This window comes from Onychostruthus taczanowskii, unplaced genomic scaffold (genome assembly GCF_017590055.1).
Source record: "Onychostruthus taczanowskii isolate IOZ18803 unplaced genomic scaffold, ASM1759005v1 scaffold26, whole genome shotgun sequence".
Classification (NCBI taxonomy): domain Eukaryota; kingdom Metazoa; phylum Chordata; class Aves; order Passeriformes; family Passeridae; genus Onychostruthus; species Onychostruthus taczanowskii.
In genome coordinates, this window is record NW_024499906.1 from 6,996,212 (window position 1) to 7,283,726 (window position 287,515).

General features: G+C 41.2%; 7 protein-coding genes across 32 annotated transcripts; 5 read left to right on the plus strand and 2 right to left on the minus strand.

Moving 5' to 3' along the window:
• Nucleotides 1-4,552: 4,552 nt before the first annotated feature.
• Nucleotides 4,553-115,682, plus strand: FNDC3A (fibronectin type III domain containing 3A). 5 transcript variants are annotated; one of them, XM_041407270.1, is made up of 27 exons: nt 21,655-21,775; nt 32,122-32,452; nt 32,592-32,750; nt 42,007-42,082; nt 66,307-66,383; nt 71,027-71,264; nt 73,741-74,013; nt 76,080-76,138; nt 81,698-81,855; nt 83,025-83,084; nt 87,064-87,202; nt 87,659-87,712; nt 88,327-88,451; nt 91,666-91,840; nt 92,446-92,532; nt 97,149-97,287; nt 98,924-98,992; nt 100,298-100,416; nt 102,462-102,567; nt 102,662-102,837; nt 103,903-104,016; nt 105,656-105,805; nt 105,890-106,173; nt 108,100-108,309; nt 109,669-109,835; nt 110,406-110,533; nt 113,356-115,682. In XM_041407270.1, exons 3-27 carry the CDS (start codon nt 32,739-32,741, stop codon nt 113,668-113,670), a joined length of 3,510 nt encoding a protein of 1,169 aa, XP_041263204.1. In that variant the 5' UTR covers nt 21,655-21,775; nt 32,122-32,452; nt 32,592-32,738; the 3' UTR covers nt 113,671-115,682. The 5 variants fall into 5 exon arrangements, with proteins under 5 accessions (XP_041263203.1, XP_041263202.1, XP_041263206.1 ...); XM_041407269.1 differs by lacking the exons at nt 32,122-32,452; nt 32,592-32,750 and adding an exon at nt 4,553-4,615 and having other exon boundaries at nt 21,647-21,775; XM_041407268.1 differs by lacking the exons at nt 32,122-32,452; nt 32,592-32,750 and adding an exon at nt 4,653-4,769 and having other exon boundaries at nt 21,647-21,775.
• A 324-nt stretch (nt 115,683-116,006) lies between these two features.
• Nucleotides 116,007-120,679, plus strand: MLNR (motilin receptor). The gene is made up of 2 exons (XM_041407273.1): nt 116,007-116,814; nt 118,651-120,679. The coding sequence occupies exons 1-2, from the start codon at nt 116,043-116,045 to the stop codon at nt 118,962-118,964; spliced, it is 1,086 nt and encodes a 361-aa protein (XP_041263207.1). The 5' UTR covers nt 116,007-116,042; the 3' UTR covers nt 118,965-120,679.
• A 9,466-nt stretch (nt 120,680-130,145) lies between these two features.
• CDADC1 (cytidine and dCMP deaminase domain containing 1) lies at nt 130,146-145,508 on the plus strand. Of its 5 annotated transcripts, none has more exons than XM_041407276.1 (10): nt 130,146-130,236; nt 130,273-130,362; nt 133,737-133,831; nt 135,317-135,494; nt 136,327-136,905; nt 138,833-138,882; nt 139,901-140,070; nt 141,096-141,285; nt 141,958-142,018; nt 143,193-145,508. In XM_041407276.1, the coding sequence occupies exons 2-10, from the start codon at nt 130,290-130,292 to the stop codon at nt 143,264-143,266; spliced, it is 1,470 nt and encodes a 489-aa protein (XP_041263210.1). In that variant the 5' UTR covers nt 130,146-130,236; nt 130,273-130,289; the 3' UTR covers nt 143,267-145,508. The 5 variants fall into 5 exon arrangements, with proteins under 5 accessions (XP_041263210.1, XP_041263211.1, XP_041263213.1 ...); XM_041407277.1 differs by having other exon boundaries at nt 130,207-130,245; nt 130,282-130,362; nt 143,193-143,522; XM_041407279.1 differs by lacking the exon at nt 130,146-130,236 and adding an exon at nt 134,057-134,130 and having other exon boundaries at nt 130,316-130,362; nt 143,193-143,522.
• A 7,442-nt stretch (nt 145,509-152,950) lies between these two features.
• Nucleotides 152,951-214,563, minus strand: CAB39L (calcium binding protein 39 like). Of its 10 annotated transcripts, XM_041407228.1 has the most exons (12): nt 214,315-214,479; nt 213,081-213,205; nt 196,515-196,720; nt 187,445-187,593; nt 176,950-177,114; nt 172,444-172,562; nt 167,764-167,932; nt 164,250-164,309; nt 162,589-162,654; nt 161,953-162,096; nt 154,612-154,813; nt 152,951-153,047 (listed from the first exon to the last, which is right to left on the minus strand). In XM_041407228.1, the coding sequence occupies exons 4-11, from the start codon at nt 187,544-187,546 to the stop codon at nt 154,634-154,636; spliced, it is 1,005 nt and encodes a 334-aa protein (XP_041263162.1). In that variant the 5' UTR covers nt 187,547-187,593; nt 196,515-196,720; nt 213,081-213,205; nt 214,315-214,479; the 3' UTR covers nt 152,951-153,047; nt 154,612-154,633. The 10 variants fall into 10 exon arrangements, with proteins under 10 accessions (XP_041263162.1, XP_041263161.1, XP_041263168.1 ...); XM_041407227.1 differs by lacking the exon at nt 214,315-214,479 and adding an exon at nt 214,493-214,563 and having other exon boundaries at nt 152,951-154,813; XM_041407234.1 differs by having other exon boundaries at nt 152,951-154,813; nt 187,445-187,589.
• A 344-nt stretch (nt 214,564-214,907) lies between these two features.
• LOC121337331 (histone-lysine N-methyltransferase SETDB2-like) lies at nt 214,908-232,769 on the plus strand. The gene is made up of 14 exons (XM_041407392.1): nt 214,908-215,046; nt 215,961-216,020; nt 218,270-218,392; nt 219,846-219,911; nt 220,487-220,589; nt 221,204-221,770; nt 223,301-223,420; nt 224,547-224,716; nt 225,421-225,643; nt 226,541-226,625; nt 227,560-227,654; nt 228,319-228,640; nt 229,278-229,366; nt 231,338-232,769. Exons 1-14 carry the CDS (start codon nt 215,031-215,033, stop codon nt 231,453-231,455), a joined length of 2,157 nt encoding a protein of 718 aa, XP_041263326.1. The 5' UTR covers nt 214,908-215,030; the 3' UTR covers nt 231,456-232,769.
• A 5,944-nt stretch (nt 232,770-238,713) lies between these two features.
• On the plus strand, nt 238,714-264,126 carry PHF11 (PHD finger protein 11). 7 transcript variants are annotated; one of them, XM_041407387.1, is made up of 12 exons: nt 238,714-238,739; nt 242,913-243,027; nt 243,654-243,789; nt 245,453-245,560; nt 246,308-246,441; nt 249,389-249,435; nt 252,951-253,009; nt 253,407-253,473; nt 255,273-255,395; nt 256,626-256,697; nt 260,554-260,615; nt 261,491-262,138. In XM_041407387.1, exons 3-12 carry the CDS (start codon nt 243,682-243,684, stop codon nt 261,695-261,697), a joined length of 987 nt encoding a protein of 328 aa, XP_041263321.1. In that variant the 5' UTR covers nt 238,714-238,739; nt 242,913-243,027; nt 243,654-243,681; the 3' UTR covers nt 261,698-262,138. The 7 variants fall into 7 exon arrangements, with proteins under 7 accessions (XP_041263321.1, XP_041263323.1, XP_041263320.1 ...); XM_041407389.1 differs by having other exon boundaries at nt 245,466-245,560; XM_041407386.1 differs by lacking the exons at nt 238,714-238,739; nt 242,913-243,027; nt 261,491-262,138 and adding an exon at nt 263,425-264,126 and having other exon boundaries at nt 243,035-243,789.
• On the minus strand, nt 262,285-286,641 carry RCBTB1 (RCC1 and BTB domain containing protein 1). Of its 3 annotated transcripts, none has more exons than XM_041407383.1 (12): nt 286,613-286,641; nt 280,335-280,505; nt 279,343-279,493; nt 278,723-278,889; nt 275,989-276,147; nt 274,789-274,896; nt 273,698-273,840; nt 270,729-270,919; nt 267,600-267,726; nt 266,995-267,146; nt 266,231-266,361; nt 262,285-263,226 (listed from the first exon to the last, which is right to left on the minus strand). In XM_041407383.1, the coding sequence occupies exons 2-12, from the start codon at nt 280,476-280,478 to the stop codon at nt 263,086-263,088; spliced, it is 1,614 nt and encodes a 537-aa protein (XP_041263317.1). In that variant the 5' UTR covers nt 280,479-280,505; nt 286,613-286,641; the 3' UTR covers nt 262,285-263,085. The 3 variants fall into 3 exon arrangements, with proteins under 3 accessions (XP_041263317.1, XP_041263316.1, XP_041263318.1); XM_041407382.1 differs by lacking the exon at nt 286,613-286,641 and adding an exon at nt 286,260-286,466; XM_041407384.1 differs by lacking the exon at nt 286,613-286,641 and adding an exon at nt 286,358-286,412.
• Nucleotides 286,642-287,515: the final 874 nt, after the last annotated feature.

Genomic DNA, 287,515 nt, shown 5'->3' on the forward strand with positions numbered 1-287,515 from the left:
TTTGTTTGGTTTAGTGCTTGAACACCTTAAGTGCACATTTCCATACTTGTTCTTTTTATTCAACACCAATTCTAAGAGTAATCCCATTGAAATCAAGGTAATTTCTTCTAGAAAAGGAAATTAATCAATAGGAGGGAAATAGCAGATTCCAGCTAACCTCTGAAGTTAAGAAACTGCAATTTCCCTCAAACTCCTGATTCTGTGTTGGAGTTACTTCTGTAATGTGGAGTTGAATGGTTGAATTTTGTTGCCTCTGATGGAATTAGTATTTTTCATCCATTTAATCCTCCCTTTCATTTTGGTATCATAATTTTAAAGTTTAAGCTTGTTCAATCCTGTCATAGAATTATTTAGTTCATCATCCATGTCCTGCAAAGCAGGTAAAGAAGAAAATAAGTTGTGGATCTGTGTCCATCAATGTTTTGAGAAAAGCATGGTAAAATACATCATACAAGACTTACTCTCTAACAAGCATTAAAAAACAATTATAGACATGATAAACATTCTATTATATGCCATTCCTCGACATGTTTTGAGTTCTACTAATTCACCAAATTGTGTAAAAACCACAGCTGATCACATCAATTAAATATGAGATTCGTTTTTCCCCAGAGACACTTATTTTGCTATTGAGGTGAATCATGCTTAGCATTAAACTGCTGTCAGCAAACTTTTATTTTGATAAAACACTCTGATATTAAATTGGATTTTTTTACAGTTCAAAACCTTTCATACAAATAAGAAACCAACAAACAGTTTATACAGATTGGCAGCCTCTTTGAAAGCAATTTGGACAAATAAAAGAATACTATGCATCTCAGGTGAAGACAGAGTATGCCCAATGGCACAGAGGAATCAGCAACTCAATTTTGCGATAATAAAATTTTCTGCAATTTTTTTGCCAACACATCAAAATTAAACCTCATTCACCTTGCTATTATCTACAGCAAGTTTACTTTCAGGGAGTCATACATTAGTTACTTGTTTTAGAAAATAAGCACCAGCTGCATTTCTTAATTTGTTGTGTATTACACTGACGCTACTTGTCTGGTAGAAGGCAGCAGTGCTACTGGACTCGGCTCTCCTAGCCCACAGTCCATCCAAACTGCTCTCCTCTGGCCTGTGAGACCAGGGTAAACATCCCCACTAGTGTTTTCAGGTGAAGTTTAGATGCCAAACCTGTTTGTAAAGACACTGTGAAGTCTGACTGCAGGTCTGCTGATCTACATTTGGCTACTGCTGCCCTTACAGGCTCAGGACGGCAGAGCTGCCGCTACTGAGAGGTCACCATTCTCCCCCCTGGCAGAGGTGCTACAGGTGATTATAAATTCAGCTGAAGTGTGAAAATGGGCTGTTCACTATGGAGGCACATGCTGTGTGTGAGAAACTTGCTGAACTCTTCAACTTAAGCTGCATTATTTTAACTTTAGAACTGGAGGTTTTCCCCATTTAACTATTGAATGTTTCACAGAACAGTTTGGTTTTGAAGGGATCTTTAAAGATCTAGTCCACTCCCCTGCAATGAGCAGGGACATCTTCAACTAGATCAGGCTTATTAGAGCTCCATCCAACCTAGACTTAAATGTTTCCAGGGATGAGGCTTCTTGCAAGGATGGAGAGAATTGGAGGATTGGATCAAGTGATGTAGGTCTTAAAACTATCATGGGTTTCTCAGTTTTGGTCCCAGCACCAGATTGCTACATGTTTTGCTGGATAAATACAACTCAATGCAAACCTGAAGTACTGACTGAAATACTGACTCAAACCTGAAACCTGACTGTTGCAACATCAATTCTTCTCAGTTGTCTGGAGGCAGTAACTTGGTTTGACTGAAACAGTGAGAGCCAGAGAAGGAGGGCATTACAATACATACCACTGTATGTTAAGAGGGTACTCTGCAATACATTTTTGTATTTGTCTCCTCACCTCTCCTCTGCTTCATTTAGCTACAATATCAATTTCATAAATGTTCTTCATTAGCACTTGGATGTGGATCTGGTACATTATTGTAAAGAAATTCTGTCTTGAATGAGTCCTTCTGGGAGTTCTGGAGTGGATGAAAGCAAGAGCATTTGGCCAATCATCTAGAAGCACCCGAGAACCATATAGGCAACTTAGGTTTGCAAATAATTCCAGTCTAGTTTAGTTTTGGTTTAGAAAAATCCACTTATTCACAAGCCCCTAAAGAGAGACAAAGAGGTCCTTATACTGGTTCCCGATGCCTTCCACCCACTTTTAATATTATTGAGAATGATTTCTAGGTGACTTTAACCAGGTTTCCAGCAGAAAATGGAATTTCATATACATTTATTTATACACCTGTGAGCTAAAAAGGAAGGAAATGTGCCATGTAGTGCAAACTTACACACCACCAGGACTAGCATTTGGATGGGGAGAAAAGCCCTAAACACTCTCATCTATCCCCTGTCCCAGCTCTGTGTCTGCACCCATACACTCAAAACACTGCACAGATTTCTTGATTTTACCTGCAAGAGAAGTGTGGGGGAAGCAGCCCTGGGAAGCCAGGAGGAGGAATGAAGGAATGAATGGCTGGGAAGCGAGGAGGAGGAATGAAGGAATGAATGGCTGGGAAGCCAGAGGAGGAATGAAGGACACTCCCTCCCAGGGCTCTCAGCAGTGGGACAGGTACAATCGGTGCTGCATCACCAGTTCAAACTGGATGCTCTGACACAAAGCCAGGATCAGTGGCTGCCTCCAGTGGTGCCATGGCCACTGCTGCCACTGCTCTTCCTCGCCCCACTGCCACCAGTGAGTGATGCCTGACATAAGGAACTGTGGAAACCCTTTGCTGTATTCTGCCACAGCTGCTGGCCAGTTCTGGAAAGCCATACTGAAACTGGAATAAGGCAGGAAAATCAGTGATCTTCCAACAGCTGTAACTGGCAAAAATCTCCAGTTTATGCCCCTGAATGGTATGACCCACTAACGCTGTGCAGTGGCATTTGTTCAGCCCTGACTCATAGACAGAAGAATGCCGCTGAATGAATCACCAGCAGCATTTTCCGCAGTATCTAACGAGGTAGCTCATCCAAATATTGATCAGTCCCAAGTCTCTCTAGTTTTTGAGATCTGAGATATCACAGTCTAGTATGCTATTCACCATGAAAATTCTGCATTTGGGAAAGGGAGGAACCAGGTGATGACCAAACATTGGTTGGTGCATCCTTTGTTGATAGGTGCTACCTTCTGCCTGCTGTGAGGCTATCAAAATTCTATGCTGAAATGCAAGAGAAACAGGAACTTAGTAAGTTAATAACAGAGAGCTTTAAGGCAAATTAACAAAACCACTTTACAAAACATCTCATTCAGTTTGGTCCACTGCTGCAGAAGGTCATTAAGCCAACACTGTAGTAAAATAATTTTGATCCACAACACCAGAAAGGACAAATGTTAAGCAAAGGATAATCACAAATTAGCATTCAGGACACCAGCTGAACATTGCAGGTGTTGAGGTGTTCCTCCCTGCACAAGTGCCTGGAAAAGCACATTTCTTCCCCTTTCCTCTCTGATGTTGGACACTACATGCTTGGGCAGCAGGCACGAGGCACCTCAGGTGCCCACAGTCCTGCCCTGCTCAGCCCCCACCTTTTGACTTTCACTGTGATAATGGCTGTATAGGAAAGAGGAAACCCTTCCTACCCTTCACTCTACCCAGCAAGAGCCCAGCCTGGGCAAACCCCATGGCTTGAGTTGCATATTACAGGAATAACTACTGCAGAAACCACATAAAACAATGGAGAAGAAGCCTTACAAGAAGCAGTGCAAGTGCACCAGTGGGGTGGCTTTGGTGCCCAGTATCTCTACAAAACACACTTCTGCTATCCCAAGTGACTATCATAACTGATGGAACCCAAAGTCATGGACTGCATGAACTCAAAGGATATTTTATGGACATTTTGCAAGGGCGGTCCGTCAACTAATGGAATGACATCTGTGTATTGTATCAGACTGTGGGAAGAAGGATGGTGGCTAGTGAAGTTGTATTGAATAGTGTGAGGTCTGGCCATGGTGTATGGAATAAGTATGGAATAAGGGGTGGAATATGTGTGTGGCTGGGACAGAGCTAAATTTCTAAACAGTGGCTGGTATGGGGCTATGTTTTGGGTTTGTGCTGAACACAGGGCTGATAATGCACAGACGTTTTTGTTATTTCTAAGCAGGGCTTACACACGCAAGCCCTGACCCCAGACGCCAGTAAGGTCAAGGTACGACCGACCCCGACACCGACCCCGACACCGACCCCGACACCGACCCGGACCCACGGACCCTCGCCGGCCACGCCCTCCCACTGACCACGCCCCATCGGCCACGCCCCCATCGCACACAAGCCACGCCCATACATCATGGCCCCGCCCCCCGGCCGACGCCACCGCCCACCCGCACGGGAGGACTCTGCGCAGGCGCACTGAGCGCCCGAACCAACTGCCCCCTCGCGGCCCCCCCAGCCCTCCCCAAAGATGGCGGCCGCGCGGCGCCGGGCGAGGCGGCGGGCAGCGCTGAGGCGGCGGGGCGGGGGCGGCGGCGGGAGCGGGGGGCAGTGACAGCTGCGGGGAGGGCAGGAAAAGGCGGCGGAGCGGCGGCGGCCGGAGGGCAGGTACCTCGAGTGGGCGGGCAAAGGGGTGGGGTGAGCGCCGCCCCTGCCCGAGCTGCGCCATCGGGAACTCCCCCTGGCGCTCCCCGCCTCGGCGCCGCTGCCCGCTGGCGGCGGAGCGCGGACCGTTAGCCGGGAGAGCCGCGGGGCCATGGCGGTGAGTAGGCGCTGATGGCGAACCGCCGCCTTCCCCTCCGCGGGGCGGCCAGAGGGGTGCGAGGGGACGGGGGCAGCGCCGCTGCCTGCCCCGGTGCCCGAGGAGCGGCGCTCCCCGCCGGGGAGGACCGGGAGCCGGCGCCTCCGACGGAGCCCCGCGAAAGAAACTTTGTGTCTCCCTCCCCTCGGTCGCTCGGAGGTGCCTCTGCCGGCCGGGGCGCGGGGATCCGCCCGCTGTCAGCGCCGGGCTGCGGCGCGGCGGCCGCGGGAGGAGGCGGTGGTTGAGCCGGAGAAAGAAGCAGATGCGGAGCGCGACCAGAGCAGCTGAGCCGGCTGTGACAGGCGGGGAGGAGAAGGCAGTGGTGGTGCTCGACACCTCTTTCTCGTTCTTGTTGTTTTGTTATTGTTGCTGTTGCTCTCCGCCTAAGCCGTACAGGTTCCCTCGTAACGCCCAGCTAAAGGGGTTGAACGTCTCTATGTAGATAAAACAGCTTTCCCGAAAACACGGCAATTGTCTTGCTGACTCCTAGCAGAGGCATTATTCTTTCAGCCAGGTTTACTCCCGATTCCCCCCTCCCTGAATATCGCCCAACCTAAACAGAAACTTTTCGTTGCTTCCAGGCAACTTAGAAAGTGAAACCAACTAAAAGCAAAAATGAAACTTTTCAGCTGATTTTTATTGTTTATTGAAGTAAAGAAATTAAGCAGCAGTAACAAGAGGAAATGCATTTGGTAGGAGAAAATGTTATAAATGGCACCTCAAGACGTGTTAGTCATTTGTTTAACCCTGTCAAAGGCATTTCATTAGCCACCTTTCATGTCAAGTGTTATTCTAGAACATTTCGCGTTACAAAGTAATTTCTGTGAAATGTTCTTTGTTTTTAGAATTTCAGTCTCCATTTGATTAAATACATACCTGATTAGAAATGCCTTAAATTTTCAAGGAGACTTAAAATCTCTAATTTTTTTGCTGCTGGGTACTTGGCAGCTTCTCTCTTAGAAGCTGTAGGACGCAGTCCTGCTAAGCTTTCTGCTTAAAAGAAGCTATTTTGTTGCTATGGCAATGGGAAACTTTCTGCTTTATACAGTGTAGAAATTTAACTAATGTGAATCTGCATCCGTAGATGTGTTTATTTGCTGTGTTGTGAAATAGTATGAGTCACAGCAAATCAGTGGTCCTTAAAATTCAGAGAGGATGATCAGTTACATTTTCTCTGCCTTCTTTTTCATTTTTCAAGGAAATGGTCTCAAATAATTATGAAATTTAATCCCATGATGAATGGAGAACTAGCAAGCTGTCAGGTAGGGAGAAAGCTGTACACACGTGTGAAAGTCAGAATTATGAGTATCTCCAGCACTCAATGTTGGCAAATTGGATAGAGTTCTTGACAGCCAGTGTTTCTACTAAGCATGAGGGAGCAAGAAGGGTGCTGGTCAAGTTTGAAAACACGGCATCTAATCTAGATTCACTCTGTGTACACAAGTCATCTTGACACACATACATTGAATCTGGGAGTTGTTTGTGCAGACCACACCAGAGTGATTTTTCTGGTGGCTTTGGGGGAGAAAGTTGATGTGCTATATGAGTTCCACAGGGGAACTGGACACTGATTTGTAGCAAATGAAGCCCGGGTTAAGAGAGACAGAGGTCCTTGTCCTCAGAAAGGCCAGGACTCAGTGATCTGTTGCTTAGCTCACTTGGTCAGGGGGTGAGCAATCGGCTTTGAACAGAGTCACAGGCTGACTACTGTAGATGATAATATTAAAACAGATTTAGGTGAGTGTCTCAGGTTTTTCTCGGGGCACATGGAGCTGTTCTGAGGCTTTTTGCTGTATGACAAGCTCTGGGTGTATGAGTTTCATGAGGGTCAGGTCATTACTCCCAGCATTAATTGCCTGATTTCAGTCTGTTAATGGCATTTCTACGTTTTTCAAGTTGGAGTTTCTACTAGCTTGTGAACTTAAAACTCAAAAGCTTTAGATTTCTATAGGCAGTGATGTAATAGAGCTGCAGAAACTTGGATTATTATTTGGACTAGTAACTCATTTGCTTTGGGCTGTGAGTCCTATGGATCTTGGGATGCTTTTCTTTGTTAACCTTTGCCTTGTGGCCATTTAATTTTACTTGAATTTGGACCTCCATCGGCTGACTCAGTGTTATGCCAATGATCATTTTGGCTAAAGATCTCAATTGTTATTCAAAGAATTGTTATTGCAGCTTTAACTGCTTAATTGAACATGTTTCTGCAGTGTTCTGTCTTAGGACTTGTGAAAAACTCTTAAAGCCTGACTTGACGAGCGGTTCAATTTTCATCCTTGTCAGTACTTTCTCCTAGACGGTTTTAACATCTAAATGCTTTTGGATGATGCCACAGTCTCCCTTGCTGGCAGGTCACTTTACAACAGTGTATGCTGTTGTACATGTGTTGGTCTCTAGAAATACTGAATGCTGGGAAGGTGTTGTGTGCTGCAGTTCTGATTGTCTCTTGATGGCTCTGTCAATGGCAAATCCTGTAACCCAGCCCTGTCCCCATTTTTGGGTTGAACTGGCAAACATGCAGTGTTGTTCATTGCCAGACAGATACCAGAGAAGACAGTTTTTGTGAGGATGCAGGCCTATTTCCTAGACAGTGTTGTCTGCATCCATTGATGTTCCTTGGCAGTGCCTACTGGAACCTCAGGAATTCTTATCTTCTTCTAGCAACTTTGTATCTTTTTTTCACCTCCACTGTCTAATTGTTGTGGGATTTCTAGTTCAATCTCTGCTAAAATGTCTACAGATAGTGTCATGTTCCATCAGTGCATTTCTGTTATCTAGAATATGAAATGGATTCTCTCTGTTATAGGTGTCAATAACACTTGTATATTTTATTGTTGATTTCTTTAAGACTGTTGGCTTGGGGAAATTCCCAGGCAATTTGTAGTAAAATTCAACTGCACTGCAATTTAGAGTGCATGAGTTGAATTGAGAGCTGATGTTTTTCCTGTAGGACCAGATCTCAGTAAAATGGATCTGACTTGGACTGTCAAGTCTTTAGTTTAACTAAAAGATACTGTCTGTATCTAAGGAAAGCGATAATAGTTTGGAATGAGTACACTGCTTTTTCTGTTCAGCAAACATGAACAGTGTTTATTTTGCTCATGGGGCCAATGTTTCCTGAGCTACAGAAATGACTGGTTTTTTGCTTGTTCTTTGCCATATACAGTAAACTTTGAGCTTCCTTAATGCCGATGTTCACTTGATGTAAATAGAAAACCGTTACCAGCCTTTTTCTTTAATCTTCTCTATTCATGAAGTTTGATGGTTGTGTTTACATCCAGTGTTATTTTGGAGTGTCATCCTCAGGTCTGTATTTTGTAGGGCTGGTGAGGTAGCAGGATGTTTAGGAAATGTCTGTAATACTTAATACTATTACATGTTTCTTGTAGGTTGTCATCTTTAATTTTTCCAATTAATTTACATTTGGTTTCAGATGGAACAAATATTTTCGAAGTCATTTTGTTTGCCCCCCCAGAAATCTGGTCCTATTCCAGCTGCTGACACACTCTTGAGCCTGTAACCAGTGAAAATCTGCATACTTTTTGCTAACCTGTCCTAGATGACTTTAATGAAGTGTAAATTCAAATAGCATTTGCTATGCTCTTTTGTCAATAATGAAATAGAATTTTTAGCTGTTCCTTTCATGGTGGACTCTTGATGTACTCACTTGTTAGGTTATGCACCTTTTCTTGGTTGTATTGGTAATCTGTTTTGGTTACAACACATGCTGCAGAAACTGTTGGTATTCACTTTGATGGCACAGTTGTGTAGAGCACTGGATGTATTGTTTTAAAAAGCTTTTGTATTCAGAATTGCAGTAGTTCAAGAATGAAATATCTTTTTGTTTCCTAAATACTTTATTAAAATTTCAGCACCATGCTCATTTGTGATATCTTCATAGCACATTTCAAAATTAGTTAGACTGGACCTGCTTAGTCCTCTTTGTTCCTAGCTCCAAGTAAACTTTCACTGTTTATGTCTAGGAAAGGACATTTATTGGCCTTGGTCTCATCAGACCTACCAATATATCTACCAGTGTTCTTAACAGAATTTCTGTTTTTGTCTCCCTTTAAGTTGGACCTTCTTCTCTTGCTGTTCTGCAGTCAAAACATCACTTAGGCTAATATTGGTATCCTCTCTTTTGGTTTAGTACCTTGGGCATCAAACACCGTCCCAACACCAGTCCACAGAAGTTAATCGGGAGCACTGAATATGCCTATGGTGTACCTTCTCCCAGTTTTGCTGCCAGAGTTTTTCCAAAGCATTTAGGACACATGAGAAGATACACTGCAAAATTCTGCATTTATAGACAGTAGAAAATATTGTACCTTACTGTATATTGAATGACTTGGGGCATGGCAAGTTGTCAAAAATTAAATTATCTACAAATTTGCAATTTCAGTTTGACCAGTAGAGGTAGTTTTTATTAGCCATTAATAAGAAGAGCACAGCACTTTCTAAGATGCAATAAATGTCGGTATGGATAGGTAGTAACTGGAAGTGAAAAGGAATATGCAGGGCACGAATGTTAACTTTACCTTCTGCATAGCAGTTCTTGTTGAATCTGCTTTGAGTTTTTTGTACCTTGGTTGAATTTAAATCTATGAAGCTCAGTTCTTATTTGCTTTTGATTTTGAATAACTTGAAGTGAAAAGAACTTAGCAAACGTTGAGCTTTACTGTTACCAGTAAAAAGTAAAAGAACTCTGTAGTTCACATGTGTAAATACTCCCTTGTAAATGGGGTTGGGTTTCCCCAGCATATAGACCCAATGTCTGTGGCATACAGGATCCTACAAGCATGGGCTGCTGCCCAGCTCTTGTCTCATTTCCCCTCACTAATGTAGCATACTACATACCAGCTCTTACTCCTTTGATTATAAAATAAATCCTTTTTCTCTAATTTCCAGTTTTTAAACTGCAAGGTTTTGGGGTTTTGTAGTTTGTTGCCCTTTTAACTGGAAGAACTTTATCTACTAGATAACTTCACAGAAGGAAATGGAGACAACGGAATAGCAAGTTGAGTAATTTTACTCTCTGGCAGAAGAACGCATTTTAGTTAGGGATTGCAAATCAAGTAGTAATGGTCTGCAAAAAGTGTGCAGGTAGCTGGAAACTAATCTGTAAGTAGAAATTGAATGGATAAGAAGGTTCAGCACAAACTTTGGTGACATGCAATGTCTTGGCAATGAGAGAGATCTGTGACTATAACTATGCAGTAATATTTCAAATTACATATTGATAGACTTTCTACAGTAAGAATAAATGTCATAAAACACAAGAGTTACCATGCCTCTGCAAATCCTGTAGTCTATTAAAAATGTAAATTGGGAGGGCAACACTGTAAGACAAGTATAAACACATTTAGTCTAGTATGAAAGTAGGTTGAAGATACTGAAGTACTAAGAAGTTAGGACTAAAAGAAGCAGCATTGGAAGTGAGCATTGACTGTTGGCAATGATTAATCGTAGAAGCAGCTGAAATGTATTTTGTGTTAATTTGTTCAGGCTTGCTAATAACTTGACTGCCCCCATTTAAGAATATTAGTTTATCTGTACAGTCCACTCAGTGGCAGCATTTCAGTGGTGAGGATAAGTTACATAAATAAAGTAATAGATCTTAAAAGTACCCCAGTGCATTTAAGTATGTACATCATGGCAATACAGCTCAAAGCAAAACAGTTTCTGACTTTGTGACTATATTGTTGGTAACAAATTGACAGCTATTCAGTGTTGCAACTTCATACCTAAAAGAGGAAGCAAAGAGCAGCTTTGTTCTCTTGACTTGATTGGGCAATCAAACTAGTTGGTCCCCTGGTGTTTTGATTAACTAAAACCTTTCTAGGAGGATTGTGTGGAACCTGGGAGAAGGGGTTGCTAATATCACCTGAGAAACCCGCTGTCATTTTGCTGGTCTTGCTCTTCAATAGTTACAGATACTCCTCTGTTGGAGAACTCTTGAATGAGCAGCACATTCAGACTTCAAGAGTTGCAGTCAGGTTGAGATGCTGACTGGCTGGTTTGTTTGTTTGTTTTGTTTTTTCCCCCTGTGGGGCACAAGTAACTGCTTCAGTGCCATTGTGACTGAGTTTAATATTAGGAAAGTGAAGCACCTAGTAGGGTGCCTCTTGACCTTTTTTACTATCTTGATCTGTAGCGTCATGAATGTGATGCGTTGACATTGGCTGAAGCAGTCCCTCTTGAAGCTCTTCCTCTGTTTATTCTTACATTTCACGTTCACTTGTGTATTTGCACATTTTTGTGTAAAGTCAGTCAGGAAGCTTCTGTGTTAAAACTGACCAATTCTTGTATGATTAATTTTAAACGGTGTCTGTCCTACAGACACAGTTTAAAACTCATTCTGTTGACCAGTTGCTTGAAGTGGTGCAAGTGGGATCTGCTGAAATGATTTAGCAGAACTGACTTAGAGGAGTTTAAATTCTTGATAATAGAATGCCCTTCAAATGTGATTGTTAGGCCTCAAAAGACCTTTTTTAGTGAATTTTTACTCTTTGGAAGTAGATTTCATATGTTGGCCTGACTTATGTTGTGTTGTTGTCCTGTTCCTTATGGAAGCAGAGATCTACAGCTTTTCCAAAATAATCAGTGGAGAGAAGTTTTAAAGTCTCCTAGACTTGTAGCCTCATTGATCCTACGTCACCTTACATTTGGATAGCACAGTTTTCATTTTTCAGAATGAACAGGAAAAAGCTGTTTCATAAGAGTTCTTTAAAAGCTGTTCATTCTGCTTGAGTCATGCACTCTTTGTAGCTCCAACACCAGCAGCTGTCTCTGCAATAAATTTATCTCACTGACCAGTTGCAGGCCTTATTATTTTATTAATAAAAATATATCTATGTTTTTAGTTTGCCTTAAAGGTATCATATGAAAAATTAATTTGGAAATTTCTCATTGCTACTCACAGCCTCTGAGAAAAGGGAGTCAATGACAAATGAGGAAGTAGCTTGATTTTTGGCATTGAATTTGCTTGTTTTCTTCAAAAACTAAGCATGTTATTAAACAGAAATGAAGGCAAAAGTAACAGTTAAGTGGGAAAGGCCAAGTTGGTTTTGAAGCCATGTGATTTTCAGAAAACAAACTGAAGGAAATCCAGTCCTGGCAGAAGCTTAGAAGAATCTAATTTTGCTGGTATAAAAGTAAAACTAGGAGGGTTTAAGGAAATTCTTGAGAGTTACAAGAGTGTAAAACAAAACATAGTTTAGATCACTGTAGCATAAATAAAGTGGAATTACATTGCAGATTTTTTACAAGTGGTGCAAAAAATATGGTATGCAGTTCATTCTCCTCATTTATTTGTGGGGATGATTCCCATGATTATCTAAATGGAGGATGTCCTCTCAGACAAAGGAGGTCACAGCATTGCACCCTGTGTGTCTCAGAGCATTGGATTTATGTGCCTGCTAAAGACTAGGTATGGGTTTGCACCTGGCTGCTGACAGTTTGCTCTTTGGTTGTAAAATGGACACTATCAAAGTAGTTCCAAATAAAATTAACAGATAATTCCAATTTGTGTTAGGTTTGCACTTACCCCTTACTAAAAGCTTAGAGTTCTTTGAAGGTATAAGAGGAATGGGCAAGTAAGTGGGAAGTACTGAATTCATCATAAGCAACAGCTTCAAGTTACGTGTACTTCATCCAGATAAGGGTTGTGGATGGGTTTTTTTAATAACATAATAATTAAAAAAACATTTAAAAGCAGAATATGGTCTTTTGAAGTAGTTTTGGTTGCACTGGTCTTGCAGTCAAGCGTTCAGCAAGCTGAGCTAGTCAGTGTCCATGAACATATTGTGCCTTTATGGATGACTGGTTTATAACTGTCTAGTTTTTCCTCTATGTAGTCTTCACCTTCAAAACTTTTGTTTCCTACATGAGCTACTATTAAAAACTTAGCCTCTTTGGCTCAGATTCAAAAACTGCTGGCTTATGAATACAAATGCATTAAACTTGAACAGCTGGGGTATTTCCAATTATCTACTATGCATTCTTATATAGGTTATAGTACCCATGGCATGAATGCATGAACTGCATTTGAAGCTGCTCCTAAATCACTGTGGCTTGTAGTCTGGAGTACGAAGGTAACTTGACATAAGTATTAATTCACTATAGCACACTAAACACCTACAATGCTGCGGTTTGCTGTTGTGGAGCTTGGCCATTCTTGCCCGAGTAGATCAGGGGTGACTATTGGCCGTGAGTCAGATCTGGTAACTGTTCGGCTGCTGACATGCGCTTGCATTTGCTCAGCAGTCAGTGTTCCCTTCGCAGGAGTACTGCATTCATTTTACACCTTTTAGTGTTCATCTTCTGGTGGTTTACATAGTATGAACAGAGTTGTGTATTGTGTTTCTCAGACTTTGAGAATTATGTTGAGTGAGTGTCTGTGACGCTTGAAGTATTTCCATATTGATGGTAGATGTTGTAGATTCTTTTTTTTTTTTTTTTTGATAGGAACTTCCAGTGTTTATTAAAACCTTTAGCATATCTTCACTCTTAAGTGACTGTCAGACTTTGACTTTGTTGATTTACTTCATGAAACAATACTGTTTTTATAATTTTCCTATATTGCCTATCTGCAATTTTAGTGTTATGACTGGCACTGAAGGGAATAGCCATTTCACTTTCACTGTACTTAAAAGGAGGTTGACAAATCAGTGGAAGAGAAATGTTCCCCACAACACTCTTCTTCTAACAAAAAATAACCCTTTTCTGCTCCGCTGGAAAGTATTTTATCAAGTGTCCCAGTTAAACATTTCTGAAACGGGAAAAATACTTTTATCAGGAACAAAGTGTATATTTTAAATAAATTGCATATTAATTGAAATAGTTAGTTCAGAACTTTAAAAGTTGGTGTACTGTAATTGCCAAATCTGAAACTCTTTGACTGGAAAATGTGGTAAATGCACAGGGAGGGAGAGAAATTAAAATCCTTCTGCTCAGTTCTGATTCTTAAAAACAAACACAAAACTCTTCAGCATGCTTCATAACTTTAATAGCTCAGCTACAACCTTATGGATCTCTGGGTAATTATATTCTAATACGTTTCTACACCAGCTGCATCAGTCTATCTGAGCTTTTTCCAGTAGTGCATTAAGTGATATTACTAACATCTGTTGTATATTCTTTGTTCTTTCCTCTTCACCCTAGGGCTGCATTGGAATATTCTAGAATTTTCCTCATTTTAGCATATTTGTATGTCTTGGGCACTTCTGTTTGTCCACTCTTGTCTCATAAGTTCTGAACTGGGTGGCCAAATTGACAGATTGGAAGGAATTGCCTTTTTTTGCTTCAGCCATTTGTTTTTCAAGTGTATTTGCTGTCTCCATGTTGGAGAAGGCGGAATTAAAGCATTTAATGCATTAGGATTGGGTGATGGTTTTATGGGTTTTTAGGTTCTGTAAATTCATTCCTTGGTCTTTGGCAAAACCTAAGTATTGTCTCCTATTCAGAAAAGCTTTTATTTCTTACTGGAAGTTATCTGGACTGGAGGATGGGCCTTGCCTGTGTTTCCTGGGGGAAAGGAAGCGTGAAGACCCAGGTGAAGAAGGAATGCACACCTGCTCTGCTGTGCTGAACCCACTGGGAAAACACACCTTACGGCAACCTGGAATTGGCAGCTGTAATGTGATACTGCTTGAAGCATGTATGAAGTTGCAGTACTGACAAAGAAATCATGGAAAAGCCCTGAGTTTGTTACTTCTTGAATAATATTGTTGTAGCAACATACAGTTTGGAAACATTTAGTATTGATTTCATGAAGCCAGTTTCTTACACTGCATCCTTTTGTGTTAGGAGCTTTTGTCTTGTCCCTGCTTAAACTTCTGTCCTTGTGTTGTGTAGAATTCGCAGCTCTTCTCAACAGCCTCTCTGGAATAATAAAAGTTTGTGTCTGTTGTTCACTAGATTTGACAGAATTAGGATGTGAAAGAGTATTAAGTTGCTGTAAGCATTGTGATGATGCGTAGGTAGGTAGAGAAGCAGTACTCTGTAAATCATGAAAACTGAGGAAAAAAACACCAATGCGAGTTTCTCCTTCAGAAGGCACCAGTGATAACACTGTGGAGAGTGGCCTTTTAAGTCCTCTAATTGCGAATAAATAAATTAATTATATTTTGTATCAAACTCAATAATCAGAAGCAGTGAATCTCTAGGAAAGGAGTGGTCCATATGTTTTTCTTGTACACAGCACTGTTACTAGCTATAACTACATTTATCACGGTAGTGCCTATATCCTAACTGAACTGGAAAGCTTGTTTGTGTAGGATGTTCATGTGAAAGTGTAACTTTTTAATTCATAAATTTCCTCTAATGCGGCCTTCCTCTTTTAGGAGAAAGGCCAGATTATAAAGCAGTTTTGTTATGGACAGAATTATGTGAATGTCTTCCAAAGTTTGAGCCTTGGGTGTCCAAGTCTGAGTTTTGATTAGCATTGTCATTGTTGCTTTGAAATTTGAATTGAGGCTCTGATAGCTTTTAAGGGCTTGGAGGCAAGCTGTGGTCCTCTCTTTGGGTTCTGACCTACTGTGAATCATTCAACTCTGGCATTATGTGTTGCGTTTTGTTTGACTAATATTCTGGAATTCATAGGAGAATTCTGCTTGACAGGATCTTTGGAGATTGCCTTCTTCAGACCTTTGTTAGGACTTTACATGGTCAAGTTTTGATTTTCTACAGCACTAGTCTCCAAATGTTTTGGTCATGCACCCCATAAGAAAAGAATGTATTAAGCATGCACCTCCAATATATGTAATCTTTAAAATTATATGCATATGCTACTCTATTGATATGCTATAAAGCATACAAAAAAAAGAAAAATATGGAGATGAAAACCAGTGTTTAAAAGGGCTTTTTTTTTTCTGTGGCAAAAAATATTTTCTTCTCACACGCCAAGAGTTTGACGTTTGAGTTTGTTCTGGGGTATGTTTACCCCACTTTGGAGACTACTGATCTACAGGATTAAGAATTTTGCAGCCTCTCAGGGCAAGGTGTGCCAGTGTTACACCTCTCTCATTGTCAAGATACCTTTTTTATATCTTTACAGACAGACAGAATTTCCAATGGCGCAGTGCGTGCCCATCACAGAATCACAGGATATGCTGAGTTGGAAGGGACCTGTCACGATCATAGAGTCCAACTCCTGGCACTGCCCAGGACTCCTCAGGAGTCATGCCTTGTGTCTGAGAGCATTGTCCAAACACTTGTGCTTTTGCAGCACACCTCCAGGAAGAGTTTGATTTAAGGCTCTCAACCAGCATCCTTCAGGCAGTGGTATCCAGCTAGCAGGTGACCCCTGGCTACCCTAGTGCTCTTAGCTTCTCCCTGTCTTTCAGGGGCCTAAGCCCAGCAGCAGTCTTTGTGGCATCTCTCTTTTAATGGGAGGAGGAGGAGGTGGCTGAGAAGAGAAAACCAAACATGGTATTCCAGATTCCAGCTTATTACCACTGAATAGCAGGGAGTAATCTCCTCCCTCAGCCCACTGGCTGAACTTCTCTGCTAATACAGCCTTGTATGCCTTCATTGCTACAGGACACGTGCTGCTGACTCATGTTCTTTTACCTTGGTGATCCAGCTGATACAAGGCTGATGTATTTTTCAGAGACTATCCTTAAGGTCAGCTGCTAGCCTGTTGGAGAAATGCTGATCCTTTGCATGTGCAGAGGAAATGCACTGAATGCACTGCCCAATGATCTCAGCCTTACAACACTCCTTAACCCTCAGTGAACAACTGACGGAGTAAAAAGCAGCATTGTATTGTGCTTTACAACTTGAGGGTAATGCCACAGAAGCAATAAAGGACCAAATCTGAAGGCATTTAAGGATGGAGTTAAATTGTCATTACAGTTCAGGAAGGCAAGCTTGCTTACTGAACTATGGAGTGGAACACAGTTTGTGAGCTTTAACATCATTTAGCCTTTTGCCTTGTTAGTGTAATTCTTTCCTTAAGGGTTCCTCAGGCATAAGTCCTGGAGTCTAAACAAATCACATCCAGTAAATTTAGGTACCCTCACTTTGTTTCAGTTTTTATAGGCTTCAGAAAACTCTTTCAAGGTGTTTTCAAATATCAGTTCAGGTGGGGGTAGTGGGCAAATAGTCCACTTACAATGTAAGTCTTGTACAAAGCATTAACCTACACAATTTGGTTGTCATCTCAAGAGCCCCTGTACTTTTCTTGCATTGTAGAACAGACTTGGGGCAGATTCAGTGTAGACTGAGTTTGCAGTCCTGAATTGACTTTGAATGTCTACTAGTTCAGTATATTCAGTAGCAAAACAAGAAGTGAAATAGTTTTCCATGCAGCAGTTGTTGCTGTGCATGAAATAGTGTAGATTTGTAAATAAACATGTATTTAATGCTCCACCAGTAGCAAATTACTTCTTGGCTGCTTCTGTGCTTAGCAACTGAGAATTATCTCTCTATTCATCTATTGTGTCCTCTTCCTTGTCTGGTCCCTTTTAATGTCCATGAGAATGGTGCAGTGGGTAGGCCTTAAATAAATCCTTTGGTTCATCCCACATGGTATTTTACCCCTTCTGAAGGCTGCTGCATCAAAGTTTTCAATAGTGCAGGAAATCTGATAATGGGCTAGTGAATTTTTTGTAGTGGTTCTGCAGGCTAAACCTTACCTGTTGTCCAAATGCAAGTTGTTTTTCTTGTGCCCTTTTCAATACCTCATTAAGTCCTGAGTATATTCAGAAACTAGATGGAGTTGGAGGACAGTTACATCATCTGGGGCAACTTTATGAGGATTAAGTCTGAAATTATGCTGTGTACATACTTTGCTTTCAGTATTTTCAATATGGAACAATATGTTCAAGAAATTGTTGCTCACACTTAGAACAGTTAGCAGCAATTTCAAGTCAGAAAATTGGAGGCAAAGCTTGTAAAGTTGTTCCAGTAGAGATGGTAGGTATTTGCAGCCAGAGGCAGGAAAAACATCCTCCTCTCCATGCTGCTAAGGGAGGTGGACCTGTTGATATAACTGATAAAGCCTTCTGGCAAGCTTGTGTTTGACTGTCCACTTTTATTATTCCATCCTTGTCAGAATCAACCCTTCACAGGATTGAATTCATTCTTTTTAGTTTTAGAAAGGGCAGCTTTACCTTTGTGCATCAATACTTTTTGCTGTGCCTACCTTTTTAAGCTATTCGTGCCATTTTAGTTGACTGAAATGACTCAGTCTCTTATCACTGTCGTTGCTTGTCATTTCCAGACTTCCTTTCCACTTCCTTTTTTTTATTTTTTCTGAGTGGCAAGTTAAAAACATGTTCTGTAATGAGAAGCTGAGAACTGATACCTTCTCTTTCTATTGGAAACTCACATGGCTCAACAACTCTGTATTTACTGTTAATGTTTAAGGACTGTCCATTCAATTTTAATCCATCTTTTCTGTTTTTCTGTTGAAGATAAATGCTCTCTAATGCCAAATAAGATTTTAAGGTTGCTTTTCCAGTCCACTTATTAGTACCTTTTTCAGTAATATCCATCACCAGAAGGTTTGTGTGAAGTTAATTGGACAAGGTTTTTTCAGTCAATCTTAATTGTATTTTAGTTCTTTACAAATAGCATTCAGTGTTGACCTCAGATTATTGTTTGCTAACAGGACTAGATTGTCCCTTTTACAACACAGTATTTAATGCAAACTTCTACTTCTCTTCCAGACCTCTGAGACTTTCCTAGGACCCAAGTTACTTGCAAGTCTTTTTCAAAGGTCTAGGTAAATGTCTTCAAGAGGTCTTGAATACAAGCTACTGGGTCTGCTGATCTAAAGGCTCTGTCTGCACACACTTGAGGTCCTTGCATTGAATGTGATATAAATTATTTCCAAGATATGTTTATTGAGCTCTTCCGTTTGTCTTGATGCCAACCTTTTGTCCATTTTAGCTGACTTCTCCTCCTGCCACACACTCTGTCTTCAAATTGGTATCTTTCTTTGTCCTCACAGCAAAACAAAAAGGCACCTGCAGTGGGTGAACATACCACATCTTACTGTGTGACCGTGTTATGTGCACTGACTTGTACAGACTGCTGCCTCCCGACTACTGATGGGGGAAAGAAAGGCTTTTGATGAACGTGTGGTATAGACCCACATTGGTGTGAAGTTTAAACCTTTGGTCTTTGAGACTAGTTCAGTGACATTGCAGAGAAATCTAATATTGTATTGTCAAGGAAACATTTTTTTCCTAGATTGATTACACAATCTGACAGGAAGCACTTTTATTATTGTTGTAGAGGGTGTCAGGAATAACATTCTACATAGTATCTCCTGTCAGGGTTTATCAATGAGCAGTGTGTTCTGTCTCCAGAATAAATCAAATGCTTGAATTCAGACATGGAATTTAGCTGTGTCCCAGTTAAGGCACTAAAGACTGGATACTGAAGGTGGAGTACTGACCTAAGCACTTGGGTGCTTGTGGGAACCTAATTTTCATACAAGTCAAATCATCAAAGAGTTGTGCAAGAGAATGGAAAGCTGCCTGGTGGAAGAGACCCTCGGGGTGCTGGTCAACAGCAACTGAACCTGAGCCAGCTGTGCCCGGGTGGCCAAAAGGGCCAATGGCATCCTGGCCTGGATCAGCAATGTGGCCAGCAGGACCAGGGCAGAGATTGTCCCCCTGTACTCGGCACAGGTGAGGGCACACCTTGATTCCTGTGTCCAGTTCTTGGTCCCTCACTACAAGGACTCTGAGGTGCTGGAGTGTGTTCAGAGAAGGGCAAGGAGCTGGGGAAGGGTCTGGAGCACAAGTCTGGTGAGGGGCAGCTGAGAGAACTGGCAGTGTTTAGTCTGGAGAAAAGGAGGCTCAGGGGAGACATTACCACTCTCTACAACTGCCTGAAAGGAGGGTGGAGCCAGGTTGGGGTCAGTCTCTTCTCCCAGGTAACAGGTGATAGGACAAGGTTGCATCAGGAAAAGTTTAGGCTGGATAGTAGGAAAAAATTCTTTACAAGAGGCCTATAGTGCTTTGTTAATGTGTGAGTCCTCTTGGACTGAGAGTACTGTACTTCAACCCACAGCAGGGCTACAACATCCACCCTAGAGGTGCAAGCAAGTGAAAGCAGTCCATTGGGTGGGATGAAGTTTTAGATGATGCCTTTGAGTGGTAAGCTGTACCAGTTAACCAAGTATCTCTAGAGCTTGGTACTGAAGTTAGTGTCATTAAGCTGACTTTATCACTCCTTCCATTTTATTGGGTATTTTTTCATTTGAAGTTAATGCTGGAACTAGTAAATATCTCTTTTATGAGCAGACAATATATCTGAACTAGAAGTTTGGAAGTCTTTGTAGGGAGTTTCAGTAGCCAGATGATATCAAGGCAGAACTTGTAAAAGCCTGTAACACTGCTGGTTGTCAGGCTGCATAACTCTAAAATTGTATTTACTTTTTTTTTACCAGGCTACTGAAAGTCCTGGCTAAGAGAGGCAATTCTGCTTTAGGAATACTGTACAAGCTTCTTCTCAGCCTAATCCTTATGTCTATGTTTGATGTAAAGCACTGTTTCCAGATGCAGAATGTGATTAATTTGTGGAAATTCTGAATGTGCCATTCACCCGTAGTGAATTCTTTCCATCTGTCTTCCTGTTTTGTTAAGTAATATCAGTTTCTCAATTCTTGTTGATCTAATTCTTTTTTTTTATTTTAAAAGCTAAGTGTACTAGGTCTAGCTGGGATTGAGTTAAGACCAATACAGTAAACCAATGTAATTTAGTGGTATTTTTTTAAACAAAATTAAATGCAATTTCAAAAGCAGCTTCTTAGACTTGCAGTACTTATTTCCAACGTGGAAAAATGCTAATCTTCAGCTTTTTCAGTCTTAATTCTTCCATCCAGTCTTCATAGCACTAAGATGCAAAATATCAGAAAACATGTTCCTTGCGAGTTGTTAATATAATTGAAAGGAATGCTCAGCTGAATCCTGCTTTCTGTAACCTCATTATGTGATATTCGTCAGTTAAAGTGTATCACTGCTTTCATGGGCCTCTTGCCTGTGTGGCTTTTTTTCTTGTTATCAGGTTTCTTGTTACATTACAGTGTGTGCTAGCAAGGGCTTTTTTGTAGTATGGTTATGAGGATTACGATTGTATGTGTGGGCATTATCTCTTCCTTTCCTCCCCAAGTTTTAGCTGCTAATTAAAGAGCCGCTGGTTATCAAAGTGACATTATTTCTGGATCTAATAAATTTCAAAATGATGATATGTCAGATTCTGCAGAATATTTTTTTCTTATCATTATTCATTTATTTGTGCTTCACTAGGACATTTTCTAGTAACAAGTTGTCCCTAAAGTATTTATCCATAATAATAATAGGAAAAATGGGTTGATTATTAAAAAAGAAAAAAAAAGTGTCCCTCTTAGTATATATTGTTTTTTTTTACCAGTCACATAAACAAGAATACTATACATGTAGGTTCTAAAGCAAGTGCGTTTTTTCTTTTGTTTTTTCTTTTTTTTTCTTTTTTTTTTTTTTTTTTTTTTTCCTCTGTAGGCATTTTGTCAGAAGTGCCAGTTTGCTGAAACCTTGGTTTGTTACAAAGTTTAAAGATTGAGGTTTGTTAGCTCCAGGGTAGTGATCTATCTTCTTCTGAGGTTCGCCGCTAGAGGGGGTGTAAACCACCCTCTCTGTGTAACTAAGGCTTGTGCCAGCTGACAAAAACTCGTCTTCAGGCTTGTGTGATTGCTGCTTGTTGTGGAAACATACTTTCTTAAGGTGTCTAATTTCATAATCTTCTTTTGTTGTTGTTTTTATTTCTAAAGTGAGACAATTTTTAAGGATAATTATTCAGAAATACTGATATAGTTTAACCATCTGAATTAATTTCCTTTGCAGGTGATCTTGTGAATTAGTATACCATCAATGATGGCAGAACATCCACCATTACTGGATACCACTTCAATTATAAGTAGTGAAATCCCTCTTCTGACTTCCCCTATTGTTAGTGGGGATGGAGCACAACAGGTAAGGAAACTTCAGTATATTTTTTTTTCCTTCCAACACATCACTGACATGTTGACATTGTAAAAGATAGTAATCCTTCATCTGGAATATATTTGTGCACCTTTAGGCATACAAGTGTGTTAGAGATTGGGATGAAGGCAGGACTGGTGTAGAGATAAGATTTGTAAGAAGTATGAAGCAGGAAACCTGTGTTGTGGAAGAGCTTCTTCATGGAAGAATGGGACCGAACAGCTGCCAAGTTGTCAAGCCGTGATTGTGTCTTAGTTTGGAAGTTACGTATTTATATTACTGCATGATCTTATTAAGGCGAATAAACCTTTCCCTATGGTAGAACATAGTAGGTGAGGCACAACATTTGCAATAACTATGATCTCCAGACTGATACTTGCTTACAACTAGGTAGCTTGAATGGTAGGACTTGCTTTTGTATGTTAGTGTCTGCCTGGACACCTGCTGAATTTGTATTTCTCGAGGGCAGTGCAACCATCTAGAGCATCAGCTGCTTCACTCAGATTTGTGCCACTTGTTTGTGATGTGCTTTGTCCCATCATCCAGATCTTTAAAGAAGACTGTAGTCCTTGTCTGCCCCCTTGTCAGCCACTGCAGTAGGTGACCAGTGGATGGCTGCCTGCTAGACGTTGCACTGCTGATCACAACATTTCAAGACTGGCATTTGGTTCAGTTTTCAATCTACTTTGGTGCCTGTGCTCTGTCTGTGCTTCATCAGTTCCTGTGTTATTCAAAAGTGTCAAAAGCCTTGCTGAAGTCATGGTAAACATTAGCTATGCTCTTCCCTCATTCACCAAGCTAATAATTTCACTCTAGAAGGCCATCCAGGTTTGTCTGGCATGGTTTACCCTTTGTGAATCCATAGTGACTACCCCAAATCACCTTTTTGTCTTTAATGCATTTGGAAATGGCTTCTAGAAAGCTTTGTCCGCTCATCTTTCCAGAGCTAAAGGTGATCTTGACCAGTTTCTAGCTCCCTGGATCCTCTTCCTTGCCCTTTTTTGAAGATTGCGCTGAATTTGCTTTCTTCTAGTCCTTGGGAACTTCCCTGTTCACCATGTCCTTTCAAACATAGTTGATACTGAGTTACTTGTTCTTCCCTCCATAAAGATAAGACTCTCAGGCTGTCAAGCTTACACCGTAATCATGCAAGATTTTGAGTCACATGTGAGTTTAAATGTTCTTTTGGATATACGTTTTCTTTAAAATGTCTCTTTCTCCTGCCAAGGAAGATTAAAACTGAAAAACAAGCAAAGTATTTCTTCAAAGAAATGAATCTGTGGGAGTTTGTGTTAATCTTCTAATGGAAAAAACAACACATATGCTGCTGTTGTCCTTTTTCATTTAAAACAAAAGGCAGCTCATTACAACTACTGTTTAAAGTGGGACTGGTAGTAATCACATGTATTTTTAAAAAGAGCATTTTCACTGGGCATTGGTCATCAGTAAAGAAAGTAATTTCCTTTTCTTTCCCCATTTCATGACAATTGGCAGTTATACACCACAGTGTTGTCTCCTGTTCCATGCTTCACAATGTTGAAGGGAAGTTGCGACTTTCGTTCTCTGTCCTTCGTATCTGATACAAGATTGATAAAGAGTCAGCAAGTGCATTTGTTCAGTGGCAGGAAACTTCCATGGAAACCCTTTTTGCATCTGATTTAAAAGCCATCAGTAGGTAGAAAATACTTTGTGTATCTGAAATAGGGGAAGTCCAGAATGGCAGGAATGTTTTGTGTGTCAAGGTTGCCCAGTTAAGACTAAGGCTGCAGAAAGATCAGTCAGTTGCTTATTTATTTATAACAGTCTTAAAATCATGTCATCAATGTCATGTCATGTCCTAAAATCATGTTTGTTTTATATGGTACTTATGGAAGGGGTAGATACTTCATTTGAAAGTAGATATATTCAAGTATTCAAAACACTGTAGCGTTAAGTCTCTTTCATTTTTTTGTAAATATTTTAAACTTGAGTAATAGTTCATTATATTCCTTTGTTTTCCTTTGAACTTTGAAACTATAAGAAGGAAGAGGACTTTTTGCCTTTACTAATTTTTCTGTAAGTCCTTTTACTTAGCTACAGTACATACATTTTGTAGTGGTTACTTCCTTGATGTATGAAAAGTACTTCTCCAGTTCCTTTCGTAACAGCATTGGTGTTCGATTGCATAAAATATAACTTAACCTGTAGAACTGACAAAATTTGTGTTCCTGCAATCAAAATTCAGAGCTGTCTTGTCCATGTAAAGAAATTGATATTTTCTTTATATTCATAGTCTATGAGTTGGTCTGTAGTCGAGCTGATTAGTTTTAGTCAGTCCTGACTGAAAAGATATTGAAAACCAGTAGAAAATTGGTTGTTTGTTGCGGTGCGTTTTGAGGTGGGGGCACCCCGGGGATGTCCCCGGAGGGCCCCCTAGGCTGTGAGCTGGCTGGCAGCAGCAGGCAGGCAAGGAGACTCCACACGGCTTCTGAGGGTGCTGAGCAGATGAAGGTTTATTTGGGGTCCCATCCCCGGGAACAGCATAGTTACTGAGGAAAAGGGGGGAAGGGGGAGGGAAGGGGCAAGAGGGGGGGAGAGGCTGAGAGAGAGGAAGGGCTAAGAGCCAGACTGATCCCCTAGCACAGCTTAAGAGGGGAATTGAAGTGGGCGCGGAATCAGACTTGGGCCAATGGGATTACAGGTACAGGAGGGTTCAGGGCAGGACCACAGGTTTAGAATGTACCATACATTTCGGAGGGGTGAGACAGAGCATACCATTTAAATAAAATGGAATACAACAGTTGTTTAGGTATTTTGCTTCTGAAAATCAGTAGGAGATTCTTCATTTAACTATTTTGCTTCTATGATGGTGTTTTCTATGTTAGGCTAGCTAACTCTATACTAAACTTGGAACTTTTTATTCATCTGTAAAACATCTGAGGATTTTTAAAATCAATTTACCCCTTCTTACATGTTACCAGAATTAACTCTTGTAATGATGGTGACTTAGATTGTTTAGGCTGCATAACTGAGTTACCAGATGGATACAGACCATTCCATACTTTTCTGGAACAGTTCATATCTTCAAGATAATCTATTTCAAGTACTTGAAGTTCTGCTAGCAGTGTAAATGTGAAATAGCAGTACAAATATTTGAACATGTTAAGATGAAAGGTCATATGCTTCAAACAGCGGAAATGTCTGATCAGGTTAAAGCTGTAACTTTCCACCATGTTTTAAAAAAAAACAATCCACAAAGTTAGAGGAATGTGTGAGTGTTCAGTCAGAAAACATGGGGAACTTAAACTGTGTGGATGTTTGTATGTCACTCAGTGCTGTTGTGGGAGATTGCCTGGTTCTCTGTCCCACAGAACAAGGGACTACTGTTAGTTTCATAGGATAAAACCAGTGATAAGAAAAAGCAAAGACCAAGTTTGCTGGCTCCTCCTCTCCTCTGTTAAGCACAGAAGTACTGCTTGATTTTACACCTTCCTATCACTGTGTTCAGCATGAGGGGATAATGTACTTCTTATGTCTTGATGGTGACTAAGGTAGGTGGAGAATGGAGCAGATCTATAGGAGTTGATAGAAATCAAGTGAAACTGGGAAGACATGGTATGAGGACAGAAGTGCTTGAGGGTTTTTCACATAAGGGTAACTAGTGCAGTGATGTTTTAGTGATTATTGCTGAGGCTGGACAGGAAGGATGTGCTTGATTATGTGAGTCCTGATTTGGTGGAAGGAGAGGAAAAGAAGAGGCAAGAGTTCAAACTACTTTAACACACTTATGTTAAATTGTTTTGGAAAGTTGCTACAGCACCCAGTGCTATTCCAAAACAAATCAGTAAATTGCTGACATAAGTACACAGCAGCTGAGGAGTTCTGGACCCTCACAGTACCTTCCCACTAAAGCTAGCAGTTGCAAAGTGAGACATTCCTGTATGACCTATGTATCCTTTATTACCAGAAAATAAAGGTAGCACTCTCAAAGTAACCCAGTACTTGTTAAACATTTCCTTTTCTCTGGGGAATGGGATGTAGTGTTTGACCTTTAGTTGACTTTATTTCTTGGCAAGGTACAGGGGTAAAGTAACACTTCTAGCTTGGGAGTTTGGATGCTCATCCTCCAAATTTTATTGAGAAATTTAGATGTTTTGGTGCGTTTTCCAAAAATCCCACTCTGTGTGTATATATGTGTAGTGTGTGTGTATATTGTGTGTGGGTTTAAGTAGGTATTTAACATCAAATCTACAAGTTAGTGTTCCTAAAACCAATTTCTTCTTTAAATATTTAAACCTCTGATATTAAAGTTATTATTATTAACCTGTTGTCATAGGAGGATGCCTTCAGACAGCAGAATAATAGATGGCTATAAAACAAATTAAGTAATCCCCTTTTTTGGCTTTCGGATTGTTTACATATGTGGCATTACAGCAAAATATAATGGTGAAGATGGTGTTGGGAAATACAAATCTAGACTAGATTGCTAAATGAGTTTCCTAGGTTTTTGTTCTGGCACTTCTGCTTCTGAAAACCATATGGTACATTATCAAGTTCCAGCTTGCTTTGGTTTCGCCTTGCTGCTGAGAATCAAGCCTAGAACTGCAATATGTTTCATGATCTTTTTCCTCAACAAGAAAAAAAAAAAACTAAATCCGTGTTAAAAGTTGTTTAACAACATATAGTGTTATAACTGTTCTCACTTTCCATCACTTTCCATATTGTGCTCTTTTCCTTTCTTTTATCTGTGCTTTGATTTCACAGAATAGAGTATGTGCATGGCTGCTTCTGTCTTTTTTGCCTTTTCCCAGGATTGATTAGTACTTTTGTGTATCAACCATCACTGCAAAATACATAATCAAACTTATATGAGACATTCCATATACAGAAAAATATTTTTCATGGAAGTTTTAAACTGGTTGTTGGCTATGATTTAAAAAAAAAAAAAATCACAAAGAAAAGCTAAAAATATGTGAGTTTTGATGACTCAGGGTTAGTAGAGACTTCCTCTATCTGACTTAATCATGTTTTTTTCATTAGGGGGGGTGAAGTTTTTTCTTAGTTAAGTGTAAATTTTTATTTTGCCTTAGAGATTAGATTTTTTTCCAGTTTATTTAAACTGTATCCTTGATTGCAGGAGTATTGAAAACTTGCTTTAAATTTCCTAAAAGAAGCCGTCATCCTCAGCAGAGAGTGAGGATTCAAAATTCTTTGATGTATAGTAATGTATGAATACTATAGTGCTTTTGTTGAGAAGAAAGCAGCACCAGATTTATTGCCCAATTTATACTACCATTCAGATATGTTTATTTTAATATTTTCTGTTTGGAAATAAATGTAGAAACAAGAGTGAAGGGTGTGTAGTTCATAGCCTTTTCTGTTTCTGTTTGGTATGAAAATTCGTGGAATGAAGCATCCTCATAAAACTTTTCAGTAATCATCCTTTCTCTCTAAAATGTGTATGATATAAATCCTAGATTAATTTTGGTCTCTGATACAGTGGATTCCTCCCAAGATATTTGAGGCATTCAACCCCTGTTGAATTAAACTCTTCAGAAACTGACATTTGGGAGAATTGGATGACACATGAAAATTGAATTTGAAGTCAGTTAGTCACCATAGGTTGCTAATACAGTCAATGGGGAGAAGTATGCATGTCCAGAAGATGATGCCTTTCGTGGTGTCCAAAGGTGACTAAAAGCCTGTACTTTTTTGTTCTCTCTCTCTTTTTTTATGAGATGAGAAGGTGCAAATTGCCTGGAGCTATAAGCATTAAGATAGCTTGGTTTTTCTGTGCAGTTTGTTGCAAATGGGTCTGGTAGCTGGGTCTGTGTGCTCATCAATCAATAAGGTTTGGAATGGTATAGTTATGCCTGAACAGTGTCCAGGACCCAGGCATGTCCCCATCTCTCCCCTCCTCTGTGACATGGGACTTTTAATGCTGAGTAAGCCATGACCTGAACGCCAGACTCCAAGACCTACACAGTCATCCCAAGTGCTTACCAATGTTTCCTCATATCCCCTCTTAAAATACGTGAGAATTACACTCTTGGCAAATAAGTCAGCTTAGGTACATCCTCTGCTAGCTGAAACCTGTTTTTTCATTAGGAAGCATTTCTTTACTGAGATGGTGGTCAAGTGCTGAAACAGGCTTTCTTGAATTGTGGCCAAAGTCCCAAACCCGTATGTATTTTAAGAAATGTTTGAACAATGCCCTTAACATCAACTTGGTCAGCCCTCAATCAATCAGGCAGTTGGACTAGATGATCATCATAGGTCCCTTCCCACTAAAGTAGTGTGTCATATTCCATTCCCTAGAGATTGAGACTTTGCCATAACTGGGTAAAGTCTATGAGCCCTCTGCATGTTACAGAATTATACACTTTATAGAGCAGGCAGAATGACCTTCTCTAGAAACAGATAGACTCAGACTGTAGTTTACATTCTATAGCAAAATATGGCAGTTTGCTTTGTTTTTTCTCCTCTCTTTTTGAAGTAGAGGATAAAATATGTGGGAAAGGATTGAGGTTGTGGAGATTTCTTCCGCCAAGTCCTTGGTCCATTACTGACTAAGTCATTCCAATCTGATCTAATTGAGATATATATTTTAATTTCTCTTCCAGCTCAAGTTTGTATTGTCACACTGTTTTGATATGCAGTGGTGCCCATATTTACACAAAACTAGGTATATAGGGTACTTTTTCGTGGTTAAAAAGGTTTCTTTAGAAGTGATATTGAATTTCTCAACATTTTTTATTTTTTTAAATAAATGCTATTTTTAATAACTAGAAAATGCTGTTCTTCCTTTGGTGCTTCTTTTTATACTGTATTTAGGGTAAAAAAATTAAACACATCCGTCCAGGTTAAATATTATGGGCTTTTAACTTGCTATATCAGCAAACAGGAATCTGAGCTGTCAGAAGCAATGTTGGGAAATAACAAAATTCTCTTCTAGTCCATAATACATTTGGGCTGTTGCAAATAGGCAGATTGATCAGGGAAGATGCCTCATGAAGGGACTAGCCCCTGTGAAGTATTAGCTGAAACCTTAGCCCTTGCTGCCTGTTTGCTGTGCAGTGTGAGCTCTGCTTCTCACCCACTTTTGCTTAGCATCATGAAGCTGAATTTCTAGGGACTTCAAACAGCAAATCATGAAATGAGAATGATCTGATTGAAGTATTTACAGTTTTTATTTTTATAGGTTGATGTGTCTAACCATGGGCTGTGACCAGATGCCTCAGAAAGTTCCAGAGTTCAGTGACTGCCCCTAACACTGCTTCCTTTTAATTCCCTGTAAACATGGATTAGTTTAAAACTTTGAAGCCCAAATGTTTGTCTGTTGCATTATCCAGATTCCTTGAAACACTGTTGTTATCTTTATGTTTATACCTTCGCTGATTTAAAGATAAAACAGTGGTATTATTTTAAGCAGCGAATTTTCTGTGCACTATCTGCTAACCACAGACTGTGTAAATGCTAATGAGACAGACTGGGTTTGCTGTAAATGAGGCAAATAAAACTTTGCTTAGGCAAGCTGTGAGAACTGAGAATACAAAAGAGAAGAGACAGAGAAGAAGCAAGTAGATGAAAATTGTAATTATTTCTTAGTACTAAAGAATGAGACAGACCCTTGTGGAATGTACACTGATTGCACTGTTATATGTGGACACTAACAAGTCTTGAACATTTATCATTGACATTCAATGCAGAATTTAACATTTATCTTTTACTGGTTCTTCTCAAAAAACTTTGTATTTTTACAAAACAAGGCTAGAAACTATCTTTGCCTCCCCTTCTCAGTGGTCAGCTTTTTTAACTGATCATCTACGTGAAAAGAAGGGGGAGAACACTACAGTAAGAATTTTAAAAACTTTTCATAAAGAAATTTATTTTCTAGGAAAAAAAAAAGTCATCAATTCTTGGATCTTTCCAGCCTGCTTTTCTGCAAAGAGCAATGAAAGTTTATTGACATCTATAGTTTTTGAATGCCAGTGCCAATGAAGTCTCAGCATCTTTCCAATCTCCCTGTTGCCAGTCACTCCTAGGGATATTCTGTTGTCTTAGTGCAGTCAGTGGTGCTGACAGTATCTTGTAGCAATGGTTAAAGATTAAATGTTTACTGATTTTATTATCTGTCAGCTGCCTTTTAGAAAAATGATGCAGAATTGCTTGGTCTGTCCTTTGAAAAGACAGGCCTTAGAAGCATGTCACTGGAAAGATGGCTTCTTTCACTCACTTTTTTCCAAATACACAGCTACTTTCTCTGTAAGCTGAAATCGTTTGGATTGTATTTGTTTTTTTCAAAATCCCCAGCATGTAAATTGCTATTGCAACATATTATGTAACAATTAATTCTTTGTGGCTTTCCTCCCTCATCCTGAAATCCAAGATTTGTTAATGCCCTTTACTGCCCATATCTTTACTCTTCTTCATGAAGAAAGTTTTAAACCTCATATCTAGAGCAGTTAGATCCTTACAGTCAGTACTAGCAGATGCCAGGGTAGAGAATTGCCTAGTCACAGGAAACCTGTAAACTGGAATTTGCTCAAAAGAAATACAGTGGAAAGTAGAAGATTTAGAACTTTGGTGTTTAAGAGTGTTGCATCACGTTACTTGGACAAAGATCAAAGTCTATAGTATGGTTCTATAAATAATGATGGGAAACCTGTTTTTGTCTGTCTTTAATACTAAAACCAGAAGATCATTTCAGGTAAAAAAGAAAATTCTAACATTTCTTTACAGATAACATGGAAATGTTGTGTGCTGAGTCTGCTATGAATTGGTGTGGTACAAAGCTTAATCTAAAGTTTTCAAAATTCTTTATAGTAGCCAGTGTGGGAGAGGAAGCTTTTATTAAGTTTAAAAGAAGATGGGAGGCAGAAAGGTCTTTTGAAAGATGACTTGAAGAAAGAAGTACTTGGAAGTAACACTTCATGACCATGAAATACATAAGTCTTTGCCAATTTAAAACATGTAAAGTACTGTTTTAATTTAGCTTTTATTACTGATGTCAGGATTTCCTATTTAATAATCATATACTCTCTGTAAGGCTTGTTACATCTTTTGCATTTTTCCATTTAATATGTTTTTTAAGTGATAGTGAGCTTGATTATGGAAAAGAGTAGTTCATAGCCTCATTAGCCTTGTTATGATATAAGCAGCAGATTTTGAACATACAGTCAATGGAAAAACAACTTGTGCTGTGTTTGTAACTGACATCACCTTAGCTCGACCACAGACGTGATTCCATCTGGCAATTTCTGTGCTACTAATGAATAAAAACACTCAAATCTGGCAGCATTCTTTGATCCAGTAGCATGTAGGAACTTACAAATGCTGTTGGACTAGCCCTACAAATGGGAACTCTGGCATAGGTGAGGTGACAAAGGCACAAATCACAGTAAGTCAGTATGGGAGCCACAGCAGTGTTAGTATCTTGAGTCTGCATCTAGTTTTCCTTGCTCACTGGACCACGCTCTGGAGCCAATCTAGATGTAATGATTTTTGTTGTAACAAAAAATGGATGGAAAAACCTCTGCTTTGAAAACTAAAAGTAGGTGTTTTTAATAATAAAGTTATCCTGGATTTGTATAACTGATACTTTTTGCCTGGAAAGCTTTTACTTGGTAAATAATTTCATGCTGATCAAATGTTAGGAATATGACTTGAAGTTAAAAGAAAGGAAAGTTACTTTTTCTTTATTTTAAGTAGGCTGTAGCTTTGAGTCCTTTTACATAAAAGTGTCTGTGTCTTTGAACACTTGCTTATTACATTTGAAGACATTAGATGTTAGTAATGTTAGAATTTTTTTATACCTTAGATGACATTTTATCTGTACTCTCATTTTGTTGCATTCTGAATACCAAGACAATTTCAAAGCAGTTTTCTATATCTTGTCTGCCTGTGGGTTAGGATTTAAACCAGTGGTGCACAAGTGGTATTTGAAGTAATTTCTCACAAGAGAGGGATGTGTGTTTTTCTCTGTGTATCTGTCTTTCTTCAGGTGAGGGTGTGCCAGTGGTCCCCTGCTGTTGTTGGGATTAAAAACTGCAGATGTGAGTTTGCCAGAAAACAATACTGGATGTTTTCAGTTTAGCTCTGAAGTGGAGACTAATAGAGGGAAACCATATTTGTCAGCTATCTGAAATGTCTTTAATATTCATATTTCATAAAAGGTATTTCTGTCTATGGTATTATTTAGGGCAGACATATGTAAATTATGAAGCAAACTTCAGAAACATACTTCTTTCTTTTCATGTGTCTTAGTAAATGCATGTTATAAAATAGCACGGTGTTTGAGTGAGTGCATTAGAATCCAGTTGATTATTTCTTTGCTGTTTCTTTTTATTCTTTTACAGAGTATTTTTTCCCCTCTTCTTTCTGGCTTACTTGAGAAATGAAGTCATAAACTGTATTGCAGATTATAAAGTCAGAAGTTGGTTCATCCTGAGTTAGTAATAGCCTATCTGGGAATCAGGAGGCTAAATTAAAAATGCAGTTATAAAACGGCATATATTTGGAAGCTTTGTTCTCTTAAACCCGAACCTTCTGTTGACTGACGTTAGATGATCCAGAAGCAGATGCTGCAGCAGCTATTTGTTGATTTAGTTGCTATGGTGACATGATACATTCATGTACAGCAGGAAGCTCACTGTACGTTGGCTAATTTGATAGGAAGGAAGGCTTGAGGTAGGTATTGCTGACTATATTGTTAATTGATCCTACCTTTCACATCCTGCCTCCACATGCTTGGTGGATGCACAGCTATAGAGGAAGGTGAAGGGAGATCCTCCGGCGTGGCGTTCAGGTTTAGGTGCCCTGTTCACAGGAGGGGGGGCAGTGTTCCACACATCCCCGAAGATTACCTCAGTACTGAGTGAATGGAACAGATTGGAGCAGCCGGAGTGGTGCCTGTTGAATCTTCCTTCATCCTTTGTCACTGTGGTAGCACCAGTTGAATGAGAGAAATAAAAGGATGCGAGCAACAGTAAGTCAAAGTGCTAAGGCTTTTGAAATGGGTTATGAGATAAAGCATGTCACTAATTAACATCTTGATTGCAACTATTAGTGGAGAAAAATGTAATTGTTCTGAATACGTGCCCTAATGACAGAGCATAAATGTGGCTCTGCCTGGAAGTTGTGTCTTTTCTAGAAATACACCCGTTTATAATCCTGTTGCAGACAGATTGTTAAAGATACAGTGTACATCTTACGAAGAGCTTGGCTGTACCACCCTCTTAACAGGTTCAGTGTTTTAAAATTTTTTGAAGTCAAAATGACAAAGAGTATTAGCTACGATGTTTTCCTAAATTTGAAAAATATTCAAGAATTAATCTACCTTTGTCTTTTTTGGGTAAAAATCTTCTCATGAGTACTGCTGAGCTAATTTCAGTTGCAGTATTTTTAGACAAACCACTGCTGTCTTTTTTTTTCCTGTTGATTTGTATTAGCAGTGCATTTAGAAATACGATTTTGGTGAAGTCTTTCCATTATTTGTGATTGCCGGCAATCTTTTGCTACTGACTCAGCACCTATAACCATATAATGCTAAACATAGATGTTTTAAGATTAATAAAAAACAAAACCAGAAAAAAAAAAACCCAAGCCTGAAACACTCTTCTCTTTCCTAGTAAAACATCTCAGAAAATAGTATTGTTTCTGCTAGTATAGAAGTGGTTTGTGATTCTATTATATTTAAATTATGGTTTTAAATGTCCAGGCAAACATTTTGGAACAGCTTACCCTCTTGCTTTTTAGGAAGTTTGTTTGTAGAAAGAAAAACCCCAAAACCCCATACTCCCAAAAAACACACACATTCCCCAAAACCACTCCAAAATGAGGGAAAAACAACTCTGCTTCTTAGTAATATTGTTTTGCTCCAACTTGTAATCTTCCTTGTTGTACAGGAGCAGTCTCTTACTATATAGTTACATTTAAGTGTGCTTTAAGCACAGTTTGTAATGTAACGTACTTCTTCATGTTATATATTTAATATTAATAATGACTAAAATTATTGTACCATGTTCTAGCTTCCCTCCCCCCTCCACTTTTTCCTTCACATCTTACTTCCCGCATTTTTTGATATTTTAATGTGTATGCCAGGCTAGTAATCTGCTTTGTTTCTAAAGGATTGCTTTGTTTATTTGTTTGTTATGATATATTTATTGGTTGATCTATTAGCTTTCTTGCTATATATGTTCAGAGGCTTTTAGCTTGGTTGGAAAATTTGTCCCAGATTTCACTCATTCTGGAAAAATATGTAAATTCACAAAGCATATTTAACTTCTTTTAAAGGAAGATACAAAGTAACCCTTTGAGTTCCTTTCTCGTTCAGAGTGAAGTGGAGGGTGGCTGGAGAGAAACAAGCATTCAAAATGCACTTTTACACTGAAATTCAGTCTGGTTCCTTTGGTTTTCTTGCCTTTGTGGCTGTAGACAATGCTAACCTACGGAGAGAAAAGAGTGCCAGTTCTCATGTGGACTTATCCCACAACTTCACACATGACACAGATGATTAATGTATTTTGGTTTCTTTAGTCTCAGTCAGGATTTAAAAAATTAACCTTTGTCTTTTCCCTTCAGGAGGCTGATAGTCTTTGGTACTGGAGGATAGGTTTGAGAGCCAAGATATTCTGGAGACAGAACAAGTTTGATGATTTATTTTTCTTTATTACAGATACAAAAACCTTTCTCCCATATCCCAGTAACATTAAAATTATAGTTTCAGTTTTTCAGCTAATGCTTAGCTGTTTTGGAATAAACCTGTAATTATTAGGAAAGCTAAATTTTTTAATGATGTTTTACATTCTGTAGCTAATAATTTCTTTTACAGATAGAGAATCTTTTAATGCTTTAAAAGCATTTATTTGGACAACACAGTGTGTTCCGTGCTAGAAAAGATTTGAAAATTTGGCTGTAAATACCAAACTTGCAAACAAAGTTTTACTGTATCTGACTTGATTCTCCTGATGTTTGTGCTGGCTTAGAAGAATTGGAAACTGCTTCAGTCAGTCCTGTCCTGTTAGAAATGCAGGTATTATTTGAACATTGGCTCTAAAATGTGTAATATTTAAGATCATTATGATTTGGTAAGGGTAAGTTAAACTCTCTTCCATGAACCTTACTCAAATCTGATCTGCAAAAAATTGTCCAAATTAGGAAGATCCTCATAACTTTATAGAGCAGTGTGAAGGAGAAGGTTAACAAATGTCTTAATTCTGGATTTGTTTTGTTTTGTGTCTGTGTAAAAGAGTACCTAGTGTACTTCTAAACACAATTATTTGGTTTTTGGATGTTGAGTTGTTATGTTGTGGGGTCTTTTTGGTGGTTTTGGTTTTTTTTACTTTGGACTAAATTCAAATTTTTCAAAGCTAAACAATAAATTAAGTGTATTCTTAATATTTTGAATATGTAGATTTTTTATCAAATAAAATTTCTTTTGCCTTATAGGTCCGCTGCATGTATGTAATTGATAGAAATAACAAAATAATTTTGAGGTACTAGTTTTTGATTGGCTGTATGGTGTGTGTTTATTTGGGGAGGAAGCTTTGCTCTTTAGCCTTTTAAATTTTATTTGAGACCTGCTATTGCACATATAATGGTGAGCATAAGAGAAATGTGTCAAACTTGCTGTGTGATCTTTTGAAGTTAGCTTTTAGAGCTCTTTGATTTATTTCATTATTTACTTATCAGCTTTTTTTTTTTTTTTTTTTTTCTTCCATGGGGACAGAAATAGTTTGAGTTTCTAATTGTATTTACAGTTTCTGCTATGGAAAGATGGTGCCTTAAAACAGTGAAGATGCTAATGCTTAGAGATTAGTCCTAATCTGTTTTTGTTTTTCTGCTCTACAAGTCTTTCACCTCATCTAGGGTCCTTTTCAGGATGAATCCAATTTTGGTATTAGTATTTCACAATGATGTCCATAGGTTTATGTTTCCATCTTTCTTACTTAACACCTGACAGAGACCAGTTATTAATTGTGCAAGGCTATTTATAGTTAGTCACTTTTTCTTCCACTGAAAAGTACCAGGGAAGCTTTTTCCTTCATGTTGCAATGTAAATACACATTAGTGAAGGTGCCACAAGTCTAAAGCTGCCTTTCTTTTCTGTCAGGTAGCTGAAATTATTTTGAAATCTGTCAGTGTCCTGGTACATCACTACTTCCGTTAGGAGGATGGACGTTCAAGTAGACAAGCTTGTAGAAGTGCATATATTACAGAATTAAGGGCTGGTTTTAATTTATTTCAGTGGAGTTAATGGGCTTTTTGGCCTTAATTATTGTGCAGACAAACTTATCCAAAACAAGATTAGCTAACACTGTATTTTAAATTCCATTCTGCCCTCACTGTGCTCCAATGGAGAAATAACTGTATATTCATCTGACACGAGCAAAATCTTAGGTTGCTTATGAAAGTATTCTGTATACCTAATGGCAAAGATTAGTTAGATACAAATCAGCTGTATTTTGTATTGCTGCTGTTTTGCTTTTGAAAGACACTGCCATGACCATACTGGCAGAGTGAAATACCTTGAAGGATCTTTTTTTGGCTTCTGCAGCCTCTGCTTCTTGCTGATAAAAATTACTTCTAGACCTTTATGGAGGTAAGTGTTAACATTTGGCCTTAAGTTTTTCCTTTCTTTGGAGCAGCCTGCTGAGTCAAAGTGGCTGCAGCTCTGCCTTGCACAGCTTTCTCTTTCACCTTTTGTTACTTCCATTCTTACAGGGGTTCCTTCATGACTCCAGCCATTTTTATCAAATTCATTTCTTTTGTGTTAGAAACAAGCTGAAGACTTGAAAAAAACATTAAACTTCTTTCCTGCTTCAGTCGGCAGAAACATTCTGTATTTTTCTTGCAGACAGTGAAGAATTTTACTGAACAAAAAAAGTATTCTTCTCCTTGAACGTTTGTACTTCCATTGATTCTTTAGATGCAAGATCTAAATACTTTCCATCCTGCTCACACTGATGTAGTAATAAATCCTATATGAGATCTTAAGATATTATCATTTTAAAATAATTATATCTGTTAATGGTAGTATGTGCAAGTTGGTGTTACACATCTCTGTAGGATATGATTATACTACTTGAGTTGCAATAAAATTATATTCAATTTGGAATTGTTTAGGGAGAGAATTACTGTATTCTAAAAATATATTTGCCACATCTGCCCAGCTCAAATTGTGATTTAAGGTGAAGAATAGATTTTCAAAACCATTCTAGAGTGTGTCCCTTATTTAGTCCTTCAAAAAGTCATAATATTGTAGGGCTTCTTCAGGATACTTTCAGTAATTGTTTATATTAGTACTTTAAATATGCTTCAAATGTTCATGGAGACTGAGACTGTGTCGTGAAACAAGTCAGTTTTAGTAAATCTTTTCTTGCAAACTGCCTGGTAAGAGTGATCTCAGGAACAGTTTTCAGTTCTGTATGGACTGTGTTATGCTCAGGACTACTATAGCATGTTCATTATTGCAGGTGACTGTTCCAGCATTGGGAATGTTCCTGAGTACTGCTTACTTTGCTAATGTAAATGTGGCTTTACATATCACTGATGTGGTCAAGGCAGTGTAGCAGTTCTCCCAGGAGAGATCAGGAATATTAAACTCCTTGGTTTGCAGACTGGGTATAAGGAGGTGGGAATTGCCAAGACTTAAAAAATATTGAAGGAGATGGATGAAATTTATTCAGAACTGTTTTTCAGCAAATCCCATAGCAGAGAAGCTAGGGAACATGTAATTAGTAGGAGATGGCTTTATTGTCTAAAAATAAAATTTCAGGATCTTACTGCCATAGGAGGTTGTGGAGGCAATTCAAATTGTGTGTGAACTCAAAGAGTTTAGGCAAACATATGGACAGTAGGAGAGATGGACTCCAGAAAGTGGCATGGCTCACACACTCTCCTTAAGCAGCATCTCCGTTGATACATTAGAGTCAAAGCGCTTGGCTAGATGGGCTGCTGACCCAGACCATCAGGTCATTTCCTATGTTCTTGCTTGGCTTCAGCTTCTGCCTGAGTTCAAACAGCAGTTTCAGGAAATACACACTGAGCTTTCTAATACGTGGCATTATTAGTTTGGTTAGAAGGCTTTTTGTTAGGAGATCTGTGCCAATCTGGGCAATTAAATTAAACTACTACAAAGCTTACTGTGTTGCTCATTTGGTTTGGATTTATTTTCTAAAGTAGCCTATATAGAATAACTTAAGTACCATTGAAAAGTGTGAAATTTCACTTCTAAAACTAACAGTTTTGACAACTGATGTTTCAGGTATTTCAAACTTCAGCCATTCAGTGGCTGCTTTTTTATTTATGCAAGAACTGCTTTTAACATAAGTGTGTATCTGCACTCATGTATTGTTCACTTGTATGCTAATCTCTGGAAAGAGATTTTGTATTGTTTTTCATCAGAAACTGTACTGAGGTCATGTGGATCATCATTAAACAACTGTTTAAAGAAAACAATTTATAATCACATTGGAAATTACATAGAACTAGTTGACCTAATACTCCTATTTCTTAATGGCAATGCCTTAATATGATTTGAGACAAAAATGCATTAAGTCAAAATTCTGATAGCATTCAGAAATTACACTTCTGAATTTTATTAGGTTCCATTATAGTTGGTGTTGCTTTAAAAGTGCTTGTATGATTCTAAAACTTGTATCAAGGCTTCAGTATCCTAAGTTCACTTTTTTTTTTTTTGTTAAGATTGTGAAGTTCTCTATTAGTGTTTTGTTGATTTAGTAAGAGAAATAGCCCTTGAAAAGTGCCCATGCTAAAGGTGCCTCCCACTGAGACTGACTCATCACAAATGAGGTTTTTATCTGAGTATCGTAGTTACCTTAGCGGAGGAGGCGAAGGGTAGAATGCATGTCAGCCTTTGGGTAACGGAACTTTGGGTACTGTGAGTAAAGCAACACAATTTGTCACAAAAAGATTGAGGCACAGGAAGAGAGGCTGGACCATCACATTTTTACAAAGCTTTTCTCTTAGTTCAAGCCAATTTAACTGTTTTGCCCAGAAGAGGGAGGAGGTCAAGACCTAGAATATTCAGTGTGAAAGACTCAGGCCCTGGTTTTCAGAAGTATTGATGTCAGGGTACATGAAGTAACTTGTTGGCTGATAGGGTGTGCAAGCCTGTACAAGGGCACCTCAAATGAGTTGAAAGAGCTATAAATAAACAACCCATAAATTTATTTTTCTCTTTTTTTTCTCTCTCTTTTTTTTTTTTTTTTTTTACCTAGAACATGATGATATATAAAATCCATGTTACATTTCCCTTTAGAGAAATTTTCTTGCATCTTTGATTATGTGCTGCAGACTTCCATTAGATAAGGGGGAATTCCTGTGAGTGACTGTCAGTTTTGTGCTATCTCTTCTGACCAGAAAGGTATCAATCTCTCTCCATACATAGCTTTAATTTTTCTTATTTCAAATCATATTTACTGAGGTGCAGAGTCTCAGAAATGCTCTTCTCAAAGCTGTGATCACTCCGTGGGGTTCAACTGTGATAAGGTTGATCCAGAAACCCCTTTTCGTCCTACACTGCCCTAACATAAAGACTGTTGAAGCCAGCAGTTACTGAAACTTCTGAAATTTCAGTCCTGCTTCAGAATCTCTTTTGGCACACTTGGCAGGATATACAGCCTACCTTGTAATAGTTCTAAAATAAAAATGTGAATGCACTTCATTAAAGCAAGGCTGAAAGTGGGAGTCAATGAAATACAATCAGGCATCAAGTAGACTAATTGTCCATTGACAAAATGCATTCTATTTCCTGATTCTGGGAACTGAGATCTAATTAAACTGCATGAAGTTGGTGAGTCTCCCCAGTCTTTGGATTGGCAGTTGGATGTCATCAGAGATGTGAAAATCGGATGGCATCCTGAGTGTCAGAATGGTGCTGGACTCCCATCAGCTGACCTGTCGCTGCTGCTGAGCAGTGCCCATCTCACTGTTGCACCATGGCTGCCTGTTGAGCCTTTAGCTTCTCAGAGCAGCTGTGAAGTGAGCAACAAAGATGCTCACACAGGAGAAGCTGATTTAACACAAAACCAGGAGGCACAGGGCCCACTTGCTGCAGTTGGGCCAGTGTGTGTGTGTGTGTTCCCATGCTCAAATCCGCTCTGCCAGCTGAACCTCAGGTTTGGATGGCCTGCAGCAAGAGGTCTGGAGGAGGAATGCCAGCAAGTTCCTACAACAGCATTATTACCCAGTTTACCAGCCTCAGGCACTCACACAGAATAAACAGGGACAACTGGGAATACAGTCAACCCACATTCCCTGTTCCATTAAAAACAGGAATCAAGGGCCAGGCATCGCCCTAAAGCATTTCTCACAATTCGTATCATGGCGACCAGGAATATTGAGCTGAGATTGGTACAGATTGAGACGTCAGCTGTAGCCAGAATGGCTCCTCCCAGGAGTTTGGGCACTGAAATCAGCTGAAAGAGATGGGAAAATGTAGCTATCCAGCCCACACATAACAGATGGAGAGACATTCTCTTGTACCATGAAGCTTTTTGCTACTTTTATACAAGTCTAAACGTCAAGCTAAAATTTTCAATTGTAGCAGAGGGAAGAGTATATCAATGAAATATGTCTTGAAAAAGTTATGCCTGCTTGGGAAGTCCAAAAAAGAAACTTTAAGAACTCATCTATTCTATTTCTCTTCTTCATCACATTCTGAAGGTGATGATAGCCAGTTGTTAAAATGCTACCTTCAATCACTTCAAAATAAACTCTGGCAAAATAAACTCTGGCAATTTTCTGAAGACCTTTGTCTTCTTTGAAATTCATTACTAAAATCATCTTGTTTAGATTACATTAGGAATGCTAACTGAATTTTACATTGAGCCACACTTCAGAAGATCTGGAAGATGTAATAGCTTGATAAAAATGTAAATATTGATACAGTTCATTATTTTTTCTCAAACAGTCAAAGCGTCTAGAAAAAACATGTGAAACAAGATAGTATTTTTAAAGTGCTTGCTTGAACCCGAGCTAATCAGTGTTGACTCACACAGCCCAAGCTTGAAAATGTGAATGTCTATCATATCTCATCAATATGTTAGTGTTAGAACTTGCCATCTTGTCTTTAATTTGTGAAATTGCTTCACCAGAAAGGGAGGAATTCATATTATTTCTGCCATTTTCTTATCTTTTCCTTTGTCTCTAATATTCCTAAAATGATTAACTCTCAAGTTTCCAGTTCTGGGGGTTTTGGTTGGTTGGTTGTGTTTTTGTAAACATGAAAGATTTTATTTTCTTTTAGCAATTTAACAAAGTAAATTTTTGGCCATAATGCTCAGGAGTTGTGTTTCTAAAGATTTCTTTCCTAGTGATTTGTAGAGGGAGGAGGACATAGGCTCTATTTAGACATGTGCAAACAAGTCTGAAGAACATTCTATCCAGAAAGGAAATTATAAAATTCACCTGCTTTTTTACTTTTTAAAGTTTTTTTCTCCTTGGTTCATAATTTTAGCTAGGTTTTTCACGTTTACAAACTTCTTTTCCTCACAAAAGGGCAGGTTTCAAATAAAAATACAGAAATCTAAAATAGCAACAGGCTTCTGCTTTGGTACAGACTTTCTCTGTTTATTTTGGCTGCTGTGTGCTTTGCTATCATTTCTGCATTGCTTGGGTTTACAAAATTGGGATAACCAGCTTTCCACAAATAAAATTATACATACTGTTTCATACTGGGCATCTGGTACACTTACTTTGTCATGACTTCTAATATTTTTTTATCATTAATGAATGTACAAATATGCTTGGGTCACGTAAAGAAGGACATGACACAGTATTTTCCATGTGTTGAAAACTGTTTGTCAAGTGGTTGATGTCAAGCACTGGGAATTCTAGGCTTCCTTCTGAAAGTTTACGTAATGGTTTGATTAATGTTGAAGTTAATGCAATTTGTTGAAATAATTTAAGCTGTACAAATAGCTTTCTAATTATACCAAGCAGTTGAGAAAATAAAATTTGTACAGGTACTGTTTTACTTAGCTGTTATTCTCTCATTCTTTGAAAAATGTTTGTTTAAAAATATCTGTGCTTGTTCTTGCTCTTATCTATTTCTCTGTGGGATGAAGACAGCAAGAAGTGTGAAGTGAAAAATAATGTATTTACTAACCAGAAAAAACAAATTGTTTTTTTCCCTGTAAATTTTTTTTTTTTTGCACATACCAGACTTCTGTAACATATTCCTGTGTAATGGTTGTAAACACTCTTTTATTTTTAAGGTTATTCTTGTGCAAGTTAATCCAGGGGAAGCATTTACAATAAGAAGAGAAGATGGACAGTTTCAGTGCATTACAGGTAAAGTTGATAAATTTATTTTCATATTTTCTGAGTCTGAATCAGGATTAATAAAAGGCAATTTGTGGTGAAAGCAAAAGAATGGCAGAATTAATTTTAAATACAAGAGCTGTTTAAAGACCTAAAAGATTATGTGCTAAGGATCATTGGGATTTAGATTTCACTGTCACAAACCAAGTACTTTTTCTTACATTATATTAGATGAGATTAAATTTCGTGGGGAGGAGAAGGGAGAAACATTTTCAGATTGCAAAGCAAGCACGGAAAGGCTGTTGTAGTAACTTTTGACTAAGTTCATTTATTTCACAGACCTCAAATTAAAAGCTCAAACTGTTAATATGGCTTGAGTTAAATTTTTTTTTAATTCTTTGCTATCATGTGGACGTTGTTTCCCTGTAAGTTATCCCACCTAGTTTCTCATTATCTCTAGGAGCCAAGTGGCATTATTTCTGAGTTCTAGCAAGTGTGGCTTCAAAATACAAATGTTTCATCTAAGCATAGCATCCCCTTATGCGATGGTCAGTTTGGATGTTTTCTCTTCTGAATGACCAGAGCTACCAATTAAACATAAAGGTACTGTGAGAAATGAGCAATCAGCTACTGCTGCTGCACAGAATACCATTTTACTGTGTTGCAAGAGAGTATCCACAGATTCAGTTATGAGGTCACATTTTTGCTTGTCATCATCTGGGCCAGTGAATTCATCCTTATTTTTTTTTTATCTGGATGTTGGCCCAGCCCCATCAGACACTGTTCTGGGAATTTGAAGCAAACATTTTCCAGCTCCTTTCCCTCTTCTCTCCAGTCTGAGAAGAGCTGAAAGGTCTGCTTTCCAGTGTCATAGGCAGGTCCTTTGGCTACAAAACAACTGATTCAAAGGAAGCCTTAGATGGTAATTAAGTTTATATTGACAGTTCTTAAAGTTTATGTGTCTGTTAGCACAATATTTCAAGACTTTGGGCTGACTGCGTGGTATTTTTGCATCCTTTGAGCCACCAGTGGATCAGTGTTGCAGCTCACCATTCTATACAGCTTACTTGAAACATGATATGTAATAATTACTTGACAGTACTGAGGGAAATAAAATTATTTTTGTATTGCAATTCAATTTAAAGAAACGATAAGATATATTTTGCTTCTATTGCACAAAATACTGAGGGAAGTGGCATGTGTTGCATGTTTAGTCCTAATTTTTGATTTACCAATGGTCTCACTGCTGGAGAATGAATTGACACTTTCCTGGCATGATTGTCATCAAAGCAGGAATAGTTTAACGAACTGCAAAAATATTAACATCATATTCTTACAGATAGGGTTCTAACCTTCCATGGTACAGCTTTTATCCTTGCCTGGTGCCTCTTGCTTTCAGAGCAGGCAGCTTGCTGTTGTGACTTGATTCAGCTGTGGATCTCTTCATCCTTTATATATGAAAGTGAGCATGAGCAAGTTACTAGATGATTGTTTCTGTGACTCACTAAATGTAAGCTGAAGTACAGTCTTTACAACTTCCCTGAAAAATGGCACTGCAATCTGGAAAACTACATCCCAAATCAGTACCACAGCTTTTGTCAAACCTCCTGTCATACAGGTATTCTTCTTGTCTTTCCCCCTTCCTAAAGATGAAATTGTGGATTATAGTTTGTAGTAAAATAGGGGGCATAAAGATTTTTTTAATATCTGTGAATTCAGTAATATTCATACAGAACCTGACTTAGCACCTGATCTTTTGAATATTGCTTTGCTGGTCTGTTCTTGCCACTTCTGAGACATTTCTGTGTTTTTGAGTGCCATGCCAATGGATCTTACTACCTTTTGGGTTGTTGGGTCTGTCTTCCTTAAGAAATTCCCTTAGTAATTTATGCTGTTCCTTTTTCATTATACGTATTGCTGCATATAATGAGGAGTGTTTACTGTTTGGTTTTCTGTGTAGAGATTTGTATAAAATAAACTATTTTAGATGGTGTAAACTATAGAGAGTAATTTGGTATTTGTCCTTTTTTGTTCTGCCACAACTTCTCAAACAGTTTGCCCTTGACTTGTCTACAAAATGGATTATCAGTCTGCAAAATGGGTTACAGCTGCAGGAGTCTTGCATTGTCTTGAAAGAAAGAAAGCTCACATCAGTTTCTTGATTTTTTATTCACTGTATGCACTCAGTTGTTAGGTGAAATCATAGTTATAGATGTGGAAATATATAATGAGAATGGTTTGGATAAATGCACAAAGATGTTTATATTTAGAAAGCAAGCATGAAGATGACTCTGACTTAAAAATCTCTTAAATTTTCCAACTTAGAAGTCTCTGCAAAGAACACATATGCAGTTTTTTCAGTGATGTATGATATAAAAAATTGAAATTATGTAAATATAATACTAAAATAAAAGAGTGGAAGTTGAGAAGAAGCGAGCTGTTTATGGATCCCAGATAGCAGATAGCCAGATACGTAAGTTTGAATGATTCAGTAAGTCACAATTCCTTGCATAATTCTAAATCTCTCTTGTGCTTTATTGCTGGTCAGTTCACCTTGATATTGTGCTGTCTGCTGAAGTCAATGTGGATTGTTAATAAATCTAACCATAATTGTTAATTGGGGTTTTTTGCATCAAATATTTGCCTGTTGGAAACATTCAGATTCTCTGTTAATCTTTGAGCTGTTCTTTCATCTATTCTATTTTTAAAGAGAACTGTCCTTACTTTGGCAACACTGTACATAGGGTAAAATTTCTCAACCTGAAAATGATGAGAGTTAATGTCTCTTCAGGAGAAAGGAGAAGTGTGAATAAAGTGACTGTTTATAGCTGTCCTTGAGTAAATGAAGTAATGAAAACTTAAAGCACTAATTAATGGAGAAGCACGCGATGCATTTTCTCTGAACTATGCTTCTAAAGAAAATGCTGCATTTGCATGCAGGTCTTTGTACTGACTACTTATATGTCTGCTCTCACAGGTGGTCTGTAAAGCTTTGACTGGTTTGGAACTGGAACATTAAGTGAGAAGCAACTTCTTACTGTGGTCCTCTTCCATGGCAGTAGAATATTGAGTGAATAATATTGAGTGAAAAGACTCATAAGAATAATTCCTGGTTTTAAATTTCTAAGGATGGCAGGAGAGCAGTGATGATTAAGAGACCCTTGATCCTTGGTGAATTCCACTCCTTTATTTTGGTGACCTTTTAATGAATTAAAATAACATGTATTTAATTCTTTATTTCTGTAGAATAAGAAGCATGTTTACTTTATTTTTCTGTAGTTAGCAGTTTTGGATCATAGTTGGGTTTCTCTTGTCTGTATTTTGACTTAAATACAGCTTAGATTGAGCACTTCTATGTGCCAATAGCCATATTTTTTGGATATTATAAAATATTTTCTTTGCCTGCCTAGTGATTTGTCTCATAGTGACATCTCGTGCTCCCCCTCGATGCAGCTTCAATTTAAACCATTTGTCAGTCTCTAACTTTACAAAAACACCATGCATTTCTTGCTAGATAGATAGGATCATATCTGTCTGTGTAACCATGTGTTAGACCAAAAAGTTTCTTTTCAAAAGAGGTCTTTTAAATATATGAAAATTTTCTCATATACTAGAAATACACAGAATTCTGTGGAAACTTTCCTTAAGCCAAATTTTTCTTCTGTTAATATGAAATAATCAGCTACATTACAGTGATTCAGAAAACCAGGTTTGAAATGTATGAATGAGTTCTCTTTGTAGAAGTGAATTACTGCAGATCACTCATTCATGAATTCTTCCTATTGCAGAATAAATGAATGAAGATGACTCATCTTGAGGACATTTTGTAACAGTCCCAAGTTACAGCTAAAGGCTATTAAATGTTACTTGACACAATAAGAGAGACCATGTTCTATATGTCTCTGCAAAGGAAAATTGCCATTTTCATAATAGAATAAGAAGACTTATGTAAATTAGAATGAGTCATAAATGCTTCATGCTTTGAAATTAAATGAAGTATCAGTATTAAGGTTAGGCTCTGGGATAAAAGTTAAGCAAGCTTAACCTAATTTTTTCTCTTTGAAATAAGAAATAAAATTCTTCTGAAAAGTGTTTTCAAGGAATTCAAGGGGAAAAGAAGATGCATCAATTCTGAGACTACAGTAGTGAAACACAAACTTTAGTTTGTTCTCAGATCAGCATGAGTCTGCAAAGCCAAACCTGTGCATTACCCAGAATATTTGGTGAATAAAACTGTTACAGAATGGTTTGGGTTGGAAGAGACCCTCAATGGTCATCGACTTCCAACCCCTGTGCCATGGGGAGGGACACCTTCCATTAGACCAGGTTGGTGAGAGCCCCATCCTGTCTGGCCTGAAACATTTCCAGGGATGGGGTATCCATGACTTCTCTGGGCAACCTGTGACAGTGCCTCACCACCCTCATGAAAATTCCCTTCTTATATCCAATCTAAACTTCTTCTCTTTCAGTTTGAAATGCTGCCTCTTGACCTGTAACAATACACCCTGATGAAAAGTCTTTCTCCATCTATTTTATAAACCCCTTTATATAAGCAAAGGCTGCAATAAGGTAGCCCCAGCATTTTCTCTTCTTTAGGCTGAACAATCCCAACTCTCTCAGCCTGTCTTCACAGGAGAAGTGTTCCAACCTTCTGACCATTTTTTGGCCCTCCTCTGGACCTTCTTCAAATCCATGTCCATCTTGTGCTGAGGAAGCCAGGACTCCAGGTGGGAGGAGAATCACCTCCCTTGCCCTGCTGGACATGCTGCCTTTGATGCAGCCCAAGATGCAGTTGGCTGTCTGGGCTGCAAGTACACATTGCTAGCTTGTGTCTGGTTTTTCATCCACCAGTATCCCCAAGATTTCTGCAGGGCAGCTTTTGATCTATTTTCTACTCTTTTCTCTTGTCAGGCTTGTTGTGGTTTTGATTGTTTACAGATTCTATTACAGCAGCCAGACTGAGCATCTTAAAATCTGAAAGTAACTGCTATTTAAGTACATTTTAAGCAAAACCCCCTACATTTATCTTGTTCAAATATCATCTTGTGCTTTGGTTTTGAGTTTTATTTTAATATTGGAAGTGGTTAAAGATCTATCATAAATCCTGTACAAGTTGCCACAGACCCCTGAGAATGGGACTTTATTAGTTGCTAATGGTCATTGGGAGATGCTTCCCTCACAAGACCACCATAGCTCATTATCAAATCCTAAACCACTGTGGTAAGTGGAGGAAGCATGTGCTGTCATTCTGTGGTGATTTTATAATGCACAGAGATACCTGGAACTGAAGTAGTGGTCACAATTATAGACTTAAAGGGTGACATCACCTCTAGAAATACCGTATATTGTTTGTGAAATTACTCAGTATCCACATTAGCCTTGGGCAAAGTTTAGGAATAAAAGAACATTTCTTTAAATACACAGCTCTCTAGTAATGGAACAAACTAGCAAAAGCAATAAAACACTATTAACAAGAGTTCTCTCCTAGAGCATATCTAGTCTTCTAGGTAGCTTAACAGCCTGAGTAATGGATCCCTTACAAGTAAACCCAGATGTGCATTACAGAGATCTAGTGCTCTGGTTTTCCTGCTTCCATTAAGAACAGCTTACTGAAGCCAGCCAGAGAAGCTGCTCTGGGTGCTCTTTTTCTTTCTGTAGCCTGAGAAGAAACTAATTTTTCATCCTTGTTTCCTTTTATGTGTTTCTCATTTCTAAATACTGAAACGCTGCATGAAAACATGTGTAAATTTATTTGCTTTCCTTTTCATCTTTAATGATGATTTGCAGCTTTCTCCACAGTAGCCTTCTGAAAACAGATGGAAGGTTTTATGTATCTGTTAATTTTTAAAAAATCTAAAAAAAATCCCTCAAAACAACCTTACCCCAAATGGTAAATTATTTCAGTTGTCGTATCCATTCCGTCTATGCAGAAGACTAAAGATATTATGTAAGGCTGGAACTGGACATGGATACTTAGATTAACTTCCTTTTCTACATATTAATTTTAGGATCTCCACTGGAAGTATTTAGAGGGCCTTTATAACAGGCATTGAAGGAAGCTTAGACAAATCAGCTGAAAATATGGGGTCAGAGAAAGCTACAGTGATTTGAAGCTAATTAATTCTTGGTTAAGGATGTCTGTGCAGAGGGTCAGAGCTGAGTCTATAGGAGTAGCTTAACTCTAAAGCACCTCTTTTTGGGAATGACCTTCAATATACACAATTTTTTTTAAAAGTTAAAGTTTTTCTATTTCTAGATACCTGCACTCAAACTAAAAATAATATTAGTATTGGCTAGCTATGTGGGAGTATGACTGCAGAGGAGACATAATTCCATTTTGTATTGAAACAAGATGATGAGGGAAAGTGGTCACAAAGCGTGGTTGTAGCAGCTTGATTTGGAGCTGTCTCATTCCAAAATAATTTTAAGTAGGAGCTGATTTTTTTATAGCTTAGATTGACAAACAGGGTTGCATGAATGCTCTTGCAAATATTGTTGAAGACTTAACCATTCTACCTTTTACTGGTAGGTTAGCTGAAAAATTGAATTGAGATATGGCAAACACCTTTCTGGTAAGGTAAAGAAATAACGATGTATTAAGCCCTCACTGCAGTGCATGTAGAATGTTCATGTGTTGGCTTTGACACATAGCACAAGTTCAGTTCATAAGTCAAGTACTATTGGCAGGTAAAACTTGCCTGTAAGCCCTGCTGCTGCAGCTCTTCTAGTACAACTGCTGAATTAAAGCTGGGTTGAGACACATCTTCTTGATTCTGCAGGCCCTCTTGCAGTAGGGCAGAGGCAGTCTTCTGGAGTCATGACCATCTTTCAAATTTGTTGTGCTAACTGAATGAAAATTTCAAAGCAGTGCAAAACAAGGTCATTCTCCTGACAAGAATAAAACACAGCAATCCAGAATTCTGTTCTTTAGATTGGTCTCTCTCTGCTCTGAGAGTGACCATGAGAATTAACCTCGTAACAGAGCTCCCTCAGCCTTCTCTGGGAACTGCCTGACCTTGTCCTCCATTAATTCTGGTGACTGACCAGGGCTTTGTGGTCCCAGTCTGATCGAGCCACTAAAGAAGCAGGCAGGGATGACACAAGAAGCTGTTATTGGAAAAACTTACTTTATCATGCTGCTTTTCTGCCAGAGCAGCTCACATTACTGTTATGCCTACTTTGTTAGTGTTATAAATACTAGACTTCTAAAACATTCCATTCCCAGAACAAATTGAATTTGGTAAAAGTTTGATTGAAAAGCAAACTAGACTTGTTTTATCCTCTTCTGCAGTAGCAAATTAAAGAAAAAAAAGAGAATTAATTAATTCATGTCTCTCATGATGTTGATTGTAGTGTGTCTCAGGAAAAACATAGTTTTCTGCCATGGATTTCTGTTTAAAATGTGTTAAAGAGAGTAAATATCTTTACATGGACAAAACATGTCTAATATTTTTTGCCTTGGTTATTTCTCATTCTTCTAATAGATATTTTTTTAACTTTATTTCTATCTTATTTCATGTATTCTGAGATGTAAGTTCATAAAATACTAGATTCATTGTAAAGTGTTCAGTCAGGTTCTCCTTTTCCTGTTTGATTTTCTGGTATATTCAGATCAGTTAATGTTCCCTTGTATCTTCTTTAATCTTCTCCTTTATTCCTTTTTTTGACTACACTGCAATCTCCACACTGCAAAGTCAGCCTGACTGTAGGAAGGTTCTGGAGACATTTTGTTTGAAATATCAGTGCTTCAGCTGCATACTGAAGTCATCTAATTTTAGGTGTCTAAATGTGTGTTTCTATATGTGGCCTTGGATCTAAGCTCCCATTGAAACTAGTGAAGATTTAGTCACCAGGTATAGTGCACTCAGTGCTTTTCAGCTGACATCAGTTTCCACTCAATAGCTCTCCAGGCTCCACTGTCTGTACCAAGTAGGTCTCCACTTGCTATAATGGGGGTTTGAAGTCCTAATTTGCATGCAGACATATAATTTTAGATACCTAAATGAGAAGTCTCCATTTTGTAACTAAAGCCTTGCTATTATAAGCTGAAATAAATAAGGCTACATCCTGAAAGTGCCTCATTTAGGTGTGTTGATTCACAGTTGTACCCTCAGTGAATGTCTTTGTCCTCAAGCACCTGGACTCTTTGAGCTCATCTATTTCCATGAGCATCTAACATCACATTTTACAAGGATGGTACTGGTTCTTGGAGGTGCATGTTGGGAATGAATTTACAGCCCTAAGGTGCAGCTGGAGAATGCCCCTAAAACTTGGTTTCCATTATTCTAGTCAGACATGTCTAGCCCCCAAGGCTGTGAACTACTAACTCAAGCTGCTGAGATTCAGGTATTGTTATTGCCTCAGTCTGGTATCAGATGGATGAGCCTTGTATTAAGCATGTTAGGCTTGACAGGTTTGTGTCTGGCAATATTATAATATTCCCAGGGCACTGCAATCAGTTAATCTGATTTCTTCTCTGACTATGTTGTTGATGGGAAAGATATAGCCCTATATTACTTGCTTTATGGGGGGAAAAGAAGGGGAAAAAACTGGTAGGATCTCTTCCTGTAAGAGTAAGTAGAAGTAGTTAGTAGTTTTCTCTAAGTAGAAAGTTCGTCTAATGTAAGCAGTTTGAATTAAATTTAAAAAAAAAATAAAATAGAGCTGTGGGCATTTTACTTAGTATTTTCGCTTAATGTACAAACATTTAGCAAAACTTAAACTGATAGCTTAAACTTCTCTTTATCTTAATTGGATGCAATCTGATTAACCAAAATAATAAAGATATGAGCCATGAAAATGGCTAACATTAAAGAATGGAAGAAGTTCCTTAATTTCATTATCTGATTATTTAAAAACAAACGGTGCTTTTATTTTGAAGAAACTCAGTGTTTATAAATGGACTTTGTACTGGGTTTCATGAAAATGGAAAGGCCAGAACTTCGCGCATAAATGACTTTCGCTGGATCCTCTTTTGCAATTATGTACGGTACAAATACAGGCTTGTGTGTCATCTGTTGGAAAATGCTGTGCATTGTTAGATGAGACCTCAGGGGAGTTCCTTGTAGGTCCACCCTGTGCAATTCAAGTTGTATTGCTGCATTCTTGAAGTGTAGTTGTAGCTGTCAAACTATTCAGACTTCTATCACAGAATTACTGTTAGTAAGAAATAGCTTTGAATTGATTTTGGTTTATTCTTGCCCACTTGTAGACATAGCTGCTTTATCTTGTGCCACTGCCACTGTCAGACCCTTGGTAGTTGTGAAGGGTTGCAGACACACTGGGAAGGAAAATAGTCTTCATAGTTGTGGAGCAGCTCTCGTGGCCATTGTTTTTCCAGAATTCCTCCAAACAAAGCCAGTTCCTCATACATGCCCAGGCTGTCACAACCATGCCAACAAGCTTACAAGCTGGCATTGCTCTGCCTTGGTGCCTTCTCTGATGCCAAAAGTTATTGGGTACCCAGGAGGTTAGTGTCCCTTTCCTTCCCTAGCCTTGTGTCTTGTCTGTTCTTGCAAGAATGTAATATATAACTAAATGCTGCAACTTTGAATCCAGGCATTTTTAATTCTGTCCTTGGTTTTTCTTTTTTTTTCCTTTTTTTCTTTCTTCTTTTTTTTTTTTTTTGTAGTAATAGATGAATCAGCAGCACATGACTTGATAGATGTGGCTGTGCATGTGTTATTAATAGTAAATTAATAGCTGTCTTTTTTTGACTGTCTGTGAAATGACTGAGGTTTGTCAGATTGCATGACTTACATGATCATGTCACTCTTCAACTTGATTTAAAATCATGGTAATATAAATTCCCCTTCTTCCTTTTGCAGACATGCAGCAATCTGTTTTACATCTAAAGCAGTTTATTATCCAAATGAGGGAAAGGAAGAAGAGACAGAAGATAACCAAGGTTATTACATATAGGCTAGCTGTGCACAAATATAAACAGCTCCTGTGTAATGTGAGTTAAAGACTGGTTACAAGTAAGTTCAGCCACTTAAAGCCATTAAGAAACAGTGGAATCATAAGAGGTTTCAAAGTTGGAAGGGCCAGATTCACTGGAAGTGAATACAGTTATCCACACTGCTGTTCCTGTTGCTTAATGCCAGAGAGAATCTCTTTCTCACACTACAAAGGGCTTTCTAGTTGTCCTAGAAAACTCGCTTGTCTAGGGCAGGTGCTCTAGGACATCATTCAAAGAGCTTCAGATTTTTTCAAGTGACTGTATAGCATCCGGTAATCGGTAGATGGGTCTCAGGTTAATGGTACTGGAGCTTCTAGAGAGGCATATGACACCTTCCTTCCCTTTTGATTAATCAGCTGTTCAATGAGGAAATGGTTTATCTCCTTTGCTTGTTCTCCATTTGTTTTTCCAGTAGCCCGTTCCTCAATTGGTTTCACGTATCCTTTTGCTTTGATGCTCTATATATGGGCCATTTTCATAAATACTGTGTATAATGTATTTCCCTTGGATGATCTTTACAGTTCAAAGGTTGAATGGATGTGCTTTTCAAGGCAGCTGAAGAAAGAGCTGCAGTAAGAACTATAAATGCCAAACCAGTAGTAAATATTATTGCTCATTAATTCTTAAAAGGAGTTAATATACAGAGAGTGGTCAGCCTTTCTCTTCTTCTCTGTTTTGCCAACAATTTTTCTGTTGAAAGATACCATTTAAATGAAGTGTAATTGTATTGTATCCTCAGCTGCTTTAGACTTGAAGAGTTTGTACTCTGAAAGGCACCACTCTGTGGACAGAGTTAACTCTTTCAGTTTATGCAGCCAAGAGACATCTCAGTAAAGCTCTTAAGCAGCAGCAGATTTATACTGATTTATATTAAAATTATATGACACATACTTAAGTTTGCATTTATTCTTTTTGTTATGCTTTCCATAAACTTTGTATTTGTTTCTTGTTTTGTGATTGGGCAAAGATTTTTGGATCAGATCCTGTTAGATGTACCAAAAAAAAAAAAAAAAGGTACTTTGACTCTTACCTAGATTTAAAATTTAATTAAATCTGAAATCTTATCTGATTTTTTACTCTTATTCTTCAAGTGATAGCACATACAAATGACAGATCCTTGGGGTGCCTAAATAAAGCCCAAGGTGAGTGTGGGAATTTGAGAAGCTAAACTGTGTTTTTTCTGAAAGAGAATTTTTTTTCTGAATTGGGGTCAAAAGCAGAGTGACTGTCTCCCATTAGAGTTTGACACTGCTGGCGATGCGGTTTTGGGGAGCATGTGGTAGCTATGCCATGCATTAATGAGTGAAAATATTTAGTAAGTTACAAGGGCAGTCTAAACAACTGGAACCAGTTAAAGTTCTTCCAACATGAATGAGTTTTAAAAATCACCTGCAAGGAGAGCTGAAAAATAAGAGTGAATATCAACAAATATTGAATAGAGGTGCAGAGGACTGGCTAGTGTGTATGTTCATTTTCCTGAATTGTACTACAAATGGATACAAGAGCACTGTCAAGTGTGAGGGTTTTGAGATGAATTATTGATGGTTTGATCACTTTTTCACTTCTGGCCCGTGTGTGTTAGTGCATTTCTACACAGGTTGTAAATCTGAAATATGTATGTAGCATTTTCAATAAAATATTTGTAAAAGATGCAGTTTTGTGCTTACTACACCCTTGTAATGCTTATGAAAAGGAAAATTGCATGAACAGGAGGAAAATGTACCTTGGAAATACCCTATCTTTTCTTTTAATTGCGGCTATATACACATCAAAGTTTCCTTGCATCACTTTCCAGTAAAGATATGACACTTAGTAGATTGTTATTATGCCCACACAGCTTTCTTTGTTCATCCTCTGTCAGGTCTTTCAAATGCCATACAGAGCACTGATTTCTCTACAATAGCTTTCCAATTGTGCATTATGTTCATAGAATTTCAGTGTGTTGTCTTTTTTTTTTTTTCTCGTTACTGAGCCTTGTCCTCTCAACTGAAAAACAGATCCATTATTTTTGATGGGAAAGAATCTAGTCTCATGTTGGTGACAGTAACTAAATAGAAGGGTGTTGGGTTTGGAGTTCTTTTCAGAAGCACATAAATGTACATTGCTGGATCATCCTCTTGTATGGTGCTACTGTGCTGCTGGGTCTGGGCAAGTAGGACGGTAAACATTTCTGTGAGGTGCCTGGGAATATTCCACAGAGAAAAGGAAGCTTAATGTTGGGTAAGGTTACATGTGTTTAGGATATGGTTTTGGCAGATATGAGGGCCAGTGGCAAGCAGACAGGACTAGAACATGCAGGTGTAAAGAATTGCAAGTATGCAGTGGAGTCTTGAGGCCAGATACCTGCATGTTGCCTGTTCCCTGGAAAGCATAGCACAGAGTGGTTTTGATCTCTGTTTCCAAAGAACTTCAGCAGACTCAGTATGACCTTTTTTTTCTCAAAGGTTCTAAATTGTTCATGAAAGAGGATTGAATGCTAAAGCATGATGCACAGCCAGCCTAGGATGTAAATATATTCCTCCTTAATCACTCAGTAATCAGTGCACTCAGGTGTCTTTCAGCTAACAAGACATTCTAGAAATACTTGGTATTTCAGCAAAGCTGATCATCCAGACGATTCTAATGGCACAGGAGATCCGTATTCCAGAAGTGGTAAAATATCAACAAGAACATGCTGTTGTTCAAAGGAGTCCCTGAAGTTGTCCAAATGGTACCCTGAAGTGGGTGAAATGCAGGTGTATACAATGCAAGGTTGTGCATAAGATTAATAAATTATGGATGGGGATATCACTTGAAACTTGATAAGGAGGAGGAAGAAGCAGGCAAGCTATCTATTTGACTCACAAGATAAATATTATCTCCAGTATTATGTATCTGTAAAGCTTAGTGTGATCATAAAATGCATTAGGACAGTTGTTGTTAGTATAGCTTGGGATGTTTACAGGATTCTGCTGAGATTTCAGCTGTAATTTGATAACTCATGTTTACAAAAGATGAAATTAAGCTGACTCCAGGTGTTGTGAATAAGAAGTGTTAGTATATCCAGGAGAAAATATAAAAAGAAAGTAGAAGAGCTTGATTTGCTTGGCTAAAAATCACTTTTGGTAGAAAACAACAGGGATTTAAAAATAAAAAAATAATGCCAGAGCTAGACTAGAGTCCAGTTTGCTAGCAAATGGCTGTGAAATACTTTTATATAATTACAAGAAACCTGGCCACATAGGAGAGTGGTGCTCTAGAAGAGCAGTCCAGTGGGGAGACATATGGATAAAAGAACTGCTTTGCTATAGGTCTTCATGCTTCTACATAGAATCCATTCATGGTGGATCTTGATGTATGATAATGGGGGACAGGAATGAAATTGCAATTGCAGGTGAATAGACTTGATTCATAGAGTGTTTTTCAGGCCTTGAGCCCTTATGGTTCAACAACAGAAAATTTTCATCTCCGGCATCCAGACAATAGTGAAGCAATAAAAAGATTTCTGCACAAAGGGCACATTTACTTCACAGCTATTTAGCAATTTTCTTGTCTCAGCTACTTCATGGAGGGATATATTGATCCATACATAATGTATGGTAAGGAACTCCACTGTGTGCATGTGTCGTTTTGCCTTTCTTCTGGTTTGGAATGACAACCATTATATGTCTGAGCCAAGTTAGTTGTTTCATCCCTGGCCTTTTGTTTGGCACAGGTAAGTAGATTCCTTACACAGTTCTTTCTGGCTCCAGGTTCATTTTGGATGCCAAAGCAGTGGGTCTGTTACCTTCCAAAATGTATTTGGTTACAAAAGCAAATTGAATTTGAAGAGAACACTGCAGTGGTATAGGCTTGTCTTTGTTTCTGGGCCCAGCTTACTGCTTTCCCAGATACTTTCTTTCTGGTAATACATGTTTATTAACATTGCTGAAAGCTTTTTATCAAGAGAGCCTTTGCCATAGATGCTTTTAGTATTTGAGCTCACATACTTTCTGTATGTGGTAACTTGCTTGAGAGCTGTAGAAAATAATGCCTTGTTTAAGTGATCTATAAAGAGTTCATTGTGGAGAATCAAGGAGTTTGTCACATAAAACACCAAAAAAATCAAATTTTAAACTTCAAATTCCAAAACAAGTTTAATACATACAGATTTTACAGTCTTTATTATTTAGATTGCAGACCCTGAAAACCACTTTCACATCACTTTGAGCAGTAGATTGTAAGGTTTGCAGTGAAAATTGGCTGATAGTGTTAAGGGATTTGCACAACAGTAGAAGCATTTCACTGCAGAAGAGGCTACAGATGTTTGCAGCAAGCAAAGATGGCACCTTTCTGTGTTGGCTAAGTCTGACTGACAATATCGTGTCAGTCAGACTTAGCTTTTTTTTTATGTGTATCCTGGTTTGGGGTTAATTAATTTGGGAAATCAAATTTCTGCAAAGCTTTTTGGGCATGAAAATTCTTGTATGTGGACCTTAAGTCATTAGCAGAATCAGAAGTCTTAATCTAAATGTTTAAGTACTTATCATGTCAGTTGCAATGATAACTGTTCAAGACCCAGTATTTTTTCAAATTTTATTTCCACTGTCTTCAGAGCATCCCCTATTGTATCTGCATTTATAGGCTTGTTACTACTAGTGAAAAGACAGAGAAAAATATGTTTATTGGAAGAATTGTGATTGCAAGGGGTCATGTTTAAGAAGCTTGGATTCCACCTTAGTTGTAACTTAGATTTAGCTGCAGAAGTCTCAGATGCAGCCCAGGTCACCCACTAAATAATGATTTAATCCTAGCAAGCATGCTGAATCCGTTGCTTGTCCTGTTTTGACCGTGAAATTCCCTACATGCCTCTAATGCTACAAAACATGAGGCTGCAGGGGACAGTGAGGAGACAGACATCAAAGACAGACAGTATAAAACACTATATAAATGATGCCTTTCTGTCTCTCCAAAAAGAAAGGCTGCTTGTCTGCTTGGGCTGTATTAAGTTTATTCTGAAATGCAAACAGTATCATCAGCAGGAAATTGTTTAAAGCACTTGCCCACAACCAAAAAAAAAAATCTGAGCTCTGCAAGTACCACAGAATCTGAACCTGTAGCTCCCTGATTCCAGCAGTGTCCCTTAGCCATGAGGCTCTGGGAAATTCTGAGTTGGCCTTTTCTTTTGTTGTCTTTTGGAGGTGGGCATCTTCACCTCAAAAAAAAATTCTGGAGTGAAAATACATGGGAAAGCAAGCTGCCTTTTTTCTGTTGATGTAATGGGGATTCCTCTATGATTTAAGTGAAGTCCTGGCTTCTTCTTCCTGTGTTAAACGCTGGCTCTGAATTTTCCACTTAGAAGCTCTTAGATTAAATGAGTTAAGCATGTTCCATTCCAGTTTCTAGTGGTCCATCTCCAGCAGAAGTGACCCAGGTTATTTCTTCGTTTGGTGTTCACAGCACTCTCCTAAGTAGGAGCAAGCTGTGGTGAATGTGCAGAAGCAGAGACTTGTCCTCTGGAGGCAGCCAGTGAATCAGGCTGCTGAAGCCAAGTGTTTGCCTTGGATGCTGCCAAGTGTAAGGTGTGTGACATCAGATGTTTTCAATTTGGTCTTAAGTCTCTCTTTTGCCATCTGATTCTGTGTAATTTGCCTGGGCCTTGTTCCCTACCGTTTGTGGCATGACAGAATGATTTCTCATCACAAATGTCACCTTTTGAATTGTCAGCTTCATGGATTGTTTTCTCCACTCATGATTTGAAACAATACTGTAATAAAGTGTTACTTCAAAATCTATTTCGTGGTTAAGAAACCTACATCTGAACATTAGTTTGTGGAACTGCAGTGTTGCCAGAAACTTTGTTGGTGGACTCAAGTGTGCACCTCACATGGAGACATAAAAATAATTGTATGCAGTCAGTGTGAAGAGAGGTAGGCCTGTAGGACCAACCTCTTTCCATTGCTTGGTATTGTTGCAAATAATCTTTTTATCTGATCAGAACAGCAGACTCACCTAATTAAATAAACACATCTGAGCGTAAAATTTCAGTGAGACAGAGCTCTTAGGTGGGAGGGTTTTTAAAAATTAGCATTTGATATTAACTTTTTACCTTTTACTGAGAAAAAGATCTAGCACTGGTTTTGCACCCTTGAACTCTAGAGTCAATGTCTTTTTAGATATACCTATTTTTTCCCTCTTCTGCTAAATCATGTAGAATCCAGGATTATAGGATTTCTGGAAAGCTGAAATACCCCACATCCTACTAACTGAGTTTTATATCTTCTGGTTAGGAATGCTCATTCCCAAATTGGTCTCTTTAAAGAAAGATGTGTTTTGTATTTATTTTACATATTAGTAGGATTTTCGCTGTTTATAATAATAATAACAACAACTTTTGTTCTGCTGTGGTTTTATTTTAAATGGGCAATATTATGGGCAGTATTCATTGATATAATTAGATTGAAACCTAGACAACCCAAAGTTTTTCAAATTAAAGTACTTGTCATTAGTAGATTCCAGAGGCTCAGAGTAGTATGCCTTTAGAGATGTCTGCCTTGGATAGAAATAAAAATTTGAGTTAGGCACTGAATTTTCTTCTTGACAGCCTTTTCTGATATGACTTTTTGCTGTGCTTTTTTCTCAAACTCTATATGATGTATTAATCCCAGTTTGCACAAACAGATGATTTTTTTTTTTGTTTTATATCCATGCACTCTTCTCTCTTGTCCATAATTTTAAAATACCTTACCTTAGAATCTGGTAAAATTGTTCCAGCATTTATATGAATGCTGATTTTCTTAATCAGTACATTAGATTTGTACATCTAATATTCAGTAAGTCATATTCAAGTAATTTTTATGTATGTTTTGTGTGTGTATATATATATATATATATATATATATACATAGATACGCATGTGTGTGTGAGTATGCATAATAATTTGGGAAGGAGTAATGTTAAGAAATTTGCACATAGAAAAGGAGACTTCTTTGGGTGCCAGCTGAGCCAGCAGAATGTGCCAGATAATTCTGCATTCTAGTGTCAAGCAAATGTAGCCAGGTAAGTAAAAAAAACCTCATTAGTGTAAAAAGTTGAATACCAGGATGATGAAAAGGCTTTTACAAGTAATTATACTATGTAATACTATTCTTAGCACAATCAGGCAGGCAGAGGGAGGAAGTTGAAATTAATGTTTGTTCCTTCCAAGATCTGTCTTCTCTGGATCAACACAGTCTTTTGTAGAAGACACTGTCTACACACCAAGAACTGCCAACTGTTGAGACTCACTTGTGCTTTTCACTCGTACCCACAAGCAGCTGTCAGTAGCAGTGCTTAACTTTTTAACTTCCTGCTCTGCAGTGCTATATGGGGAAAAAAACCCCAAACCTACCTGATTAGAATAACACCAATTCTAGTGGTAACAACTGTTGGATGATTAAATTGTAGATTATTCTGAATGTTGTGCATCAGGTGCAACATGATTAAGCAGCATGCACAAATACTAAATTTTAGTCTGAAAAAGTTGCAGATCTGTACTGCTCAGCATCAGTGCTAGGGAATTAGGCTCTACTTGAAGAAAAAGCTAAGCTATATGCAGTGCAGCTAGATTAGAATGAGTGCAGATTATTTTTCCTGCTAAGAATAATGACATTTTTATCAAAGCCTCTCTGTATCTTATATCGCATTTGACTCCCTCTGAAATGCAGTGATTTATGGTTCACCCAATATTTAAATTGGAATTCTGTGAGGGAGTGAACAATTTTTTGACGTAACTGTTCCATATAGTTACTAAATCATTGCCCTAAGCTGGCAAAATAGAGTAATTTAACAGCCTGGGCTGCACAGTACAAAGTGTGTGTTGTATTTCCACATTAACATCTTTGAATCAATGTTACTTTTTTTTTAGTGAAGTAGAATTCGTCACTGTGGAACACAGTTTCTTCAGAAAGTAGGTATAAAAAGTCTTATTATTGTAGTATCTCAAACAACTCCAGACATTCTTCTGCAAATTCCCAAGTGTAACTTTGTGTTATGAAGTTTGTGCTATTCAAAGGCATGGACTTGCAGTCTTCTTTTAATTACAAAATTGCATCATGGTCATTGTTTAGAAACAGGTGAAATAAAAGTACTTTTAACATTTGGACATAGAAACCATTGTCACCTTTTTCCTTTGAAAGTATATCAGGCCATTATAAAAGAAAACTGATAGCTGCATTACTGATAAAGTGCTATAGGAACCTGTCATCTCTTCACTTTGCCTGAGAAGGGATTTTCTTGTGAATATGTATGTGTGGTTTCATGGGAAAGATCAGGATCTCATTAGGATGTAATCTTTAGAAATACTCTAGTTAGGCTTCATAGCTTTCTGCTCTTTTATCCATTATTCCAAAGTCTCTCTAAAAGAAACTGATGCTCCCCCCCTCCCCCCACTCTTGAAAGGAACTATGATAATGTTTTACCTTCCGTTTTTCCTTTTGTTTGCCAGCCTGGTGTCTACTGATAGGTTTCCTTTTTTTTTTTCCTAGTCAGTTAATACATTTCAATTGATGTTGAGGCTTTGTTAGCTGCTGTTCCCCAGCCTTGATGGCAAAAGTAGACAGATGGATGGGGGAAGGGAAGGGATTGTTTTGTCAGGATGAATTTAGAGCATAAGGGATACGTTAAATTGAGAGCACTGCCAGCTGAAGTCTTCTGATCACCTGTGTCCTTGCAGCGATCCCAGTTCCTTCTTGTGCTTCTTCTCCAGCTTAGGCCAAACAGTAAGTTCTGTACTCGCTTTCTTGTTTCCTTATTACTTGCTTTTATTATGTTGCACCTAGTATGTAAAGATGTTGAGGTTAACTTAAGTATTAATTTGGAAGTATTTTCGAGGCATGGCTTGCAAGACAAATGTTGACCAATCGGTGGTGGTTGTTACTGCTGGATTTTTTAATTAGTTGTAGCTGTTGGGAACCCAAAATAAAACTTTGAAGTCTTAGTCCTTATGTAGAAGACAGAGTGGTGCAACTGTTTGTGGCATCTGGGACTATTGATTTACTGCAGCCCATCAGTGTTAGAGGGGTGTGCTGCTACGTCAGCTGGCGCTCTATTGTTTCTGCTGCTGTGGCCTTTGTGTTTGATCCTGTCAGTGCTTGCGTCAGTGATGCATATCATCGCCTGTGTGATGTCAAAGTGTGGGTGTTCGGTTATAGAGCCATAGTTAACCTAATGTGCTGCAGTAAATCCTGAATGCTATTTCCTCCTGGGGATAGCAGTGATTCATCACCATTCACATTAGACTAATGCTAAGTATAGCAGTGTTCATGAGCCGCAGGATCCACATAGATTGCTATCAAAGTCCTTGCAGCTCTCCAAACGCTGGGCCGGAAGGTGTTTGTTTGCAACCCGATCTGTTTGTGCACCCCCTTTCTTAACTGTAAACTGATTAGCAGGTCAGCTCAAGGAAAATCCTCGGGAAGGACTGGACCTAAGTAATTCTTTAGCACTTAATTATGCTAATTAACGTAAGGGCTTTCAGCTAAATGACTCGGATCACGCCAGGCAGCGACAGGCGGTAGATTACAGTACAAAGCGGAGCGGGGAGCCCCGCTGGACACCAGGGGCCACGGCTCTCCGCAGGGCCGCTGGCCCTTGAAGCGGCGGCGCGGGCGGGGCGGGGCGCAGGGCGCGGAGAGGCCGCGGGGCGGAGCGGAGCGGAGCGGGCCCGGCCGGCTCGGCCCGGCCCGAAATGAGCGGTAAGGACTCCCGCCTGCCCGGTTCCGCCGCCGCGGTGAAACACGACACCTGCGGGCTGGCGGCCTCCGCGGTTGTGCGGCAGTGGCGGATGGGGGAGAGCTGCAAAGGCCAAGAAAAAAATTGAAAAATCTGTGGGGCAGGAGTCGGAGCGCTGCCAGGCCCCTCTGTCGCTGGTGCGCTCTCGGAGGGGGGTGGCCGCGGTCCCGGGGGCCGCGGTGGCCCCGGAGCCGTGAGGGGAGCAGGACGCCCAGCTGTGGCAGGCCGTAGGAGCCCGGGTGCTGGAGCGCAGGGCCGGGCGCTGAGTGCCCCGGAAGAGCATTCCCTGCCCGGCGCTGGGAATCCGGTGTGTGCACCTTTGCCTGGGCTTTTATGAGCCGCTTTAAATGGAGAGATGCTTCGTGGTTGAAATAAAAAGGAATGGTGTGTGTGCTAGGCGAGCGGTGGCGGTATCCTCACGTTTTCAGGTGTTGCTATGTTTAGATCAGCTTGTCACGATCCTAGCGATGATGCAGTGCTGGTAAATTTGCTGCATGTTTATGGTGGCTGTAATGAGCATAATGAGGTTTTTATAGTCTGCTCAAATAGACACGTTGGAGAAGTTTATCAGCTGTTGCTTAGGGAAGGAGGTATTCCTCGTTGGTGGGATTTTAGGACAATAATAAATTGAGAGTGTGGTGAAACAGCTGTGTCTTGGGTTCAGTTCCATTAAATAAACCTTTAATGAGTTTGATGAGACATTTTTCAGTAATAAAGTAAACCAGTTATGTGCTTGTTTCCACTCCCACAATGTTTCTTTTCCACTTCCTCTGTGAGGAACTTGTATACCTGAAAATGTGTCAAAGATTTGAGACCTCCCCTTACCAACAATCAAGTCATCAACATTAATTATATAGTGATTTGGGTTAAATCAGTTCTATTTATGTGCAATGGAAAATTAGATGTTTCCTTAACGTGAATTCCTGATGCTGTTGTTTGCTGATACTTCATAATAACTCTCACCTCATGGTAAAACACACTGGTTTTGTCGTGCAGCGGTCCAGCCAATACCCAAAAACATGAAAATTCTTCTTTACAGTGTGTTATACCATATGGGAGCTGAAGATCTTCACATTAGTGAAGAAAAAACACACATTTTTATAGCATATTATAATTTTACCTTCAGATAAAATTTTGCAGGTTGTAATATGTTTCCTATCAAAAAATCAGTAATCTTGCTGTAAAACACAATGTTCATTCAAAACACCTGTGAAGTCTGCCGAGTTTTTGTCCCATGCTTATCATTTTCTTGGATGTCCGCCTAGAAATTTCATTTCACAGCCACTTGGATATCTAATCAGAAGTAAATTAGAGTTCTTGACTATTCAAATATGTTTTTATTGATTCTGGTACTTTAAAATGCAAAAGATGGGATGCAAATTTTAAAACTACTGATTTGACTCTATTCTAATACTTCAATATTTTTTCTGGTTCGTACATTCAGTTTATGCCTTTACTTTTGTGACTGCTAAGTTATGGTATACTGAAAATGGCTTTGTGGATCAACCTTTGTACTGGATGGGAGATAACTGCTCTGTGTTTGTCAGAGAGATTAAAGTGCTAAATAAGTAAACCTTAAAAAAAGGTTGTTAAACAATATTCTCTAAATGCTTACAGCAAAACAAAACAGAAAAGCCAAACAAAGGTAATCACCAGTTCTCAAAGAAACCGCTTGCATATGTGCGATTCCTCGTCCCCCAAGGACATGGTATTCTCTAAGAAGTTCAAGTAAATGTGGTCTTAATTTTCCATTTACTTGGAAATTACGTAGTTTTAAATTGTGAGTTTAATGGAAGTGTTTTGTACTCATTATAGAAAGACTGCAGGTAAGCAATGCAAAATAGAAGTTGTATAAAATCCACCTTCTTATGTAAGACTTTAAAACATTATTTCAATGGCAACTTAAACGTGCTTCCATTATTTTTGACCTTTTTGATTTTATTGTAGTGAGGGAAGGCACTATTTTAAGTTTCTTTTGCTGATTTTTGCTTCACTTTCATTTCTTTTTTAGCACTTCATATTCAGGAGAAACTTTGGCTGAAACATATTTGAGTTTCAGATGAGCAAAAACGCTGGAAGAATGTTCAGTTCTCAATTTATAGCTTACTGTAGTCTTTATATTCTTCGCTGTTGCACAGTTCAGTGAATAATTCATTAAAGACCTTGTTCTTAAAAAGTCTCTTCACCCCCTCTCCCTGTTGTGGGTGAGCATTCTGTTGATAATAAAGCTGTGATTCTTTTTAGGTAGCATGTTTGCAAACTTCTGTGTCTTATTCTAAAGAAGTTTCTGTAATACATGCAATTAAGTTGGATTGCATGCTGCTTTTCTAAGGAGTGCTTTTCATTGCTTTTTCTTGCTTTTTGCTTTCAGACAAACCTTTATTTTTCTGACAAGTCCATATGTATCAGAGTGAGGTGTGCTAATCTTATTTACGTACTTCACATTTACTTAGTACTTTCCATTTGCAGATCCTAACAGAGTTTCAAAAAACATTAAGGTGGAGCTATGAATGCCCTTTCAGAAGTATTACTGAGACTGCACTAAGTTGGATTGGTACTTTTGGTAGCTTCAAAATACTGAATTGGAAATTTGCAGAATGCAGCCTACAGTGTTGCATTCCAACATTTTGTCCTGTCACAAAAAAAAATTATATTGTGCTTCAGTATTTCTTTCATTATTAAAATTCTGTGTTTGTTCCCTTGTGTATTTAAAACACAGTAAGGTAAGGATGCCCCTCTTGAACCTGTACCAAAGTGCTCACTCTGTATCAAATGCTGAAGAGGACAGCATAAGGATAGGGCAGGCACACAGAAGAAACTTGCTTGTTCATTAAGTAAAAGTAGTACTTATATTTTTTACAGTTCTTATTGGATTACTTCTCCCAAACTGAACCTGATCTTTAGTTCCTACACTGTTCTTAAAGTAAGGAGTTACACAATTTAGCTGTGCATTTTGTGAAAAATTCCCTTCTGTTTCCCTGGTGAATTAGTTTACTGTCTCTGGTTCTTGCAAATGAGAAACTGTAAATTCTCTATCTTTCCATTTTTAGGTTTTTTTTAAATAGGTATTTTACTGTTTCTCTGCTGCCAGCCCTTTAACCATCTTCTGGTGGAAGAATCCTGTATTCCTGGTCTCTTGTATCTTTCCTGATAAACAGGTGGAAAGCCACTGTGAACATTTTTTTTGTCCTTTTCTAGTCCTGCGTGTTCTTTTTGAAAGGTGGAGTCAAACACATTTCTCAAGGATTTGAGGTACAGCATGAATTTACACCACAGCATAATGATGTTTTCTGCTTGTTCCCTGTTCCGTTAGTAATGATTTTTAATGTTCTCTTTCTTTCTGCGAATACCACTAAACAACTCTTGGCTGGTATTTCTCTAGAAATCCATGTAGTAGCTGCATTGTATGTTTGTTTACATCTGATTTATGGCTTATCGCTGTAAAGAAACACTTCTGGTTTCATCTAGATGCATCACTTTGCACTTACTAACATTATTCCTTCTGGGTTTTTGTCATCTGATCAGTGAGTACTGTGAGATCCTTTACTGCTCTCTGAGAGCATAGCAACAGTTTTTCACCGTGCTGTTCATTTTCTTTTCTGGAAGCTTTGTCTAACACGCAGAACAGGTTCTTTATGTGCCTGCCTGTGGGACACTTTTCTTGGTCACTCGAAGAACTTCAAAAACTGATCGTTCACTTCTCTTAGCTTCCTGTTCTCCAGTCTCCATTTATTTATGGAAAGACCTTTTCCCTTTCTAACCAAAGGCAGCATTACTTCAGCATTACTTCTTTAAGAGTCTTTGAGAGACATTGTCAAAAGCTTTTTGAAAATCCAAGTATGTGACAGCATCCCTGTGCTCTTTGAAGGGATCTGATTTTCTAGGAAATACTTTATCTACAAATGCCACCTTAACACATTCCCATTGTGTCATATTTATCTAAGTGTGTGTAAACTCCTTTTTTTATGGTTTGCATGGAACAAGGATCACCATGGTATCCTGACATTTTCCTTTAGCTGAAGCAGACTTACTAGCTGGTAATACACTGGCTTTTCCCCAGGACCTTAAGTTCATGTCTCACTCACCACCTCCTGCTGCTGTGGTACTGAGACTCCTTTAGTTTTTAAGACCATAGTAAAAACCAGCCATTTTGTAAATAATTTTCTTTGTAACTCTTAACTGAATATGATCTGGTTTCATCAGCTTGTTTCTAATACTTTTGTTTGTTTCTTTTTTATAGTCTCTTCTATTTTCGTTTCATCTTGGGGCATTTCTTTTGATTTGTCATCTGTTGAGTTTTTACATGAGCTCTTCAATGAGTTTATTGACAGAGATGGGAGAAATGTCTGTTGGGGATTTTTTTAGCTTGCTTCTGGTTTTGTTCAACGGTTTTTTAGATTCCAAAGACTGCCCTTTGCTATATTTTTTTCTGTACAGTTCATTGCCTTTGTTTATCCATGTTATCTTGTATATTTTTCACAGAGACTTTGCTGCTCAGTATGTTCTTTTAGCTTTTTCAAATTATTAAATTGTGCTGTACTGAATGTTTCTGTAACCCACTTAGGTCCTGCTCAGGTTCCAATGATGTCCCCAAATGGTTCAGTGCCTACTATTTATGTGCCTCCTGGATATGCCCCACAGGTATGTCACTTCACTTGCTTCTTAATTGATTTATTTTCATGCAAATTTTGGAACTGGAACCATAATTGCTAATTAAATTATTTTAATTTGTTAGATTGCAGTCGGTGTGATCAAGCAAGGAGATAAGAGATGTCTCTCAGTATTTCTGAGATGGGAGACTTCTCATGCCCTGTCTGTGCCTGTTCAGTTATATTTTAACTACGTACATGACAGTAGCAAGAACAGTTCCTTGCTGAGTTCACAATCTTAATGTACTAGATGCCTTCTGAATATAAAATGCATTCATGACCCAAATATATGTTTGTGCAGGACCTGTACTGATTCCTGTGTTAGTGGATATTTTCTCTTGGCAGCAATATATATATAATATATAATTTATATGTACATAGTTCATGTCTGGGAAGTTCCTTGTAGATAAGCAGAAAAACAGGTCAGTTGAAAAAGTACAGCAAACAACATGGAAAAAATGTCAGCAGTCCATTGGGACTAGGTTATCATATAAGTGTTTCCACCACTTATCTGAAAATGGGGCTCTCATTTTTTCACTGCTGTGTGATTCCTAATTTAGATGCTTGGAAATTAAATGTGAGCTAGATAACCTGGACATCCTTTAAAGTAGATTAAAAGGATGATTTCTCTTGGCTATTTCTGACATGTGAGTTTATAATGAGATGTGTGGACTTTGAGATGGTGCCTGTTTCTTTCCCTTGCCTGTAGAACAAGTCTAGAGCTTAGTAGGTCAGATGTGGAAGTCAGAGCAGTTGAACGCCACTCCCCATGATGTAAGTCTCTCTCAAGACATTCTGTTGTTGTGACCAGTCTGTCTCTGACTTAGTGTGCATCCAATGGTGTACACTGAGAAGGGACTACAATGCATAAACATGCAACAAAAAAGCCCACGCTGTCAGCACATGTTGGACAAATTATTTAAACAGCATTAAAAAATTACCCTCTAGCAAAAGAAAAGGCTGTTAGGGCAGGCAGACTACTGCTCTGATTTTATCTTTCATCTCATGGAAGTTGACTGATAAGTTGATTCTATGCATCCTTTGTAGTTGAGTTCCCAAGCAAGAAGAAAAATTACTTATAAATAATCACTAAAAGTCCATACATCTACAGGCCATAGTAAAAAGTTCTGATGCCTATTAAAATTAATTTTTAAAGAACTGAAAGAAGTTTAGAGCCAAGTGAAAATTGGAATTTTACTATATTTCTTATTTGTTTTCATTTGATGAAGTACATATTTTAAAAGTTGTGTAACATGTGCCTTTCTGAAAAATACTTTTGGAATTAGTTTGTCCTTCCTTTGAGGACAATTTGAATCAAAGATGCTGAAGGGCTGGGCCTTGCTGAGGCCCATTCATTAGCCTTTCACTGGAGTTTGTTAGTCCAAGCAGCTGTTGTTTTAGCACAGCACTCTGACCTTTGAGCTGAAGGTGCCTCACGTCTCTCCAGCTCAGAGTGCAGGTGGGATGAGCTCATCTGCTGTTTTCATCTGAGCAGAAGTACCGTAGTCCAGGACAACCTGTAGTTTATAAGCCTTCTGAAGTGTTTATTACTGACAAAACATACCAGACTTTGTGGTTTATGGTGGGAGTTCCTCTTACAAGCCAGAAGATTTGATAGCAATCTTGCAAAACATTATCAAGCTAAGAGTTTTCCCAGACTTACTGCAGTCCTAGCAAACTTCTATGGTTTCCTTTAGGTATAGTATATTTTTAAAGGTCAGCAGCTGCAACTATATTTTTTGTTGAATAGGAAACCAGCTAAATGTCCTAAGCTGTCAGCCTGGAAGAACTTCAACATAACCATCTTTTGCCTCTCCATTTTCACTTAGTTCTATTATGCCTCTGCTTGCTTCAGTTCCTGTCTGGCAGTGATACATTGTACTGTCCTCTGTTAGAAGTTGGGGATAACCACTGAATAAAGATTTACTTTTCTTATATCACGTAACTAAAAAGTGATTCATCAGCTGATTTCCTTTTCCCTTCCTCTTCTTTTGGAACTGTAGTTGTAAAACTGAAAGAAAGCACATCTTTATCCATCCTCTCTTAAGACATCTATATTCACTGTCTGCAGTGAGTTTTCCAGTGATGTTTGGTTGGCTTACTCAACCAAACAGGCCTGTGCCAGAACTACATTTTGCTAGCACCACTGGGATAATAGAGAACTTGTTTACTTTTTAAACTTAAAATTATAGACTTAGCATGATGTTCTGGCTGCTTTTTGGAGCATTTTTATCTGTGTAGTTGTCTGCTAGAGGCCTACCATTGAGCAGATGTTATATCTGGAAGCACAGTTACAGGCTTGTTAAACATAAGGTCCCTGCTGTTACGGATTGGGTGACTATTTCTAAGTTACTTAGGCTATTAGCAGGCCCGAGGAAACAAGTTGTAAACTAAGCAGCTCGTTTGTTTTTTAATAGGAGCTGCTTCCTACATAATCTGAGTCTACTCATAAAATCATAATAAGTTGCAGTATTTGAGGGTTTTGTAACCAAAAGGGACTTAAATAATTAAAACTACATTTCAGTGTTTAGAGAATTTCATTGGACAGGAGAGGTTCTACTCATATTTACTGCTAATATATTCTGCCTTTAGGATACCACACAGCTATGGTTACACAGATTTGAATTGTATTGTCTTTAATTACTCTTTCCCAAGAAGGAACAATTTCTGTGTACTGAAAATAACCCATTTCTTAAAGTCATATGGTATGCATGTTTTTTAAAGCTGTGTTCACTTGGGTAACATTAATTTCCAGCTGTCTGTTAAGTAAAGTGGGGTCAGCTCTATTGTGTACACACTTCTGTGTCTTCTGAATGTTGTTGCATGTGCATATCCTACAGAAGCATGCAGCTCTATCTACAGCACTGTTTCTCTCAGCACAGCGGTGAAGTTTTGAAACAATTTCCTGTACCGATCTCACTTACCTTGCATTGGTTCAGCTAGCAGGATAATTTGGGGCTGTACAAATTAGATTGCTGGCAGAGAAAACAAAATCAGAAGCTCTGTTCCAGATGTACCAGATGCACATCAACCCCTAATGGGGACATGGTAAAACCAATGATCCTCCAAGCAGCTTTCTGTCACGGACTTGATGGAAGCATTCACTCTAGGGTACAGGGCTAAATCTAGCCAAGCATGATTCCATTAACCTTAAACAGTGGAGCTGAAAGCAGCTTGGCACTAAGTGTTTTGATCTATTGATCTGTTCCTGTTGCACCAGGATGTTTATTGGTGTATGTGTACATGTCCCCATCTCATTTCAAATGTCAGTGAAAACTTATGTCATAGGGTTGATTTGTCCCCTGCTATTGAATATAGTCATGATACTCCATTCTTCTCCCCCTTTTCTGGATAAATGTTCCATCTAAAACCTTCCACTGCAGTTTCTGCTGTGACTTTATTCTACAGCATTTTACTAGGAAATGAAGAACAGTTTATTTTTTGGCATCCCATGCACTAAAGTTACTGACACCACGATGCACACAAGTCAGAATATGCCGAGATCATCTCTAGGTGTCACCAACAGTCATGTATTTATGTGACTTTACAAACATTAGAGAGGGTAATGACGTGAGGTCCTTCAGGGGCAGACCCTTGTTCCTGGTCTAGTTGATGACCCACCCTCCCTTACTGAACATTTTCTGCTTCAGTACTTGGTACAGTTTGTGCCCTTGTGCCTGCTCTCCACCAGAGCCCCACGTGCTGCACAGCCCAGACGTGCTGCAAGTACCATGCTCAGCACACCTTAGCTCCGTGCATCTTACAGATTCTCACCATGGGATTGCATATGCTACTGCCGTTGCTTGGAATTTCTGCCAGCATTGCCAAGGGCCACACTCGGGTACCTCACACAAAGGCTGCTGTCGCATCTCCCGTTTGCTAATTTTTCACAATCCCTTGCACTACAGTCTGCCAGTGCCTGCCACAAAGGTCCCTGTTTTCTGAGTAGCATGTGACTTCCTTCAGGATTCAAGACCTCTTTACAGGTAGAAGGATATGCCGAGGAGAAGGACAAAAAATTTTAGAACTATTTGGCTTGTGAAGGAGTTTTGAGAGAGCTGACTACCATCCTGGTAGTTTGTTTGCTAACAGCTTGATGCAGATGGTGGCTGCTGCAGGGCCAGTATGGGCAGATGTCTCCTGGGTTAGTGTTGGTGGGCTGAGTTGAGGACACAACAAAAACTAGACACTTCTTGGCTTTTCTCTTGCTATTGATGCAGAGTGAGGTCTGTCAGTTCGCCAGTTGATTTCTAGGGAGCAATCTAGTTGTTAAGCTGTAGTACAAATCCTACAGCAGTGTAGCATGCAGGCAGTGTGAATGAGGATGGAAACAGGACCCATAGGAGAAGCTTGACTCGTGCCATAAATACACCAGGTTGTTTGTTAGATACTCTTACAGTCAGATCTTTTTTAAGTTTTCTTCCCCACCACATTGAGAAATTAATGGCATTGCTGCAGTTAATACACTTAACATAGATAGTTCTTCAATGTCCATTTTTTTCCCCTTGCTATTTCCTGTTTTATTTTCATCAGATTTAAGGGGTTTACTATTCCTGATTTTGTTTAAGGATCTATAGAAACATATTTTTCAGACTGTCATTTCTCTTTTGGTGTGTGGTGTCTCTCACTGTACAGGTTATTGAGGATAACGGTGTTCGAAGGGTCGTGGTGGTTCCCCAGGCTCCAGAATTCCATCCTGGCGGTCACACGGTGATACACAGGCCTCCACATCCCCCACTGCCCGGCTTCCTTCCTCTTCCAGCCATGATACCCCCTCCACCCCGTCACATATACTCACCTGTGACTGGAGCCGGTGACATGGCAACGCAGTACATTCCACAGTATCACGCTTCTCAAGTCTATGGGGATGTGGGTAAGTAGCTCATCAAATATTGCGAGTTTTGTCAAAGCGAATAACGTTCTGCTCGTTTCCGGCATCCGTTCTGTTGTTGTGTGGCTTTGTTAAGCAAGACGTACGGCTTCAATGGGAGTCGTACGCAAAAGAATTTTATGTGGATACCAGCCTTGATTTGGCTGAAGCTTATTATTCCAGAAGTTCTTTTAAATTTATTTGGTTGTCTGTTCAGTGAAACACTAAACTTAGAGATTACTTCTTACATGTACAAGTTACAGATTTTCCCAGGAAAGTGATTCAGAAAGTGTTTGTAGTGATTCAGCATTTAAATCTCTGCCTGAGCACTGTTCTGAGATCTTGTTTCTTGCAAACATCCTGTTTGAAGCATGAAATAGGAATTCTTAGTATTAAGGAAAAAAGTGGTCCATTTTCCATAAAACTATACACATTTAATTGCATGTCCCTTTGAAGATCAGTTGGAGTAATGAGGTGCCACTAAACTAAATTTAATGAAATGTTTAAAGCCATTTTTGGTAGTGCTGTTGACATCTGCCTTTATTGTGGTTTGGAGGCAAAGTGTATTTGTGTTCTAACTCAGGGGCTGGTTTGTTAGATTAATATTTACATTTCTGGTAGACTTGCTTTTCTTTAGATAAGGCAGGTGCCAACCTTGACAGACTTTGAGAGCAGTTCTAGGTTTCTGCTTTTAGAGAAAGCTGGAAGCTGTGATGAGAGAGGTTAAACACAACTATTCAACATTCTGTGATACTACTAAAATAACCTAAAAATGGCCTTCATCAATTTGCTGAGCTTAAATAGCTAGGATGACCAAAGTGCTCAGATAAGAATATACCAATGTCTTGGTCTTCCTGGAATTCTTAATGTTTTTGTATTCTTATGTTGTACTTCATTTCTTCTTTTACTACTTCGATAATGGTACATTACTAGATGCTCTTTGGGTGCTTATTTGTAGTTTTATTAATTTCCTGATTTCCTGTAGATGGCAGTTGTTTGCATTTAGTTTGCTAAATTAAGAAATGGGTATGATAATTAAACACATAAAATTATGCTTCTTAATGGAATAATATTTTTTTTAGATTTCTGCTGCCATGGTATATCACTTTAAATATGAATTCAGTCATAATTTGCTAAATTGCTAAAAAATTATAAAGTGGGATTCTTTGCTTTATTTTCAGTGTATATGTAAAATGCCTTTGGCTTTAGCAAAGTTAAGTATTAATACTATAATTTGGTATTTATTTGCTACATATTTCATATTTAATTTTGGATCTCTTACTTTGGCTGTCGCTTTCAAAAGTCAAAACCCACAGTTAGGCTCATATTTCAGGAATCTAAATTTAAGGAAAAAAAAACAAACAAACAAAAAAAACCACACATAAAACAACCAGCTCCTCATAGAGCACAGTAGTTCCCTGACACAAGCACTGAACTCTCTAAAGGTAATGAAAAATCACATTTCTAAATAGACACAGCTTATCTAGAAGTCCTCTGTCAAACCTTCTGTGATTTAAGCTGACTTAAAAAACAACTGAAATGGAGAAGTTCTCTAATTTTTTTTCTTTTTATCCTTGCAAGGAAGTTCTTATTTGATGTTATTTTCAGTACTTCTTATATCTTAAGGAATAACAAATAATGTATTCTTCAGACTGACTTATCCAACTTACCTGAAAATGAGCAAATTCTATGGTGATTTTGAAGGATGTATATTTTTTAAAGCTTTCAGCATTTATCATAGGCAGGGTTACCCTGAGGAAACACTTGATATATAATGTCTTGAGTCAGTAAAGTGTTTCTAAGCATAAAGGTGAAATTAGCACAAATGGTAGAACTGGACAGAGGAGTTCACCACTTCACAGTTTAATGCTGTCAGTAGTCTGGTACTGACTTTTTCCAAAATTAAACCTAACTTACAGATGAGACTTTGGTGCTACTCCAGCAAAGCCTGGGATTACTGTGTACAGGTGTAGTGTACTTACAAGGCCTGGCTGAGCTGTCTTGAGTGTTTTAGTGTCTTTCCACTGCCCCATAGAACACAGATTCTATGTTTCTGTGCTTTTATGGGTGTTTTCCCTGTTGATTCCTGCTGAAGCATCATTAAAATATTAGAGCTCTAGCTGCATTCCAGAACTTTATGGATTTTTTTTTATTCAACATTACATCACTGTAGTAAAGTAGCACATTTTTTCTGTATAGACTTCATCCTGTACCTCACAGCTCAAGGAAGATTATAGAAATGTTTCAAGAATAATTTTTAAGTGGAGAAAATATGGGGGAGGGAAAGATTACACTCTTCCCTAACATATTGTTAATGTCATTTAATGGTATCAGTTTACCTACAGGACACTTCAGTTTTCAAATAGGAGTAGAGATATAATTTTACACAGTGGTGCACATTTAACTTACATAGCATTTTTAGGTAGATTTTAAAATTAGATTTGGTTCTTAATGGTTTGTTTTTTCTTCCTTCATTTAGATACTCTGCCTGCTCATGGAAGATCCAACTTTAGAGATGAAAGGTCTAGTAAAACATATGAAAGGTTACAAAAAAAGTTAAAAGATCGACATGGAACTCAGAAGGATAAGTTAAACAGTCCTCCATCATCTCCTCAGAAATGTCCTTCTCCTACAAGTGAACCTAATGGACTTACAAAAGGACAGGATGCAGCTGGAATAAGCACAGGTTCTACCAAATGCAAGTCTTTGGGTAAAAGAAAAAGCAGTTCTCAGACAGACACAGAAGTAGAAGGTAGGTGTTATCAAAAAATACTGCATACACACACATATTAATATGATGCAAGTCCAGTGTCTGTTCTGGACAAATAATCATATATTATTGTTTCAGTGGCTGAACATAACATTTGTAAATAGAACACCACACTTTGACAGTCTTGAAGTTGAGTAGCAGCCTCTAAGTGCCCTACATAGAGTGGAGTTAAGGGTGATCAACGTGCTCATCACATGGGAATGTGAGCCTAAGGAAACAAAAACTATTGGTATGGAAGTCTCCATGTAAATTTGAGGAAATATTATGAGTCACGCTTCATGGCACTGTTTAAAGAAAAGTCTCTGCTTTGTTTGGAGTGCTTGCATTTTAAGGAATCACTGAATATTGATGGCCTGCTTGATATTGTAGAAAACATGGAAAGAATAGAGCATCTGAATCAGAAAATACTCATCCAACTTGATAAAGAATATTTTGGAAAGGAGATACTGCTGTTACATAAAATTGATCTATCCCTACCCACTCGCTGTTGAAAGACCCTTGTAGAAAAAGGCTGGTCCTCACATTAGTCCCTGTGAGTTCATGTGTTCTAAGACACTACCATAGGGAGTGTGCTTATTATTCTTTTATTTCACTGGAAAGCTTGTGATCTCATAGAGGGACTGAATTCACTCAGTCATACAGACATTGGCAGATCTGATGATGTGTCACTATGCAGCTTTGAGGTCTCTGCCATAGTCCTTCAGATTGTGAACATGACGTCAAAGACTTGTCATCAGCCAGGAGCAGTGTTCTCAGAATAAGGAACTGTAATTGGTGATGCTGAGGGAAATAAACCATGATTTTTCTCAATTCTCTGAAGTTTGCTTTGAGATAAAATTATTGTGCCGATGTATGTTAGATTGCTGTAAACCAAAAGAATGGTGAAGAAAGTACATCTAATCAAAACCAGGAAATCTCAACCTATTAGAGCTGTTTAAAACCATGTGCAGATGATATCTTGGGCAAGCTTAGTACCAAAGGTCACATTTGGGATACAGCCTAAAATCAGAAGTTGGAAACTATTGCTCCAAACCTGAATATTTGTCACTACAGTTCCAGAGTGGCAGTTTACTTTCTGTTCGGCTTCAGTTTACTTTCTGTTTGTTGGTGTTTATCTGTGAGCTAACTTTTACAAGGAACAAGTGGTGAAATGTACTGTTGTTTACGCAGTACAAAAATTATGGTGATGTTTCCTTAGAAGTATTTTACATGAAAAATGGGAATGTCCACTTCTCAAAATTATTTTAGGAGACTTCGGGGAAAATTATGTACTGAGACTTAGACTTGTCAAAGAAAAGGTGGAGGCTTATAGTTGTCATACAAGTCAGAAAAGCATTTTATTTGTTTCAACAGCATAAACCATCTTAGAAACAGAGTTGTAAATAGATTTGATCTATGTTTTCTGAAGAATTTTGTCAGGCTTTGTTTTTCTTTTATGTTTTGTTTAAGGCAGGTTAAATGAACTAAAAATGCCTGGCCACACCTTCAAAACTGAGTAGCCTGTTACTTACACTATTGAGATAATAAAATTTCAATATTATGTGAGAAAAGCAGATAAAATGCTTTCTGTAAACTGTAAATCCTTTATAAAGCTCAGCTATACCTTCAGCTGGCACAAAACACCTTAGATTGTTTCCCTTGCAATTGAAGAAGGCCAGCAGTGTTACCAGTAGGCTTCCAGCTGATGAGCCATAACATATTTGAGCTACTGCAACCTGACTGCATCTACATCCAAAGAGAAATCTGTGGGAGATATCCAAGATCTTAAGTTTTCCAGAACAGCAGTTGGTTTAAAGTTATACATTAATAAATGATAACCAGGCTTTCTGCATTCCATAAAGCACAGAAGGGCTTTAGAAATAGTTTTGTATTAACAACTTCTTTAGAAGCTTTTTTGGTTTCATGTCGTCCTAGATGAATGCAAGATGTTCTGCTTTATAAATGCTTTCTTCTGTGTGCAGTTGTTGAATTTGAAGAGCTGTTTCACTGTAAAGTTACTGCACAATATTCATGGGTACTTCTTTTTTGCTTTGATTTTGTTTTTTAAGAAAAGGATGAAGAAACAAAAGCACTGGAAGCACTTCTTTCTAACATAGCCAAGCCAGTGGTAAGTAACAAAAGCTTTCCATAAAATCAGATTATATCTGTTGCTATTTTACACAGTTGCACCTCTGTTTCTCTCTCTTAAGTTTAAAGGGTCTTTAATTTTCCATACTAAAGCCAATTCACTTAACTTCCAGTCACTGTACTGTAAACAACCAAAGCAATTTTTAGTGTATTCACATTTATGAAACTAAAATTGTCTTGATACTTACACTGCAGAATTCTTCCTGACTGTTCTGTGAATCTCAGTATTAACAGAATTATTTAAAGAATATAAGATTGTAACATTGCCAGTAGCATAATGATGCTGCTTAATGGAATATGATGCTTAACATAATGTTATACTGTAGAATCTGTTCTCAATTTCCTGCAACTTTGTTTAGCCTTAACTGTTCAGGAAGCAATTTTACACACCGTATATCTCCAGGCATGAGTGATACCTGGCAAGGTTTTGGAAACATCACCAAAAATGAGGTTTTGTAAAACCTTATTTGCAAAGTAGGGAAAAAATATGACCTATTTCTCTTTTTAGAGTTTTTGGCAGCTTCAGAGAAGAGAGACATAAAATTCACCACAGAAGGTGACTGTCAGCAGCGATCTTCTGACCTACCTGCTTGAAAATTTACCAACATACTTTCAGTTTATAAAACTGATGCATATTTTTGTGTAGATATTCTTTAAAGCACTGTTGCCAAATTCAGTAGTTTCTTGAATTTTAGAGCAGGCCAGTGATTTTTTTCTTTCATTGTCTGGACCTTCCCTGGTCCCAACCTTGCTGTGAAGATTTGCACATCTTTTCCAAAAATCTTCACTACAATCATGAGTCCGCCGTCTTGCCTGAGTAAAAACAGTCTTTGTTCCCCATTGTGGTGTAGTCCATACAGCTGAAACTCCAGGAGGACCTTGCCATGGGTTTGTCCAGTCAGTCAGCTACTTCCTCCAATCATCTGCTACCTACCTTCTTCCCTTCACTTTCCAGGCAACCTCGCCCCAGTTTAGTGCCCTTGTCTTGATTCTTCTTTCATATGTTTCTTTACAGCCTGATGAGGAGAGGCCAAGAGAGCTGGGGCTGTTTAGCCTGGAGAAGTGAAGGCTCAGAGGGGATCTTATCAATGTATATAGATATCTGCAAGGCAAGTGCACAGAGGATGGAGCCAGGCTCTTTTCAGTATGCCCAGCATCAGAACCAGAGGCAATGGGCCTAAACTGAAACACAGAAGGTTCCCTCTGAACATCAGGAAACACTTTCGTACTGTGAGGATGTCAGCTCTGGCACAACTTGGCCAGAGAGTTTGTGGAGACTCCCTCTTTGGAGATACTGAAAAGCTGTCTGGACATAGTTCTGGGCACCTGGCTTTAAGTGGCCCTGCTTAAACAAGGGAGTTGGACTAGATGACCTCCAGGGGTCCCTTCCAACTTCAGCCATTCTGTGATTCTGTGGTTGTCCAAGCGCTGAGCAGAGATTGTATAGAGGACACTTGGTGTCCTGCTGTGTCCAAGTATCAGGATGGGTTGACATGTCTTCAGTGCCCCTGTGCCATTAGTGGCTAAGCAGCATGGAGGTGGGAACTGTCTCAAATTGGGGTGTTAGCAATGGTTACATTGCCAAGGAGAGCTCTGAACTCTCTCTGAATGAGACTGTGAGAAGAACAGATCGACAGGTGTGGCCGTGTGCTGTATTGCTGATGACATAGGAAAAAACAAAGCAGTGCCAGTACTATCATGTTTTCTTTCACTTCCTTCTGCCCTCAAGCCTCAACCACCCGTGCCTTTTAGGCAAGCGCCCTAGTTCCTCTCCCCACCGTGTTCTTGCGTGAACGTCATTGCACATAGCTGTGTGCCACTAGTGATCTCTGCAGGCCTCAGAAGGCATCACAGGCAGTAGTACTCTGCTACAGATTCAGAGTGTACACAGGGCAGAAAGCCAGACTTCTTGCACTTGGAGAGGTTTATGCTTTATGAAGGCAAGGATCTGCCAGGGCTGTGAGGGGGTGGAAGTCTAGCTGATGCTGCAGCTTGGGGGAGTGTGGTGTAATGTGATAGGAGTCTGTGTTACCTACTTGGGTCTTGCGGCATCTCAAGCCACCCTCCTGCAGTTTCATCAAGGAAATGTTTTCCTCACTTTCCCTCAAATGAACCAGGACATTGGTTTTTTTCACACCTTCTCTTTGTGGTTCTCATCAGAAATACTCCTGCAGGTTTTTTATTAATGTTTTGATTGAAGCACTTACGATGAGGATTGTGGTTTTTGATGGATCATCAGTACTCTGTTCCCTGGGTGAACCGTGCTGGCACAGGCAGTACTGGCTGTGGCGGTGGCCATACAATCAGATGATCATACAGAGTGCTGTCCAGTACAGTGTCCATTGCACCATATCCTGCTCCAGAAAGGAGCAGTGCTGAAGGCTATGACCTGTCCTGAGCTGTCCCATGTCTCAATGCCTGGGTCCAGAGCATGCACATCTAAATCAGGTGGTGGTGTCTCTCATGAACTTTCATTCACAAATACCTTTCAGTTCTACGCAGTATGGGGTGCATCAGTTTTGCTGCCTCCAAACTCCTGTTGGATTCTGACTTCCTTGAACTTTTCCCCATGTGGATCCCTCATCCTTTCATACATGGCAGTGTTAAGTCAAGTTGATTACATGATACTGACACCAAATGAGCCTTCTACTTAGGGGTCTTGAACTGTTTGTTCTCAGATGTAAATTGGAGTGGTTCTGCAGATTGCACCTCGGTGTTGGAGCAAAGTCTTCACCATCTGTCATGTCTCTTAACCAAATAACAAAGCAGAAAAGAAGACCTGAAAAGGTAAAAGCCAATGGAAGAATGATGCGGAAGGCTGAATATTTAATAAGAGACAATAAAAGCTGAGAATTTGAGGGTTGGTTATATAGCATGTAAATCCCTTTGGAGAACATCATGCTTTTCTGGTTCTGTGTATGTTTGTGGACTTCTGGCATGTGATGCACCTCACTCACAGTTACCTCATCCACAGTTACTGTGGATGCAATCCAGATTGCACATGCTAAAAGTGCTCTTTTGTTTGACCCAAATGGCACGTGTAACATATTTAGTGAGGACTTCAGCAAGCTGGATTGCTAATGAAGACATGCTCACCTCTTTTTTCCACAGTGCTAGAGCCTGATCCAAGTACTATACTCTGCTTTGCAGAAACACATGGTGTTCAGATTTGCAACCAGAATCCACTGCAGCTGTTTGCATAAGCATTCAAAGCAATAAGTAATGCCAGGTGTTTTGAAAAAGCCACTCTCAAGTGTCTCAAAGCATGTAATAGTAGTGGCTTCTTCTGATCTTAAATCTTGGCTCTTCAAAAATACTTATTTTTCCTTATGTCTTGCAGAGGTAGAAAAGATCCTATGTATGATGCAAATGTAATCTGTCAGGTGGCAGTTTGGCATTAACAAAGTGTTAGATGGGGTGTTCTGGGCAGTTATGGGCAAAGCACTAAAGAAAATGAGTAGGAGATAAGGAGAAATGTGAGAATTATCAGATTTTGTAGGTGAGGGAAAACTCAAATGCAAACAGTCTTCAAATACATGAGAAACAACTGCAAAAGGAAGAGAAGAGATTTATTGTTCAGTTCCATAGTGGCTAGGACTGGTAGGCTTAGCTGGTAGTAAGGGAGACACTGCTTGGATACTAGGGAAAAAAATTCAACTGTTAAAGTAGCTAAATCTAGGAACAGATCATCTTAAAATAGATCTAATAGTCCTGAAGTACAGTAGGTCCCTGGGGAACCTTCATTTCTTTCCCTCAGGATCTCCTGCCACTTGCTGCAACTCAGGAGGGTGGGGTAAAGATTGTCCAGGAGGGAACTTTATCAGATGCTTCCCACAACTCCAAAAACTTCCAGAAATGCTAGAATTTTACTGCAGTGGTTATAGATAGCGTTAGTAGAGTTGGTGATTGCGTCAAGATAGTAGTGGAATTTTTCTTACCAGATTTTAAAGAGAATCTTCAGTGTTTAGTCATGCCAATATTTGATCCCTTTTAGGATACCATGTGCAGTCCTGCTAGTGCATAACGGTTTAGTGACATTGTTTCCAAGACATGGTGTGATTTTTCTTCCTTTCTGTTTGGTATCAATAAGTCATGTCCTCTCTGCTTCATTCTTGAAGCTGACCTATTCAGTGTTTTAGTAGATTATAGAAATTTGAGAGAACCAGTTGTGAAGATAGCTTTTTGATTCTGATACTCTGGTAATAGATTGTCAAAAGCAATTATTCCCAAGATAGACATACACTACGATTATATTGTAAAACTAGTAATTTCATGTAATGAAATGTGTTTTGAGTTATCTTATAAATTATTGGAAACAGTAGGTGGGTGCAACATAGAAACCACAATAGCAGATGTGCAATACTTATGAACAGCCACAAATTTCTAGGCATTCTTCTAGAACAGATCCTAAACCTGCATGCACCTGTGCACTCAGCTACAAGCACACAAGCATCCTCAGCCTCTTGCAGCACTTACGGGTTTCAGACAGCGCCCACCCTTTTGGGAGTGTGGGTGCCCTTAGTCACACAGCTCCTTTGGAAGACGTGGCTGCTTCAAAAGCTTTGTGTGTCACTATTCCTTAGAATCTGTTGTTCCTTACAATCTGCTAATCCACAGCCCATTGAGAAGGCTCTCCACCAGGTACATGCACTCACCTGAGCTGCGAATCCATGCCTGCTGTGCCCCAAAATACTGTTGCACGAGCTGGGGTGCACAGCATTCATCGAGCCCGCTGGCAGGCCAGTTTGTCACACGTCAGGCCGGATTTTGATCATTACTCTGTTCCACTGCAGCATCTCTTACCTCCCCCATTACCCATTTTCATGCTACCTCTACACTTCTAAAGCTGATGACTTCTGTGTTTCAGGAGCTCCTTGTGATTCTCCCATTTCCATTTAACCCACCTGAGGGTCGCTGCCCTTTAGCATGATTCGTCTGCTGGGACCTTGTTGGATAGTTGAAGGTCGTACACACTGGTTAAACTCCTTTTTCTGTCACACCAACTGTTCTTATCCAGGCCTTTTTGCAATGGATGGGGTGTTCAGGCAAACACCACCCCAGAAATTCTTCAGGATATTGTCTCTATGTGTATGTACTTCGACCTTGTGAACATGCCTTCATCTCCCTATATTTCCTAAGAAACGAGAAGATGTTAAAGTCATAGTAACAGTGGCTTCCAAGAAAAAGGTGCCAGAAGCATGGTTTAATGAAGTGCTCGCTGTCCCAGGATGTGCTTTACCTTCCCTGTGCCTGGCCAACGCTCTGGTCCGTGTTTCAGCAGCCCACTGGGTGGCGTTATGTACTGACAGGCGTCTCTGCCCTCAGCCCCCTGCCTGGCATTTTTCTCATGGCATTCCTTGCATTTCCAACCTGATTTCATCTGTAAAATCTAGTTACTAGCTAGAGTATCAGTATAAATACTCTGATTTGCTAATAGTATGTGATTTTGCTTTCTCTTCTTTGATCATTTGTTGCAAAGTAACATTTAGATACAATAGAGTTTAAATGACAGAGGTGTCAAAACTTTGTGTTTCTACAGGTATCAGATATTCAGGCAAGAACTGCACTGCTGATGTGGTCCCCTCCATCCAGTGATACTGGAGAAGACACAGACAAGAATGACATACCAGAGGCTTATACTTATGAAGTGATGATTTCAAGTACTGGAAAAGATGGAAAGTACAAAACTGTGTACATGTAGGTGTTGGCTATTTTTATTTAGTCACTGCTGCATTGAAATATGTGGCTTAAAACCTCATTAAAAATCTGCTTGTTGTCCAGAAAGTTAAATAATTAGGAGTTTTGGATAGCTTCTGTTTTGAAATTAGCTACCCTTTTTTTCAGTAGAATTTGTTTCATTTTATTACTGAAGTCTCTGCCATCAACTGGAATATAAAGATTTTGTTCTTACGTGTTGGAGGCATATTTTAATACCACTTCTGCTGTATTACAACCAACTGCGCTAGACACCATGAGTTCTTACATAGTAAGACACACAAGTAATGAGAAAAATAAATTGTATTTATTACTTTTTATGTCAGCACATGCTCCTCTTCCCAGTAAGGTTATCCCTCCCTTCACTAAAATTGGTCTTGGTAGGAGACAGTGTTATGATATTAAAAAAATTTTAAAAAAGGCAAATTCATACAGAACACAACTCATAGCAGCGGCAAAGCAAACAAAGTCTTCAATTGTTTAATTCCTAACATAATGGTTTTCAGTCACTTTTTTGCAATTTGGAGACATATGACAGTAAAATATAGAATTAAGGGTATAGAGTTCTCTAACAGTTATAAACCTTTGTATCTAGCTAGTTTATCTTAGTCACCTTCCATGGATTTCATGCAATTGAAATTTGAGTATCCCTATCCAAGAAACTAGCAGTAGAGAAATGGCCTTTGCTAAGATAAGCTGGTGTCAGCAAAAGCAGAGTAACAGGTGTTATTTTTGTGCCTTTTCTGTTTCCTAGGCTCTAACAAGTAGGTATGTGCAGTCAGGTACAGTTTTAGATAATGGATTTTGCAAGGCTGGACTGAGCTGCTCTAGGCTCCAGTACTTCAGTGGTTTTTTTGAGTAATAACATACATGCATGCACATGCAGCTTGTCTTATTAAGTAAAGAAGAAAATAATTGCTACACTTTAGAAAGCAACAAACAAAAAAGTGTCCCAAAACCACCAGGGCAAAAGAACACAGGAATAACACAAGAAACCTCTAAAATTCAGAGAGAAATTGCTATATTTAGCAAAAGACAAACTCTTACAAATACATTTCATAGAAGGTGTGTTGAGTTAGATGATACGGCTTTTTTTATAAATATGTGGAATTCTGAAACAGTCTTTAAAACAAATTTGTATCTCTTTCCAGTGGAGAAGAAAATAAAGTTACTGTAAATGATCTCAGGCCAGCAACTGATTACCATGCAAAGTGAGTATCTCACTTTCTCTTCATTAATTCAGTGGAAGTGTTTTAAAAGTTTTCATTGTGTATTTGTCTAAGTCTTCAGAGATGGTCTTAACCACTTCTAACCTGCTTTTGAGTCACAATCAACATTTTTGACTTAGCTGACCACTCAGTCCATTTTGGACAATGTAAGACAAGACTGGTGCGCATTCATCCTGCATTCAGGTTCTTTCCTTTATGCTAGCACAGTCACCTTTTTCTGTCCTTCGAGCCAGGCACAGATGCTTTTCAGTTTTCCACAAGCAGCAGAGGAAAGTACCTTGCCCTGGAAGATGCTCCCTGCTTGGCCGCCTGAAAGTCATATTATGCTACTTTTGCTTGGCTCCAGTAGATCAATGAACCTGACCCCATGTGCATGACAAAATATGCCACCAGCTCAGTGTAATTCTGCCCTTCTAGCAGAATTGACTACTTCAGTAGGTCAGAAGAAATAGCATAGGACTGGGAAGATGTGGTTAGGTGTCATTCTTCCCTCTTTTTTTAAAAATATTAGAGGGTCATCTGGAGCTGAACTTGGCAAGGGATGCAAAGACTAAGTGCTTTTATAGCTTTGTCAGCCAGAAAGAAAAGTCATAGAAAGTGTATCCTCCCAAGAAAAGACAACTGGGAAACTGGTAACTATGGATGAGGAAGAGGCTGAGGTACCTCGACAGTCTTTTTGCCTTAGTCTTCAGTGGCAACTTCTCACACCTCTCCAGTGGATGGCAGCAGCATGGGGACTGAGGGAGGAAAGTCCCTCCCACAGTGAGAGAAGATCAGGCTTGAGACCACCTGAGTAACTGGGACATAAGTCTGCATCTGAAGAGATTCATCCCAGAGTCCTGAGGGAATTAGATAATGTAGTTGCCAAACCACTCTCCATCATATTTGAAAAGTTATGGCAATCAGGTGAAGTCCTGTGTGACTGGAAAAAGGAAAACACTGCACCAATTTTTTTAAAGGTTAGGAAGGAAGACTCTGGGAACTACCAACCTGTCAGCCTCACTTCTGTGCCTGGGAAGATCATGGAACAGATCCTTCTAAAAGCCATGCTGAGGCACATGCAGGACAAGGAGGTGATTCAGGACAGCCAGCACAGCTTCACCAAGGACAAGTCCTGCCTGAAGAACCAAGTGGCCTATGAACAAGTGACTTGTATCAATGGACAAAGGGACTGCAGATGTTAGCTGTCTGAACTTCTGTAAGACCTGTGAGATAGTCCCCCACAGTATCCTTCCTGGTGGATGAGAAATTGTTCGGTCAGTCCCATTCACAGAATAGTGGTCAATGGTCCAGTGTCCAGATAGAGATTAGTGACAAGTGGTGTCCCACAGGGGCTGGTCTTGGACTGGTACTGTCAGATATCTTCATCAGTGACACAGAAAGTGGGACTGAGTGAGCTTCCAGCAGAATACACCAAGCAGTTGCAGTGTCAGCCACCAAGTGGTGCAGTTGACACACCTGAAGAAAGGGATGCCAGAGAGACCTGGACAAGCTTGAGCAGTGAGGCCATGGGAACCTCATGAGATTCAAGAAGGCCAAGTGCAAGGTGCTGCCCTTGGGTCTAGGCAGCCCTGGTATCAACACAGGCTGCAGGATGAAGGAATTGGGAGCAGCCCTGCCAAGGAGGATGCGGTGGCCCTGCTGGCTGGAGAGCTGGGCATGACCTGACAATGTGCACTTGCAGTCCAAGAAGCCAATTGTGTCCTGGGCAGCATCAAAAACACCGTGGCCAGCAGGGTGAGGGATGTGATTCTGCCCTTCTGCTCCGCTCTCATGAGACCTCACCCAGAGTCCTGCATTCAGCTCTGGGATCCCCATCATGAGAATGATGGTCACCTGTTAGAGTAGCTCTGAAAGAGGGCCACAAAAATTGTTCAGCCTGGAGAAAAGTCGGTACTTAAAGGAGGCCTGTAAGAAAGATGGAGACAGACTTTTTAGTAGGGCCTGTTATGATAGCGCAAGAGATAATGGTTTAGAACTAAAAGAGGGTATATTTAGGCTAGATATATGGAAGAAATTTTTTTGCACTGAGGGTGGTAAAACACTGGAACAGCGTGCCCAAAGAGATGGTGGATGTCCCATCCCTGAAAACCTTTCATGGAGAGGCTGGGCAGGGTTCTAAGCAGCCTGATCTAGTTAAAGATGTCTCTGTTTATTGCAGGGGAGTTTGGACAAGTTGACCTTTAAAGGTATCTTCCAACCCAAACTACTCTGTGATTCTTGTTTTTTTAAAAAAATAGTGTGAATACAGCAATTTACAAATAAATAACATTGTGAAGGGAGAAATGAAGGCCTCCTTAAAAGAAGTGCCTTTTCAGGAGGTACTGGCAAGTGTAGAGTACCTTCTTAGATGTGACTGAATGTCCTGCCTCTCTTGACTGTGTGGAGAACCCCAAGATCTCTGTGTACTGACCAAGGATACCAATTTAGAGGCAGCTGGTAGGAAGCACAGGGAACAGAAGTGTGTCAGAGAATGGGTCCCGGTTAACAATGTTTTGCCTCCTTCCACGTCGCATTTAGAGTAGGATTTGCCTTGTACAATAGCCTTTTTAACATTTGCTCAAGTGGGAGAGCTAGGTTCCCAGCCTTTGGTGTGAAGGGGTCTATACCTCCCAGAGCTGTTTTCCAGAGTATTGTCTTGGTTATCAAACTTAAAGCAAAAGAGGGTTGGTCTGTTCTTATCACAGCCCTCATTTAATTTGAGCCCCTGTATTGCCTGGAACATAAGATCAGGAGAAGGATGAATGGTAAGCTGGCTCTAAGCTCTTGCCTATGAAAGTGTTCACCTGTGATTTTGTTCCTGTTTTTAGTATTTTTAGATATATTTTATCCAACACGGTTGAAGTTGAAAATTCATGGAGCATAAGGGTCAGTGCCTAGAATTTTCTTTTTTCTGTCTAAGTGCTCTTCTTTCAGACTACATTCATATTTTTTCTTGCTTAATTCTGGTTGCTGTAGGCAGTACATGGGAATCACTGGCTTGGCCATCCAAGCTCTTCCTAAACAGAATTCTGCCAGTGTGAACACTGCAGAAAATCAACAAAGACTGGAACAACTCAACGACCAAGATAACTGATGTATTACATATTTGCAATTGTATGCAAGCACAAACAACTTTGTGTTCAACTTTAGTCACTGTTTGACTGTCTTCTCTCTGTTTGTGAAATCTATAAAGCCAAATTTCCTGTGATTTGCTGTTATGCATCACAAATGTATCAGAATTTTTGTATTTTCTTAAGCTGTCAACTCAGATCTTAAATTGGTAATCAGAGGAAAGGGTTTTTTGGCGAGTTTTGGTTTTGGGTTTTTTTTCAAAGGAACAGATAAATAAGAAGCAAGTAATGTGCCACTGACCCAAGGAAGAGGCAAGGCATAGCTGCACAGCTTAGGGGGCAGGGGGAGACCAGATGATGATCATGTATTTCCTTTTGGAGACAAGCCTTTTGAAAAACAAGCCATTTCTCTCTGAGACAGAAGCAAAACTCACTCTTTTGTGGAGAGCTAATTCATTGCCTTACTAAAGGAAAGGACAAGGTGAACACACTCAGCAGGACACCCATTTGAGTGCAGAGGATACTACGTCAACAGCTTTGTTGTGCTCATCTGACGAAAGCACTTGCAGAAGAATTACTAATAATATAAGTTTATATCTTTACAACAGATAATGAGCCTGCAAAATGCTACCATTATTTTCCAACCAAAGTACAGTTAATAACAGACATATTTCAAATATAATTGTGAGACTAAAGCCAACCAATGGTAATGATGTACATCCAAAGTAAAGGACTCTTTTCTTTCTTATTGCTTCTATTGTCCAAGATGTTTCCCCCAGTTATTTATTTATAACAGTGATATTTTAGTAATGAAGCAGCAAGGCAGCAACTTAATTCCAAATGCTTGGTTTTCTTTGGAAACTATACAGATTTTGAAGCAAAATGGTATTGACTCTCTTCCACTTTAGAGTCCAAGTAGAATGCAACTGTGTAAAGGGGAGCCCTTCAGAAACAGAGAGTTTTACCACAGCAAGTTGTGAACCTGATACTCCAAATCTGCCCAGGATAACTAATCGGACCAAAAATTCTCTTACTCTTCAGTGGAAGGTAAGGATTGCTTTACAGCCTTTAAAATAAATATTTTAAATTCTTCAGAATTGTTGTGGATTTATCAATAAAATACCAGTTTATTGAAACTGAAAATTTTTGTCAAACCTACTAATTTGAGTCCCAGTTCCCTGATTGGAAATAGATTTACTGGGTTAAATGTGGACTTGAGTAAAAAGAGAAGGATTCAGAGAAAAGCAAGGAGTCTCTCAAGGTAAAATTACTGAGTTCAGTACCCAATGCATTTCAATAACTACATTAGGAAAAAACCCTGTAAACATGGGACAATCATTTCGTTGTATGGCAACTAAACTAGGACTGTTTTAGCAAGTGAAGCCATTATATAAGGGGATTATTTGTCTTCCACTGTTCTTCTTGTGAATTGGCCCATACATGCGTTTTTTAAGGGGTCTTATATCTAGTTAGAATTCTAATTTTCCTGTTTTCCTTTTACAGGCATCTTGTGATAATGGTTCCAAAATCCACAGTTACCTTTTAGAATGGGATGAAGTAAGCAAGTTATTCTATTGTATTTTCAGTCTTCTATTTTTTTAAGTAGCTGTATGTGACTGTGCACGTTAACTTATGTCAAAATTAAGATTTTTGATTAGAGGCATGTGACAGTAATGTAATTCCTGAAGCAATTATTAAAATACAGTTAGTGCTCAGTTTTTTTTCTCAGGGGATATAAAATAAAAGGATCTTCATTGCATGATTCTGCCACTCTTAATAGTGGCTTTTTCACTCATAGTCCATGTTCAAGAGCTGACATGGAAGGATCATTTTCCTGTAACAGTCTTTCTTTTTTAATAAGTGGGTGGATCAACTATGGCCCTGCAATGATCTTGCAGTCTCTACCTGGACAGCTATCCTGAGAAGGTGGAGGTGCAGTATCTTCATGGCTTTTATTCTTTCAGCCCCAAGGAGCTAGGAGATGGAAAGGAAGGAAAAAAGCTGCTAATTTAATACAAAGTTTCATATGCTACTGCCTCACCATATGGAGATTTCTGAGTTATATTTAATTTCAAGAAAGGATTTTACTTCATGTTTGTGTGTACTTTAATTGATGCATGCATAGGTAATAAGGTCAATAATATGATTATGATTAACTTATTACTTTTTAGGGAAAAGGAAATGGAGAGTTTTGCCAGTGTTATTATGGTCAACAGAAGCAGTACAGGATCACTAAACTGTCACCAGCAATGGGGTACACCTTTAGGCTAGCAGCCAAAAATGACATGGGAATGAGGTAAATGCTGTTACATACCTAAATATGGAAAGCATATGCATCCTTTTGTGTGCTACTTTAGGAAAAACACGTGGTGGCATTTAAAGAAAAAGGTTTTTGTCCAAATGGTCTGAAATGGAATATAAAATATATAATACTTCAGTTGGAAGGGGCCTAGAGTGATCATCTAGTCCAACTGCTGAGTTAACTCACAGTACATGATTGGATTTTTATTTTTGCAGGTAGCCTTTGTGCTATTGGGATCTCGTCCCTTCATCTGTCTGTTAGTCTCCTGTTACCCTGGGAAATAGACAGAATATGACATTACCATATCAAGGAATTCTCTGGAAGTTCTAGCCCTTATTATCAATGCTTAGCATATATGGTTCATGCTTTTAATTACTACTTTTCAGATGTTATAGAGCACCAAACTTTGTTTTGATTTTTGAATTAATGACTTGTGACTTCAGTGGAAAATATACGTAAGAACATGGAAAAAAATGTTTTGTGAAGTTATGCATGCATTATTGCATTATTGGGTTCTTGAGTGGGCTTCTTGGTCATCAGGCAAAGCAGATGCACGTGGCTAGCAATCATACTGCCAGAGCTCATCTCTACAGCAGGCTCCTGGTGTCCACGCTACCTAGTAGTACTTGGACCTTGAGGTACTGTGGGGCATAAAAATGAAGCTTCCCTCACCATCAACATAAAATTACTTTTTGTGTTTGTTTTTTTTCAATTCACATATTATGAACACTGTGCTGCAGCTCACTAAAGTGGTGTTTTTACAGCATGAAATAGAGGATGTGTGTTGTGTGTCCTTTATCTGGCAGAAGGAGCTGCTTGGCCAGTGTTAAAGAACAGTGTACAGAGTAGGGGGCCAGACCCAGGGTCATAATTCATGCTGGGAAGAAGGAATCTGCTGCAGACTATTAAGTATGTGAAAAATACAGCTGGCTCAGAAGATCTGAAGCATGTGTTGGGAGGCTTTGGAGAGTACTCAGGGAGTGCATTGCATAAGGTGCTTGTTCCTGTGTCTTTCCTTAAGTACCTGCTTTGTGCTACAGTCTAGTCCACTGTAGTGGGCTAGAAAGACTTTTGGTGTGCTGCAATAGTCTTTATTGCATTACTGCCTTCTGGATGATGTTCCTGAAATTAATTATTCTCTTGAGTTGCTCCTGGACTTTGTCTTGTTGAGATTGAGTTGGAACTGTTAAAAATAAAGACAGGGAAGGGAGCTGGCAGTTAAGCAGGGTCCAGTTCTTGGGCTCTCTTCCTATTCCCCTTTTACATCTGAGTGTAGCTGTACCCTCTAGGAATAGCTGCACATATTAACGATTCCTCCAGCGTAAGCTTTGAAGACACTGATCAGTTAAGTACCCTTCTTAAACTAATCACACTGAATAGATTTTTAAATCAGTATTTCATAGCCTTGTGAAGATGTGCTTTGTCTTTATGGTATTATTTAATTAAGAAGTCTCTTGAAATCATATTTATTAGCGTAGAGTGCCTGTTTTTCCCATATGAAGACTGTTGAGACCATTAGGCATCTGGAGACAGAATTTTGTCTAATAATTTTACCAAGAAGAACAGATATTTTATCTCTGAGTTACTAATGTTTAAATTTAATTCTAACCTACATGAAACAGTGGTTAAAGAAAACTGGAAAATAAAATCTATTTTCAAAGATAGTACTGTACTTCTGTGGGAATTGTTTAATAGTCGTTCAAATATGACTATGGCTGGAACTCAGTTTATTTCAGTGTATTTTGGAGTGGTGCAAGCAAGTTTAGAGATTAAATCTTTTTAAGATATGTGGGGTTTTTTACCTTATATCTACTTGTAAGGTGACTCCTTCGATAGTTTGTTTTGAAAAGAGTTAGACATACAACTTGTATCTAACCTCTCTTCATGCTTTCTTCAGGCTGCCTATAAAATGTTGATCTTTTTTTAGTAAATATATTGTAGGTATCACTTGATTTCCATTCCAGAAGTTTTCTTGCTTGTGACTTCTTCAAGAAAATAAATTACTATTCCCATAAATTTGGAAGTTTTCTCTTGTTTTTTACTTTTTCCCTTCTTGCTGCACATCTCTTTGGCAGTCCTCACGGACAATATGTCTGTTTTCTGTGCTATCAACACTCTTGATAATGTGTTGTCTCTAAGATTTTTTTCTTTAAATGCCAAAAAATACCTCAATGCAGGCCAAAATTATAACATGTGCATCACTGCAATAGAGGTTGAGTAAGAGAGGAAGTGAAATTGGAGTTAGCTTTTTATTAAGATTTTTCAGGCAAGTGAGGTTTCAAAACACGTGAGATATTTTACTGGTATCTTTGTTTAAGCTATACAGAGGATTTTATTTTCAGAGCTTCCTGATGCTCACTTAGGTAATCCTTAACTTTTAGATTAAAATTACATCTTTTAAATTTGTTTCATATGGTTAAAAAAAAAATTAGACTAGCTTTAGGCTTGTGATTCTTCACATCTGATCTAAAGCAGCAAAGCCAGCTGAGAGCAGGTGGGCCTTTTTAGTCTGGCTGGATGCATGTCAGGCTGTCTGTGCAAGCATGCTGTCTGTTCACTGACTTTTGCATCCCCCTGTTCCACCGTAGCTCTTTACTTGTAATTTGTTTGTATTTTCACCACAAGGTGTATCTAATCTAAATCAGATAAGGATAACAGTTGTGTTAGGAGATTTACTGTTATACTGTGTTTCTTTTTTTGCAATAAGATTTTCATTTTATCAACTCTTCAAGTAGCTTACCACTGAATGAGACTATTCTATTATTTTCTGGATCTCTAGAGAAACCAGTACTTCAGAGTAAGCTCAGAACACATAAGCAAAGTTTGTTTTGAAGTCTTGCCTAAATGTTTTTATGTCTTCATGGTTTCACTTTGACAAGGAAGGACAGTGTGGTATTAGTATATTATTGCATATAGAGCTTTAGTGTTTTAGAATACTGAGTTAATGTGAAAAAGCAAAACGTTCTGGTTAGCAAAACATTGTAATTGTATCATACAAAGGAATCTTTCAATTATGAACATGTTAACCTTGTTCAGATATTTTGTTACTGACAGACTCGTGGGCAAGTTAACTTGTTTGCTTGTAAGAGCTTGCAATTTCCATTGTGCATATCTCCAAGAAACTGTCATAGCTGTGTTTAGTAAGAATTTTGGTTTTAGCTATTAATTATTGTGTCTAGTTAGTTTACATACTGTCTGTTTTAAACAGTGATTTTAGTGAAGAAGTCCTGTATCATACCTCAGGCACTGCCCCAACCACACCAGCAAGTCCTTTGCTGATTAATGCTGGAGTTACTTGGTTATCCCTTCAGTGGACAAAACCCTCAGGAACACCATCAGATGAAGGAATCTCATATATATTAGAGATGGAGGATGAGAACTCAGTAAGTTTAGAATACTTATTCTCACTATGTTTGATACATTGTTGTATTAGTGTAGCAATGATTATTTTTGCTAGAATATTCTACAAGGAATTGTATTTTCTGAAATTAAGCTAATGACTTGTCATTGCTGTGACCAGGCCACCTCGCTTTCTTCTTTTAATTGTGTTTAGTGTTATTAAGCCCCATTTCTGCAAAGACTTATAAATTGGTTATAACTTTGTGAATTTGTGTGTGCAAGTTAAGTCTTGTAAGAGCTGGATCAAAGCAATTGCATCATGAAATATGGTCCCTCTAGATGTCATTTCAGACTAACAGCATTTGTTTAAAAATCAGTACTGTTCTACTCTTTGAAAGTGTTAGATAAAATTTTCAGTAGTGCTGTATATATCTTTCTTACTGATCTTTTCTCCTCTCCTGATTGGAAAATGGTTAATGAATTTACACCTCTTTTAAAAAGATTGTGTTCACACAATGAAGGTGCACTTATTATTTTGTCAGAGAAGCATAATAACTACAGTTTGAAACAGTAATTTATTTGTATGAAGTATGTTAGATCCTCTGGCCTGCAAAGATAATGTTTCAAATAATCCTGTTTAATTCTGCAGGGATATGGTTTCAAGCCAAAATATGATGGTGATGATCTTACCTACACGGTGAAGAATTTGAGGCGTAGTACAAAATATAAATTTAGGGTAAGATCTTTTTCATATGTTTGGGCACCAGACTAGTTTGAGATTGACTCAGAAGTGGGGAGGGCCATTTTTAAGGGAAACAGAATTTGATGTCAGTTTCTTACAATTTCAATCTCTTAAAACTGGCTGAACCTGCATTATTTTTTTCTGCAGAAGTGATAAGAACCTCTGCAAGGGTGTAGCAGAGCTACAAGTATCTTGAAATTCCAAGTCAAAAGTACATGTTCTTAACAGCTGGGGTTTTTTATTTGGCTGGTTTGTTTCATATACATGGGTGATATTACTGAGTGTAGCTATGGGTTCTTTTGACAGTAAACACAATGAAGGTGTTAGGGTAAGGAGCAGCCTTGATTAAAAAAAATTGTTAGGAAGTCATCCATATGACTGTGGTGCTGAGCCTGTTGTAATAAGCTTAAGAGCTGAACTTTTAGTTCAGGAAGAAGTCTGGCCTATGAGCTTTTGGGTGTGGCTAAAAGATAGAAAGAAGCATACTGGCCCTGGGAAGATGATCAAATAGCCACCAAGGACTACAAGAACTTGCCTGGACAGGCAGAGTTGAAGTAGAAAAGGCTTAGGATCAACTAGAACTAAAATTGGCCAAAGATAACAAGAATGACATGAAATGCTTCATCAGATACGTGAGAAGTAGAAGCACAGGGAATACATACAGAGGCCATTCCTAAACAGGGCAAAGAGGCAAGTTACTAATAATGCCAATAAAGCAGAAGTTCTCCATACCTTCTTTGCCTCTGCCTTACCAGCATAACTGGACCCCAGATCACAGGATAAGGTAGCTGTGAGAAGGCTAGGGTTTGGTCTTTTGGAGGGGCTCAGTCACTTGAAAAGTGATGCAAGTCAGGGAATATCCCTGACAGAAGAGGGTGAACGTAATACCCCCCATCTACAAGAGGGGCCCAAATGAGGACCCAGGGAACTGCAAGCCCATTAATCTTACTTCAGTCCCTAGAAAAGAAATGAAAAAGTCTTCCTAGGAGATACTACAAGCCAAACAAAGGAGACAGTTGGGAATAGCCTACACTAAAAGTAAATGATGGCTGACTAGGCTGATCATGTCCTACATCAAGGTAACACTTCCAGTTGGTCCAAGGTGATCAGTGGATATTCTTTACCTGAACTTCAGCAAGCATTCAACAATTTCCCACAGCCTTCTCCTTGGCCAAACTGGCAAGACACAAACTGGATAGGTAGTATGTGAGATGAGTAGAAAACAGGCCACACTCAGAGGGTGGTGATCAATGGTTTCTAGTCAGGCTGGCAGCCTGTCTGAATTAGGAACTCCTAGGGATAGGAGACCCCATGCTGTTCATTTTCACAACTGATCTTGATGATGGGATTGAAAGCACCCTCACCAAGTCTGCTGGTGACACCACATGGAGTGGTCAGATGAACACATCAGAAGGCAAAGCTATCTTACAGAAACACCTGTAAGATAGGCTAGAAGAGCGAGGTAGCAAAAACAGAATGAAGTTTAACAAAGACAAGTGCAAAGTTCTGCACCTGGGCTGGAATAACCAAGGAGCCCACTATAGGCTAGGAGCAACCTTGCTGAAAGGGACCTTCAGGCAAACTGGATCTTGGGCTGACTTAGCAGTGGAATTGCTAGCAGAGATAAGAAATCTTCCCTGTATTCAGCTTGTGTCAGATCACACCTGGAGAACTGTGTCCAGTTCTGATCCACACAATTCACAAAAGACAGGCAGAGTGGGAGTTGGTCCAAAGGAGAGTCACAAAACATGGGCTATTCTATATTCGGAGTTACTCTTGAATAGTTGCTTGGGTTTTGGAACAAAGCTAAAGATATGTTCAACAGTAGGAATCACAGAATCATTTATGTTGGAAAAGACCTATAAGATCAAGTCCAACCCTTAACCCAGCACTAAACCATGTCCCTAAGCAACATATCTGCACACTTTTGAAATACCTCCAGGGGCAGTGACTCAACCATTTCCCTGGACAGCCTTGCCAATGCTTGACTGCTCTTTCTGTGAAGGAATTTTTTCTAATATTCAATTTACACTTCCCCTGGTGCAACTTGAGGCACAGTCAGAATAATCTCATCTCTCTGCAAGTGAAAAATATTGATAGTTGTTGTCATGCATATATCTAAAATACTAAGGAAGAATACTAAGTAAAATATCTAAGGAAGAATTGGGAACTGTTGAAGAAGAGCTTCTCTTTGCAATATGAATGTCAATAGTTTAAGCATTGATTGATTTGTTTGAGTTAACACTGAAGCATGTAAGTACTCCTTTTCAGATGATATTTTGCACTTCTGAATATGATTTTGTTGGGATTTTTGCATAACTTAGTCTTTAAGTAATTTGAAACATACAGTATGTTTCTAGCACTACTATGGCTACACATGAACTAAAGAGTAGCTAATTCTCTTAAAACTAGCTTTTGCAGGACACAAATATAGTCTTCCTTTGAAAGTAATACTACACATGATTTACACTCATTACTAGTAAATATATAGTTACTTAAACATCCTAAGTTTCTCATTAAAATAACTCCAATGTTTATACCCTGTTTTTAATAGCAAAACAATAAACAGAAGTCTGTTCACGCATTCATGGAGCATAAAGGAGAAACAAATGTTATGTTGATCATGTCTTTAATTTTTATTATACAGAGGAAAGACTTAATTAGTAGTAATATTCCTTCAGGCTTTTGAAAGAAGCTTTATAACCATTGGAAACCTTATTATAATACGTAAATGCTAACTGCCTGTTAACTTGATTTGTAAGGGCACAAAGACAACCAGATGATTATTAATCCTCTAAACTGTATTGGGAGACTTAATGTCTGAGAGACATGTTAGCTTGCATTTCCTCTTCTCAGTCTAGTAATATCACTGCTGTCATTTAGATTCTGCTCATTTTTAAAACAGATATAAAAGCTGAAAAAAAACTCTTTCTTTTTTCCTTGTTTTCTTTTTCCTAGGTGGTTTAGCTTTTTACTAAACTACAAAGTAAAAAATAGCAAGAATTTGTTTTCCTAGAATCACAGAAAAGTCTAGGTTGGAAGGGACTCTTGGTGATCATCTGGGTCAAATTTGTGTAGAAAGCCAGGCCTTATCTTAGGCAGTTCAACCCTGTCCCAGCCCTGTTGAGCTGAGATTTCAGTACTCCAGCAAGGATGATTCAACCACTTCTTTGGGCTGTCTGTTCTGATGGTAATTAATTTCTTTTCTTATATCCAGCTAGAATTTCCCCTAACACACTTTGTGTCTGCTGGCTCTTGTCCTGTCATTACAGATCCTTTGGAAGGCAATGTCTTAATTTCTTCTGTAACTGTGTCTTAGGTGTTGGAAGGCTGTGATTAGATCCTTCCCAATGAAACTTCTTTTTACTCAGGCAAAATAAAAAAAAGCTTTTTTCCAATGTCAGGTTCTTTAATCCTCTGATCATCATGCTGGCCCTCTTCTGAACTCTTTCCAATTTCCCAGTGTCTCTTCAACTGGGAGGACCAAAACTGGACACAGTATTCTAAGCATGGTTTTAAAAGTGCTGAGTAGTGTGACATAATTAAATCCTTTGTTCTGCTGGGTAAATTCTTGCTGATGCAGCCCATGAAACAATTTGGTTTTACTACTGCCAAGATGCTTTGCTGATTAATTTGGCTTGCTCCTATTCAAATGCCAATGTCCTTCTCAACAGAGCTGAAAAAAGAAAAACTGTGTAGAGTCAGACCCCAGACTGCACTGGTGCTGGGATTATTCCATCCCAGGTGCAAGACTGTATCTTTGTCCAAAGCTCATACAGTTCTTGTTCATGCAATATTTCAGCCTGTCAAAGTCTGTATGATGGCTCTTCTCTCCAGCATATGTTTGTCTTCTAGTTTGGTGCTATATGCAAATCTGGGAGAATCACTCACTCCTGTCATCCAAAAGATAATGAATAGAATCTGACATTGGATTGGCTGCTGAGGAAATCCACTCATGAGCAGCTGCTAATTTTTCTTCAAACCATTAGCCAACACCCTTTGAGCCTGGCATTCTGTCAGGTTTTCTACAGCCATCTTGTGGTCCATCTGTTCTATCTTAACCAGCTTGTCTGTGTAGTTGTTGTGGAGATCGAACTAAAATTCGGCTAGATGATATCCCCAGCTTTCCCCCATTTGTTAAGCAAGTTGTTGCATCAAGGAAGCACTCAGGCTGGTTAAACACAATTTACCCTTGACAAATATAATTCCTTGCCCTTCACATGACTTTCATGACAGCCTTTGCCATAATAATCCTTGGGACTGAAGAGTTTATAAAATCCCTTTGCTGTTGTTAATACAAGTTAGCCGTATAAATACTTTTTCTGTCTCACTATTTATGTAAAAGAAGGTGCTCTACTAGCGTGGGAGGAATTTTTTTAAGGATTTGTTTTTTTCTGGCAATTTGCATGCATTTATATTTTCAGTATAGTGATTGTCTAACTATGGGACTAAGGAAAATGTAAAATGAATGTATATAATAACTTTAGTTTTTGTGTTAATTTATTATATGTCTGTCTATATATAAAATATAAATCAATTTGTCCTTATCATAAACAGTGAATAGCATAGCACTATCCAATGTGTTTATAGTATTTAATATATATTTGCAGGTCATTGCATATAACTCAGAAGGGAAGAGCAGTCCAAGCGAGACAGTGGAGTACATTACTTGTCCAGACAAACCTGGAGTACCTTCAAAACCCACAGTGAAAGGAAAAATTCATGCACAGAGTTTTAAAATAATCTGGGGTAAGAATGTTTTCCAGATCTAATTAGGGTATTTCTTCTGTATTTTAATATATATTATATATATAAAATATTTTTTATACAGAAGATCAGGTTTTACTTTAGTAACACTTCAGTCAACTGAGCCGTTATGATCCATTTCTATTGAAAAATACTGACTCAAAATACTTAGTGTGGCAGTACAGCTAATTATATGGGAAGAATAATGTGCTAATTGTGATAGGGACTGTTATTGCAGAGGACTTAGAGTGGTTAATTGATATACTAAGAAGTTCTGTTTCTCTGACACAAAGAGTAGGTGCATGACATTCTGAATTGTTATTGAAGGAGAAGATTAAAGTTCAACCTGTATCTTCAAACTATTTGGTTTTGCGAGGTAAATCTTTATTCTCTAAGGATATTGAGAAACTTTTCCTTAAGCTCAGGAATTTTTAGCCTTATGCTGTAAAATAGGAGAAGGTTGAACAGTACTGTGCAATGCAGTACTGTAGCAGAAAACCAAACAGTAAAATATGACATTTATTGTCACTTCTTACCTATCTCCATTTAATAATGTGTTTAATTCTTTAGCATCAGTAATAAGAAATTTACTTGTTGAGTACAAATAGCACTCAGCAGGTCCAGCCTTACATCTTCCCAGAGTGCTTTGCTACATCAGGACCTGATACTTGATCTTTTATGTACAATGCATAATGTATGAAGTTATTGAAAATACCTTATTTGTATATCAAAAGCTACCTAAAATATCAATTTATATATAAAACTTTTAATAGTCTTTATTTAGAACAGTGATGCTCTTTCTGTGTGGTAATTATTGTGACAATTTTACTTTCCATTTGGAGTAATTTCCTTCCAACCAAAAAAGTGCTATCTGCCATCTAAGTCTCATTTTATTTAGCTGGCATTTTATGATACATAACCCTTGCCTAAGAGCCAACATCATTTCATCCAGCACAAGCATAATGTGATGATTAGGCAGGAGTACCCTTCTGTGTTGAAGTATAATGCTGTCTTTATATTTGTTTAAAATGTTGTTTCACATTACTTTAATTTTGCCATTTTCTAAGTCATCTTTGAGAAACAGTATTAGGAGTATATGTCCAAGAAAGGTCTGTAGATTTGTATCTTGTACATGAATACTGTACCAGGGAGGATAGTGCACTCAATTTCAAGTGATATATTAGAATTTAAGAGATAAGTCTTCAGTGTAGAGCTCTTGCCTATTCTATTCCATCCCGAAATATTTAGGCTTTTGAAATTCTGTCCTTAAATAATTTCAAAATATTTTTATATACAAATCCATATGATAATTTTTCCTGTCTGCAGTCCATATTGCATGACCATTAGAGTCTGTGTCCCTGAATCCATAGTCGGGCACTTGAGACTGAAACGTTTGCTGTGGCATCTCCCAGGGGCGATTCCCTTGTCCCTTCTCCTGTGCAGAGTGTACAGAAGGGCTGAGAGCTGGCTTTCACACAGCAGGACTTGGAGTGATTTGCTGCTGCCCTGGACTAGGATGCTCTCTGTCTAAATAAGCACCCATCTCCAGCTGTCTGTTGATTTTGCCAATGGGAAAACCTCCCCAAAAGCTATAAAGCCATTTAACTTACCTCAGCTGGAATATTGCTGTTTTTTATAGATCCACCAAAAGACAATGGGGGAGCAGCAATACATACATATGTTGTGGAAATGTCTGAAGGCTTAAGTGGTAAGTATTAGGATCATACATTGGCATTCAGTTGTGTGGTTTGTTTTTTTTTTCCTGTCTTTGTGTGCATGTGGGAAGAAAAAAATGTGTATTATGACTGGGAAAGTTATTCCCAGGGACTGACATCAAAAAGAAAATAGGCACATTGATGCTTGTACACAAGCAAGTGTACAAGAAGAAGTTCTTTTTCTCTGATTTAGAAAAGAGAGATGCCACAAAATTCTGTGACGCAAGAGATGCTTTTTGTTTAACTTAGTAATTAGGTCTGTTCAGTTTTGGAAATGTAATTACACATTTCAGACATTTTAGGGCAAGAAGACAGGGACATGTAGCTTTTGTTGTCTGCATGGCAGATGAAAGAAAAGCTCGTACTCCATTTATCACTATTAAATGAGAACAATGATGCAGCTGGGGTAACTTTCTGCTATTTGCTTTCTGTTCTTTCATACAGAAAGGAAACTGACAGTATTTCTAAATTGGACATAAACCTATCTTGCTAAATTATTTAAAAATCTAGTTAAGTAGCTTTGTTGAGTTCAAAAACACAGTTATACCAAAAATGAAAGTTTAAACTTTTTCAGTGCTGTGTCAGATTAAGACAGAGCACTGCCCCTATATATGATGGGAGCCCTCTCAGGCTGTTGGTCTATTGCTTTCCTCTCTCTGTCACGTGTCCACATTAAGCCACTTTTAGAATGGCTTTCACCCAAGGCTTTCACACAGATTTAGTGAGCTGTGCATTACGTTTCATTCCCAACCCTTTAAATTCTGGTGTATTGAGTTGTTGGAGATTTAATTAAAAGTCCCCAGGTTCCCTGCTTAATATCTTAAAAAGAAAGACAGAATGCTCAAGAGTTTCTGATTTAAGAGTAGTAAATAATGGAATCAGAATTTCACATGGTTCTGGGCCATTCAGGAACACAGGAACAAGCTTCACCAATTGTAAACTAGTTACAGCCTGCAAAATGATGATGTAATTTGAAACTTGTTTTCCATTAAAAATTTTACTTTTGTATCTTTCCTGTTTATTTGGTTATGATGTTGAATGTGCTTGTTGACCAAGTAAGTTCTTTTGTAGTGAAGGTAAATCCCAAATAAGGAAGCTATTTCACTTCAGCAGATCTACACCTAAGAAACTCTGAAATTATAGGATCTTCCAGGAAATTCAAAGCAGTCTCAGTTTCTATTTTTTTTTAATAAACATCAGGCACACACTTTAGTGAAATTAGGATAGCTGCTGTGGCTGGTACTGAAGTGTGGCAAATTACACTTTGGTTCATTGCACACTTATTCCTAACCTTTCAGGAAACAAGTGGGATACAATATACAGCGGAGCCGCTAGGGAACACGTGTGTGACCGACTAAATCCGGGCTCTTCCTATCGGTTACGTGTATATTGCGTTGGGGAAGGAGGACAAAGCACGGTAATATCAGCTAATATTTTTATTAAATTAAATTTCTCTCTGTAAGAAAATCTGGTCCACTAGATGTTTAAGCAAATGTTGTGCAGAAGTGCCTAACAAAATAGCCATAATTAGAACCTCAGAGAAGTTCCAGTATTGCTGCACAGTGGTTCAAGTTTCTGCTCATTTGTTAAAGAAAAATATCTGAATATTATTTCCTGATGTATTTTGTTTGACATGATAGTCTTATTTACAGAAACAGATACTTTTCCTATGTGATACATTTATACAATGTCATTTATTAAGGCCTAACCAAATACAGCAGTTTAAGAAGGGTACTTGAAAAGGCTCCCTGTGGAATTGGTCACAGCACCAAGCATAACAGAGTTCACAAAGCATTTGGACAATGGTGTCTCACATAGTATGATTCTTGGGGCTGTCTTGGGGCGAGGAGCTGGACTTTGGTGATCCTTGTAGATCCCTTCCAACTCAGAAGATTCTGTGATTCTATGAATTTAATGTATTTCCTGTAGTCAGTGGAGTACCTTGTCTGAGTATCCAAGTTACCCTAGCAGGCAGGGGAAGAAGTCTTCGCTCAAGCTTTACAAGGTTATGATTCCTGTGCTTTCTCAAGCACAATTTAAATGTTTACATTGCTCTACTTTCCAGTATTCCCAAACAATTTGCTGTGCCATACTGTGCTTCTTTACACATATGCACACTACACACACATGTGTATTGTCAGTTCTGTTGTGTAGATCAGCTGCCAGTGCCAAAATGTCTTGCTGTATTTGCTCTCCCTTCTCAGCAACAAGTGTAACAAAGCCAGCCCTGGCTCTCTGCAGACTTTCAGCAGGGCTTTAGTGTCAATCTCCTCTCACAAAAACCTTAAAGCCTTCCATTCTTGGTGTTTGCAGTCTCTACCTTGCCCTGCCTTATGACATGAAACATATGTGCTCTTCCTCCACATAGAAGTCTCCTGCAAAGATAACCCTTTACTACATCCACCTTGCCTTAAGAATAAATCTGGACTCCTTCAATGCTGGCTTGGCTGCAGTGCTTTCCCAGTCACCAGACCACAAGTCTTTGGAGACCTTCACTCTGCCAACCTACTTCCCTACAGCCCAACCCCATGAATTTAGAATTAACCTTGAGTACCACAGAGAAAATAACTTCCAGGAAGTCCTTACACTCTCTGAAGGTGTCAGAAATCAACAGAAGAACTGTGAAGAAAGATGCAATTAATGCTTCTGCAGCTTCCCATTAACATATGTGAAACTTTCTGCCTTTTAAGTAGCAGCAGTTGTTCAGTGCAACAATATATTCAAAGGAGCTGAAAACCAGTCCACACTTTCTTAAACATACATATAAACCAGCTGTGAAATGAGACTCTGAGATTCATTTCTTCTGTAAACCTGAAGTCTTTCCAACTTCCTATTTGTTCTGTATCAAGCTGAAGCTAATAACCCCTCATTGTCTCTGCTCACTTCTGTCTGCATCCAGAAGTCAGTGCCATCTGTGCTGCATGTGTTATGTTCTTAGGTAATTTTTGCCCAAACTTCAAACACAGGTGGAAATTTGTTGCTCATTAGGTATTGCTAAGCAATGAAAAAGTTGAAATTTCTTTTTTTTTTAATCTCTTCTGATTGACACTTCTGCCCACTCAAGCTTTCTGAGAGGTTCTTCCATGGAAAGTATACAACCCTTAGGGTTCAGAACTCATTAAACTGCAGTCTGATGCAAAAGAGAGTGAGTTTACATGGAATAAGTCATATTTCAAGCATCTGTACTAGGTTTGTACTGATAATTAACCACTGTTTTTAATTCTACTCCTTGCATATGTACCAAAATACAAAAGCAAATTTTGCATATTGTGTGATTATTTTGGCATGGTTTATATTACAAGAAATATATACCAGATCACTTCAGTATCCTCACATATTTGAAGATGTAATTAAAAAAGGGATGATCTTGTTTCTGACTCAGGTATTTGCCTTTACTTATGGCATAGCTGATAGTTCTTGATTTGGCCGGGATAACTTCATTAATCTATCTTTCATTTTTAGGTAACTGATTCCTTACTGGTGCAGACACCAGCAGTGGTTCCTGGTCCATGCCAGCCTCCAAGGCTACAGGGTAGACCAAGAGCAAGAGAAATTCAGCTGCGCTGGGGTAATTTTTTTACAAGTGTTAGAGATTGTAAGGGATCCAAATGTGTTCCAATGTGTTAAAATTAAATAAGCTTTTCTTTCTTTCTTACTTCTAGGACCACCTCAGGTAGATGGTGGTTCACCCATTACCTGTTATGGTCTGGAAATGTTTCAGGCAGAAAGCGATGAACACAGAGAGGTTTACCAGGGTTCTGATGTTGAATGCACAGTGGGCAGCCTTCTTCCAGGGAGGATGTACAGCTTCAGACTGAGAGCAGCTAACAAGGCTGGGGTAAGGAGGCAGTCTGAAATGAAATTCATTACAGAGACTGCAATCACTATTAAGGATTTTTTTATTTCAAACAAAGCATTTAACAGTAATTTTTAAATTAGGATTTCCAAATGTAGAGTCATTTGGGTCACATAGCTTATTGTTGTGTGGGAACAGATGGTTAAACATCAGTTTATAATGAAAGGGATTTTTAGATGAAGGGAAGAGAAAATAGCTAATTATGTCTTTTGTCTGAACAGTAATATTAGGAAATCATTAGGAAATGCTAACAGTACTTTATTAAAGTACTGTTACAACTTCACTATTTTGATGTGGAGTAGCAGATTATTTTCTATATACAGCTTTGTAAATTGATTGACCTTTATTTTTACAGCTGTTGGTGTTCAGAACATAACAATTAATGTTTCCTGACTCTCCATTTTTATATTTAGTTTAACTTCTGAGTACATGTTCTATCAAATACAAGACTATTTTCCCTCGTTGGAATATTAAATGTGTTTAAATCAATTGTTGCTGTAGAATAAGCTTTTTAGTTGAGTACCCAAAGTCCTGATTTGTTCAATAATGTACACTTCATTGAAAACTGTCATGGTGTGTTGACACTGTTTGTGGAGAGGTCTGCAGCTTAAGGCTTTAAAACACTATCCTAACTTTTATCTTCCCTTCACCCTGCAAAGAATGGTTCATTGTTCAGCAGTTTTTGAATCCTTTATTTCTTTTACATAGGTGTAAATAGGCAGTAGCAATTGGTTTATGTTCCAGTGCAGCCATCATGTAACTTCAGAATAAGGCTCTGGGTAATACTTCCCCGGTTTTCCCAAGAGTTTGAAGTGTCAAATTTATTCACGTTGCATTTGCTGGAATGAAGAAAAATTTATAGCTGTTCTGGAGAATAGTCAGATACTGAAATAAATCCTAATTTCCACAGTCCACAGAAATTTATTTTATAAAGAAGTAATACAACATTTCAGGTTGCAGTTACATGTCCCTACTGTGGTTAACTGGTTTTTTATAAGTAGTAATTTCATTTTTACAATGTAGTTGTATCACCTCCCTTTTTAACAGTTTGGACCTTACTCAGAAAAATGTGAAATAACTACAGCACCTGGACCCCCAGATCAATGCAAGCCCCCTCAAGTGTCGTGCAGATCTGCTGCCTGTGCTCAGGTGTCGTGGGAGGTAAGAATGCCGTGCCATCGCCTGTGTTAACATAATGGTCTTCTGCATTTTTGAGTTCAGCTTGAAAAGTCTAATACTGTATTTTAATCACTTTATTTGTAAGCAAACTTACCTGATTATCCAGTAGGTAAAACCTTAGTCATTCGTCATGCCATTATAAGGCAGCAGTAAGTTGGCAGGCTGCAGGTACTGGATCTTACTGTGTTCTTTTGCTTAAAAGTTTTGCCGCAGATGCTGCTCTGCATTTCTGAGTGATGCAGTCTCATCTTAGAATTTTTCTTTAACATAGTTATAGTTCCTCAGAGACAATGTATCCACATAATACAATAGATTATTGTGCGCTTCTTGGTTTTATAATCTGATTTAATTTTATATAATTACATCAGTAATAATGTAGCAAAAGCCTCACAGACTTCCTATAAACCCATAGTATTTAGATATCTGATTTTAAAAAATGCAGTAGATAAAAATTAAGCTTGTAAAAAGAAAGATTCTATCTGGGAATACTCTTTAAAGAGTATAAGCTTTTACGCTTTAATAAGAGTTTATAAGAGTATAAGCTTTTAGAGATGGGGTGAAGTTACAGAACTGTACAGAAAAAAAAAAAATGAAACTGTTTTACCTGAAAAGTAGTGTCCATGCTTCCTACTAGAGGAATGTCAGAGGAGCCCTCCTTAAATATCTGCAAGGCAAAGCCTTTTTAAAATAATAACATAAAACATTCAGGTAGAGTTAATTTGAGTGATGTTAAATGTTTGTTTTACAGAGTCACACAGTAATTAAGGCACAGGTATCCTCCGAATGTCATTTGGTTCAACCTTCTATTCAAATAGGTTAAATTTGTTAGGGCCTTTCCCAGTGAAATTTTATTTATCTCCAAGAATGAAGATGTTTCAGCCTAGTAAAACTGTCTGGGTAAACTCTCATTCTGTTGGATTTTTTTTGTTTATGTCTAGTCAAAATACCCTTTAATGCAAGTCATGACTCTTGTCTTGGCACTGTGCTATCTTCACGAAAAGCTTTTGTCATAATGTTTGCACCCTCCCAGTAAGTAATTTAAGGCAGCAGTAAGATCTTCCCTTAGGTGAATCACCTTGCTATCTAGTAAACCTTACTTTTTTGTTGTGTGTTGCACTCCTGCTTCGTGACCCTTCGCTGGACCTACTCCATTATGTCAATGTGCATCTCCTTTTGGGGATCCCGAGACAGGACATGGTACTGGAGATGCAGGCTCACAAGTGCTGAGTAGAGGGGAATCATTATTCTTTTTACCCTTCTTGCTGCCCATTTGCTAATACAGCCAATATGTAGTTGATCTTCATCAGACATACACTGCTGATTCTTACTCAGCTTTCTCTCCAAGACACACAGGGGTTTTTTTGGTAAAGATTGCTCCTCAGCCTGTACTTTTTTGTAATAGTCCAGGAGTTGGTGTTTGGAATTGTCTTAGTTGAACTTCCTGAAGTTTGTATCAGATTCTGCCTGTTATTTGTATTTTACTAAATTCAAAATCAGCAAAGAAATGGAAGGGTAAGACTCCTCTGGAACAAAACCAAAACATAGATGTGGTTAGTTTGGTTGATTTTTTTTTAATTATGTCAGTATATTTAGCTTCTAATTATTGATATCCATTTTAAAGGTACCAGTGAGTAATGGAGCTGATGTCACGGAGTATCGACTGGAGTGGGGCGGTGTGGAAGGATGCATGCAAATCTCCTATTGTGGTCCTGGGCTCAGCTGTGAAGTGAAAGGGCTTTTGCCTGCCACTATATACTATTGCAGGGTTCAGGTAAAGATGTAAAACTGTTGTTAATGGAATCTGGAAACAGGAATTGACTCTGGCATATAAACATGGTCTACTTTGGATTTGCAGGCAGTGAATGTTGCAGGTGCAGGCCCTTTCAGTGAAGTAGTAGCGTGTATGACTCCAGCCTCTGTACCTGCAGTTGTGACCTGTCTTCGTGGACTAAGTGAAGATGAAGTTGAAAGTCCACACTATTCTCCTTCCACATGCCTTGCTATAAGCTGGGAAGAGCCTTGTGACCACGGATCTGAAATCCTCGGCTACAGCATAGACTTTGGAGATAAGCAGCCAATAACTGTTGGGAAGGATCTGACCTATTTTATAGATGGCTTACAGCCGGATACTACCTACAGGTATGTGATGCACAGCTGCTTGACAGCCTGCTGTTTCTTCCACAAGACCAGATACTTTTTTTCCTTGGTTTTTTTTATTGTCTTCATTATTGCTCTCAGAAACACATTAGTGCACAGCCATGGAGCAAAAAGAAGTTTTGTAATGATGATCATCATAAATAGATGTGCTATTTTTATTTTCTTCCGAAAAATAAGTTTTGTTAGTTTATTGCAATATCGTTCTATCTGTCTGGTTAATGTGTCAATTTAACTGAATTCACATCACATATTCAGATTCATAACTGATTTTGGACTGGTTGCTTCTCTGTTTGAAAAGGTAAAATTTATCCAAGGAAGGACTATGCCCAGTCTGATCTAATTGACAGCTCATGGCAACTTGCAATGCCTCATCTGCAGAAAAAGTGGAAGTCAGCATGAACAGTATCAGTTTGAAAAATCAGCCAGCTGTGCATCTCTTTTGAAGAATTTTAGTTGCAGAAGTCATCCCTTATGTTCATTCCAAGGGTTACTGAAACATATAAATGCAAAAATCAATAGTTTTGGCTGAAGGTGCTACTACATCCCTGTTACAAAAACATGCCCTCAGTGTTAAAGGAGAATGGCAGTCCCACTGAAGTCAGACTTTTAACCCACTCTGATTTCAGTATGAGGATTCATGTGGATATCATTAGGATATCATGTGGCTATGCAGTTTTCTGAATCCTTAATTACTGTTTTATGGCTTTATGTGAGAATACAGTGTTTCTGTGTGCCTTATAATTATTCAACAACAATGCTGGCAATCTGAAGAGCTGTTCTCTGTGTGTCGGTAGACTGAAAAAAAGAGTCATTTCCAGTGCAGAGATAGGACTATACTTCTGCCCACATAAGTTTTTTTTTTATTGAATACACTGTCAACTCCTTGTGGAAATGAAAAATTGCATGTATTAACCTTAGTTCTGGGCTGTAATAAATTAGCATAATGTTAAAAATTACTGCAGTGAAGGAGAAATATTTATTCTTTAGCCTGCGTATACATTTGTGTTTCCACATTTTACAGTTGTGTGGTTGATTGTTTCAGAATTTAATTAGTGTGATTACTTTTTTCCAGTTACCTAGATACTATTTTGGACAAGCAAATGTTAAGTCTGCAAAATTAAATTAGACACACTGCTCCCTGTGGCTACCTGTGAAATACATAAAGAGCCTCTGTTTTCAGCTTTTTCCTTTTCAGAAATAAATTTCTTAGCTAAGTCTTTTAATTCTCACTTACAAATCTAATGTGCATTGTCTTCTTTGGAGTATCAAAGAGAATAACAAATCCTACCTTATCCCTAAGTATCAAGTTCTACAACTTCCTCAGCTTTGTGTCCTTTGGCGACTTCTGGTTTCCCCCTCTCACTTTGCAGGCAGACCCAGGAGAGCTTGTGTTTGCAGGTGCCCAGAGATGTGTTACTGTGGGTGGGAACAGCAAAAGAGGTGGCTGGGTACCATCGCTTTATTTTCACACAAATAGGATCTGTTCAGAAAAGTCCATAAAAATGTCTGTTAGTCATCCTTGAACTCACCTGATAAACAGCCACAGATATGGTTTCCCCTCTTTGGGGTGGGTTTTTTACTTTCCCTCATCACTGCAGTGTGGCTATCAAAATTTTGGTTCAAGGCCTGCACAGTCAGAAAGGTGGACCACTCTTGAAGTAACTCACAGAGCTTTTACATCTTTTCACTAATGTGAATTTACTTTGAATATTTTTATTTCTAATCAAACCAGCTCCTAAAGTGATGCACCTGCATATTCTTGACAGTCTATCAAAAAGCATAATATTGATAAAAGTCTTTATTGTAGATAGTACCATTATTCTCTATTTAATGAGAATGGTGGATATGGCCAGTTATTTTTAGAATCTAATTTCAAGTTAATTTATTCCCCCTTTTTCCAAATGCTAGGGTACGAATTCAAGCCCTAAACAGTCTTGGAGCGGGTCCTTTCAGCCACACCATAAAACTGAAAACAAAGCCTCTCCCCCCGGATCCACCTCGCCTGGAATGTGCTGCATACAGTTCTCAGACTCTCAAGCTGAAGTGGGGAGAGGGAACTGCGAAAGCATTAACTGACTCCATCCAGTACCACCTTCAAATGGAGGATAAGAATGGAAGGTTGGTTTTGGCTTTGCTTTAATCTGCCTGGTGTCGCTGTGGTGTGATGCTTGGGAGATGGCGAAGGGCAAAATTCCATGTGCTTTGGTGAATTTACAGCAGATGTAGGAGGTCGTCTCTTCTGGCAAGGCAAGAAGGGCTCCAGTGTTCTGTGCCGAGAAGTGCAAGACAAAAAACTTAATTGTTTTTTACTTACAGTTCAACTGTGTTTAATGCGGTGTTTCATACCAGCACACTTTTCCCTCTCACTTTTGGTTAAATATTTTGTCAAAGTAACAAGTCCAATCAGTGTTGTGAATTTTATATACTTAATATTGGAAGGGATGTGAATGCTTTACTCTCTGTTGCCTTATATGCAATTATTTTAGTGGAAATTAATGCAATTTATTTTGAGGGATTCCTTGTCTCATGTTAAATAGAATGTCAGCTGAGGTGGTACAGCAAGAACCCTTGCCCAGATCATAAAATAAGCAGTACTGCTACAAAGTGTTCCATGTCTGATGAGCAGCTTTAGCTTGACAAAAAGATAAAAGAGATCCACTATGTGAAATTGCTGTGCTGTAAGGAGGAAAATAAATTAGACTGTTTAAGTGGAAGGAAATTCATTGCCATTCCCAAAGATTAGGTCATGTGCAGGTACCATCTGTTTTAATTTTAAAAGACAAGAAAAAGCTAGATGACAACCCCTGCAGGAAGAGAGAAATTTGTGCTGTCCTGGAGACATGAAAACTGAAAATCAAACAAGAGTTGCCATGATCAGTTTGTGCAAGAATTGCCACATGAAGGACAGTGGCCAATGTACAAAACTCCCAGAAACAGATTTGGTGTGCACTGCAAGTGTGACTGCCCTCCTGTGTAGGTCTGCATGAGCCCATCTCCAACAATGATGTACAAAAGCAAGTGGATCCATGGCACATTTTTTAGGTGTAGTAAGGGAGAGTTGCAAAGGGGCAAAAGCTAAAATCTAGTTACCTAATTCTGAAATGCTAAAGATGTTGGAGGAGTAGATGGCCAAGCAAAAAAAAAAAAAAAAAAATGCAGTTCAAGTTGAGACACAACTGCTGTCTTTTCTTATTGTTTCAAAATAGTTTCTTAAAATGCTTAGGAACATTTTTGGTAAGAGAGAATCTGTAGCATTCTTTGTGCAAGAGGTTTTTATTTGAAAGACATGAGAAATAAAAACTTGCCCCTGGAAAATGTGCTTATTGTTTTATAGCAGCCAGAACACTGTTTAACTCTGAAATAAGTGTTTCTGGGCTTTTCATTAGATTCTGGGAAATTATGGGAACAGATTTCAAGACAATACTGCTTCAGAAGTCCTTTTCTGTGTTCAAAATAAGCTACTCGTTCCATTTTCAGGTTTGTATCCTTATACAGAGGACCATGTCATACATACAAAGTTCAAAGACTCAGTGAGTCAACATCATACAAATTTTGTATTCAGGCATGTAATGAAGCTGGTGAAGGTCCCCTTTCTCAAGAATACATTTTCACTACTCCCAAATCTGTTCCAGCTGCCTTGAAAGGTAAGGGTGCTTCTTTTTTCATTTGAGGGGTGGGAAGACAGCAGGTTGGTTTTGGTATTGTGTTGTATTTGGGATATTGAGAATATTAAGCCCTTTTAAAGTGCAGGTAGGGGTAGTGGGAGAAGGCTTCTTTCATATAGTTGCCTAAAATATTCCCTCCAAAAATGGAAGACTTGGGGCTTATGCATTCTTTGACCTAAGAAGTTTGTACTTAGTTCTCCTGCTTACAGGGAGAGTGGCAAGTTAAGGTGAAAATGCTTTCTAGCATGTTTAGAATCATTTTAAGCATTGTTTGGGGTTTTTTTGGTATGTGATGCACACTTACAGTTACTAAATTTTATTTGCTTTCTCTTGGATGATACCTAAACTACAAAGAGAGGCCTATATGAATTATTAGTTGTTGCTCCAGAAAACACTGGAGGAAGAATAAATTTGAATCTGCATCTTTTGTTTCTCTGAGATAAAATAGGAGGTAGAATATATAATTTTAAAGGTCATTAGAATATGACAGTATGTGACAGGGAAGGCAGACTTAGCTGTCACTTTTCCTTCCTTCCTTCCTTTCTTCAGCACCAAGGATAGAGAGAATAAACGATCACACTTGTGAAATCACATGGGAGGTTCTGCAGCCCATGAAGGGTGATCCAGTTATCTACTGTCTTCAGGTCATGGTGGGAAAAGACTCAGAATTCAAACAGGTATGATGTGTCTAAGTTACTGTAGTTTTCTTTGATTATTGTTTGTGATAACTAGTTTGGTAAAACTAGTTGAGATTAGATTTAGTAAAGCTTATTGTGTTTCAGCATGGTTTTAGTCACCATGTTAACTTTTTGTTACTAAATAATAAGGTAATATCTCCTAAACCCATCTCCTTCATTTCAGAAGGAGATTCTGCACTAAATTACAGCCTCTCTGGGTTACACTGATGTTCACTAAATACAGCTTGAGACATTAAGTGGTGAGGAAGTCATCCCCTAATGGAACAACTGACAAAAAGAAATCTTTTACCTAATGGTACTGAATTGAGACTGGGGAGAAAAAGGGGCAAAGGGTTCTCTTTACACTAAGAGCAAAGAAGCAGTTTGAAATGCCAAGGTACAAATTATCCTGCATTCAGTGCTAATTTTGCTTCCCAGTTTGGTTTTTTGTTTTTTGTTTGGTTTTTTTTTGTTTTGTTTTTTTTTCTTTGTTGCTTCCCAGTTTGGTTTTTTGGTTTTTGTTTGGTTTTTTGTTTTTGTTTTTTTTTTTTGGGTTTGTTTTTTTTTTTGTTTTTTTTTGTTTTTGTTTTTTTTTTTTTTTTTGTGTTTTTTTTTTTTGCTTCACAGTTTATAAACTGCCTGATATTTGACATGAAATTAGGCTTGAAAACTGATTCATACTAATAAGCCAAGGAACTTTCCTTCCAGGACAGCAGCAGTTAATTCTAGTATATTATCATTTTATCATAGTTCAATATTAAATAGGTTTCACCTTTCACCTGTGCTTTGGTAGATTATAGGCCTTAATATGTTCATAACTTTTAGTGTAGCACTGTGTTTGTTATGGCCATTTGTTAAATTTTTCAGTAAAAGATGAACCATAAACCAAAAGGGCTTGCCATGTGGATAGTCTTTTTTGTAACTTCAACATTGTAAATGCAACATTAGGTACCTAAGTAGGTACCTATGTTGCTTTTAGACACAGAGTTAAATTACACTTTATCAGTGTGTGTTGCCAAATGACCTGGGCAAGAAAATAAAGTTGGCTCTTGGAGTATGGTAATAACAAAGTAGACTGAGGTGTGTGATTGGTTTTGCCTCTGCAGAGCAGTCTAGCATAGTAAATTAGAATAAAATGAAAAGACTTAATTTGCAGAAATTAAAATTGGAACAATCAAGAAGGAAACAGTATGAAAACAGCCTTTAAGACACTTAGACATGATGGTGGCAATTTTATTTGACATAGACAGAAAATAAACTACCTGGAAGTCTGCTCTAAGCTGTTCCCTGCTATTTCACTGCCAAAACATCACTCTCCTCTCCTCCTTCTTCCTGATCTGTCATCCAAATTGCTCATGTCATTGCTCCCTCCGTGCTACAGACAAAGTAGGTTAATAATGTGCTGTTTGAGCTGTATACATCAGTATGCTACAGACAAAGTAGGTTAATAAAGGTTAATAATGTGCTGTTTGAGCTGTATACATCAGTCAAAGATCTTAAAGGGGTAAGGAAGCAACCATGTAAATACCCCAGGAAACACACTGGAGGGGAAGGCAACTCCTGGCAGGCACTGGGGACAAGCAGCTGAGGATGGTAACCCCTGCTAGCTGGCATAGCTGGAGCTGGAGTAGGATGTGTGTCAGTGGCCTGTTTGCTCACTCCCAAATGCATGATCCAAATTAACAGCATTTTGAGGAAGCTGCACTTCCAATGGCCTGCCCCTCTTCAGAGAGAAGTCTCTAGGTTGTAGATTCCAGTGAAGCTCAGCTTGTCAGAGAACTCTGACAAGAGTAGCCTCAGGCACAGCAAGAGCTCTTAGGATAGCAAAATCAGAAGGGATTTCCTTTCTTTACATTTCTAGTGTGCATTTTCAGGATACTGTCTAACAGTATGAAACTGTAGGGAAAGCTCCTGATGATGTGATATTTCTGTATCGTGCTACCAGTTAAATAAAGCAAATCCAGATATTTAGAGGTGGGAAAGCGAAGGGCTTTAAAGAAAGAAATCAAATTGCACTGTGCTACTCACCTAATGCCTCCGCACCTTTGAAGTACCTATAACTGCACCCCTGTGAGGTTTTGTTTAAAGAAAGAAATCAAATTGCGCTGTGCTACCTGATACCTCCGCACCTTTGAAGTACCTATAACTGCACCCCTGTGAGGTTTTGTTGGCTTTCACAGAACCTTTACATAGCTGCAAATTTAATTAATTTGAGAAACCAGAATTTAGATTTCACTGAATTAGGCATTCCATGCTGAAGCATTGTGAACTCATGTTAACCTGCCAACTGAGAGATCTCTGGAGAGCACCCTCACGAGTTATCTCTGTCTTGGGAATATGATGAAATTAAGAATCACAAAGAGGACTCTGTGGCTTTCCTGATATTGGGATAAATCATAACATTTTAAATACAGATAACTACAACAAAGTACATTGGATTGGATGAGACTTAAAATGAATTGGCTTGACACAGAGTTAACTGCCTAAAATCCCGTGATACAATATTGTATATTGCATCACATTGTGAGTGGTCACTAAAACACCTGAAGGCTGGGGCTTGTGACAGGGTTTATTTGGTGTGTACTCATCATTCCACACAAGCAAGCATAGTTCTTGTGTTTCACCAAAATAACTGGAGACTTGATCTGGTATTTAAATTGTGTGTTTGAGCTTTTTATCCATTTTTATTTGCATGGGGGAAAACACTGGTGAGTTGTCATCCTTTTTAGTTACCTTCACCATAAACAAAACCATACTAAGATACATGTGTGTATATAGTACTTTTTTACTTGAAGGATCCCTTTTTCCCCCCTTATTTCCAGATTTACAAGGGCCCAGACTGGTCGTTCCGATACACGGGCCTCCAGCTGAACTGTGAATACCGATTCCGCGCGTGTGCCATTCGCCAGTGCCAAGAGGCCACGGGTCACCAGGACCTGGTGGGCCCCTACAGCACCCCAGTGCTATTCATCTCTCAGAGGACTGAACCACCGGCAAGCACCAACAAGGACACTGTGCAAACCACAAGGACACAATGGTCACAGAGCGACCAAGTGTGTGCTGCTGTCATCCTTGCACTTTTTGCTATCTTTTCCATTCTGATTGCTGTTATCATTCAGTACTTCGTCATAAAGTGAAGAAAAGAGATCTATTTTATAATGCTGCCCATTACATTTTACTTTCTCATAATCTAAAAGTAATTCTGTTCTCTTGCTTTTACAAAACCAGGCATTTAGCACCGGTATTGGGACTGATGCAAACTTTCTCAGCCACTTTAAAATGCTTATTCGTAGGTATAGGCTGACACATGTTATTAAAATGCAAGCCACAGAAATATAATCTTTTCTTTATATGCCTTCATGCAGTACAAACTCGATATGGGGCAGGCACGCAGCGTTTAAGGAAAAGGGTTTGACCAGTAAATGCAGGCACGCAGTAAAGGTGATTTCCTGGCCCACACTTCTAAGGGTTGCTAACATAACAGGGAAGAATGTGTAGATCGCATTTAAAACTTACACTAACAAACTTGTGCTGTACACAATATTAATCTGATGCTGTGAAAGCAATTTAGCGCTGTATTTCTACCTCCTCATTTGTCTTAATTATTTGGGAAGCAGGATTTATGCTGAAAAACAGAAGGGGCTTTTCTCAGGCAGCAAATAATAAACTGGATGGAAGAGTATGCATGAAGGAAGCTTCTTATCTGATAAATGTGGAGTTCTTCACTGCAAGTAGATGTTTTTGAAAGACTACAAGGAGATGGCACAAGTGGTTTATCTTACCCCCAGGATTTGGTGTTTACTAACAAAAAATGCCTCTTTTACTTCTTCTGAATATAGAAGGGAGAGTGTGAGAGACCTTCTTAGACTTGTTATTTAAATTGAAAAACACATTTCCAAAGTTGACCTTTGATTGGATGCAGATGTCTGTGCCCTCTGATTTTGGCTAGTCAACAGAATTTTGAGATAAAATTCATTGTTGAATTTTTGCTGTTTCCCCAACATTCACTTGCCATATCCACCAAAAATAAGCACTGCCTTTTTTTGTTTGTTTTGTTTCTGTCTTTCTTTCTCTTTTTTCCTTTCCTTTCTTTCTTTCTTCTTTCTTTCTTTGGGGCACCAAATCAGAAGACGAAGTGTAGTAATTTGCACCAGAAAACTTAAAGCTGCTTTTTTCTTGAGATCCTAATGTTTAATGTAATGTCTCTTTGGATACTGTACCAAATTGTTGATTGCATGTAGTTAATGTTGCATTAGAGCACTTTGCAATTGCATAACTCATCAATGTTTTGTGAGCTTGCATTTGTGAGTTCTTGAATGACCAGACTGAATTTTAACAAGTATCCCATTGAACATCTTGCTGGATGTCAATGATTGCCAGTGACACAAAGCTTGTAGTGAAACTATCTTTAAAAAAAATCCTTGTCTCATCACACTTATGTTATTTGTTATACACTTTGTAATTAGCTACTTTTAATTTATTTGAGTTACAAGATAGTGGATCATTAATGACTTCTAGTTGTGTTCAGTTTAGCATTTTTAATAGTATTAAACACTTCTGTCAGTCTTAATAATAATAAAAAAAGGAACCTCTGTCTTGTGCTTTGAAGATCTCTGAAGAATTTCTCTTATATTAGAACGGGCATGTATTGTAATTGTTTATACGTCCAATGATCTGTGCTGTAGAATAATGTTGCTGAGTTTCGTTTTTTTTAAAGAAAAAAAAAAGAAGAAATGGCAAAGAACTTGGCCTCCACGTGGCAAGAACGATCTGTCTTTAAAATGTACTGTATGTTTACATTTTATTTCTAATTTGTCATTTGTACGTATAGGCTGATACCTTCCCGCAGGATACCGTGATAACTGATGTTTTCTAGAACCTTCTTAAAAGTGCCATGTTTGGCAGTGCAAATGAGGTTGCGTGTCACAGCCCAGAGATTTCTTATGGTTGAATGTCTAAAACGGTAAGATTTGTTACTGCAGGCAACCTGCAGTGACTTACGTTTTTCATAGTAAAATTCAAATGAGCTCCTATTTTTGATAGTCATTTAATAGTGTATTTGCCATTTGAGCCTCAGTGCATATTACTGCATTGAAGACAGTTTTTAATGTAATCTTAATTTTACCTCATATACTGTACATTCCAAAAATAAATAAATAAAAGAAAAAGAGAAACTCTAAAGTTTTTAAAACGCTATAGATACACTACCAAACATATCACTTTACGGTTGTACAACGTCGGGCTCCATGAAGACGAACCTGTATAGTCTGATAGAAAATACATAAAACGATGTAGCAAAGTACCTTTAAGAGTCTGTGGACAATAAAAGTACCTTCTTTTTCGCTGCTGGTGGTCAGTCCTGTGCGCGTACCGCCGCCCTCCCTGTCCCCTGCCCGCTCCCCTGCGTCCCCGCGGGGCGGGCCGGGGGCGCGGTACCTGCGCGGGCGGGGCGGGGCGGGGCCGGAGTGAGGAGCGGCGCTGCCCCGGGCACGGCGCGTCCCCCGGCGGGATGCGGCGCGGCGGCGGCGGGAACGGCACGGAGGGCGAGCCCGAGTGGCCGTGGCCGTGGCCGCCCTGCGACGAGCGGCTGTGCCTGGCGCTGCCCATGTGGGTGCTCGTTCCCATCACGGCCGTCTGCCTGGGGCTCTTCGTGGTCGGCGTGGCGGGCAATGTCCTCACGGTGCTGGTCATCCGCAGCTACCGCGACATGAAGACCACCACCAACCTCTACCTGGGCAGCATGGCCGTCTCGGACCTGCTCATCCTCATGGGGCTGCCCTTCGACCTCTACCGCCTCTGGCGCTCCCGGCCCTGGATCTTCGGGCAGCTGCTGTGCCGGCTCTCGCACTACCTCAGCGAGGGCTGCACCTACTGCACCATCCTCCACATCACCGCCCTCACCGTGGAGCGCTACCTCGCCATCTGCTTCCCCCTCAAGGCCAAGGTGGTCGTCACCAAGCGCCGGGTGAAAGCCACCATCGGCGTCCTTTGGGCCTTTGCCTTGCTCTCCGCCAGCCCCTTCTTCTTCCTGGTCGGCGTGGAGCAGCCCGACAACCACACTGACTTCAGCCGCGAGTGCAAGCCCACCCCGCAGGCGCTGCAGTCCGGCCTGCTGGCCACCATGTTCTGGGTCACCACCTGCTACTTCGTGCTGCCCGTCACCTGCCTCAGCGTTCTCTACGGCTGCATCGGCCGAGAGCTGTGGCGGAGCAGCACCCGCCTGCGGGGCCCCAGCTCGCTCCTCCGGGAGAAGGGGCACCGCCAGACCGTCAGGATCTTGGGTGAGTCCCGCTACCATCCCCCCCGGGCTATGGCTGGGGTAAGGACCGGGGCTGGGGGGCCATGGCAGCGCTGAAGCACTCGCAGCTCCCGTACAGGGATAGGGAATAGCACAGGGGGACATCCCAGCCACGCTCCCGGGAGCTGCCACGGCAGGGATTTCACTCCCTCCCAGCTGAGGCTTCACCCGCGTGGCTTTGCACATCCAGCAGCACGGCTGCCTTCCGTAGAAATACCCGTTTCCTGAATTTTACCAGGCAGAGTCAAGTACAAGGTAGCCTGCAATTCAGAAAAAAAAACTGTGGCAGTATCAGCAGTCTCTTCCAGTTGGAAGCAACACCTCTGCATAGAAAATTTCTGCTTCTGAAAACTAAGTTCCTAGTGGTCATTTGTAGCTCTAAGGAGTAAATCCACTGGTTGCCCAAGGAGGCTGAAAAACAGCAGCTTAGCTCCTACGAGCTGTTTGGAGACAAATCCCGTAATACCAAAGCACTTCCTACAGATGGAGGATGCTGATAATTTTTAGTTCATTTTCTTAGTCATACATTCAGTAACCCAGCATCAGACTCTGGAAAGTTAGAGATCTTCGTTAGCTTTGGGGCTTTAATATTTGTAAGTAGTGACCAATCTGAAGGGAAAGAAAAAAGAAATCCAACTATTGACTAAGGAACATAAAACAAAATGCCCCAATTATTATTATTGCCTACCTTTAGTGTAGTTTTACGTGTCACATGGGAGACTTCTTTTACTGAGAGTGTAATCAGCTGGATGGAAGTAGCATAGCACAAAGGAAAGAAACCAATAAGCCTGAGAGAATTTTGCCGACTTATTTGAGGAAGGTACTTACACTGAAGTAGGCACAAGGTTTTCCAACAGAAACACCCATATCCATGATCTCAGAACCCACTGAATGAGACCGCTGCCCCCTTATCTCAAAGATCCAGCAGCACTAAGTGTGTGGTGTTTTCCATAAGAAAACTTTCTTTGGCTGCATCCCTTTTATTTAAGCCATGAGAAACACAGAGAATGCTCTACAAATGATTGTTTGTTTTAGCTACATGCATTTATAAACAAAAATAATTAAAAGTATGGATACAGTAATACACTTATGTAATTGTTCCTCATCTGCTCCTGCTGTGTTGCCATTGCATGAGGGTTTGTATTTGTTCTCATTGTGCTAAAATGCAACACAAGACCAGGCGAACAGCTGAAGCGACTCAGGCTAGAGATCCATCTAGGCAAATAGCTGTCTCCAGCAGTAATGGTCTGGGGATGCATGAAAAAGCTTTAGTGGGAAAAAATCAATAGCTCAACTACATTATAAAGTCTTTATGTTAGATACCATCCCGTCACAACAGAGCGAATTCTGTGGGAGCTTGGGTGACTGAGGTGCAGCCTGGGTCTTTTTCGGTGATGCAGACAAATTAAATATTAGGTCTGCAGCAAATGGAGCTGCTGTGGAGCTTCCACAAAAATTCCTCATTCTGACTTTTGTTTTCCTGTCTCATATGTGGTGTTACAGACATAGCCACAGGGGATTTCTGTATAGTGCCTGATGTTATTATACAGATGTTACTCCACTGTTGTTCATATTTTTCTCAGCAAACCTCATCTCACAGTTTAGCTTAAAATTTTACCAGTTACCATTTACTTCAAAGACTAACAGTTGATGCTATTCCCATTTTCATGGTTTTCCAACAATTTAATGACATTATTTCTATATATCATTTGTATCAGTTAGAAAAACCTGCAAAATCAGCCACGTGAAATTTAGTTTACTGGATGGTTGAAAAGTTATCTCACTCCTTAACTGCCGCATGTGTTATTTTGTCTTATAGCTGTGGTGGTTCTGGCCTTTGTAATTTGCTGGTTGCCTTTCCACATTGGCAGGATCATATTTATAAACACCCGGGACATGAGGACGATGCTGTTCTCCCAGTACTTTAATATATTCGCCCTGCAGCTTTTCTACCTGAGCGCATCCATCAACCCTGTCCTCTACAACCTCGTTTCGAAGAAGTACAGGGCAGCAGCCTGCAAGCTGCTGCTGCCACGCCGAGCTGCAGAAAGGGCTTTCACCGTAACAAAAGACGCCGGGGGCTACACAGAGACCAGCGCCAGCACAAGGCACGAGTACACCACCAGCTTCTGAGGCTGCACCTCGCACTTCTTCAGGCCTTCTTGCCTAAGGAAGGGAACTTCCTTCTCACGGGAGAGTGGCAAAAGGATGGACATTTGTTAGGGCATGTGGTGTTTCATAACTGTCTGTATTTTGGGATACCTGTATTTTTGATAACAGAGCAAGCAGGCACCATGAAATAGGGAGAATGATGTGCAACTCGTGAAAGATGATAAGTCAATAGGAAAAGCTGGAGGAAACTGCCAGTAAAACCACGGGTTTGCTTTATTACATAGTGTTCGTTGCACGTGTTCTGTGCCATTTCTAGTATTTTCTAAAAATCATGACACCAAGGTCTGCAAAGGAGCGCTTCTTGGGAGGTGTAATGGGTAAAATTCCCAGACAGACTTCACCATTTTAAAATGGTTTTCTTATAACGAGATTTTACAAAACACAGTCTCGCAAGGCCTTGGACACAAAAAAAATCACCCACCAACCTGAGCATCCCTGAAAAAAGATGTATGATTTTAGTACCTGGTCTTGTAATCATGAAGGGGACTTTCCTGGGCAGTTTCACTAATTTCCCTTAGGAAAGCATCTGCTGCACACAGCAGTCTCTGGGCTTAACCCTAGGATGAAATAAGGTATTTTACTTATATATTAACAACCTGTTGTAAAACTTGAGATATCCCAGATCACTTCCCTTAGAATAGATGAGCAGTGTTTGGTAATTGGTAGCAGTGTGTCTCCACATTGTGTATTGTGTGTGCAAATAATACACCAAGTTAACCCACCCGTCCGCAGACAAGACCCATCACTGAATGTGCTGGACTATGCCCAGGACTTCATGCTGCATAATGCTGCACTGCAAGGCAAAAACCTGCTGACTTATTCTGCTCCAAAAGATTTTAATTGGAAACTTCAACTGTACAATTTAGGAAGGAGACTAGTTGTGAGGAAAAGCTAGAAGAAGCTGCAGCAGTGTTTTCTGTGGATGATCATTGCCTCTGTACATTTTACTTGTTACTTTATTTGCTCTGGGGGTGTAAATCTGGACCAAATCAATGACGTGGGACTGTGCTTACAGGAGCATCACTGATGCTTGCCATCACTGTCCATGCTTGCCCTTAGTTCTCTGTTGACTTCTCCTTTCAGGCAGTTGTAGAGAGTGATACTGTCCCCTCTGAGCCTCCTTTTATATAGGCTAAACACCCTCATTTACCTCAGCTGTTCCTGAATTGTGCTCCAGAGCCTTTACCAGCTCCACTGCTCTTCTCTGGACGTGCTCCAGAACCTCAGTGTCCTCTTGTAGTGAGGGGCCTGGAACTGGACCCAGGATTTGAGGTGTGGCTTCACCAGTGCTGAGTACAGGGGCACAATCCCTGCCCTGCGCCTGCTGGCCACACTATTGCTGATCCAGGCCAGGATGCCACTGGCCTTCTTGGCCACCTGGGCATAGCTGGCTCATGTTCAGCCACTATCAACCAGCACCCCCAGGTCCTTTTCCGCTGGGCCACTTTGCAGCCACTCTTCCCCAAGCCTGTAGTGCTGCCTGGGGCTGTTGTGGCCAAAGCACAGGACCCAACACTTGGCCTTATTGAGCCTCATACAACTGTCCTCAGCCTGTCAATCCAGCCTGTCCAGATAAATTCAACAGCTAGCTCAGAGATCTCAGGGCAGCAGAGTTGAACCCAAGTCTTCTCCAAGTTTTAAAAATATGACTAGTTCTCCATTAAAGAGTCTGTAACTCTGAGTCACTGAATAAAAACTAAAAAAAAAACCTAAAGACAGAAAAAAAATCTATCTCACTGCATGCACATAAAGTATTCTTTTTCAGCTTCATACTGGTGGAGAGCAGTTGTCTGCAAGGCTTGGGTTAGGTTGCTTTTACTGGGGGGTGTCCTTAAGATGTTCAGTTATCGTAAAAGAACAGCTGTTATTTTTGGGGGGTTTGGACAAATTATTATAAGCAGTAATCTTGTACATGTATGTAGACCAAAGGGGGGAAAAAAGCTTTATCACGTAGTTATGTGGCCGTGGAGCTGCTTCTGCATGCCTGCGGTCTCCTGATAATGGCTTTTCCTTTATCAATTGCTGCTAAATTGCACTGGGAGTGAAATACTTGCTCATCAGGAATTTCCCCAAAAGCAATTGCATAGGTGTCAGAAGCACAAGGTGAGTGGAGGAAGGAGGGAAATGCCCTGTGGGCTGCTGCCCTGAACCCCCTTTTCTAGGGTGCCCTTCCTGCACCGAGAGCCGTGGCACTGCTCTGCTCTGTGTGTGTGCCGGGTGTCCAAGGCGGGTCCCTCTCAGCGGGACTCCAGCTCGCTGCTCCCGAGCTGCTCAGGGAGCGACTGCAGTTCTGCAGGGAGCTCCAGGCTTGGGCTGCTCCTGCCCAGCCTGATGCTGAAGCGGCAGACTCCACTGAAGTGGTCTGGTTTTCTGGGAAAGTCATTTGTATCCCTGTTAAAAGGTATCCCCCTTGCATGCTTAGTAGAATAACACAAAATCCTACCTGTCAGCTTGCAGTGCCTTGTTAATGCTCCCTCCAGACCAGAACAAAGGCTTAGGAAATAGATGAAGCTTGGGGTGTTTAGAATTAACCAGGCCTGGCACTGCTGTCTCTGACATTCAGTACTGCATTATGTAAGCAGGGATGTTGTAAATAAAATAGCTCTTCTGAGTCCAGGTGCAGGCAGGCTATCTCTAAGTATTTCAGAAGTAGTTTCCATACCACAAAGCCTGTAAAATACAAGAGAAAATGGACTAGAAGGAGAGAGAAAATGGGGCAGGGATGTAAAAGAAAAGCACAGAGACCATATGATAAAAAGGGAAGCATAGTGAGATAGTCTCTTTTTTAAAGCATGCATGTAGTTATGTTGAAAATCACAGGAAAGAAAATCAGCAATTTGACAGAGCCCTGAGACTTGCTAGAGCTGTGGTTGTACTGAGGAAGAGCTTGGCCCCCAGCACTGGAGTAGCATTGGGGAAGGGAAGGGGAAGGAAGGGAAGGGAAGGGAAGGGAAGGGAAGGGAAGGGAAGAAGGAAGTTTTAGAGAGGTTTGCTGCACTCAGGTGCACAAAGACCTCTCAAGTTCAAAGCTGCTCGTGTACTTGCTGGAGTGATGCTGTCTCCAAGGCTATGTACAGCTGGCCTGGCAAACAGAAAGGTGCAGGGACACGTTTCCTTCCCACAGTCATCCTCTTAAAATTCCATTTGTCACTGTGCTGCATCACTCCCACAAGAAGCACAAAGCCTAAGGCTGTCTCAGCAATCAAAGAAACGGATTATACAAAGTAAGAGGGAAAGCAAATAGGTATAAAATGGCTCAAACTGCTCTGAATTAGCTAAACCAACAAACATGGTCTTGGCCTTGGATCAGTCGAGTCTGACGGGAACAAGCCCCAGCATCCCTGGGATGCCACTTCCTATTTGATTTAGGAGCAGGCTTAACATTGCCAAAATAGGCCAATTCTATGATAAAATTAGTATCCAGAAGTATATTTCTGCTTTGGGGAACTATTTACATGTTCCTGGTCACCTGTGATGCTGCACTTGAGCTGTGGTAGAGATTTCCTGGAACTCAGAAGAAAACTGGGGGAAAACACTGCATGTGGGAAAAAGGTTTGCATTTGAGGAGCTGGGGGGCAGACACAAAGTCTAACCACTTGTGCACTTGGTACCAGTAGATGCTAAAAGATTTTCCCATCAGGCAAAGCACAGTATTTTCCACAGGCTCAAGTCCAGTTGTTGCTTTGTTGTTCACTGCTGAGGCAGGCTTGGTGCTTCTCATGACAAGGCAGACAAGGGCTTGCAACATCTGGGTGAATATCAAGGGACTAAGGATCTCTGGTGCCTGCCCAGACATCACTGATGGAACCTTAAACAGAGCCTCGAAACACTGAGAAGCAAAAGCAGTGCTGTCTTCTGCTCAGTGTCCCTACTGTGGGAACTCTACTCTGGTGACCCAAAATGTTAAGGCTGATGTCATCCTGTGCTTCTGTGGGCCACACACATCTTCAAGCATGCCAGCAAAGCCTAATGTTTCCAGTGTTTAAGAAAGCCAGTTTTGGATCAGAAAATGACTGTCCAGGTTGGGAAGGGCCTAACAGAGATGAGGCTGGAATCTCCTGCAGCAGCTCTAAGCAGCAACAGTGCTTTGTTTTTCATGGGGCTGCACACATCCAAGAGTCCATGTCCTCAGTCCCCCAGGGCCAGGATCAGAGCTGCCCTACACATCGTCTCAGTCTCCTTCCCAGTGGCTGGGGGCTTCCAGGCCCCCTGGAAGGGTACACCAAGGACAGGGGTGGCATATACCCTGGGACAGGACAGAGAGCAGTGAGGCTGACAGCTCTGTCCTGCCTCTTACTTGCCTCATCTTCCCCTCAGATCACCCTGTCTGCATACTGCCCCTTTCCAAGATGAGTCCCTGCTCCTTCTATCTCCACTTTTGGACTTCATCTTCCTTCCCCTGCTGTGGAGCACAGATAATGCTGTCTGCTTTCCCTCCTTTTCCCTTTCCTTCTCCCAGCCAGAACTCACCAGATGGATTCATTTATTTCTCTTTCAGAAGACGTCTGTGACAAATATCTCTGCCAAGGGGCTCATCCAGGCTGCCAGGCATTGGTGAGGAGCCAGATGCTTTGACCACAGCCTGTCCCTGTCAGCCATGAGCCTGTATGAGCTCACACTGAAGTTGTTTAAAGTTTTAACAGCACCTCTGTATGAGCTAATCTTAAAAAAAAAGATTAACCCTTAAGAAGGGCTTTTCCCAAGATACGAAGGCCATGTAAAGCCCTTGCACAGGTTCCATCGCTCCCCATAGCCCCTCATGGACACTGTCCTCGGGCCCACAGTGCAGGGCAGGAGAGGAAATTCAGGGTTTTCCCTCAACCCCAGCATGTCCACTGCATGCAACCAGGGATGTGTCCACATGGTCAACCTTCAGTGTGGGCTGAAGTCAGGTGTCCTAAACCTGAGACTCCAACAAATACCACTGTCCTTAGCAAAGAGCCCAAACTCAGCACAGTGAACCAGCCTGAGATGCATCATCTGGCAATCACTAAAACCAGTATGAAGTGACAGGAATGCAAGCTAGAAGGAATGAAATGGGAGAACCACCACCCAGTGTTGCAACATGGATAATTAAATCCCTGTGGTGCAGTTGCTGTATCAGAGGTGACAGCTACCCTGGCCAGAGTAAGAGAAAAAAGGCAGCGAAAGGATAAAAGTAACCTTTTTTCCCCTCCAGAACTTATTTAACACCATCCCATGTGACAAGGAGCAGCATTTCACTGCAGCAAAAGCAAGTCAGCTCTGTGTCAGTGCTCTCAGCTGTGGTGTCATCTCACAGAGCCCGTGACAGTTCCATAAAACTGTTGTTGTATCAGGAGTATCCAAGCACAACAGGACTCTGCAAGTGGGTTCAATCCCTGTTTGGGCCATTCACTTAAGGGTTAGACTTGATGATCCCTGTTGGGTGCCTTTCAGCTCAGAGTACTCTGTGTAATTCTGTGTAATGTTTCTGCTCTCTGAAGCTATGCAGAAGTTGCAAAACAATGTCAGGAAACCTTGAAAGCAACAAAAATGACCTGGTGTCTGCTATAAATCAAGGATACCACCACTGCCCAGCTTGCAGCTAAACTGATTATAAAGGGAAGCATATGCCCAACAAATGTGTGGCTCCTGTGCAACAAATTTTCCCCCATCTTAACAAGGAAATCAGTTCCCTAATTTGAGTATAGGTCTGCTTTTTGTCTGTGCTGCACAAATACACCCCAAAGACAAGTTGTGTTTTGAACAACTGTGGAAGCACAAGCTGTCCACAACCACAGAAGAGGAGGAATGTGGAGAGAGGCTGAGTTTCCCCCTCTCCTACAGCAGCTGAGCACAGCATAGGGAACATTCTCTTATTCAAGGGTTTCAATTCTGCCAAGTTAGGCAGCATTCCCAGCCCTGGACTTCATTTGAGGATTGTAGGCATTACCTCTTTATAGATTCCAACAGACCTCAGCAGAGTCTGCTGGACTGACCTGGACAAGCCATATCTGTGCCAGGGAATCATCTCATCCACCTGCCCACAGCATTCTGCTCCTCCAGAGCAAGCCTGTGAGATAAGGCAGCTGAGACAAGGGAAGCTGCTTCTACAGAGTGGTAGGCGAATTTTCTGGCCTCTGAGAAGTTACCACAAAGATGCAGAAGGGACAGACTCAGAACAAAGAAATGTTTGCTCCTTCCCATGCTGCCTGTTGTGAAGGGAGACCTCTCCTGCAGAGCCTGGGGACTAGAAAGAAGCAGGGAAGAATGGACATGGCTGAAAATAGCCTTGGCTGAGACAAGCTTGAGAAGGGCAAAGAAAAACATGAAAAAGCAGCAGGAGTTGGTCCCATGGAGCAGAACCCCCTACCACACATATGCGATCCACTCAGATCCATTTCTTCCCCATAAACGCTTCCCTCCATATGTATTTTCCTTTCACTAACTGATTTGCTCTTCGTTCCATTTCACAGCTGTTGGTGAGAAACTACAGCTCATCAGGAGCTTGTAATAGCCAGAGTCCTCACTTTCATTTGGTTTCCTTCTTCTCAGACATCTCTTGCTTTGTGAAGTGCAGGAGTAATATGCCTCTATGTGGAAATGTCAAATGTATTACATTTTAGTCTGGGCTCTAGGAATAATGCATTTATTTCTAAATAAAGAAAAAAAGAAACAAAATTGATTTCTTGCTTCCTTGTCAACCAAACATGGGACAAGGCTGTCAAGGAAACACATGCCAGTAAGAAAACACTGACAGGTAATTTCTGTTCCATAAAGGGAGAAATATCCAGGTTAGACCATTTGACAGCACACGTCACTGCTTTACAACTGATGGTTGTCAAAAAAGACAACCTTAGAAGAAACTGCCTCTGTAAGCTTGCAGACTGGAAGAGCAGAAAGGGTGCTGGTTTTGTGCTGGGCAGTCTTTGGGATATTTACACAACAGAACCTTTAAAACCGAGCTTTATTGCACAAATGACAGGGAACAAAATCCCACACCTATGTTCAGGGAAGCTGGACCGTGAATGAATTTGGGTCACAGACCCACAGGGCAGGGTGGTGTGGAGTGACCAGGACCTCACACTCATGTTGAAGCTAGTGGAGCAAAAGGGGGTGCTGAGCTACAAAGGATCCTGATAGTGCTTGATGCCATTTGGGAGCAACCCTGGTGCAGCCAAAGGATGTTCACCCACCACCCCACAAAACACCTCTGCTGTGCCTCAGTGGCTGTTGTTACCAGGAGGTATCAGCAGGAGAGTGACTGCAAGTATCTGTAGGTAACTGCAGAAGCAATCACTTCCAGGCTGGCTGCACAAACCAGGCCCTGCTTGGAGGAAGGAAGAAAGAGACATCACTGGCTGCTTTCAGTGACCAGTGAGGAAAAAGCTGCTCATAAAAAAAAGTCTCAGTGGTGTCATGCACCACCAACATGGCAGGACACTGCACTCCCCCTCACAAAGCAGGGACTGGGACCTACAATGTCTACAGCAGGAGACAGGCAGAGAATTTGCAAAACCATTTTTTTTGCCTCCATGACATAGAGTTGACAGATGCTGCCTTCACTGTTGTCAAACTGACTTACATGATTCCTAATCTTGCCGTTTTACAAAGCAGTGGAAAAGGCAGCAAGTGATAAAGACAGAGGCTCTTGGAGGGGCTCCTGCTCAGGGCAGGTTTCCCTGCTCAGCAGCACAGCCATCACAAATCACACTCCTGCCACCACACACTCCAACTTTCCACTGCATGTACTTCAGCATGCTGCTTTATAAAGCAAGCACATCATTCCAAGGTCATTCATACAAGGGGTGTTAAGAGATAAAAAGAGCACCATGTTGTATTTGCATGGTACTAACAAATACCAGATATTTCCTACATGAACTGATGGGCCTAGCTGTTACAGATGCTTAACAGCTCACAAAAAAAAACAAAAAACAAAAAACAAAAAAAAAAAAAAAAAACCAACAAAAAAAAAAACCCCACCAACTTTCTAAGAGAAGAGCGTTTGTTTCTAGATCCCGAAGGCAAAAAAAAGGTCAAAGTAGAATGCCTAGAGATTAATAAAGATCCAAACCCCCAAGAATAAGCACTATAAATTCTTCTTACTAGTCTTTAAACAGATTAACAGCTTTACTGTTTATCATTATACTCCAGCTAGAATTTTGATGTAGGTGTGAAGTCATCTACCTTAAGACAGTTGATGGTAGTGCAGGAAACCTGGATCCAGGATGTAAAATCTGCAGCGCACAGACACAGAAAAAAACTTCAAAGTAGGTAACTGAAATGCAGGAATAAGTTTTCTCAGCAAATCAGCCCCAAAAGAGATGATGATGGGAAATGAGATTTTCAGTCCACCAATACTATGAAGATGAGGGTGTAAAAATGTACTAACAGCAGTACAAGAAGCACCATAAAAGCCAAGTAAACAGCTCGGTAAATTTAAACAGGGAGCAATGTTGCTATACCAAATGGCTGTCAAATTAGCCTTTGCAAATTGCAAAGGAAAAATCCTGAAAGTCATCAGCCAAGATGATCACACAGCTTCATAGCTGTGTATCAGAAGGTAGCTGCACAAACGGGAACATGTATGACAAGTTCCAAAGGACACTGTGGCAGAGAGAGCTTTTGCTTTCTCCCATCTGTTAGATCAAAACACAACATATCAACAATGAGAGCCTTCTGGGACATTTCAAGTGGCACATCCAAGCAAACACATCCGAGCAAGCTGGTCTGCTAAGTAAAGAAAAAAGGGGTGAGGGGAAAGGGGTGTTAAGAAATCAATCACTTGAATTAATTTGGTTTGTAAGACACAGACACAGGAACAAACTGCAGCTGTTGAGAGAAGCAGTAGTTTTTTTCAGCAGGTCTCTTTCAAGGAGAAAAGGCCCATCCAGAAATTCTTGCCAATCTGTAAATTTTAAAAATTGAAGCTCAGAGGCAACATGCTGGTTAACTGGAAAGGCTGAATTGCCCAGAATTGTATATAAAGGAACAGCAAGACTAAGACCCACTTTTCCTCATTACTGCCATCCTCTTCTCCACCGTAATCTTGCCAAAAGAAGCCCACTTAGTCCCTGGGCAGGGATGATTTCTGCAGTAGGGTTGGTGCCATTTTCCTTTCAAGAAATTTTGGGGAATGACATGATTTCTCTTGGTTCTGGAGTGAATGAGTACCCTCTTCATGCTCCACAGAGATGCTGTTGTCTGCTGCCCTCTAGCTTTTTACCTGCAACTTTTGGTGGAAGGCAAACAGAAGCAGCAAATCCTTTAGTCCCAGCCCAGTCAGTGGGAGCTTTCAAATTCAAGATCATAATTAGATTAAAAGCCATTGTCAGATGGGACCTTTTTTTCTTTCTTTCATCTATCATGCTGCTTCCTCTTATGAAGACAACTACACCGCAAAGAGGTGACTGCAAGTTACAGATGAATGTTGCTGTCAATTTGATTTCCACGTATTTCAGGCTTACTGACCCTCAAACAGCCCACCTCCATGCCCAGCTCTGAATGGAAATCCTAGAGCACACAAGTCAAATACTGCATCTGACTCAGCAAGCTACTTGTGAAAAAAAGAAGTTTCTCTAACACAGGAGGGGGAAAAAAACACTTCAAGATGAGCAAACAGACTTCTTTCAAGTCTTGGTTTGGTTTTGGGATACCGGGAGAAAATTGTACTGAAAGGTGTTACCCTTTTGCTTGATGCAGTCTATTTTAACACAGAATTCAGCAATGGTCTGGTCACATTGGAGAGATTGGCACGTGAAAATGCACAAATCATTTTTGTAGTCTTTCATAAAGAGGCTGTCTAGAAGGGATTTTTTCCAAACAGAAGAAAAATTCATCTGAGATAGTCATGCAATGCATGCACAGCAAATAAATTAATTTTAGGCCATACATTTTAAAAAAAGGATCCTTAGAAATAAACTATTTATAACCTAATTCATGCTCTTATCCAGTTTTTAGGCTTCAATTGACTTTATTTGAGACTCAAAAATTTCTGTATTGCTTTAGGTCAGGAATTCCTGACGTAATCCTCAGGAATTTTTTTATTAATTTTTAGTCCTTCTAATCCTTAGTCTTTTTAGTCTAGATGGTGTAGGACTTCTGAAATTCTTCAAGATGTGATTTTTTTTTTTTTTTTTTTTTTGTCACTGACTGAATAATTATTTGGGGTTTTATACATGACAGCAGTTTATGGATATACCTCCAAAAATGTATCCACAGAGAAGCTTTTACATACCCTGATATTTGAAAAAAATGCCAGGGACATTAAACACCACCCCAGAGGCTCTGATGAAAAAGCCCAGAGGTCACAAGCTGATGCCTTGGTTTATACAGACCAAGATGCCCGGCAGAGCTTTTTAATGAAGGCCGGTCCCTCTAGACAGCTCTGGTGGAAGCGGAATAATCGGCCAGAGCACAGGGCACAGAAAGCGCAGCACAGCAGCAGAGGCTCTGCTCTTCGCTCCACCTGCACCCTTTGCAGCTGAGCCGCCTGTTGCAGAAAATAACTTCCTGGGATCCCGTTCAAGCAAGAGTTGGACTTGATGATCCTGGTGGATCCCTTCCAGAGTATTTTGAAAGTCTTCTTCCGTGGTTCTTTTAGAGAGTGTCCATAAGAGAGCTACGGATGCGGTGACGGGCCTTGCGGGGAAGCCGTGTGAGGAGCGGCTGAGGCCCCTCGCTCTGCTCAGCCCGGATTGCTGAGCAGACCAAGGGACCTTGGAATGGCGAGCTTCCTCGGGAGGGGAAGGGGGGCAGGCACTGCTCTCTTCCCCGTGGTGACCGGCGACAGAACCCGAGGAATGGCCTGAAGCTGTGTCAGGGGAGGTTCAGGTTGGATATCAGGAAAAGGTGCTCCACCCACGCGGTGGTTGGGCACTGGAAGCTGAGAGCGCTCGAGAAGCGTTTGGACAGTGCTCTCAGGCGCATGGTGTGACTCTTGGGGGCGGTCCTGTGCCGAGCCAGAAGCCGACTGGCCGATCCTTGCGGGTCGCTTCAAGACAGCTCACACCGTGTCCCCGTAACCCCGTGTCCCCCTTAACTTCCCGCTACGGAGCGCGGATCCCGCTGGGAGCCACCGCCCCGCCCCTCCGAGCCCCGCCCTCCGGGCCTTTTGCGCTTCCCATTGGTCGGAGCGCCCGCCCGTCAGCGGCCGTTGCCCCGCGACCGGCCCCGCCCCGGGGGCGGCCATGGGGGCGGTGCCGCCCTGGGGGCGGTGCGGGCCGGCGGCGGGGGAGCTCCGGCAGGGCTCCGGCACCGGCACCCGCGCCCGCGCCCATAACCATACCCATACCCATACCCATACCCATACCCATAGCCATACCCATGCACGGCGCGGAGGAGGCGGCCGCGGGGCCGCGAGTGAAAGCGGCGAGCACGCAGACCGACAGCATGGCCGGTGAGCCGGGCTGCGGGGGTGGGAAGGAGGGCGGGCCGGGGCCTGGCCCGCCGTGAGGAGCCGCGGCGCTGACGGCGGGCCGGGCCGGACCGGGCCGGGCCGGGCGGGTGTGAGGGGGTGTGCGCTGACCGGCCCCTCGCGGGTCTCGCCTCATCCACCCGGTCCTTCCAGGGGCCGCCCGGTCTGTCCTCTCCCTAGGGAACACTTTCCGCCTCATCCCGGGGCTGTTCAGAGAGCCCGCGCCTTCCCCCTCTGCCCGTGATGCTTCACAGAGTGCTCCTGGCCGTCACAGGCAGTGCAATAAGGTGTATATATGCATAAACATACATATATCTACATTTGTGTGTATATATATGTATATGTGAGTGTGTGTATGTATAAAGTATCTATATACTTACATGTCCATATACTTTCATATATAAATGTATATATATAAATATAGGTAGTATATCTCTAGTACATAAGTGCATAGATACTTTACATATATATGCACTATAATATATACTATATTTAATGCTATATATATAGTGTGTGTGTGTACATATATGCTATATATACAGTGTGTGTATATATATATATATATATACTTCTCTGTGTAGTATCTTTAAACATATATCTATAAATCAAATCAAAAATAATTTTTTTTCCTCTGTCCTCCCCCACTCCTTCTTGACAGCACCCTTCTCCATGAGGGCCTTTTGATAACATAAGCTTGTATTTTGCTTCCCCCTTCCACCCCGTTACAGCAATTTCTTGCCCTATACCAGGTATATTTAATGTGCAGGAAAATGCTCACCTTCTCAGGGGTGTTGTGACTAACCCCACAGCAGGCCCGTGGTATGGGTTTGGTAGAAAGCAACTTTCTCACAGGGCTAGGAGTTCCCAGGAGAAACAGATGCTGGTAGATTCCACAGATCCCACTGCTGTGTCCCACAGGAGTGGTGTGTGCTTATAGATGTGGTGTATATGTGGTTTTCCAACTGAGCACCATGGCAGGGCAGCCAGCTCTCCTGGGTGGGTATATGAGTTTTGTTTCATCCTGTTTTTATGGGAATCCTGCTTCCAAGCAAGCAAAATTTATTAAGTCTGAAAATGGGTTTTAGTTTCCTTTTCCCAGGCAGCAGAGTGATGTCACTGGTAGCTTCCTCCTTAGTGACAAGCACCTGTTAGAAGCCTTTCAGACTTTGGACTAGGAACTCCTGCATTGTAAGCAGGACATAATCCTGGATCTGAGCCATGTCCGAGTAGGCTGTGCCCTGCTCCCGTTTGCTTCCAGGTGCAGCAGGGTTTTGGCACACACTTTCCCTGGAGCATGCCTCGCCTCACTGAAGCAAGATCCATAACCAGGAGGAATAAAATCATATCTTTGTGTGAAGTGGGCCTGATGCACCTGCAAAGAGCACTCCTTTTATGTGTGGCTTTGCTCTCACTAGCAGAGAGCCTGATTCTTTATTTCCCCAGTCTTCTGTAGCTGCTTTTAATTCTGTAAGGCATCTTCTGCCTTTTTTCCAGTCCATTTTAACCAGCCTTCTCTTCACCCTGTTGAACCTAAGGTAATGTTTAACTACCTAAGTGAGTGAAGATGCAGACACACAGATATAGTAGCTGTCACTAAAGGTCTTTCCTTCTTCATAAGATTTTCCTGCTTCTCATTATAAATTCATGTCAGGATGTTCTTCAGTTTGTTTCCCATGCATTTGACAGGTCACATTTGGGTTAGGTACAAGAAAACAAAGAGTAATTAAAACTTTTTTGTGGTGCATGCAGTTTTAAGTGTACTGTGTGTGCCACATTGTAGGCCATTTTAGAAAACACAGAGGTGTGTGTGTGCATTGGTATAAATTGCACTGTTTGTTTTAACTTGCCACTTGGGAACTGTACATGTGTGTGCTATGACAGGAATAAACAGGGGCTGTAATGAGAATGAACTCATTTAACAAAACAGATTTAACATTTAACAAAACAGATTCTGCTTCTTTAGGTGTGGCTTGTAGACTCACAGTTTGATTTTAGCACAAGTGACAGCAGATGTTGGTGTGTGCTGCTTGCCATGTACGTTTCTAGCACACGAGTTTCTGTGCTAACCAGGTGCCCCTTGCAGTGCTTGTGCCAAGTGGGGCAGCAGAGCTGATCAGCCTACAGAACAGTGGACAGTGTGGCATCAGACAGTGCTGCTGACAGGCCTGTGTTTGTTTTCCAAAACACACTTATGTGTGAGAAAAGCTGCTAAAATACTATCTGAAAATGGTGTTTCAGTCATGGATTGCATATGTTTATCTGTTGTTCTAACTGTTTGGGTTCACAGACATGCCATTAAACTAACCCTCTTCCCCAAGTAGGTAATCTTAGTATCTGATTATATCTCTTCCAAGCTGCTAGACCTACTTAAAGAATGTTTTTCTCTATTCTGTTCCGTTCTTGCCACTGCTGTTACCTCCTTTGTAAAAACTGTAACATTTGTGGGAAAAGACAGAAATGAAACTGTTGTCAGACAGCACGTGTGAGACCTGCAGAGGAATATGTGTTCATTACAGCTCTCTGTAAGCACCCCTGAAATGGGAACTGGAGATATTTCAAAGACTTAATAAACTTCTTGCCAAGTGTGAGGCAAGATAGCTTTACACCTGGAACAGTGCAAGCTTTACCGAGCAGCACAGTGCTTCCTCCTTTTTCCTTTGTGAGGCACTCAGTAATGCTGAGTTGTGCTGGCCCTCACAGGACAACTTCCAGATTTTGAGTAGAAGCACAGCACAAGGTGGTGCTCTGAGAAGGGATTTTTGCATTTGGATATTTTGCCAGAAGTGACAGCCTGAGCAAAAGGTTTAAATTTTTGTAAAAAACCTAGCCAAAATCTAAGCAGACTGTAAGAATCCCGAAGCAGGATCTCCAGAACCGATGTAACTGGAAGGTTTCACAATGGCTCATCCACTCCTCTGTGGGCATCAGTGTAAGATCATGATGTGTTTGCCTGGATATTTTTGCTTTCTTCTGTGGTGAGCCTGAAGCTGAATTAGAAGCTGTCTCAGATTTCTCTGGGCATCTGTGAATCATTTGAGCACATTAAGTTGTGTGGGATCTGAGGATCTGATCTGTGATTTCTGCTCTACACCTCTGAGTCGAACAAACTCACTGAATTTCAGTGAAAGTTTCACCAGTTCCTCTTGTTGCACAAATCTGATCTCTGCACCTAGGTGTGAGCAACCTGAGTTGGCAATGACTACCCTGAAAAGGGTAGTGTGGATGTAGCTGCTGAAAGACCAAAACCAGCTTCTGTAGCAGCTGTGGTATAAAAGACTTGAAAAATAATATTCAGCGATGTGGAGTTTCTTTCTAAATATTCTCTTAAAATATTTCTCTTTTTTTCTTCAAAACAGGTCAAATGCCAAGACTTTCTAAGGTCAATCTTTTTACTTTATTAAGTCTCTGGATGGAGCTTTTTCCCTCAGCTGAGCAGCAGAAAAAATCCCAGGTAAAGTGTCTGTGCTTATTGTTAATTGGTCTTTCTGAAGAGCTCCTTCAGTGAATTTAACCCAACTGCTCTTTAGATGACACATAGTCCAGATGAAAAAAAAACCAACCAAATGTAATAAACTTTTTTCAAATATTTCTTAGAAGTAGAAAAAAATCCAGTAGTGGGAGAAAAATAGCAAAATGGCTAAATAGCATGTTCTTTCTGAAAAACTTTGAAAAGCAGGATACATGCCCCAAGAGGTGAAGCAAGCACTGAAAAATGGCAGATGTTTTAAAGAGCACAACAAAGGAGGTGTGGTATGTACCCGGTGTGTAAAGTCAATGTGGTGTTGGTGTAAGAGACTCTTTTAGAGTTACAATGTTCATGACTGTAGATGAACAGTTCTTTTATACAATGGAGGTGTACACAAGTACTTGAAATGTTTGCTGGTCAAAAACTTGTAGCTTTTGTGACAAAAGAAAAGAAACTGCCCTTGAGAGTGGGTCTTCTAAACTGTAACCAGTTACTCTTCAAAGTCAAGAGGCTGACCTGGAACAGGATGTTTCCTGTTGTGATCAGAGTTGTTACTGGGCTCTTTAAATGATAACTGCATTGTGCAGAGCATATCCATGTGCTAAGATCCATAGCACATGTATCAACCAGGGCAAGAAAAGGTAGGAAAATAATTTGAGTGACAATTAGGCCTCATTTTCAGACCTGGGTATGTCCCAGGCTAGATCTGAAGGAGGGATAGCTGAGCAGCACCCCCAGCCTTCAAAAGCAGTTTGAAATTTAGTAATTCAGTTGGAAATGGCACTTGGCTTGCATGTAGGGCTTTAGTGAAGTCTCATTTCTGTAACCACACAGCAGTTGAGTAATTTAAAGATCTGAGGCAACTGTTCAGTAGCAGCTGGATTGCATAAAGAGATCTGTTTCACCAGCTTCATCAAACTAGTTTGTATCCAGTTTTTTTCACAATACATGGGAATCCAGATGTAATAGCTCTTGTCAGTGGTATGCAGACTTCTTCCATGGAAGATTCTTTAGAACCAGGATTCATTACATAAATGAAGAGACAGAAATAAAGCTAGAGAAGCTATTGGCTCCCAGGGCGGTCAGGCTTAAGACAGAAATTAAATTAATGAGCATTTCCAGATGCTAGCTGATTCAGAGAAGGTTTCAGCTATAACTGACAGAATTTTCTATGCTGCTTCTGGATTTTGTTACGGGCAAAGAAATGACCAGAAAAAAATCAGGAATTTGTGACAAGTCCCTCTTTGGAGTTTGACATGGCACCCTGATGTTAACAGGCACATGCACATGTGAAAACAAAACAACAAGAAAAAATGCTTAAGAAAGGGCAGATTGTTTAATGATTCATTTGTACTGAAGAGCTCTGTGTGCTGCTGCTGGGTGGTTACTGTTATCCAGGGAAGAGGTGTAACATCTTTATGGAATCAATGTTGGAAAAAAGTAAAGTAATAGTAATGCCTTTTTCTGTAGGTGAAGAAGAGTGGTCTGGTTGTGGTGAAAAATATGAAGATTATTGGTCTTCATTGCTCCAGTACAGACTTGCATGCTGGCCAGATTGCACTCATTAAACATGGATCAAGACTTAAAAACTGTGATCTTTATTTTTCCAGAAAACCGTGTTCAACGTGTTTAAAAATGATTGTAAATGGTAAGCAATGACTGTAGTAGAGTAGGAGTAAATGTTACACTTGTGATTGAAAACAGAAAGCCTCTTTTCTCTTTGGACTGTCCCAGCTGTGAATGCCAATCCCTGATTTGTGTAGCCTGCACTGATGTTTTCCATAAGGAAAAATGAATGCACATTTCCTGGAGCTGATGGTCAAGAAACTGGGGTTTGCTGCCAAGACCATGTTTCTCTGTAATGTGCAACCATTATTACTGGTGGTGCTTTGTCTCTTGGCTGAGATGCACTGCTGAGGTTCTGACAGTGGTTTTGCACTCTGCCAGAGCAACCCTAGGCCTGATGACAAGGCCTAGATGGATGTATTTTTCCTTGCTTTCCCTTTGCTTGTCACTGACACCAGGGAAGAGTGGCTTTTTATGCAGAAATCACAGGGAGTACTTAAGGGTTTCCTTTCCCCATGAGACAGGAAGACAAACCAGATCATTCACTTCCAGAAATGGGATCTGCCGGTACAGCCCTTCTGCAAATATTGATTTTTAATCTCAGCAGCAATGTCTATCAGTGCTAACTATTTTTGTGTGTTGCTAATTTATCTGTTGGATGTGAGATGCAAAATTAGGCAGTCACAAAGATCTGAGAACTTGGGTAACTCAAATTTTTATCTGTAGTCTGATTATCCAGTTGGGTAACCCTTGATACTTGTATCTACCAGCATTTTTGTTGTCTAGACATCCCTTAGGCAGGACTTGGGGTCTTAAAGAAGTAAAACCAGGGTTAGACAATAGTGTGTTAAATATGAACTTCATGTTCCACTGCACTTGCTTGGTTCCTTCTGCTGCATTATCTTCTCTTCCAGCTGGGGTGAACAGGATTTCTTACTGGCCTGCAGATCCTGAAATCAGCTTGCAGAACGAGGTATCCAATCCAACAAGCACCGAGGATGCAAAGCTGGATGCCAAAGCAGTGGAAAGACTGAAGTCAAACAGTCGTGCTCGTGTGTGTGTGTTGCTTCAGCCTTTGGTGTGCTACATGGTGCAGTTTATTGAAGAAACTTCCTCCAAGTTTGATTTTATTCAGAAAATAGCAAAATCACAGCCTGGCTATAACACTGACTTTTATACTGCATGTAGGCAAGAGAGAATAAAAGAGTATGAAAGTTTATTTCTAATTTCAAATGAGGAAATGCACAAGCAAATATTGATGACAATAGGACTGGAGAACCTCTGTGAAAACCCGTACTTCAGCAACCTTAGACAGAATATGAAAGAGCTTGTCTTGGTCTTGGCGTCAGTGGCTGCCAGCGTGCCTGTCTTTGGATGCTTTGGGTTTTACAGGAGTGGATCCCAACGAACAAACGAAGCAGACGATCAGTGTTTGCCCCAGGACGTGGCAAGGCACTGTATGATACAGGCCAGGCTGCTTGCCTATCGCACAGGTGAGTCGTTACCGGAGCGCAGGAACGACGGGGTCTCGTCAGTAGGGCAAGTTCCTAATTTCAGTCTTATTCTTCCAAATACTTCCTTGAGCGAGCTGCTCAATGCCATTCCTACACGTGTGAAACGAGTGCAACAGTAACAGTAAGTCTCCACAGGGGCACACAGTGTTGTGTGTGAAAGCTTTCCATGAGCAGATCAGTGCAGGCGTTTCACATGCAGTGCTGGCAAACCCTGCCCTGCCAATGTGTCCAGCTGAAAACAGAACAGAATGACATTTAAATACTTCAAGCTCTGAGGCTCTCTTTACTGAGGTCTCACAAGATGCTTCTGTTATCAAATAAATGTCAATATTTCAAGCAGATTAGGTACACTTCAGAAAAAAGCAGTGAAATAATATCTTTTAGTAGGTCATTAAGTACCATTATATTAGGTCTCCTAGTCCTAATGTTATTAGTGCAAGTGCTTATATGTCTGGTGGGGGTTTTCTTTGCACAGATTCTGGAATTTAATGTCCAGACTTCTGAGGTAGAAAGATAGTTATTGATTCTCTCTTGATAGAGATGACTTCTGTTAGCCTCTTTATTCTGTCTGGCTACCAATGCAGGAAAGTGATAAGTTCTTCCAGAGAACAGAGAAATTAAAACTTGATGGTACTCCATAGAGATGTTTCTTGTACTCTAGATATGATAGTTCCTTTTTTTAAACCATTGAAAACAAACAAATACTGCATGCACAAAGCTTAAACCAAAACCAATCCCCCAACACACCCATCCAAACCCAATCTATTAAATCAGGTACCCTCAGCAAATTTTGTCTCCAAAAATTGCAGAAATTACATTTTTTAGATGTAATTTAGAAGTTTCATGGAACCAGTTATGAGTTCTTTTTACAGCTTCCATTATACAGAACAAGATGGAATGACCAAGCTTGAGTTCTCATTCTTGGGGCAGCAAAATTCAGGTTTAGCTGTAGTATTCAGCCTGAACTCAGGTCTGGGGTTTGAGCCAACTTTTATTGTGCTGTAATGAAATTAAAATAAATAGCAGCTCACACATATATTTAGGTGCTTTACACTATTATATAGGTGGATATAAAGGGAGCAAGAACATAGGATGTTTTCTATGCTGGTTTAATCACTCATTATCATCATCTCTTCATCACTGTCTAATAAATATGCAAAATGTAGATGAAGACAGCTTTGATAAAGTACATCTTTGGCAGGAAAGACACTCTTTGAGTTATTGCATATGGTAGTGATACTAAGGATGATGGAAATTATTCATGGAACAAGTGTGTTCTGCAATATTAATCAGTAGAAACCTGAAATGTTTTTCTCCTTGATATGCTCAAGATTCTCATCAGTAGCTACTGGAGAAGATTTTCAAGTGCCATAAAAACCATCCAAGTCACATAAGAAAAACTCTGTAGCAGTTTTCCTATGGTGGTGATAGACTACACCTTCAAAATCCAATTGTTAATATTTTGTCTTTGAATTTGGTATAAAATAGGACTAATTTTGATAGGACTTCAGATCACAGTAGTGTAAACTTAAAGAATAGCAGAAATTAAGTCATTAAATTAAGTAGTAAACAAGAAGGTTTCTGTCAGTTAGCTGTCTCACATTAGTGAACCTGTCCACACATATTCTTGCACATATTTTCTTATCCATGTGTTGGTTGCTTCATTTCATTTGTGAACAAAAGTACACAGCAAAATCTTAGAATGACTGCCTTGCAGTAAGAGCACATCCAGCATTTACAGTAGACTCATATGATTTACAAGCTTTTAATCTTTCTGCATTTCTTTCCTCCTGTTCACAAAGCAACAATAAATGTTATTCCTTACTCTAGGATGTCATATGTTAATGTATAGGTAACTTAGAAGTGCTTTATTTGTTATTTACTCCTAAAATGTTATGTATTTTAGAGGATCATAAAACGGGAGTTGGAGCTATTATTTGGGCAGAGGAAAAATCAGTAAGTATTGAAAAAGTTGCTTTTTCTTGCACTCACAATTCATACACTGGATTTGCGCTTGTTATTTTCCTTTAACTTTATACACTTCTATTTTTCATACACACACACAGAGCTTTAGTAACTAAGTTAATGACTGGCTCATTGTTATGCTTTAAGATGAGGGAGAAGTATAAATTATTTTAGTAACTACAGCAGTGCCTCTGCCTGGATTTTCAGTGCGCCTGCTTCCCCAGTCATTGTCAGTGATTCCAGGTAGCCTGGCTACAAGGTGTTGCCACAGCTGCTCATCAGGCGGCATGTGCCCTGCATGGCCCCTCTTGGCAGCTCTTTTTAGGAGAGGTCTCAGTGCAATTACAGCCTGACAGTCTCCTGAAGATGTTTGTTGCAGTTAAATGCTGTATAGGCTTTAGCACATTCCTTTCTAATCAAAGCTGTATTTTTCTATGAATATTGTTACAGTGCTTTTTCCCATCCAAACAGAAAGTTTTTGTTCTTTGTATCTCTGCTTATGCACGTTACCAATCCCAGCAGGCCTCATTCTTCATGCAGCTGCAACATACTCTTAATTTGTTTTTAACACTTCAGTCATCAGCTGCTTATGGCTATTTTCTTTCTTTTTCTTATTTCAATCGCCAGTTGCCTCTTATCAGCCCACTCGTCACTGAGTCTGCTAAAGACAGGCAAAACACCATCTCTGGCACATTAGGGATGAGCTACAGCTGTAGCTCATCCCTACATTTAATCATGTACATTGTTAAGGAAGGACTAAATCCTTCAGACTTCTTGTCCCTGCTGTCAGTATTACTTGCCAAAAGGAAAGCCTCAAAAGCCTGGTGCAGGTAACAGAGGTGTTACACTTTACCTGTGCAGCTCCTACCGGGCTCAGTGGAAAAGCTTCATACGGGCACGGAGCAGTTGGCAAGAGCTGAGCTGTCGGATAATGGAAAAGTACGCATTCCACTGTACTTAGAACTCAGTTAAAATACCTCCAGATTTGATGCTTTGTTTACTGTTGCAGAGAGGCTGTGATGGAACAGGAGCAATGTATTTTGTAGGCTGTGGTTACAATGCCTTTCCTGTTGGATCTGAATATGCTGATTTTCCACACATGGATGATAAGCAAAAAGATCGGGAAATCAGAAAGTTCAGATACATTATCCATGCGGAGCAGAATGCCCTGACATTCAGGTAATGGGTTTATTTGTACCACAGAGAAGAATGAGATGGTTTGGAAACAATTCTGTGATAAATGCATGTTGTGGTTTAAGCCCAGTGGGGAAGATACACACCAGGCAGCCTCTTACTCATACCTCTGCACCAGTGGAATGGGGAAAAGAATCAAAAGTAAAACTGTAGGTTAAGACAAAAACAGTTTAATAATTGGAACAAATTAAAATTTATTAATTATAGTAAATAAAAATAAAACCCAAGGTGAAAACAAGTAATGCACAATACAATTGCTCACCAGCTACTGATCAATGCCCTACTCTATCCCCAAACTGATCAATGTCCCTTCTAAGTAACTCCCCCAGTTGATATACTGGGACACTCTCTATCATGGAATATCCTTTGGTCCAGTTTGGGTCAACCTTCCTGCTTCTTGTGCAGCTGCTCCCTGCCAGAATATGAATCAAAGCACTTGATTCAGAGTAAGCATTACTTAGCAACAACTAAAACATCGGTCTGTTTTCAACATCATTCTCATACTAAATCCAAAGGACAGCACTGCCCCAGCTGCTGAGAAGAAATTAACTGTATTCCTGCTCAAACTAGGACAATGTGTGATGTCACTGTGATGAACTGTGTATTGCAATTACAGTCTTTTTTATGCCTGTTATGTAGAAGCTGGATGTATATTGGCACAGTCAGCTCCTGGGGTTTCTTGAGATTTCTTATATGAATTTGAGTTTTAAAGGATATTGGCTCCTTCATTTATCTTTCAGATACAAGCCACTGCTATATAACCCAGAATGAGGAAGTGTGGCAGTTGGTGAAGCTTCCAACAATAATAGGTGTGGAGACATGGGATGGGTGTGGTTCACGGATAGTGATACCAAACCAGTTTCCATTGTGTACTTGTGCACTTGATTAGGAATAAGTTGCTTCTGAGAGTAAATAACGCTTCTTTGCTTGCTTTTTGAGGTATCAAATTTGTAACAATTGAAAACTACCAAAATACAAACTCTGAAATTCTGTTTTCTGACTGCTTGTAGGTGTCGAGAAATAAAGCCAGATGAGAGAAGCATGATATTTGTAACAAAATGTCCATGTGATGAATGTGTCCCTTTAATTAAAGGAGCTGGTATCAAGCAGATCTATGCGGGAGATGATGATGCTGGAAAAAAGAAAGCAGATATATCTTATATGAAGTTTGGTGAACTTGAGGGTGTAAGCAGATTTACAGTAAGTGTCTAAATGTACTGTATTCTAAAAACTGGGGGCAGCCTTGATGGGAGAGTAGAGTGAGCAGTCATCTGCAGCCAGCAAAGAGGAGAGCTATGCTGAGATTAGTCAGATGAGTAGAATTGATATCATGATATCATTTAGTCAGATGAGTGGAATTGAGAGGTTGCTCTGTCACAGTTCTGGGGAGCAGTGCTGTGCCATGTGCCAGAGGATGGGGCCAAGACCCTCTGTTTTCTCTATCTACATGGATTTCCCTCTAGCTCACCATTGTTGGAGGTGGTCTGTTCACATGGTGAAGTTCTGTCCGAGCCTCCCCTTGTCACAGCATGACAGCTGATTTGGGAGGTCGCTGTGTGATTTTGTTGGCCCTTCCAGCAGCTCCCAAAAGAGCTGTGGTGGGTTTCAAATGTGGCCAAGTGCACCTGCAGTCAGGGCACTCTCCATGACAAACTGCAGCACTGTCAGTGTGAGCAGCTTCAAGGGAGTTAATGTCTGCATGCCTGTAATAGTTATTTGTCCACAAAGCAAGAGTGTTCAAGAGGGAGTCCTTGATTCCCCACCTCACAAGTCATGCCTCTCAGTGAAGGCCTGTAGGGTACTTTTTATGTCTCACTTAGCTCCTTATTCTGTCTTCTGGAAAAAGTAAACATTTTCTTCTTCTTTTACCAGTGGCAGTTAAGTCCATTGCACACTAATGCATTTGAATTCCATGACCCTACAGCCAGGGAAAGTAAGTATTTTTTCATTAATTCATTTTATGACTGCAGTCAATAAGTGAGATCACATTTTAAACCAACCTGATTCCCTCTGAGATTGTTTTGTCTTAATTAGTCTTGATTTCAGAGTTAAATTTTGCTATGAAAAGTTTTCTGAGATTATTGATGAGCTATAGATGAGCTGTTATAGTAATAACTAAATGCAGTAGATGAACTATTGGCATTGACACACATTACAAAATCTAGCAATGCTACTGTGAGGGTCAGCACCATGCTCTTTGGCACGTAGATCATTTTAGACTACTTTATCATGTTTTAAATTCAGTTCTAGAAAGACTTTTTAGATTGTGTTCTATAAAGAGTACCATTATTTTTCAAGATCAGTTGGGCTGGACTCCTTCAAGTCACAAAATCCTTGTGTTGCTACACACCCCTGTAGCAAGGGAGCTGTCATCTTTTCAAAACAGAGTTTAGATAAGTCTTACTTTGAAGCCTTTTTGTGCTACAAAAGACACCCACCATAGGCGTCTACTGTCAGCTACCGATCCTTAAAATGTTACTCATCCAGAGGGAAAAACAACACAGAAAATGGCAGATAAATAATTTTTGTGCTTCAAGCATGAAGATGTAGTGTAAAGATGCATTGAGTACCATGTTAGGAGCGTAAGACTGAAGCTAGTTTTTGTGGCACACAAATAGCCACGTACTCCAAGCAAATTCCTAACATGTACTGAGATAGATTAGTGGAGAAGTCACTTTGTTAGCTACTTCCTTGTGGGCTGGGGGAAGCGGGGGAGCGAAGGGCTCAGAGAAGTGTTTATGGCATCAGTAATCACTGCAAAATGTTAGGGCTTGTTTGTTCCTCTCTCTCTAATGGTTTTTAAACCCAGCTGGAGAAAGATTAATCCTGGGGTACTTTGTTTGACAACTTTTAACAGGGCTCATTTCTCTAACAATTTTCTTTAATGTGGTGTGCCTGCATTTTCAATACTGCACTGGTTTAAGTTCCTCTCTTTATGTGGTGTACTCCTGTTAGCTATGACTAATGCATGTTCCTCTGTAAGGGGAAGAAGACAATCTCCACCCCATTCCCTACCCCCAGTGTTATTCCAGTGTCCCTGTCCATGCTGAGTATTAGGCTATGCTTGCTCTTGTATTAATGCTCCATGCATGTTTTTTTTTCTTTAGATGGGATCCAGAAAACAAAATCGCTGGATGACCAGCAGCACCAAAGCAAGAAACTGTGTCTTGGTCATTACTGAATAATTAAGCACTTCCTGCAGTCTTGCTTTGTACTTTTTATACTACAGCCTGTTTGCACTTTCAAATAAGGAAGAGTTTTATTTATTGTTTGGAAAGTGAATTTTAGAATAAGTTTATTTATGATGTCTTAAACGTTCTACAGCGTTACCTGAAGGTCTTTTTAATTTAGAAGCTCCTGGCGAAAAAATGCTGCTTGTATTTTCTGCAAAAGTAACTGGGTGGCTGATCATTTTTAACACATTAAAAAGTTATACTGAAAGTTCATTGGTGGTAGATCAGAATAATAATAAATTGGTGTCTTATTTGCTTGGGGTATGGATTGAGGGAATGGATTATAAATTCTGGGCTAGAAAATGGCAGAAATAAGCCGTACTTCTTCAAATACAATCGTCAAGGGAATCTTCTAGGAAATGGTAGGTAAATAATCACCAGCAACTATCTCTGTTCTTGAAATTGGCTTTTGCTTCTCAGTCTGCTTCTCAGTATAATGGACACAAAACCATTGGGATAGTCAGTGCTAGCTATATGGTTTGGAGACCAATCTTGTCTCTCATACACACTTCCTACCATAGCAGCAGAGCTGTTTAGTTTTCTGGTACTTGCCTTGCTGCTCTGTGTGCTTCCTCACATGCAGTCCATCTGAATTAACGAAGACAAAGATTCGCTTCGCTTTTTCTCAGCTTCTGGAGGCAGGCATAAAAGCATTTTGCTGTATGCATCTCACTGGCACCTACATACCTGAGAAGATTGCCAGTGTTGAGGTTTTGTTAATCTTCACTGACAGGCTCCTAGGACTACAGAGGCTAATCAACCACCAGTGTCCTGATGTTTCTTAGATAGGATGATCTGAATCAGTGGAATAGCCCAAATCTTTTCAGGTGCCCGTCTCTTGGATGACTGCCCTACAAGAGTGACATTGAAACAGACACTGAAACTGCAGTCTAGTGTTGCTAGTTTTGAAGGGTTGAGTAATGCATAACCAGAACAAAGAGTTGTACCCAGAATCTTTTGATTCCCATCTGTTTCCTGCTTTGAATCTGACCTCTAACTGTTTGTTTTAGCAGATGTCCGAAGACTTTCTGTTCGCTCCTCTGCTGAGCTCTCCAGTGCAAATACCTTAAATCTTTTTCTGTTCTTGCTGGTAGGATATGTAAACAACCCTTTCCCAGTTCTTTCATGCATCTTGTCTTTGCTGCCCTTCTTAAAGGGGAATCATGTCTTAAGATGCATCTGTACGTTCTTTTTGTTTCCTTTAGGTTTTGGGGAAGCTTGGAACTGGATAGCAGGGCTGTGACTGGATAGTGTACACTGTCCAAATTAGAATAAAAAGCGTGCCATAGTCCACCCACTGAAACCTTCTTGTTTCCATAATCCATTGGCAGTGCTCATCTACTTGAAGTAGAAGCAAGGAAAAAACAGGGTCAGATTTAAGGCCCCTTCAAGTTTGCTGGTATCAAAATCAGTAAAATCTGTATCTTCATAGGAACAGCTAAAATTGAAAAGTCCCTTAATATCATAGGTGGCCTGGGTACACAGAGAAGTAAAGTCAAATATCACACACATTAAATAACTGCACTGCAGTGAATGATGCTGCTATTCTCTGCTTCGGGAGGTGTTAAGATTCTACCTTTACTTTTAATTACTTTTTTTAAAAAGAAGATTTTTTTTTTTTTACAAAACTTTCTGTGAAACTTGGAATCCCTTGTAAGGCTGAAGGCTTGGAAGCCTGGCTTTATTTCTGTCTTACTACATTCTACAGATTCTTCCAGAGGCTCAAAAATTTCTGTAGGCTCTGTTTGTCAGTATAACCCTATCTTAATTTTTACTGGAATTATGAGGTAGGGACTTTATCGTGACCAACAGGAGCAATGCAAATAGGGTTCCTCTCTCAGCGTATGGACTCTGTAGGTGCTGCTCTGCTTGTCTGCTTACCAGGGAGGGTCATAGAATAATGGACATCTCCTTCAATGCTTATTTTGCAAATCAACTCTAGGATGGTTGTTTCTAACATAAAAACTGCAAAGTATTTACACAAGAAATGTAAAAGTTACATATTTTATATATTGTATGAAATTTCCATATGCATTGTGAGACTCATTCATTTCAGAACAATCATTTTAATTGCAGGTATTAACTATCAGTAATAATTTGGCCTCCTGACTGAGAGTTACAGAAATTCTCTGTTAACTGTCTGCCTTACAGCAAAACATGCTTCCTGCTAATAAATTAATCTGACAGTAAGTACTGAAGTGTATTTTTAAGTGCTTTGGGTTATTAGGAACATTACAGAGTGCTTTGGAATGCTCACACTACTTACAGGCCTCCCTCTGCTCTGCCTGAAGAATTTGTCTCAACGTGAGACTGTGCCTCCTGCCAGCCCCGGGAAAGGGCTGGGATCCCCTTCCTTGGCTCGTGAGGATTAATTTCCTCTTCCTCGGGAGAATGGGAACTGCATTAGGGAACACTGCAAGCTGCCACCTCCACGGCCTGTTCCTTGGTTGGAGAGGATCAAAGCGGGTGAAGCTTTGACCGTCCAACAGTAAAACTGGTCCCTGCCTCACCTCCTGCCTTGCTTCCCTGGATTGCCTGCATGGGCATAGCCAGGGGCCCCAGTTCCCAGTCACCACAGAGCAGGATCACTGCAGTGATGGGGGCTGAGGACGGTGCCCGTCCCCAGCACGGCTGTAGGGCAGCAAGGCTGTAGCATCAAGTGGTGATGCTGGGGCTCTGGCCCGCCGGGGGTTTCACCTCCACCTGGTTCCAGCCCATGCATTTAGACTGAGGGCCCAATAGCCAGTGGAGTGTATTACTGGCTATTCTAGTTCTCCTGTTAAGCTGAAAGGAATCCACTCAATGCCCTCCAAGACTGGCTCATGTTGCAGAGCCACGTACAATATGTGGGGACAGATGGGAGATGCCTTTCAGAAGGGCTCTTGAACTGAAATGTCATTGTAGACCGCAGTGAGCAGTCAGTGGGACACAGCCAGACTGGCAAAGGGACAGGCTTCCTAGAGCCATGTTTAATGTGGGGACTACTCTGAAAAGCTTTGTAGTCCTCTAAATAGGTTTTTTGTTTCAGCTGTTGGGCCTGCAAACCAGACTCCAAATATCTGGCTTTAATTTGTTGGATCCAGTAAGTGACATTGCTTGGATAATAGGAGAGCAAAGAAGGCTGATGGTATGTGCTGATTTCAAATAGATCTGGGTTACTGTTGTGTTGGGTTAGTGTGGCAAGGTTTTGGTAGTGGGTGGCTTCTGGGGTTGGTTCTGTAAGATGCTTCCAGAAGTTTTGCCCATATCTGACAGATCCAATGCCAGCCAGCTCAAGGATGGATGAAGCTCTGGCCGAGGCCAAGCCCAGCAGCCACCATGATGGTGCCAGTGGGATAATAGGTTTAAGTGGGGGAAAGCTGCACCATTGCAGCCAGAAAGAAGTGGGAATATGTGAGAGGAGCAGCTCTGCAGAGACCAAGGTCAGTGGAGAAGGAGGGGCAGGAGGTGCTCCAGGCACAGGAGCAGAGATTCCCCTGCAGCCCCTGGTGCAGAGCATGGGGAGGCAGCTGAGCTCCTGAGCCCAGGGAGGTCCATAGGGGAGCCTGTATCCCCCTGCAGCCCAGGGAGGTCCATAGGGGAGCCTGTATCCCCCTGCAGCCCAGGGAGGTCCATAGGGGAGCCTGTATCCCCCTGCAGCCCCGGGAGAACTCCACGCTGGAGCAGGCACATGCCAAAGGAGGCTGTGACCCCATGGGAAGCCCGTGCTGGAGGGGGCTCCTGGCAGCATCTGTGGGAAGCCAGTGGAGAGAGGAGCATCTCTGGAGCAGGTTTGCTGGCAGGACTTGTGACCCACAATGGAGCAGTTCATGAAGAACTACAGCCCGAGGAAGGGATGCAAGTTGAAGTTCATGGAGGACTCTCGCCTGTCGGAGGGACCCCACGGGGGAACAGAGGAAGGCTGTGAGGAGTCCCCCCCATGAGGACAAAGGAGTGACAGAGACAAAAGTGTGGTGACTGACCACAGTTCCCATTCCTCTTCTCTCTATGCTGCTGGAGGGGAGAAGGTAGAAAATTCGGGAGTGAAGTTGAGCCCGGGAAGAAGAGAGGAGTAAGGGGAAGTTTTTCTAAGGTGTGTTTATTTCTCATTACCCTGCTCAGATTTGGTTGGCAATAAATTAAATTAATTTCCCCAGCGCGGCTGCCCCCGCCAGCCGGCAAAGGAAGGTCGGGAGAGGGCGCTGGTGGCAGGGAAATGGCCGGGGAGGCCGTCCCGGGAGCGGGACCCAGGGAGTGCCGGGCTCCACAGGGATGCCGGCATTCGCGGCGCGCCGGTGCCGCTCAAGAGCAGCTCCAGCTCTCGTCCGCAAATACAATTTGTGCTGTATTATTTACATATATTGTATTAGTGCAACAAATGTCTTATGGCTGGGTGTGTAAAGATAGTGAGGCCACACTCTTTCCAGTGGATCCCAGTGACAGGAGCAACGGGTACACACGAAGCACAGGGAGTTTCATCTGAATATGAGGAAAAAAATCTCTATTGCACGGGTGACAGAGCTCTGGAACAGACTGCCCAGGTAGGCTGTGGAGTTTGCTTCCCTGGAGACACTCAAAACCCGCCTTGGTGCAATCCTCTGCAACCTGTTTCTGCTTTAGCAGAGGGGTTGGACAGGGTGGTCTCCAGAGGTCCCTTCCAACCCCAACCACTCCGTGATTCTGTGATTGTGACTGGTACCCAGAGAGTCCTGCTGCTGCGGACAGAAGAAGACAAAGGTGTGCTGATGGTCATTATAAATGTCAGAACACTTGAGGCAGCTCAAAGCTCATAAATGGGAAGAGGAAAAATCGTGGCTGGCACATCTGCTGTGTAGATAAAGGGCCTTCTTACTTGATGTGCAGCAGCACAGGCTTCACCGTGCTTGGGCTGGGAGCAGACATGCAGATGAAAATGCTGAGCATGGTTTTTTCCCTGGGGTATTTTGCAGTGTGACGTTTATATTCTGCACCCCAAGTATCAGCTGTTTGTACAGGAAATTTTCCACTTTGATTTCCCAGGAATCCAGGCTCTGCCTCAGGACTGGGTGGTTTCCCGTAACTACAGGATCATTGTTGGAGGGATGGGGTCTGTTCCAGCTTCACTGTGTTCCTCAGTGGCACAAGACAGGTCTACTAAAAACTAAGCCTGACTTTTTCCTCCTTCTTTGCCCTCGTTGCTCAACTATCTGTACTTTGGCTCCAGTGAGATCACCTCACTGCTTTGCCAGTAAATTTTCCACCAGGGCAGCTAAATTTCTAACTTGGAGGAAAAACAAGAGGTTGAAGAAATGTGGGGAAACCATGAAGCACTTGGACAATAACTTCAACAAGAGCCAGGCCTCTGGGACATGTCACACAAAAGCCAGCACAGACACATTTCCTCCTCCCCAGTGTTATTTCAGAACTACCTGAAAGACGTATGTAAGATAGTGTGAATGCCAGTGCATTCACCTTCACTTAGTCTTTCATTCCTATTGTGGGGTAAGACAGATTTAGCTAGAGAAAACAAAAGCCAGCAGGAAGCAGAGGAGCTTAACTGCATGGCTAGAAGTGGTATGTATTAGCAGGAGAGCTGGGCTGGAATGAACATATGTCTCTCCTCCCTCTGCAATGCCTGCTGTCCCCTGGGACATCCTGCTTTCTTGCCTGCTAGTCCCCAGTGTCACTTTCCTTTGAGTCTTTGACAGGAAGGCTGTCAGCACACAGCAAGAACCTGTTCTGTGCTATGAACTAATTGTGGCTCTGCCCTTGACGTTCCTTGGGGCACAAGGCGAGTTCATCTGTGAATATAAATTTTCCCCCACACCCAGCTCTAATATGGGGAGGAGATGCCTTTCTCCACTTCCCCCATGGGATTTCGAGAGCCCTGCTCCTTGCAGGCTCCCGCTTGTCCCAGGCACACAGAGCCTGTTGGGCATCTGACCATCTGCCTGAGCAAAGGCAGGGTTTGTTTGCTCCCTGCTGGCTGCCGGGGCAGGGCTGTGCCGGGGTGTGCCGAAGAGCCAGCCCTGACTGCATGTTTGCACAAACAGATGCAGCGGGCTCTGCTTTGACAAGGGTATTTTTAAATCCACTCCAAACGCTTGTCAAGCCAGCTGTTCTACAAGGGAGTTGAAGGGCATTGCCAAAGCTGAGTGCCAGTAGAGACAACGTACCCAGCAATTTGGAAATAAAGGGCCTCTTTATTGAGTAAGGCACTTCATGGCCTCAAAGACAAGGTGCTGTCTTCTCCGTGCACTCAGAAGAAATAACTCTATTCACTGGCATACTGCTAGCTCTTCCCAGGAGAGCTGCTTTGGGGATTTGGGTAGGTTTTGTTTCTTTAACTGTGAGGAGCTGGGCTATGATGCCATGGTTGGGCTGGTGTCTGTCGTGCAACCAAAAAACTGTTCCTGCCTGTCACCTTGATAGGCAGGTGCTGGTTGTGTCCAGCTTGTCAAAGCTCAACATGCTGGAGGTGTCTGCTGGCACAGCGTGGCAGTTAAAATACACGTGTTATATTTTTTGGCCATGGGACAATGACATTTGGAAATTTCATTCCCAAATCTGTGCTTGGTGGAGAGAGTGGCTCTGAAGAAAAGCACATCCTATCCCATGGCCCTGTAAGCATCACTACCAACGTGCAGAACTGGGGTACACCGAGGGAGGGAGGAGGTTGAGACAGCGTGGGACACCTGGCCATGCCTGATGTGCCGCACCGCAGCAGGGCTCTGCAGTCTCACAGACAGCGAGGGCAGCGCAGCCTTTCCTGGGCCAATGCTCAGCGGCAAAGCCCTCCCAGAAATAAACACATCGCCCCCGCAGGGCGACAGAAACAGCCACGGGGCTCTTGTAGCGGTGGTGACGGTGCAAAGCACGCCGCTGTCTCACAGGATGAGCTGGCACCCCACCCGTCCCTGTTCCCAGTGCTCCGTCATTCCTGAGCCGGCTGGGGGGAGCTGCTGGCCATGGCTGGGCCATGGCTGGCGCTGCAGCCCCCTCACAGGCTGTCCCCGTGCGGCCGCTCCGTGTCACACAGCCTGAGGTGGGAAAGGTAATTTTTACCGTGGCTTTGGAAAGCCCCTCTCAACCAACGCCATAGGACGGGGGTGGGTTATTTGATTGTTTTTCCTCCTCTCACATTCCTGGAAAGAGAGGCCAGCTCAAGGCAGGCGCTGTGGAGCAGGACCATGAGTCAGGAGGGTTGGGCTCACCGCCTGCCTCTCCCTGGGGTGCTTGGGGGAGCTGGGCCAAGTCACAGCCCTGTGAGACGCTTGGCTTAGAGCAGAGCTACATGGCCAAAACTGCTAATCTTGTTTTGGGTTTCCCCTTAGCCTGATCCCATGTTGCCTGCCCAGCACCAACTGTGCTCAGAGCTGGCGGCTAAGGGGAAACCCAAAATGGGCAGGCAACATGATCCCATGTTGCCTGCCCAGCACCAACTGTGCTCAGAGCTGGCTTGGGCTGCTGGTACCTTGTGGTACACATCAGACCGTGAGGGACTGGAGGCTTTGCTGGAAGCAAGGCATGTGCTGGGATGACAGGGACTTTAGCTCCTTCTCTTCCCCAGGCCACAGCAGCTCTTGCTCACAGGATTGCCTCTCACCATGGGGCTGAAACTCCCACTGGAGGCTCTGGGACACCTTATACTCAGTCCATGGAGACCCGCATCTCTATGCAACACTTAGTCAGGGAGTGGGAGAGTTACATACAATTCCCTTTTATGTCACAGAGACCAAAACCTGTATCCTCTCTGCCTCAACTTTCACTGCCAGGCATAAGATGTTCTGCAGGAAGGTGTTTCCTGCCAAAATGTTGAAGTCCTTCTGCTTCAGAAAGAGAAATGAAGCATTTGTTGGCCCGGCAAGAAAGCTTCTCTACTGACCAAACACCACTGCACCCCTTGGACAGAGGCCTGGGCTCTCTTAGCCCTGCTCCAATTTCACAAGCAAAAACAAAGCACATGCTAGAGAACAAATGGGATCTGGATCTCCTCTCCCTCTCATGAGTGCTGTTATCATTAGATAACAGCAGAGGCCCAAGTCATTCTTTCCTTCTCATCTGGGCTTGTCTCTGGAGAATGCAGATTAAGAGGCTCAAGCGGTCTAAACGCCCACATTTGTGGAAGGCCAGAGTCCTTGGCCTCTCCCAGGTTCACACCTGCTGCTGTACACACCAGGACACTCTGGGGAGTCTGGGGCTGCTTCTAATCAGATTTTCCTGATTTCAGCACAAGCTGCCCAAATCCCATGACAGAAGCTTATGGTGCAAAGAATCCTGGCTCTCTGCTGTATCAAATAAGGTTTGACATTGCAGCATCCTACATCGTATGTTGGCAGAGATTTATTCATGCGATCCAAACCCCTGAATGCTGTGTGCACAATGGAATGGAGAGGCTTCCTCCAGCTTCTTTATCTTTCCAGTTTACAATCTTCTTTCCTGCCTTCACTCTGATGAACGACATCCTGCAATCACACAGCTCCCTCAGATAGTAATTTCAGATAAATTGTGAGTTCCTGGTGGGAGCACTCCCTAAGGCAGAAGAACCACCTTGACTGAATTCACCAAAGGAAATTGGGAGTTCTGTCATTATTTCAAAGTCACATTAGAAAAGACCTCATTTTCATTTACTTAGAGATGTGTCCCTACCTGCTGTGAAATATTACTATGGTGCTTAATTTCATCTTCACCAGTTTTTATGCTTTTTACTCTTTCAAAGATCTAAGCAAGTTGAGCTTGGGAAAGACTCTACTTTGAGATATGTTGTGTGATCTACTGCAGGACCAGCTTCTGGTAAGACAGGCTGCAAGGGCCTGGCATGTGTCGTTTTACCTGTAAGACCACTTCTTCCCCCTGTTGCAGACACACACACAGTGGGCCCTTTTTCACAAGCCCTCCTTACTCCTTACTTTCTCATGTGGTCCAAAGACTCCTTGCCCTGGAAAAGGCTTCCTTTGCAGGGCTGGGGCCCATCACTGTTCCCTGTTGGCTTGACACATCTCTGCCCACGGAGACACCATGGTGGAACCTCGCTCCTCGTGTTACCACCATGTTTGGATCTCTTCAAGTGCTCCTCTGTGTGCAGACCATGCGGACGAAGCGCTCCCAGTGTGACCCCTCACGGACTCTCTGGGCACCTCTGTGTGGGTCACGCTCACTTCGTCAAGGGCAGGCATTCCCCAGCAACACACCATGAGACACTTTTTCCTAGCACGGGCTGGAAGCCCAATGTTCTCATGTGACTCCAGAGGCTGAGGCAATGGACATGTGTCTCTGTGTTAATCCAGCCCTGGAGACCGGCCCCACCCCAGGAGCTCAGAACACAGCCAAGCACCCTTCGGATTCAGGCTCCAAATCTCAGAGGATCAGACTTAAATGACTGGCTCTGAGGACTGCGATTCCAGAGACGCTCCCTTATCGACCTGCAAGTGACCACTGCCAGCAAACACCACCCGTGGGTTGGGGTGAGGCTCATGGCTGGGCTGGGGCTGGGGTTGCCAGACCCCTGCCAATCAGGGCTGCAGACATGATGCTTCAGAGAGCATTGGCTTTGAAGGCAGTGCTCATTTCTCTCCATCTGCTGAAACAAGCTGGCAAAGGAGAGAAGGAATTTAGCACTGTATGGAATCTGGCTATCCAGAAAGGCAAGAGAGACAAAACCCCAGAGACAGAAGTAAAGAGTGATCAGTAATCATGCCTTTAATAACTTGTAAATAATTTTTTTTAAATTCCAGGCAACTAAGATGTACATTTGTTGTGTGTATCTGGCATCTGAAAAAAAAAACCAAACAAGACCACAATCGGTTCTGTTTCTTCCCTTTTCTAAAGCACATAAGTTAAAGTATCAGTCATCTCAATATACAACAGTTTAATGAAAGAAAAGGGCTTGTTCTGTTTTTACAATTCAGTGTCACCTGTTACCTGAAGCATTAGATAGACTTTTAGCTAGAGAACTTTCTTACAGCAAATAGGAAAACTCAGAACTTAGGCTGTCCAGAAAAATTCAAGAAATTTCCACTCCCTGCTCTCAAACTACACTTCCTACTAAAGCATCAGAATAACATTTTCCTGTTAGAAAACAAAAGACCCCAAAAACTCTTCAAACACACCAGGGAAACACTGTCTGTACCATAGAGCTTATTAAACTCAAAACACTAAAGGTGCAACAACCTCCTCTTCCACAACTTAAACACAGAACCTGAATTCAGGTCAGGATGAACAAGGGCAGAAAATGCCAAACTACCGGTGGCCTTTGGTGCCTGCTGCTGCTCAGTGTCTTCCTGAGCTCAGTATCCAGTAAATGCTGTCAGCTGTGACAGCACCTGCAGCCTCAGAGACCTCAGCCCACACAGCAGATCTGGCTGAGGCCTTTTCATGATTTCCTTGCTGAACTTAGCTCAACCCCACCTTGCATAGCCAGGATTGGAATTCATATGGAAAGACACTAAGGACCCTCCTCTCACTCTGTTGCTGGGGCTCATCCCTTGTCACAATTCAGCCAAGTAGCTCTGGCAACCACCCAATATTCTTGACCATGGATGGTTTCTGTAGGTGTCAGATCACTTTATCAGCAATACAGCATGGCCTTTGATGGAGGGGCATTGCCCTTGCCTCTTCCCATTACGGGGCATCTGAGCACCATGTCCATGGGGCTGCTCCTCATGACACTGCTGGGAGCTGGTAGGAAAAGCCTGTGCTCTAGCACAACATAGATCACACACAGGGAAATGGGACTTAGGCAGAAACAGCTCAGAAGGCTGATATATCTATCCATTCCCTAGCACTGAATAGAAAACGTCTGAGCTAGGTGGGGAAAAAAAAAGATGAAAGAATACAAAATGAAGCAAAAACGTGACTTTTACTGCTTTTTCATCTTCCATAGTTTTGACTGAAGAACCTGACCTATAAGTGCAGCTAACTCCAGAGACCAATGTACTCTTTCACAGTCTTGTGTGTGTGCAGCACTAGAACAAAGTCACGACTACAGGTGTGAAGGAACAATGTCACAGTCCTCAGAAGACCTGCTCTGTGCACTTGCCAGTGCTTGAGTTTGCTGATAAAGTTAAGCAAAGAGGTTCATTCTTCTTGAGCACAAAAAAAATCTGTCAAACCAGCTTCTATTACAGAGATTCTAAACTGACATAAATAATTATAATCTTGATTAAAAATAATATATTATTCTAGATTTTTGGTTTTTTAGTTCTCATGTAAAATCCCTATACTCTTGACATCTAGGAACAAAGACAAAATAAAAACCAGGCACTTGCTGTGCCTCAAGCACTATTGTGGTGTTTAAGGGACACAGAGGAATTCAACAACTGAGATTAATGCCTACAGTGGAAAACAAGAGGTGTTCTTCATGCCGTTGGCTTTTTCAAGTCTCGGATTTGCTTAATCAGGTAGTTCTTCTCATCAGTGAATTGTTCGTCGTCCGTCCTTTCTTTCTGGAAATTGCTCAGAAACTCAATTAGCTTGGGTTGGTTTTTCAACAGGATCTCCACAATAGGCTGTGTTTTGTTTGGACTGGCCACAAAAACCTAACATGCAAACAAAATCAGGCACAGAGAGACAGCAAGGGGGTGGGGACAGATTGAGAGAGAGAGAGAGAGAGAGAGAGAGAGGAGCATCAGTCACAGCATCCCCATAAGTTACTTTCTAACAAGGCTGGCAGGCAGATACTCTACTGCTACACACCTTGTCCCAAGGCAGTCCGACAGGAGTTCAAACACATTGGTTCGACAGCAAACTGAACCAAAACTATGCCCGCATGGGGTATCGCTTCCCTTTCACTTTGCTCTTTGGTGATAAAAACTTTTGACTGTAAATCCAGCTGTTGAGAGGGAGCTATCAATTCTCAGCCTCTTCCCACCCACAAGACAAATACACAGAAATCAATTATCAGGAGAACAGAAAAGCTTTGTGTCAGTATTGATATCATTTCCGTTTTAACCAGGCCTAAAATAAGACCTGCCAGCTTTGTTTTGGTTTGGAAAAATATGTCAGAGGCCTCACTTGCCTCTGCCTAATCCATTCATGGGAGCATGGAAACAGCAGCAGGAGGAGGAGGATTTTGGTGTGCCCAGCACCTTTGCAGCCCTTGCTGACCAGAGGAGGGTGACAATGCAGGAAGGTGACGTGAGACACAGATACTCACCCGGCACAGCCAGCCCAGCACTGTGGGCTTACTGGCCTTCTTCAATGCTCTGATTTTTCCTCCTGTCATTGTTAAAGCTGCACTTTTCCAGCTCTGAACATGACCCCTCATGCCACAATGCTATTTCTTTAACATTTTCTCTGGGTTAAGTGCAAACCTAAGACTGGTTGCAAAGGCCAGCGGTGAAAGGCTCCTTCAGGGACCTCGGGATGCCACAGAGATGGGACTGTCTTTTCTAGGATGTCGCCCAGGAGGGGCAGATGGGGCAGGGGCTCACGTTGGGAACACACGTGCGGCTCACCCTGACCACCCCAGGAGCAGCTCCCACATCTGGCTCACACCAGGGTTACCATGGCTGGTCAACAAACAGCGCCTGAGTGCTTGTGCAACGACAGAAATAACTCCAGTTATTCTCTACCCGATGAGAAGAAATTAAGGATGGACAGAACTGGAAAGCGTCCAGTTTCCCTCCAAGGCTGTCCAAACCAGAATGAAAACAAACATCTGCTGACAGTACAGAATGGCATGTTGTCCTGCCGAGCACGGGCAGCACCACCACTGGCTCCCGAGCTGGGGCTCTTCTGCAGGTCCTTCTGCCTCCCCTGAGGTTGTGCCCACAGGAAAACCTGGGCCACATCCAGCTGCTCAGGGAGGAGCTGTGCTACCTGCTGAGAATCAGGCACGCTGTCCTGGGGGGCTGTGTTACAGCCTCTTGTCCCTAAGACAACACCTGGTAAAGGCTGGGGCAGGGTTCAGATTGCACCCACCGTTAGGCTTCATACTCCAAAATCAGAGGATGTTATACAAGTGGTGGGGCAAATGCCACATCAGGGGAACATGTGGAAGGAGTGGAATTCAATACACACCAATAGTACCCCACTGAGCGCTTCTGCCCAAACAGGAATCTTCAATTTTTCATTTCACAAAGGTGAGACAGAGCATCTGCTCTTAAACCCTGGTATCCTGATGCTAGAATAGTCTTAATCTCTGTCTATGCTTTTGTCTCCTCTGGATCCCTCCTCCTCAGGCTTCTCCTAAAAGCCCCTGCTGCAAGGTACTTTGCCCTCTGCTGTGCAGAAAGAGCTGCAACTTCTGCCATGCTGGGGGAACACGCCCCGTGTATTACAAAGTTTTCCTTGATCTGGTGTCCAGGCCATGGTCCCAGTGACAATACACTACCTACAGTTATTCACACAGGCCTCCACCTTGCCCTTCTCTAATTACCCTGAGCTATCATCTTAAATGGTTCCTTTTTATTCCCACTTGCCACCTAAAACTTCTCAAGTGCAGCACTAGCAGCCCCCAAGGATCCCTTTTGAGCAGCCCCTTTCCTGCACGATGCCCGAAGTACTCACAGGGCAGCCTCGTACCAGGGACACATCTGCCTGTGGGTGGGATGGGCAGTTCCCAGCTCTCACTACACCTGAGGCGCTCTCAACAGCTGCAGCATCTGAAAGCAGCATCTCCTCCTTTGCAAATAACTTTGATGCACTGCTGTTGACGCATTGGTTCCCCTTAGACTGGGAGAAAAAGGGTTTGGGGATGTAAATATGGACGTGCTTTACAGCTTTCCAGTCTGGGCTTTATCTACATGAATATTGAGATCTCCTGAGTATGGACATGTGGCTCTGGATGAGGCTGCAGCACTTCATGCTCTCAGCTGGAGCCCCAGGATGCAGCTCCCTGTGTGCTGATCTACAGCAGGTGATCATGCTGATGGAAGCTGGATTCTTCCAGGATTTGGACTATGATAAGCCCCCAGTCATCTGGAAGAGCTGGCATGGGGAAAAGCAGGATGTAAGCCTACAGGTAGGGATTTACAGATCTTCATAAGAAATTTTTATTTTGGAGTTCAGTTCACCCTTGGTGATGAGGAGAAGAAACCATCAAATACACTGGCAAGACCCCCATGTTCAGAAATCATCTGATAACAATGCAAATGGAAACCATCAAAGAAGGCCTGACCTTGAAGTGCTGAACATCTTCCTTCAATGAATATTAGGCCTCCCTAATATTTATCTGAAGGGTGACTCTCAAAATGAAGAAATCTAAATAATTCTTGTTGTAAAAGCTCTCTGCTCTGCAAACGGAACTGGAAGGTTGGTGGTAAGCCTAGTACATAGCATTTCACATTGGACCTACCACTGGTATTACCATAGCAAATAATAAAGAACTTAGTTTCATAGAAGCCATCACATCCTGTTTATCTTCCTGCTCAACTATTTATAGATTACAATCTTCCCCTTGCAAAACTGGCAAAGTGAACATTCAAACAAAGATCATCTCAACTGCCAGTCTTGCTCAGTGTCAACAGGGACTCGTAAAGAGAGAATGTTCAAGGACCAGAAAATTCCTGAAATGTTATTCAACACTTTGGCTAAGCAAACAAAATCAATTCTGTCAGTATCAACTGACCAGTTTCACAGAGCCCAGGGGTAGGACCACCACAAGACTTTATGTTAGAAAAGGTCCCCCTCATTCAGAACTCTGTGTTGGCACAGAATAGGAGATCAGTCCCTAAAACCAGAAACATTATTAATGCGTTCTGGAACATTTCAACTAAAATGAAGTTGGATGAAACCACAGAGAACTTGGTTTCACCTGTGGTTTTATTATGAAAAGATATATGTTCTAGAGTACTAAATTCAGATAGATAAGAGAGATGGAGACCCAAAATAAAGACAGTACCCATTTAAAATTCCAACTCTAAATATAGCTATCTAAAACAGAAAAAGCTCCATTTCACGAGTATTTGTGAAAGACCTGGAATGAAAATCAACTCCAAAGCTTCAAAAGTTGTCCAAAGTGCAATAGTTGTTATCTTCTCCATTAAAAGTCTTTATGTATTTCTTCAAACAAACATTAAAATAACTTGATTAGAGAATTTGACCTTATTTCCTTACAATTAATAACCAGGCATTAACACCTTCTGGGGCAAGAGCAGAGCAAGAGCAATTATAGGATGCCCTGGACTGAGTATTTTAGGACTTGCTCTGGGGTCATGCACAATGTCACTGTCAGGACACTGCACACACAGAACACACACGGTTCATGCTGCTTATAGGACAATGCTTCTCATAATAATCCTTGTCCTTTAGATTATCCAGTGAGAAACAGAGAAGACACATCCCCACAAACACGGCCTCAGCTTCGTACCAAGAGCAAACTGTCAGTATGGTCAAATTATGTGAGGCCATTTGTAGAGCAAGCTGCAGGAGGTAGCTCATAATGTGCAGGAAAGAGAATGGAAAAATGAAACTGAGGTCACAAAACACTGTGTACCCATTCTATTTTTAGATTTAAACAGTAAAATACATCTTGCTAAATGTCCCCTTAAGAGCAAGAAAGTCGCATAATCCCAGCTCACTGCTACAGGGTGTTTTCCTCAAAATTAGCAAATTGTGTATGTGAAATCCAAGAGAGCTGTTCCTATCCTTTGTTTTTGACTGTGTGAGGTTAGTACCATATGTCTGAAAGACACAGCCTCCCCTACAGACAGGTGAACTCAAAGTAGGCTCCACTAATGGAACACATCACAAACCCACCACAGGAGCTGGAGAGCCCTTCCCAACATTTGATCCCCAAAATGTGTGCGCTCAAAACTGACATCTCTCCACTGAAATCACTGCAGAGAAGAACCAGTGACTCTCAAAGCCTACCACTCTAAGTGATCCCCTTGGATTTATTTATGAAGGAGGAGGGAAGGGGTGAGGTCTGTTAGCTTTTCCTCATTATTAAATACTGGTAATCCTTATGCGTACGTTGCCTGGGACATCCAGTTTTAGAAAGCAGCTGCAGACCTTTAGGATGGTGCTGCAATGCAGAAGGTCCATTTTTTCCAGGCAAAAAAAAAGAGAAGAGACTGGAGTTAGGACGAAGATCAACCATCACCTAAGTGGAGAATAGAAAAAGGCACAGCAAGTGGGCACTCTGTCTTCATTTTCCCACCCACAGTAAATTGGATGAATTAAGTACTCCAGAGCCTGGGGGTATTGGCATTTTTAACCACAAAGTGTTCCTCCAAAATAAGTTTGCACTAGAAGTGCTCATCACTTTCATCTCTATCTCACAGTTTCAAATCTTCAATAATTAGAAATTTCCTCAGGCAGTAAGAGTCACAAGCCTTTTTTTGGGTCAGCTAGGGCACAGCAGCATTGCAATCTGGATGCTTACAAAACAAACACTTTTTCATTTCAACTGTGTCTAACTGGTGAAACATCTAAATCAGGTAATTTAAACCCAAATCTTTTGGCAGCTCAGACAGAGCAGCAAGTATCCACTTCTTAGCAGACCTTTGATTCCAAATCACTGTGGTTAGTCTACTGTAATTTCAGCCAGGACTGCATAGGTATTTTGCAAGCATAATTTAAAAATGCAGGCACAGTTCAAAATTTATGAAATTAGAAGCCGAGGACAAGATTCCTCTCCCAGTTACATTAACATGGAATATTAGAGCTGACAAGAGAACTGGGCTGAGGGACACAAACCCAGAAACAGGAGGCAGGGACGCTGCAGAACTGGGCACAAACAAACTTAAAGACATAAGGATTTCAGTAGTTCTCAAGAAGTTAGAACTCAATTTAAGAAGTGAAATCAGAGGGAAAAGAGCTTCTCTGAGCCTCTCTACAAAGCTAATTCACAATGCAATTTCCTGTAACAAACCCGGTAACAACCCTTTCCCCTAGGGAGGAGCTGGATGCTGCTACATCCAGGCAACCCAGATCCTCAGTGAGGAGGATCCTGAAAGGGTGTTGTGGGAGCTGCTGCGCCTCTACAGTTACTCTGTAGTGTGCTGCTGGAGGTTGTGAACCAGCAATTTCCAGCTGATCAGGCTCTGCTCTGAGTCTGCAGCTCCCCCACCACGAGCTCTGTGCATGTGAGGCAGTGTGAGGAATGCCATGGGAATGCCTCGGCCCTGCTGAAATGCTGCTGACTGGCAGCACTGGAAAACACCAACAACATCCCGTGGAGGTGTCTGAGGACAGAGTCTGGCCCTTTGAACTGAAGAGACACAACACCGCTGTTGCTCATGGTTTGTTCTGCTGGCACTCCAAGGTCCAAGCTTTATGTCCATATGCCAGCAACTGCAAGTGGTCAAGCAAGGATGAGCCTGCAATATCCCCACTCTAACTGGAAATAGGATGCAACATACTGGAAGAGAGGAATAGGAAGGCAAAATGGGAGGAACAGCAATGTGTGACATTGTTGCATACTGGAATCCTTTTACATCATTCCAAGTCCTTTTGAATGTCACCTAAAATAAGTGAAATCAGCCATTCCCAAGGCCTGGTCCATGTCTATCATGAATTCAGGAACAGCAACTCATGCCTTTCATAAATAAAAATCTTGTATTTTTTCACAGAGTGTCTAAGAAACCCCAATCCCCTGATACCTTCTCTCCACTGGCATCCTAAAGGCTACAAGTGCCTGGAGCCAGACTGCTTGCTTATCTTGGAGCCACACACCTCCTGATAAGGAGGAGGAGTACAAGTTACTCACAGTGGTTCAGTTGACTGGAGGAAGTCAGCAAGGGAACAGCTTACCAAGCTGCTTATTTCACAAAAGGAATTTTCTTGAAATCTTCCCTGAAGCTTTTTTTTTTTTTTTTTTTTTTTTTTTTTTTTTTTTTTTACAAAAGTAAAAGCTTTTTGGAGAAGCTGAATATTCTCTAAGTCTCCACACTGAAGATCTGAAAGCTTTTTTCCCAAATCAAAAATGGCAAAAGTACTAAATTTAACAAGTCACCCTGAATTTGTGGAGGGTGTTGTAACCTCTTTCCACAGTCATTTGGTGTTATCTGGTATCTTTCTTAGCCAACATAGGGAAGGGATATCCTTAGAGGCCCAAAATTCCTTTTCTGATAATCATTAACAACTCTATTTATAGCTTGAAATTAACATGTTCATTCCAAATTGGAGTTAGTTTTGCATAACAATCTGACTCACCCTCTGTTCCAGAGCAGAGAACTCTTTTGATAGGAAAATGGTAAACTTCTAACTTGTTAACATTGATCATCATGAAAAAAGGGACACTGGTTGTGCCAGGTAATTGTTTAACACTGCATTAATGTCACTGCCAAATGATGGAAGGATAGTATTAATTTCAAGCTCAGATTTACCAAACCATTTTAATACCTTTAAAAGCATATTTTGCTTGCACTGATGCCCAGCACCAGCACCACCTGCTTTTAATCTAAGGTAGAGTTTTAAGACCTTTAAGGTAAAGACCTTATCTTTACCTAGAATCACATGGTAAAATGATCCAGGAGTAGGGAGAAGGTCCCCTGGATGCTACCTAGAAGTTGTGTATTTTGGCTACTTGACTGACTACCCCCAGCTCAAACCAAAATGATGCTGCTTTAGGTCTCACCTGAAAGGCCTTTTCAATTATGACACTCAAATACTGCAAGTGACTGTAAACCTCAACCTTTGCCTTAATTTTCTGGACTTCCTCTTGTCTACCTTGAAAGATATTTTTATGAGAAGAGAAAGTCTACCACATCTACAAGTCATACTGGCTCACCTTGAACACATGGAATGCTTCAAACTGAATGTTGGGGCTTTTATCTCTCAGCAAGTTCATCATCAGCTTCAGGTTTTCTGGTTTGCTGATGTATTTCGTCATGATGGCGAAGTTGTGTCGGTCCAGAATCAGCTCACCCAGAAGCTGTAAGCAAAATTAGAAAAATCATGTGCTCATCTTCTAAATACTGCAGAGGGGGATCCTGCATATGGGCTGGGTGTAAGAGGGGCTGGTGTGAGTAGCTGGGACAAAAGCAAGCGTAGACAAAGACAACCTCATTTCATTGCCATGTTACATTCACACCCTCCTCTGCTTCCATGTACAGGCCATGCCACACTTGGTGCCACACACAGAGACTGCCACCTTACCACCAAGCACATTGCAGCCCATGTCCTGAACCAAAGCACAGATCTGAGCTCAGAGGAGAAGTGACAGCACTCGTTCCATAGAAATGGCCCAGTGCTTCCCCAGAGGCCCAGGAGAGAAGACACAGTGAGCTCCTGTGCTTTTCAGGAAGAGCATCACAAGCCCTTAGTTCTTCTGTTGTTGGAAAAATGCTCCATTGCCCTACATGCACCTTGATATTCTGCATAACACAGAGTAAAAATTTAGGAGGAAAGTACTGAGAGATTTTACCTTCAAAGATTGTCTCTTTGTTACATAATTCTCAGAATGAAGGAGTTTTTCATAGTCCTCAAAGATCTAGAACAACAAGAAAAAACAAATGCATTAGATTCATGTCCAGCCTTCCTTCTCTTAGTCCTTCTCACCCCAGAGGCTGCAGCAGTGCCACCCTCTAACACTCCACTGCAATGCCAGGCCCAGCTCTTGTGGCCTCTTCTCTTGGCTGGTTATCACACAGTGAATTAACTAATGCCCAGGAACCCTCCTCTTCCAAGTGCTGCAGAGGGGGAATACCACATATGGACTGGATGGAACAGGGGCTGGTGTGAGCCAACTGGGACAGAAGTAAGCCAGTCTCTGGACAGCCTTCTCTTACAGAAGGGTGACTCTGCTGCCAGGACATGTGGGTCCAGCACATAACGTCCACTCACTCATATCGTGGTCATGCCAGGCTGTGTGACTGAGTACAACACCCCAAAATGGTGAGGGGGCATCCCAAATGCTTCTTTTGTGAGGTGCCACCTTGCCTGCCTTCAGCACTGTCACTTGCTAAAGTTCTTTGCCCAAAAAGGTCACTAGGAGCAAAGTGTGTGCTGGATTTTGCAGGGATGGATCAAGGGGATCTTGTGGTCAGGAAGACTGAGAGATAAGGCTGCAGAATGTTCAGACTACCTACCAAACAAGAAACAAGCAGGAAAAATCAACACTGCTGTCCAATAGTCACCAAAAACAAAACAAAACAAAACAAAACAAAACAAAACAAAACAAAACAAAACAAAACAAAAAAAAAAACCAAAACCAACTTGCTTAGGCAATTGATACTCAAAAATGTAAAACATCAGATAAATGTAGAATGGGGACTGTTCCAGTACAGTGCTCTAGTATTAAGGAAAAAGATTAGCGGAGACACTTATTTTGCTCCAGCTGAGCTGCATTAGTGACTCAGCAATAATAAGCCTGCTCTTTTTCTAATCTTCATGGTAATCAGAATGAAAGAACTTTGTCTTTTCATTTTGGCAGTGAAATAAAGAATACCTCAGGTAACACAAAAACATGACCCACAGTCTAATTCCGTGATCTGTACCAATCCAATTTGAGTTCAATCCAATGAAATTTTTCTGACCCACATTTGGTTCAAAAGGGAGCCAAAAAATCAAAGTGAAAAATAGCAGCTAACCAAGGGACTAATTGCCTTAGGAAGGTAATAGGAATACTCAGACCTCAGTCCCTCATTCAGGTGCATGTAATTTCCAGTAATGCTAAAACTTGTTTCAGTAACTCTTCTGTCCCAAAGTAGAGTAAATAACTCCAGTTATTTACTGTCGGTGCTGGAGTATCACAAAACTGTTTAAAACCATGCACAGATTTTCTCCCACGATCTCTTTGCGTGCAAAGTTTCAGTTCCATTCACACTTGAAGAGATCTGATGTACACAGCAAGGAATAAAACTTGTTCTTAACCTCTGAGTTCTCCTGAGAGCTTGGCTGTGTCCCCAGCTGTGTGCAGAGGGGGTATCTGCATCTCACATGCCAGCTGTGGATTCTGCTCCAAAGCAGGGTTTGGTTTTGCAGTTCTGTGTGAGGAGTTTATGCAGAGCACGAAACTCCCAGTGCTTTTTTTTTCAGCCAAGCATAAATAGATTTTTTAAAAAGCCTTTCAGCGTTGATACTTACTACATCATAATTTTGTTCCAGAAATTCTGCCACCAACAATTTGTGTCGCGTTAGCAGGTCCTGGGGAAGAACAGAGAAAGGTTACCTGAGAGAGCAAGTGCCTGTGATTGTCCCTGGATTCTCAAATGTGTTTCAGCAGTTTTGACCAGAAAGCATTTACAAGATGATTTCTATAGACAACACTGCACTCATTAAGTGGTTAGTAGGACTTTAGGGAGAACTCAGTTAATGCAATGCTAACAGAATTAGACCTATTCTAATACTCTTTATTGCTGTTTGCCTCCCACCTTTTCTTGTTGTTGATAGGTCACAGTGCACAGTACTCACATTAAACAGGGATGGGCAAAAGGAAGAAAGAAAAGGAACCCTTTATGGAGGATGAGCTCTGGTCTCCAAGCCAAAAGTGACCTACATGCTCCCCCAGAGATGATGGTAAGCCTGAACTGCTATTGCTCATCTCCAAGAATACAAGGAAAATTCAACCACTGTATATACATATAGCTATTTAACAGTGAAAGCTAGGCACCAACTTAAGCTAAGCCATCCAGGCTCCCTCCACCTCCACTCCCTTCCCTGGAAGGAGTCTCAGGTGAGTGGGATGAGTCTCTTCTGTAGAGCTTTTTCTGCCCAGGGTTGACTTTCTGATGCAAAGCATCAGCAGACCTTCCAGACAGCTGGACAGACTGACTCCCATTCCAGTAGGCTAACCAATTCAAATTTAAATTAAAAGAACCTCTCCCACAGAATGGTGATGCTGGTGCTCAGTGACACCTATGCAAATGTTCAGCTCCAGGAGAAACTGTCTTTTTACTGGATGAATAGCTATGAAATGAGTGGCCAGTGTGAGGCATTTAAGTATGATTTTTATCTTATTGCTTCTTTTAAAATACAACACTGATCACAATAAATGCCTGATGAAGTCCATTCAAGTTGGTATTTTTCTGCTCTTTTTTATAATATTTTTCTTGGTTTCCCTACCCCAGCAGAGGCTGAAGCTGATGAGGAGCTCAAGCAGATGCACAGACGCATCCTCACAAATAAAAGAAATCCTTTACATACTAATCCTTTAATTTATTTTTACCATCAATTATAAGAGGAAAGCAGAGCACTACAAAATCCAGTGCCTGCTTTAAACACATCCCTTCATTTAGCAGGACTGCAGTGACAGCACTTTTAAAGGCTGAGTGAAACACATGATTCAGGAGCTTTTATGCAGGGCACTTGGAGGCAAGTACAAGTCCTTCAATAGGGGGCACAAATGAAATATAATCCAAAATGAGTTTTTCATGGGAAATGATGAGGAAGGATGGAGCAGCATTCAGCCAGCACATCCCAACTGCTGCTTTCACCCTCCACAGACAGCTTATACCTTGAAATACAAGCCCTTTTCCTCTGCATTTTTAACAGCTCTGTTTCCTCTCTGCAGTGCACCTGGATAACTTTAATTAAGAAGTGCATCTTCAGATCATAATTCCACTGCTTCCCTACTATAAATATCCTCAGACTTTAAAACACATTTAATTAAGCCCTCCTCTGGTGCATAGACTATCCAAGGCTTTCAGCTCTGAACCAGACACCCTGGTGGCAACTGCAGACCCAACATGGGGACCCCAGAAATGAAAACGTGAGTTCAGTAATCCAGCCAGCAAACAGTCACAGCACTTATTTTCCCAGTATTAGAAATGAGGCAGCTCCATATTTCAGTCACTTCCACACCTCTTGCTGTTCCAGCTGCTCAGAGTAGCAGACAAACAGGAGATGAAATGAGCAGCTGGTTTCTTTCCAGAACTGACTGTGTATCAGGTGCTGAGGCAATTTCAAAAAGACCTAAAAATGGTGTTCATACATTTCCCCCAAGCATTTTAAAAGGTGAAGTCTGTCCTTTGTCTGAGGATGAACTGCCCTCATACTCCTCTCTTTCCAGTGCATGTGAGGTTGTAGAATCCTATTTTTAAATCCTGCTAAAAATACACTCAGTTCACAGGGGACAGAAGTACATTCTACAGCTGTAGATCTATGAACAACATCAATCTCTCTTCTTTTTGGGAAGGATGTAGCAGTCTACAGTCCCTGCCACAGCTTAATTAACCCTTATTCCCATCCTGCCTCCTGGCTGGGGTGAAGACTGTCCATCACCACCAACACACTCTGCTGTCCTGCTTAAGCAGGACCTGGGGAGAAGATGAAATTCTCTTCTGTCAAGCTGGGAACTGAGTCCAGAAGCACTCTTTCTGACCAGAAACAAATATTCTTCTGAGTATAGGGTAAAATGCCAGAAACAGAAGATTTAAATACCTCAGTTATGTTGCATTTTTATACCTTGTCTGTGTTTCTGTGCTCCTTTGAGTTTCATAACCTTTACCTAATGGACATCACAACAGTGAACCTTACAATAAGGGAAAGATGCTGCAGTTGATTAAGGGGTGATTTGAATTGCTAATCCTGCTCAAGTCATTACTGAAGAATGCAATGTTATCTCCATTATGCAAATCTTTATCCCATTCAGTAGGTTAGTAAACACCAGTAAAATGCCAGGCTTCAGTGTATGTAGAATCACTGAGCTGAGCTCTAACATTCCTTACAATTACTCCTGAGGTCTATCTAATCATGTTTCTAATTAGCTTTGAAAGGAAAGAATAAACAACGTGTTTCTATGACAGCAGGGAGTTCAGTGATAGAAGAAAAAAAGGAGTTGTATCTATATTTAGAACAGTCTTTAACTAAAAAGATTTTCCCTCAGCTTTCTTAAACTATTTTTCAGAAATAAATTAATCTTCCCTGTATGTGAAGTTCACAGGCATCGAATTTATTTTGTTTTTTTTTTACTCAGACTATACTAGCACCTGGTGGGAAGGATGATGGTCACATACAAACTACAAGAAATTTGGCATCTTCACCCAGCCTCATTTTTAATACAACACAAACTCTACCCAGAACACTCTACACTCTACAGAGCCTATGCAGTGCTTCCTCTTACTTAGCTTTTAGCACTACAGTCCTTACACTGAACCATGGCTCACAAAAATAAGACTCTGAATACACTGTAAAACAATCAGCAGGCTTGGCATTAATCTATACTTGACTGCTGAGCTCAGAAGGGACAGCAAGAATTACAATTATTTCATATGCTAGTTTTAAATGATGCCTTCTATTCACTCGTATGGTCATGATGAGCAGTGGGTTTGTCGTGGGGAAGGTAGGGAGAGAAAAAGGTTATGCATTTTACAAGAACTGTAGGTAATACATGATTAATTTGAGTTTTTAATGGTAGCATAAAAGACTGTGAGTTATCAAGGTGAAGAGTGTGAATTAAATACAGATTTACATTTCTCTAAAGATTCTTGGCAGACTTGATTGCTGTTGTGAATCCTGCTACAATCAGACCAAGGGTTAATTAATTATATCCTTTACTGAACAATAAAAAAGCCACCCAGTTCAAAGCAACACAGCGCTCAGTGATGGCTTCTGATGGAGTGCTGCTTTTGACACAAAATGCATGTACTGAATAATTTACCTTGAATGTAGCAAAGGCATCAGAAGCAATATCAAATGTTGACATTTCCACATACTTAAAAAAGTCTCTGAACTGTTCTGAAAATAGTATGATTTTGGCCAAGGGTTCATGGCGGATACACTCTCTTAGCATGATTCCACAACGTAAGGCAATATTTGGGGATTCATATCTGGAGAATGAAGAGAAACAGAAAACATCAAAACATAGAAGAAAGAAGATAAACAGGCACCTTTCTAGCAACAGGGAACTTTGTCGCACAGGGAACACCTGCCAGGAGGGACACCACACACTGAGGGCAGCTCCCAGCCAGTGCTGTACCCAGCTGCAGGACCTCATCCCAAAGCTCAGGAGCAGACACAGACAAGGCTGCCAGAATTTTTCATTGCAAACATCTTTCTTCCCAAGCCAAAACACATTTCGGTGTAAATTTGCACTACACCTCCTCTCTGTGAAAAGACCATGGGGAGTGTGCAACATTTCAACAGAAATCCTTTACCCTTTTGGATTTGTGAGAAAGCACAGCCTGTACAATATAATAACCTCCCTTTTCAGAGTTAATTCTGAGCTCCTCAGTTTATCCAAGAAAACTGCAACACCTCATGACCATCCATCACCTCCCACTCCTCTTCTAGAGGACATCACTCTGGAGTATTATGAGGAAGGTAGGAAGAGTCTCTCCAGGCAGTCTGCACAGGATAAAGATTTCTGTAGCTCTGAAACTTTTTTTTTTTCCTTCATTTTAGGAGGAGTCCTGCTCAATGCCTCTTCTGCAGAGGCTCTGGCTGTGCTAGGACACAAGCACCCATTCCTCAAGTTACAATCCCGTTATGGCACATGAGGCACTGCAATAGCCAGGAGCCAGCACACGTCTCACCCTTGGAGAGGAAGGAAGGGAGGGAGGGGGGAGGAAATTCAGATCATCTTCAATTTCTATTAAGTCTTGATTTCTTTAAAGCTGAAATTAATCTGAAACAAAACTGTTAGAAACACATTAAAAACAAAAAGGATGAAATCCAACAGTCAAGTAGGATTTAAAATTCATTTTTTCCAGCAGTCTGACAGAAATCACATGAAAGTGGTGAAGTCCAAGGGGACAGAAAGCACCCTCTGTTTCAATAAACTGGTTATACTATATCAGAACTGTGTATTATCACCCAGAGATTATCAGCATCGTTTTTCCTTTGCACAATTAATTCCTATCACTAGGCCAAAAGAAATACTTTTTTTTTTTTTTAAAAAAGGAAGAAAAAACACAAAATGCCATCTGTGTTGTAAGTGAGTGGGCCTCAAATTTACCCCCAGCATGCAGTTTAAAAGAACAGTTGTGTTCTGCAAGCATACCAGAGCTGCATACTTCAACCTGCTGTCAACAATAGTTGGCTTAATGAAAATGGATTGCTATTCCAAACAGGCAAATGAAGCTTCCCACCCTCAAGGAAATGCACTCAAGCCTCTATTTGTTTTGGTTTGGGGAAGCATTTGCAAACTTGAATTTCTAACTCTTCAAACAGCAGAAATTCACTGATGTTTCCCATTGAGGCATCAGGTCCATTAACAGGAATACTAATTTTTAAGGAAAATGAGGCAGAGCTGCTCCTAGGAGTGCAGCCAAGAAAATATTTAATAGTTGGCTAATGAATATTTTGGTTGGAATAAAAGCAAATTACATTGTTTCCAGCACAATAACTTTTAAAAACATGAAGTATCAACAGAATCGTTCTTAGTCAAATGCTCCATTATCTGGAAGTGGGTTATGGACCTTTGGCTGTTCACACAAGCAAAGGAAGCTGGGTTTGGTGCCTGGAATAAGCCTGGAAGAAGTTTACAGGCTGCCCAGTCATAGCTAGCATGTCCTTTGCACCCACACTTACATGCAAATCCACCAGGCAGGAATGACAGAAATGTGATTCAAAATCACTTCTAATGAGCAATTAGTGCTCTATGCTGATGTATTTCCACAGCAGAAAAAATTACTGAGTTCTTCTCTGTTTGGATGAACTTACAACCTAAAGAAACCCCCACACAGTGAATACTGGAGAGAACTAGAAAATTAAACAATGGACTTGAAGTATTTCAAAACACTTATTGTGACGTTTGAAAGAGGCAAGACTGAGAGCAGAAATGCATTTCTGTGTAAAGGGAATCATTCTTCCATGGTTACTGCAGAAGTCGGTACAAGGTGAGGAGCACAGGCAGGAGATTTGGAAGGCATCAAGCCTGGGAGACACAAGGTCTTAAACAGATGTATTCTGCTCTGACTACATTACTTGTATAGCCTTGGATAAACTCAAGAGGAATGCTACAGCCTCAGCCAATATACCATTAAAGCTTTAACTGAGCTGTGATGTGAAGAGGGCATCACAACACAGGCTGGGGCAGTGTCTAGGGTAGAGATAGCATGTGGCATGAGATATAGATATATAGATATATAGATATATATTCATAAAGAAGCTTCTAAATTTGTCACTTGAGAGAAACAATGCAAGTGCCATAAACTGTCCTCAACAGTCACTGTCCTAGAGGGAAAATATTTTAAATTACAAAGGACAAAGTTATTTCTGGGCTAATGCAATAGGCTGACACCAGAGCAAAAAATTGGCCCAAATATAACTGGTTCTCTATGTACACCAAATACTGTACTCATCTGAAATCCTACACACAAAGCCTGAACACAGAAAAGAAGATGTTATTAAAGCAAGTCCTCGTGCAGCAGCAAAGTCAAATAACCTACATAAGTGCAAGAAAATTTTTAAAAAGTGAACTATATGCTGTGTGTTTTCTGAAGCTGAGAAGCTGGAAGGAAGCAGTCAACAAGTAAAATGAAGCCTAAAAGGTAGGAACTGTTATCTCAAGTTGGCAGTTCCACTGGAGTATGAGACAGGAAAGGCTGGGCGGGAGCTCTGATTGAAGATCCTTCCCACCCAACAGAGCTCACATTAAGCCACAAAAAAGGAACCTTTTTCTTCTGGGGACTGACACGGGCCAGAGGAAATTTTGCATCCAATGGAAGTATCACAGTCACAATAGTCTTGGGCCATTTCTTTTATAGTCATGGTAGAGATGATTTTTTTTTTCTCTCTGGGTAATGTCGTGATGTCATGTAACAAACACAGAATGGCACAAGTCAGCCAAACTCGCTTTCCTTTAGCAGAGTTTAATTTCCTATATTTGCAATAGCATTATATAAATATATATCTATATAGTATAAATAATATAATTCATTCAGCATTAAATAAATAAGAAAACATATCCTCAAGTCACATTTTCACATGGTGGTGTCTAACATGAGGTGCTTGTTTCCCAGTCCTGCAGCTGACTGCACACACACCCCCCATGCACACTGTGGGCATGCAGCAATCTGTGTGTTCAGGGCCCTGCCCTGGCTGCAGGCACAGATTTTAGGTCTCATTTTCAGACAGCCCCAGCAGCAGGACACAGGCAGGGAAGGCATCATCATGTCTGACATCATTGCACTGTTCTGCAGCAGCTGCTCAGGCTGGGCAGGACTGACTCTGGGCTTCTACTGACTGGATTCAACTGCACTTTTTAACAGACATTCCAGAAATGGCAATTCTGAGCTGCAGAGGACTGGCCAAGACATGATGAACAAGGAACCCAAGGACCACAGACACACTCCTGCAGGCAGCAAGGTTCTCAAAAAAAAGCATCTTAGTGATGCTACTTAAATTAATCCACCAGCTCAGGTCACTTACTGTAAAATGTCTGTCATTTTAAGCACATATGCATAAAAACTTTACTATCATCTTAATATTCTTGGTTGCTACAGATGCCAAAGAAAATCTGGGAGATAATCCAAAAATATTTTTTATCTTTCAATAAATCCCAGACATATGGTAGTGATACATGCTCAGTGTGCAAGATCAAAATGAGTGAAAAACTGAAAAAGCAAAGACAGTGAAAAGGGAAGAAAATTATTGTATATACATAGGAAATTAAAAACTGTTTGTAATAATGATGGAAAGAATTATCATCACTGTCCTGACGTTTAAAAGACCAAAAAATAAAAAATTAATGCTGAAATTTGTGGGGTAAATTACAGAAAGAATTTAAAGTTGGAGTGTTTGTAATAATGATGGAAAGAATTATCAGAACTGTCCTGACGTTTAAAAGACAAAAAAAAACAATGCTGAAAGTTGTGGGGTAAATTACAGAAAGAATTTAAAGTTGGAGTCCACTTATGGCCACAAGCGTTGGAGAAGTCTGTCCCACAGGCACAACTACTCTTTTAATGCATTTTTGCTTCTCTCTGTTCTACCACTCAGTGCTCCAGTTTGACTCCAGTTATTTACAGACATCACTGCTGGTCACTCCTGCAATGCAAGAATGTCTAAATGAACCTGAGCAGTCACCAGCGATGCTACACAAGAGTTCATGGGGAGAAATGAAGTGCACATCACATGGGGTACAGTCAAAAGCAACCAGCACATAATTATTTCAAGATGAAGTTTGGAGAAGAAATAACAGACAAATTAAATAATCTGACCATTAAAAAGTATAGAGTTCCATAGAAAGAAAGACAATACGAAAAAAATAAAGTAAGAAAGCTGGAACAAAATCTGAATTTTTTTTTTTTTAACTAAAAGTGAGAAAGTAGATCAACTGCAATGCCAGCATGTTCCAGGCAATGCTCTTTAATGAAACTCAAATTAAAGCACCTACCCTTTCAGAAGCATGAACAGGATATGTGGATGGGCACTAATGTATTCCACAGTAGGGCTGCGCGTGCCAATTTGTCTTCTCAAGATGTTGTTGAATATCTGGGAAACATCCTTTTTGCCCTGTTAAAGAAGCAAAATATATCTTTGCTTAGAAAAACATGAGAAAACAAACATTTACTATAACATTGATTTAAAGTACAAATGAAACTGAAATCAGAACAGGTCAGCCTTTTTTTTCTCCAGTCTCTGCCTCATATTTGCTGTTTCTCCAATGCCACAAGAAGGCTTCCTCCTTCCGGTGGCCCTGAAGGCTCCCGACTTCCCCACTCCCATTTGCACCTTTTTTTCCCTCAATGAAGATGTGCATGCCTCTTACACTGCCACCCAAGTCCCTGGCTATTTCAAATAGCAACACTAAAGCACCATAAAAGCAAGCCACTAGCCTGAGCCAAGCCTGCTGCTACCGTGTGTGCTGTTACTCCTGCAGCCTCCAAATGGGAGTAACTGAGCTGGTACCAAACCTCTGCCACACTGCCTACACTTAAAAAGCTAAAGCTTTTTATCAGTCCAGTGCAAACAACTCCAAGTGTGATTACATTTCTGAAAATCAGGGTTCGATTTAAACTGTGCCCATTATTTACCATGGAAAATGAAATAACTGCTACCAATAAAATGGCTGCATCACGTACGTGTCTCTGCTTTAACCAAAACAAAAGTCCTTCTCTCTGTCCTGATGTTGTGCTGTGTGCACCTATCTACACAATCACAGTCTGTCTTCAAATGCTTCCCCGTGCAAACAGCTTTCCAGAAGGTCTCTCCAAGTCATGTTCTGTTCAGTCAGAGGGTTCACCAATACATCTGGCATTAGAAATCCACATCCTCCCCCGCCACGTTCTCCCCTGGCACAGCAGACAAATTGATGGGAACTAAGGGAGGTGAGAGATGGCTGCACTAAGCACCAGTAACCAAGGCACTGAGTCAACAGCAGGTCACCATGCACAGGGCAAGCTAAAGCAAAAGGTCACTTATAATCTGTACATGCTGATTGATCTGTCTTGGGAGGACAAACATTCCTTGGCAGAGAAATTATTGAATGTTTGAAGCCAAGGAGCAGAGAGTTTCACACGGAGGAAAATTCCCTGGTTTCACCTCTACAAATAAATCAGTGCTGAGGGACACAAAATATTCTGCCTTCCTATTTGTTCCAGCCCAGCTGGCTTGGAGACTTGGAGACTCTGGGAATTAAACAGGAGAATCAAATCAGTGCAGGCCAGTCCATCTGCCTTTGTCTGCAACACTTTTTTTGACCCTTGGACATTATTTCAAATAGGCTGATTCTGTATAAAGTCATCCCATTCTCCCCTGTCTTTACAACACCCATATCATGTGCCTGGAATCCTGCTGTCCCCACAGGCTTCAGCAGTTACTCCAAGATTAAAACAATTCCGACAGAGAAGAGCTGTTGAAAGGGTGAGGTAAAGATGGCCAGAAATTAAGTGATCCTCTCTGCTATGCTGAATTTTATATTAGTTACTTAATACTGTGTGCATTGCAGCATAATATCCATGAGCAGAGAGGGGATAGACACAGATATCTAGATATCTATATATATAGATATGTGTATCCAATTATAGCTAATGTTCTAGAGATCAGTGATAGGGAAAGCCAGAGTTGATCTCCATGGGCTCTCCAGGAGGGAATGAAGGCAAATAAGAGAACCATGACAGATTTCCCTCACCACCTGACATACACTAGAATTGTAGGAGTACTTTTGAAACACTCCTTACTTGGATCTGCAATTGAATTTTACCTTATAAAGAAATACATATGGCCAAGATAAGGCGGCACGAAGAGAAAGCGGCTAGACAAGAACAAAAAAACCTTGCCAAGGATGCATGATACAAATAAAAATTGTATAATACCTATACCATAATTTAGTCCCTGTTTCAATGCAAAGTAGGGAAAAGATTATAAAATCACCAGTCCTGGGCTTTTAGTTGCTTACTGCCTATTTTAGGGGCTTTGCAGTTTGTGAACCCTTAGGCTTACACACAGTAACATCTACATTTTCAGTTGACTTCTGCTGTTTGCACATTTGCCTCAGTTCTTTAAAGGTCAAAAATAAATTTCACATTTTAAATTTCTGAAATGCCAGTCTGATCTTGATTCTGGGCTCCTGCCCAAGCCTGACTTTAATGCTTCAAAACAATATCGTCACTGAAATTATATCTTGTTTGTTGAGTGGCAGAAGCAATAAACCTGTGTCTTCTATGGACGTGTGATGGATGTGTGATGGAAGTCTCCCCTACTCTGTCTTGGAAAATACATCTTCTAAGGGAAGTTCAGCTGTGAAAAACTGGGATCAAACTGGACAGCAGGGCTGGTGAGGAGGACAGGGGGAGTCAGGACAAAGAAAAGTAACATTATTGCCTTCAGAAATCAGATTTTCAGTAGTTTATGATTTGCTTTTTACCTTTACATACAGATCAAAAAATTAACTCACATGTTATAGAGCAATGAAGCAACTTAGATACCAGCTGTAGCCACCAATATAACAAAATGGAAACAGAAAAGTTGATAAACTGGAAAAGCCAGTGGGAAGACATGAAGACAAAGCAGCACACGCTCTTACTGGCCTCTTGTTTAGTGACATTTGGTTTCCAGTGTTTTGTCCAAAGAACATGTATAACAGCTTGGCTAAATGATTGGAAAGCTTTTGCAATTAATAAAAAAATATATTTTGCAATAAGAATTATGAGAATTGTTTGTAATAACAGCAATTCAACAACAGATTAGGTATTTCATCCAGGGCTTGCTTTTAAAGACTGCATGTTCAATATGTTGATACAGATTTTTTTTCTGGCAAAAGCAATACAGGCTGTTGTGTAACTAAAAAAATGCAGAAGTGTCCCTTCTGTGCTTACAGTATCTTCTCCTCCCCTCTTCTCCATTTCTCTTAAAGGGTTTTTTAGGGGCTTGGGTTGTTGGGTTTTGAGTATTTTTGTAATTAGACATTTAACAGTAACCAGAGCAGGCACAGAGAAGACAAAGGATTTTAAAAAAACCCTCCTGAACTTAAGACCCAAGTAAGAGTGAGAGAATTCCACTAAAAAAATTCAAAAATTGATACATGTCATTTTCAAAAATTAGTAACAAATAAATAAATCGGTCCTTGATTCTGGATTTACTGGTGGTAAGGGGTGGAGTGAAAAAAATTAAACATAAATCACCCATTTTCCTCCCTTTCATTCATTTACAAAACAGAAAGAAAATAACTTCTACACATGACTCCCACAAAAGGTGTCTCTGAGAGCATCAGATCTCTTTGAGAAATTGATTTTTCTCTCCAGCAGCTGCCTGTACATTGGGTACTGCTCCTGTTCCAGACCTCAGCAGAGGAGGTTTGGCTCCTGGCAGCTGGGGATTTCCCGCTGGTGGTCGGACACTTGTGAGGAATCACCAGCCCAGGAGCCACAGAAATCATGGAACTCATACCAGCAGTCCCTGGGGCACTATCCCAGCTGAGAGCAAACCACAGGAATGACAATGGCCTGACAGTGACAGAGTTTATTCCCATCCCTACCAGTCAACAGTAAATGAACAGGATTGATATTTATCCTGAATTACTGCAATCTCTGCTGCTATAACTCTTTTCTCCTTACTTACAAGCAAGTTTAGTTGTCATAGCAATTGTTTACTAGGTTTTTGGTTTAACAACAAAGCTGGCAAGAAGTTCCACAGAATATATAATTTTCTATTTAAATATACAAAATTAAATAATATATATACATATACATTCATATTAATTTTTCTATCTCACTATTAATCTATCTTACAAGAAGTTCCACAGAATATATAATTATATACAAAATTAAATTATATATATATACATATACATTCATATTAATTTTTCTATCTCACTATTAATCTATCTTTCTATTAATCTTTCTAATTTCTGAAAAAAAAGTTATATGCCTTTATTCTTTTAATCCAAACAACTAAGTGGGGGACACCCAAATTACCTTGTGAGCTGCTGTCTGTTTTTAACATGTTTTTCAATTCCTTTCATCTCAACTAAACTATTTTCTTTCTTTCAGTCTTTGTCACGTGAAATTCTCCATGCTTCCAATTATTTTCATTCCATGTCCCTGAACCCTCTCTAAATTGGACACTCTCCAGAGACAGCAGGTAGCTCTAGTAGCACTATCCCAAACATCATCCCTGCAGCTTACAAGGTTGGTCCTAGACAGTATTTCCAGCACCATGCCCTATCTTGTTTGGATACACATGGAAATATTTCTTTATTGGTTTTGTTTTAATTTTAAAAAATCAGATTTACTGCCAGTGTCTTTCAGGACAACAGCCAATCTAGAGCAGCAACTCTCTTCAGCCTGTGGAAAACAGTTTTGAATACAATGAAGTTATTTAGACTTCTGAAGAATATGGCTCTAGTCACTGACAACACCAAGACCAAGGAGTTGAAAAAAGTTTATGGATGCTGACCTACCTCAAAATCTATCAGCTGCAGGTTGGCAATAAGCGTCACTAGAAGGCCACTGTTGTAGAGCTCTTGTGCCAGCTGGGCCACGATTTCTGTGGGTGGCTCTTTGTCTGTGGTCCCACACAGAATTTCTTTCATTGCTTGCAGAGATTTTGACACTTCCTCCGATGCCTTTTCACCAGCAGATGATGGAGTTTGTTTTTAAAAAATGAAGGGGGAAAAAAAAGGATGTTCTTTTAAAAGGCATGCATTTCAAAACAAATGTTTCTAAATGTACTTACAATGATCATTATCTATTGCAAAATGATATCAGAATTTTAGGTAACCATGGAGGCTGGAGTGTCCTTACTGTACCCTGCAGGCCTTACACAAGGTAAATTCAATTTATACATGACATACCATCATTTACAGACCATGGGTATAAAACAGAGCTAAGAGAGCAATGACCAAGCAGCACCAGTGAGATCCTTTAACAGGTTTGGAGGCAGGCACAGCCCTGTCCATGGGCATAAAACAGGGCCAAGAGAGCAATGACCAAGCAGCACCAGTGAGATCCTTTAACAGGTTTGGAGGCAGGCACAGCCCTGCAGAGGCAGCAGCAATTTCACTGTTGCTGCCCCTGTCCTCCCCAGTGGGCTCCACGGCACACGTGGAGCAAGATGAAGGTGCCAGATGAAGGTGCCAAGCCAGGTGGCTGCTCCCACCAGAGGGTGGCTGCTGGGCTGCCTCCCCATCCACTGCTTCCTGATGGGCTGTCCCAGCTCCTCTGCTGGCAACACAAATAAATCCTCACAGCCCTGCGGCACTGCTTAGCCCAGCAGGCAGCTGAACACCACACAGCCCCTTGCTCACTCCCCCTCAGTAGGATGGGGAAAGGAAATGGGGGGAGGAAATAAATTTTTAGGTTGAGATAAAGACAGCTTAATAGGATAGAAAAGGAAGGAATAAATAGTAGCAATAACAACAACAATAACAATAATAAACACCAAGTGATGCACAGTGCAATTGCTCAGCACCCAGGGTCCAGCCTGCTCCTGAGCAGCAGCCCTGGGCCAGCTTTCCCCCCAGCATCGTGTGCTGAGCATAATGCCATGTGCTGTGGAATATCCCTTTGGCCCACTGGGGCCAGCTGTCCCAGCTGTGTCCCCTCCCAGCTTCTTGTGCCCCAAACCATTCGCTGGTGGGGTGGGCTGAAGAGCACAGAAGGCCCTGACTTAGTGTAAGCACTGCTCTGCAACAACTACTACATCAGAATGTTATCAACTTTATTCTTATCTTAAATTCCAAACACAGCACTTTACCAGCTACTAGGAAAAATATTCACTTTATCCCAGCCAAAGCCTGACAGCTTCACATTGCCTCATCTCATTTCTCCTCATCAGGTGTGGTTTGAGCCAGCATCTTCCACAAGGAATTTGCTCACTGAGCACACAGGCACTTCAGTCTCAGGTTGAGAAATTTAAATGAAACAATTTGCTTTAGTAAAGCTCCACATCTGCCACCAAGTGAAGTAAAATAGATCTTTCACATCTTTTGCTCCCACCTAGAGTATACTCATTCTGTGCAATGTTTCAGGTACCTAACGTAGAGGATGAATCAGAATTACCTTACAAAGGACCTTGACCAGCAGGATTATGACAGGGAAAGGAAAGAGACATGCCTGTAAACAGCTAACAGCTCAGCATCCATGCAGTCAGCAGGTTAAAATCAGATGTGAGTGGTAATACCCATTCCCAAGGAAAAGTACCACTGGCTGCAGCATGGCAGCTCTGGCTCCGCTCTCCTCACAGCTATGCTCCACTTTGAACAAATAAAGACTCTGTGGTGGAAAGGAGTACTTTTTGTTTCGTGTGGATGTGTGTGCTGTAAATCCCACCTGCTCCAGCCACGGGGCTACGGAGGCAATGGCTCCTTCTGGGTCGGGTTATATTTAATACACACATGACCTGCAGCAAGGCCAATTGGATTCTTTGGCAGGGAGTGGGAAGGAAGGAACAGGTCTGAAAGCTGAGAATGACAGCAAACTGCCAGGCAGGATGCTGAAGACAGCATTTCACATCTTTGAAAAACCTTAACTTGAAGTTAGCCTTTTGTTAGCATAGCAGGTGAAAAAAAAAGATCAAGACGAACACAGAAAACCCAAGAGTGATTTGTAAAAGCTAACTGGAATTTAATGGACGTTCAAAGCCACATAAATAATTTCTATATATCTCTCACTTACGTTGAAAGGAAAAGCATCATGCTTTGAAATACCACCCCATCAATCTGCCTAACATAAACCCACAGTGCTCTGCAGAGGCATCTCCCACCTGCTGCTGATCTACCAACATTTTCAATCACTGATTTTATTCACATTAATGAATAAAAATTATACAAAAACCCTAGAAGTCTTAAAAAAACCCAAAACCAACCACAGTAAAAAGCCACCTTTACATTGCAGCTACTTGGAATATTTAAGCATTGATTTTGCACAGCATAAAGAGCTGCTCTCCTCCAGTCTCTTCGTACCTACTTGCAGATTTCTGCTGGCTGAGATAGGTCAGCATGAGCAGCGTGTAAATGAGCATGACTGTGTGATAACTTCTAACAGCAGAAGTCTTGATGTTCCTTACCATCGCTCAGCAAAAGAGCCTATTTTTACCTCAAATGTTAGTCGTGTGTCACTTGAGATATCCCACAGAGTACAGATGGGATTAACAACAGGGGCTCTATCTTAGAAACTAAAGCTCTAAATCTTTATAAGAGCTAGGGAAATATTTTCATTTCAAAGGCAAAGCCCATACATTTTTGGCTTTCCACCCTTTCTGCTGGGCTGGGTGTGAATATCTCCGGCATTCTGTAGTTTAAAAAACCATTAATCACTTTTCTTTCAAGTATAAGTAGTCCTTTCTGATATGTAGAATAAAGGTCTGCAGGTTTAATTCTCAAAAAGGAGGCCAGAAAGTGCAGTGTGAGAAAATGAAACATAGAACTCTGGTGCTTGTGGGCAGAGTGACCACCACAGCTGATTTCTCTAATCACCTGCCATCCCATCCGCACACCTCCTCAGCTTTTCCACATGCAATTTACAGTTCATGTGTCACTTCCTCCCCCTTCACAGCCTCTCCATGGTCTGTGTTTTGATGTGCTACTCTCCACTGAAAGTTATTCACGGTCAAATCTAAGGACCGCTCCTCAGTGGATATCCCTCACAATATATCTGGAGGAAAACCATAATCCCAAACACAGATTCTTAAATTAACAGCCTCCCTTTTGACATTTCCACTTAATCTCACAGCAATTTTAGAATAATACTTTAAGTACATAAGCACTGTTTCTGGGATGGAAACTTTCTTAATACTCAGAGAAAAAAGACATTCCAAGATCCAAAGACCCAACATCTGTCCAAAACAAACAGCAAAGCACATTTATTCACTCAAATACATGGAAAATACAAGATGACAGAAACATATCTGCATAAGAAGTCAGACCAGTCCTGAACCTCTTTAGGAAAAATTGCAAAAACCAACAAAAAGCCTCAGCAAGAAATCCTCCCCGCAGTGGTGTCACAAACAGAATTTCAGTGACAAAAAAATACAAAGGATTCACTAGAAACCCCTAAGTCTATTATGACTTCCATGCTACGTTTTATTTTCCATCAGTAGCAAGAGCAACAATAGCAAAATGCTGCAACCATCACTCCAGCAGAAGTTACAGTGCAAAAGAAACAATTTCATGAAATATCAAAGCACTTCAGCCATTTGCCTCACTCTTGCAATTAGGCACAATCTTAGTTCCAGCAGATTTTTCTTTTGTCCTCTAGGTACAAGTCCTTTCCATCATGTCTGAATTTATGCCATTATATTTAGGGAGGGTCTTGTGAATAGAGAGGAAAAAAAAAGGAAAGGAGAAAACTAAACACGTAATGCTAAACAGAACAGCTTATACATAGACATACTAATGTCAAAAGTGGGATATGCTGAACTTTGGACAGTCAAAAGTTGCAGGTAGGGACAAAAAAGTGAGAATGAAATGCAAGGTGATTCCCAGCACACACACAAGTTTAGCTGTTTGCACTGCACAGATGTCAGGATCTCAACCTCCTAAGCCAAGTTTCCAGTCTTTCCAACAAGTCTCTTTCCAACAGGAACTGAGTCTGCATCCACAGAGTGTAGTTTATAATGACCATCAACCCCACAAGAGGTTTTTGGGTCCATTTTGAAAGACAGGATTTTGTGTAAATGTTGAAATCTAACAATCCTTGGGTTACTCTGCCAACCCTACTGGATTAGATGACCCACAACAGGCATGGAGATGGAAAACAGACAGTATAGATAAGCCTGCACAACTTCTTTATGTTAAATTATAAACATGTTCAACATCCCCTTCTCATAAAGGTGATTCTTATAAGTATTTATGTGTCTTTCTAAACCTACCAACAGCTTCAACCAGAGCTGGAAGTTTTATAAGTTGAAGATTGTTGTCTTGGCTTATTTTCCTCACAGATCAAAGTTTTGTCACTGTTGACATAACGGGAACATAACACAAAGAAAGGAGCTTACAGAAAAATGATTCCCTGAAATTCTATATGAAAAAAGTCTTCCCTGAAAGACTGATTGATCTTCAAGTGTGGGATAGGCTGTGGAGGGGACAGCCACAAGAATATGGCAAATAGGCACATACAGGTTCTTTTTGTGTACCTAGCACATTTCCAGGTCCAAAATCTCTCTATAAACTGTTTCTCTCTTGCACAGCAGCAGACAGTAACACACAGAGATGCCTGCCAGTGCGATGTTAAATACCCCAATGTGTGATTCAGTGATCTGCCAGTACTCCATGCTATATATTGCAACTAAAAGCATATAGCTCCTTGATTTGGTCTTATCTGGTTTAAAAATATTCTCACTGTGGGATTCAAACCAATTTTTCTCCTAAAAAGCAGTGCCAATGCAGCTCTCTCTACATGCAACTGTAAGGATTCCCAAGAAAAGCCATTAGCAGAATCTGAATCAAGCAACCACATAACTTCAAGATCACCCCAACTGACTTTTCTTGATGCAATTTCATGCTGAATGGATCTACAGGGACAAATTGTGGATATTTTGGATCACGAGTCCTGACATCTGTTATTCAGCAAAACATTATGGACTAGTACTCAAGGAAGCTGGCAAAGACAATTTGGGCAAGCAAGCTCAGCAGGGAAACGCCTTTTAAAAGGATGTTTGATCAAATGGACAAGGCAGGTTTGCCCTACCGGGACATAAATTCCTTTCCCACTGTTAAACCTACACTTAAGACAGAACTAAAGGTTCTGAAGGTCCTTAAAAAATAAAAGCAACCAGAAGAGAAAGGTTTAAACTCTTGGCACCAGAACCTGATAGTATCTGGAGTTTCTCCCACCTCTAGAGCAATAACAGGCCTTAGCAGAACAGGGAAGCTGAAACACGAAACGCTCCACAAAAGCCCAGGACATGCAGAGCTAGGGGGAAGGGGTGCCAAACCCTTCTTATCTCATTCCCTTGGTTTCTGTGTGCAGCAATGAAATGGAAAGCAATTTTGCAACCGGCTCTGGCAGCTGCAGAATCGCATCCATGGATATTCTCATTCCCGGCAGTCACGCAACTGTTCTTCCATGCAAATGCACACAGAGCTCTCCACATGCACCTCATCTCACACACCAGTCCCCAGAGCTTTACCAATGCAGCAGCCAGCAAGGTGAACAGCAGCCAGGAATGGCTTCATTGTTGCTATGTAAAAAAGCAGGATTTATTGATAGAACTATTTGTTCCAGATATCTTGATGTCTTTTAATTGTAGCCTTAATAAAACGCTGCTTTCCTGACCCTTCTGAACTGCACCAAATTTGTTACAGCAAGTGGAGATGAAAGGGAGGACAGATTGCAGTGACCTACCTGAAGGAGCAGTCTTGTTAGAGAGATTTAAGTGAAAGAGGCAGAAGCGTGACACTTCAGGTTATTTTTACATCTCACTTCACTATGCTTCTGAACACTGACTAAAGGCACTGCAGCCTGCAGTTCTGCCTGGCAGGAAAGCACTCAGCACAGTGCTCTGAACCTGCTCTAATGCATTTAGGTTCATTTTCCACAAAAAACCCTTGTCTTGGATCAGCTATACCAGAAACTGCAAATCTTTCAGCCCATCTAGACCACATGCAAAGATTAGACCAAGTTTCAACCAACCTCAGATCCGTTTGCTGCACTAAATTAAAAGCCTGTGACACTTGGAAGGCTTTTGCTGCAGGGCAGGTTCAGAAAATGTTACCAAACCTGTAGGCACCACAGATGGCACTGAGTCAGTGCCGCACCCGAAGGTGTTTGGTTAGCAGCGGGAGGGTGATGTGCTCAAGGACGTCCTTCAGGGACAAACTGGATGCCACCCGCACTGCTTTGTGCTTTGTGCTCAGGCTCAGGACCTGAACACAAGGCTTTGAGAAGCCAGGATGTCACACCTCTTTTTTTGTGAGGTCGGTCAGGCACCCTTTCTATCAAAGCTCCTTTACAATAGCCATCAACAAAGACACGGTGACACACCAGCAATAAATGAAGCAGTGTGACCAGAGTGTCACACGCTGTCCATTCTTCCTCAGGTTCAACAGGTATGACCTTTTGGTATCATGGCTTCTCTTCTCTTCATCCCTACTCACATGCATCCTCCAAATGCTACAGGAGTTTGTGCCACAAAGAAGGAAGAGAGCCTAAGCTCTGAAGGCTTTCTTTACTATGTATTTAAATACTTTCCTGCTTTTCTAGGTAGTTCCAGAGTGGGCATTTCTCATTAAATTCAAGGACTGATTGGTTCTACATAACTGAGATTAAATTGTAATGACATTTATATAATACTGCAATAAAACTTAATTAATTGTTCTTCACCACATCAAAGCCCAAACAGGATGTCAGCAACTGTATATGCTCCAAGAACACCTTATTTTATTTCAGATGTTGGAAGAGAGGAGGATTGTTGATAAAGAACATTTTAGTCCACTTTTTCAGCTGTCTTACTCTACTTAATCTCTAATTATTGTATTAAATTTGCCAGTGCTGCAATCCCTTCTTTAAAACAAATATTATTTTTAAAAATTTGTAAAAACAAGGTTTCAGAAAGGGCACTTCAGAAGAAAAGGAGCCAGATGTGCTGGCACTTCTCAACCTGTTGTCTATCAACCATCAGAATGTAGCTGAGAAAAAGGGAAAGCTTTAAGCATGCATATATCCATGCAAGCAAACAAACAAGAAAGCCCACATAAAAAAGTAAGAACCAAACATCAACACTTAGCCTGTTTTTCAGTTGGGTGTGTTTAAAAAGCATCAGAAAGCACCATGGCAACACAACACACATTAATAGTTTAAAAAAAAAATTAGACACGTGGAGAAAGTGGGTCAAATTCAATCCTTATCTAAGGAGACAGATGCTAGTGCAGTCAACAGAGTTTAGTTAAAGCTTGAATGGGTACTATTGCATGAGTAACAAAAAGCATTATGAAGGAAGAGTGCAAACCCCTGTGTATGATGTGTGCATGTGTAAATGCCTTGGAAAAGATGTAGAATTTCCTTTACACTTGCAACTGGCTTCTCTACATCCTGTTTATCAAGTTATATCCTCCACCCTCTTCCCATTACCTGAGAAGTCTTAACTGCTCTGCTGCAAAGTTCCCTCTACCTGTGCACTGCATAGCTTGGCAGGAATGATCCTTTTTGCATTATTTAAAACATCCCCTCTCAGACACAGATGGTTCCTGCTGAAAGTTGCACAAAGCTGTGTTAGAAGCATCAAGCCCCTCTCTGTCTGACCTTGTGCCCTCCTGGCTGCCCATGGCATCTTCACCTCATATGATTTCTCAGCTGGAAAGGAAAGGATGTTCTCTGCCAGCCCTGCAGTTAATTCAGGCTTTGTCCCACTTCTCTGCCAATTCTGCCTGTATTAGCAGCTTTTAGCTGTCTCAACCCACATACCACATTGGCTGTACTACAGTAACAGCTTAATTGTCACAGGATAAATCTTCCTGTTTAAGCATCTGAAGCAAGTCCTAGTTGGAAACTACTTTGCACGCAAAATCAGGGATGCTCTGGAGTTATACCCTGGATTGGTCTTATGCTCAGACATAACAATACTCTTTTAGTTCTTACAGCAGACTAGGAGCTAGAAATCTGAAAAAAATTGGACAGCCCTAAGCCACAAACCTCTCAGGTCACACGGCTACAGGGTCCAAACCCAGCTCTGAGACATCCAGGGTCTCTGGCTCTTGCAGTAGCTAAACCTTTAGGCCCTTTCATGACAGTTTGACAAATTTCTTCTCCCTCCAGAAATCACATTGGAGGTAAAGTTAAAAACCTTGCTAGGTTTTCAAGAGCACAGAGTACAGCACTGTGCTTTGCCTCTCTTTGCTTTTGTTTTCAGTTGCATTTCTCCAATCATTCTCATGAAAAGACATTAGTCATTAGCATTACTGAGTATATTTTGAAAACCTGTGGGCCACTGAAAGTTTTCCCATTGTCTTCTCCAACTCAAACTGCAAACAACACTTAGAAATGGCATTACTAAGTTCACAAACCTGAATGGATAGCAGCAGGTGTGATTGGGCTGGGTGGTTTTGCAAGACCTATTTTTCCTGCCCGTTTTTAAAGTTTATCACCATCTCAGTACTAAAGATAGTCCTTATGATTTACTTCCATAAACTCAGGAGAATAAACTTAGCTGTTTTCTTTAACAGGTATTTATTTCAGGACAGCTCAGTGGAACGCTTTAGATGAAAGGCAGAACTGCCAAGGACTCTCAAACCCTTCCTTCTGCAAGGAAAGGACACTGTGTGCTTCCTTGACATCACAGCAAAGTCCTGAGTCAACAGGCCACATAAGCTTAAACCAATCAAAAAAAAAAAAGCCTTTCCTCACCTTCTGCCTTGCTGTTGAAGAAACTGCCTTGTCCCCCTCTCTCATCTCCCCCAGTCACCCCCATTCACCCCAGGAACAGCCTCTACCCCATAGCAATGAAGTACACCAAAACTAAGTGAAAATCAGCCCCTTCCTGGAAAATAAGCACCATTAAGTTCACGAGCAGTTTCCATTCTAACACGCCAGGGAAACATTCTGTATCTTTTGCTCTGTGAGGAAAACACACACCAGCTGTTCTGACTTCCACAAAAAATTTACATCGAGCACTCAATTTTCTAAGAAGTCTGAATTTCTCCTTGTCACTGACACCCAAATATACAAACCAGCTCAAAGCCAAAAATTCTCAAAACCACAACCCTAAGGAGTCACTTTGCAAAGCAGATCAAAAAAGAAATACAAGTATGGAACTTCTGCTTTGAAAGTCTTCTTTAATCAGGCTCCAAAGGATGAATTCAGCAGGGCAGAATAGATTCTGTTGATTTATTTAGTTACTTATTTTATGTTTTAGTTCAGAGTCAAATTCTCTCCGTTCTCAGGTTACTGAAGGTATTTCAGAATGAAACATCAAATACCAGAGACCTCCCAGAAATCCACGTGACTTACCTTACGTAATTAACACACTCTGAGCTACTTGCTATGAACCAAAAAGTTTCAAGAGGATTTCACCAAGGGTGTAAAAGGCTACTTTTTGGGTTGGGTTTGTTTTCATACAACTTCCTGCACAAGGTGGGGGAAGCGCAACATGCACGCATGCAAACATCAGCTCCATGGAAAATGTATTAGTGTCTCTTATCAGCTATTTCTGCTTCCACTGGCAATCACTTTAAGTTAAAAGTTAGTCTGTTGTTAAGTAAAACCATATACTTCTACCACAGCAATAGTGTGGAGGGCCAGAATCTCAGATGCAAAAAATTAAAAATAATTTTTTTCTTTTAATTATGCAAGCTCAAATTCCTAACTGGGAGGATTTTGTGTGTTGGGTTGTGCCTATCAAGTGGTCACTGGAAAAGCAGCAAAAGTAACTCGGGTCTGTGGCATGGAATTAGAAGAGAGCAGTAATATTAGGAAAAGCCTAGCTCTATAAATAGAAAATGAGTAGCACAGCTCTTTTAGGAAGCACTGGCACCCAGAACATTAGAAAGGATGAACAGAGTGAGATCTCTTTTATACACATCTGGACACATACAGATTTCCTGGCTTCTGGAAACAGTGTATATCAGAAGTACAGATTTTCTCTGTGGGTACCTACACATTAATTGGCAACCTCATTTGTTATCCTGCTATTAACTGCCATTAACAGTACAATAGTTTTCACACAGCCTTCCAAGCTGTTTTGCTAGATTCATCACTGCTTAAAGTAGTGAGAGATCAACCTTTGTTTTGGCTGAGGTTCCTGGATCTCTGTCTGAGAGCATTTTCTGTCTGAGCCCCAGATTTTATGTATTTTATTTATGCAAAGCTCCCTGATTTCAGCAGAACCATTCAAACACACAGCTGCATCCACAGGCAAGCACTTGCAGAGTCAGGGCAGTGACCAAACACAGTGTTATTCCCATTATTCTGCTGTTCCCCAGCATGAAAACCTTATTGGTCTTCTACAACGTTACCTCATACCTTGTCTGTCTTTTTTTCTTGTTTCTCCAATATGGCCATGTTTTCTTTCAGAACTTTCACAATCTCAGCAGGATTTTTGTGCGATTTACTAAACAAAGGCATGGTCTTCCTTCACCGGGATTTCTTCCTCCAGGATAGAAGAGGACTGCCTTAAATCAAACAACAAGCAAAAACAGCTTTTAAGACTTACACAAAAACGCAATAAAAACACACATAGACACTTTGAACAAGAAAATGCTGCACCTCAGGCACTACACTTCGCTTCAACCACCCAGTGGAGCAGTGAAAGTGCTCAGGAGTAGATCTTAAAAGCTCATTGAGGATTCACAAGGCACCATTAGAACATGAAAAGCAACTACTCAGCACCTGCACAGGAGCTGGATGCTTCCTGCAGGAAGCTCTGACCTACAGGTCAGCACTCCAGCAAGTCCATGTCTATGTCCAATGTATTTTGGACACTCCACATCTGGCAGGCTCCACTAGATTTCCTATGTGGGTTTCTGTCAGACTTCACCAGCTCCATCACAGTGCAGAAAACCAACTGTAGGTGCCAGCACAGCAAAAGCACACTTTGTATAAAGCGTTGCAAATTGGAGTCCCATGTTCTCTGCCATCTCTCCTTCTTCTTCAGCTGCTTTGCTTTGGCAGCCTAGGGGACCTTGAGAGGAAGCAGTTTAAGCTATCCCCTAAGTCTGACAGACTTCAAGAATCTGTGGGTCAGATCTCACTTGTGTAGAACATTGCCTGAGTTAAATAAAGAGCAGAGGATCAGGCCCAAATATAAACACAAACATATTCATTACATTTAAATGACAGACTGAGAGTTCTAATGAAAATGGATTGTTTGTTTAATTTGAAACATTCTTCTTCTGTATGGTTAGAAAGGCAAATTCTACATCACTGTATTTATATATGAAAGAAACCAAGCAACTCATTTTCTGCTTAGGCTGTGAATTCTTATGGGTTTTTCTGAGGGTCCAGTACAAAGATCTATTGAAGTCAATGACTGACTACAGATGGGAATATGTTCTGGTTAGAAGCTCAGCACTGTTCTGGACTGCATTCCCATTTGTACAATAAAAAATAGGTAAAAGGAAAAAAAATAAACCAAAAAGCAAAAAATATCAAACTTTCATCTCCTTGCACAACAAAAGAAAAAAATCACAATTCCTCCACACATACATTTGTACAATCAGTTGTGAAAACATAAATACACACACAAACCACTTCAATCCCATTATTATCCAATATTTGCAATTTTAAAAAGCTTTATACGAGAAGTTTCAAATGAGAGAACTAAAGAAGCACAATAGACACAGTGGAAAGAAAACCCAGTGGTCCTGAAGAACCAGCTCCTCTCATGCTTCATTGTTACTATGGGCACACTACAAAGTCCATCAGGAAATATGATCCCATTTGAGCCATACATCCATGTGTTGCTAATCCCCAAATAACCTATGGAATTAATACTCAGATTAGGCATACATTCTATTGCAACTATAAATAGTAGCCATCTAAAACAGCCAAGTACAAAATTAATTCAAACTTTAAAAGCAAAATCTATACATATTTTGTCCTAATTCTTATTAAAATAATTTCAAAACACTTCTGCAGAGTATCTTTACAAGAAGAGTTTCTATGACACACAGGAAATATTTTTGAATGTCTTATTTAAACCAGAAGTTATTTTACAGTGCCCAAAATAGGTGAGTTTGTATATAGCTTCTCATTTGTTGCTAGGTCAGTTTTACAGGGATATTTTCACATTCAGTGCCTGAAACCTCACCACTCTCAGGTTCCTATTTTCAAGCTCCTCACGGTCCTGTTCAAACTCATTTTGATTTTTCCAGTTTTGGCTATGTGACCTTCACTCCTCAGCTGAGCTCCCAGCTGCAGGGTCCTGCTGCCATGCAGCTCAGAGGTGCAAGTTTTGGCAGCGCCCATCACCAGAGCAGAGTCCCACCTCAGCCTGACAAGGAGCAAGGTTGAAGCCTGGGTGTACTTACAAGTGACCCTTTGGGGCACACACAAGCACTGGAAAAGGCTGTGATGCTGCACATAAAGCTGTTTCGATGCTGCTAGCAAGCGCCAAGCACTCCGTAGTCCCAAATGCGATGCAAATAGGAAATTAATAATTCACAATACACTTTGAGAAGGACCTGATTCTGCATGTTTTTATTATCCTGAAGGCATGGCATGAGGATGTGATGAAGCAAGAGAGAGAGAGAGTCTGAAATCAGGAGCTTAACAGGCAAGTTGCATTTCAGAAAAGAATTGTTTTCATCCAGGGTGGGGTAGATATATTCAGATTGCTAAAGTCATCCTTTCATCTTTTCTTTTCAGAAGTCTTCACACAAAGAAAAGCAAAGGGGGAGATAAATTGATTTTCTTAAATTAAGTACTCATGAGCTGGAGGTTCTGAGATTTTTAAATAATGAAGTTCACATTTCTAACAGAAATGCTGATAATAAATTATTATTTCCTCTCAAAAAGTAACTTACATGGCTGTCTAGGGTAATGTGTCTGTAGTTAAAATAATCACTAATTTTGCCATAGAACCAGCACTTTTCCACTGAATAGTTCCAGTATCTCCAGCAAGTCACCAGAGCACTGCTCAGTGATAAAATACCATTTTTTCCTACTACATACCCTACCAGCATCTTAATCACAACAGCAAAAACACCAATAATAGGGCAGCGAGGAACTCAAGAAACTGTTTAATTCATTGCTCTGTTGAACAGAGCCAAGTCTCTGCATTACTTCATTAGATGCAAAATCTCAGATACAAAGCAAAGCCTCTGCTTCATGCAAGTGGAGAGGGACAGACAGAAAAGGGGGAAGAGCCACAGATGTGCTTGAAATAACATTTTGTGGATTTATCCCTTCTCAGGATACAGTTTTTAACTTGGCAAAATATGATCCATCACTCAGAAAATATATACTGGCAGCTGCAGAACCTTTTGGTTGCCCACTCAGGAATCTTCCAGGGAGACACGTGCTGTTCACAAATACAGGTAGAAGCACATGGGGGCAAAGTCACTCTGCCGAGATTTGAGAGTTGTATTCCTTAGTCTTATGGCTGGTTATCCAATAAGGCAAGTGGCAAAACAAGGACTCCTCTCCTCCAGCTTTCTCCCCATGACTGGAGTTCCCAGAATCAAAGAAAGCACAAGCTCTTATTAAAGAAGCTTTTATCACAGCTGGGAATTTTGTTCTGTCCTCCTTTTTGTACCAGCTCTCTGCTCTCTAAGCTTTTTCTTGGAAGGTCTTCTGTTCAGCAGAGGCACTAATTTGGTTCAGAGGCCCTGTTATTTACATAACTTATTTTCAGTATGTTTTTTGGAACTTGTTTTTTTCCAGGCATCTAGTCCTCTGTCAAGGTTGCTTGAAATTTCACAGTAAATTCATAAGTTACCATGAGAAGAGAATTAGGATGAGAAATGGACAGTGTGACCACATAAGCTTTGCTCTCTCAAGAAACCAGTCTAAAAATAACTGAAAAACTACGATGAGTGACAACTGAAAAAAATGCAACACAGGCTCACCAAAGGTAGCTCATACTACAATCACTTATAAATATATTTTAAACAGAGAAAACAGAGTAGAATCCATGTATCTAATGTGGAAATGCACTGATTTGAATATAGTACCAAAAATTAGTTGAAGAAGAAAATTATCGTATCATCTGACTGAGAAGGCAAGAGCAATCTGTGGATGGGATCATATTTAGAGAGGCATAGGAATTAAGAGTCTATCCAAAAATGGTGGTGACTGAAAATACAAAGATATTATCAATACAAAACAGGACAGGAATATCATTACCTGGATGGAGTCAAGAACCAAAGAAAGAAAAATGGGATAAAAGTCAAGAGTAGAAAGTATCGGATAATGCTGAATGGTGGAGGAGACACCATTTGTAGATGTTCCAGATCCCCACAAACATTCAAGATCAGATTGGACAGGACTCTGAGCAACCTGATCTAGTTGAAGACATCCATGATAGAGGGAATTGGACTAGATGACCTTTAAAGGTTCCTTCCAACCCAAACCATTCTATGGATATCTGCTTCAAGCTGAGGACTTACCATGAGAAATGATGAAAGCAAGCACCTGGTGCCACAGACAAACACAGAAGTATTTTACAGATGTGAGAAAGACAGATGCAAATCTCTGACGAATCACAAAAATAATGGTCAGTAGAAATCCAAGGGTATCTATGCCTCTGTACAAAGTGTTGATAGACCTTCATACAGAACACTGTACACAGCCCTGGACACCCAGAGTCAAGGAGAATCAACAGAGGTTAGAGTGGGTGGAGAGAAGCACACTGGATGGCCAGAAAAATGGGAAGACCAGCATGTCTTAGTGGCTAAAAGTGCTCACCTTCATAAGTTTAGAATAAAAATACAGGAAAGCTGAAAAAGTTATTTCAGCTTAAATAACAATAACACTTTATTTATGCAGAAGCAAATGGCTAAAAACTGCTGATGTATAAACTTCAGCTGGAAATGTAAAGGTTCCACCCATTGGAGCTTTGAGGTTTTGAAATTACCTAATCTACCAGGCACACTACAGAGCATCTGTTCATAAATTTTTGACACTGCTGTCTGGCAGCAAGGGACAAGACTGAATGAACCCCTTTCTTTCCCACTTTCTAGGAAATCTTTTTCCACCTAATGGTTATTCAACATATGTTTTCATAACATCAAAAATGGATTGTGGACACTCCTGAATTCATAATAGAGAACCAGCCAACTTGTGAAACATTTAATTTTGATGATGTTATTTCAATGGTGAGAGGAGCTTATGAGACCAAGGAAAGAAAGCTGTATCTTACCAGACCAACTCTCCTGGTCTGAGAGATTGGCTCTCCCTGTCATGAGGAAAATGCCTCAGCAGTGCTGTAGGAGGAAATGAAGTTTCCTAAACCTGCTGTTTCCATCAGCGTGAACACGACATTTCAGACACCAGAGTTGGAGTGTCCAGCACATTTTAGAAACTCTACTATTACAAAAATACTTTCATGGAATATCATTCCATCTTTGTTTGGGAGAAAAAAATGGCACTGATTTTATGTTAGTTAAGCCACAGAAACACCAAAAGGAAACAAAAATGAACCACTTTCTAAATGTCAGCCTGTTTCTGTTCAAGTCAGGAAAAAAGGAAAGAAAAACCACATGATCCAAAGCAGTGAATTGAATCCAGAGCTGGATGTGGTTTGCATGACTTTTTGACATGTGGTTTACATGACTTTGGGGGTATTTAGTAGCCTGTCAAAGTTAACATCCTTTCACATTCAGGGCGTACAGTCTATCAGAGGTCCCCAACTCTACACACATTTAACAAAGACGGAAAACACAATTTCAAAAAACCTATCTACCTACTTTTATTCTGTCTCCTCTGCAAAGGGATAAGCTGAAGCACAGAGAGGTGACAAGACTTACCCAAGGCCACATACAAAAATTCAGTGGCTGTGTCAGGAATGCAGCCTAGATCATGTGACAACAAAGCCGACACTTTATCAGGCTTCAAAATATCTCTTCTGCCAGTTTATCTGCTCATAAAAAGAATGTACTAAAAAAAAGATTCAGCACAGCTATAAAGTACAGAAAGAGATCTAGTTTTGATTGTAGGCAGTCTCCACAATTTTTCTGCTTTTAAGTCAAATACTTCCTCAAAATATTACAGTGCAACTGAACTTGTAAGCACAATGAAAGGAAAATGCACTCAGCAACTTCACTCTCCTCAGCAGCCCATCCCACTATGAAGTGACTCAGTGAAGCAGCTCAGTAACAAAGGCTTCTTCCTGCCCACAAAAGCAAGAATGGAAAAGAGCACGTGAGCCCATCCATGCACTCTTTGCAGAAGCTCCTCTGGACAAAACACTTGGTCTTCAAAAATAAATGAGAAAAAAAAAATTCCTTCCCATGGAGTATCAGACATTTGTCTTGCATTATCTCCCAACCTTCATCAAGTTGTGAACAGAATCAAAACACTTAAATAACTCATATAATGTAAGAGTTTCTAGAATGGAAAAAAAATCTTCATTTCCCATTCACCGCAGTGTGCCTGTGACCCACATAGGTCCTGGTCCCAAGTAAGCACACTTTCCTCATAATTTTGTCTAATTCAGTCTCCACATATCAAAGAGGTCCTTCATTTCTCCATCCTGCCATATTTGAGAAAGCTGTTGCAATGACAGAGCAATGTCCTCAAACCAGGAGATGGAAGCCCCCATGTGTGGTGAGCACCCAGAGAAACCCAGTTTGTCCTTTCACCCTCCCCAGTGTAGTCCCCTCACACAACCCACATTTTACTTGATATTCAGAAGGAATCTAGGCTATGGAACAAGCAACTACTCTGCAAATTCTCAATGAGTTGCACATTTTGGAAGGTGCACTGCAAATGAGACAAAAGATTAACAGAAGATGGGACAGTTTTATGGTTAGGGTGAATGAATGCCCTCTCTGCTTGGCAACTTGATTTTTCCAAAAACTCAAGAATTTACTCATCATAAGCTTTGATGTTGCTACTTGTTGCATTACCTGAAATGAAGATGGATATTAGCTGAAACTTCACCTGAACACATAAAACATCACAGTAATACCTGCCATCATCACAAACGTCACTTTTTTAGCAGATGGCAAACATCCTGAAGATCAGACATGGAAAAGAAGTAGGCAGCTCTGCCATTAATCTGATCACCTCTACAGAATGAGAATAATAATATCACACCATTGTTCAATACTGTTATGAAACTGAAGGCACTCATGGTGACGCTCCACTCAAGTGCTGTGGTGCAGCTCTATGGAAGCACCTAAAATAATTATTTATTCTTTTTTACTGAGTGCTTGAATGCCACTTTAGTAAAAAAAAAAAAAAAAAAAAAAAAAAAGGAAAAAAATCCCTATATGTACAGTCTTTCAGCAAACACAGGGGATAAAATGAAACACCAAAAAGCAATCTGGTCACTGAGGCTATCTATTTTGATAGATGCTTTGTTCCGTGGTGGTGACACCCTGCTCCACATGTATTCACAACCCTACAGCATCTGTGGGAGCCATTCAGCAGTTGCAGGGCCACATGGAGAGCCAGGTCAGGGAAGTAACCCAGGTTAACAAGAAATAGTCTGCTGGGGAAAAAAAGGTCACACAGGTTTCCGATCCAGTTCTGCCCAGATACAGTCCAGAGCTGTACCAGCACAAGAGGAAAAGAAGAGGATGGAAGGAGGGTAGAGACAGGGCTGCTGGAGCAGATGCTACAGCTCAGATGTTCACCAACCACACCCAGAATGAGGCAGGGATGATCATAAAGGGGGTACACGTGTGTGACAATACAAACAAAATACTAATCATAGAATAGTTTGGGTTGGAAGGAACCATAAAGATCATCTGGTTCCAAGCCCCCTGCCATCAGCAAGGACACCTTCCACTACACCAGGCTGCACAGAGCCCCATCCAACCTGGCCTTGAACATTTCCAGGGATGGAGCATTCACAACTTCTCTGAGCATCCTGTGCCTGTCCCACCACCCTCACCACAAAAAATTCCTTTTTAATACCTAATCTAAATCTATCATGAGTGGGGTACAGAGAACAGAATTGAAGTTAAGGACATTTTGCTACCATGTGTCCTTCTATTGGAAGTCCTGTGTTTTCACATCCATTATTAATTAATTAATAAATTGCAAAACAGCATATGCACACTGCAATGCCAGGTAACACTCAGATTCTCACCCATGCAGAAATGGTATCCTGTGGCACCATACTCACACCACCATCATTTATCTGTATCACAGGATCACATAGGCTCTCCCAGTCATGCTAATGAACTAGCTAGAAGTGGCAGGTTATTACTTCACATTCAATAAAACTAGAAATATACGAAACCAGAGGTTTTGCAGCCACCAAATTTGCAGGATTGATGAGTCAAGAATATTTGGAATCCCAATTTGCATTTGCTACCACAGAGATCTTTAAACCCTAAAAGATTAAGAATTCAATTCCATGCCTAACTGTAGTCCATAGCAAAACTCCCACAAACTCAGTCATGCAGAAAGAGCTCTCTCAACTAATGTCTCTGAAGTACACACAATTCTAACAGAAGAGCCCTTAATAGCTTTTCACTTACTTAAGTAAAAGGAAAACCAAGTTAAATATCCATTTCTAGTAGGAATAGTAACTGTAGAAATAATGGAAGCTGGTAACATAATTTAAATAACACAGGCAGCAGCCAAGAGGGAATAGGACTTCCTCTAAATTCATTAGTGAGGAAGATGGATACTATTTTTGTATTTGGTCCAATATTACTAAACTTACCTCTCTACACAGCATTCACTTGATCAAGTTCAAGTTCGTAGCAAGTCCGCTGTGTTACCTTCAATAGCTTCGTCATGGATTAAAATAATTTTCTACAGCAGTAATTTCACTTTACTCATAATATTAGACCAAGAAAGAGCCTTTGCTTTTAAAAAAGACCCAACTTCCCTTAAGCTCCATTAAAGTTCTGCCTGATAAAGACTTCATGAATCGCCCGTGGCACAGAATCAGCATTTGAAGCGGACGAGACCTATGGGCTGCGAACGAGGAGCCGGGACATGGACATCGGCTGCTCCTTGTGGCAGCTCACACGCTCGCTCATCCTCCCTTCATCTCCTTCCCCCCGGCTTATGCAAGTGGCCACGCTCTCATTCCTCTGCATCTCAAGAGCCAGTCCGCAGCTGCAGGCAGCCCGCGGAGAGGAGCAGGAGAAATGATATATTGCAGATATTTTATTTTTGGAAACCACACTGTAAATAAAGCCATTTCCAGAGATATTCCATGGACACGGAGTGCTTGGTCGCAGAGCCAGCGCCTTATGTAACAGGAGGAGCATTGTTTAGGGTTGCCTGCATTAAAGAGCCACTCCTGGTAACACAGTTTACAAAGCTATAAAAAGCTACCGGCCTAACTATCGAGAGCAAGCAGGCAAGCGGTTTATTACCAAAAGGCTGGTGCTAGCTGGAGCAAAGGAAAGTTTCGTTAAATCCCTCAACTTTCCGTCCCTCGGAGATCACCCCGGCTGACACTTACCGCGATGGAAAGCCGGGGTCCCTAGGCAGCCCGGCGCAGCGCCATGGCCAGGTGCTGAAGACAGCTCTGCCGCCTGCCTGCAGCCCGCCTCACAGATCTTCCATTTAATCCCGCCTCATTCCCCGCGCCGACCGCCGGCCCGCGGCAGAGCCCGGGGATCCGCGATTCGGCCTCCCGCTCCTCTCCTGCCGAGCGGCCGTCAGCCTCTGGAAAAGCGTGAGCAGAAAGGATCACTCGGACATGCACAGGCGCTCACAAGCAGCTGTAAATTTCCACTCCCCGCTGCCTGCGGCTGGACTCCCGGCTCCTCGCTGTTCCTGCTCCGACGAGCTCTGTGCCTGCCTGCGCGTCTTTCCCCCACTGCCCTCCCCGCTTCCCACTCCCTCACTCGTCTTGCTCACAGGCTCACACACACACACACCCCCCAAACTCCACGTCAGAGGAACGCGTGGAAAAGCAAAGGATGAAGTGATCACTCCACCGAGAGATTTCCCCAGGGTTAAGGGAGGACATGCGAGAATTTCGCATCACTTCTGTAAGTTTCCATTGCTCTCCGAAGTCTGTCGGTGCAGGGGGAGGCATCGCTGACGGGTCCTCGCACCATCACGTGGCGTAGGCTGCTGGAATTAAATTATTCACCTTGCCGTCCTGCTAGGAATGCAAATAAGGGAGCCCAACGGCGGGTTGTTGTTACAAGATAATAAAAAAATCAACATGCTCACGCACCACATCTTTCGGCGAAGTCCTGTCCAGAAAAGCTGCAGATAAGCTGCTTCCTGCCTGACTATACATTATTACACAAAGATCAAAGCACTTTTCCACAATAATACTTAAGAGGATTAAAAAAGCCACCCACCTGCAGTATACTCTAAGCAAAATTTAAACCCTGATGAAGAAAAACATTAGCCCAAAGTATTTTTTCAAAGGCTAATGTGATGGGGGAAAATAATCATAAAGTATTCTGAAACAAGTACTACCAGCTATTATCAAGCATACAAATATAGCAAAATGTAATTAAAGGAACTTTTAGTGCTTTTTCTCTCTCGGCAACTATGGTTTGGCAAGCACCACACATTCCCAAAGGGAATGGCAAGTGCTGTCCCCTCTGGTCCCAGCTGTTAAGAGCAGGGAAAGAAGGATGCTTTACTATAGGCACTTCAAGGTGGGATTTAAAATGTATCTTCATCTGGATCTTGGCCGAGTCCCAGCTGGGATGTGTGCCCAGCATGTCTTTCTGCCAAGCTCTCCAGCTTGGGGAAAAACTTTGCCTCCCATCACTTCTTCCTCAGGGCATAGCCTAGCCAAAGTCCTACATTATTAAAAATAATTTGGTATGCTACATTTGCTTGGGGAGCTGATCTCAGAGTTAGCAGCGCTACAGTTGCATCAGATCTTGATTTAAGGCTCACCTGCAGTAGCTATTCACAGCTCTACATTACAGGCAGCCAAAAGCACATGAGAAACCTCATTTCTGAGGAATACAGATGAAACAGATACCTTTTAAAGGGCTTCCAGCCTTTGCTTGCAATGCCAGCTCTGAACTGAAGTACAAATGAGTATCCCAAATCCTCACTTTGAAGAGCCACTCGCCTGTCCCTCCTGGGCTCAGAGAGGCAGAAGCCACCCCTGCTCCCTTAACCTCCCTGCATTTGCTCCTGCTTGCACAGGAGGCACCAAGCCAACCTTAGATCAGCAGATTTGTTCTCTCAACTTATCAGCAAAGCACGTCACCATTTCTGCTCACACTTTACCTAAGAGATCATCAAGATACTGCAGCCCTGTGTTTTTGGACTGCCCTGAACAGCACCGGGAACAGGCATTAATCACTGCTGCTCCCGCTGCACCAGAAAGCACTGCAACAAGTGACACCAAGTGGCAATTTCTGCTCCAAACCCCTTGTGAAATATTCTTCCAGCACCGAATTAAAGGCTTCACATTAGCCACCACTGACCAGGTGTCCTCTCCAGGCCAGCTCCACAGAGAGCTCAGCAGGGACGCTGTGGACACCAAGCTGAGAACAGGGTGAGCCACCCACTAAGCTCAGGAGGCACACGAACAACCCGCACAGATGTCGTGCCATGGAGGACTGGGGAGAAGAACTGGCACTGGGCACATTTCCATGGGTGCCTGCTCTGTCCCAGCAGGGTGGGGAGAGGGAAGGGGTGCTGGGCCCTGTGGAACCTTTCACCCACTCTGGCATCGGCCCTTTCTTTTTTTATCGGATACCTCGGCCTTTGGATAAACAGTGAAAGTCAAATGATAAACACTCTACCCTTGGGCTACTTCTGACAGTACTGGCTTTTCCTAAGGCAACACAACAACCCAAGTGCATCACTATCACTGCTTCCCCTGTGTGTTTTTAAGAGAAAAACTTTTTTTCTCTACCTGTCCCAAGAAAAATTTTATCTTTTCTATTGTAAATCCACCATCCCTTCAACAGTAAAACCCCAACTTTTTGTTGTACCATGGAGTTCAACAGTGGAAGGTGTTACCCTGAAATCAGACTATCACCAAAAAATATTGAAATATCACAACAAATGTGTTTTAGTTACAGATAAGGAGCCCCAGTGGGGGTAATTTGTGTATCACTGCACTCCATAAAATATTCACAGACCATTCTGAGTATCCCAGCTTTTTGGAAGTATAAGAAATTTATCTACAAAGTAACTATCCTTTGTTTCGGACTAAATATGCTTGTTTTCCTGATACACAGCAATAAATTGAATTTGCACTCAATTACAATTACTCAACTTTTCCCATCTTCTACCTGAGGAAATCTTTTTGGGCTTTAATAGGAGCCCTCTACACAGCTGGAGAGCAAGAAACCCGCCTGCCTCCATCCCTGCATTGCAGCAGAAGAAACTGCACAAAACAAGGTAGCTAAAGGGGCAGGGGAAAAAAGGATTCTCTGCTATTCCAATACTCTGTTTCATCTTAAGCAGAGTTAATTCTCAGATGACAGGAAAAGGCCCTGAACCATTTAATAGGAATTAAGCCATAATTACTCGGTGCTCTTATCTGTTTGTTGGGGCTTTTTGTTGCCAAGAGGTTATTAAATATTTCCAAAATATGTTTTCTTCTATTCTTAATTTGTAGCCATCTAAAATCTAGAATGATGTAATTATAAAAAGACAAAATTTTTTTTACAGTCCTAAAGTACATGGAAAAGAAAAATCTCTGCTAAAGTACTCCAGCTTCCACATATTTAAATTTTATTATATTTGTTTTCTTTAAAGACAGCAGAGTCCTCAGGCTAAAGCATGGTTAAAGTACTTCTGAGAAATGTTTCTCCTTGCTTTCATAACTTACAATCATTCCATCTAATAAAGACCAAAGGAAGAAAACCCCAGTTGATTTTTCCTGCCCTTATCATTTATTTTCTAATGTGGAAAAGACAAATTAGGGAACTTCAACAATGAGTGAAATTGCAATAAATTAAGCAGCAGATGATAAACACATGGTGCATATATATTAATTCTGCTTATTTAATTATCCATTTCCAGTCTGTCTACCTCCTCTGAGATTACTTCCAGCATTCCAAAGCCCTAAGCACCTCTAATAATAATAACAACAACATCCTTCCTTCCCCCCAAACTGCTCAGTGCCCCAGGCCATCAAAATTCAGTTCTCCTCAGCAACAGGTTTAGTTGTGTAATGCTGAATATCAAGAGGAGAAGCTTTAGCATACTGAAAAGATTCCCCCACCCTCCAAAACCTGAAAACTAAAGAAATCCCCCAGAGGATTTCATGCTATTCTTACAAATCCCAAGATATCAACATTTTGATAGTTTGGCAGTTTATTGGGATGGAGGGGAACTAAAACAAGTAACTTATATAATCTACATCGTAAAGCTGTTACACTTTAACTCAAAGCATTTAGCTTTACGGCAGAGCAACATAAAAAGTGTCCAACAACACTTCTAAAACCTCACAAAATAAGATGCTTTACAGTAACTTCATACTTCTGTGTTATTCTGTGAGTTCACAGATACTCAATTTCTTCACATCTCTGCAAGAGCTCTGTGGCCACTCCAGATTAATGCAAGTAAATTCTTCTTCCTGGATTAGATCCCAAATACATACATACAACACACACACTTTCTCTCTGTGTAATCTCAGAGGGACACAAGCTTGGAACTGATCCTGTATACCAGTCCCCCCAAAACAGCTACCAGCACCAAAAGGCAAATTAACATTTGGCTGCTTATCCAAATATGAAATAAGGCAAAAAAAAAAAAAAAAAAAAAAAAAAAAAGAGGATATAGTTGGGGGGGGGGGGGGTGTAGGGTATAGTCTATGGAGGGGCAGGTGGTTTCCCTACAGCCATGCAAAAAGCAGCAAAGCTTCTGGCCTCTCTCAGGACTAGAAAATTGATATTTCTTCAGTGAAGTGTGGAAAACAGAGAGCAGCGAGATGCAGTGGCTGACCTGTAGCTGCATTTTAGCTGAAGTGAGTGGAAGGATTTAAATGGATGCTTTATATAAGCTACTCCTAAAAATGCAGACATGTCTTCAATGATTATGTTTCCCTCTTCTTCCTCCTAGCTCCCTCTAGCGCTTTTAAGGACATACGGCCTTTCCCCTCCTGGTTTATTTAATGCAAATACAGTTGCTAAGCTATTGTTTGGTTTAGTTGGGATTTTGGTTTTTTTTAAGATCTGCAATAGCTCTTATAAACTGTTCATGAGATTTTACTGAATGTGTTATTCATATGTACAATCACTCCAGAAACCAAACACTGCCACTGGCCTTTCTACCAGAACGTTTTGTATATTAATACTTTATGTACAGGCCAGTGTATTTAAAAGTTTACTCATTTTAAAGGCATCCAGCTCCATCATTAGAGAAAGTCAACAAAAATTAATCCCTTTCCTTGAACATTCCCACTCTCAAGTGAATTGTGTCTGAACAGAAGGTTACTACAGCCCAACAGCTGAAAAATATAACATATTAAAATTTTATGTCTGCCCTAAAGTCACTTATAAAATGTTAATTGTGCCCCTTATCTACTGTGTCCCAACATAAAACACAAATAAGAACCATACCTGCACTCCACTTCTATGAGTGGAGGAACAGTGAACTGGTGACAACATCAGGCTTTTTACCTGCAGACTCATGCAAACAGAAACTAGCCCCCCAAAATCGGTGACTGCCTGAAGAGCCAAGCAGGTATTTTAAAAATAATTAAAGTTTTCACCTCTCTAAACTGCTCCTATCCCAGTTCTGTACAGGCAATCAGCTTAGTGGCCAGCCACATTTGTTTCTTTCTTTCTTTAAGGTCCATTCACAGAATTAAAAATGGAAAGACCATTTCAAGAGGTGCAACAAAAAGAGCTTTGCTGAAGACCTGAAACTGCCCATCACACATGTGCCAATCTTTCAGTTTCTATAGCAGCACACTAAAAACCACTTTTCTTCATGGAATTGAAAAATACTGTTAAGTGTATAAAAACATTTATCTGGGATCTCCCATTTCTGAAACAGCCAAACAATATTAATAGTGTTTAGTCTTCTTGAAAGTACTGAATTTAGTTACTGATCTCCATGTAACTTTACCAAGCACTTTCCTTTAGGTAGCACAGAGTACTGCAGGTTAAGACATCCCCTTCCACCAGGCTCACTAATGCAAAAAACCCCATAGATGTTCCCTACAACTTCCTTGCTGGTCAAAGACAACGGAGCACCCCTAATCAGAACTTAAAATTCCTAAGAGTGCTTGAAGCTGAAAGCTGAAAGTTAGTGCATATTCATCTCAGCAATGGTGATACACAGTGAAAATGTTGGGCAGATCCACTGCCCTTTGATGCCTATAATTTCTTGATACATAATGTGGGGCTGGTTCTGACAAGCTGGAAGGCAGTTTGGGTTTTAAGACGTTTCCTCTACTGACCATTGCTACAGAAGGCTAAAGCATTTTTCATCAGATGCTTTCCAGATGACTTTCAGACAAACAAAATTAAGTTAAATTTAAACCACAAGTTAAATGCTACTGTGAGGCATTCGCTGTAACACCCAATTTAGTATGAAGAAAGTAAGGTGACACCAAGCAAACACTCAAAGGTGTGCACTCCAAAATGTACTGTTAAAGAATACCAGGAGATAGGAATCCTCATTCTGGATAAGACAAAGCTCCATTAAATCCCATCTCTAAGAGGGGCTGACCACAAGCAAAGTAGAAAAAGAAACATATACCAGAAGAAGGACTACTTTACTCTTCTTCTCCTTCTGGCATTTAGCACCTTTGAGGTGTCCTGAAGCATCATCCAAAATCACCATGATGAATAGTTACACACGTTTCATTTTAAAGATCCCAAAGGAGCACTATTCCCCTTCTGGGGGGACTCTTAAATCACTTCTGCAATACTCAGATACAACAGATTGCTCAAGATTGCTTCTGACTGTCAAGACTGAGCAGCAAGACAGCTCAAAGACTGCCATTTCCTGTAGATGAGGGACCAAACAAGACAAGCTCCAGCAACAATTTATTGCATTCCAGTTAGTTCCTTCTTCAGGGCAGCAAAACCAAGATTTACCTGTAGAACCATTGTATTTTTCAAGTGGTCACTCCAAGACAAGAGAACAAGCACAACCAGAAAGTCCCATATAGAGGCATGGTGTTATACCCATGAAGAAGATGAGTTCAGACCTAAGAAGTGTCAGCTCCTATTTATGTCACGCTATGTGATCTTGGAAAAGCCACTTAGTCTCCCCACTGGAAAATTTATGCATTCAAAACCATAAGGTGCTTTGGCACTACAGTGATGGAACTCAAACAAACACAGCAGGCAGTACCCAGCTTACTTGTGTCCTTTTACTGCAGACTGGGATAACTGTCCTGCAGTTTGTGTGATGCGGATGGTTTCTCCAGAAACCATGCCCACAGACACAACAAACTTCTGAGTCTCTTCTAATACAGGTTAAGAATCCTACTAAAGCAGAACAGTCAAAGCAAAACCAGAATAATCCTAGACTAAAAGTCTAAACTGCTGCTTTCAGATGAGGAATTACAGGTTTTTCCCCAGTGTCAAATAAGGAAACCCAAGCATTACTATAATTCTTGAAAAACAGCAGTTATACTTAAGCAAGTGTTGCCCTAAACTGACTTGCCTAAAGTCACACAAGAAAATCTCTGGTGGCAACACTGCTCCCCTGGAGAAAGACAACCCACATCTTCTCACACTTTGGTCTTTAACAGTTTTGTCCTGCAACTACATTAATTTTAGATATTGGAAAAGGACAGGGAACCTTGAGAGCTCATCAAGCTCAACCTGCACAAGGAGAGATTGTCTTCACAAGTACCCCAAAGTCATCCCTCCTGACAAACAATTAAGTATATTCATCACTTGTCAGATTGCAAACATATTTGCCTTCCTGTGACAGATACATGGCCAGTTGATGAAACACAGGGTGCTTGCACTTCTCTGTCCCACAGTAAGTATTTTACCATCACTTTAATGTTATCTTCCTGTTAGGTGGTGTACAGTTCCTGTCATCATGAAGCCCCTTGTCTCAGATTTTAGTAACATATTTTTCTGGTCCAAGGAAGGAACCTCCAGTGCCTTCCTAAAGACCTCTGAGTCCATTCTGGCCAAAAGTTGAGTATACTGAGCAAATAAACCTGTAGGGTATTCTTTGAAGTCCCCAGTGGGGAAAACCTGTCCATGCACATTCCCACACTACTAAAAAGCCATCTGCTGCTCCCCCCATCCGTGTTGCCCAACAACTGACATTACAAATTAATTATTATGTCAGACACATACAAATACAAAGTGTCCAATTAAGGCCTAAGTTCCTTTTGTTTTAATTAATAAACCAGGGTCATGCCTTGAAGTCCTTAAATGGCAGCAGGCATGCCGCAGACTGGCATTTTTTAGCCAGGTCTGTCCTGAACAAAGACCAACGTGAGCAGTGTGTTCATTTTGTGGACAATTTCTGTTTTGGAGGGAGAGCTGCTCTGGCACCTGGGTGTGCTTTGATTCAACTCCATTTCTGTGTAGCCTCAACAGCTGAGATCCCTGACAAGCTCTGGATACCTGGAAGAAAACCACTCACCACATGACATAAACGGCAAGCTCTAGATATATATGTTGTAACAGGTCAAACATACTCACGGAAATCTTCTTGGCAAACATCATTCCTCAAGACATCTCCTAATGAAATCTGACAGCTTCAACATCACACAGCACACAGATCTATACTCACAGACTTTGTCACACCCTCTGAAAACAGTTTAAGAAATCCACTTTCTCATGCTAATGGTTGCTCACATACCTGTTCCCTTCCCACAGAAGCAATTGATAATTTTCTTCTCTGCGTGTGCTTTGGCAGTGTGCATTCACAGAATAACTTTTTCTGCCATCAAAATTTACACCTCTGAAGGGTAAAAGACTGCTACTGTTCACTTATAAAAGTCATGTTTAGCACTGAAAATAAGTAAGGGGCATGCCTCCCAAATGAAAAAAAGAGTCCCAAGCTGTAGCAGCCCAGACATGAGTAGTTATCTATTATCTTTGCAGAAAAATAATATTTTTAGCTAAATGCTACCTGAGCCTGATCACCTGCATCACACATTTTCTAATATATTTGCATGCAGTACCTTGAATCTATGAGAGCTCTAGGCCCAATAGCAGAATTCAGAAAAAAGTCTCAAAACTGTTTCTTTCAGAACTGCAGTGCTCATAAGGACACAAAATTATGTCTGGCATTGTTGCAAATGTTGGAGTTTCCACCCAAGTACCACTGAAAAGAAATGGCTTGTTTGCTGAGAGCAGGCAGAACCCCGTGAGAAGGTCACCCAGCAAGAGTCGTATCGGTTCAACTTTCCATGACCACAGCAAGACAGTCTCCCCTAGCTGTCATCATGGGATGAAATTACTTTCACAAGCATAAGAACTTCCATTGAAATATTTCAGCACACAAAGGCCTGTATCCAGAGAGCTGCATGGCAGCCAGGTAACCAAAGATGTGAACATAAGCTATTTAATACCTTGTCATATAACCCAACAACAACATTACCTATTTTTGCGTTTTTCAATTTAAAAAAAAAAACCATAAAAACAGATGACACAGAAGTTCAAAAGTAATAAATAGTATGATGCTGTGACAGTCTACACATACTGGCTTTTCTTTCAAAACTAAAGACAGTTCTATATGATTCCTACAGTTATGAAATAAGACCTTTTTTGGATTTAAAGTAAGTTTGAAATAGATGTTTTTTGTTTTTCTCAAAACAATAAATGAATTTTGTTACTATCAGCAAAGGAGTTTTAAAAATTCAAATATTTATTTTGGTTCACCAAAGCTTAACAGCTTCTTGAATAAGAGTAGCTTTTTAAAAGACTTTGTATCTTTACACTAATTTCAAGTGCAGGATAATCTGTAAAACACATTAATAACATAGTGCAACAGTTAATTGCTTACCACTTTCAATGTTTTGGGGTTTTTTCATTTTCTGAAAATTCATATTCTATTTTACTTTCTGCTCCCCGAAGCTGTGATTTTTGCATTTGCAAATGTGCTCTTTGAAGGCTCTCCTTTTTATTCATGCATAGGTATGGAATCAAATCACTTCAACAAATTCAGACTTTACTTCTTCATCACCACCTACATGAAGTGTACATGCACAGTTTTCCAACACCTACAACCAATACTGACTTCAATTAAAAAATGTCTTGAAATCAAACCTGATTGTATTATGGAAGTGAGATCATTAACACTGCAAAAGAAATCTCCCACTCTGCATTCAGTGGTTTCAGCTCCCATCAGCTCTTGGCTATCACTTATCTACAGGGAATGTCTTCTCCACTGCCTGTTGCCCATGAGTCTTGACACCTTGAAGTATTTTCAGATACTGTTCCTCATCTTTTCAGGCATATCCAGACTCTTCCCATGGTTGTTAACTTCACAAAGCTTTGAGTCCATCTTTCGAAAGAGTGAGCCAACATGCTCTTTGATTCAATCAAATACATGAGGCTGTGCCATCATTTATCATCTTTCTACTCTGCGTGGCCTAGATAAAACTGTCAGAACGGATTGTGCATTTCCTTTCAACCCTGTGTTCATTTGGGGATTTTAGTTTTTTTGGCAAACAAACATCCAATGACTGAACGTCACAAAATTATATATAAATTAAAATATTCTTATTGACAGTAATATTTTCAAGATTGAGTTTCTTAGCCAGAATACATCAAACCCATAATCTAACTGAAATACTAGACATTTTATAATGTGTTTCCTATGCTAGACATTTCGTAATATGTTTCCTACATGTTGAATATTTTGCTTCATGACAATCCTTAAAATTTAGGAGTTTTACATTAGACACTAAAAAAAAAAAATTTTCTCACTCTCCATAGATTTTCAAAAGTGTTTTTTCAGTCTTTATTTACTGCTGGAATATGATGCATTTGTTCGCAGTTATGTGATTATTTGTAATATTCATCTTCATTCTCACTACAGAAATATGGAACAGTTCTGTATTTTCAGCGTCATTGTTGACAGCTTTAGCAGAGCCATCAGACAAATGTCACTGTTCTTTTTGCTCCTGGTGTTTTTAAACTTCTTATTAGCCTTAAATACTAAAGAAAATCAGTGAGTTTTCTGTAATCATCTTTATAAAACTTACTTGTACTAATTTCTATATATTGGCTGCTGCCTTGGAACCATTTGTAAATCAAGATGCGACTCTCCCTTTGCTGAAACCCTCTTTTTGTATTTGTATCTATTCTAGACAGCCATGTGTTCCCACATCCTCAGCTGCTCCCCAGCTTCGGGGGACACTCTTGTAGGCAGGGCTAGAAGCTTATCAGTGATGTAGCAGCACATCACGGGGCACAGAGGAGATTTGCCGAGTCCCTCAAGTTTTTGCAGCATTCTCCCATGGCCTGATGACCTGTGCTGAACCTTAGGAACCCTGGTGAGGAGACAGTTCACATCATGGAGGGAGTTCAGCAAGGGAGGAAAAACAATGGATAACATCTCTGTGCATTTTTAACTAGCACTTAACTGCTGCCCAAGCAACCAGAATAGATAAGAATATCTTAGCAAATCCTCTGCTAGCATCTTCCCTCCCCTGACAAAAGGGTGGAACACTGAAGAATTGTAGGGGAGTGTATCTCCTCACATTAATGCTGCTTTCCTGAAGGGAAAAACTTTTCCAAACAACACACAACCTAAAGACCACCACGTCAGCTTGACCTCAGTGTACATTCAAACCTGTCCTCATTCAAACTGCCTTCAACCTAAAGCACTTTATCTCTTACTTCCATATTTTGCCCAAGGCTATGTGTGATGCTTGCAGTACAGATGTTGCAAGCAGATACAGACCTAAACATGGATTGTAATGTAAAAGACAAGACCTATTAGTGGTCTGCAGATAAAAAGTAGGACAAAAGGTCAACACAATATCTAAGTAATAAGCTTTTATTTGGAAGGTTCAGCCTTTTTTGGCTCACTTACTTAAACTAATTTGTAAAAAAAAAAAAAATTACCACTTCCCCCACCCCCCACAGACTTTTCCCAGGGACTATATGGTATACACAGTATTTGCCCTAACAGAGGACTACAGCCAGCATGCAGTCCTGCACCCACTCCATAAGGTTCAATTCGGTGCTTATTTCTAATGACAAATAAATCATATACTGCAGACAGCTTCTCTTGCAGCCAAAAGCAACAGGGAGTGAAAGACCACCATGAACTGGTTGTCCAAAATAAATTTTGCTTATTTGCAGCAGTGAAAGACAGCTGTCTGACTGCAGAAAGTACTGTGAGAGTACACAATTACAAAGTACACTTGAAGAGGGAAAGCTGATACAGCCGTGCCTCCCTGCTGACATATGAAAATAGGCAAAACAAAGAGCTGAATGCTCAGGACACTACAGCTGCTGGACATGAACCCTTCCCACACAATATTAATCTCTCCATATTCAGCAGTCTCCAGTGCCTTGACTTACAAAGCCACACACAACTTCCTTCCCACACTTAAGAGCAAACAAACTGTATTTTTGCTGCAATAAATTTGTGTGTATGAATTTATACAAGTGCCTTTGTGCTACATTGGCACAGGATCTTTAAGAAAGACCGCCTAAAGATCCAATGGCTGTCACACAACTGTCCCCTCATTTCAAAATCTAGTTATGCAGCAGTATTTTAACTTCCATCTTAATTATTGTCTCTTGCAGCAGGAAAAGCAAGGTACAAACATTACTGTGGTATCAGAAGGGGTGTTTTTAACTAATGCTGTAAAATAATTTTAAAATGTTGTTTCACAGTTTATCAAGTTGCTCTAAGGACAGACACATTGCTGTCAAAATGAGAGTTCTAGCCCTTACTGCCATCACCTGCCTTGCATCAGTTCTAGGAATGACATGACTGCAGAGGGAGGCAGAGCAGCCTTCTGGGCACCATGAAAATTCAACAGACAGAATAAAACAAACCTCTCTTACCTCCCCTAAAACAGCTTTTGGAGAAGTGAGAAGAACTGTGGAGGACTTACTAAATGTAAATTGTTTGAAATTTTTGCAACTACATCTATCAATACAGACAATATAAAAGAACAAAAGGAAAAATTCAACAATTTTTCATCCAATCACAAGTATTTTAGTAGGGGTGTGTAATTTTAAAATATTTCTACAATATGTGCCAGGAAAAATGGTTTTAAAAAATCCTGTCCCTTTCTGCTGATTTCTACACCCAGGTTGCAACCACACATCTTGATCTGTTAATGCAAGGGTTGTAACACCTTGCTATGAATTTGTTAACAAAATAATTTCATTCTTAAAAATGATCCTTCACTTTAAGTGAAGGCAAATTATGCTACCAAACAACTTCTCAAGTAACTGGTTCATCACAAACTGGACAGAAACCAATACCACACACTTCACTATGATAAGCAGCAGTGTTTGGTGGGCTTATTTTTTTTAAAATGTACATTAAATTTATGTGTTGAGAAGCAGTTAATTTTATTAAAGCTTTTTTTTTATTTTATACCAGCCTGAATGTAATCTAAATTGTGATTACTTTGTAACAAATAGCATATGTATCCACTTCTGTGAGAGGAATGCCAAATTCATACACTGGAGTCACTTGAGGAATATGTCTTAAGAAAAAGGGCTTTTTTCTTTTTTTTTTTTTTCTTAAGAAGCAAGGGTTACAAAGATTTGGGCCCACTGTTCACTTAGTAAAAGAATGTCAAACATATTTTTAACACAGCTTCTTTGGTTCCAGTCGTTCAAGAATTTTACAGGGAAAAAAGGTAATAACAAAGTTAAAGCCAAGCACTCCCGAGAGAAACCCATTTGCATCCACTGTCTGTAAAAAGGCAGGAGGGGATTTTGATCCAGCAGAACTGAGAACACAGAGAAGTCCAGGCTCTGCTGTGTGATAAGACCATCCAAAAAACCCAGATATGGTAAGTATTCTGCCCATGCCACCACTTTGCTCATACAGTAGAAGTAGGTGGCTCAAACATTTTAAAATGAGATAAATGACACCAAAAATAAAATTAGAAAGCAATCCATCGATTTCCAGATGCTCCTCATTTTGCACCTGGACCACCTCCAATTCCCTGAGAAAAGCATAAACACCAAGTGGATGCAGAGCAAATGAGATGGGAAAAGTTATTCAGATAAATATAGCTGAGCCAAATAAGTTTTTATGGGTTTTTTTGTTTGGTTGTTTGGGGTTTTTTTTTTTGTTTTTTTTTTGTTTTTTTTTGGTTGTTTGTTTGGGGGGTTTTTTTAAATTTGGTTGGTTTTTATGGGTTTGTTTGTTTGTTTGGTGGGTTTTTTTGTTAGTTTTTTGTTGGTTTTTGTTTTGTGTGGTTTTTTGTTTTGTTTTTGTTTGTTTGGGTTTTGTATGTATTTTTTTGTTTGTTTGTTTGGGGTTTTTTGTATTTTTTTTAACCCCAACCAGTCCCATGAGTAATGACACAAAGGAACAGGGCAGTCCAAGAAGACAGGAGCATCTGGACTGTTTCTTTCTTTGACAGTGCCAATTTTAAACATTCAGGGGACTGTGGCTTCCCTGACCCTTCAAAACACTTATAAACAAACCCAAATGAAATAAATATTAATAGGACAATACTCACTCCCATTCTTGCTGCTCCTGTTCCTCACACCTTACTGCTGGTTTCACACCTCTACAAAGTTAAGCCAAACCAAGTGCTCATGCAGCACATTGAACAGGATTAAGAAAAAAAAATCAACTATAAAATTAGAATTTTCTTCAACTAAATTAATTTCCCCACAGGAAACTGTGACTAAGGACTGCTTAGTCTTATGAAGAGCTCTATTGTTGAACATTCACACCACAACACATACCTACCCTGTTTTCTAAGGTTTTAGTCAAATTCCCTTTAGTACATTTGAAACCTTACATGTTTAAGTTTTATTTGAAAATGGTTGTTTCACCACACACAATAATGACTTCAGGTTGCTGCCCTACGCCTCCTTTAGATGGCTTTTATTAGTCCAAGTCCAATTCTACACCAGGCACTGCCTCTCTCGCCTTTGCACAGCAGCTACTGAGATCAGCACCAGCCCATCAACCTTCTATCAGCTGGCACCACAAGGGCAGCTGCCTCCACACTTGGATTTAAAAGTCAAAAGGCAAATCAAAATGAAGTTGTAGGGGTCCCCAGAGATCATCTCTTCAGAGTGGGAACACCACAAATTCATTAATTCTTGCAGATTGCTCAACATCTCCTACGTGTTCATGTAATGAAAACAGTTTGTGTGCATACTTTACCCTGCAGGCAAACCCATAAAGAGCCATCAAAAGGGTCAGAATACTTTACAACCACAAGCCTTACTTCAGAAAGTACCAGTGAAAATTTATTTCAGATAAATATATTGCTGTGTTGACATGGAAAAATGAAGATAAAAAGGGTTTTAGGCATCCATTTATTTTGGATTCCTTTCATCATATACATCTACTGCCTGGTTTCCAGAAATCTCAGGCCCTTTCAAGTGCACTTGTAATCACAGGCTTTCAGATCTTGTTAATTCATTCACATCACTCAAAATTAGAGGGCAGAGTTTTAGGTCTTGATCAGTGTGGCGGGGCCGTGGCACAGCAAAGGCAACACATGCTGCTCAGCTTGGTCTGACATAAGCTAACATCCAAAGCAGTCCCTGCTCTCTGTGCTCACACAGCTGCCTGGAATCTTTGCTGGCAATGAACACCGAGACTGCAAGACAGAAATATGGCTGAAACTGAAAACGCCTCTACTACATAAACAGATGAAATTCATTGCACTACCAGTTTCCAAATGCAGACCTTGGAGAAAATGCCAGCCAGTGGATGGTTAAGAGTTTCAGCATATTGGGCCAGATTCCAAAACCCTCAAGCCAGTTAGTAATTAACAGACATCTAGGTCCTCCACATGAAAGAAGTCTATTGTTAAAACAGTGACACAAATTTTTCCTTTCCTTTTCCTAGCCAGTCTCTGCCTGTGTTTTAAGATTCCCTTAGGACTATAATAACAGCCTATGATTTTAGAACCTCTACTTCTGAAACAGACAATTTGTTAGACTTTTAGTTGCCAAGAATGCAAACATGCTTACACCAGAGGTAGAACAAAATTAATTTACAGGCTTCTCAGAGACCCATAATCTCCCCTTTCTTTCACTTAATACCTGGGAAAAAATTATCTGAACCACCCTCTATCGTATCTACAACAGCAAAAGAATTACAAAACATGGTAACAGAACGTACTGAGGACCTGTAAATACTCTGAGTCCAATTAGTGAGCAACATACCTACAGGGAATATTAGCCTGTGTCTTCATAGATAATGATGTGTTACAGCAAAATTTCTAAGATAAACCAAAGGCTGCCTCGCTAAAACCATTTTGTTGGTGAAGTAGAAATTATCTATGATCTGCATAGAACTGCCCGTTCTCATTCTGTTACCTTATTGAAGATAGACATGTGAATAACAAGAGACTACATATAAACCACAGAAACTAACCAATGTAATAAAAGAGAAGATTATGTTAAAGTTGCATTTTGAAAGAATGAAGTGCAGACACTCATCTGTAAGGGAGCAAGTTAAATCACCAAGGATAACGGGAGAATGTGACAGAGCGGGAGCTGGCAGAAGTATTCAAGGGATATGATGGCACTTTAAGAAGAGTCAATAAAACAAAGAGCCAAGCCCACCAGAAAAGAACAAAAAGCTCCATCAGAATTTTAAAAAACCATTTTCTGAATGCCCATGGTTTTCCAAAGTCTGTGGCTCTGCTGCTTTGCTGTTTGCTGGAGTTTGACTGGTGTGTCTCTACCTTGCCCAAGTCTATCTGGTCATACAAGGAAAAACTCAAATCCCCACTGCATTGAAGGTGAAAAAACTATCCCTGGAGAAGAGATCAATTCCTTTGGGACCAGGTTCACCTCCTCCCACTCCAAGGAGCTACTTGCACTCTGCCCGTCCATGCAATTGCTCATTTTAACTCTCGACATATGACCAGACTATGCAATGAAAGCTTAATTCAGCGACTCAGTCACCAGCAGCATTCACCAGGACAGCCGGTCCTTTCACCGTCCCCCCGTGGGAGCGCTGCCCTCACCTCTGGGTACAGGTACTCAGTCAGGTCCAGACTGCAGAGCCCAGGAAGCTCACACTGCTGCTGGAGGAGAGCTGCAGGCAGGCTGCTGGGACGTCAGCTCAGCATCGCTTGTGAGCTTCTGCCACCTAACAAGTTTGGGAAGAACTGAGCTTACTGGCTCACTGGCAGAATATGCTGCTATGTTGCAGAAAGCCTGTCTTACAGTTTCAGGCTAAAAGCAAAATGAAGGAAACTCAGCATGTTTCAAAAGTACTATTAGTACTTTCTAATACATTCAGAAAATTCAAAATTTGTCTGAGGCAGGCAGTCATGGTCTTTCAAATTCTTCCAGGGCTCCACCTTCTCTGTATTTGGTTTATTCCATATATACAATTGTAAAGCCACAAGTGTTTCCTAACATTCAATATTCACAAGCACACGTATTAATAATTCAGCAAAGCGAGATTAATCTGCGAGCAGCATCTCATAATGCAGAATATTCTAAGAGCAAGAAAAGCTCGTGTTTAATTTTAAAATGAACAATTACAAGGGAAAAGTCTCTTTTTAAAAACATAATTACGATTTTATTGAGAGATTTGCCAGCATGTCAGGAGTGCTGAGCCACCCTCTTTCCCAGCAATGTTGCTGCGAGGCGTCTCACTCCTGTCTGGGGAGCCGGGCAGTTCTCACGGGCTGAACTTCAGCCACAGATGTAGGCACGACTGTGTAAACATTTAAAAGGTTTTACAGAAGTACAAAGCAGATGCTGGACATCAAAATCTTCTGGAGGATCTTGGGTCAGATGAGAGCTCCAAGTCACATAAACACAGCATTCCCGTCCCCAGAATAATCACATTTCTACCCCCCGCCACAAGATTGGCAGTATCTACAAGATGGGAAATATTTTCGCAATTATTTAAGCATAGCATGTTTATCTCTACAGTTTTAAAGTGGTGGCAAAAAAGAAGTGACAAAAAAGCAAAAAAGGCACCCTCCCTTGGTTTTTAAGAGTAATTATACTTTTGCCCCTGTGAAAAACATCTTTACATAGCCACAACACCAACACTCGCAAAAGCAACGCAGCTGAAAATTTTAAAGGGAGATATAAAACTTTATTTTCGCAGAAAATAAAATAAAAGTTTCTCTTTCGAACAGAAAAGGGCAGCGACAATCCAGCGCTCCATACGGCAGCAGCGCAACCAGCAAGCAAGAAGAGCAGAGGCCAGCAGCGATGTTACGCAACTCGCTCACGTACCAAACGCTTTAATTTTCGATACATTAAAGAACAGACGGCAGACGGACACCCGCCCAGACCGCCGGGCCCACCCGGCCCGACACGCCGCGCTCCTCCCGGCCCCAAGATGGCGCCGGCGCCCCCACAGCCCGGGGACAGCCCGCCCCCCGACCCGCCCCCTCCAAGATGGCGGACGCACCTCCAGTCCCTCGGCCGTGCCCCCGCCCCGCCTGCGCCGTCTCTCCACCGCCGCCGCGCGGTCCCGCCCCCGCCCCGCCCTCCTTGCCCCTCCATTGGTCACTGCCGCCGCCCCTCCTGCCGCCGCAACCAATGGAAAGAGAGAGAAAGGCGGGGCGCGCGCGGTCCCGCCTCATGTGGGGCAGCCCACATCCAGGCGCTCGCGCTTCCCGGCGGGGTTGCGCCCCCTGGCGGTCGGCAGCGGGGTGCAGCGTTGGAGGAGAAGGAAAAGGAGGAGGAGGAAGAGAAGGGAAGAAGCAGCAGCAGCCGGTGGGGGTCGGGACGAGGCCCTGAGGGGTGCGGGAGTGACCTGGGGCCCGAGCCCTGGCCGCAGGCACGCCCCATGCCAGCCTCCGAGCCCGAGAGGCACCCCGGCCCCTGCCCGCCGGCCCTCGGCGCGGGCCCTGCAGCCGTGGCGGAGCGCAGCGAGACCCCGACCTGAGCCGCGCTCGGCGCCGCCACAGCGCGGGTGACAGCTCCCCGAGCAGCTTCCCCGCAGGATGGAAGAGAAAAGCAGTAAGCCGTTAAAAAATTATATATATATGTGTGTATATGCGTGTTTTGGGCAGCCATTAGTCTTGTAAGAAACATTTTTTAGGAGTCAACTGTCTTAACCTATTTTCCCGTTCAACTAGATGAGGTATCGGAATGAGTGGCAAGGTTTGGGGTTGATTTCTTTTTTCGCTTACAGCATAGAAAAGATGAAGCAGCTAACGTAAATAAGGCATGTTTTACGCTGTCTGTGTCATTACGGGCTGCCCGCGGAGGTGGTGGGGTCACGGTCCCTGCAAGTGTTTAAGGGAAGACTGGATGTGGCACTCAGTGCCATGGTCCAGCTGGCATCCTGCAGCTCCGTCAGGTTGGACTGGGTGATCTCAGAGGTCTTTTCCATCCGATTTGATTCCGTGATTCATGGAGATAAAAATTTGGAATCTTCAATGTGGTCGAAGAGTGCTGTCTTACTTCTTAGTATTCTTGCAGCGAAGGGTATCTTGCAGGAAACAGATTCAGTAATTTATTTACCTAAAAAAGCTTTCCCTTTTTTCACCTAAATAAATTGATTTAGTTATAGTACTGCTGTACTGAGCACATCAATTTAGGGGAAAAAACCCAACTGTGAGTTAATGTGCTGGAAAGTTTGGGTCATCTTGTGGCAGCTTCATGCTTGAAGGGCAGTAAGAAATGGCCTAAGTAAAAAAATTTCCTCACATTGCTTGTTCGAGTGTTCCTCAGCTAGCTCTTGACAAGGCGTGGGGCGAGTGTTTGAAAGGGGAATGACTGTTTCAACACAACATGTTTCACACAGTGCTCCTCCACTGATACCCACTGTAGTATTTATTAGTATAAATTTTGAAAATCTTAGTAACTACAACTGTTTTTAATTTCTCACCCGATTTCTTACTTACTTGTCCATTCTGCACCTCTCGTAGTGCTGTGTGACTTCTTTGAAGAGGAGAATCTTACCAGTTCCAGGGAGGAGAGCACTGAAGGTAGTATAATCTGGATTTATGGAGGGAAAGAGGAGTGTATATTTGGCACTGCTTCGGATATGAAAATTACTACTGGAAGACAACAGTTTTGCCTTTTATGGTGTAAGAGGTTTGTAAGCAGCGCTGCAGAAAGCACGCACCCAGGTTGTTTATCTGGTGGCTGGAGTAAGTAGCCCTGACCTTGGCTGCTTGTTGCTTGCTCTAGCATCGTTCCCCTGCACAATGCTGGGGAAAAAAGAGATGTGGTCACAAGGATTCTATGAATGGAGAAGAAAATCCCTCCAGCCAGATGCCAGTGCACACCCTGATCCATCAGCTGGAGAGATGGTTCTGAGTGCTGACATGTTAGATGTATCTGGTGTCTGCTCATTCCCTGTCCTTCTGGCTGTGATTGGTGATAGCAGCATTAGCACTGGAGAGATCAGTGGTGTGGACATCTCTCTTTTTTGAAATGAAAATTATGCTATGAACAAAAATGCAGTCTTTGCTTCTCTGTGCAAAACGGAGCTTTTGCTGCCGGAGTTTTGGGGCGCTCCAGCATGAGAATTGGGGAGGCATTTCCAGGGTGAGTGTATTATTTCCCTATGGCCTACACATTATTATAGCTGAGGACCCAGAAACAAGAAACTGTTCTGTCACCCATTCTCTGAAGTAATCCATGCACCAGTGCCATCCAGATTTAGTCAATGCATTGAAGTATTTGAAAACATGTAATGAATAAGGACAGCAGTTTTAATCTGCAATGGAGAAACTCATTACTAGAAGTTCTACATGCATATTTTTAATTTAATGTATTTCTAAAATTTTATTTTAAACACAAATATTAAATATACCTTTTGTTATTTTAAGTTTGTGATACTGTCAATGACAGCAGAAGGGTGGGAATGGCACAGGGCAGGTGGTGTCCCTTGTACCAGTAGTGTAAGTTTCCAAAAATTGATGTGACTTTTTCTGTAATTGGACTTTCAGCTTTCCACATGTTCAAAAAATTTCTGTTAATATAAGAGATCATTACATTTTGTTGAGAGTTAGTGCCAAATCAAGCTATTTCACAAAAGAAAAGTACTTTTATCATTGCCTGTTGGTATTAAGTATTACGCCTTTAGCTGCTGGTGGCACGAGCAGCAGGGGTTGTGGTGACAAAAGATTGTTACTTCTTTCACTGCTGTCATGGTGCTTTTGAGAGTAACCACACTGCCATAGCATCACTGGGCTTCTGGCACCCTGGGTGGCAGAAGTCATTCTCTGCTAAGTCAAAAAATGAAGGAATATTTTTTATGAGCCTGACAAGAATGCAGTATTTCTTGACTGACTGCTGTGATGGCGTCATCCCAGCACATTTACCAACAGAGATTTGCTGTCTGAAAGTGGAATGTAAAACCTAGTGTGCTGACAGTGGACTCCACCTCTAAAATGGAGTAGGAAAACAGATTTGCTTATGCTTTTGTGCTTGGTCATTGAAGAACACCATAAACTGAGAAAGAGCTGGTTCTTTGTTCTGCCATCATCTTTTGACACACTGAAACAGATTTCCTTTTCAGTCCTTGACAAAGATGCACACCTAAAGTTTTAACTAGAGCCTTCATGGATGGGCTTAGCACCTCAAAGGTTCTAAAAAACCAGTAGCTTAAAAAACATTTATTTAAACAAAATATTTCTAGTAGAGGAAGGAGGCATGATATATGGGCTGTGTTAGTTATTTCAACTGATACCCCTTGTTGAACAAAATTCATCAAACTGCTTTTATATCAAAGTATTTTGAAAGTTTTTTCCCCGACAAAACATACCAAACCTAATGATGGGACAGGATAGTCAGCCTATGCAGCTAAGAGAGGTTACAGCTGTTAAAAAAAATCCCAGTGTCTTTTGTCAAGTCAAATATTCAGTTCATTCAGTTGAAAATATTCTCCTGTGTCGCTTTTGTGAGTTTCGGTGATTAATTTTTAGTGGGACTCATTTGCTGGTCTCTGAAGGAAGGCTTCCACAGCTCCCTTTGTCACCTGCTTAAAAAGTTGCATGAAGGAGCATTGTGCACCATTGGAAGCCACTCCAGTTCATCACTTGACTTCTGTTTCACTTTCTTGATTAGGTGTAGGAATAGACTTCTGGAGGTTTAAGGAATCATGCTGTACTGATTGTTTTTTCAGAAGTGCCTCCAAATTAAATGAATGGGAGCCTTTGAATAGTCCACTAGGAGTTAGGTATTTTTTAGACTTCTCAGGAGCTGTAAATGGTAATTTGCATTTCAGGTGATGTGAAGATGTTTTGGACACAATTGGGAGGTAGAAGAGTGGATGTCATATTTGAGCAGCTGCAAAGCGTGCTGTCATTGCTGAAGGAAAAGATCAAGAATGGAACTGCAACAAACCAAGGTTTGATATCCTTGTGGTGGTCAAACTGGACTGCAGAGTAGCTGTGGCCTGCGTTGTGTAGGTCTGTGTGATATCTGCCATCATCCAGATATCTCTGAATTTTAATAAGTTAGCTGTTGGTGGTTTTAAGAACTTTAAAAAAAAAGTCTTTTCTTTTTTAAAAAAGAAAAGTAATTTCAGGTACAATTGGCTATTTTCTTGTTTTGCTTGTATACTTTTTCAACAATGAATGGCTCTTAAGCAAATGAAACTGAAATATTAATTTTCGAGAAGTAATGAAATATCTGTAGTGCCTTGTGTTTCATGTATCATCAGAAGTTTCAGCCTTTCAAGCTGTTGTCAGTGAATTGAGTGGTTTTGGGGTAGGATAATAACCACCTCAGTATTATTTTTTGTCAGGGACACCAGTATAACATGTAGAAAAATAGTAGAAAATAGTAGGAAAATGAAACAATAGTAGAAAAATGTGATACTAATGCATTTCAGATTGGACCCAATTTTCAAGGAAATAAACTTCCTCTATCTACATCAAAATACGCTAAAATCATAATTCTTTTAAGCTTGGAGCAGTACACAGATTTCTTTTTACTGGTTTATTTAATTGAGTAAAATTGCTTCTTTTTGTTAAGTCACCCATATAAATGTAGTCTATGGATTTTATTGGGTTTTTTTGTGCAAGAAAATGTACAGTGGTGTAAGATGCTTTTAAACTAATATAGCCACACACTCTGCATTATGTATATAACACTTCCTCTAAACTGGAAGTGCAATTTTTTGTGTTCTTGACCTCCCACATCTTGATTGTTACAACAAAATATCAAAGCAGTGCAGAGATAAATGTTGAACTTGAATCCCCTGATGACTCAATGAATCTGTGATAAAGTTCAGTTTGAATTTTTCTGTGCTTTGTTCTGTAACGGTTTCAAGCTAAAATATTAAAGTGGATTTTGCTGAGAGTTGTTTGCCAGCTTGTAGTATTTATTGCACGGGGTAAGAGGTTGAGACAGAACAGGTCTCTTGCATTCTTCTGTCTGAAGGCCATTTCCACCAATTTAGAAGTAGCATTAATTTGTTCTGCCAAGTTCCATCACTTCCTAGCCTGAAGATGATCAGTCTGATGACCAAGGTAGAAGCTTACACTAAATTGTCTTGATATATATTGCTGCCACTGTAGGCCACCAGTTTGTGTGTTTGGAAACATTCCAGCAGCTTTCCAAAAGCTGACAGATATTCAGTGCCAACTACTGCTCTGAGCTGTAACAATTTTGTAATTCCTGGATGTGTCTGCTCAGGCCTGTGGTGCAGCACATTTCTAGTAGTATCAGGCTTGTGATGCTCTAGGTGAGCAAATGAGGAGAAACAAGCGTCTCTGGAGGATTTAATACCTTGTTTGTCTATTATCATCACTTAAATCCAACTTAGTATCTGTTTTGGTTTGTTTTTTTTTGCATAGAATGCTGGCAGGCTTGGGCACTGGTGAATGAAGCTAATCTAGGGGATCTCTTAACCTTGGCAAATGGTATGTGCATTTCCATTGTGTTTGTTTGGTATGTGGATTTAATTTGTCTTGTTTTACTCACTCGAAGCTCAATTCGCTTCTTTCAAATCAATAAATTAGATCTGAGAAGGCCATTAGCATTACAGTGAGGAAAACCTAATTATTAATTTCCTCAAGTACTGAGCTGTGAACCCTCACCTGGGTTTGTGTTTTTGTGGTTTGTGTGTATGTGTATAATACTTGTACCACAGGAAAAGAATTTGAACTAGTAAGCCCTTGTGAACCCGAGCTGTCTGTGGGCAGTGATCCTGTGCATGGCTCCACTGGCTGTAATAGCTTAACATCCTTTTGTCTCTAACAATGAAGGGAGATCTGTAAATGTGCTTTGTGTGTGTGTTCTTTCTGGTCACTTTGAAAACCACATGGAAGATTTTTCAGTAGGACACTTGCTAACAAGCTTTTTGTTAGCTGTAGTTCATAGCAATGCCTTGTTTGTAATGTGTTTTGTTCATTATCTCTTTAGTAACTAAAGTAAATTCAATGATAGATTGAAATCTGGTTTGATGAAGATTTTGCTCACATTCCATTTGTTTCAGTAAGTGATGAGTTGAATGGAGATGGTGCACAGGAAACCAAACCCAACCTGCAGCCTCTTCTTCCAGATGACAATGCTGTAGAGACTGTAGAAGCTTCTGACAGGTCAGTGCTTTCATTTCAGTTTCTTATTTGACATATTCTCTACTGCAGTTGAGAGAGTTCTAAAATCTGTATTTCTAAAGTCAATGTTTTAAACCCAATTTGAATCCTGCAAGTTTTCAAAGGGAAAATGTTTTTAACTTGACCTATGTGGAAAACCTGAGGTTTTGGATAGACTTGTCTAATTTTCCACATGAGAATATTGCAGAATAGGGCGTGGTTTTGAATAAAGGTTCATGAGTGTTATCAGGGTTAGGACTTAAGCATCAGTTCTCGGGCTTTCTTAAGTGTGCAGATTGTCAGGTGTGTAACTTAAGTCTCTCTGTGTTTAGTATTTAACCTCAGGTACTGATTTCAAAGACAGGGGTAACTACATAGTTCTTTTTTTTTTTTTTTAACAATTTCCTTGCTGTGTTTTAGCATGTAAGTTCTGGGAAGAAGCTTTTTTTTTATGCAACTGAATTTTGTTTTATATGTTGTTAGGACAATTACATCATGTGAAACCTTGGGCCTTCTAGCAATGGGGTTAAAAATACTGAACTGCTAAAACACTGAACACAGCACTGGTTGTCTAAGATGCTGCTCTTTTCTTCTTTTTTCCCTTTTATGTCAAATAGTGAAAAAGAGGACATGGAAAGAACCTGCTCAGGGTGTAAAGAATCATCTAGCAAAATTCCAGGTTTACCTTTAAATGTGCAGTATCAGAACCACAAGTGCTCTAGTGCATGTCTTGCCAACAGAGCAGTGGGTTCCTACAAGGGTGAAAATCCTCTGAAGATCCCAATCCTGTTTGACTTCCAAAGACGCCATGCAAAAGCAGACTGCCTTTCGAAGCCGCTGGATGTGAATTACAAAGCTCCTTGTGGTCGGAGTCTGAGGAGCTTTCGAGACGTGCGAAACTACTTGTTTGAAACAGAGTGCAATTTCTTGTTTGTTGATCACTTCTCCTTCAACACGTACGTGTTGTTGGGCAGGAACACCGTGAATCCCGAGCCCCTGGTGTTTGAGTTCGATATCAGCGACGGAGCCGAGTCTGTGCCCGTCTCCTTCTGTAACACTCTCGACCACGCGCGGTTGCCTTATTTCAAGTATCGGAAGTCGTCGTGGCCGCGTGGATATTATCTCAACAATCTCTCCAGCCTGTTTGTTGATTCCTGTGACTGCACAGATGGCTGCATCGATAGGTAGGTAGAAAGATCTCATCTCAGGCCGGTGACACACGATGCCTCAATAGCAGGGTGGTGGGGTGTGAAGGCACAGTACCAAACGGGACCAACACTGCTGGAATATCTTGTGCCATGCTTTGTGTTGACTGACACCACTGTGTCTTTGTCTTCCGCAGAGCTTGGGTGCTCCAACTGATCCACCTTCTGTAATAGGGAAGGAAGTGATCGACAGGTGGATTATTGTTTCTTTTCCTTTCTTCCAAACTGACAGTGCTTCTTCTCCAGGTGGAGCTGGCAAGCAGATGTCTTGGCTTTGGAAAAAGAGTAGGGAAGAGAGTCTTGTGCCAGCAGAGGCAAGCTTGTTTTCATGGCAGGCAGGGAAGGATCCTCCCTGACAATTTCTGCTGCAGTTCCTACTGTTAGATAGCATCCTGTAGATGGGGTGGGACAGCCTTGAGGGATCAGATCATTTGGAACTCAGAGGATTACTGAGGGCAGACAAAGAAACGTCCCCATTTCCAACCTCTACATGTTGTCCTTCCTCTTGTCTAAACAGAAACTGCAAAACTCAGTGGTTACACAATGCATTTGTGCTCTGAGCAGTTCCAATACTCTTGCTTATTGTCATCTTTTTCTAAATCCCAGTAACCCTGAGGTACAGACACTGTGGAAACCTGCCACAGTTACCACATGCAAGTTTGGTGGTATTTTTTGTCTACTTTCTTGAAGGATGTTTGTCTGATCTCTCTCTGTAGGTGTTAGTTGGTGTTGTATCTGTTTTGTATTATTGAAAGCTAGGGCAGTTGCACATGCTGCTGTGCAACATTAGTTCCTCATGAGCCAGCAAAAGCTTGAAATCACAGCCTGGTATAATAAAACTTAATTTTAATAATTTAGTTTCAGCTGAGTGGTGAAAAACAGCAAGCACACAGTGTGCCACTTCTTTGCACTAAAGTCCCACAAGAATTGAGATGCTTTTGATTTGCAGTTTTGGGGTTTAGGATTTGCACAATCACTCTGACTCTTTGAAGTTATCATGACATACAGTGGTGCAGACAAGCACTGCTGCTTGAATTTTCCACAGTGTAAAATTCCTCATTTCTTGGAGGCTAATGAGTTAGGAAGATAACTGAGTAGTGACAAACAGGCTGGGATGCTGTGGCAGAAGAGGTGATTTTTATTCATTCCATCCTTTTGACAGTGTCCTGCCTATAATAAGTTTCTGTTGTGCTTCAGCTGTTCGCATGTGCCATTTAAGGAGCTTGGCAGAAGAATGGGGTTGGGGTGGAGAGAACATGGTTATTGTAAAGCACAGGTAACCAGCCAAGAGACTAAGGAAAAAGGTGCCTGAAACAGCCTTGCGGAGTAAATGGAGCAGGGAGGGGGATACAGGTGTATACATGGAAGAGTGTGTGTGTGTGTGTGTGTGTGTGTGTGTGTGTGTGTGTGTGTGTGTGTGTTTAGTCAAGTGCATTTCAAATTACCTAGATTTATCATTGATTTATACTGCTTCAAATCCATTGTGAGATGTTTTACTCTTATTTTTAGGTCAAAATGTGCATGCCTACAGCTAACGGCAAGAGGCTGTAGTAAGATTTCTCTGTCTCCAAGTATTAAAAGATCCCGTGGATACCGTTACAAGAGACTGGAGGGGCCTGTTCCTAGTGGGTAAGAAAGACTACAGGAGTAAAATAAGAGCATACAAATAAAACAGCAGTTAATAGTTCAGTCTAAGTGCCACAGGATTAAAATAACTGGAGTTTCTGGATTACTGAAACCTTCGATTTTTGTCACAATTTTAGTGATAGATCAGGATGATAAAAAATAATTAATGTGACTTGAATAAAAGGAGGGGAAAAAAAACTTTTGTATTGCAGATCCTACAGTTTTCACAGCTTAGGTCAAGGCCCAGGAGAAGTGTGAAGAGTGACCAGAATCCTAAAGATGCATCAGCCAGCCGCTTTTGCCAGACTTGCTTATGGGTGACTCTTCCAAGGATCTCCAAAGCCGTCCAATGCTTCAAGTGTTTGCCCTTTCTCTTATTCAGCTCCTGTGGATTAATAGGTGGCCTGGAGAAGATGCTAGTTAATTCAGGTGTCTAGGAGAGGAATTTTATGCAAGGTAGATTTCTGCAATAGCCAAAGGCTTGAATCTGCAGGCTTGAGGAGCCCCTTTCAGTCCTCTGTGGGATGTTAGGTTTTGGCTGACATGCAGAATTGAAGTGTCAGAGAACCCAGAAACAGATTTAAAAAAAACCCAAAAAAACACAATTATGAATCCTTTTGGAAACGCTTCATTAGCATGGACAGCTACAGTGAAGTCCAGGCATATGTTGTCTTGCTAAAATCAGTTCCAATATAGAATTAGGTGCTTCTTTGGGATTTCTGTTTCTGTGTGATTTAGTCCTATTAAACAAAAATATAGCACTTGTTTTTCTTATGCCAAAGTGTATGTAATCTTATGTATACTTACATCAAAATCTGGCAGAATTAATTTTAATTCTTAAAATTAATGAACCAGCAGTCAAGAAAGTCACAAGCTTCAGAGCATTGCTGCACAACCAATATGTAATCGTATGTATACTTACGTCAAAATCTGGCAGACAGACTCTTAAAATTAATGAACCAGCAGTCAAGAAAGTCACAAGCTTCAGAGCATTGCTGCACAACCAGTTTTAGGCACAGTCTTTATATTTTAGTCCACTTGTTGATGCTTAGAAGCGGAATTAATAACAGGAACTTCGTTATGCTAACGCATCCATTTATATTGTGCTTTGCTTTTCTTCTCTTGACAGGATTTATGAGTGTAGTGTGCTGTGCAGGTGTGACAAGCTGATGTGTCAGAACAGAGTTGTACAGCATGGCATTCAAGTCAGGCTGCAGGTGTTCAACACGGAGAAGAAGGGCTGGGGTGTCCGCTGCCTGGATGACATCGACAAGGGGACATTTGTTTGTACTTACTCAGGTAGCAGGAGGGGACCTGTGAAGACATGTAGCATAATTCTTCCTCTCCCATGGTGTGTGTCCTGGATTTTTTTTTTGAGAATGGGGAAATACAAGGTTGGAAGAGAAGTGTGTCAATGTAATCTTAACCTGCAATATGATCAATATGAATAAGAACTTCGAAAAGCTCTGCTATGAGATGGTGACAGACAAACAAATGGAGCAAAACCTATCTCAGGCTGCTGACTTTCTCTCTCACAAATCTGTGCATCCTATGCTGGGGCTAATTTTCCTTTGGTAAAAATAATAAAATCATGGAATGGTTTGGGTTGGAAGGGACCTTTAAAAACATCCATGGGCAGGGACACTTTTCACTAGACCAGGTGGCTCAGGACCCCACCAAAGTGACCTTGAACTCTTCGAGATGGGGCTCTCACAGCTTCTCTGGGCCACTTGTGCCAGTGCCTCCCACCTTCACAGTGAAGAAGTTCTTACTAATATCTAGATGTGCTCTCTTTCAGTTGAAAGCCATGCCCTTCTCTAATTCAGTTTGTACTTCAGCCTATATTGACATAATAGAATTCTAGACAGCATTCATATTTTGCTTTCCAAAGTAATGCTCTTGTGTTTGTTAATGTAAGTTTGACCTGTGATAGTGAGTGTGACTCAGCAAACAAGCATTAAAAAAGAAAAAAAAAAACAAGAAAACTTTTCTTTTTCTTTCAGGCAGATTAATGAGCAGAGCTGAAGTTTTGGGAGATGCTGAGGAAGAGCTGAAGGAGAAAAATGCAGTGAATGATAGAGACCATGACTGTTCTTCCAAAAAAAGAAAGCTTGGCCTTGATCGTTCAGACTCAGTGATTGAACTAGTGCAGACTGACAAAAATGACATTCTTGAGAATCAGGAATCTTTGTCTCAGACTGTGGATAATGAAAATAAATCAACTCTGTAAGTTTATCAAAGTAAGCTTAAGCATAGCAAAACTAATATTCTGCTAATCTAGAAATTCTGTTGTATAACTTAGAGTATGTCCTCATATGCCACCCTCATATAAGGATGGTGGTTTTTTTCTTTCTGAACTTATTTTTAAATTCCCAGTTATTTCTTCTAGTGGGACAGAGTTTTCCCTCTATATTAATTTTACATATGTATACTACTTGGCATTTTCTAGAAATTCTGTTCATCTCTTGGGTGTACTTGATCTGTTCAGGGTATGAATGGGAATGCTAATTTGAAAGAATTAATAAAATAATACTTGAAACAAATGGTTTAAAGATGCTTGATGGCGCTGAAGTGTTCAATAATACATCAGCCACCAGCTGTTCTGCCCTTGGCTCCCAGTCTCTAAACCTTTTGTTATTTGTAACAAACCTTTCCTGCCAGAAACCTTAACCTCTCCAGTTAAGAGTCTGACAACACCTCACTTTTGCAGTGAATATGTTTTCCTAGTTGAAAGCTGTACTGTCAAAACTGTTGAAAGTAGTAGCAGGAAAAGGCAAAACTCTGTAGGTGCTCTATTTTGAGATAATCTGATATAATAATAGTAAAGCAACAGACAATTTGGTTCTCAGCATGACAGCTGGAAAAGGATGTAAAAGCAGCTGCTGATCTCTCAAAAAAGTTTGAGCAACTGCTTTCTTACAAATGCATTAGAGAACCTAGCCTAGGTTCTCAATTCTTAAAAACAAAATACTCACACAACATGGGGTGAGGCCAGACTGCAGGCTCTGCTGTAGTTCCTTCTAGAGAAGGGACTGGAACTAAAGACTGTTAGAGAAATGTGTGTTGTGAGTTACTTATGGGTCTGTTTGTCTTTTATCATTTCCTTTTGACCTTTCTGTGCAGGGTTCATCTAAAGAATTCAAGTAATGCAACTGTGAGAAGGCCTGGAACTAGAACACTTGTTTTTCGCAATCACCAGCTAAAAATGGTAATCATTGGCTTTAACAGATTCATTTTCCACTGTGTTTGACTTTCATCTTGTATGTTTAGATAGTTCTAATGACCTTCATGGGATTGTGTCACACTGAGCTAGGCTGTCATGCTGGAAGCTGCACCCCATCCCCTCTCCATTATCAGTCCTTCAGCACGTTCCCCCAGACCAGCACTATCTACTCTCATGGCCTTCCCTTCTCTACCCTTCTCTTACACTCCTCAAGAGCCTGAAGTAATTATTCTCCCCCTGCACCCCTTGTGTACAGGATTAGGGGGTCAGAGTGATAATATTTTTGTGGTGTCTCCCCAAAGAATGGCACAGCAGGGAGAGAAGGGAATTTCACAATGTCTATGCAGTTTTCTCATACAGTGGCAGAGTTGGAAGAACTGACCTAAATGTGACTTTTCACGAGTGTGAAGTGTTGCTTGCAAACACGTGCAAGGGAGGAAAACTGGTGTAAACTTATGCTGCAGGTTTTACTGGATTCATTGCCCTTAAGAAATGCACATGGAATTTCCATGCAAATATTTTACAGTGCTGTCCATTCTAGAGGTCACATAACTAATTGCCTTTTTGTGATGGAAGAGGAGAAATTCTGCCACATCTGGTCATTTCATTGAAACTGTGAAAAAAAGCATGTTTGGGATTTGGCTCTGCAACTTACAACCCTGGTGAAATTGTTGGGACTTAAGCCCTTATTTCCATGTCTTACTGACTGGGGGACTCTTTTCCTGGTTATTATGAAGGACAATTTGAAATTAAGATAAACGTAGCATTGCAGTAAATGTACTAACTTCTCAAATTCAGGCACAGCTATGCATTACAATAGCTTTGAAACTTCAGCCTTGGAGTTCTAAAAGCCCCTTGCTGTGCCCTCTTGGCCCAGAGTTGCATGCAGCACATCACAGCCTTTTCATTTGATACACAGGTGCACAGTGCCAGCTCAGATGAAGATGATAGCTCTCAGATTCATCAGTCAAGCAAAACAAAACTAACCAGTGGAACCAAGAAAGGAAAAGAAAGTAGGTTTGCAGAGTTCTATATACTGCATGCTTTGTACAGTTGTGTCCCATCAGGTGATAGACTTTAATGTAGACAGTGTGGGCAGGCCAGCTCTTAGAGTAGAACAATGTTGTCCATAGATGTTGAGACATGTTGAACTGTCCAGACAGCAGCTTCTCAAATACTGTGAAGTTGTGGGAAACTCAGCCTTGCAGATCTTGCTGTGTCACACCCAGTACCTGTTCCAGCCAACAAAAATTGAACAGGATATAATATTGGGGTGGGGAGACGTCAAGCTGGAGAGGCAGTGTGAAACTGAACCTATTTGCACATGCATCTTGCTTCTGTCTTAATTACAGTTTGTGATTCTCTTGGGAATTAAGGTGGAGAACAATAAAAAATTCTATGTGGGAGAAATCCGTCTGGAATGGGATTTGAGAAGAGTGAGACACTAGGTCACTCAGAGGCACCTTGAGCAAGTGCTTTAGGCATCACAGCAGGAAACAGTCATTTGTGGGAGGATTGATGACAGACATGGAAAAATTGTGTTACAGACTTGTAGATAGCAAGGAAGCTGCTTAGATTTTGGAGGATATGGGAAAAGTGGGTGGCTAAGCGTTTGGGGCCAAACAAGGGAAAGGGTTTGGCCTTAAACTGGTGTTGAGAAATAACATATATGTCCATTGTCCACCCAGCAGCAGAAAGAAGAACATCTGATGGAAATTGGACAGACTGACTCTGCTGGTGTAGAGAGTGCAGGATGCAAGAGTCTGTCACTGCAGGGTGTTGATTGTGGCAAGTACAGTGTGCTGAGTGACACATGTGTTGTGAGGCCATCCAGCAATGCACCCCTAAAAGCTGACTGCAAAGAAAATAGCAGGCAGCCAAAACAAGATGAACTTTGTGAGGAGTCTGAGAGTGATGGGGTGCTTCCCAAGAACACAAATGAAGAAAATATTTATGTACTGGATGCCACAAAAGAAGGAAATGTGGGTCGTTTTCTAAATGTAAGTACTAAATTGCATGGGTTCTCTTTGTTGCCTCTGCAAATACATAATTTACTTATTTAAGCTTAATATAGAAAGTTCTTGCACATAAACAAAATGGTGGTGCATGCCAGGAGAGGCACATGTGGTGCTCTCTGCCACCCCAGGTGACAGGACAGTAGGTTGGGTCACACTGGCTGTTCAATTGCCAAGCACCTCCAGCTAAGACAAATAGTTCATAGACACATCTGCAGATACTCTGCAAATAATTTATTTCTCTTCATTAGCATGAATATGTCTTACAGCAAAGCCCTTGCATATGTTTAAACTGTTCTTCCTTGCAGAGGTATTATGGTGTTGATATTAGTAGTGCATCTTGCAGAAACCTTCCTTCTGTTCCCATGAGCATACATGTTCCTACATGCACCTGAGTGACCTTTCACATCCTGTACTTGGCCAGCACACTGTCATGTAATCCATTGCTTGCTCCCTAGCACTGCTGCCCTGGCAATGGCATTGGGTGATAAACTTTCCATGTGGGCTCGAGAAGGGAAGGAAGAAACTGCCTGTACTGGTGACAGATATCTGACACAAAATAGTTTTTTCAGTCAACAATGTGGTGTTGGACTGTTTCTAATCCAGATTTTCTGTTTTACAGCACAGCTGCTGCCCAAATCTCTTTGCACAAAGTGTGTTTGTAGAAACTCACAACAGGAGTTTTCCCTGGGTGGCATTCTTCACAAACAGGTGAATTTCTGGAAGTCTTATGTTGTTCATTCAAGGCACTAGGAGGAAAAAAACACCACTTATTAGAGCATAATTACACTGGGGGTGGGGCAGATGCTTGGATCATAGAAGCACAAAAATACCTTCTTATAGGTGACTTCTTATTGTGCACTAAAGGCAGAAGAAATACAGTGATTGGTTATGATTAATGAGTTTCACTTCAGTTTTGCACTGAAATGTGAAGTAGGGAAGGTTAATTTTGGTGTGTCCACTTCAGTGATAATCTTCTTCAGTGGAGAAATAGATTTAACTCAGCATGGTCATTTGGAAAGCCAAGATCCGCTCATCCCACTGTTGTGTCTCAAGGAATGGCCACTGGATCTGCATCACATAGGGCAGGATTAAACAGGATATTAAGTTTGAGACACTTTGTGGGCCAAACAAGCTGGTTTCAGTCCTTTTCCTCACAGCTGTCAAAACAAGCAGGACTTTGTGTAGCCCAGCATGTCCTGGGCATGTGACAATAGGATAAACAGAGGTGAAAATTTGTTCTGAAAGTAAAAGATGCACATATTTCCTTAGTGACTAACAGAAAGAGAGGTACAGACAGCTGGTACCAGCGAGACACAGTATGGCAGCAGCTCAACCCAGGAGAGGAAAGATGAATTGTATAAATGAAATTGGTTGACATGCATGTCAACAGTAGAACTAGGTGAGAACAGAACAGAGAGGGGAGACTTTGTGCTAATAAACCAGTTCCACAGAACACTGAGCTTCTGTGGAGCCTTGCAGCTCTGGTCCATACTGACACAGATGCTGTGGGTTGCACTAGGAGTCTCTAAGAACTGTGAGGACAATATTTTGAAATACATCCAAAAAAGAGTTTTGTTTTAGCTAGAGTCTTTCTTGCTCAGGTACTCAGCAAAGAAGTGTAGTGAGGATTGAGGCTACTGGAGAGAGATAATAGTGACTTAGGGAAGAAGATTGTTGAAGGAGAGTTCACCTCACTGGCTCTTCCATTTTCTGGGCATCACCCTTTTACAACTTTTCTAAATTAAGGACTTCATCTGGATCATTGAGCTTAATTGTGTGCCTTACATGAACTTGCCCAGTCACCTTTTTATTTGTTTTACATGACTCAAGTCAGCAAGTCCCAGGCTGTAATTATGTGCTGTATGAAAAGTCCTCAGTGTTTGTTGTCAGTCAGCTGCCTAGGAATTCACTGGATGTTCTCTATACCATATCCAGTGAGAAACATCAGAGAATTACTCCCTTCATCACAATATTCATATTTTCTTACATTTTCTATCAGTTGTTCCTCAGCATCATAATCTCAGGTGTTTAGTTTGGCATTTGTTTTGGACAATGAATTTCCTGCCTTAGACATTTCTTCTATTTTACTACCAGAGCAGCTGGTTCATGAGCAGCATGTGTTGAATTCTGAGTTTTGGGCTTTGTGCAAATAGTGCAATTGCATTAAAAGGTAGCCTGTCAGACCAAAGATAACAATCTTCAAAAACATATGCACAGATCTGTTCAAACTTCAGTGATGCACTATACATAGGAAAAACAACAAAACTGTTATTCATTTAGATGTATTACTTATGTGGTTTTCCTTTTTCTGTTTGTTTGTTTTGGGTTTTTTTTTTGTTTTTTGTTTTGATGGGGTTTGTTTGTTTATTGTTTAATTTTTGGGTTTTTGTTTGGTTAGCTTTGGTTTTGGTGGGTTGTTTGTTTTTTTTTTAATTTTTGTTCCCCAGAATTCCCTTTTAAGTTAGAGCACATTGTTTAGACTCCAACCCTGTTTGCAATTTCCATAGCCAAAGGAGCATGAGCGACTCCTTGTATGCCTTGTTTCCTTCCCATCAAGCTGCCTGTGTGATGCTCCCAGCCCCCTGCAGTTTTTGGATTTGTATGTGGGTTGTTGGTGACAAATTGTTAGCACGGTACTGTTTCACTTAGTTCAAGCAAATTAACTGTTTTATTCCTTAGACATGTGAAAGCTGGAACCGAACTCACCTGGGATTATGGTTATGAAGCTGGAAGCATGCCAGAGACAGAGATTTCCTGTCACTGTGGAGTTCAGAAGTGCAGGAAAAAAACCTTATAGGCAAAAGCTTTGCTACTGTCAACACATGTTGTACCTGGGAATTTATATGCTGGAAGGGATGACTGCTCAGCAAACAGCCCGCAAGTCCTTGGTGCTAATTGCATTCAACTAAAATGCCTTTCACCTGATGATTTTTTAAATTTTACATTTAAATGTCACTTTTGTAGTTTACAGAAATAGAACTGTTTGTTCTAAGAACAGACATCAAGCCTTCCCTAGGTAATTTCTGTTCTCCTGGTCTTCCTCCTCCCTGCTTCTAATCCACAAGCAAAGTTCATAGTGTACTGGAAGAATTCCTGCTCCATGCCATCTGCAGCAGAGACATGACTGATGAGAGCAACAGTTCCTTGGGGCTTTCTGTGCCCCTCCACAGTGCTGAGTTAGCAAAACTCAGGTTTCTGAACTTCATTATGAATTTCATATTAATTCATTATGCTTCTCTGGGCACTAGGAATTGTTGAAATACACCTAAGCCTGTTGCATCCGGTGGGACAGATAGTCCTGAACAGAGAATTAAACAGAACAGTTCTGCAGAGCTGTGTTTGTGCTACAAAATGAGCTGGACAAGTCCTGCTGCAGCAGGAGAGAAATGACTGGGTTTTGTTGGATTGCACCCCTCTCCATGTTTGTGACACACAGAAAAATCCTTGAGAAATCCAGTGTACCTCATCTCAGTGCCATATTGTGTATGGAACAGGTGGGCCACAGAATTGCTTACCACATGGTTTGTTGGTAAGAGAGAAACAAGCTGTATTAGGAGACAATGGAGTGCAGATGCAGGAGGTGGCTCTGAAATGGAGCAAGGGATGGCTGTGCAGGTGTGTGGCTTTTGGATGTGTTGGAGCCTTGGGCAAGCAAGGAGGTGGCGCAGGTGAGCAATTCAGACCTTGAAGAACCACTGCCAAAGGTTTCAAAAAAAGCGGTTTTATTAAAAATGTTGCAAAAGTAAGACTTAACATAGTTTGATAACAAAGTTTGCTCTGTTACTGCAGAGGATATGATAATGATTTAAAGTTACCAGTGCAAAATCTAGTGGCACCATAATACAAGACTGTGTATGATGTCAGTCACTTACCAGAAACCTGCAGTTGATCAAGTGTGTCTCAGCCTCGAGGAGTAACACTGAGAGCATCCCAGCTCATAGGGAAATCCCTGGCATTAACATGAGAGCTAAAAAAAGGTTCACTCAGGCTGTCATTTATGGGATAAAGTGGTTGGCTTGAAGTCAAAGTACCTTTGTTGGAGAAGGTAAACCTGAGTCTTGTACCTGCACCTTTCTTTGTTTCTTGATAAATGAGTTTTGGAAGAACCATCCGCTATTCATGTATTAATTGCATGGTTGGTATCCCAGATTCCACTTCCGTATGCCTCAGTGCTCGCCATGTCACTCTGCTCCTGTGGGGGTTTGCAGAGAAATGGTTGGAACAAATGAAGGTCTTGGCCTGGTTATGTCCAAGCCTATACTGCAAAATGAAAGATAAGCAGGAACCAGTTCTCAGCCCTGGGGCCAATAGGCAGTGTGTATCTTATGCACACATGTCTTAGGGTTCTGTTTTAATTGGGTTGTATCTGTGCTGTGTAACTGGACAAACATGGTATCTGTGGCCCTAAGTGGGGATTTTTTTTGTTTGTTTTGTATGCTTCAAGCTTAAAAGTCATGGGGATTGTACTGCAACACTTGATGATCTTGAATTTTTCAAGTTTCATCATGCATAAGGAGTTTCAGCCTGTTAAAAGTGGACCTTTCACAGGGATAACAGACCTGTGAACCATTCTGCTTACAGTGAAACCTCAGATCTTCTCTCTCTCAGCTCTGTTTGAGAGTTTGGCACATCCAGCAAGGAAACCTCTCCTCGACTTTGGTACCTGTCATCACACTCTGGGTTTGTGTGGGCTTTCACCACCCATCTTCAGGGATAAATGTGGAAGAGCAGGGTCACCCCAGTGTTGGTGCAGTGCCTCTTCAGAAGGTCAGAGCCACCCACTCTTGCCTTGATCAGCCCCTCCGTCACTGCAGCCCCTGTGTGAGCTGAAGACAGCACTCAGCCCAGTTGCTTTTTGCTTCGTTGAAGATCTATCTCTGCTCAGAGGGAATATGCCTTGGGGTATCATCCTTCAGTATTAACCAGAGACGTGCCAAAGTGTATGACAAAACCCACAGGTAACCCAGGAATGGTATTAGCCTTTTAAACAAATGAAAATGCAGAAAATGCTTGACTTGAATGTGGAAAAGAAGATGGGAATGTTTTTAAAGCATCAGGGGAAGGGGGATGGAAGAAGGTACATTTTACTGCTGTTGATGATATATTCCAGATCAGTGGTAGGAATTAATGATACTGGGCTAGTGAGGAAGAGCCCTGTTTCTTAATTCAGGAAAACAGACCTGATGATTTAAAAGAGGCAGCACTTACTTGCTCCATGTGGTCTGCAACTATGGGCGAGCTTGCTGTGAGTGTAAATGTCACAGAAGGCATGTGTATGAGACAGGGCTTTTTGGCTAGCTGGGTTTATCAGGTCTGTCTCCAGGCTGGTGCTTCTTCATGTTCCTCCTCCAGACCAGAGATCATAACTATCCACGAGCAAAATGACCTTACAAGGTGTGATTTCTGCCTGCTTCTGTAGTATTGCTAGAACATGTTCTGCTGAGGGTGTCCTGCAAGTATCCTCTGCAGGTAATGACCACAGGAATGCTCACCTGGGCTCTCTCTCTGCTCTGCTGACCATTCCTCTGCTTGTCACAGCTCATAGATGGGGATATTTCTGAGCACAACCCCTCGTGTCACCCGTGCTTTAGCAGAGCAGTGTGTAGAAGCAACGAGCACAAGCACTGATGGAAAAACAGCTGAAGATATTCCAAGTGAAGTACTCAAAGCATCTGTGGAATGACACATCTGGGACTTCTCATCATCCTGTCAGGGGCATCATAAATGAAGGGTGCCTGATGGGAATTAGTGGCATTGAGATGTGAATCACAGCTCTTAGAGTGAGCAAGCTGGTCCCTATGGAGGGACAGTAGGGATGTGAGGATGTATAAGGGCTCCATGGTAATAAGTATTGGTACCCAAGATAAGCATACAAATGCAAAGACAGCTGAAGATTACTTACAGCATAAGTATAAAAGAAACTGGACTGGAGCTTATTAACTGATTTCTTTTTTTTTTTTCCTTTCCTTTTTTTTTTTTTTCTTTCCTTTTTTTTTTTTTTTTTTTTTTTGCCAAAAATGCACTGAGCATTAATTTCAGGCTCTTTCACAGAACTGTATGGCTTGATAGCGCAACAGTTTGGAGGAAGAGCTCACAAGGGTTTTGGACTTTCTTTGGAAATTCTCCACAGAGAATTTTCCCTGTGCTGAAGAACAGACTTCTTTTAGGAAGACTGTACTAGTTTAAGATTTATGCACCTGTGGGTGCTTGAGTCATGTTGACTCATTTGAGTATAATCTAGGTAATAGATCTGGAAATTCGAATTGTGTAGCAGTATTTGGCTAATAGATATAATCTAATTGCAAGCCTGGACACAGGGCTTGATCTTAGCTCCTATATCTGCATCTTTGCAGATGCAAAGGGATTTGGGAAACCAGCTGAAATGATGCCAGTAGTGCCAAAAAGCCAAAGCTGATGTAGCTGACATAGGGAACTGATCTTAAAAGCTCCATATTGTGTTTGGTGTAGCCTCCTGATGAGCCAGAATATGCCTATTAATTTGGCTGATGAGCTCGCTGGAGGAGGTTCAACAAGACCAAGTGCCAGGTCCTGCACTTGGGTCACAACAACCCCAGGCACCCCTCCAGGCTGGGGGAAGAGTCTGGAAGGATGCCCAGCAGAAAAGGATCTGGGGGTGTTGGTTGACAGCAGCTGAACATGAGTCTGCCCAGGCGGCCAAGAAGGCCAGTGGCATCCTGGCCTGTGTGAGAAGCGAAGCCCACGCCTCCAAATGTTAAGAGTTTAATGAGGTATAACGGGACAGATAACAAAGCAAAAGTAACGGCGCTGGATGTGAGGCAGCAGCCAGAAGCACACCCAGTTCTTTAGCAAGCAGCCCTTTTTACTGCTGCAGTTGCATTACTTCACCACATGATCTTGCACATTTCTTGGGGCCTGTTTACAACTGTGCCTCAGGCTGTCACAGCATTGCATAAGTCCACAGCTGCAGTCTCCAAGGGTCCATCAGGGAGGCAGTCCGGGGTGGTCTTCTGATGCCACTCTAGACTTAGAGAACTTACAGAGAATACCATAAATGTATTCCCCTTTTATGGTATTTTGTTCTCTGCCTTTGCTGTCTCGGTGTTAAATAACCATGTAGTTGTTGGCTTTCACTAATTACGTATTGGCTTTTGCAAATTATTAAAGTGGATGCTGTGTTGTGCATTACAACATTAATTAATTAATTAATTAAAAGTAGCTGTAGTAGTGAAATAATAAGGAATACTTTTATTTTTGTAAATAACTGACAATATTGAGAATAACTCAAAATATATTCGTGAAATAGATAATGTTGATTTAAAGTACTTGTGGAAATAGATAAAACCATCTGCATGGTCAGATAGCACTTGAGGAGTGGGTGGGATGAGGATCCCTGCTACTGACCCTTTGACTGTCAATAACTCTCACCTGCTGAAACCACAGAACAGGGGGCCGTTGTGAGGAAGCGACACACAACCCTCAAAACCACATCCACGATTACTGCATGTACTCTAAGAAGGTGGCTCAGGGGTCGAACCAAGCTAGAGAATTCCCAGAACATGTAAACGAGTTCAAAGAAATGTTTGAACAAGTATAATCTTTATGAATATGTACTTGGCCAATGCAATAGAAAAAGCATATAAGAAGAGTTACTATGGTTAATTGATGTGCCTCTGGCCGTAGCCAAGCACCCAACACTGTTATTGATTTGTCCCTTTTATCCCTTATTAAACTTTTAAAAATTCTGAAAAGTGGAGTTCATTTCTCACACCTGTATCAGCAAGAGTGTGGCCAGCAGGACCAGGGCAGTGATTGTACCCCTGTACTTGATCCTGGTGAGGCCACATCTCAAATCCTGTAGTTTTGGGCCCCTAAAATCAGTGTTATGAATGAGGTCCTATATGTCTAATTTAATAAACCACAAAATTAGAATTTAGCAGCAATTTTAATTGAGTAGCAATTTTATATAAAATTAATACAATCAAGTAAGCATGTGCAAAGTAAATTTGGCAGTGATTATTTAAGTCTGATTAAGGTTCTGATAAGGCATAAGCAAAACAGACCGGGGTACAAACCCCACCAGGCTTCGTGGGGGGGTTTCTCACCCTGCCTCCTGCACCAAAAAACAAAGGAATCCAAACACAGCTTACATACTGTATGCTAATACATATTCATCAATATTTTCCCATAAATCTCCTCCTATTTTTGATTCTTGAAATCTCCATCACTGTACTGCATAGCACGTGCCCCGCCTGTTTCTGAGAGGTCCTCTTGGCTCTTTGGTGGTCGCTTCTGACAAAGGCTTCTCATCATCCTCGCCGTCCTTTGAACAACCCCTCCGGTTGCACGTGCACCCCAAGTCTTGTGTTACAGAAGCCAGCATTATATTCCAAAAATAAGCCTCACTGTTTCATAGGTACCTGGAATCATTCCAATTTTATGGATTTCAAGGCTGATCCCTTAATTATTCTGAGGCCGGGATCCATTTTGGGATATTGCTTATCTCAATACTCCATCCTGTATCCTATTTTCTCATGAACATCTGAAAACATCTCTTTTGTGACAGTAATTATATATCCTTTTCCTCTGTTACTTTTTAACAAATATTTTCTAAAATATGGATATAGTTACAATTGTTAGCAGGAATCATATTCATTCATCACATCAGGAAGGACGTGGAGGGGCTGGAGCGTGTCCAGAGAAGGGCAGCAGAGCTGGGGAAAGGTCAGGAGCACACGTCCTGTGCGGAGCTGCTGGGGAAGCTGGGGGTGTTCAGTCTGGAGAAAAGGAGGCTCCCGGGTGATCCTGCCTGTGAAAAATGCCAGGCACTTGTTTTGAAAATTTTAAAAGTTTAATAGTAATAAAATTATTATTAAAATAGTAATAAAATTAGAGTAATAAAAATTTGGACAATTAGGATTAGGATGATACGAGACGATAAAAACAAAGAGTTACAGACAGTCTGAGTACCTCTTTCTGGGAAAAATAAGCCCCACAAAGGGGCACACGATAACAGAGGATTAACCCTTAAAAGCAATCGCCTGTTGCATATTCATACATCTCATTTCATACATCACATTTATGCATGCATTATGCAGAAATTCCATTCAAACAAAGGATTCTGTCTGGTCAGTGTCAACTTCTTCCTCGTCATCCTGACGGTGTCTTCAGGGCTGAGCAAGGCAGGAAGAAGTTAATTTCTTCTGATAAAGGAGCAATAAATTTTTTTTCTCTGAGTCATCCTGACGGCGTCTTCAGGGCTGAGCAAGGCAGGAAGAAGTTAATTTCTTCTGATAAAGGAGCAATAAATTTTTTTTCTCTGAAAAATTCAGGTGTCCTGTGGCTGCAAGTACCTCATTCCTCTCTTTGAAAAAATATCCCACATACATAGTTTCTATTGTAACTACAAAAGCTACATTTTAACTACAAAACTACATTTACCATACTACTAAAATGTTAATACAGCACTAATAACCAATACAACAGAATACATATAGTAAATATGTGCATAGGGCCGGGTAATATATGCACTTTTCACACTACCCCTCTATAGAGCTGCCTGAAGGCATCTTCCCCTGGCAGCAAGTGACGGGAAGCGGCACCCGGGGAGGCTTAGGTTGAACAGTAGTTCTGTGACTCTGCGAAAAGCGAGCGCGGGGTTAGGGAGGGATGCGGGATATCGCCTTTCCCGTGGTGAAAGCCCTCGGGAAAGTGCGAAAAGCGAGCGCGGTAGGGAGGGATGCGGGATATCGCCTTTCCCGTGGTGAAAGCCCTCGGGAAATGGCTGTCCGGCGGCGGCCCGCGGCAGTGCCTGGCACGGGTATCGAACCCGGGCACCGGCTCCGTGAGCCCGGCACGCCCGCAGGGGTCCGGCCACGCCTCCCGTATTACGTAACGGGCGCCTCCGCGCCGCCTTCCTGCCAGCCACGCGAGGGCCGCAGCCAATCAGCGACGGGCGGGTGTACGGGGCGGAGCATGGGCCGACGCCACCGCGCATGCTCCGTGCCCCGGCCGGGCGCTCTCGCTTCCGCGCGGGAGAGTTGAGGGCGGGGGAGGGGGTGGCGGGAGCGTCGGCTCGCGCCAGCCGGGCCGCGAGCGGGCGGTAAGTACCACCGCGGGCACGCGCGGCGGGGGGAGCGCGGAGCCTCCTGAGCGCCGGTCCCGCACCCCCGCTCTCCCCGCAGTGGCTGTGAGTGGAGCCGGCCGGGGCTCGGCTGAGCGGCGGCGCCGTGAGGCGGCACCGGGACCTCCGTGAGGGCCGCCCCGGGGCCCGAGGGTGTTAGGAAGGAATTCTTTGCTGGTGAGAGTGGTGAGGCACCGGCACGGGTTCCCCAGAAAAGCTGTGGGTATCTGGTGTCTGGCGGTGTTCAAGGCCGGGCTGGATGGAGCTCTGAGCAGCCCAGTGCAGCGAAAGGTGCCCTGCCCACGGCGGGGGTTGGAGCGAGATGCTGGCAAGTGAGAGGTGGTCAGAAAGACAGCTTTGTTCGTTCCTTCTTCTTCCTTGAGAAATCGGGATGTGTTTGTTCTGTACTGACGTGGGGAGAAGGGGGAGGTGAGTGTTGGTCGTGTTTAGCTGTGAAATCTCCAGCCCTGCTTCTCCAGCCCTCGTCCCAAATGAGGGACACACTGAATGTGGGGTGACGGGCGTGTGATTCCTTTCTTTCTTCCCGCTTCCATAGATCCAATCCTGCACTGCGCTGGAAGGAAGAGCAGAGCAGGAGCTGGGGCAGCGGGTTTCAATAGCGTGCTGGAATTCATTGGGTTCTTTTCCTTACTCCCCTATGGATGTACCAAGAGACTCTGTGCCTTAGCTTCCTCCTGCGTAAAAGATGGATATTTACATACAAGAATGTTTTCAGAACTGGGTCTGGAGAACAAATACTTCAGCAGGATTGCTGAATTTGAAAGTGGCACAAGCCCTGCGCTCTTGCCAGCACTGTTCTCCCTTTTTACTTTCTGTTTCCTTTCCCGTCTTCTTCCCTTTAGTCACTGTTGTCAAAAAATAAAGAACCGAAACCAGCAGCCCTCCTTCTAGGAAATGGCACAGGTACAGGAGGAGTGTCCAGGCGTGACTGTTCTCTCAGCTGCTGCTCTGCCTTCTGTTTTGCTGTGTTATCTGTCCTGTCATGAGCGGGGAGCAGCAGAAGCCCCCCAGATCTTACAGCTGAATTGGGCCCCCTGGGCTCCCTGTGGTGGTGACAGTGGAAGCGAAGGGTTGCAGAAGGACTTTGGGACAGCAAGGAATTGACTGTAAAACAGCAGGTGAAAATCCTGCACTGATAAGTGGAAGATGATGGATGTGGCAGAGAAACAACCATGGCACCGATGCCCTCTCTACTTAATCTGTTGCCACTTAAGGAGGAGATTTGGGGAACTCTAATACTGGTCTGGGGTTGACAGGGTGGTGGTGTTGAGTTGCTGTTTGGACTTGATGATCTCAGAGGTCTTTCCCAACCTAACTGATTCTGTGACAGTATGTGACTCTCACTGAAAGGTGTCCCTTCTGGGGTGACCAGGAGGACAAACCCATGGATCTGTCCCTAGGATTTCTGTGTTGAATTCTCCCCCTCTGGTTAGCTACAAATCAGGGTACTGTTGTACCTTCCGTTGTTTGTGGTCGCGTTGCATGGAATACCCCGGAGGTGCAATTGGTGCAAAACATTTCCTGGTAAGCAAGGGAAGGAACAAGGCCACACAGCTCTCACGCTGCCTCACGTTCCTCTCCAGACCTGTGGCAGCACAAACCACCAGCCCTCCACCCAGTTTTGTCTGCTCTGATCACCGTGGGCCCCCTTGCTTGGTGAGCTTCGTGTTTTTTCACTGCTTTATGCTTCCAGCAGTAGTTCTCCGGAAGTGTCAGCTCTGTGCTCAGAAGCAGGCTAAAATGTGATTGAAATAGTGAGAATTATTGAGGAAATAAGGAAAATACAGAGTGATGTTGTGGCTTTGTAGTGTAAATGGTAGCCCATCCTTTTGGAGGTGGTATGCTTCTCTTTGAGTGTAGCCAGAAGAGTATAGAGAAGGGATGGAGAAATGACAGAGGTGAACAGAACTGCAGACCAGCTTCTGTACAAAGAAGAGCTAAATAGTTTCAGATTCCTTGACTCATGCTGTCATGAGTACTGCTGAAAGAGTGGAGCAAGGATTTCTTGCCTTTTCAGAGAGATCCAAGTGTTTCAGCTGGAATGCCTGAGTGGCAGGCTTGAGCACTGCAAAAGCAAGGCATTGTTCAGATGAAATGTAACTAAACTGTAAAACTGGAAAGCTGCCCTTAGCCTCTCCCTTCTTGCGTAGGAGCAGCCAGCCAGCTCCATTGCCCCGTTCAGCTCCATATCCTCTTCCTGGTAGTGCTCTGTAGCAGAAGGCTCAGGAAGAGCACAGGCTCCTGTGGGGGTATGTGGGGTTGGCATGGCCAGGTTTGGGTAGCAGGGGGGCTACAGCGGTGCCTTCAGTGAGAAGCTGCTGGAAACTTCCCCCGTGTGCAGCAGAGCCAATGCCAGCTAGCTCCAGGACTGACCCTCTGCTTCCAAGGCTGAGCCCAGCAGGAATGATAGTAACACCTCCGTGGTAACTTTTAAGAAGGAAAGAAAAAAAGTTATTGGGCAGAGAGGAGTGGAGTGGGAATATGTGAGAGGAGCAACTCTGTAGACACCAAGGTCATTGCAGAAGGAGGAGCAGGAGGTGCTCCAGGTGCCAGAGCTGGCATTCCCCTGCAGCCCAGGGTGCTGACCATGGTGAGACTGGATGTGCCCCTGCAGCCCTGGGAGGTCCATGGGGATTCAGAGATCCACCCACAGCCTGTGGAGGAGGTGGGTGCCTGAGAGAGGCTGTGACCCCGTGGGAGGCCCGTGCTGGAGCAGGGTCCTGGCAGGGACTTGCAGACCCATGGAGAGGAGGGAGCCCACACTAGAGCAGGTTTCCTGGTAGGACTTGTGACCCTTGGGGGAACCAACATTGGAGCAGGCTGTGCCTGAAGGAGTTCACCCCATGGGAGAGTGAGCCGTGTTGGAGCAGTTCATGGAGAACTGTTGTTCATGGAATGGACTCACGGAGATGTTTGTGGAGGACTGTCTTCACTGGGAGAGACCCCACACTGGAGCAGGGGGGGGACTCTCCCTGTGTGTGGCAGGAACAGAGTGATGGACTGACCATAACCCCCGTTCTCCATCTCCCAGTGCCTCTTGGGGGAAGGAGGTAGAGTTTGGAAAGAAGGGAGGGATGAAGGCAAGGTGGTTTTAAAATCTATTTTACTTCTCATTATCCATAATTCAGTTAATTATACCCGAGCAGAGTCTGCTTTGCCTGTGATGGTGTTCGGTGAGGGATCTCTCCCTGTCCTTAACCCATGAACCCTTTGTTATATTTTCTCTCCCCATCCAGTTGTGGAGGGGAATGATAGAGAGGCCGGGGGGAGTTCCTGGCATCCAGACACGGCCAACCCACCAGAGGGGGACAGGATACAGGGCTAAACAGGGCTGTAGGTGCAGGCTGGCAGCTTCTGCACAGAGGAATGGCCAAGAGCTGGACTTCCACTGCTTCAGGATTCCTAGAAAGGTGCTGGAGTAACCCCAAGGCTGACCATGATCAAGTGTCTTCTGTCCTCCATCAGCATCTCTCTGGAGCCTGTAAGAACACCAGGGACTGTAGAGTCCACGTTTACCCCTTCCTTAAAAAATTCCTAGAGCTGGATCCTCTGACTAGGCCTGAGCAGGCACTATGTGTCTGCATTGATTCCAGGAATTGGTTTGCAGAGAGCTTTTCCTGTATTCTAGGCCATTCAAACTCTAGCTCATTCTTCTTTTGGATTTCTTTATTTTCTATTCTAGTTCTAATATGTCCTTGTGTTTCTGTTTGTTTCTATTGTATTTATTTATTGCTCAGGTTCTGAAAGTGGTATGATGGTCAGTGTATAGATGAGTATTGGAAATCAGTTTCTACCCTTCCTTGCTCACAAGACATAGAAGGACAGAGGGAAAAAAACTCCAGCTGTGTGCAAAGTGACTTGTGATTACAAGTAAATTGTCCTCCGTAGTGTAAGCCAGAGGGGGAAAAAACATAAAAAATCCTCTTCTACTCTGGTGGTGCTTTCACCTGGGGCTACCCAGTCTGCTTTATGCGAGCGGAATGGGGGCAAATGAAAACTGTTTGTCTGTTGAAACCCAGAAAAAGGTGGCAGGATTTGCTGGCCTTACTACCTCTCACTAGAATAATTTAACTTCAGATCTTCCTATTTCTTGAAAGCAAATGCAGATTTTTCTTCCCCTTTGTCGTACAGGAGTTTGTGCTGTCAGAGGTGACGTCTCCAGCAGAGGATAGTTTGGAGTATCACGCCTTGCAGGAGTGGGAAGTTGTTGAAGATTTCTGTGGTGGACTTGCACAAAAAACACAAAGTAAAATTTCTGCTACAGATGTTGTGGGGTGATGCTCTAACCTGCTGATGGGGATGTGTGTAAAGGCTTGTCCAGAAACACTTAGACTGCTTTTGTGAAGTATGTGGGTGGCCTCAGAATTTTGCAGCTGCTGGAGAAAGACTATGTGAAGAACAATTAAGACTTGAGTGGATATGGCCAGGAAAAGATAACAAGTGTCCCTGGGGCAATTCCCAGGGCTCAGGGAAAATTCTGTCACCCTTGTTAGCATTTCACCTTGCTGAGGAGAATGTTTGAATCTCTCACTTATGATTTTTTTTCTTGTGCCCCAGTTTACTTGCAGACCTCTCCACGCTACTTTGCTACATCCTTCTTACAACAAGCAATTACTGTTTCTTCCTTGTTTTCTGTGAACTCCTGGAAAGCACTGGTGAAGCTTGGGGGCAGCTGTTTTCCCATCCTTTGTTGACTCGCACATGGCAGCAGTAGGTTAAGAAAACACTACTGGTTCTACTGGTATTTGTTACTGGAGGAGCAAAGCACCAAGGGTCAGGGGATGTAGGTAGAGGGCAGGTGTTGGCAGGCTCTGCTTTCCTCTGTCCTGCTTGGCCTATGGAAGTTGTCAATTGCTTTGTGTTTTGTCCCAGTTTTCCTGCCCTAGGTGCTTTCTGGATAATGGCGAAGATGGTGAGAACAACATGTGCATTTTGTTCAGAAGGGGAGGCTGGCTCTGTGATGTATATCGCCACAGAGAGAAATATTGCAGCTCATCAGGATTGTCTGGTGAGTGCCTTTAGCTGGTCAGTACTGAAGAGAAGTGGAGAAGGGATAAGGGGGAAGTTTCCAGTGCCTATCTGTTTTTGGTTTTGCAATGATGTCTGGATTGAAAGGCTGGGCACTCAAACCAGCAAGTTTATATTAGATTGAAAAGCTCAAAAAGCAACAGGGCTTGGCCGGGATTTTGGAGTGGGAGAGGATGTGTCCGCACAGCTGGAGCTGTTGATTTGTGGTGTTTTCATGTGTCTGTCGCTGAGCAGTGGTCCCAGACACACATGAAAACACCACAAAGACCACAAATGGTCTTGCAACAGGAATAGGTCTTCTTGAAGCACTATTGAGAATCATCTTCTTGGATGAGGATGCTCACACCAGACAAAGTTGTATGCTTAAACCTTTGCAGGAAAATATCCATACCATTTGATGGTTAAAAAACTTTCCAGTGTGTCCCTTATTTAAAATAAGAAATAAAAATATCAGAAGTTGATTATACAAAAATATCTGTGAAGCTTTAAGTGTGTTACGATCCTTCTACTCTTCTTGCCTCCCCTTTATTCTGGAATGTTGGTGGAGCTGGTTCTTGGAGTGCAGAATCAACTGCAGCTGCTGTATTCTCTCTTCAGCAGAGGGAGAATACAGCTGAGAGCTGTTTAGCAAAGGAGATTGCTGCTAGAGCAGCTTTCTGGCTGTCACTGTCCCAGCCTTCTTATTCTCACAATTGTCATGTCTGCCTCTTTATTTTTCTGATATCTTTTTTGGTTGTCTGTTTTTTATCAGAATGTTTCACAACAGCGTTGTTTTACGGCACTTGGGTGTTTTGTTTGAAACAGGTTTTATTATGGCTTTAATGTTTCTCCAATGCTAAAACTTCTCTCTCCTTCTCTCTGTTTTTTCTTCTTTCTCCTTTCTTTCTCCTCCCAGCAACTTTATTCATTTCTCTGCCTTAGGCTTGTTTGCACTGTTTGGGTTTTTTTGCAGTCAGCTATCACCTTCTGAGCAGACAGACTGTGCCTGCTAGTTGATGAAAGGGTAGCTCCCTTTTGTTTGGAATTAACTACATGTAATGCTTGGGAAATGTTTGCCAAGAACTTCCCCTTCCTCACTCATTGACATGGCTCAGCAGTTCTGTGGGAATTAAAGTGGCCTGAGTGTGCTTGTGTGCATTTTTAGTGGGTTTCTCCCAGGATGTGTACAATGTTTCTGGGTTTTCCTGCAGTCAGCTGTTGTCAGCATTGGGCTGTATGGAAATCTTACTACAGAGAAATGTTGCATCCAGCTGTAGGTCTGAACAGCTGAGCACATAATAAGATGTCCAAGGTGTGGAGGTCTGTTGCCTGAAGATCTTCTCATCCTTCCTCTGGGCACCCTGGAATTCCACATTTTCTCTCTTTCATGTTTTTAATAAGTTAACTTTCTCACCTTGTTATCTTTTCTTAGTTTGCCTTCAAGTTATGTGAAATCTCCTATGTGAAAGGAGGAACTTCTTTTGACTGCAGAAATGTTTAAGCTTAGCTCCTTGTTCAGTGTAGGTGAAATCTCTTGTTAACACAAAGAAAAATCAGCCTTCTTAGGTAGGGCAAGTGCAAGAAGAAAAGATGTATTCTTTGTCTCTTTTCAGCGCTGGTGACTGAGTCATTTTATTTCTTAAAACTGTCTCATTTGTCTTTAGTTATTTTCCTCAGGATTTGTGGAATCTGAAGATCATAACCCAGAAAATCTGGAAATAAGGTTTGATGTGTCATCAGTGATAAAGGAGCTGAGGAGAGGAAAGCGGCTGGTAAGGAAATGTTTCTGAATCTTCAGTTAGTCCTGTCTCGTAGTATTGAAGGTTGTCTGGCCTCTTCTGTGCTTTGAAAAAAAACATTCAAGTATCTGGTCCTTCTGATCTAGTAAGATGAGGCAAATTACAGGTTTAGCATCGGAGTCATTGATTTAGCATTTGGTTTGGTGAAATTCAGTTCATTCTGTATTAAAATGCAGGTGGGTTTTTTTCTGGCCTTTATGTCCTTAGTCGACGTTTCCTGAGCCTTTGGTGAAGAACTAAGCCAGTGCCTGAAACAAAAGAATGCAATCCACAATTGTAAAGGGGAAAACATTCTGAGTTTAGCAGAAATCAGATTATTTAAGTGAGGGAGTTTTTTGATTGCCTTTGTCTTCCGCTGCCCTCCTCCGCCATGTCCTGGGCGGAACTCTTTTCATTATGAAGTTAGCCTAGGAAACATAAATACAAACATTAACACCAATTAATGCAGAAATGACTTGGGAAGGTCGCTCGGTGCCCTCACGTGGCTCTTTGCCTCATTTTACAAATTTGTCAGTATGACATAGAGGTAAGACAGCAAAAAGGTGGCTGCAGCAATGACCAGGGCGGCGTTTGCAGGAGTGAGTTTTGCCTGATGGATTAGACGGAGGCGACTCGCAACGGAACACTGGATTTTCTCACAGAGAACCGCATTTGTCCTGTCTGGCGGGATTTGGAGTAGCTGCCTGTGACATTTACCTGGTGAACCCCCTCCTGTCGCAGGTGTGCAACTTCTGCCGCAAGAAGGGGGCCACGGTGGGCTGCGAGGAGCGCGCGTGCCGCAGGAGCTACCACTTCTTCTGCGCGCTCTGCGACGACGCGGCCGTGGAGACCGACGAGGTCAACGGCGTCTACAGGTACCTCGCCTGTAGAGTGTCCTGTCCCTGGGGGTGTCAGCGCGAGGGACTTCTTTGGGTGGGGCTTGAAGGGTTTCTAGGGAAGGAAATGAGTTCCCCTCTCCTAAATGATGCTTGATCCCCTGTTTGCAAACTGGGGGAGAAATGTTTTCATTTCACAGGAAAACTTCACTGCAGTGCAAGGGAATCTGTTTAGTGCTTGAGCCTGTAACATCACTGAAAGATAAGAAGGCAAAAACCGAGAAAGTCAGTCTTTACTGACTCTCTAGCCAGTCTTCAAGAACCAAGACTTTTATTAATGTCACTCAGATTCTGAATTTTTTGTTGGTTCAGAAGCTCCAGTAAACGTGGTCTGAGCACAGAGCAGGTTATAGCACTTCTAGGTCTGCTCACATTAGTCAAATTCAGGTAATTTTCCCTCCCCTTGCTAGCAAATAACTTTGATTCCCACCAAAGGCCTTGTATGTCAATTCTGTTACTAGCAATAACATGATTTAATAGATTCTAAGTAAATTTTCTGTCCTAGTCATGCTAGTCCTGGTGTCCCCTGCATTGCTGCCTGCATTGCCATGGACAGATGAAACAAATTGTTTGGAGGATGCAGATGAAGGGGTTGAAAAATTGGGGCTGCAGGGACCTTTTGAAATGCTGAAGTTATAGTAAAGTCTAAGGTGCATAAAAGCCCTGATGCTCATTTCTGTGCAAGGCCAGAGAGGACACGGGTCATGTTAGATTAATTTGGGGATCATCTAATCACTAATTGTTTCAGATAGGGGTGGACTAGTGCAGTCCTTGGGAGGGGTGGAAGATGGGTCTTTTTGTGTCAAGAAACTTGCACTCCTGGCTGGTTCACAGTGCTCTCTGTCTAAAATGAATGCATCTGTGCAAGGCTGTAAGCCCAGCTGTGCAGGGAGGATGGGAGCTGTAAAATCTTTGTGAATCTGCAAAGCTCATGAAAGATGGAACTGGGAAGATGGAAACTTTCTATGATCACAGTATAGATGGCTTTCATCTTATAGCTTTCTCCTTTCTAAATCTCATAGCTTTAGAAAAGATAACTCAGGCTCAAGAAGACTGAACTCAAGATGTTAAAAAACAAGTGGGACTAATGGCTGGTAAAGAAGTGTTTGCATATACAGTTTGGTTTGGTGGCATTTTGGAGCTGGTGACCTTGGAGGTTTGGAAGAGGGACCCTTAAAAATGCTTTGTTTTAGGTCTCTGTGTGAGACTGCTAGCCTAGGAAACTAGGCTATAGCAACCTGTATTGAAGAGCTGGGAAAGGACTGGATTAGAGAAGGGTACTAGGACAGCTTTCAAGGATTTGAACCTAAAGAAAGACTTTTGCACAGTAGCAGTGGCATAAATTAAGCACAAAAATTGTAGCTAGCTGAAATTATTGGAGAGTACACTTGAAAAACAGTGGATATGGATTGACAGCCCCTGCACATTTTCATGGTGAAATACAACATACTGAAAAGAGAATTCCTTCGAGAGAGGCAGAGCTGGTGGCTTTAAATTCTGAGTTGCCATCGTTGTGATGATGGGCAGTGATCATCAAATCAAATGGAGCAGAATAAAAAGAGAAATGATGTGGTGCTGTGGAAGTGGCCAGTAAGCACAGAGGTGGAGAAATAAGTGCCATTTGCACTGCTGTCTTGCAAAAGTGATAGTAGGGAAGTGCTTCCAAATAAAGTGGCCTGAGTAGTAAAATATACTGTTTGTACTTTGTAAGATGGTCTTGTGCTTAGGATGGGTTGGTTTTAACTGTGAAAGACTAGAACTAAAAAACATTTTTCAAAGGGCAGTATTAGAAATTCAGGGATGTAAATAAGGTGTGTCCAGTATATAGCTTTCTGATTACATTGTTAGGCATACCTAAATCTGATTTGTTGTGCTTCAAGAAGCATTTCATGCAAAAGAAGTTCCTCATCAAGCCAACAGTCTGCATTTCTAAGGGCAGTGCTTCTGTTTTTGTTAAAAGAATGACAATCATTAGAAAATATCCTAGTAAATGCGGTTCCCTTTCAAAATTGCAGCAGTCTTGGCAAGTAGATTTGTAAGGAAGAGGTAAACTAAGCCATGCTCCTGACAAGGCATTTTTGCTTAAAAAGTGACTTGGGATCCTTCTGTAAGAAAGGCATACTGCAAAAGTTGGTTCCTGTTCTCTGCACATTATTGTGTCCAAAAGATAAGGAATATTTTCAGATAAATTTGTTTCATTTTGTCTCTTCAAAGGAATTCACATTGCTCTCCTAGAACCACTGAAAAGATTCCCATTTCACGTATTCCTGAAGTCTTTAAGTAACAAATGGACCGAGCACCTTTAAGCTACTGGATCTCACACAGGGTTTCCCCACATACTCAGGATTTGGGGGCCATTCCATGAGCGGGAGGGAGGGGCACTGAGATCTCCAGGCAGGTGGGTGCCTGGTGCTCTGTGTGGTGGTGCTGAGTGGTGCTGCCAGCGTCCTACAGGGCTGAGGAATGGAAAGTGACACTGGGCAGATGTGTCTGAGGAGGCTCCTGGCCTGCGTGGGGCAGAGGTGCTGTGATGGAGCAGTGTCAGGATTTGGGAGCGTTAAGCTCATTTCAGTGTCTCTGACACAGTGATTGCCGCGCATACGCATGAAATGTGCCTGCCTCAGGGCCTGAGCAGTGGGCAGGCCCAGGCAGGGTGGGCTGATGGAGCTGATTATTCAGAGCTTCAGTGCTGAGAGTGCCCTGTGGCTCTGCGAGTACAGCTACAAGGTTGTGCATGCACAGGACTTTAAAGCAGGTGGTTTTTGAGGGGGTAGTGCTGAACAAAAATCCTGGTTTTCTTGAACTGTCTTTCAGTTTATGTTTGGTGGAAAGAGGGAAAAATATCTGTTAAATAGGTCAATATAACTCCGCTTGCATATTTGTTAATAATTCTTCTCTTTTTCTTGAAATTCAACTTAAATTTTAGAGTGTTCTGCCCAAAACATGACCCAGGGAATAGGACCAATCACTATGGTGAGTTTCTTTAATGACTTCATTGATTTAATTTGTTTTAGAAGTTTGCATCCTACAGTCAGTAATTCATAAGAACAAGATAAATATTACCACCTTCATATTGAGTGGTGGATTTCTAATCTTGCAGGAGTGGTTTGGTTGAGATCCATATGTATGCACAAAAATCAAGAAGGCTTTTTGAAGTGGGAAAAGTTAAAATTTAATCCTCCTGGAATCTCCTTGAAAACTGACTTAAACCACTATGGATCCAATCCTTCATGGAATCATTCTTACTCTTCTTTATGAAGTAGGCCAAAGCAGCTTGTAAAATCTGTGTGAGACAGCAGAGCCACGCACAAGTTTGCACTAGATTAACAAGGAAAAGGCTGTTGCAGGAGAGGTCACCTTGGAATTTTATCTGTGGTTATGCAGACATTCACACTTGCATCTTCTGTGTTCACTGCAGTAGTTTTTAAAATAGGGCCTTTCATTCTGAAGGATCCCAAAGAGCTTTTTAAGTGTAACAAAAGAGTTTTACAACCCCTGTTTAAGGATTTCTTCCTGTGCTACAGAAATGCAGCTTCATTTGGCAGTCCTGGTCCTTCCTGATTCAGAGGTATTTGGAAATGCCAACCAAAGCTGGACCTTGTTAGCCTAATGCACAGAACTCTGCTCACAGTGAAGTGGCTCCTAGACTGGCCTTCACTTTGAATTTGAGCTCAATTGAACTGTAAGCACTTGTGCTGACAGTGGTGTGCTTCCACTGAAGGCTAGCAAATTTTGGCCAATCTTCTTGACAGAGTCTTGCTCCACCCTGATGACACTTAAGGAATGGGTTAGGTGATTATTATTTAAACTTTTATTCATCAGGGCTGGGGTTTTGCAGAAAGACTCCGCAACTTGTAAGAGTTGTAAGGTAGGTCTGTATTTATTTGGCACCAGGCACGTGTGGGATCTCTCTGAAGCTAGCTGCAGGGTCTGAGGAACCTCTTTTATCTCCAACAGGCCTCACATTCCTTCCATCTTGTTTGGGGTAATGAGCTCTTCTTATCAGGATCCCTGCATTCCTTTGTCCAGTCTTCAGGCCTTTGCAAGCACAGCAAGTTACAAGCTAAGCAGGTTAAGCAATATACATCGTCTAAAACAGCTGTCCTCTAACTCCAAAATTAATTTCTACCCTAAATTAATTTCTAACCCCCCGTCTCACGTTTTAGCCAGACATACAGTCTGTTTAATATCTGATATTGTTGTGGTTCACTAACCAAATGCATCTTCTCAGTTTGTTTAGTAGCTTTGCTTTTTACTTATCCATACTTCTGAATCCTGACCCTTTTTCCCTTTTCAAAATTATTTTGATTTCTGTGGTCTAATGGTTGTCGGTGTCTGTTGGGGCTGCCCAGGGTCCCAGGTGATCCCTGTGCAAATACTGGGCAGGCCCAGGATTGCTTTGTTTCCAGTACCAGATAATATTCAGGCATTAGGTCCAGCCCTCTAGACCATCTTGTTCATCAGGAGTACTCAAGTCTTACAAGGTTGAATCACAGAATGATTTGGGTTGGAAGGAACTTTGAAGATTATCTAGTTCCAGCCTCTTTACCCTGGGCAGACACACCTTCCACCAGATCAGGTTCTCAAAGCCCCATGCAGCCTGGCCTTGAACATTTCCAGAGACAGGGCATCCATAACTTCTCTGGACAAGCTGTTCTAGAGAGTCACCACCCTCACAGTAAAGCATTTCTTTATATCTAAGCTAAGCCTGCTGTCTTTCAGTCTGAAGCCATCTCCCTTGGTCCTGTCACTACATGCTGTGGTACAAAGTTTTTTCTGGTATTCTTGTAGTCCCCTTTAGATACCGGGTGGGTTTTGTATCTTCAAATGCTGCATTTGCAATGTTCCCTGAGAAAAGAGTTTTCTCCTAGAGGAATTCCTCCAGAGGCACTTAATTTAGAGAGCTTCTGTTTATGAGGGGTAAATGGATTCTGCTGTCTACCCTGCCTCCTGAATGAGCTTCTCTCACCTCCTGAGAGTAACTGTACCCTGGGAAGTACCCTGGGGAGCAAGTGGGAGAGTTGAGTGGAAGACACTTGGTTCCCCAAGCCCAGTGTCTCCTACTTCATAGTTTGGAGAAAATGGGGTCAAGGAAGAGCCTCTTATTCTTGGTTCATACAATATTCTTGTGCTGGAATGTCAGGGCTCTGCTGTGTGATTGGAAAGGCTTATGGTGCCTTATGGGCCAAGAACTCTCCTTGCAGCTCTGTGCAGCAAGGATGTGAGAGCAGCTTGGACTTGGAAACAGGCTCCAACCTCTGCCTCTGTTTAATTGGAAGAGTTGAATGTGGACAGAGTAAGGCTGACAAATGCAGGAGAGCAGCCAGCACTGTGCAGGGCAGGAGGAGTTGGGCTGCTCTTCAGACTGTGTTCCTCTTGTATAAGGCATCCTTACAGCAGATATCAGGGAGAGCTCAGGAAATCCCATCACGTGTCAAAAATACCGTGCTGAACAGCAAGGAACACGTTGTGCCTACAGCAGTATCTCCCATACTGCCCCAAATTTGGCCTTACAGGTTGGGTTTGGATAAAGTGAGAGACCAGTTTCCTTTCAGCCCATGAAAAATGCAAACGTACAGCACCAGTGCCCAAAGCCCAAGCTCGTTTCCACAGCCTTCGTGTACAACAGTGGCTCCTCATTCCTCATGATAGGATGATTTCTAACAGGAAAGGCCTTACTAAGTGCTGCCCAGAGGTTCTGGAATTAAACAGGGAAGGGGAAGTATAACCCCACTGTACACTAAACATTCAGGTTTTGGTGGGTGGTTGCACTCTTCTCTGCCTTTCTCTGTTCCTGCCACGTCTTCCTTGCCAGAGCTGTCTTTCTCTGCTTGTGATACCGTGGCTGTTTCCAAAAGCTGCCAGTTGTGATGTTGGCAAGAGTCTCGTGCATGCTGATGGAAAGGATGCAGTGAAAGCAGAGATAATTTTTCAGAGATCTCGTACCACCTCACTACAAACACTTTGTAGCATAAATAATATTAAACTGACAAGTCAAATGGCTTCTGGAGGTTTTCTGGGAGGGTCCTTGTGTTGATGAAAAACCTAATGCCGTTTGTATGTCTTTGAGACACCTAAGTAATTCTTTATGTAGTCTTAGTTTTGAGGGTGTATTAACATACATAAGAATTGTTTGGAAAAGAAGCCAAACAGTTTTTTACCACCTAGAGGTGGTGCTGCTGTCAGGAGGAATAAGTTCACTCTGCCACAATTAAAAATCTACTGAGTTGAAAAGGTTAAGTGATAGCCTGAAATGCTATAATGATGTGCACTTTTTTCTAATGGTTGGTTGATGCTTGCAATTTTCCTTAATGGAAACAGTGTGAATTCTGCTGAAATGTCAGATTTTTGGGGAAGCTGAAACATGAGCCTTGCCACTCAAAGTGCCTCACTTCCTTAGCTTTTTGGGAAAAGAAGGAATTTATATGATGTGTGATGGTCAGTCTGAGGTTGTCACTTTTGTTACTTTGTTGTTTATTGATTCCTAGGTGCACCTAAAAAGAAAAGAAGACGTACACTGGCATCTCCCACCATCACAGAAGAAATGGTAATTCTGAATTTCAGTAGTACTGAAACAGGGGACCCACACCTGCTACAGCAAAGGATTTACTTATCAAAGTATTCTGACAGTGTTCAGAAAGAGACTTGGGAGTTCCCAGTAGGCATTTGTTAACTTCTCTGCTGTTCGCAAATGCAGTGGTGCCCCAGGTGTCTGGCTTTTCTTAAAGCATTTTTGCTTTGAAGCAGTTTTTGCTTCCATTTTCAAAATTGAATGTCCGCAGAGGAATATTGGTAGCCATTCAGAGAAGCTGACAGAAAGCTTCTGTGAGAAGTCACAGAAATGTGGACTGCATTTATCTTTCTGCTAAGACACAAGTATGATAATGACAACAGCAGTAAATGTCAGCATGATGTAAAAATATATTGTTTTGATTTTCTTACAGAGTACAGAAGAGACAGCAGAAGAAAACAGTTTGCGAATACGAAAAAGAAAAAACAACAGGCATAAAGGTGAGACTCGCTTTGATACCGAAAGGGTTAATTCAGGTTTTACTGTGCCTGTGAAACTTTTAGCAGAGAAACAAGGCATGCTCCTCCAGCAAGGACAGTGGGAAGACACGAAGAAGATATGTGGCTCAAGAATGCAGTGGTAGATGGAACAAAGGACTTATTCTCTGGGAGCATGGGGTGGGATTTATGATCATGGATAAATTGTAATATGTATGTAGGGAGTGTATATAAGCAACACAGCGTAGAACCAAGGTGTCCACATAAGGTTAGGAGTATTCCCTGCAGGGCCTTGGGCCTGAAGAAAGGATGCTCTCTTGAACTTCAGTGTTAAGGAGCCTTATTCTGATATTTTGGACATTTGGTAACAAATTTATGGAGCAACTAGGAGGCACTGTGATCTGTTATGTTGAAGCGCAGAGCTTGGAGATGGCTGGTAGCAAATTCTGTGCTGGAAATGTATTTTTATGATTCTCCTGAGACAGGTGGCTCTCTGTGCTCTGGTGTGGCAGCAGAAGTCTGATTTGCAGAATGTTTTAATAACTGTGCAGCAAACAAATGCCTGTGGTTTGGCTGAGTGAGACTTGCTGTGTGATGTGAGCTGGTGATTCAGATGGGAATGCCCCTCTCTGGCTGGCTGCTGCATTCAGCTCTGTCTCCTGCAGACAGGGTGCCTCTGCCTGACGCTGCTCCTCCGTATCAGGACAGTTAAATCCAAATGGGAACCCTGGAAGGCGTTAACAGGGGAGCTGCTCTGAGGAGGGGGCAGCACATCTTGCCTTTGGAAGCCTGGCTGTACACAGGGTGCTTACACAATACAGCCTTTCACTGCATACATATGGAGTTGCAACAGTGAGATGGATCACAGGAGCTGTCTTTCAGTACTGCAGTTTTCATATTACCCTGAAGCTCTTGCTGCAGTTGCTTGTTGGGATTCTGCTGGCACTTGGAGTTTTGGAATGTGCTGGTGGTGAATTCACCTCACTATGGATATGCTTAATGTATGGGTATGGTATTGCAAGTGGCTGTGGTCTTTTCTGAATTTCATTACCACTGTAAAGAACAGGAAACCTATAAAGAATCCTGGAATACTCGTGGAGCATCTCGTGTAAGTGAGATGGCATTTCTTTCCTTACAAATGTCTCCAGTAAAATGTAACATTGTTTTTAACAGAGACTGGCAGACTTTTGTGAGCTGTCCAAAGGCTCTTTGCTTTTGAACAGCCCATTGCATTGGTCTTACTAAAACTTGTTGCTGACCTGCTGCTCAGAGATAAAGAAAAAAATGTAATTTCTCTATCAATCCAAATCTGACAAAGTAGGTACATAAAATGGGCTGTAATAAAAAACTTTAGTTGCCTGGATCACTTGGAGTAAAAGTAGCCTCAATTTTTGCCAGATCTAATACTGATTCATTTTTTGCACCGTTTTCTGTGCTTTAGCCTGTTCAGTCCATGGTGTGGTCCTAAGGATTGGTGAAACTGCGAGCAAGACAAATCACTAGGGGGTATCATGAGCTTTAGGAATGGCACATTTAGAGTTGTGGAGCTGTTTGCTTGTGATGAACAAAGCCAAATCTAGAGCTTAGGGAATTTTACACCCAGCACTGTGCTTACGTTTGCCTGGCTACTTTTTTGTTCCTACTGAAAAGGACTGTGTGGGTGGCTGGAGGAGCCAGGGATCTGCAAAACTATTTGTTACTGGTGGAAGGGCTTTGGCTAAAATTTTAGTTTCTGAAGAGAGAGGGAGCAAAGCCCACTTTACAGATCACTTCTGTATGAGAATGCTTTTGTGTTTTAACAGTTCGAATAGACTTTGTTAGGAAGTGCAAACAAGCTGGGCTTCTGGATGACATATTTGAAGAAATGCTGGACACACTTCACCTGGCTCAGGAAAAACTGATGGATGACAACACTTCAGAAACAGGTATGTTTCAGGGGACCCATGGCAGGGACTCTGCTGTCAGAGTAGAGGTGCAGATCTGAATCCTGGGCACTTGAACCTGGGCCATGTTCCTGAGAATATCGTGGTGCTAAATAACTCAGTCCTTATTTCTGAAGCTGTGCAGGAGGTTGAGAATGACCTCACCTTTTGAATGCCCACTTGCATGAAAGTTCCGAGGAACTTCTGGAAATTATGTAAGAGCTGCCAACGCAGCATCTCTAGTGAGACCTTCTGACTTGAATTTTTGAAGCCACCTTTTACATGTTGACATAAGCATAGGAAGGTTCGGTCCAGCCTGTCCTCCCAGGAACTGGAGAACAGAGAGGTCCTGAAGAGAGCCAGGTTTTATTGAAGTCCTAAGTCTCTGTTGCTCTTGCAGCTTCACAGAGGTGCCAGCTGTCTGTTAATATCAGCACTCTCTTCTAGGTGAAAATCCATCCCTAAGTATGTACATTTTAAGGCTTTGGATGATCTGTTACAAGTGTACTGTCAGCTGTTAGTGTCTGTTTGGGGTTTTTATGGTTTCATCACCTTGTGTGAGGTACTTTGTTTTTAAAGAATTCCAATCTAATGTTGCTTTGTCCACAACACAGTTAAAGAAAATTTTGAACTTTCCTCTCCAATTGTCCTCCCAGTTTTGTAAAGTTAGGAGTAATACCTTTGCATAAAGAAGGCTATTTTAGGCAAGGTAACTGAAGCACATGCATGGAAAGTGAAATGTCCCACCTTGAAAGTCTTGCTTCATGAGTAGCTTGTGTGTCAGTTGAACTCTGCAAGTGTTTTGTATTTTGCTTCAGCAGAAGCCTCAGGTATGAAATCGAGGTGTAATTCTTGGATGTTTCTTAACAGCAAACAGGGATAGCTCAGCCCCACACGTGATGGGTCAGAGGAGTTGGTGTAGTCAGCTCTGCCATCACACAGTCCTGGCATACTGAAGTGAAATATGACTTAAGTATATTGCCCTTCTTTAAATGCACTGTTCATGTGGTGCAGATCCAAAAAAGGAATAATCTTCTATATGAAACTGAAAAGAAAGAATTTACAACTTGATCCTTTTTTTCTCAATATAGATTATATGAGAAGGAAGACATTTTAAAACCTTGAGCAGTTAGTATGATGGAAAATAGGTGATTACTGTTTTGTGGTAGTTCTAATGTAGGACTCTGTAAACCTTTACACAGTAGTATTACATCAGATTATCTCTTTTCCCAGAGTATGAAGAGACAGTGATGGCACTGTTTGACTGTGGACTGTTTGAAAATATACTGACAAATATTTATTCAGGTATGTGCAGAAAAGCTGTCAGAGGAGCAGCTGGTCTGGGGTTTGGCACTGAAGTTATTCAAATGAGAATTTTGATAGAACAATAATTTAAAATGAAAATTCCAAGGAACTTTTTTTCTCAGTGTTATGTAAACAGTTGAATAAAAGCCATGGCTAGCTGAATCTTTAGAAATACAGTATATCACATGGGGCTGGCTGACCTGCAGGAGGGAGCAACTCACAGTTCCACAGCTTTAAAAGGCCAAAGGGTCTCCGCCCCAGGGGAACGCCGCTCTCCTGCAGCTTATTTGGGTTCCTTCTCCACAGCCCCCCTTCAGCAGTTTGCCAGTGTTACAGCTCTGCTGCTGGCTGACAAGTGCTGGTCAGAGTAGTGCTTTCCACTGAAACACAGCAGCCAAAGGCCAGCAGAACTCACCTGGACTGGGGGGCAATTGAGAATGCTCAGAGGGAAATGTAAACAAAGGCAGGAACAGTTACTCGGGAGCGCCTGTGTGGAAGGAAACTGTGGGGCTTGGATTCTCAGCTGTCTGAAGCAACAAGGCTGAAGCTGTTTTTCAGACAGGCAAATCTCATGCTTCCCATTTCCCTCTCCAACAGTTGTTCTAACTTTTGCTTTAATTTATTCTGGTGAAAAGGGTTTTAATCAGCTAATGTTGAGGTTTGGTGTGTGAAGATGATGTCTGCTCTTTCCCCTTCGCTTGCCTGAAAAAGCCAGGCTCCTTCCTTCAGTCTCCTGTTCTTGCACTGAAGCTCCTTTTTCAGCAGTTGGAGTGTCCGGTGTTCAGCTGTCTGACACCAGGTCCCACCAGTGCCCCGTCCTCGGACATTAAAACATCTCTGCTCGGAACTCCTCGTGTCACACAACCTTGGATCACGCTTGTTTCTTTCACTGCCGCATCAATTATTTCATCCTCTTCTCGGCTTACAGGAAAATCTCTTGATATTGGCACCTGCCTGCACACAACCATGTGATTCTCATGGGTACTAGCTGTCCCCTCTCCAAATCCCCACAACTCAAGCAGCTCAATTCTTCCTGTACCACACAATCTTCTTTTCTGAGACCTTTTAATTTCAAGGTTGATAATAATGAGGTTGGTTCCAACACTGATTCAAGAGGAGCTCTTAAAATGAAGCAGTGAAAAAGAAATGAAAAACATGTTAATTACAAGTGAAACTGTAGAGGGGAAAGCAAATCACCAGCTGCTTTTTTTTTTTCTTCTTTTTTTTTTATTGTTGCTGTTGTCATAATCTCTTATAAGCTCTAGCTAGCTCTGTGATGACATACTAAGTCAAGGACTACATAAAGTACGACTGGTAGAAATACTGTGTTTCAAGCTGATGATTTTAGGTCATCTGCCATGCTTTAAATTCAATCTTTTTGTCACTTCTTAAATCATCATGCAAATCCCATTCTAAAGCCTTACATGCCAGCACAGCAAGGCTACTCTGAACTGTAACTGGTGAAAGCTCTTCTTAAAATCCTTTTTTGTATACAGGGATCCACAGTCCTTTTGCAGCGTGCAGCTTTGCTGCAAACTCAACTGCATGTAAAACCTTGCACACAGGACGTGCTGTTGCCTCAGCAGCAGTTTCAGATTTCTAGGTTGGAGGTTCTTTTCCTCTCCTCCAAGGGAAAGTGACTTCTTTTAGTTTTGTTTTCAGTTCTGTAGTGCATCCTGCTTGGGCAGGATGCCTCCATCAGATTCCCTCTCCTCTGTGCTGGTCAACAGTCTGGCCAGAAGCTTTTGAGCTCCTTGACAAGCATTTGTTTTCAGGGTGTTTGTAGCAGGAAATTCTGCAATTCAGAAAAAGGTTGTGGAGACAAAGGCCCTGATACTTGATTTTGAAACTGTGTGCAGTTCCTTCACTGAGAGCCCCATAGCACTTGGGGCAGTCATCACAGGTCCACGTTCCTCAAGCCATTCCTGATTTTGCAGAAATACATTTTCTTTCCCTTCAGCTCATTTCCTCTGTGAGGTGGAAGGTTCCCAATCTGTTACCTGTCTTCCTGTGGAAGCATTTCTGTAGGCCAGTCATTCCCATCACTGACATCTTTCTCTGGGCTCCTTCTGTTCCGGCCACATCCTTTTGACAGGAGAGAAACTGAGCTGTGGGTGTTCCATTTGTGGATCTCCCAAATGCTGAATCCACAGGATCACAGAGTGTTCTGAGTTGGATGGGACCTGCAAGGCTCATTGAGTCCAACTCTTAAGTAGGTGGCCTGTATGGAGATTATGGGGATTGAACCCATAACCATTGGCATTATTAGCCCCATGCTCTAACCAACTGAGCTGCTTTGTTAATTTCATTAATTCATATTATTAATTCATATCCAGATACTCTCTTAAGAGGGTTTTTTCCCCTGGTTCCACTTGTACGTGTCCAACTTGTTCAGGTATGTCACCTGAGTGCAGTTGGAAGGGGCATCTCCTTCTCTCCAGTCAGAGCTAGGCTGGGGCACCAGGTCCCTGTTCAGTGAACGCTGCCAGAATTTCCCATGAGCAGCAGGCACCAGCAGTGCCCTGGCTGCCCATGTTCAACACCCACACCCAACTTTGGGTCATGTATTTAAAAACACGTCCGTGTCCATCACATCCACCCACAGGCAGCAGGTGCCGTGTTTTCTCACTACAGAGGAAGAAGCAGCAGGGAGGCAAAAGGCCAAAGTGCTTTCCTTCCTTTTTTCTTTTTTTTTCAAATCAGTTAAGGCTCTCTTATTCTGAATGGCATAGAGTAAACATCTGGAGAGAATTTCTGCACTCTATTCACTGGAACTTTGGAGGCATCCTTCAACGTCTTCTCCAAAAGAAGAAAAATACATTTGTACAAAATGTACAAATTTTACAAATTTTGCGCAAAACTGATTTTGTACAAAAATGACAGTTTGTACAAAATGTCTTCTTACTAGAATCTGAACTCTCAACATTCTCACACACTGAGAAGGTAGTTTGTTGTTCACAGAGAAGCCTTGCTGCTCAGAGGTCACCAACACCTCTGTGTGTCCTGCTAACTGAACAAAGCAGGTGCTTCATTTAAAACTTGTGATTAACACTGGATGGTTGTGGTAGTGCTTCTGAATACTGGTAAGGTTCCCTACTTAGCTCTCACTGACTTCAATAATCTTTAATATTAGGGAAATAGAAGCAGCAGAGGGAAGCAGAAATGCAGTCAAGCAAGGCTTTGCAAATAAGGTAAACAACTTGGTTAATCCTATCAGGATACTGTCAATAATGATTTTGTCAGAAGCAGGAGAATAAATAGTATTGAATTCTGTTTTTGAGAATCGAGTTGTTGAATGCAGTTGTCCCAATCATCTGTTTTTAGGTTTAATTTTGTTTTTGGCTAAAATCCACTAGGCTTGTAAATTTGCTTTAGGAGTGTAATTTAGAGATGGTATCTTTAAAGATTTAACATAGAGATTGTTGGGGGAGTCCTCACACAAATGGCCTCTGAAAACAGAATCTTTAAAGCTCATATGCCAGTTAACACAGGGGAGTAGTAGCTAAACTAGTAATTTTTACATATGCTGAGATGTTTTAAATTGAATCTCAAAACTAGCTCTTCTATAGATGGATGGCAGAGTCCATGACTCCTGCTCTGTGCTTTGTCTGACTCGCCAGCCAGGCTCTCAGCAGAGCCAGAGTTCAGCTCTTTGTGAAGACACCAGGCGTGCAGGGTGGTGGGTTACAGACACTGCTGCAGAAAGGCAAAGGTTTTATTGTAGGTTAAACCAGGCAGTGGTAGCTCTGAGTTAATGAATATGTAATGTGTTTTATATTAGTAATACTTACGTATAATAATAAAAACTTTTTTTCCTTAATAATAAAAGCTTTTTACAAACCCTTTTTCATAATAGGAACAGAAGAAAAAATCCAGAAACTTCTGGAAAACAGAAAAAGACTGGATCACAAGATTGAGGTACTGCAGGACTTAAAAGAATTCATCCTTCCTACTCCAGAGAACATGGCCAGTACATCCAGTACAGTGTCTGAATGACCCCTCTCTGTGATGGTGCAATTGTTAGGATTTTCTAATGATAAAAACCACAGACCAGTCTGGTCAGTGCCCAACGCCCCAGCCCCAAGATGAGGGCAGAATGGGTGCAAGAATGTCGTGTTACACTCATTTTTATACCTCACTGTTGCAATAATTTAAAGTCCTTCAAGTTTTCAAATTTTCGTCTTCAAATTTTTCCTGGTTCCACTATAAACTTCCATTTATATTGCACAACAGAATGTAAATGTGTATTATTAACTAAATATAGCTTTTGGAAAAACTCAACAAACCCTCCAGGGAAGACTTTTTCCTCAAAGCCAAAGGAGTGTTCAGCTGCCACAGAAGAGTTGCTGAATTCCCTTGAACTGTGGGAGCCCTCTCCTGGCTGGGCAGTAGCTGCCTCGCTGTCTGTGTCCAGACAGTGATGGTTGAAGGATCATAGTGCTGCTTTGGCTTTCCCAAAAAAGATTAATGAGCAGAACTTGCACTCAAAGAAGCCTTCTGGCTTACAAACAGGAGTTTAATTTAAAAAGCCAAATTATTCTTTATTGACTGGTCAAGGTGTACTGTTTCTGCTGCAATGGCAGTGGTAAAGCAGTGTTTGCAGGCAGACCAGAAAGGGTTGGGCATTATAGTCAGAACAAGTAATGGCAAATGGAGCAAAACAGTGACTGGATCTTCCTTTCTCCGTTAAGAAGGGGTTCAACTTTCATGCGTTTTGTCTTTAAAATATTGTTTGAATTCAGAAAAGCATTGTTTAGCCACAACAGGCTAATAAAATAAAACATTTTTTAAAGGAGCTGTGTGTGGAGTTGTGCTCCCCATCCCTAAGCTGCTGCACAGGACACAGCCAAGAAGGGGGAATGCTGTCAGGCCCTGCTTTTGCTGAGGGACAAGCAGAGCACCAGCAACCACCACTTGGTGCGACACGTGTGACATCCTGTTACAACAGCTCTACTCTCTCCATGACCACTTGGAATTCCTCACTTGAGCTTGTGCTGTAGGAAAGTGGTGATTGATAAGCACAGAATAACAGCATTCAAAACAAGCTCTTGAAGGATAAGGTGTGCCTGATTCAACAAAATAATAGTAATTTTAATTGCTTACAGAGTTTGTCTGCTGCCCTTCTGGGCCTAGAAACATGACCAGTTTACTGCCCAAGGCCAGGACTTGAGGGCCACTGAGCCTAAAAAAACCCAACCTAAACCAAAAATGCATTGACAAACTCTTCATTAAACACAGTAGGTGTGATAAGGATGGTCCATACATACCTTCTGAAGGGTTACAGCCACTTAAGGATGACTTAGTAAAACAGTCAGATGGAGTGAACCACTGAGGTCTAAAATTAGTGCCTAGAAAGACATTTGTGAACTTCTGAAATCAAGATTACAGGTGTTTTGCCAGGCACAGTGAAAGCAGCAAGATTCATTGTATAGGATGAGTTGGGTTTTGGCTTTATTTGTTGTTTATTTGGGTTTTCCTTTGTTGTTGATGAAGTTTTTTAAATGAAGCAACTTAGATGCTGTATGTAACACAAAAAGCTTGCAATGTTCTTCAAAATCCAAAGTTTGCTAGTGAAGAGGTACAAAAAAGTGAACTTTATTACAAGTAGTTTAAATTTAGACAAGAATGAAAAGCAAAATCCCACCCAGCTTTCCATTCCCCCTCTGAGGGAACCAACATAATCTGAAGTCGTTGAAGAGCGGAATTATTTCCATTAAGCATTATAAATATTGCTTGAACAGATTACACAAAGTACACATTGCAGCTTGTATTAAAATATACCCAAATATAGAGATTTACTTCAAATTAGTTCTCCTAGTAACTCCTTTCTTCGAAGTCGCTTGCGTAGGCTTTGAAGATAAATTATTTTTGCACACTTGAAGCACTGGATACACTTGGTTAATTACAAACAGCAAATGGCCAATTCATTCACAATCATGCAAATGCAGGAAGAGAACCATGCCATTTGCTTCTCTATAATCCCAGGGAGTTAATGATTTAAGTGCCATCATTCAGTGGCCCAGGTCAGACTATTTCCCAACCCCAAATAGTAAATTGGAAATACGAGCAGGCGGTGCCAGAACAGAGATTTCCTAGGCTGGAAAGGCAAGTCCGAACACCAGCCGGAATCCTTTGCGCACCGCAGCGTTTCCTGTTTGCCTGAAGCCTCGAGCTGCATCCACCATCCAGGTTTGTTAAATGCAAGTGAGTGTTTTGCTTGACATTTTTACAACAGTTCGCTCTTGAGCACTAAAAACATTTGTTTTCACTGTGGCCTTTCAGGTCCTGTGGTGGAAGAGCCCACCTAACACTCGCCTGGACCCACACAGTTACGTTGTAGCTGGAAAAAGAACCCCACAAACACCTTGACTTACGGCCTCATTTTTTTTCAGTTCTTAAAGGCTCCACATTTACTGGCTTTAGCAATAAATTCCTTTAGCAGGGGACCATCCATTTGCCAAAATGCTGTAGTTTGTGTCACTTCTGTCAAATGATTGACACAAAACTTAAAGCAGAATTCCTCTAAGTCCTAGAGAGGTGGGAAAAAAAAAAAAAAGAAAAATGTTATCTTTGCTTTCAATCAAAGAAAATATCGTTGAGGCACAAATGCCTGTTTATGTTTTATTTTTGCAGCAAATTGGACAAACGCATCCAGTGGCTCTGTTGCTTTTCAATCAAAGAAAATATCGTTGAGGCACAAATGCCTGTTTATGTTTTATTTTTGCAGCAAATTGGACAAACGCATCCAGTGGCTCTGTTTCCCCCCAACAGTCACCATGTAAATGCAACAGAAAATAATGATTCTACCCACATACATCACGATGTAAATGCAGTTACAAGGGGAAGGAACCAGAACTGGTTTCTCACTATATAGCAGCAGTCACAAAAAACAGCTGTTCTGAGCAATATACATTGTAAGTTCTCACACTTGAAGAGTTTCATCTGCATTCTCTGACAGCTTTGAAACCCTTGGGGTAATGATGTATAACCAAGACTGCAGATAAAGAAAATTCAGCTTTCCTTTCACAATATGAACAAATCTATTTGTAAGTTGCTTGACTTCCTTCCTGCTTCTTGAAGGGCTTAGCTAGGGCCTTCAAGTTCCATGTCCCCAGGCTCAGTGCACGTGTATCCTGACTGGATAGCTTGTACAGCAGAGATTAGGCGGAAGGTCTTTCTGCGCATTAGAAACAGACTCTGCTACAAAGTACTGCACAGGGCTCCCCAGTGTGATTCAAATGCAGTACTGCAGCACGGTGCAGCACAGCAACCCTTGCAGAAAGTGGGCTCCCGATATTTGAGTTTACTTGGAAGTGCCTCCCATGTAATAATTAGAAAAGCCTAGCGGCCCTCATTGCACCCAGGTGATGTCAGACAGAGAAAATGCCTCAAAGAGCACAAAAAAAGGCACAGTCCTTGTCTGTGTAAGGTTCCCCGCAGAACACTTCCCACTCAGATGATTTCCAACTCCTCCTTTGAGGAGGAAATCACTCTGTGGTGCAGATCTAAGCTGCTAACAAAAGGGCAACTTTTGCCTTACAAAAGGGCAACTGCCCACACTGTTCTAATTTCTTTCTTAGATGTTTGTAGGACTGTCTGTATGTTAGAACACAGCCTTCCTTGGCTGCTGAGCAGACTGGGCACTGCAGAAAGGCATAACAAACTTGCAGAAACTCTTAAGTCCCATGAGGTAGGAAAGACTGAATAATACTCATGTTTTCTCTTAAGGTCAACACTGAAACTAGAGCTAGTGTATGCCAGTGCCAGTTCTTGACACAACAATAATATAAAAATATATCCTGGCCTAAAACCAGGCATTCTGAAGCTGCAGATCTTGACTTGTGTGGCATCTGTGCAACAAAAAAAGACAAGCTTATTAGAACTGAACACTGACAGTTGTGGTATTTTTTAATAACAGAATTAACTAGCATTTTAAAGAAAATTACATCATACACATTACAATATTTTGCACTGCTTTATTAGAAACTTCATATTCCAAGTCAATGCAACAGAAGCATACAATAAACAGAATTATTGTAGTATTAGTAACTCTGGAAAATCTAAAGTTCTGTATAAAAAAGAAAGGCTGAGTTTCATTTGCAGATGGATGAGCTCTCAGCAAACTTAATATAGACTTAGGTGAATAAAGGCACAAGGTACAGCTAAGGATTACTTTAAAAGCTACAATGAGAAGATAGCCCTGACCTAATTTTAGCCACTTCAGTCAGTCACACCAAAAGAATCTGCAGGAGTTTCATATCATGGAGGTATTTTAAATTAGTGAAGCAGCTTCTTTTAAGTGTTGTCTTGCAGGCACATACCCTCCTGAATGAACTACATCAGTCGAGAAATTCCAAGCCCCCTGCCAGCAGTGCAGCATGTAAACCCAACCTTTTGTTAAAGCCCAGCCCCTCAGCATCACCCATTCTCTCCTGGAAGCAGCACTGAAGCCTGTGGTTCTAACTTGACTTAGCTAGGGAGCTACAGGTCTGGCAGAGTAACTGGAATTCTTACAGCCATTACAAGCACAATCAATCACACACTGAATTCCCATCCTGCAAACCATCTCTGGAGGCTAAAATATGGGAATCTTCCTATTTTTGAGGAACTTCCACCAAAGACATCACTATTCACAGTAGACAGGAAGCCGTGACAGACACTAACACAGCCTTTGGGTAAGGTCTGTCAAACAAGCATCCACACCTCAAGCCTCTGAAATAAGTTAAGGCAAGCTGCATGCCAGCTGCTGGAAATTAAGTACAAGAAAAAGCAATAAGTTGATTTACTGAGTACCAAAAAACTGCTTTGTAAGCATAAGCAGCAAGTTCAAAACCAACCACCTGTAAAGTTGCCAACACAATGCACAGATCCTACTGAACACAAAGAGCCAAAGCAAGCCCGGGAATACCTCCTGATTAGTTCCTAAAGCAGCATGTTAGGGATCTAGTAGTGAAATCAGACCTTCCACAGTGAGGAGGTTTCACTCCCCTCTTCACACACTGTTGCTCGGTCTTCAACGTTTATAAGGCCCCTGAAGTGGTTCCTATCCTGACACTTCGTTAGCCTACTCTGAAAGCTGGAAGTGTATTTGTACCTAACAAAACAAAAAAGCCAAAAAACCCCACCCCACCAACGAAAAAAAATCCCAAATGCACTCAATCCCCAACCTACCACCATGTCATCACAACACACAGCCCTACAAATAAAGTAACTTAAGGCTTAAAAGCCTGCTTTTCATTGTTACTTCTTTTTGTTTAAACCCTCCCCTTGTTTCAGAGTTAGTGTTTCCATCATCAGAAATATCTGTTTACTAGTTCACCTTCCCAGTACTGGTTTATGGGGAAAACCTAAAAAAAAAGAGATACAAAAACCGTACTTGCCATGAGATGCAAGTGCAACATTCTCAAATTCTGAAAATGGCAAATAGTATTAAATGAAAGAGAGCTTATATGAAAATGTAACCAGCTGCTTTTCTCCGTAGTTTAACTCAGGAAGCAGCCACCCATTTAAGAGATTGAACTTTAGAAGTTTACCTCTGCATCATATCTGACAGCAGCAGAGAGCAATGAAAATGCATTTTCCACAGTAATTCCTCTCTTGATAATGTGCTGACACAGTTTTTTCAGTCTGTTTTCACAGTATGAAGTAGCCAAATCCAAAAGCCCTGCAAATTGAAACATCATCTTATCAGTCAGTTGAAAAATTATCTCTGCTCTTTCAACATCTGTTTCTGCTCCTGCAAAGCTCTGTATCTCTATAATGTGCTTTTTCCAAGAAGGTCACTATTCAGAAAATGCAGATTAAAGGCAAATAAGGGCTTTTTATTACCCCATTCTGCACTCCTGTTAATTTCTGTAAATATGAAAGCTGTCCTACTCACTTGCATACCTAGTGGCAGGCACCACAACATGAGTAAAAAACTACTATTATCAAGAAAGAGGCTTGAATTACAGCTTGCTGTAATTGCTCTGCTGTCCAAGTTTCCTCCCCATTAGATCTACTGAGATTCTTTGATAGTATGCCAAACAGTAGCTGACTCAATTTAGTAAAATATGCAAGTAGTTTTACCCAGAGAAATAGTTTCTCTCCCAAACTTGACCAAACTGCTCATAGTTTACTTCTAAACACACACCATTTTTGCTGCAGTTAAGTTTGCTACAACAGCATTTTAAAGACAGCTTAATTAATCACCAGTAAAAGACATTATAGGCTCGACTAGACACATTATAGGCTCGACTTATACTGCAAGTCCCGCCCCAGTTTTTCTGGCTGCTGCTTTCTGAGCCATCAGCAGTACCTATGGCATCTTCAGGCGGGAGGTCAACGCTGTCCGTGTACAAGTACTCGAGAAAGGCACGATACACAGGGTAGGAAAACTGGTCTATTTCTATCACCTCCTTCATATCCTCGTTCCAGTATGACTGGAACATGGTTCTGAAGTGTTCACACCTAGGAGACAGAGACATCATCTGGAACACTATTATACACACACACACACATTACATTACAGCCCCCCGAAACGCATTTGGGGCACACTGCAATACTCACAAATATTTTACCATGCCCCATCAGGGCCAGCAGTCCACATTTTGGTTCCTAACACTGTAGACTTCATTATGCATTTAAATAAAACTCTTATTTTGTCCATGCTACAGAAACATCTGTGTATACCCAGCAATCAGACCAACTTAACAGAATTTATTATGCCAGGAAAAGCAGGCTCAGCAAAAAATTAACGTGGACCCCCCTTTTACAATCACTTCATTTAAAGCTATTATGGAGACATGGATACCATCTACTACAGGTTTTGGGGTCCCTCCTTTCCTCTTGCATTTTTTTGCCCCTTTGATGATATCCTAAGTTTGTTCTGTACAAGTAAGAGCTGTGAAACACAATCATTACCTGATTTTCAGAACAGCTTTGTGGACATGGATGTACTTTCCATCCACACGGAACTTCAGGTCTGAGGTTTCTGGGCTGTCAAACTCTTTCTTCAGAGACTCTGCTACTGTTAAAAAGTCTTCATGTTCTACAGAAACAATTTCAAAACAAACAAAACGAGATGTTAAGAGCATCTTAAGTGGAACACACACATCACGAACTAAAGCTAGCAACTCAGCTAAGAGTTATCAAGGAAAACAGATCTGTGTCAGGCTTAGGCAGCAAAATGGGAAGGATGAACAAATCCAATAGCATTTTCTGTTGGGAAGGGCTGCTCCACAACAGCTACAGGCAGCAGTGGTCAGCAGGTCCCATTCCATCCCATGGTACAGAGGCAGCACAGCACTAAGGGAAGTACCTGGAGAACGCTGTCTCCATGTGGGCACTACCCATGAGATTCCCAGCCTCCAGGCAGCTCAGCTCTGCCCCCTGACCTGCACTGTGCTGTTAATGGAGTCTGCAAGACCCCTGAACTCCCTGGGCAAGTGGCCTGCAGCACTCCAGCCACACTGACACGGTGTGGGCTGGGTCTAAAAAGAAAACAGGCCACCACCTGGTCCCCTTTCTGTGCTGGCAGATTGGATACAGCCTGCAGGCTGATGAGGTCCTTGCCAGGGCTCATTAACGTGAGCTATCACTGACACCAATCACTCGGTTTATGAGTCAGTTATAACAACACAAAATCCAGCAGCAGTGCTGCTGAAGGCACAACCAAGGACACAGAACCTCAGCAACTCTGGCAGTGGATTAAAGCAGAGATACCACAGTTCCCTCTTTTGAGGCCTGTGGCACTGGTCTCACAGAGGTCCCACTCTGTGTGTCTCTAGAAATCATACAGGACTTGCAGCACAAGTTGTCTGAGGCTTTTGGTAAAGCAAGGCCTCTGAAATTTTAGAAAACCTAATTTAACCCATTATTTTGATGCATCTTAGAAGTGTGTTTCAAAGCACATGGCTTCTAAGAAGTGAGGCATGGAAAAGAAAAACAAATGGATTTCTACTAAATGGAATGCAATCTGTCTCCTGTATCCCACAGGACTGTATAGTGTTCATCCATACACAATCTGCACACCACTCTTCACCATTAGGGACACTAAATTATTTTGCATTTAAGAAGAAATACAGCTGGAACAAGCTACTCAGAACTAGCAAGCCATGCCTGTGCCACAGAAGACCTTGCACTCCTCTGACTTATATGAATCACTGACAGAAACTGCATCTCCTCTGCCCTAACTAAACCATGCTCCAATCCCTCTCCATTTGCTCATTTTTTTGGCTCATGTGATCTTTTTTTGCTGGGTCATGAGCTTAGCTTAAGCTATGCAGATCAACTTTCACTCCAAATACTCTCAGTCCTGCAAATTTGTATTTCACCACAGCCAATCCTGAGTGGCTGATTCATTTTTTGGCAGGGACATTGTAACTGTAATAGAACAATAACCTTTACACAGAGTTAGCTCTCCCTAAGAAAACAAAACACAAAAAACCCAAACAAACAAAAGAAAAAAGAAGGGTTTCCTCCTATGTGACCAAAACAGGTGGGAAAGGAATAAATGCATATGGAAAATGGAGATTTAAAAATGCCCACAGAATTATTTTTTTAAATTTAAATATTCAGTAAGATTGCCAGAGTAAGTGGGGAAGAATCCCCAGAGGCTAAGAGGAATTAAAGTGCAGGTAATGGAGGTCAGTCACCTGGCCATACTCAGTCTGGGAATATCTCATAAAAACGAGGGACTTGAAACCAGGGAGAGATGTCATTTAAACCGCTCTCACTATTAGCATAAGCCAACACACTGGACAAGCATGAGACCTCCACAAGTGTGGAGGCAAGAGAGAGCAAGACCAGCACATATTGCAGAGGATTATAGAATGGAGAAAGTGACAAATGGGATAAAAGCAGACTTAGATTTACTCAGGAGCAGACTGCTCCAAGTTAATCTTCTCTCTTTTCAGTTACTCTACTCAGTTCTCCCCTACAGGTGAGATGCTGTTACCTGGACCTCTACAAATGTGGTAACGTGCTAAATGAGAAGTTATCACACAGAAACTGGGTTAGGACAGGACAAATGCAATAGTAAAGTCTGAGAGACCTAACTGGAGAGAGGTTGCCTGGGATGTTATCCATCGCCCCCCAAAAATAATTCCATACAGAGACTAACAAAATTAGGGTCTGTTGTCAATATGAAAATAGATTAGATGTACTAAGAGAATTTGAAAACTGAGGCAGCAGATGTAAGATGAACCATCCTTATTTTTTTGAACATGAAAACACCTTCATATTTTCCAGGAAGTGAAAGCTAAGCCCTTTATATCCTATTTGGGTCAAATAAGAATTAGCACCATGTGGATCAAAGAAAAATCAAGAAAAAAGGTTTGAGCTTATTTGTTGGACACAGAGACTGCATCCCACAGAGTAATCCAAGGCAGTATAAGAAGAGAGTTCCAGCAGAAAAAGCAATTATGCAAGAGTCTTGTTTCACAGAGACCATTACTTACAAGTCTACCCATCCACATGAAAGTCAAACTAAAAAGAGACAAATCATCTCATGAAATGAAAACTGTTATTCTGTATTCAGAGTACTCTGTACTCTGCTATATGAAAATTCTGTTACTTTCAAAACAAGAAAACATAAGGGAGAGATTCACTCCTAGAAGGGCAAATACTAATGAGAGGAAAGCTATAGATGACACTTAAAATCCAAAGTTTTTAGATAACAAAACAACAAGCCTCAGGAGTAGTCTTCCAAGCAGGAATAGTTCTAAGAGGAAAAAAATCCCCACAGTTTTGTTAAATGACTCAGGATTCCTTCCTGGACCTGAACTGGAGGTCAAACAACACAAACGTAAGAAATACACAAAATTCATCGTGGAATGGTAAGACAGGGTTTGCTTTGGATGTACACTGGTGAACAATCTTGTTACCTTTATCCTGGAACCCCAGCTGCTGAAATAGACTGTTTCCTTCAGAAGGAAGAAACAACTAGCCACTGAGTAGCCAAGCTTCCCTCCTTGAAACAGGAGCCTGCCAGGGAAGCAGTATGCTGTACTACTCAGGAAGGGACGCGGGGACTGCGGAGCTGGAGCTCACCTACGGAGAGCAGGCGCCACATGACGGCAGGGGTGGCGAAGCAGGCGAACACGTCGTCGGTGCAGGCGAAGTGTGTGAGGTGGGGGAAGGTGACGGACTGCCCCCGGCACTGGCCCCACATGTACACCTGGCCGCTCTGCGTCTTGGCCGCCGACGTGTGCGCGGAGTGGCAGGCGGCGATCTCCACAACCCTGCGGGCACGAGAAACGCGGTGAGGCAGGTACGGAATGCTGGGGCTTCCCAAAGCCTCGCCAAAACAACAGCCAATCAAACCACGCGGCAACATTCCTGTACTTGGGGTTTTGTCCTGCAGAAATGTGATACTGCTTGAAGGGTATTAGAAAAAAATCCCACAATGACATTTTCAGATTGCTTGTAGATTTTATTGTAATCAGATGTTGATGTAACAATGTCATTCTTATTAACTGACTTTCCTCTTATCTTTTCATAACCTTGGAAAAGGGGATGAAGAAAAAACAAGTTTTGTTTTTCCCCCTTAAAACCAGCACACATCAGAAACTTATTCTAGAAATTTCTTCTACCTCCTTTTAATTTGATTTTTGTAGGCTGACAGAGATCCGACCCACTGCCTCTACTTCAGATTTCTTATTTTGCTGCTAAGTTTACTTTCCTCAACACTGAAATTCAACATGAAACACAGTGCTTCATTTGAGGGGAATGAATCCTTTAAGAGCTATGGATGTTTTAAAATAAAGTCTACATAGTCCTTTCACCCACCTCACACAGTTTTTTAAAATACTAAAGCCGCTGATGCTCACTTACCTATCCTGTTCTATCTATCCTATTGCTCAGGCAATCCCTAGATTCTTATCTGAAACATTGCAAGAACTGAGAAGGAACACAATTCCAATTAAAACACCACAAAGACATTGCCAGAGTTTCTGTGCATGTGATAAGCAAAACAGGGAGAGTTCCCGTGTTCAAAATAAAAGCTATGCTTTCCTGTTTTTTCTCTGTGGTTAAAACACATCAGAGGATTTCATGCTTTTGTGCCAGAAATGCATCAACCAGGACAAACAAATATCTTTCCAAGCAACCTAAGAATACACACACAAAAATGTGTGTTCCTTTACAGAACAATGCCCATGAAGAGTTAGATTTTTAGGCAAAAAAAAAAAAAAGTTTTAGCACAACCTTCATATTTTAAGTGCAAAAATTATTTCAAGACAAAACTCAAAGAATCTACATCACTTTCAGTATACATAACAATTTCTGGCAGAAAGAAAACTGATTGGTTGTTTTACACTATCAACTTATGAATCTTTATGCAACATCTCTGCAAGACACATCATAGAGTATTTATTTTAGGGACAACTTACTTTTTATCACAACTATCAAGCTAAACTACTTCCCTCTCCAAACCTTCTTTTCTTAGCAGAACAGATTCTTCTTTTAACAGACTACACTACACTTCAGCAGTACAGCAGAACATGTACTGTTGCACACCTATGGTACACATACACATACTTACAGTACCTGTACAGGGTAACACGTTAAACATGCATTTAACACCAAAATTCAGGAAGATGACCTCCACAGCTGTTCATCTGAGCTAACACAAAATGAAGTCTAAACATTCCTTACATCTGTATGTGCAATATTTTCCAAGACAGCACCAAATGAAACCTCCTAAGTAACTGCTGCCAGCATTAAATATAAATGACAAAAGAATTGCATAAACTAAAATATCAGGAGCAGCAGTAATGTGCTTCATGGGAAATGACAGCTCACCCACTTTTAGCACTGTTTCCAAGGGAGCCAAGTCAAGCAAGATGAGTAAGTTCAAGTGACTTATCTCTCCCTTAGATCCAAAGCAGAAGTTCTATGGTATTTTCCCCCTCCTTCATCCATTGAACAAATGCCAGTTTTATTATAACCCCATGCTTGAGTTCACATACAGTTCTAAATGCAATAATTCCCCTTAGTGTACTCATGAAATAAACCACTAACAAAACGAAGTTGCTTTATCTGCAAATGTACACATTTCTTTCACTGTTTTTTAAAGAGTATTTCATTTTCCTTCACTAGTGTCAGTTCCTTCACAGACAAACCAGCCCCACTTCAGTGGTTTTTATTGTGATAGTTCATTTCTTCTTTCCCCACCCCCCGTTATTTAAGCTCTTAAACATTCTCAATACTGTGAAGCTTTTAATTTAATGCTAAGTGAGAGAAACAACCAAAAATAGGAATGACCTCCCAAATGGAGGAGCAAAACAAAGCAGAAGTGTTTCCTAGTTAAAAGGAGATTGCAAATTAAGAATCTATAGACCAAGACAAGGTACATTAATGTGTAGGTACACACATTAATATGAGAATGAGACTGAGACCCACTTTTGAAGAGGAGCAGCAAAAGAGCCAGCCCCAAATATGAGGATGAAGAAAGGGTGATGAAAGAGAATTGACAAGGGTAAATGTCATTCTTTTATGAGTCCAGGAAACTAAAAAACTACAAACTACTAACTGGTATGGATAATAAAAATGGGTACTATCTGTCCTTAGCTCAAGCAACCTTGCAAATTGAGTTCTGTTTTCATGGTGGGCTATTTTAAACCTTTCAAAACTTGTTCTTCTTTACATGTCACTTCTTGCAAAGGTGTTTTCTTTCTTCCCACTTTTTCATTTTTTTAAAGCCTCCATTCATGGCTTGTCTTATTGATTTCACAGCTCCAGTTTTAAGCAAAGGATATACAGAATAGCATAACACTCATTCATTCATTATCTTTCAGTATCAGATAAATGCCAAGTGTGTTTGTGTTCAATAACCATTACAGACAGCAAAAAGCACTCAGTGCTTTGTAAACAGTAAGTTACCATCCTTTCCCATACTTTTAACATTAGCAACAGAAAAACAGTTCACCAAGCCCTACACATGCATGCTTCCAGTGCTAGAGACTGCAATAACACATGCTCAGACTTAATCAATCCAGAAACAGCTTGAGCAAGATTACCTTTCTTTTTCCATCATGATCTGCACAGGGCTGAGCTGGTTACTTTTATTGCCAGTCCCCAGCTGCCCGTAAGTGTTAGCTCCCCAGGCATAGAGCAAGCCCTCATCTGTTAGTGCTAGAGTGTGTGCATAGCCACAGGCAATCTGTAAGTAAATGTATACAGCGTTACTACTGAACCAAACACAGATGAGAAACAAAATATCGCACACATTACCTTCGGCTAGCTCATGGTAAGTACCTCAGGCACTCTGCACTCAGCACCACAATGTGATGCTTCTCAGTACTTGCAGCTAACACAAGGTATGTTGGCTGTAGGTACTGCAAAAGTCCCAGCTTCATTAATTTCATTGGCTGCTCCCAAGTAACTTACTGCACACTAGACAAGTCTCCCTAGATGCTACCTGCTTTCTTTGCACATGAGGAACACGGAACTTCACCGCATCTTGCAATGCTCTGAAAGTATTTCAGAGAAGAATCGTTCTGAATACCGCACAGTACGAGTACTCTGCAATGAGGACAGCTACAGTTCAACAGCCAACAACCCTTCAACCCAACTTCCCACATTCAATTCTACAGAACCTTCCCAAAAACCCAGGAAATCACAAATTCTAGTTTGATTCTCTAAAAAAAAAAAAAAAAACCAAAAAAAACCAACCAAAATCCAAACAAACCAAACTAAACCCAGTCACCAAACAATCAAACCCACCCCCATGTCTCGTCTTTCCTCTCCCCTTGCTTCTACAGGACTAATTAGATCACTAGAATTAGAATACTTAGAACAAATTTGAACATCTGATTCTCCTTCACTTCTTGTCTTTGACTAGCACGTTTCATTTAACTTTGTAACAATAATGCAATTGTATCCACAGCATAATTTACTAGTAGTTACAGTAGCTAACTTTAAACCTTTCCAAGCATTTACCAAAGCGAGTATTTCACAGCTTACTTGCATGTTGTATAAGCAAAATATAACTCATTGTAGCCAAAAAAAATAATTCAGCATTGAAACTAGTGAAGTCTAGAAGCAGGTCTAATACTCCAAAGAGGTTTCCAGCAGCAGGAATGCACTTTCACTTCCACGCTGGGCGTACCTGGAGCACACAGACGCTGTGCAGCGCTGCCACCCTGCACGGCGTCAGCTGGTTCCCGTTGTTCCCCAGGCCGAGCTGGCCGTTGCCATTGTAACCCCAGCCATAAACCTGAGTGCACAAGGAAAACAAAATTAAGCCACTCTTCACCAGGAGTACACTTAGCACTTAGTACCAAGCACAAGGCAAGAAAAGTAGTTATTATTAAAAAATCGTGTGCTATTTGAAGAGCAATACAGAGAAGGCTGAAAGATGTTAAATAAACTGCAATGACTTACTGCACTCAACTTCTCCACTCTGCATTTACCTTTCAAAGAAGCTGAAAAACATGTCTTTGAAGTACTAGGAATTTTGCCATAAACTCACACTACACCCAAATCTCTCCCACAGCACCAACACTTTGACTTTTATGCCGTCCTTTCTCCTTATTACTTTTCCTTTTTCTTAAGGAGAACAATAAATTAGTTATTCTGATGAACCGATCAGTTTAAATGTAAGCCCCCAGTTTATCTCTAATTCTTCCTTGAGTTTTGTTACAGTGGACACACCGTGACATACATAAGGACAATGAAACCCATCTCAGCCTCAGGGACTTTGCAGCCCTTCCATTCACAAGGAGGTACTACCCTCTGTTTGGTGAAATGAAGTAAAACTGAGGTTACAGTACATACCTAAAGGCAAGACAACACCATAAACTCATGTCAAATGGAACAGTTGCGCAATGGGAGGGCAATGCTCAAAAGAATGTTTTAGGTTTGTTGCTGGTAATTAAGCAACGTGTTTAAAAAACAGGATCAGCCAAAGTATCCTTGCAGAAAAATTAACTGTTTAATTGTGCATGCTTTAAAGAAATAAACTGAGACTAACTGAATGAATTAAAAGAATTTAACATAATCTATATGTTAAGTAGTCTACTCTAACATGAAGACAGACACAGTTAATACAACTGTTCAAATTCTTCCAGCTGCAGACTCAGTAAGAATTGTGTTCCAATACAGTCTTTGCCATAAGAAGGAATATTGAAACACTGCATCTCCAGTTACTTGCAGTGTTTTCCTGCAGCTGGCTCACAGAAGTTGTCAGGATAACTCTGTCAATAACAGCCCTAACCTGAGCACTCCCTGCCAGCATTTCTCCACATTCAGACACCAGCTTGGTGGATTCAGGTGACAGGGAATGAGGGAATGCAGCAGCAGCACTTACCTCACCATTGTTTACTACAGCCATGGAGGAGGTCTGGCCACAAGCAATGCCAACTACAATTTTACCCTGCAAGCAGTTGGAGACTCTGCGAGGAGTTGGCTGGTTGGCTGTAGATCCAGATCCAACTTGACCACAGTTATTGTAGCCCCAAGCATACAGCTGTCCATAAAAACAAACAAACAAAGCCACATAATTTAAAGCTTAATAATAGTAATGATAGCAATAGGCAATCTTCCCACAGGCAGCACCAGACTGGGTAAACTAAAACACTAAAATACTTAAAGTTCATTTTCAATAGAAAAAAACTATAAACATTTCCATTTAGCAAATAGGAATATAGCTCTTCTTGCAGCTGATTACAAAAGAATGATAGCATCTGACTAAAACAGAAAACAAAATGAACATAGTTCCATATTAAATACAAGTCAGACTGTAAGAGAAAGAGCATAGTGATTGTCTTTATAATTTCATTATGTTGAAAAAGGAATGCAAACCAGAACATAACAATTTTTTTCCCAGACACACTTGAACTCCCCAGTTTAGAGCTATGTAATTTTTTTCAAAGAACTCTAAATCAGGTTTATTGCTGGACACTCATCATACCTCTTCTGCATCTTTCAAGAGCTGTGAAAGAGCAGGATTTTGTCAGTTTGTGTTTCACAGTAGCATTAACAAAAAAAAATCTACAATTTCTGTCAGTTTAAAGTTTCTTGTGGCAAACTAGTACTAATACAAGCAAAAATACGAGTTCCTTTTATCTGAAAGTCAGGAAGACAGGCAAGTAGTTTGGTATTAAAAAAATTATAACTCTGTGGTTTTGGTGCCTCCAATTTTTATTGCATGTATACATGGCCACAGCTTGGCATAAAACTGTTTCTGAGGGCTCATTCTCTGGTGCTTCATCCAGTTCAAAGTTTGGCCTCTTGGAAACACCTTCCACAGATACTCTTGGCAGTACAAGCACATTGACAGGTACCCTCATGAGAAGCCTACACATCCTTTGGAGCCAGAAGCTGTTTACTGCAACACCAAACCAAGAGTCATTAAAAGTCATTAAAAACTAACACATCCATCAGCACCAAAAAAACCCCCAACCCACCCAAGACAAGAACAAAAGACACTGCACCAACACAACTCACTTACAATGAATGACAAGAACCAAAGAAAGAATCAGTCCTTTGCTTTTTGTTACTTCTAACTGCTGGATCTTTGATTCCTACTGAGTATTTGAAGATGCCTTATAAAATACTTTAATTTCAATAACAGCAAATATTTAGGTAGAGAATCTCAGAAGGTAGATCAAAATGCCAAAGGACATGCCAGAGAAGCATGAATGTCTGCATTCCTTTAATTCTACCATTAAAATACTTCTTTTTTAAATTTGCACTGAACCATACCAACCAATTATGCCAGGTATTTCCACAAATGTCCAACTTCAATGTCTCCCTGAGGCTTCAGGTTTGTTAGGACACAAGGGGGCTGGAAGTCAAACCTTTCTGTAAAGCTGCTTAACACATTTTGCTTTCAGCGCACTCAGTTCTGGTAAAAGCTCAGAGCACAAACAGACCAAGTTACTGCAAGGTACACCAGGGGTGGATTTAAGGTACATTAACGTGCCACACTGGTGAGCCAGCTGCAAATACCAGTTCCATGGTCAACACAAAGACATTTCCCTGCTTCCACTGAGATTTCGAGCATGTCACATTTATGACAAGAAACAGCATGGCCTTCACAGGCAGCTGGCACCTCCAGTGTAAGTAATGCATGAATAATACCCTCTCCTTCTTGCATGCTCACCAAGTTTTGTAGTTTAACCAAGTCAAACACGACAGCACAAAATCTTTCCTAAGTGTAGACTCTTCTTTCACATAAAACACAGACCACTTAACCCAGTCTCTCCTTCCTACCCTTAAAATACTTGGTATTCTGTTGCACTATTATTCCATACTGGACAACAACACAGACATGCTCAGATTACCAGGATGAGAAGAGCTCCAGCTTCCCTTTTCATTGTTAAAAGGTTTTAAAATTAGAGCTTTTCTTTTGTCGGTGCACAGCTGAAACCAGATTTTCCACTGTGCATACATTGGTCAAATCTGCATAACTGGAAACTAATTGCATGTGTTTCCCATGACACATAGCCTGAAGCCACGTAAACAAACAGCATGAAGCAGACTTGGACATAAACCAAGTGCTCTTTCGTTAGCTACACAGGAAGGTATTCAGAGGTGTGCAGAGCAACATTCTTCTGCAGTACCAGTGTGGAAATGCAAGACATTTCTACAAGAAAACTACTAAATTCTAACCCAGTAAATACAAATTCAACACACTCCCAAACTGACAGAATTGCAAGCAAATAAATTACATTTTGCACCTCACAAACCATTATTTCACTTCTAAGTGGCACATCTTTCTAGCCTCACCCTTGTGAGAGACAGAAAAGTTTATTAAGCTGTATTTCCCTTGTTTTTGGGCTTGTTATTTTTTTTGGCAGGGGGGTTAATTTGATATTTGGGGGTTTTTGTTTTTGTTTTTTTTTTTTGTTTTGTTTTTTGTTGTTGTTTTTTGTTTTCAAGTCTGCTCTGAAGAAAAGGATCCCCTATTTTGAGGCAGCAAGAGAAAAGGTTATATTTGTAATTACACTGTAGAAACAGACAGAAGTTCAAACTGCAAGGTCACCTCCACTATTCACTTCAACAAGGAGATTAAGAGATTTGAACAGGTTTCAACTTACATCGCCATCCAATGAGAGCGCCATGGAATGATGAGAGCCACAGGCTACTTCCACCACTTTCTTTATTAACAGATTTGTGCAAACTTGAACAGGAGTAATGCCCTGATTGGTTGTGCCATTTCCAAGCTGGCTGTAACCATTATGTCCCCAAGCATACACTTCACCATCTGCAAAAATATTTGTGATGAAAACCACTAAAAATTCCAGGGAGGTTAAGACAGAATTTTAAGAAATTAGCAAATAACAGGGAATTGAAAGAATACTAACAAAAAGTGAAACTATTACAAGAATCATTTGTATGCTAGCAAATTATATACTTTGATTTATATTTATATATCACAGCCTATCCTCTAGATTGTGGAAATACATGGAAGTGCCAGATAAGACAAAGTACATCGTAAGTGACAGTGTAAAGTGCTAAAACCTCAACAGAGTGGAAATGGAAACTTCAGCAATTACAAAATCCATTTACTTCCACTTAAGACCAACGAGAACCTCTTAGTGTACGTTAGCCAGTTAACAAGTTAATACAATTACACTACAATCCATTCCTGTTAAATGCAATCTCTGTTAAATGCAATCTCTAACTTATGTTTCTATACTAAATGTTAATTTTCTACCTTCAGTACAAAGAACAACATGGGGTCCACTTCCATAACTGAGACTGGAGATCTTCTTTCCACATAAGGCTTCCAATTTCTTTGGTACTATTGTGCTCTGATTATCTCCAGTTCCCAAACAATTACTGCAATTCAGTCCAAAAACAAATACCTGAAAAACAAAAGAATACTCACATCAAATGTTTTATACCCAGGTGTGCACAGATGTGTAATACTCAGGTCTTCATTAACTGGGGACAGAGTTTCACCTTGGACCTCCAGGGGCCAGAGACATCCCACATGGAAATGAACAACCTGCAGAGTCTGCACAAGGGCACTTTGGATGATAACTGATGAGTCTGAATTATTCAGATTCATACAGTCCTGGAAGTTAGGCTTTTTATTTTCAGGAACTGCACCATAAAAAGTGGAAAGAAAGTGGAAGAGACCACCTTCTTCTAAAAGGAGTTTGTAAATAGCAAATAAAGCATAAGCATGTAAAGAGCTATACTGAGGGAGGCTCATCTACAGGCACTACTGAGAGGACTCAGGGGAAAAAAATCCTTCTCTACCCAGTCTTACAAGAAGCCTTCCCATTAATACATCCCAGAACACCTGTCTCATTTTCTTTCAGCAGCACTATGCCAACTCATAATGAGTTTCTGAATCATTAAAATCTACAGATAATCTTTCATGGTATTTTTTACTTAGCAAGCCATAACCTCTATTTCTATCTTCATACCTGTTTGCACTTAACTCCAAGCTACCACACCTTCTTTTAAATTCTGCCTGTCTTCAACAGCGCATATAATCCATCCTGGCCTTTGCCACGTGAAATTTTGCTAAATAGTCCATTTATATAGTCCCCACACAAAACTTTAAAAAAAACAAAATCAAATGTTATATCCAGCACATTTTAGAAAACACAGATTGCACATCATGCTTTTGAGAAGCTATTAACCTACAACCACTCTGAAAGCAGCTAACCGTGGGGCAGCCGGACGGCGGCTCACCTCGTCGCTGTGCGTGATGTAAATGGCTTCGTTGGCCGACGTCCCGAACACACACGCCTTCCGAATGGAAGCGATTTCTTGGGGGGAAAGGAGGGTAAATATTGGCCACTTGCCTACGTCCACCATGATGCTGCTGTGTGTCATGACGCCTCTACAAGCAAGAGGACGTCGCTGCAAGCAAAAAACCCAAAAAGCTTATTAGAAAGAGTATTTTGTGCTTTCATTAACAGACAGGAAGGTAAATTCCTTTATGTGGAGAAAAGACAGCTCTGAAAGTAAACTTTCTCATGTAATATGTAATTATATTTCCATGTAGTTAGGTGCACAGAAAGCCAGTCACTAGAAACACAGATTGTTTTCTTAACAGGGTATATAAGTAAACCATATTCAATACAGCAAAACATCTGCTCTTTAACAAGCAAACTTATTAAAAATTTATGATCTAGCAAATGTCCACTGGTGGCAGAGTGGAATTCTGAGGAATTTTACAAAGGGGATTTCAGCTGCAATTCCATTTATAAAATTTTCACTTGTGAAGTTTTTTGGTAATCTTACAAATTACAAATGTCATGTAAGCAAGCAGTTGTGTGAAACATGTAAATAAAAGTAAGGCTAGAGCTGTTGTGAACATGACCCAAATCTGCCACCTCTTGTGTAATCAAAAGCTGCTATGGTCAAAAAATATTTGTGAGAGCAGGAAAGCATGAGCTTGTGCAATTAGGCAGTGAAACACATCAGAGAACAGCAATTAAGTAAAATTGCCATAATCTGTTACTTAGAATCAAGGTGGATCACATTAACAGCTGGAAACATGATGGTACAGAGATGTTTGCCAACGAACACAAATGCATACAACGTTCTTCTCCAGTGCTCCCTCTTCCCAGTTTCCTCAGGATGACTGCAGCAGCTCAGGAGCAAAGCTGACAGCACAAACATCCAGAGCTTATTGAGGCATTCAACCCTGCACATAACATTGCTCACACCCTGAAGGGACTCTGCCGCTTACAATCTGTGATCCCTGCCCAGGGCTATCAGCAAGTTTTGTGAAATGTGGAGAGCATTAGGTGAAGAATTCCACAGAATGTCAGTGACAAGACAAATCACCATAAAACAGTAAAAAAAACCCAAAAAGGCAGGGAATCGTTCAATGGGTAAGAATTGCAGTCTCTATCCAGATGCCATCCTCTCATCAACGCTTAGTTCTTTCCTTTTCATTCGTTTGCTTCAGTGCAACCTAATCCCCTTATTTTTTTGTTGTGCTGCTTTCAAGTCAGACTGCTTCTTGATGATGCCTGAGTACCAGATATGGATAACAGAACACAAGACAGCCTCTCCACTCTTCTTCTGACACTTGGTTGTCAAAACTGTGCTGAGAACTAAGACTGGGCTTCAGAAAGCCATTTAACAACAGCAGTCAACTGCTATTCAGCGCAGATGTTTCTTAGAAGAAGGGAGTTTAAAAAAAGTAGCAATAATAACAATTTAAAAAATGAAGTTTGAGAAACACAGAGGTCACTGTGGAATTATGTCCATTAAAAAAACCCTAACACAAAACCCAGGAAGGTTTGCTTCCTTATCAGATTTCATAACTTTGATCCAATAAACCCAGCTGTGCCCCACAGGCACCTCTTACTAAGAGCCTGACTCAACTCTCCATTTCACATTTGAAGCAGGTCTTGAAAACACCTGAAATCTCCCCATGGCACATACACGCATAATAGATTTGTAGAATAGTTTTTTGGGGTTTTTTTTTGTTTTGGAAGTCTACCTAATGCCAAGGCATAGCACATTCTACACAGCTAAACAAGTTTGGATGCATTTAAGCCTTCTTAATTTCTAGTCCAGTTACAAGCACGGGCTAGTCAGCTGCTAAGATGTGTCACCTCACCTTGGCAAGTCTTTTAACATATGACACTATCAATCAATTAAAACAAGGCAGCAATTACTTGTTCTTTTGAGCAGACCAAGGAAGTGTCCCTTCTGACTTCACCTATTTAACTTGTCTCATATAATATACAACTGCCAAAGCACAAACGTGTCAACCTGGATTTTAAGAAAACTATTTTCTTCACTGAAGTAATTTTCAACATAACCTGTGAAGACAGGAAGACAATGTGCTATTTTGCTAGAGAATATCCTAGCCAATTGACAAGTTTTACAGCACCCAGAGATCCTATTCCACTCTAAAAGTAGTAAGTGTAATATACGTTGCCTTTTCCTCTCCCTTCCTGATCTGTGCACTAGGTCTCTAATCCATTTGACTTCTTTCCCTTCTGCTCTGTATGACTCAGTTAATCACTGCTCTTTGACAAAACCTTTCCAAGCACTTCCAAAACTTATGCAAGTTATGCTGCACTTCCCACACCTCACAACCTGACATCTTGTCAAACTAATACTGATAGATAAAAGCTGTCAAGCACACGAGACTTCCCAAATTGGAGATACAAGCAATTAACAATTCACAAGTGAAGATCCTTACAATTGTTAACAGGTGTTAACATTGCTTTACCCAAAACCACACTGTATATTTTCAGCCATTTCAACTGTTACTACAATTCTACAGTTATTTCAGGGGTTTTCCTCAAAAGGTTCTTAAGGACAACTCATCTGCCACTGGCAAGTTTGTTTCTTTAATGAATCTCAATCCTAAACTCTATCCAGGATTTAGCAACCAACGAAGGCTCACAAAAATCCTTAAACCAAACAACAAAAAACGCTCTCTTGCCTTTTATGTAATATGTACTGTTTCTCCTCAAAGACACATTTTCCCTACTCTTGAAATATTAAAGACTGTCCTTAGATTCTGCTGTTTGCTGGAGTACCTATCATCACTGCCTTTCAACATTTCTACAGCAGCAACAGCAGCTGTTTTCCTTTATCCTTTTGTCTAAGAGAGACAAATTACATACAAACCTCAGAGTTCTGGGCCTTTTACACTGACTACTGTTTCTTAACTGTAATTGTGCATAGAAAGCTGATTTAACTATTTATTCTTCACTGAACACAGAAAACAAATGCTCCACCTAGGTAGAAGCATCACCTTCTTCTCTCTAAAAAACACATTCCTTAACAACCCCCGCCAATTTCCTAGTTGTCCAATAAAAGTTCTGACAGTCACAGGAAGGGAAAAAAAAAATCTAAAAGTGAGGTAAAACGTATTTGAGAAATTTATTTTTAAGTGTAGGACTGTAAATGGAGGTATGAGTAAAGTTACTCAGTGTTACCAGAACTGAAACCAAATCGATTCTAGCATCCTGTAAGACATAGTGCACCCTTTCCAAAAGGGCAGATGCTCTGCGATACCGCGACTGACCCCTCACACCAGCCACGCTCACTCTTCATCCCTGTGCAACATTTGCCCGAGTCTGGGGGAGACGGGCACGCGGGGAAGTTTTTCCTGGGCAAATCCTCGCCATGAAAGGCTGATGATCCAGGAGACTCCAGATACGGCACCACAAGCAGCAGCACAAAGAAACCCAGCGTCCTTCACTCACCCTTCCTGCAGAGAGTTAGTCCCACACCTAAGGTTATTTACTTTTCTTGACAGGACCCTGCTACATCACACACTGCAAGGGCTGCACGCCAGCTGAGAAGTTTTTAAGAGCCAATGCAGCAGATGGAGCCCCAAGCAGTCAAGGTATTTTAATCTGCATGCTAATAGCTCGCTCAATATATTAGCTTCAGGCTATTGCTCAGATTCTGTGTGCAACAAGGCAGCAGCAGCTCTGAGGAGTATCTGTCATATATGAACACTCAGATCTTAAGTTAATTGAAATTAAAAACCTTATAAGTATAAAACCCCTGAGCTTAAACTGGCTGCCCAATTGCTTTTAGAAGCACTGCATGCCACCTCTCAGCTGTTAATTTCTGCTGCATGATGCAGAGAGAAACAATTATACAACACAAAGCTTTGCTTCTGCTGCAAAATGAACCAGCAGAGGGAGTTTACACCAACACTACTTCTCACGGCTCTGACATCTCCAAAATGGTCCAACAACCTCAGTATCCAAACAGAAACAGAGATCACTCTTTGAATTTCACTTAGGCTAAAAATAAGCAAGAAAAGGTGACTTGTAAAAGAAAGGAAACTGAGCTGGCAACATATTATGATGAAAAAGAAATTGACCTCGGGGTAGGCACCAACATTAGGGGAAAAACATCTACATCTGCTCACAGTTAAAAAAACCACACACTTTTGGAGCTATAGGTCCCTCAAAAATTCTGTTAGTCTGCTGCCTACACATTCATCTCCTCAGTAATTTGCTTACTAAATAAAAAGCCTGCAAGCCAATTCACGATGGTACATGAAAGACAAACACGAATCCCTGCCTTAAAAAAAAAAAAAAGGCAGCGTTTACAAAATGCTTTGTTAAAATTATTTTAGATACTGCTCTACAGAGTTTATAGTTCAGCTAAATAAATCCACGCTGCATAGAACAATAGCCTAACACAACATCCTACCGGGAAAACAGTACCAATTGTCCTCGCAACAAAAAAACTACAGTTAACTCCTCAAAGATTATCCCCTTATTTGCAAAGGCTGCTAGAACACAATCGCACGTTTGTTTGTTTCACTCACTCCTCAGGCTCCAATGCTGCAGCTTATTCCAGCTAGGCAGACCTAGTCCTGCACAGAAAAACTGCAGGCTCAGGCCTTCATTTCTCCTAATTGTCTTTGGGAATTATGAACAGCAGTGAGAACACAAAAGCTCGGATATCTGGCTTTAGAACAACACAGAGTGACTGGCACGCTTAATCCCTTTTTAATTTGAAGTACTCCTTAACCAAGGAAGAATCAAACCCTTCACATCACACCGATCTTCCCCCAGTCTACGTTTGCTTTTTTTTGATTACATATTTTGGCACTGAGAAGAAACACAGAAACCATATACTATCATTATATTAACAATACTATTGATGTTAAGTAGATCCATGAACCAAAGGATGTTACTGAGGCATTCTCCCTGTCAATGAAGGCTTGCACTCCCTGAAAACATGTGCCTTAACTTACTTTCCTTGGACCTTACAGGAAGCAAAATTTCTATGGCAAAACTCACACGTTCCAAACCTCTACACAATTTATTTTCAGATGCCCTTAATGAGCCACACAGGGGAGGAAAGAACGGCTGATCCAAAGGCTGACAACCAGACCTCCGTTTGCTTTGAGCAACCAGCAGGCAAAAAGCACGATCATGCACGTGAACGCTGCTGAACATGACTGGTTTAGCCACCCTTGTGAGGATGACAGTCATCCACCCACCATAACAAACCTCCAATTACAAAACTAATCACAACCACACTTTGCCTTATTTTTTTTTCCCTACACTGAGCCACTAGTGCTACTTATCAAATCCATTCACTGAGGACAAGACTTCTAAATCTTCTAAAGCAATGCCTTTCAATCTGACGCATAGAGAGATAAGCATTCAAGGGGGAAACATTCAGATTAAGGCACTAAAGAATGAATGCATCTTCCAAACAGCTTCTTAAAGTTTTTCCTAAAATACTCTATTCTCCAAACACATTTCCATTTATGATGCTTTGCACCCTTTTCTCTCAATCCCACCCCCTGTCGGAACGACTAAAGCCCATTTTACCTTCCGTCAGTAGAGGACAGCACAAACGGGTCACTTGAACTTTCTAAATCAGAACCCTGCAAGCTCCTTATAAAACAGGTAAATATTCCTTCAGTGTTAATTTACAAGAGTTTTCTAAATTGGAACTCTGCAAGTTCCTTTAAAAACAAAAAAAAAAAAACAAATACCCCTTCTGTTTAAAAGAAGCGCGTTAAAAACCCGAACAAACGCTGTTCATAGAAAGCCGGGCGAGGAAAAACAAAAAGCGCTGAGTTTTTCCTGCTGCGGTTTGGTTTGTTTTGTTTTTTCTTTTTTTTTTTTTTCTTTTTTTCCCCGACAAGCCGGGTACCTCAGTCAGGCTCCAGGAAGCCGGCGACAAAAGGGAAGGATAAACCGCACCACCACGATCCAGGAAAACAAAAAGGAAAAAAATCAGTAAGAACGCACAGTGTTAAGGACATGCAGTAGCAGCCTTCCAGAGCGCTGTGGGGGAAATGGCTGGCGGCGACACAGAGCGCGGGTGAGGATCCCCACCCCAGCCCTGCTGCGGCGACAAGGACCCTCTCTCTCTCTCTCCCTCCCTCCTTCCCTCTCTCCTCTCCTCCGCACGGGCACCGCCACCCTCGCAGCCCCGCACAGCCGCGGTGCCCGCCCGCTGCCCGCGGCGCCCTGACGGGACGGCGAGGGGCGGGCGCTGCTCACCCGCTGCCCGCGGCAGCTCCCGGCGGGCTCCCGGCTCACGGCCGTCGGGGCCGCGCGCGCCGCCGGCGCCCGCGCACGTGACGAGGGGGGAGCGGGAGGGGCAGAGTTGCGCCGCATCACGTGACTCGCCGGAGGGAGGCGGGAACGCGGAGCGGGGGGGAGCCCCCCTCCCTCTTGACCGTTCGCGCGCTCCGTCACGTGGGCGGCCCCTCGCTCCCTATTGGGCGCCGCGGGTGCGCCTGGCGCGTGACCCGTGCCCTTCTCCGCTGTTCCGCACAGCCCGGCGCGGGGCGTGGATGGTTGGGATAGGGACAGGGGGCTGGAAATGACCCCGGCATCATTCAGAGTCCAACCTCCGGCCGAACACCACCGTGTCAACCGGGCCATGGCACTGACTGCCACGTGCAGCCTTTCCTTACGCACCTCCAGAGACAGTGACTCCTCCACCACCCAGGGCAGCCCATTCCAATGCCCAGTCACTTTCTGAGAAGAAATTCCCTGGCGCAGCTTGAGGCTTTGTCCTGCTGTCCTGCCGCTAAATTACCTGGGAGAAGAGGCCAACCCCACCTGGCTCCCCCCTCCTGTCAGGGAGCCGCAGGGATCGATGAGGTTCCCCCCGAGCCGCCTTTTCTCCGGGCTGAGCGATCCCCTCAACCCTGAACTCCCTCACACGCCCTTCGTGAGGCTTCGCTCCAAACCCTTGCGCAGCCCCGCTGCCCTTCTCTGGAGCCACTGCAGCACCTCAGTGTCCTCCCTGAAGGGACGGCACTGCCTGCCCGCGCACCCTCAGCGGCGCGGAGCCGCCGTGGCCCGGCCCGGGCTCCCTGCCCCGGGCCGGGGAGCAGAGCCCGCCTGAGGCAGGATCGCTGCTGGCTCTGCTGAGGTGCCGGCGAGGCCTGAGCT

Excerpts from the sequence above, each read along its gene's own strand:
- FNDC3A (XM_041407269.1), top strand. The coding sequence starts at position 21,674 with ATGATGGCAGAACATCCACCATTACTGGATACCACTTCAATTATAAGT. Across the intron at positions 21,776-42,006 it reads GTGGGGATGGAGCACAACAG|GTTATTCTTGTGCAAGTTAA; the intron begins GTAAGGAAACTT and ends TTTATTTTTAAG. Across the intron at positions 106,174-108,099 it reads CAGCCGGATACTACCTACAG|GGTACGAATTCAAGCCCTAA; the intron begins GTATGTGATGCA and ends TCCAAATGCTAG.
- CDADC1 (XM_041407276.1), top strand. The coding sequence starts at position 130,290 with ATGCACGGCGCGGAGGAGGCGGCCGCGGGGCCGCGAGTGAAAGCGGCG. Across the intron at positions 130,363-133,736 it reads GCAGACCGACAGCATGGCCG|GTCAAATGCCAAGACTTTCT; the intron begins GTGAGCCGGGCT and ends TCTTCAAAACAG. Across the intron at positions 133,832-135,316 it reads AGCAGCAGAAAAAATCCCAG|GTGAAGAAGAGTGGTCTGGT; the intron begins GTAAAGTGTCTG and ends CTTTTTCTGTAG.
- MLNR (XM_041407273.1), top strand. The coding sequence starts at position 116,043 with ATGCGGCGCGGCGGCGGCGGGAACGGCACGGAGGGCGAGCCCGAGTGG. Across the intron at positions 116,815-118,650 it reads CCAGACCGTCAGGATCTTGG|CTGTGGTGGTTCTGGCCTTT; the intron begins GTGAGTCCCGCT and ends TTTGTCTTATAG.
- PHF11 (XM_041407385.1), top strand. The coding sequence starts at position 243,619 with ATGGAAGTTGTCAATTGCTTTGTGTTTTGTCCCAGTTTTCCTGCCCTA. Across the intron at positions 253,010-253,406 it reads CCACCATCACAGAAGAAATG|AGTACAGAAGAGACAGCAGA; the intron begins GTAATTCTGAAT and ends ATTTTCTTACAG. Across the intron at positions 255,396-256,625 it reads TGACAACACTTCAGAAACAG|AGTATGAAGAGACAGTGATG; the intron begins GTATGTTTCAGG and ends CTCTTTTCCCAG.
- RCBTB1 (XM_041407383.1), bottom strand. The coding sequence starts at position 280,478 with ATGACACACAGCAGCATCATGGTGGACGTAGGCAAGTGGCCAATATTT. Across the intron at positions 270,920-273,697 it reads ATCATGATGGAAAAAGAAAG|GGTTGTGGAGATCGCCGCCT; the intron begins GTAATCTTGCTC and ends TCGTGCCCGCAG. Across the intron at positions 266,362-266,994 it reads CCCGCCTGAAGATGCCATAG|GGCTTTTGGATTTGGCTACT; the intron begins GTACTGCTGATG and ends TTCAATTTGCAG.
- LOC121337331 (XM_041407392.1), top strand. Across the intron at positions 218,393-219,845 it reads TGGAACTGCAACAAACCAAG|AATGCTGGCAGGCTTGGGCA; the intron begins GTTTGATATCCT and ends TTTTTTGCATAG. Across the intron at positions 229,367-231,337 it reads GTGGCATTCTTCACAAACAG|ACATGTGAAAGCTGGAACCG; the intron begins GTGAATTTCTGG and ends TTTATTCCTTAG.
- CAB39L (XM_041407227.1), bottom strand. The coding sequence starts at position 187,546 with ATGCCTTTGTTTAGTAAATCGCACAAAAATCCTGCTGAGATTGTGAAA. Across the intron at positions 177,115-187,444 it reads AAGAAAAAAAGACAGACAAG|GCATCGGAGGAAGTGTCAAA; the intron begins GTATGAGGTAAC and ends GCTGGTGAAAAG. Across the intron at positions 154,814-161,952 it reads AAGCATTCCATGTGTTCAAG|GTTTTTGTGGCCAGTCCAAA; the intron begins GTGAGCCAGTAT and ends TTTGCATGTTAG.